Source organism: Kogia breviceps, chromosome 7 (assembly GCF_026419965.1).
Source record: "Kogia breviceps isolate mKogBre1 chromosome 7, mKogBre1 haplotype 1, whole genome shotgun sequence".
Classification (NCBI taxonomy): Eukaryota; Metazoa; Chordata; class Mammalia; order Artiodactyla; family Physeteridae; genus Kogia; species Kogia breviceps.
Window position 1 is genome coordinate 38,645,123 of NC_081316.1, and position 284,594 is coordinate 38,929,716.

Consider the following 284,594-nt stretch of genomic DNA (forward strand, 5'->3'; position numbering starts at 1 on the left):
GCACAACTCATCCACCACACCTCACCAGAGCCAGCCCACCTGCCAGGGAGGCCGGTTTTGAGGGATGGGAGTAGGGGTGGGTATGGAGCAGGCATGGCCCTGCTCTTCTAAATCCTTTCCTGAATTACAAGGTCAATAACAGAATACCAGGGCATCCCTCTTGGGGCTACAGGGGGCTTGAAGCTCACTGAGTCTACTCCCCAGTCTCCAGACCTGACCTCACAGACATTGGTGACAGCACGTCACCTGGGAACCCACCCTCTGTGCTTCTGGGAAGTCCTCCTGGGCAGCAATACACAGACCTGCACGTTTCAATTTAAGCCCCCTTTCCTTTTACTGAGTCTGTGGTTCTTCCGTGGTCAAAAGGGCCGAGAAAGAGAATGGGCCACCACTTCTGGCCCCTCCACTGGGTCTTGGGTCCAGCCCTTGTCCCGGCTTCTCAGGAAAACTCTTACCCCCTCTACCAAAGCACTTCAGCCAGAGTCACAGATGTACAGGGGCTGATGCGCCTGACCGAGGGCCCTTCCCAGACCCCAAGCCAGGGACAGGGCTGAGTTCCCTGAGCCCCAAGCTGTGGCACTCTCCCATATGTGGAGGAGGGGGAGCCCAGAGAGGGAGCCAGGATGGGCCGGTGTGGTCCATTCCAGTCACTCTCTGTGTCTCTGCCCACCATTCCATGCTCAGCACATACCAGCTCTCCACACCTTTAGTGCCCCCCGCCCACCCTACACTGGGCCAGCTGGAAGCAAAAAGGGGTCCAGCCCGCCCCAGCCCCCAGGCCTCAGGACCACTGGCAGGCACAGTCAGTGGGCTCCTGCACTGTGTAGGGCACCCAGGTGGCGTTGGTGGCACAGAAGAGCTGCACAGAACGCCGCTGCAGGCCCACCTCGCGGCAGCACTTGCAGAAGCGGGCGTAGGTGTTGATGTTGTAGTTGTAGATGCTGGCAGACGGACACCTCCCATCGCAGGACACTAGATTCACCTGGAGACGGACAGGCCAGTGAGGCAGCCTGTGTGGCTTCCATTGCCCAAAGCCCCCCCATCCCCATCTTCGGCTGCATACCCCGCCCCTCCCCACCGCCTTGCTGGGGCCACGCACAGGGGTGCTGCTCCTGCATTCATTCTTGCGGATGGTCATGCGGATGGTCACCTTCTTGCAAGAGCGTCCATCCTCTTTACCTGGGGGGACAGGGTGGGTGAGGCAGCTGCGGCTGAGTAGTGCTCCCGGGGCAGCAGGCTGGGCCAGACTGGGGCAGTTAGTGTCATGCTGGAGGGTCCCTCCACCAGCGTTAGTGCCCATGCATTAGAGCCCCTCCCTTTTAACTCAGTGCCCTGGAAGGAGGTGGAGGTGACAAGGCAGGGGAGATGGGTGAGACAGGGAAGGATGCCAGGGACGGCCTGGGGGACAAGGCAAGCTGCCTGCCCACCCCAGCCCCAAAGCCTGTCTCTAATCCATTGGCGACCCTGGATGTATCCTCTCCCCTCTCTGAGCTTCAGTTCAAGCATTAAGATCCCGCAATTGCCTGAGTGAATGGAAACCCCAGTCCCTAGCACGATGCTGGCACATAGCAGGATCACTCGGTTTCCACAGCTATCAGACAGGATAGGGCCAGGAGTCACCCACCTCACACAGCTGTTACAGAGATGGAAACTGATAAGCACGCAGTTTCTTCTGCCTGGACCATGCCTCCCAAAGACAACCAATCACATGGCTCATTTACACCCTCACCTGCTCAAGTATTTCCTCACCAAGGCCTTTCCTGATCTTCTTTTTGAAACTACAACATCCTCCCTCCACCCAACCTCCCTCCCTGACCCCTCCCTTCCTTATTTCTATCCAGGGCACTGTCACCTTCCAGAGAGACACCCTTGTAATGAGGCTCTTGACATGTAAGCTTTAGGGTCTTCCTTGGCACAGCCTTCTTTCACAATTTGTTGTGAGTTCTCTCGTTCTAAATAGATCTTCACTTTCATACCTCGGTATGGATTTGTAAGTTTGTGTTCTTTTTCTTAATGAAGACCCCCCCCACACACCAATTGCATAAATTTCAGCCCCCATAAAGCCAGATGCATCCATCTTATTGTAATTTCACTTGCTATTCTGTCTCTCCTATTAGAACGTCAGCCCTATGCGGCTGTGTCATTTATGCTGTGTCTACAGTGCCTAGAACAGGGCCTGGCGTATTGGTGCTAAATAAATATTTGCCAGATGCATAGACTCCCTCTGTGACACTGGGGTGCCTGTGGGAAATGGGGTGGAATCCCCTCTTCTGGCCTCTGGGTTTCACCAAGTAGGTTTCCAACCACACTGGCTGGAGGTCTCCTGGCCAGAGCTAAGTTCACTTTTTCCTCCCTCTCTGCTCCCAGGAGTCAGAAGAACTGAGAGCTGTCCTGGCCATGGCCTCAGGGTCCTGGACTGAGACCAGCTGAGTAACCAGCGGTAGCAAAGCAGTGGTGGCATTGGGCACCAAGAGAGCGGGCACTGCTGAAGCATCCCCATGCAAGCCCAGGGGTGCAGCGTGCTACCCAGCATGCACTGCTGGCCCTACGGCCTTTGCCAGAGGCAGGGAGCAGGGGCACCACACTCCCCTCCCCCACCCCCAGAGCTCAGGGCCACCTAGCAGAAGGGACATTGGCAGAAATAGCAACGCGGCTACATGTCTCCAGTTCCGCGGGCTTCCGAGAGGAGTACCTGGGTGGCAGTGGACACTAACCCGTGGAGGAGAGGCGGGGCTAACGGGGACCACGGGAAACAGGGTCCCCGGGGAACCTGGGGAGAGGGACATGGGTCACAGGGAGCACATGGGACATTCAGGGAACATTGAGTTGTGGGTCAGAGATCAGCCAATGAGGCACTGAGCCCAGTTTCCTTGGAATATGTGAAGTGGACATAAAAGGGTCCAAAATTCTACATCCATCCAAGGAAAGGTTGAGGGCCCTGGGGGATGGGAGGCATGTGGGCAAAGGTCCTAAGGCTGATTGGAACATGCACGCACATGCAGTTGGGGCTGCAGGTTCCAGGGGCCAGGGCTGAGGACAGACGCACCAAGCTCTCACTCAGACTCAGTCTGAGAGCCCATGGGCCTGAAGGCACCTCCATGACAAGGCTCCTGACCACAGGGAGAATTCATGTGGGGGGCATCTCGGATGGAGGTCATGGCAGGCCATGGCAGGAGGTGGCAGAGCAGCTGGTCAGTTACTGACCTCCTGGACCCAACATCCCAATGTCCTGTCTCCAACAGGAGCAGAGGCCTTTTGTTGAGACAGGGATGTGAGCATGACCCCTGCCCACCTGCAGATCTGTGTCTGTGTCATGAGCCCCATGGCGGGGGTGTTATACCTTCAACTACTCACCCCTGAAGAGCCACCACTGGAGGTGCCAGGCCAGGAACCTGGCCCTCTGAACCCCAACATGACACCTTGTCCCCCCAACCAGAGCCCCTCACCCCTGGCCTCCACCATGCTCACTCACATGTCCTGCAGCATCCTTCCAAGGAAGGTACCACCGAGCCCCCAGCCTAGAGGGAGAAGAGGAGAGGTGGGTAGGAGACCACATCCTAGGCCAGGAGCCAAGATCCCAGCAAGAGGCAAAAAGACTGCTAGAGTCTAGACTCCTTTCCTCCCATGATGCTCCAGGGCAGGAGTTCCAGGCCCCATTGTCCATCAGGCCCTGGCCAGAGGGGGAAGGGGCCCTGAGCTGGCCATTGAGAACCACAGAGGCTAACCCAATTGGTTGGGACACTGGCACTGAGGCTGCCTCAGCCCCCAGTGAGGCTGGAGGCTGGGTAAAGATGGTGCAGGGTGCCAGGGCCTCCTGTTTTTCCAGTGGTAGCTCTCCTTATGCACCTCCCCCAAACCCAGTACTGTCGTCCGCCTTAGTGTTTCCAGCACAGAGGGTCAGGGAGGGGAGGGGTTAGAGACTGACCCACTTGGGTCAGTGGCCTGGGCTCTATCTCAGCCCTGGATAAGCTACCCCTTTCCTCTGGACTTAGCTTTCCCATCTCTAAAATGGGGCAATGATTCCTGATAGCCCTCCTCCTCTGCTGTGAAATTGATAAAATGATGGATGTGACAGTTCTTTGTAAATAAGTGTGTGTGTGTGTGTGTGTGTGTGTGTGTGTGCACGCGTGTGGGAGCGTGGGTCTAAGTATATGTGTGTGGTTTTGTGAGCACATACTTGTGTGTACATGTGTGATTTTGCATGTGTGTGTCTGTGTGGAGAGAATGCTTGGATGTGGGTAATTGTTTTCTAAGTGAGACCAGAAATCTTTAAATGCCCAATATTAACGTCAAGAACTCTTAATAATTCACCAATAACCCCAAACCCTCCAGGAGATCATTTTCCTTGAGGTGTGCCCATAGTGACAGCTGTCCATGCTAGTGCTGGACCCATTAGCCCATCGCAGGACTGAACTGTGCGTCTGCGTGGTGTGTGCGTGCAAGTGTGCCTTGGTGTGTGACAGTGCGTGGTATGTGTACTGGCTTGCCGAGGTATTAACGTCCCTGTGGAGTGTGTGGTGCCTGTGAGCGGCTGACTGCCCGTGTTGGTGTGGATGTGGATGTGCCTAGAACATGTGACAGTGTATGTCTGCGTGCATCTGGGCATGGCCCTGTGATGCGTGAGGATGTGGTGTGATGTGGTCAGAGCAAAGATACACGGAGAGATGTGGAGTTGGGGTGGCAGGGCAGGTCCAGGCTCCAGGGAAGCCCTCCTTCCACAGCCCCCCACACCACAAGACACCCCTGCCCCTACCCGCCGCCACCGCTAAGACAGCTGCTGCACCCGGCTTTAGGCCATGCTGCGCGGGAGGCGGCCGGCACTGACCTTGGCACACTCGGTCTCGTTGAGTGGTGGGCAGCTGATGGGCGTGCGGATGAGCACGACGCCCAGGGGTGTGCTGGTGCATTGGTGGCGGGTGCAGTCTGAGATCCACGATGCCCCGGGCTAGAGGGCACAGAGGTAGCCAATGGGGACCTGTGGCCGATGGCCCTAGTGAACCGATAGGGCACAGCTCCGAAGACAGGTGCAGACCTGGCACTGCCCAGGACCCCATCTGTTCCCAGACCTGGGCCCTGGTCCTAGGCGTCCCCTCCTGGGATGCACAGTTAAGGGGCTGCATACCAAGAACAGGGAGGTGGTGCCATTGGGGAAAGTGAAGAGGCAGGACACGTTCCTGCAGGAGCCGCAGCAGGCCGCCAGGTCCCTCGGGTACTCATACTCCTGGTTCTGCAGGACAGGGAGAGACGTGATAGGCCTCAGCCACACACCCACCTCCACCCTCCTGCCTCTCCCACTGTTTGCTTGTCCCTGAGCCCAGAACCCAGAGAAAGGCCCACTGTAGATGCTCAGAAAGGAAATTCCCAGCCTCCTTGTATCTCAGGAAGGAAGATCATCCTTATATCTACCCTGAGGCTCAGGGTAGATATAAGGGTAGACAGCAGGTCCTAAACCCAGCCCTAGTGGAGAAAGAGATGGTCTTGCTGGTAATTAAGGATGGCAGTTTTGGTTCCAGATAGACTTTAGTTTGAGTCCCAGTTCCTGTGGCAATTTTGACAAATGGCTGGACTTCCCTAAACCTCAGTTTTCTCATCTGAAAAATGGGAATAATTCCAATCCCTTTTATTCAACTCATACTTATTTAGCCCTTAATAGAAGCCAGTCACTGTCCTAAGTACTGGGCACGTATCAATAGAAGCACTCAACAAACTGTAGCAGTACAAACCAAGAGGATAGGGACCGTGCCAGGCATAAGTAGGTGCTTAATAAATGTGAGTTTTCTCTGTCAAATGCTCACCCTTGCCAGGCCTTAACTCTTGCTCTTCCCCTCCTGGCCTCAGCACTTTCCACAGAGGTCTCAGAGGTCCCCCCAATGCCCACTCTCTAGACTCATCCAAAGAGCTTGGTGGAACTTGAAAGGCCCCTCTGATTCCCAGAGCACCAAGGGTCTGCAGGCCAGCTCCCCCTGGCCCCCCACACCCCATCCTGCGCCTCTGCCCCCTACCGCCTCACAGTGGACGTCACACAGCACGGAGGTGGTGTTGATCTGGTAGAAGCCGGTAAGAGGGTCGAGCACGGCGGTGCAGAGGGATGTGTGGCACACGCCTTCTGCCGAGACCTCCACCACCGTCTGGCCCGGCTGCATCACCCCCAGCTCGCGGCTCAGACACACGGGGGCCTTCACTGGATGGGCAAGCAGGGTGGCGACAGTCACCGAGAGCCCAGCGCCCACACTGGCCCCAGGCCGGCTGGCTCACCCAGCTGGCCCGACCTCCCCGGCTCCCCATCCCCACTCACCACACTCGTATTTGGTGCAGCCACACACGTTCTCCGCGCTGTACACGAACGCCTCGTCCAGCTGGGACTTCTCCCACTGGGTGGGCAGAGGCCGTCAGCACCCCGGGTAAGGAGACCCAGCCCCACCTTCGGGAGCAGCCTGCCACCTGGGGCCCTCTCTCGTCAGTCATCTCCTTGCAGTGGGCGGGAGTCGGTGGCAGGGAGGGGCTGGCAGGCCTGTTAGCCAGGGGGGCCCTTGGCACCCTGTGAGCTCAGTCACCCTCCCTCGAGAATGCCCATGTGGCTCCCGAGCCTCCCCAGTGTCCTCTCCTGGGCCTCAGGACCCTCCTGTCATTCTGAGCACCCGCTGGCCACACCAGCGAGGGCCCCCTGCATGGCTGCCGGCCCAGGGCCCTGCTTGGCTCATACACTGCCCTTCCTTCTCACCAGTTAAAAGGAGAAGAGGATGGGATGGGGGACAAAATGAGAGAAAATGTGGGCTAGGTGGGAAAGAGGGAATACTTATAATCCAAAAAATCATGTAGAAAACATAACTTTAAGCATAACTTTCCATTTCTTAAAGTATTTTCACTTCTCTCAGTGGCCATGCAGACTGCTGGTTAAGGGCATGTTCTCTGGAGTCAGATGTCCTGGTTGCAATCCTGGCTCTGTGATTTACTAGCTACATGACCTTAACCTTAGTTTTCTTGTTTGTATAATTGAGATAATCATGGATGCAATCTCATTGGGCTGTCGTGAGAATTAAGATGATAATAGACATAAAAGACTTAGGAAAGTTCCTGGCATATAGTTAGCGCTAAGTAAACGTTAGCTACCGTCATGAGTATCACCATCATCATCGTTCCCACCATCCCCACCACCCACACCATCACCACCAGCATCACCACCAGCATCAGCATCAGCATCATCGCAGTACTTAATCCTCACCACAACTCTGAAGCATGATCAGGCCCACTTTACAGGCGAAGGCACTGCGCCCAGACAGCAGAGCTTGGAATGAGAATGCTGACTTGCAATTCAAGGCTCATTGCATTCGATTAAAGGAATAGGGTCTCCAAGAGAAGGGAAAGAGAAGGAAAGAAAAAGGGGGAGGCAGACCAGGGCGGGTGGGGAGGAGCAGGGTCCTCATACCAGATGGCACCGGGGCACTGGGATTGTGTCGCAGTCACACTCTGAAAAACAGGAGGGGACAGGACCCACCTCACCAGAGGTGTCCAGGTGGGAGTCCCCCTGAGCCTCCCAGCCCCCTCACTGCAGGTGCAGCTCCTCCTCTAGCTGCCCTCCATCCCGCATGGGGGCTGCAGCTCCCCTGGTTGGGCAGGTGGGGCGTGATGGGTCCAAATGCCAAGCTCCACAAAGAATGTGCAGGGAGGATAAACAGGTAGATGGAGCAATATCAGGTTCCCTTCCGTCACCTGGGCTTCATCCTTCTAGAGCAGAATGGGGCCTCTCCAGGAAGGAACAAGGCAAGGGTGGAATTTCTGACCATCTGCATTTCCTAAATATATATGCTCAGCAAGCTGAGCTCTACTCCAAGCCTTCGCCCGTGAGCAGGTCCAGTTTAAGCCGCGAGGGAGCTGATTGCTGAGGCACCGCTGACTAACTTAAGGGCTCCACCAGTTCTAGCTTCAGGAGAAGGAGAAGTCAAGGTCACAGTGGCTGTGAAACACACTTGGGAGTCACCTAGTCATGCAGCAAATAGTTTTAAGTGCCTATATGCCGAGACTTTTCTCTGTTCTGGGGACAAAGCCATGGATAAAACAGACTAAAACTCCTGCCCTCGGGAAGTTTACATTCTAGTGAGGCCCGGATAAGGCAAGCAAAATATCCAGACGCAAAACAGAGTTTCTCAACTTTTTTTCAAAAAAACATCTTTTTTAAAAGATTTTTTTGATGTGGACCATTTTTAAAGTCTTTATTGAATTTGTTACAATATTGCTTCTGTTTTATGTTTTGGTTTTTTTGGTCCCGAGGCATGTGGGATCTTAGCTCCCTGACCAGGGACTGAACCGGGAAGTTGTTTTTTTCCTTCTTTTATCCTGGGGAGGCAAAGAATGTTCAGCACTCAAGGAGCAGGTGCAGCGGGAGGGCCGTTTTGGCGGCTTCCCTCTGGTGACTCTGGAGGGGTCGAATCTGAGACAAGTGGACGGTGGTGGCCCGGCTTCCCCCTCCCCCAGGGGCCTGGATCTCCGCCTTTGGGGAGGGGTGTCCCTGTGCGGGGACTTACCACAGGACTTGTAGGGACAGCAGCGGTCTGGGCTCCACACCTCCACCAGGGCAGTGCCCATGCCACACTCTATGTGGGGACAGCGGAAGTTCTCACACACTGTGTGGGCAGGGAGGCAGGAGACACGTCAGCCACAGATACCTTGGAGCAGGAATCCTCGGGAACACACTGGCTAAGGAGGGGTACCTCCTAGTTCCTCCGAGGTCCCCCCAATGTCCTCAGACACCCTCTGGGGTCCAGGGGAAAAGACTGGGCTACTGAAGTCTCCCCGTAGAACTATATCAGGAGGCCCTTGTTCTGCCCTGGGAGGCACTAGCGATCTGACAGTGTCAGAACCTTAAATTCACTCGGCTGGGCCTCCCTCCCTTGGATGCTGTGTCACCCTGAGAGTAGTGGTCAGAGGGGAGCGGGTGCCCAGGTGAAGCTCCGCTGATGGGACAGTTTCTAAGAAGAACAGAGCTCCTCCTATGCTGTGGAGACATCATCCTCTTGTAGCCCACCTGGAGCCTGCTCTGCTTCAGCAGATGCTATGCTCTAGGGCTCACACTTCCCTTCTTCCTGCTCTCCAGCCAGTCCCCTCTTAGTTTAGGATTGCTCGGCCATTCTCATTTATTGAGAGACCAAGGCAAGGAGCGAGGAATCCCTGGACACAACTTTTTGGTGGAGAGGGGAGGTGCCAGGGTCAACGCTGAAGGTGAAAGATTGTAAAACTTATTTGATTTACAAAAAAAAATTATTGGCACAGGTAAGGAGTATTAATCGGTGTTTCAAAAACATAAGAGGTAGAGGGGAGAAGGACATTTGTATAATGTCCAAACAACCGGTTACTTTCTGGTTGAAAGAGGAAATTTGTAAATGTAAGATGGACAGATCAGACAGCTGCCACCCTAATCCAGGGCCAACGTGAACCTCGGTTATAGTGGCTCAACCACAGAGTACGCGTCTCCTGGTGTGATGTCCTATGAAGCTCGAGGACAGTGTAGCCAAAGATTTTTAATTTGAAGCCACCAAGTCTTGGATCTAACTTCCAGTTTATAGAAAGCTCAGTGGACAGAAAAGCAAGGTAAACGGTTCCAAGAGGAAACAACCAGATAAAACCAGAACATGAGACCTTCTGCAGGACCATAGCACAAACTCTACAATTTAGCATCATACAGAAGAAGGAACATGTGCTAGATTAAAAGACATTTAAGAGACATAATATTAATGTGTGGATCTGGATGGGATCCTGGATTGAACAGACCAGAAAAACCATGGACTGGTACGCTATGACTTGAAAATGTATTAACATGAAAGGTAAACATCAGTAACTGAAAATACCTGGCTAAAAAAGAGCATGTACAGTATGACCTCATTTTGGTAAAACATACTTACCTAAAGGGGGAGAATATCTAGAAGGATCTGAATTGGAGGATACTGACAATGAAATGTCTGGGAGGTAGGAAAATAGTGTTTTCATTTTCTTGTATTTACTTGGATTCTGTACTTTCTACAAGGCTTAGATAGTTTTGTAAGCTTTTCTTACAAAAGCACTATCTAAGCCTTGTAGAATAATAATGAAGACTGGGACAAGGTAGTAATATCGATGGCCTCTGTTTACTGAGCACCTACTGTATGACAAGCACTGTTATATTAAGGTACTATGTACACAGCACACACTTTACATATATTATCTCTAACCTTCACAACAGCCCCTCGAGGTACATACTATTATCACCATTACACAAATGAGGAACCTTGGCTCAGAGAGGTTGCACATTGCCCCAGGCCACACAGCTAGTAAATGGCTGGGGCTCAAAACCCTGACTGACTCCATATGCCTGTACTCACTCCACGTTACCGGAGTACTTTCTGAGAAACAGGGAGAGGGAGGCTGAGGAGGAGAGATGACGAGAGAGGCTGGAGAGGAAGGACGCTGGTCCTCTGCTCAGATGAGCTTTGTAAACACTTTGTGACAAGCGGCCTCTGAGCCGCCAGGTGGAGCTACTTGGTTGGGTATGGCCAAGCCTTTTGGGGAACTCTCAGTGGGAGCCTACATTGTTTCAAGGTTGGTTCTTGACCTTGAACCAGTCGGGGTTGCCCCTGGGGTATCCTGGAGGAGGCCCCGCCCTACACTGCTCTGTGCCAGGGCAGCCTACCTCACATCTTTCCTACAGTCAGTATGGAAAGGAATTTTTGTAAATTAAGTCGTATTGAAATTTAAACATTTTGTAAATTTTCATCCATTAGGTTTGCTTAAAGTCCACGATGCTGGCTGTACTATGCTTATTAGGTACAATTAAGGTACAGTACACTGTACACAGTATACAGTACTATGTTAAGGTACATCCTACATACAGGTGTTATGTCTTGTAAAAATATCAGAAAGGGCTCACTTTTATCTATCATTGCAAAATAAAAGAGCTTCAGAGGTTTTAAAATGCAGCCTCATGCAGGTACTATGGTAACAGTGGCGAAAGGGACCCCGAGGCAGAGGCCTTGGGTCAGTCAGTGAATGGGGGCTGTGGACCCAGGCTGGGAGAATGGGAGTGGCCTAAGCATTTGGCCCTCAACCCAGGCCTCCCCCTGGCCCCTGGGAGCCTCCGTGGAGGGAATAGGGACTTTCCTTAGGAAGCCTCAGAGCCACCTATGTGACAGCCTGTACCCCTGCCATCCAGCTCGCAGGGCCTGGCCCAGCTTCCTCGGTGGTGGGGGGGCGGGGCCTCCTTCCATGGCTTCCCCAGAGCTCGCCACCTGGGGGCTCCCTGTTGCCCCCTGTTGAACTCCCATTGGTCCCAGGGTGAGGACTCTGTGAAGGTCCCCGGAGCCCCTTCCAGCCCTGGCCCCCACATCCAGCAGGACTCACCACACTGGTACAGAGGGCAGCAGAGCTCTGTGGTGTTGCTGTCCACGGTGAGCTCCTCCCCTTCCTGACACTCGGGGATGGGATCTGGACAGTCACCACAGGCTGAGGGGAGAGAAGGGCCACTGCTGTCACAGGCAGTACCTCTCCTGGGGAGCATGGTACAGAGCAGGTTGTTGGGAGAGGCACCTAAACCCCAGGTGTGACAGGAGCCAGACTCATAGCATCACCGAACCAAACTTGGGTCTGCTCACCTGCGTGCAGTACTGCCAATCTACTGACACTGGTGTGGGATGAAGGAAAGTGCAGCGTTTATTGCAGGCACCAAGCAAGGAATTTGGGTCTTTTGAGCATCAGCCGCCTGTTCTCCTTGCTTGGCACCTGCAATAAATGCTGCACTTTCCTTCATCCCATCCCAGTGTCAGTAGATTGGCTGTACCGCATGCAGGTGAGAGGATGCAAGTTTGGTTCAGTACCACTAGCAGTGTTCCACAGTCCTGTGTGACCTGTCTTGGAGGCAGAACCTGGAAGTTCTCTCTCACATCCACCTAAACTCTTACACTGAACAAGCACCTATTTTCTTGTGCTCAGTAATGTATGGGGTGAAGCGGTGGTGGTTTCCTCTTCTTCCTATACTTCCTTCTGGACAGAGATCTCACTCTTCTCCCCGTGCCCACTCCACCAGAAGATCCCCACCCTTTCCTCCCAGCCACCCAGGGAAGCAGGGGTGAGGAAGGAGGTGGCTGTGCTCCAGGCATGCATATTAACATTTGATGGCACATCGACGCACCACAGAAGTAGGAGGTGCAGCACGAATCCCCCAGGCGGCCTGCAATCAGGATCTGGTCCTGGCGACAGCTGGGGACCAGCTCTGCCTCACACAGGTCTGGGTCACACTCTGGAGAACAGACAGAATTTTGGCACTGGGAGCAGGCCCTGCATGGCCACACCTGGACCACCCCCCCCCCCAGCTCTGCTTTAATCTCCAGCCAGAGCCCAGTCCCCAGAGCTGTCCTTGCTCCCCTTACCCGGCTGCAGGGCTTCCCTGCCCCTGGGTGGTAGGTATCCTCCCCTATCCCCCACGCTGGGATCTCTCACCACAGCTGTAGCTGGGGCAGCAGGAGTCCTCCTGGAAGTGGGTGAGGAGTCGGTGGCCTGGGCTGCAGGTGGGGGCGAGGCCCTCACACAGAGTCTGGTTACACACTGGCCCAGGGGCCACAGGGACTGTCACCTGGAGGCTGGGACTCCCTCAGCCTCCAGCACTGCCCAGACCCTGGACACCTGGCCCCCAGTACTTCCCCTAGCCTCCAGGACCCCTGTTCTTGGAGGGGACCTCTGAGGGTCACACAGCGTCCAGGACTGAGATGTAAGAGCAATCAGAGTTAACATTCATTGAGCTGGGCCATGTGCCCACTGCTGGTCTACTAGCTCAGTATCAACTTCTGTCATTCTCATAACGACCCAGAAGGTGGGTACTATTATCAGCCTCATGTTACAGAATTGACTGAGGCACGGAGGATGTTAAATGATCTCCTGAGGTCACTAGGCTGCAAGGTGGTGGAGGGAGCATCCACCAGGCTGCCTGGCTCCAGAGCCCGTGCCTTTAAGCCATGCCCCACACTGACTCATAGGGCACAGCTCCCCTACCCCACCGCAGGCCCTCCACTCCCCCCAACACACCCCCTTAAGACACTTTCATTTCTCCAGGCCTTATCCTATCCATCAAGGTTAAGAGGCAGAGCTGGAGCCTTTTAACCATCTTACAGTTGAGGTCTAGGGAAGTGCAGGGTGGGACTCACCGCAAACAGTCCCCAGGCAGCAGGGATCCTCGGTAGGCAGAAGCAGAGCCACCTCCCCAAAGCGCGGGCAGCTTTCAGGGCGGGGGCCTGGGCAGCCCGTGTCCATTGGGACTATCGTGTCCGGAGCTTGGCACTGGTGCTGGCTGCAGCCACTGAGGGAGCTGTTCCAGGTCTCCCCCAGGGCCCGCGGCACCCCCGTGCTGTCCGTGCAGGCTGCAGTGGGCATGGTGGGGTGCAGGGGACTGAGGAAGGTGGGGAGACCCAGACTGTCCCAGGCCAGACCCTCCCTGGGAAACTGACCACCCCCAGAGTAGACGTGGAGGGATGCAGGGGGCCTCAGCCATGGGTAGCAGGAGGGTGAAGGAGACCCTAGGTTGAGGATTTAGTTTTATGCTTAAGCCTCCATCTCATGGAAAACCCACTGCCCTAAGCCTTGTTCCTGGGAGTCTCACAAGGTGTGGCCCTTGTGTTCAGTGTTCAAGAGCAGATTCTAGTAACAGGGCTGCAGGTCTGAGCTCAGGAATAGGTGGGGAGAGCCCAGGGAGGGCAGGAACCTACCGCACTTCTCCTCGGGGATGCAGAGCCCAGAGCGGCGCCGGTGCAAGATAGTGCCCTCAGAGCAGACACAGCCCTCGCCCAGCACCTGGCACCGCTCTGGGTCCAGTGGGCCCAGCAACCCATCCTGGCACGTCTCGGGGGGCTCACAGGCTGACACACATGCCTGGTATGTGGAGTCGCTGGGGCACAGGAAGGCTGCAGGGGCACAGCAGCGGGCACCAGCCTGAGCTCAGACCCCAGGCAGGGTGAGGAGGGAGCTCAGAGCATCATCTGTGTCTCAGCAGAGAGTGCAAAGGGGTTTAGTGTCATTGCCTCCTTCCTCTAGATCAGGAGCCAGCAAAGCACAGCCCACAGCCCAAATCCAGCCTGCTGCCTGTTTCTGCAAATAAAGTTTCATTGAAACACAGCCCCGCCCATTCATTTACCTATTGTATCTGGCTGCTTTTGTACTACAAGAGCAGAGCTGAGTAATTGTGACAGAGACCATATGGTCCCAAAAGCCTCAAATATTTACTATCTGGTCCTTTACAGAAAACAATTGCCAACCACTTGCTATAGATCAGTGTTTCCAAACTTTCTTGGTTGTAAAAACTAGATCTCACGTTGTGGTCCAATATACATGTGCACGTAAACAGTGCTCCTCAAGCCACTGTAAAAGAATCACTGAGAGCTTTTGCAACACCATGGCTGGGATCCCATCTCAGACCAACTGAATTAGCATTTCTGATTGTGGGGTCCAAGCATGAGTACGTTTTGAAGTCCCCTGGGTGATTTCAAAGGGTAGCTTGGATTGAGAATCACTGATATATTGAAACAAAAAACCTTTTCACAAGACAATATTTAATCATTCTAGGTGCAGTACACACTAATATTTTGTATTTTATTGCATTTTAAAAATGGTGATGCTGGCGCCCAAATCAGTGGGTATGCTGATTTCATACCCACTGAGTTGGGATCCACAGTTTGAAAAACACTACTCTAGATGATTTTGTCTTTTCATCTTCTATCTGTCTTATTATAGGTGTGGCCTTCCTTTGAGCTGTTTCCAGCCTTTCTGGATGTGTTCACATTTATAAATCAAAGTACTCTGGGCTGGTCCACCCCTGCCTACCCCACTAGTGCAAACCTAATGGGGGTGGGGAGGAATGGCTCTCATGTCCATCCTCAAAGAAGGAGAGGAGAGACGAAAAGAGAAACATGACTAAAAGTTAAGAGAAAGGAACTAATATTTAATGGATAGTAACGTGTGATGGGCCTGTGTGAAGCACTCTGTACACATTATCTCATGTCATCTTCAAAATGACCCTCAAGAAAGTGCTATGACCGCCCCCATTTTACAGATGAGGCAAGGAGACTCAGAGAAACTAAATAATAAACATAAAACATGTATTTGATATATTAATATAAAGTATAATAAAAGTAAAAAATTTTAATTTGTTAGTATGTTTATAGATTTATTTAGAAAATATTTATAAATTTATTAGTTAATATCTATTAGTGAGTGAACGACTAATTAAATCTGGGAAAGGCTAGACCTGGACTCAGGTCTGTGAGCCCCTTCTCCCACTCTAACAGGGGTGAGGCGCGAGAGCAACAGCAGCCATGGAGGAGACCCCCCCGGCCCTTCCCCTCTCCTCCCCCTCCCCGTCCCCACCCCTGCAACTCACGGCAGTAGTCAGAGCGCCGCCACTTGATGCACACATGGAACTTGTGGCACATGGCCACGTACACGGTCAGTGCCACGCAGGACTGCTGCACGTACTTGGTGTCCCGGATCCACAGCTCACAGAATGACTCCGGGGTGACCTGGGCCGTGCATCAGACGGTGCTGCCTACCTCAGGGCCCAGCTCCTCCCAGCCCGGCCCGGGGGCAACAAGGAGCTTTAGCAGGCTCCCAATCTGTCCCAAGATCAACACCTCTAGGGAGCTCGCCCCCTGCAGGTAGATGCTACCATTCTCAGCCCAGGAGGTCCCCCCACGCTGGACCCAAGTGATACCCACAAAGCGATGGCAGGCGCTGAATGTGTGGTTGGACACCATGCGAAGGCAGGGAGAGCAGTCGGCTGTGGAACAGCTGTCCGGGCGGAAGCGGGTCTGGCCCACCGAGGTCAGGGAGCTGGGCACCTGCCAGCTGTCCAGAAAGGGAGCAGGGTCCTCGGCCTCACCCAGCACAGAGCCATCCTCCAGGGTGAGGTCATTGGCTGGGTCCCCATCACAGATACCTGAAAGGGGCAGAATTACCCCAGCGGCCATAATAATCGCCACTCCCAGGTCCACAGCTGTCACACTGAATATTCCTCACAATAATTCTTTGAGACTGGTATCACTGTTATCCCCATTTTATAGATGAGAGAAATAAGGTACAGAGAAGCTAAGAAATGCACTGTGTAAGACACTGTCTTTGTTTAGGAAATACACACCAAAATATCTAAGGATAAAGGAACACAATGTCTCAAACATACTTTCAAATGGTTCAGAAAAAATGCATTTATGTAAAAGGCATATGCATAGAAAAGTGAATATATAAAAATGCATATATACATGCATATATACATGCATATGTATGTATATATATAATATACACACACACATACACACACACATATATATGGAGAGAGAGAGAAAGAGAAGCAAATAGGCAAAATGTGAACACTTGGTAAATCTGGGTCAAAAGTACATAGGAGTTCCTTATACTATTTTTGCAACTTCTAAGTTTAACGTTATATCAAAATTAAAAGTTACTCCAAAAAATCTGCTTTAGCAGAGATTGCTAGCTAATTATAACACCTGTTTCCTCTTCTTCCTGGGCGGTCCACTAGCCTGTTTCTCCCAGGCTCTCCTGTGGTTGGTGAGACCATGTGGTTAAGTCCCTGCCAATGGAACGTGAGTAAAGGTGATGGGCACCGCTTCCAGGTTGGATCTGTAAAACCTGCCCAGCTCTTTTCCTTTCTATGCAGTTGGAAGCTTGTGTTGAAAATGGCAGAGCCACAAGATGGAAGGAATCTCCATTTGGGAATTTATGTGTGCAAGGAATAAACTTCTATTGTGTTAAGGCACTGAGATGGGGGCAGGGCTGAAGTTTATCTGTCACAGCTTCTAACATGACCTTAACCTCCAGCTTCATCTCTCACACTCTAGGCTACACACACACACTGCCCTGCCCTTGACTTTGCTTATGGCGCTCCTTCTGTCTGAAACACTTTCTCAGAAGTCCTTCCTTCACGGGCCCCTCAGATGCACTGTCCATGACTGTCCCAATTCTGTGTAACAGGTTCAGTTTGCAGGTCTGTTTTGCTCTCTGAGTGCAAGGATTCATTTTCCCTTATAGTCTCACTCTCTCAATATTCCCCCAAGTTGCCTAGCAGGTGCCCAAGATACCAATGTTAGTCTGGATAAAATAGAAATAAATTCGCTGACTTCTGCTCTGACACCTCCAGGCACCAATTTCGTGAATATAAAGCATGATTTACTACAAAATCCTCAGATTTTTATCAACAGTCCCAATGGTCAGATTTTTGTCTTGGCATTGAGTCACTGAAGGATGTCACAAAGGCATCCTAGGGCTTCCCTGGTGGCGCAGTGGTTGAGAATCCGCCTGCCGATGCAGGGGACACGGGTTTGTGCCTCGGTCCGGGAAGATCCCACATGCCGCGGAGCAGCTGGCTCCGTAAGCCATGGCTGCTGAGCCTGCGCGTCCGGACTGCGCGAGAGGCCACAGCGGTGAGAGGCCCGTGTACCGCAAAAAAAAAAAAAAAAAAAAAAAAAAAAACCCACAAAGGCATCCTAGGGAGGAGCTGGCCCGCCAGAGGCTGACCACAGCACTCTGCATCAGGCACAAATAGTAGAAGGAAAAAATGGTGAGAAAGGGATAGCAGAGGAGGTGGTGATGGTGGCATGTGTGTGTGCGTGTGCGTGTGTGTGTAAGGAGAGATGTTTGTGCCAGTAAGAATGGAAGCTTCATAAGAGACATTTTGTCTTTTTTGCCTACTGTTCTGTCCCTAGTGACTGGTACATGGTAAATATGTGTTTATGTGTTGCACAGATGAAAGAATGAGCAGGGAGCAGGCTCACATGTGTTAGCTCATGTGTAGAGGCATTTTGAACACAGGGGCATGTGTGTGAATGAATAAAATGGGGGCAGATTTACGGATGGAGGGCATGCAAGTACGTGTGTGTAAGTATTCCTATGTCATCCATCATCATAATCACAACAGTTTGTCATGGAGCACCTTATGGGGGCCCACATCCTTCCGCACCTTCAAGGAGCAGCAGTCCACACTTAGACTCCTCCTGTACCCCTTGTTCTTATCAAAATACATCCAGGCCCTTTGGGCATGCTCTCTGCAACCATGCTGCGGTCTGAAGAGCACTAGTTCTGTGTTGTGGCATTTCTGCTGTGTGATCTTAGGCAAGCCACTCAACCTCTCTGAGCCCCCTTTCTTCTTTAGTTCAATGGCCATTCCTCAGGGCTATTGTGTGGATGATCTGGAATAAGTGAGATCAGAGTGTAGAAGTGTTTTGTGAAGTGCCCAGGCATATGCAGACAGGGAAGATTATCTGGTGTTAGGAAGCGATCAGGGAAGCTGACAATCTCGACTGAGGTGACAAGTGGCCGAGGCCAGAGCCCTGCACCATCTCCCTGCTGGCAGCTTCAGCCCCAGAACACAAGACATTAGGTCTCTGCCCTGGCAGCTCTGCTGGTCCCACCTCTGGCCCGGCACTCTGTCCCAGCTTTCCCTGTTCCAGAGGAACCTGTGTCTGGGGGCAGAGGTGGACCTAGGAAGCATCCCCCTCCCCCACAGCTGGGTCCCACCTCACCGCAGAGGCCACGGCCGTGGGCCTTGCTGGCTTTGCTGGCCTCCAGGATCATGAGTCCTGAGCTGTGGAGCCACTGGATCTGGATGTGTGATGGCGTCCGGATCATGTACATGTGGCCTGTGTCCTCAATTCTGAACCCATACCTGCTCACAGGGGGCCACACAGGCTGCAAGTCCACAGACACCTTGTGGGGGAGGGTGTTCAATGTGAGCACAGCTTGTCTGCCTGTCCATCCATCCCTCCCTCCCTCCATCCATCCATTTTTCCAACGAGCAGTTATTAAGCATCTGCTACGTGGTAGGCTCTGTTTCAGGCACACGCAGCCAAGACACAGTCCAAGGTGGCATGGAAAAGTTCTAAAAACATGTTATGAGCACAAAACAATGAAACAAGAAACGCAACAGCTGGAGGCAGGTGACATCTACATGCCCAAATAATCCTGAGCCCTTCTAATCACTCTCTTTTTTTCTGATTCTGCTCAGATCATTTCTTCTGGGAGACTGACCCTAAATCCCCAGCCCCTGTGTTGGGTACCCCTTCTCTGGGGTCTCCCCAGCTCTGTGCTGGCCTTTAAGACAGATTTGTTCCCTCATCAAGGCCCTCCATGGGCTGTGAGTTTCTTAAGGGCAGAAACTGTGTCACACTCACCTTTGAATCCCCAGTACCTGCCTTTGGGCCTGACATGAATTGGGGGCTCAAGCAATGTTTGTTAAATATGCAACACTTTAAACTCAGATACAACCCCTGCTACTTACAGACAAGGTTAAATTTGTATGTATTATGGATTATTAGTTTTACTATGTGGAAATGGGAGATGAATATATTAGGATTTTAAAATATTTATAATGACTGTATACTCTCCTACCCAAGAATCACTGTTTTATTAATCACTTTGCAAATTATCCAGTGCATAAACGACTGTGTTGAATAGAGGGAGCCCTAGCCCAGTAGTCAGAAAACTTTGACCTTGGGCAAGTCCCTGCCTCTCTCAACCTAGCCTTCCAAGCTGTACAGACAGGGCCATGGGTTCCACAATGCTGGAGCAGCTGGGATGAAACCCAGGGAGTTTTATGCTTAAGCCTCCATCTCATGGAAAACCCACTGCCCTAAGCCTTGTTCCTGGGAGTCTCACAAGGTGTGGCCCTTGTGTTCAATGTTCAAGAGCAGATTCTAGTAACAGGGCTGCAGGTCTGAGCTCAGGAATAGGTGGGGAGAGCCGACACTTTGGGACCTGAGGAGGAGATGAGTCAGCCCTACTCACCTTCCCACTGGGAAGAGCAAAGGCAGAGCCCTCGGGGCGGGTACCCCACAGAGGGTGGGCTGTGGTTGGGCACCAGCCTCCCTGACAGAGGTGGGCTTGATGTGAAGCCGATGCAGCTCAGTGTGTTCACATGGCCTTATATTTTTGTGAAAATTGCAGAAGTGAGATATTTTAACCACAATCATTTAAGGCTACTGTCTCTTGCCATTTAACTTCTTTTCAGTCGCAATGTTCCTCCTGGTACACTTCCTCCCCTGACATTAGAGTGGCCACAAATATTCTAATTAAAATCACCTCCAAATATAATTAATTTTGCATTATTTTTCTTTTAGAGGATCCCTCCCTACCCTTACTCCCAGTTGTGAATAAGCCTCAAAGCCCCTCCTCCCCTGATGCCCCGCCCCTCACCTGACTGCTGCCCTTCCCCGGGGGCTTGCTCTCTGATGCACTCACCTTCCGGTTGAAGCGGTCAATGGTAACCTGATGGGTCAGGTGAGTCACATTCAGCATCACCAGGCAGAATGGCGGCCAGTTCAGGTGCCCCTGCAGAGAGAACCCAGCCCTCATCTACCTGGAGCCCTGCTGCTGCCTCCTCCTGGGGAGCAACTCTTCACCCCCAACCCAATCTTGCCTCATTATGCTAGGGGCACCCACTGGGGCTATGCAGATGGTGCACAGAGTCCCACAGAACATGCTGCTTCCACCTGACCTCCTGCAAGCCCCCCAGAAAGCTGCCTCCTTTCACCTGGCTCATGGGAGCATCCTAGTAGGTGGTTCCCTGCAGCCAGGACCCTTGACCACAGGCCATATCCTAGGGGTGGGATCCCAGCTCCTCTGCATTTCAGTGCCTCTCACAGGGGCCTAGGCAGCTGGGAACAATGCAGGCCCCAGGAAGGGCCAGGAGATGGCGCTCCACTCACTCTTTCCCCAGGCGCTGGTTCCAGAAGACCCCCCTGACTGAGACAGACGGAGCTGCTGCAGGGGCCTCTTCATCTGTCCTCGCCTCTGATAACCCTCAAAACCCAACTCACTGCTCAATCTCCCCTCAAAACCTAGTCAGGTCCCAAGGCCCCAGCAGGAAGGGAAGCCGGGGACAGTTACCAGGTTGGCACTTTTGCAGTCGAGGACGTGGACAGTGACCATTTCGTCGGGGCTCTGGCTGAGGATGTAGATGGCCTCCTTGAACAGGGCTACGTAGCTCCCGTCGAAGGTGACAAAGCTCAGATCAGGGAAGATTGAGCACCGGCCTGGGGAGGGCAGGGACGAGAAGAATAAACAGATGCCCCTGGGGCCTAGGCCACCCAGGAACATGAGGCCTTCTCCTGGGTGATCCAGAGGCCTTGGGGGGCTGGACGGTCACACAGAGATCAGGGGTCACAAGGGTAGGAAATCTGCCAGGTCAGGGGTCAGAGGTCCCACAGGGGGTTCATGTCAGTGTTACCCTGAGGCTGGAAAGCACACAGGTGAGGCGCAGAGATTGCGCAGGGTTCGGGGTACGAGAAAGACATGGGAGGCGCCCGCGGACCCCACGACTCACAGGCACACTCCCAGAAGGGGCAGCAGCGGTCCCCGCCCACCCTCACTGCGAGGCCCAGGACCCCACAGCTAGGGGGCACAGCGCCCTGGGGACAGTGCTGGGACTGGTTCACTCTTATCAGTTGGCCCTCCAGGCAGATGTGGCGGACGCAGTCTTGCTCGGCGATTGGCTGGGGCACAGGGTGGAGAAACAGCCTGAGCGATCGCCTTGGGACCACGGTCACTCATTCCCCTGCTCCACTTACCCCCAAGCCGTGAGGGCACAGATCCTTACCCCATAGGTTCTGGCAGGTAGGGGACGCTGAGGTACGACAAGGGAACGGTGCCTTCACCCTCCCTCCATCCACCCAACACACACCATCGGGGGCCTAGGGCTGGGCTAAGAGTGAGACTGGGGTCAGGGGATTGAGTCCCAGAGAGTCTGCACATCCACCTGGCCCTGCAGAGAGTTCTAGGTACATAGGTATGCAGGCCTGCTAGCTCAGACTCGTAGAAACCCAAGCACACGCACGCGCACACAGTTTATCTCTTCTCTTACAAACGCATAGACATATACCATCTTGCAACACCACGTATCATATGCACAAGAACACACACACAGACAGACGAGCGTTCACATGGAGTCCCATACACGTAAACACAAACGAGTTCACACACAGTCCCATATGGGTACACACATACATGCAATGCACACAGCAGCACACCATGCTGTCACACCAAGCCATCCAATAGGCCCCTGGGTCCCAGGTGGGGCATGGAGGGATCTGCTATGGCATCAGAGGTCCAGAGGAGCCTGGAGAATTTGCAGGCTCCAGGAGCTTGGGGCAGGGGTCAGGATGGTGACTAAAGGGCCATCTGGCAGCCTGGAAGCTGGCTAAGGAGAAGCTGCCTCCGACCTTGAGGATGTGAGAGCACGATGGTGTCCAAGCCCCGGGGCACAGAAGGAGGGAAGGCATGGAGGGTTCACATACAGGGGCAGAACCCTGACAAGTCACTCACGACACAGACGGCTTCAGTGGTGGTGGCCAAGGCCTCGGCCGAAACTGCCGAGATGCTCTGGGCTGGAGCCGAGCGCCCAGACTGCTCGGTGGTAGCCTCTCCCTCCGGCTCTGCTGGAGGCTGAGGTCCTGCCGAGGTGCCATGGGCCTCAGCCAGCTGGGGGAGCAGAACCAGCGAGCTCTCTCGGGAGGCCGTCCTGGCTGAGACTCTGCTCAGCGGGTAGGACGTGGGCACCGGTGGTACTGTGCCGGCCCAGGGGCCCTCAGCCTCCGTCACCAAGGTAGCAGCAGTGTGGGCCACAGCAGGCGTGAGCTCTGTGGGGCCCCCGTGGGCAAAGCCATATATCCAGGTGGGCTGAGACACTTGCTCGGACAGGATGGCCATCTTCTCCGCGGTGCTCTTTCGTGGGCCAGCAGATACTGTGGAGGCCGCCCCCCCAGTCAGAGCCACAGCCACTACCCCAGAGGCTGGCAGCGTGGCCCCCAGAAGCAGGTCTGGAGCTGTGCCTGTTGCCTGAGGGACCACATGACTGGCCGGGTGCACGTGGGCCAGGACAGCGGGGGTGAGAGGCAGTGCGGGGCTGAGTGTCCGAGCAGGCAGAGTCGTGGCCACGGTGGGAGATGCGGCCTGTTGCTGTAGTGGAGGGGGGATGGCAGAGACGCTGGGGCCGGGAGTGGCCACTGGGGCGGACGTGCCCACCTTGGCCAGGGGCAGGCTGGTGTCGGGAGGCAGACCAGAGAGGAGCTGGGGCTGCCGAGTTGACTCCAGAGATGTGAAGGCTGAGGCCCCCAGCCCACGAGTGACTGTGGACAGGCTGGTGGCAGCTGCAGGCCCCGAGGGCAGAGTGGGAGGCCTGGTGGCTGCGGTGGCATACAACACAGGGCGGGGCAGGGCTGTGGGGAATGGGCTTGGCAGTGGGGATGCTGGTGGGCCCGTGGCCTGGCTGGGCCCAGGTTGGACCTTCTCTGTGGATGGCGCTGTCTCCACCATCTCGGTCACCAGGGGACTGGCAGGAAGCTGTTCTGGGGCTGTTCTAGCCTCAGCTGGGGGGCTGCTGGGACTGGAAATGCTCTGGGACTGTATGGGCTGGGGGATCCCTGTCCCCATCACGACCTCCGTTATTGCATGTGTCGGCAAAGCCTTGTGGGATCCTGAAGAAGTGGGAGGCTTGGAGGTCACTGCAGGGGAAGCCACAGGCCTGGAGGAGGGACTTGCAGGCAACTCCAGGCTCGGGGAGGGCTGGAGGGGTGTCGTCTTAACAGGCAAAGAGCCAAGGCCTAGGACCGTCACGGATTTGGTCACGAGAGGGAAGCGAGGTGCAGGGGGTGACAGGGAGGAGACTGTGATGTTGACGCGCCCTGCAAAGATCACAGTCACCCTGGTCGTCTCCATGGCACCCGACTCCATGCCTGATGTGGGCATCTGCTGTGAAAGGGGAAGGGATGAGGGCTCTAGGACACGGGGGGTGGCCAGGTGGCTGGCGGTCACTCCCGTGCTGGCCGGAGCCTCTGTGGGGTGCTCAGAGACGTTAGATGCAGTGACCCCCGGTGGCTGCTTCTGAGTGGCCTGGGTGGGGCCTGGAGACAGAGCTGGGCCCTCAGTGGCTGCCATGGGTGGGTTCAGGGCCGTGGTGAGCGGGACAGCTGGTGTGGGTGCTGGCCTGTGGGATGGGGCCCCGGGAGCTTCCTGTGGAAACTGCAGCTCCTCGTCACCGGGGGTGGGCAGCTCTTGACCGGGAGGCAGGGTCTCGTTGCCAAAGGCCTCCATGGGAACCAAAACCATAGGCTCCACACCTGGGGCAGACCAGAGGAGAGGCTCAGCCAGTGGGGCGACTGCTGCCCCAGGGGTCACCACTGGGCAGGGCTGTGATGTGGGGCTCCTGGGCTGGCACCCTTGGTGAGGGGGGTAGGCAGCCTCTGACGGCCAGTCAGGCTGCCTGACCAACCCAGGGACTCTGTCACGTGCTGTTAGATGGCCCAGGGAAGTCAGCAGGTCTGGACCTGTCCCACACCTCAAATCCTGAGCCCAGAGCCCAGAGCCCTCAGGTCTAAGTCTGGCCACTTTCTCAACACGTGACCCAAGCCAGTCCCTTCCCCAGATGGGCCTCATTTTTTCTCTCTGTGAACTGGGGGGAATGGACCAGGTGAGGTCCCTGCCTGCTCTAGACTGCTCTCCTTCCAGAGGCCCCTATGCTGACCCTGTTTCACCAGAGACCTGGGGGCTCTGGTGAGCATGACGGGTCAATGAGACCTGGGGGATTTACAGGCCCAAGGAGGGATGAGAAGTCCAGGCCACTCACAGTCCTCCAAGTAGACGCATCTCTGTGTGACTTCATCCAGGACCCTGGGGGTGGGACACACAGGCACACAGCCTTCCACCCTGAGGACAGAGCGGGGTGCCAGTCAGCGGTCTGGAGCACCAGGAGGGCCACCGCCTTTCACCTGGACGGAGCACAGACCTCATCCTTTCTCATGACACACGTGTGTGTGTGTGCATCTCATGTACACACTCACATGAACCTCCGTGGAGACAGCATGTACAGGAGCACACATACCAAAACACGCACGCTGCACACTCATGCCCTCAGACTGAGAGGAAAACACGAACAAAGGCTGGTTATGTGCACACTTGTGCCCACACTCACACATGCACACGTGTCTCCACTTAGGCGCATTCTCACGTTCCTCCTCCACGCCTGCAAAAATCAAATCCATTCACATGGATACATATACGTCCACACAGTCTGCCAAAACATCAGTGTACCTTATGCACACACACCCCGCTGCACCAACACCCAGATACATTCAGCTCATACGCATGTACGTACACACAGCTGTGTACAGCTGTGCACCCACAGGGCTCACCTATACACACATGTGCACAAATCGACATTCACATATGCCCATATCAGGCAGGTTCACTCTGGTTCACACACATCCCCATACCCAGTACACAAAACATACCTACACAAGTACATGTGAATACACGCACACCACAGTATATGTGCATGCCTAAACCCACAGACTACATATAAACCCATTCACTCAGATGTATGCTCAAATACACTGAGGTACACACCTTGACTCCATGCCACCTCACCTGGGCACATCCTGGCAGCTGGCTGCCCGTGGGTCCTGGCAGGTTTGGAAGCAGGGACTGGCACAGGCATCGTAGCGCCACTCACAGGTGGGGTAGGGAGCCCCCGAGGGCTTGGCATCTGGAAAAGTGCCCCAACCCGAGACAGTGAGACTGGGCACCAGCTCCTGATCAGGTGCCAGAGCACAGAGGTCATCCCAACTCAGCCCACGCCCACCCTGCTCCGTGGAAGACATAAATGGACTCGTGCAAGAAAAGTGAAGACTGAAATGAGATGAAACGAAACAAAACCAAATGAAATGAAATCAAATCAAATCCAACCTGAGGGGAAACCATATTCCTGAGAGTTGAGGTCTGTTACTGGGGGATCTTTGGGTCGGGACTCTGGGAACTTTGTGGAGGGGCTGAGGACTGGGGGGGTGGGGTGGGACTATGGAATGGGCAGTTGGGGTTGGGCTTTGAGAGGCAGCCAAAGAAGAGGCTGGGACCCCTGATTTTTCCATAAGGCTGCCCTGTCACCCTGACCTTCTGGGACCTTGGTGGCCAGGCTTGCCCCCTTAGACCTTGATAGCTAACAATAATAAAAACAACAACAGCCAACCCTTAACACCAAGCACTACACTCAACATTTCACAAGTATTTACTCATTAATCCTCATGATAATTCTATGAAGTAGCACTATTATTATCCCCATTTTACAGATGAGGAAACTGAGCACAGAAGACGCCAGGAATATTAAACTTTCCCAAAGGAGATTTCCTCAAAAAAGGCCTTGTGGCCAGTGCCTTGACAAATGAAGGATCCTCAGGGAAAGTCTGGAGCCTGTGGGGGGGGCTTCGAGGCAGACAAGACCCCAGACCATGTTGGCACAAGTGATCAGTCTCTGAAACCATGGCCTGAGCTGAGACGTGTGGGCAAGCTCCCCAGCAGGCTGGAGGGAGCAACCCCACCCAGGCAGCCCCGGCCTAACGAAGCCCCATCCCCAGTCCCCAAACTGCTGCTGACTGTGAAGAAGCCTGCTTTTATAAGATCCTTGAGACCAGAACTAGGAACTTACATTTGGGGAGCACCTACTATGAGCCAGGCCCAGAGCAAAGCCCGGGAGCTACAGTCAATCCTCACAACAATCTTCTGAGGCAAATATCCCCGTTGCACAGGTGAAGAAACAGGGTCAGGGAGAGGGGGCTGGGGCCCCTTCAAGTGCCAAGGACCGGGGTCAGGAATTGAACCCAAGGCTGTCTGCCTTCAGAGCCTGGGTGTCTTCCAGCAAGGGACACAAGTCCTGCCACATAGCCAGTGATGAATCTGTCCTGGGTGGGGTTCACTGGTGGACTTGATAGGTGACCGCTGAATGTGAGAGTGAGCTGGCCCAGCCCTGGGCTGGGAGGGGTGGGGGATGATAAATGAAAGTCTGACTGGGTACATATTTACACATGTGTACATGTAAATGGATCCATTCACACAGCACGGGTGCCCTCACAGGCACAAACATACATGTGCACGTGCAGGACAGAGAGGCCAGCCTGGAGCAGTAAGGAAATTGTGATCACTGTCTCCAGGGTTTAGGCAGAGAACAACTACTTTTGGGGCTGACCCACCTGGCAGGGAGATGGCAAAGCCCTGGAACCCATTGGTCTCAGCTGGAAAGGGCACGAAGCTGCTTCATCACCGCCCAGGATCTTGGGCCCCTCATGGGGGCCGGGGGCGCTGTGGCCTCCTCGGGCTGTGCCCCAGTGGGCAGTCTTTGAGCTCACAGGGCAGGCATGTGCCCCCATCAGCAAGAAACCTGAGCCCGCGGGCTGTGCAAGCTGCGGCCACAATGATCACTTTTCTCACTTCCACAAAGGCCACCCTATTTTTAGACCTTGTAAATGGCTTGTGGGAGTAGGCAGGACCCAGGAAGCTGGCTGGGCCCCAAGTCACAATGCCCAAGGCTCCCTAGGCCACCAACAAGGAGGCCCAGCCCCCTCCCATCTCATGGGTGGCACCCATGTGGCTTCCCTGTGACAGGAGAGTGAGGATCTCGTCTCCTGGGGGCAACTGGGAGGATGAGGTGGGAGGGAAGCTGAGCAAGGGGCGGAGGAGCTGAGGGCGATGCAGGGTAGACACCTACCCAGAAGGCGGAACAGTGTGCCCCGGCGGAAGGCCTCCGTGTGCTCGTAAAGCCGGAGGGCCAGCACTGGGCCCAACACGTAAAGGAAGGCCCCGGGCTCCGCCAGGGACTCCAGGGCCACCAGGCCTGCACGCCACGTCTCCCGGTGCAGCGAGAAGGAGGCATGGTGGTGGAAAGCATCGCTGGCCTGCCACTTGGCCAGCTCCAGAGACCCGTTGGCCATGACGTGGAGGAAGAAGTTGGGTCTGTCCGCTGCCTCCAAGGATATCACATCTGGGTCTGCAAAGAGCCACGAGGGTGAGGTCAGCAGAGAGAGGTCCGGATGCGGGGAGGGGGCAGACACCCAGGCACCGTCTGCAGTCTCAGCAACTCAGGACTGGGCCCTGCTCCTCCAAGCCTACCCGCCTCCCCTCAGCCTACCCACCTCTGCCTGCCGGCTGCCCCTCGGCACACACCATCTCTACCCGAGGGAGGGAAGGTGGGGGGTTAAAGCCCCAACTGCAGAGCCTTGGGGAGGTGACTGAACTATCCCCTCCTCCCTCCTTCCCTCTCTCCTTCCTTCCGTTCTCTCCTTCCTTTCTTCTTCCTTCTTTCCCTCTCTCCACCTTCCCTCCCTCCTGCAAACATCTTTGAGGCCCTTCCGTGTACCATGTGCTAGTCTAGATGCTAGGGATACAGCAGTGAGTAGGACAGACAGAAACGGCTGTCCTGGTGGAGTTCTGTTCTATGGGACGTACTAGACAAGCTGGGGTTTGCTGATTTGTTGGTTTTCTTGGTCCTGCCCCTCACAGAATCCCAGAGGGTCAGAGCTGGGGGACCCGAGGCTGAGCCCAACCCACGGCAGGGAAACTGCCCCAGAGATGGGAAGAGGCCTGCCCAGAGGCCTAAGAGCTGGGCTCTGCTGTCCTCTCTCCTATCTCCACGCTGCTGGGTAGATCTCCCCTGCCCACCCCCGCCACGGGGCCCTGCAGCGTCAGGGCCCAAATGCACAAGCAGGTGTCTGGAGTCCCGGCCCGCCATGGCTGGCTGTGCTGCGGGCAAGTGAATTCACGCCTCCAGGCTGTGAGGGACGAACGGTGTGTGAAAGGCCCAGCACAGGGCCTGGTGTGTCTCCCCCTCCCCACATCACCACTCCACCCCGTGGCCCCAGGAGATATCGCACAGAGTTCCTGTTAGACCTCCCTGGGCAACTGTGAGAAGAAATGAGGTAACTGGGGGAAGAATTAATTATTAATGTCAACAACAACTGCTATTGATCAGGACTTAACTCTGTGCCAGGCATGATGCTAAGCAAGCTCTCTACCTACTGCTTTTATTAAGTTTCAAGAGAGCCCTGTGAGGTGGTGAATTCATTCATTCAGCAGCTAATATTACTGAGGCCCCCACCAGGTGCCAGCACTGTTCCAGGCACTGGGGACACAACAGGGGACGACAAAACGACAAAACCCCTGTCCTCATGGAGCTGACATTCAAGTAGCGGGTGGTGGGTGGGAAGTAAACATAATGAACAAGCAAATTCTATAACAGGTTAGAAGGTGACGACATTGTTATCCCCATTTTACAGATGAGGGAGGTGAGGCCTAGAGTCACACCGACGGTGGAAAAATGAGGCAGGATTGGAGCCCAGGCTCTTAACCACTGCGCAGTCAGCCCCAGGAATGGAATCCAGGAGTGGGCATGGGGCAGCCCAGGTGGGTAGAATGCTGAGTCCCTCGCTGGGTGACCTCAGGCAGCTCACTTCCCCTCTCTGGGTCTTGGCTTTCTCATTTGTGAAGACTGGAGTTGGCCTAAATCAAGGTTCTCAACCATTTGTCCTGAAGTCCTCCTAACGGGGGAGAGGTTGAAAGCCAGACCTAGAGGTACAGTTGTTCCTCGGTACAACCCCCGGTACCCAGATCCAAGGATGCTCAAGTCCTTTACATGAAATGGCCCAGTACAGTCATCCATCCGTATTCATAGGTTTCCATCTGAAATTCCACCCACTATTGGTTGAATTCGTAGATGTGGAACCGTGGATACAGAGGACTGACTGTACAAAGTCTTGTGTTTTACTTTAAATAATCAAATGATTTTTTACCTTCCATTTTCTAAATTTTATTTCTCTTTTAATCTCTCTGTTTGGGAGGAGCGTGCCAAAAGTGACAGCCTGGTTGCTGTCACTTACCCCTTGGGTAAGTTACCTAACCTCTCGGGGCCTCAGTTCTCACATCTGTAAATTGGGAAAATAGTAGCACCTACCTCCTAAGATTGTTGTGAGGGTTAAATGAGTTATTATATATGAAGCCCTTAGAACAGTGCCCAGCACACAGCAGGTGCTACAGAAGAGTGAGATATTATTAATAATCAATCAGTAACCTCCTCCAAAAATCTTTAAGTAAAATTGGTACTCCAGGGAGATGTACCAGGTTGTGGCTTGTGTCCCTTTAGTACATCTTATAGGACATCAAGACCATGAGAGTGAGAGGCTCAGGCCTAAATGACTGCTGAATCCTCCTCTCTGTGACATCTTCTGCTCTCCATTTCTTCCCATCACAATCTTACGCATCCTTCAAGGCCAAATTCAAGGGACACCTCCCCCACGTAGCCACTGCAAATCTTACCTGGAAGGTATGTTCTTTTCTGCTGTCCGGTACTCTGGGCACAGCACAGGGAAGGAACACAGGATGGGGTGGGAGTGGGAGCCTGGGTCCTCACTGGACCCTGCCCCCAGCTGCCCAGGAGACCCAGGTCTGAGATGGAGGCTGGCCTTCACAGCCTCTGGGCATCCCATCCTCAAGTGACATTCTCCAGGGCCAGGCTACTCTAGGGTTTGCTTAACATGCCATAAAACCACTGGAAAATCAACACCCCCTCTAGACTAGACCTTACTTACTGGGCTAAAATAATGAATGGAGAACACAAAATTCCCACTAAGCAGATGGTCCATTACATCTGGAAGGTTATAAGACACCCTTCCTTCTTCAAGCAGGACCACACAGATCTGGGGGTCGGGAATGTCTCGGGAGGAAGTGTTCTCTTTTGGGGCAGTGGGGATGCTCCTGGCCCTCCTGTGGCCCAGTCCCTGGCTCCTCACTCCCAGGTTTCCTCATGTAGTGACATGATTCCTCCTGGCACCTCCTACTGTACCCCCGGCTCACCCCACCATGAACATCCCCTTAGCTGTGCCTGGGGTGTCCCTCCCCTCCTTAAAGCCCTTCCATGGCTCCCCACTGCCCTGAGGATAAAGATCCACCTCCTGAGCTTGGCTTATAAGTCCATTCCTGGCTCCTTTCAACCCTTCAAGGGACAACACTTATTCTAAGAAGCCTCTCCTGACTCCCCAAGACTGAGTTAGGGGCTCCTCCTTCCCACAGGCATTGTAACTGCCTTTGACCTGTCTGTCCCCTGGACGGGGCTGTGGACTTCTGCTGGGCAGGGGTCGTGTCTCTGATGCCACTGGTTCCCCAGTGCCCAGCTTGGAACAGGGCTCAATGAAAGGGAAGGAGGCAAGGAGAGAGGAAGGCGAGGAGGAGGGGAGGAAGAGAGAGAGAGAAAGAGAGCACGATCCTCATAACCAGATAAACCACAGACCTGAGAATCTGAGAACTTAAATTCTTAGGTTGGAATGAACTCTCTGAGATGTGTGTTGGTTCAAGATTCCGGTCGATGCTGGGATTGGCTTCATGGACCATCCCTGTGATTAGGGAGATACTGACTAGATGGCACCAACAGGATTTGCGGGGAGAAACCCCGATCAGTGATCACAGTGACCACACACTGGGACACACACAAATGGCCACAGAAGAGAAGGGTTCCTAGCACTGATGAACGGAGGCCTTGGCTGGCCCAGCGCCCAACACAAACACCACCGGCGGTCACTCCCCACCGGGCAAGGTCCTGCCACTGCTCAGGCGCTACTGAACTCTGAAGAGAAGATGGTGCCCACTACAGCTAAGCCCTTTAGGTCTGCCGGCAGTCTGAGACCCAGGAGGCTGGCTGGTTCCAGGTGTGCCTCAGTCTGTGTAACCCACCAGCCCAGAACTCAGGACCATAACCTGAGCAAATCAAGAGCCCACTCCTCCATTCACAGGAGAAGGTCCCATTGGAGTTAATATATCAGCCAATTCCCCTCTGGTATTTACAGTCTCTCTAGTCTTAAAAATAGAGAGGAGAAGTAGGGAGGGGGGTAGAAGAGGGAGAATAAGAAGGAAATTTAGGGGGATGGATGGGAAGTAGTAGTTATTGCTGCCCAGCTTTTCTGGAATACAGCTGCTGTGTGAAGCAAGGTCCAAAGGTACATCTGGACCTTGGCCTCTCTGGTTTTTTCAAGAAGAAGATAGAAGGTGTTTCTTGAAAGAGGCTAAGAGGCTGACCCAGCACCCTGTCTCAACTGGGAAAAGGGTGCCTGTTGGAGCCCCACATTTCTCCAGCTGCTATAGCTGGCTTAGGGTCGTAGCATCCTCCCCTCCTCCAGCACCTGTTTCCCTCCACCAAGTGCTGGAGTGGGGCCAGAGGGTGGGCCTTACCGTGCGCCTTGGCCTTGTACAGGGCAGCCGTCAGCAGGAAGTTCACAATGTCCCCCGGCGCCACATCCTCTGCTCTCACTAGGACTATGGCACCGCCTGCCACCTTCATGGCCACCAGGGCACCACTGGCTGCCAAGCTAGCCAGCTGGTAGGGGCCCTTACCTAGTGCTGGAGAGAGGGGGCCCAGTCATAAGCCCTGCCACCCTGGGACTTTACTTGCCTCCCATCCCTACCTGCCCGGCCCTGCCAGAAGCTGGAGGAGAGAGGATACTAAAGAGCTCTTGGCCACATCGCTCACCCCAGGCCCCGGGGACCTTGATATCCATGAAAAGGAAGGAAGGGACGGGAGCCCCAGGCTGCCAGCCCCTGATGGGAACTGACCCTCCGCACAGCACCTAAATCACTTCACAGGAATCCTGGAAACAAGGCCACCCGTGGGGGGCATCTGGGCCCCCCAAACGTCTCTCCATGGGCCTCTCCCCCTGACTAAGACTACCATTCCAGCTGCTGCGCTATTCAGAGTCGCCTCTGGGAGAAGATGCCAGACCTGGTCTCTGCCCACCTGAAGTCTGAAGGGTAAAGGCCAGGAAGGCTTGGGCCCAGCATTAGTGTTTATCTATTTATTTCAAACATGTGTCACCTCTGTGTCTCTTGGGTTCCTGCGGTGGTCGGTTGTCAGTAAACTGGACAGGGGCATGGGTTTCCTAGACCACTTGCAACAGCCTCATAACTGACCTCCCAGCCTCTGGTGTGCCCCGCCCTCCAGTCACCCTCCCAGTCACCCCCTTTGGCGACTCCTCAGTGGCTTCCTTTCGTCCTCAGGATAGACTCCAAGAGCCCAGCTTGATTCAGCGGCCCTTCACGCCCCAATCCCGGCCCCTGCCACACTGAATTTCTCTCGCTCTTCCTTGTAAGAGCTGTGTGGTGTCCTACCTCCTGTCTCACTCGCGCTGTCCCACCCACTCAGCGCAGTCCCCCCACCATTCTGTGCCTGGGGCCAACGCCTCCTCAATCTCTGGGGCCCAGCTCAAATGTCACCTTCTTGGTGAAGCTCTGCCAGCACCCTTTCCCACCACACGCAAGCGTCCTCCCTCCCCTGTGCTCCAGCGGTCTCGGAGCATGGCTAATGCTGATCACAGCTCTTATGAGGAGGGTCTCGATTGGGGGTCCACGTCTGTCTTCCCTACCAGACAGGACACAGGCAGTGCTGCGCTGGCTTAACAATCAGCTCTCACAAAATGAACAAACAAACAAAACCCCATTTGGTAATGTTTGCTGATTTCCATGAATAAATACTCCCACCAGTGGTCAACGTCAAACTACCGATTGAATGTGGAGTGAAGAACACACAGTGGGTTCTAGAAGGCCAGGGTGGGCCGGCTCCAGAGCACCACTGGGACAGGTCTCATTAGCTGGTGAATCCCCAGCACCCGGCAAAGGCCTGGACCAAAGAAAATGCTGGTAGAAGAGCAGAGTAAGAATGGGTGGGTGGGTGGGTGGGCGGGTGCAGGATGCTAGAAACAGCTTGTCCTTTGCCAGTTACTGCCACCCAAAATGCCACAGAAGGGAGAAAACTCTGCTCAGAGCTGTCTTGCTGAAATGTCTTGCCTGGTGTCAGACAGACCCCGCCTGTGCAGGGACTGCAATCCTCCCATTGCAGATTCCTGCCTTCAGGGGTTAAAGGTTTGGGCCATCAGGAGCCCCTTGAGGCTAGCATTTTGATGGGACTGCAGGCACTGTGAATGATCGTGTTGTACCCTGGTCCAGCCCTCATCTCACAGACCCCCTAACTGGCATCCTTGTCTCTTTAGTCAGTCCCCCCCACTATTTCACCCACTATACTCTCACCAGAGGATATTTCTCAAACCAAATCTGATAATGCAGTTATTTGAGGACGGAGCCTTGGGCCTTTACCCATACAGGCCTGCTCCTGGCAGGATGGTGCCTGGAAGCGGGGGCAGAGGGGACCTCAGAAGTCAAAGCTGAATGGCACCAAGGACTTGATGAGTATCTAATTCTGCCAACCTGGCCCCACCACACAAAGATCAGCGCTGAAAACTACTCCTGGGCAGCCCTCCAATCCCACCCAACCCCAGTGATTAAATTGACTCATGGATTCTAACACTGGGGTCTTTAACCTCCCTGGGGTCTTTAGTCATGACCTGGTTAATGCAGAAGTTGGAGCATATCCTGGTGCCCTGCAACACTGGCTAAACTTAAAGATGAATCTGACAGGCTGTGCCAGACTGTAAGTTTCGCCCCAGCAAAGGAAGAGCAGTTTGCATTTGCCTTTGCCAACTCAAAACTTGAGGAAACCCAAGACAATGTCCTGTGGGCCTGATGAGCTAGATTATGAAAGCCATGGGGCAGCATGTTGGTGCAAATGGAGTTTTCACTTCCTGGTGAAGCTGCCCCACAGGAGCACATCCCTGGGAAGCTAGCCTGGCCTGGGCTCTGGACAGACGCTGCAGGAACTGCTGGAGACAGAGCTCCGGGGCATCCCTGGGCCCTGCACTGTCAGGGCTCTGTCTGCATGACGGAGTCTTCCTGCTCCATGTCACTGCTCCTCCAGGGCCAGCAGGGCCTCAGGACGGCTGCTGCTGTTGTGGCCCCAGGGCAGGGATGGCAGTGCCCCAGCTTTCAAGGCTCCACCTGGGGAGGATGAGCTTACCTTTGTTAAAGAAGTCACAGTCGTATGCTGAAAGAGAGAGAACAGAGACTTCTTGAGAAGCCTGGAACAGATGCGCAGGGCCAAAGCCCCATCCCAGCTCTCTCTCCTTCCCCAAGGAAGCTGGACCAGGCCAGCAAGGGCTGGACCTGGCCTGTCTCCCAAACGCCAAGATTCAGATATGGTCATTAGATCCAGATGTCTTAAGGTGTAGGAAATACAATGGCTCCCTCTCTGTGTCCCTAACACAAAGTTCAAAGCCTGGCCCAGAGTAGGCATTCAGCATGTACCAAATGAATGAATGAATGAATGCTGGGACAGAAGGGTATGTTTTGTGTGACCTCAAAGGGCAAGAATTGAACCAAGGAATGGAAATTCCAATCGGAAATGTTGTGGAAGGTCCTGGAGGAATGCAAGCACAAGATAGAAGTCGGTCTTTCAACAGCCTTGAGTAGGAAGGGACCCAGGGCCTCCAGAACCCAAGCCTTTTTCAGGCCCCTGGGTGCAGTCTCCATCAGGTTTTGACAAGCTCCTCCAAGTATGTGCTCCATACGCCCCCTAGTGGCGCAGCGCAGCACCACAGCTTGTTCCCCTGGCATGTAGGCCACGGATTCCTTAGTCCACTGGGATAAGCTGGGGACTTTGCAGGGGGCACTTGAAGCCAGGAGCAAGACCATGAGAAGCCAGGTGACCGAGTAGGTCTGGGGAAAAGGCTGGGGAGGGGTCTCCCTCACTCACAGGCATGGTCTGAAGACAGCCACCAACTCCACCCGACACCCCCAAGCCCCATGATGAACACTATTCCTTTGCATTTGGCATTGCCCTCTGGAAACAGCACCAGGAATCAGTAGACTGACCCACCATGTGGCTATGGGTAAGTATGTTCTTTTCCTCACTTGTGGACTCAGAAGATTGAACTTGAAAATTAAAAGATCTCCAAGTATCTGGTTTCAAGTGTGTACCAGGTTAATGGGAGGTCGCCCAGAGAAGTCGTGAAGAGCCAGCTCTCTAGAGACCCGCAAACCTGGACTGAAATCCCATCTCTCTTACTCATCAGCTGTGCATACTGAGACAAGTTTCTCAACCTCTCTGAAATTTAGTGCCCTCCTCTGTAGGACGGGGACTACCACTAGTATCTGGCCCATAGACTTGTGAGGCCTGGACTGGGGTAAGGCAAATGCTCACCTCAGGTGCAAAATTTAAGGGGACCTCAAAAATCTCAGTAATCAGGATATGTAATTTTTTTTTTTTTTTTGCGGTATGCGGGCCTCTCACTGCTGTGGCCTCTCCCGCTGAGGAGCACAGGCTCCGGACTCACAGGCTCAGCAGCCATGGCTCACGGGCCCAGCCGCTCCACGGCATGTGGGATCTTCCCGGACTGGGACATGAACCCGTGTCCCTTGCATCGGCAGGCGGATTCTCAACCACTGCACCACCAGGGAAGCCCAGGATATGTAATATTTTAATACAATTTTTAATTGCAAAATTAATGCAAAATATCCATGATGAACAAAACACCAAAATTTTAAAATAGACAAGATCAGTGACAGCACCTTGCTGAGCCATACTGGAGTCTGAGGCAAAAGGAAAAATCAATAATATTGAGGCTGTCATTACTTAAAATTGTGATATTTTGTTCATCAGAGATGTTTTTGCATTAGTTTTGATTTTTTTAAAAATATTGCCTTTTTTGGTACCCCCTTAAATCTTGTGCTCCAGGAACTGGCCTCGCTTGCTTCACCCTAGGCCTGAATATTAAGTGAGTTAATGCACAGAAGGCACAGGGCCTGGCACACAGTAGATTCTCAGTAAACGTGTGTTCCCTTCTCCTTCCTGAAGGATTTTTATCAGAGAAGTAGAAGGAGAAGCAGACTGCATGAGGACCCAAGGCTTCTGTGATCGAAGAGGCTCACGGTAAAATGGGCAAAGAAAAAGGAAGCCAAAGGCAGATTCTGCTCCATCTTCTTCCTGAGGTCAACCTGCCTGGAGCCCCATGTCCCCACGAAAAATGACAGCAGCCTCGGCTCTAGCACAAGCACTGTGCCAAGCGCTTTACCTGCATTTTCTCAGGTAAATCTCACAGCTCCCTGCAAGGAAGGTACAGTTCTCTTAACCCTCAATTACTAGTCAGAGTATAAGGAACATGCCCCAGGTCACCCTGCTTGGTGGAACTGGAGTCTGAACCCAGACAGTGTGGCCCCAGCACCTGTATAGTAACCACTGCACCACAAAGTGAGGCGTCTTGCACCAGGAAGATCTTTGGTATGCAGAAACAAATAATAATCAATTAATTAATCATTTAAATTTCTATGAATTTTATTTCATCTTTTAAATATTTACTTTTGTATCTGTTTTGTGACACACATTTACACTAATAGTACATGTACATGTACATGCATCTATGTGTATGTGTGTGTGTATATATATATATATATATATGTATGTATATATATATGCATGTATGTGTGCTCAAAATGTTTTTACTTGATAGGAGTGGAACCAAAAGCATTTGCAGACCACCAGCGCTCCAGAAAAATTGCTATCTTGTGGTGCCTCTGATGGGCCCCATGAGTCTCACCTGACAAAGGGCTTTCACATTCACTATCTCTTTTTTTTTTTTTTTTTTTGTGTGTGTGGTACGCGGGCCTCTCACTGCTGTGGCCTCTCCCATTGCGGAGCGCAGGCTCCGGACGCGCAGGCTCAGCGGCCATGGCTCACGGGCCCAGCCGCTCCGCGGCACGTGGGATCCTCCCGGACCGGGGCACGAACCCGCGTCCCCTGCATCGGCAGGCGGATTCTCAACCACTGCGCCACCAGGGAAGCCCTCACTATCTCTTTTGACCCTCACAATAAACCTGGTGGGACAGGTCTATTCCTATTTTTCAGATGAGAAAATGGAGGCCCAGAGAGGTTGGGGGAGTTGTTTGAGGTCACACAGCTTGCAAATGGCAGCTGTCTGGGTCTGGAACCCAGGGCTCCTGACTCCTCTGGTAAAGTGGTTAAGAGCATGGGTTTGCAGCCAGACCATCTGCAATGGAGATGAGCCCTGGCTCCTCCACCAACCTGTGTGACCTTGAGCATGTTACTTAATCTCTCTCTCTTTCTAGCCCATTTCTCCAACTGTAAAACAGGAATAAACAGTCCTACTTCACAGGGTAGTTATAAGAATTCAATGAATGATAAGCACAAACCAGAGTGATGGGACCCCACAAGCCTGCCCACAGAAGGGGCCCCACTCTCCCCATCGGATGACTGGTCTGGACACTCACGGCAAAGGCGCGGGGTCCTCCAATCGACGGCCACCCCATGCTGGCAGCACTGGTGGGCATAGGCAGACACGCTGGCACAGAAGCACTCACAGTCACCGCCCCGGCTGCACCCACATGTGTCTGTCAGGCAGTTTGAGTAAAACCAAGTGACATCGACCTAGAGGAGGTCAGAAGTCAGATGTCAGAGGACAGATCCTGAATGTTAGCCCTTCAGCTTCTGGGCTGATGCCACTCAGCCTCAGGGAGCAGCATAAACGTGAAGGCACCACAGGATGGGGCGAGCTGCCCATGTGGGGTGAGGGCAGAAAGGCAGGCAGCTGACAGGGAAACGTTAACTCCATGACCCAGGTAGACCCTGCTTTTGAGAACTAAGCTTTCTCCTTCCTCGGGCCTAGGCTATTGGATCCAGGGCCTTAGGGTGTGGCTGAGAAACAGACGTGGGGTGTGAACCCCCAGCCAGGGCCAGAGACAGCCAAAGCCCATCTGACGGCAGCCTTCGAGGCCCTGGAGGGGGCCACGCAGAGCGGAGCACCAGCTCTCCTCTGTCTCCACTGAGGGCTGATGCCACAGCATGAGGGGTCCGTGTTCACCATACAGAAGAACTTCCTGATTGGGAGGAAGAGCCTGATTGAGATAGGCTTGAAAAGGGCACAGAAGCTGTTTGACTGTGTCGGTCCCAGGGAAACAGGGCAGACGCATCCGAGCAGACCAGAGGCAAGGGATGGCAGAGGTGAATCTTTCCTCTAGACCTGAGGTGTCTCTCCAAGTCATGGAGGGTCTGAGAGCAGAAGGGATTCCAGGGAGGTGGGAAGGGGGCCCAGGAGCAGCCAAGCCTGGAGTCCACTCACCACAGGGTGGCAGGTCTCAAACACCTCGCTGAGCAGGATGCTGCACTCCTTTTTGGCAAAGGGTTCTCGGAGAGGATTCAGGACACATGTGTCTCGGGGGTCGAGGGTGTCTGGGCACTGAGGGGGCAAAGGCAGTGCTGTTGATCTCCCTACCCCTCAAATGCCTGTTGCCTGATGTGGTGGAGACTCTTAGAGTGGCTCCCTTGATCCCGGCCTCCTGTGTTCATATCCTTGTATAATCCCCTGCCCTTGAATGTGGGAGGGACCAAACTGACAAGTCGACTAAAGACAGCAAAGGTGACACATGGATGTGGTTATGTGCCAGTGACTGCATTATCATGTTACATAAGAGTGCAGAGCCCATCTGGCTGGAGTCTCTCCCTTGCCGGCTGTGAATGGCACGTGGCAGGAATGGTGGGTGGTCTCTAGGAGCTGAGGGTCATCCTGGGCCAACAGCTCGCAAAAAAAACTAAAGCTCTCAGTTCTATGACTACAAGGAATGGCTGTCAACACCACATGAGCTGTCAGAGAAGCAGATCCCTCTCCAGTTGAACCTTCAGATGAGAGCCCAGCCCTGGCTGACACCTTGGCTGCAGCCTGTGATACTGTATGCAGAGAACTGAATCAGGCTGTGCCCTGACTCCTGACCCACAGAAACTGTGAGATAATACACGTGTGTGGTTGGATACTGCTAAGTCTGCAGTTATGGTGTTACACAGCCATAGAAAACTAATACAGATTTCCCTGATGTCTGCTGAACCTCCTCCCCTAGCGTACATTGTCACTGTAGCCCCCCAGAGTATGCCCAAGGGGATTATTGAGAGATAAATGACAGTGAAGAGTGACAGGAGGGAAGCAATAAAGGTTAGTCACCCACTCAGCTTCTCTAAAATGGAATGGGTTAGAGCATACTTTTCTGAGGCTGTGAGAACAGCCTTGCCCCACCTCAGGATTACATTTAGCTCCAGGCCATGACTAACTGCTCCCCTGACAACAGTCTACATAGGCTTATCTCCACCTACTCCCCAACAGAGAACTAGGAACCTAAGATCACCCAGTCCAGGAAAGGCAGATATGTAACACTCATATCACCACTCTCTAATGCAGCACCCATGGCAGACATAACTAATCACTCACAGTTCTTCAAGATGAGCCTGACACAAGTGTTGGTATTTCTCAACATAGCTGCCCAGGCAGCCTCATCTGACTGATCAGATTTGTCACATGAAGTGAAATCTATTCACTATCCCTCTCCCAGCCCCTTCACTTCACAGAGGACCACAGAGAAGATGGGACTTACTCAAGGTCACCCAGCAAGTCACTGGATGGTCTAACACAAGAACCCCAAATAATAAAACAAACAAAAGTAAAACAAAATAAAATAATTTTTTAAGTAAAAGAATAAGAACCCAGATCTCCTCCTGTCAGCTCAGTGATGTTTTCCCCCCATTGCTCACAGCTTGGCAGCCTCAGACATCTCCCAAACCTCAGAGACATCCCCCATCATTTCTGCCTCAGCTAATATTGTCCTCCCTCTCTCTGATACATTCCTCCATCCAAATATGGTCTATCTTTTAAGTACCACACTAGTGCCACCACCTCCAGGAAGCCTTCTCTAATTGCCCCAACCCATGCAGGTCTCTCTTGGTCTCTCCTGTGTGCCAGACCTATGGCCAGGCACCGGGGGCACAGAGATGGGTAAGATGGTAATGCTTCAACAAGACTCATCTTCCCTACTAGGGGGTCATCTCTCCTAGAACAGAGACTTTGTCTCCTTCCCAGCCTCAGCCCTCCTACCAGGGCTTGGTCTGGGGTCTGATGTGTGAGATGGGATGGTGCATGTCCTCAGGCCATAGGACAGAGTCCAGGGCTGAGGATGCTGGGTCAGAAGCTGAGAGAGAGGTTGCAGGAGCAGCCTTGCACCGATGTCCCTCTCCCCTGACCTGTGGCCAGTTTCTCTCAGTGTGACCAGGGTCCATTTGGGTGAGAAGAGTGAGCTAGCTTGGAGAGGTTTTACCTCAACTGTAGCCCAACTGCTACCAAACTCCTGGGGGTTAGTTAACTCTAACTTCTCTGGGGTTCTCATCTCATTGATGGTCTTTAAGTCAAAGTTCCCACAGAGTCCTGCCAGCTGGCCCTGAAAGAAGAGAGAATGGTCAGTTTCAGGCATTCTGAGGGTGAGCCACAGGCAGAGGGGTCGCCCTGAGCCTAGGAGTCTTTCGTGGGCCCAGAAGCAACTACTGGGGTCACAGTGTGCAGAGAGAGAAGAGTCAGAGGAGAAGGGGCCCAGAGTCGGGTGGGGCAGATAGGACAGCCGGCATGATGCTCCTGGCTCTTTGGCGGGGGTACAGCTCATGCAAGGACACCCAGTGGGTTGGCTTGGCTCTAGGAAGGAGCACAGGGCCCGTGAGGGTCACTGATCACATGACTACCTGCCACTGTGGCCCCGCCTGAATGTGCACCGTGGTTCTCTGGTCCCATAAGAGGGTGATGTGTTCCCGTGGGAAATGCACCAGCGTGAAAAACCCTGCTCGCCACGTGTGGACCTCCTGCTTCTCATCCAGGAAGCTCTCCGGACTCTAGGGGGACAGAGGTGGCCATTCCTGAGGCCAGAGTGTCCCCAATACCTGGGTCAGCTGGGCCTGGCTACAAGTCATTGCCCGGCCCCAGGAGTTCACCAATTCCTCTGCCTCCCTCATGCCCTGACATTGACCTCTGGGCTCCTGGCCGTGGCCAAGGAATTCAATCTGGGCTGTGGACTCAGTGGCTCCTAGAGAAAGTGCTGTGGTAAGGAAACCAGTCCTTAGCCCTCTTCTGTCCCCTATTAACCAGCAAATTGTCCATATAACCTTCACCTGCACCAGGCCTTACGGGATTTCCTGAGTCGTCATCGAAGATGATGAGTGAGTTCCCAACGTTGATGGAAATAAATTTCCTGCAGATGATGCCAGAGCTGTAGCAGTTTACGTTTTCTACAATCACAGAGAAGCTGAAATCTGATGTGCTCTGAGGAGAAATAAGTTAGTGCAATAAACCAGGGAGAGAAGAGATTCTGCTGAGAGGCATGGGGTAGAGGGACACAGACTCTGAAATAGTTTTCAACCCACTTCTACTTCATATGACCTGTGACTCTGGGCAACTTACTTCAGTTCTCTGAAGCTCAGTTTTGTTATGGGCACCTGGTGCAGTGTTTAGCATGTAGGTATTCTCCAAAAAGTATCTGATGAATGAATGAATGAATATATAATAGGGATGACTGGTGTTGACAGGCGTGTAGGGGAAGGGGCACCGTCTTACACACACTGATGATGGTAACGTAAGTCTTTTTGGAGGGCAATTTGTTGGCACTGGACAACATTCTAAACGTATAACTTTTATAGCAATTCTACTTCTAAGCATCTAGAGACACATCCACACAAGTATTCACTGAGCACTTAAATATTGACAACAACCGAAATGTCCATCAATGGAATTACAAAACAAACTGGAGTACATCTTTTCTGTGGAATTCTACAAAAAGAAGAAGAAAAATTTACTGACTATATGAGATAATGTCCAAAGTATATTATTAAGTGATAAAAGCAAATTGCGGGATTCTATTCATAGAAATTAAACAAAATGTGTGTGTGTGTGTGTGTGTCTGTCTGTCTGTCTGTCTCATGGAAAATGATCTTGCAGGATTCACACCTAGCTGTTATGAGTGCTTATTCAGCAGGGAGTAGGAACAGAAGAGATGTGAAGAGGAATATTTGTTTTTAATATATGCTTCTATATTGTTTTAAATGTTAGTGAAGAGCATGCAAAACCTTTGAAATTTTAAAAATAAAACAAGGTCTATAATCTTTGTCTTGTGGAGTTATTAAAATTATGTGAAAGACCCCAGTACAGTGCCTGCCCCATAGACAGGACTTATTCCATAAAAGGTTTGTCATTATTATTATTCTTACTGTTACTTTTGCTATCATATGATGAGATGGACAGGCCCTTAGCAAAACCAACGTCCCTGAATGTGTCTGAGGCACTCTCCCACCCGCCCTGTTGGTGCCCTTTTCTCCTTCTGGAGGGGATCCTGCCTGCACACCAACTCTCCAGTCAGATTTCTTGGTTCCAACCTGACCCCAATTCTGTCCCTGACTAGTTGTGTGATCTCGGGTGAGATACCAACCTCCCTAAGCCCAAGTTGCTCCAGCTATAATATGGGCTCAATAAACTCTGTCTTGCTGTAAGAGTTAAGTGAAATAATGCCTTAAAATGGCTTGGTAGACCACCAAGGATATAATAAAAGTCCAGAAAGCATTTGCTTTTACTATTATAGACAGAAAAACCACTGGCACCCAAGGGGGCAAGGTTATAATGGTGACAGGCAGACCGCTGGGCTCTGTTCAGCCCCAATCTTGCTCCTTAGCACTTCCTTGAGTCTCTAAATTGCCACACACCAGGGCTTAGATCCTCCCACCCACCTAATTATGTACCAGCTGCTCTGGGTCCCTGTAGAGCCAGCTGGTACACACCCAGGCACTAACCTTGACCAGGTGCACTTTGCATTCTCCCACGAAGTCAAATGGGAGCCCATCAAACGTGCGGTAATGCCGGTCGCCATAGGCGGTGCAGGTGGAGGCACAGGGGTGGAGGGCGCACTGGAACGAGCCGTGCTGGCACACACTGAAACATACGTGCCCAGACCCCTGACAGGGCATGCCCCGCCCCCACCCTGAATATCCAAGATGGAGCCACTGCCCATCGAGCGCCCACTGTGTGCCCACTGAGCGCCCACTGTGTGCCCCTGGGCCAGAGGTCAACAAACATCATTGACCTCCAACAGATGCCCAAAGGATGGCAGGGTGGGTCCCCATTTTATATAGGACACACTGGGGCTCAGAGAGGTTAAGCCAACAAGTAACAGAGCCAAGACTGAATCCAGATCTATTTGACTCCAATGTCCACACTCTCTTTACCACCCCAATCGTTCGTTCATTCACTCATTCATTCAACAAGTCATAAGCATCTACCATATCCCAGGCATTATTCTAGGAGTCTCAGATACATCATGAACAAAACAGCAAAAAACCTCTGCCCTTGTGAAGCTTATATTCTAGAGGAGGAAGCTACACACTAAATAATAAGTAAGCATGAGTAGGTAATAGAGTGGGTAAGAAGGTGATAAGTGCTATGGGGGGGAAGAAGCAAGATAAAGGGGATTGGGAATGTGTGGGGTGGTGGGTTGTAATTTTAAGTAAGGTGGACAGAGGAACATGTGAGCAGAGACTTAATGGAGGTGAGAAAATTAAGTATATGGACATCTGGAAGAAGAGCGTCCTGGGCAGAGGGTACAGCCTTTGCAAAGGTCCTGAAGAACCTCAGGAAGACAACATAGCTAGAATGGAGAGTGTAGGTCTAGAGGTCTAGATCCCATAGGTCCATGAAGGCCATTGTAAGAATGGTAGGAGTGAGACCAGGAGTGTTTGGAGGATTTAATCACGGGAATAACAGGATGATTTATGTTCCACTCTGGCTGCTGTGCTGAGCCTAAGCTGGAGGATGGAAGCAGGAAGATCAATCGAGAGGTTTTTCTGCAACTCAGGAAAGAGATGATGGTGGTTCAGAGCAGGGTAACAGCAGTGCAGGAATGAGATCCAGATTCTGGATCTATTTTGAATGTAGAACCGAGAGGATTTTCAGACAGCTCGGATGAAGGTAGTAAGAGAGAGAACTCAAGGATGATTCCAGGGCTTCCCTGGTGGCGCAGTGGTTGAGAATCCGCCTGCCGATGCAGGAGACACGGGTTCGTGCCCTGGTCCGGGAAGATCCCACATGCCGCGGAGCAACTAAGCCCGTGAGCCATGGCCGCTAGGCCTGCGCGTCCCGAGCCTGTGCTCCGCAATGGGAGAGGCCACAACAGTGAGAGGCCCGCATACCGCAAAAAAAAAAAAAAAAAAAAAAAAAAAAAAAAAAAAAAAGGATGATTCCAGGTGTTCCGGCCTGAGCAACTGGAAAAATGAAGTCTTCCTCCACCCGGATGGGAAAGGCTGAGTGAGAAGCAGGTCTGAGGGGAAAGATCAGGTGTTCAGTTTGGGGCGTGCTGGTGTTTGACATGTCCATTAGACACACATGTGGTGATGTCAAATGGGTAGCTGGATGTGCGAGTCTGGAGATCAGGAGTAAGGTTTGGACTGTGGGTAGAAATTTGGGAGTCAGCTGCCTATGGATAGGCCTTATCACCATGAGACTGGGGGAGTTCACCAACAGAATGAGTATAAATACAGAAGAGGTCCCTCGGGGCACTCAATATTACAAATTTGGAGAAGAGGAAGAATCAACAAAAGAACTGGAGAAGGAGCAGCAAGAGAGGCAGGAGGAAAATCAGGAGGGTGGGGAATCCCAGAGTCACATGAAGAAAGGTATGACGGTAGAGAATGATAACAAATGACTGACTGTGTCAAATGCTGCTAATAGGTCTAGGAAGATGAGGACCAAGTGATAAACACTGGATATAACACCATGGAGATTATCGGTGACCTTGGTAGGGACAGTTTTCGTGGAATGGAAGGGAGAATGGGAGAAGAGGAATTGAAAACAGCAAATATAGACAACTGTTCTGAGAAGTTCTGCAATAAAAATGGAGCACACACTCATTAATGTGAGATGAATCCCGAAGTCTAGGAGACCTTTCTCAGCCTACAAGAGACGTAAGGGTTCAGGGGAGCTGAGTGGTTGGGAAGGGCTCGTACAGAACACACCCATCTCCAAAACACCAGACCAGGAATCAATACACCAAGCCTGACCTGGAGTTACTTTACACAGGGTCTTGTGCCCAGCCTGACCCCTTGGACAGTCACTGGAGTGTGTTGTGGGGCTAAGAAGGAATAGGTTCCAATGGGTGGGGACCTCCACTGGAATGAGCTGGCCAGACCTCTTTGAGGGGTCCTCGTCCTGTTTCCTTCCCCTCTTCATCCTATAGCCCCACTAGTCTAGCTGATGTGCTTTGGCCATTTTCCAGAGAGTTGTAGGAACCAGGGCTCAGGGGTCCCTGATGTGTCCCCTGACCCCCTGGGGCAGTGGCAGGGCCACCTTGATCCTGCAGACACATCAGGGCTGGCGGAGCACTTGGACTCTCAGAGCCCTGGAAAGCCCAGGTCGGGCCCTCTGCAGGGGCGCAAGGGCACAGGGGGAATGTCAGGGAGGCTCCACATGCCTCTGTGTGCCAGGAACACAGAGGACATCTGGCAAAGGAGGCCACAACAGAAGCCGCCCAGCCTGGAAGGCATGGGTCAAAAGGCCTCATTAGCTGTTGGGGTAGTTATAAGGCCTTTGTGGTGGGGGTGGGTGTCATTGGGGAACCTCAAGATTTAGGTGATTACAAGGTGGGAGAGATGCTCAGTTCTCCCAGAAGCAGAGGCCAGGTGGAGAGTGGGAAAGCAAGTTTCTTAAAAAAGAATCACCATAGACACTTCCAGGAGCCAAGCCTTTGGAAAGTGAATTGACATGAGTTAGGCACAGCAGCAGTGGAAGCCTGGGAGGATATTTAGGAGGTTGAGTCTCTACTCACTTCCATTCCCTGCTGCTTGGCCCAGGGCAGGCTCTACAGAACTGGTCCCAAGCCTGTTTTCAAAGATTTCAATCCAGGTACACACACTCTCACGTATGTATGCTTATATTAACAGATATACAGTGTGCAAATAGATTCACGTATAAACTTACTCTCACATATAAGCATGTACATATTCATAGGAAATCACAAATGCACATTTTACATATTGTTCACTTACATGTAAATACAAATATGCACACCCAGTACATGCACATATTCACACACTTTGCACATGCATGTCCCCACATAGTAAATGGATGGAGATGTACACAAATGTATATAAATATAGCTGTATACATACACAAATTCATAACTGTATGTATTCACTAACATATTCAGGATGATGAATGCCCATCTTTTCATATACATGCATGTGCATATATATTCACATATGCAGTCTATGCATTTTGGACACGTGCCCACACTTGCACATCCATATACATATGCAAACACATCCTCATGATTACAAATACACATCTACACACATTCATATACATTCACATTCATATAAATACTCACAAAAACACTCCCCAATATTCTATGTGTACACTTGTATATATACACAAAGCCCTACATAGCACAGAAACATACAACATGAATATGAATATGGTTGAAGGGGGGATGCTAGACTGTACTCATGATCATGCATCCCATATCCATCCTCACCCCCAGAAAAAAGCAGAGCCTGGATGGGGCCCTCACTTACCAGGAATGGCAGGGAGACATGACCTGGTCCCCAGGGAAGTACTCCTTCCCCTTCCAAGTGCATGGGCACTCCTCTGGCAGGAAACAGGCATCCCCATGTCTGAGCAGGCTATAAGGACACAGCAAGCAGGTGGTCAGGAGAGCACCCTTCCCACCTCTGTCACCTGTGGAGGACCCTGTATCCACATGGATGCCCCAGAGTGGCTCTCAGCATTTACCCTGGAAGAGAGTGACCACGTACCCACCACCATCCTGCTGCTGCCCAGTGGGGTTCAGAGGTACCTCGGTAACTGGAAAAACCAGAGACAAACTTGGCCCAGCTCAGAAGTCTCTGCCATACATCAGGAAGCAAGGCTCAGCTCTACCAGCCACATGCCGCCCCCCACCCACCAGCCAGGCTGGATGCCAGTTGTCCCGTAGGCACTAGATGTATACTAATAAACAGACCATGGACATGGGCATTGACCCTCCCTACCCAGGTGGCTCATAGAGTAATTAGTAGATTGCACTGAAAAGAAATGTTAAAGGGAATTTTTCAGGAAGATGGAAACTCAGATTCACATGGAATGAAGAGCTCCAAAAGTAGAAAATATGTTAGTAAATATTTTTAAAATTATTTTTAATTTCTTTAAGAGATAACAGCATTTAGAACAAGATTAATGTCAATGAATTGTGGGGTTTATAACACATGTAGAAGTAAAATGTATGACAATAATAGTACAGAGGACAAGAAGGAAGTAAATGAAAGCAGACTGTTACAAGTACTCTACCTAAAGTGGTGAAACTTTAATTCATAGTAGACTGTGATAAATGAAGGATACATATTGTAATCTCTAGAGAACCACAAAAATAAAAAATACCAGGATATATACTTGAAATGAAATAAAGGAGAAAAAGAATACTAAAAAATATTTAACCCCAAAGAAGAAAAAACAAAGAAAGATAGGACAAACAGATAACAAATAACAAGATGGTAGTATTAAACTCAGTCCAATTACATTAAAGGCAAATGCATAAACCCTCTAATTACAAGGGAGAAACTGTAACACTGGTGAAAAAAGCAAGACCCAACTACAGTTTTGGGTAGTTGTAAAATTTTGTTTACAAAAGACAGTTGAAATATAAAGGCACAGATAAGCTAAAAGTAAAATGATGGGGAAAGATATCACGTAAACACTAGTCACAAGACAGAGTGGCTACATTAACATTAGACAAAGCAGACTTCAAGATAAGTAGTATTAACAGCAATAACGAGGGCTATTTCATAATAACAAAAGAGAGTCAATTTATCAAGAGAACATAAGAATCCTAAATGGGCATGCACCAAGTATGAGAGCTTCAAAAACAGAAGCAAAAACTCATAGAACTAAAAGGAGAAAAGAGACAAAAGCACAATTATAGTTGGAGATTTCAACGTTCTTCTCCATTACTGATAGAATAGTCAAAAAATCATCATAGATGTGCCTATAAATTTGACAACGTAGACGGAATGAACAACAAAATCACCAAATATCTATAAATAAATTCAATGACAAATGTGCAAAACTTTAGGTGAAAACTATGAAACACTGCTAAGAGAAATTAAAGAAGGCCCAGTAAATGGAGCAATAATGACATATTTGCAGATCGGAGGACTCACTAGAATGAAGATGTCAGTTCTCCCAAAGTGACCTATAGATTCAGCACAATCCCAATCAAAATCCCAGAGGCTGTTTTGTAGAAATTGACAAGCTGGTCCTAAATTTACATGGAAATTCAAAGACCCAGAAGTGCCAAAAAGAACTTTGAAAAGGAACAAAGTTGGGGCACTATCAATTTCTGATTTCAGGACTTACTATAAACCTTCAAAAATCAAGACAGTGTGATATTGGCCTAAAGATAGACAAATAGATCAATGGAACAGAATAAAGAGTCCTAGGAATAATGACACAGAGGTAGAGAATGGACTTGAGGACACGGGGAAGGGGGAGGGTAAGCTGGGACGAAGTGAGAGAGTGGCATGGACATATATACACTACCAAATGTAAAACCGATAGCTAGTGGGAAGCAGCTGAATAGCACAGGGAGGTCAGCTGGGTGCTTTGTGACCACCTAGAGGGGTGGGAGGGAGACGCAAGAGGGAGGAGATATGGGAATATATGTGTATGTATAACTGATTCACTTTGTTATAAATCAGAAACTAACACACCATTGTTGTAAAGCAATTATACTCCAATAAAGATGTTAAAAAAAAAAAAAAGAATAAAGAGTCCTGAAATAGACCGACATTTATACAGTCAATTCATTTTTTTTAAAGGTGCCCAAACAATTCAATAAGGAAAGTAAAGTCTTTTTTTAAATGTGGCTAGAACCACTGGATATCCATCAGAAAAAATAAAATGAAACAACTCCATCTTACATCATATACAAAATACAATAATTTTAGATAGATTATAGATCCAAATGTAAAAGCAAAATTTATAAAGCTCCTAGAGGAAAACATAGATGGATATCTTTGGAACTGTGGCAAAGATTTCTTAGGACACAGAGAGCACTAATCATAAAGAAAAAAGTGATAAGGTAAACATGACCAATATTTTAAACTTCTGCTCATCAGAAGTTTTTAGACAGATTAAGACACTATAAGTAAATGGATAGGCAAACCACAGACTGGGAGAAAATATTTGCAATACAGATGTCTGACAAGGGACTTGCATCCAGAATCTATAACTTCTGCAACTAATTTTTTTTTACAAGCAAAGTTATTTACTTATTTATTTAGGTTGCACGGGGTCTTAGTTGTGGTACGTGGGATCTTTAGTTGCAGCATGTGGACTTCTTAGTTGCGGCATACATGCGGGATCTAGTTCCCCAACTAGGGATCAAACCTGGGTCCCCTCCATTGGAAGTGTGGAGTCTTAACCACTGGACCTCCAGGGAAGTCCCTACAACTCAATTTAAAAAAAAAAAAAATCAGCTAAATAAAAAGTAAGCAAAAGACTTGAATTGACACTTTACAAAGAAAGATATACAAATGGCCACACAACACATGAAAAAGTGCTTATCATTAGTCATTAGGGAAATACAAATTAAAACCATAATGTTATTTGACTGTGTTCTCACTAAAATAACAAAAATGAGAAAGACTGAAAACATCAAATGTTAGTGAGGATGTGGAGCAGCCAGAACTCTCATGAAATGAGAGGGTGAAGTCGTACAAATGTTTTAGAAAGTAATTTGGCAATTTCTTATGTAGTTAAACATACATCTACCCTAGGACTCAATTCCATGCTGAAGTGTTCATCCAAGAGAAAGCAGCCTTATTTAAAATAGCCCAAACTAAAAAAAAAAAAAAAAAAAAAAAAAATAGCCCAAACTGTAAATAACCCAAATATGCATCAACATTTGAGTGGATAAATTAACTATTGTATATTCATACAATGGAATACTACTGAGCAATAAAAAGAAACACACTACTGGAAAATGCAACAATGTGGATCAACCTCAAAGACATATGCTAAGGAGAAGAAGCCAGACATCAAAGGGTAGATACTGCATGATTCTACTTTCATGAAGTTCTAGAACAGGCAGAGACTATCTATGCCAAAATGAAGAAGTACGGTGGAGGCATGGGGGAGGCACTAACTAGGAAAAAGCACAGGGCTCGAAGGAATTTTTTGAGGGGAAAGAAGTGTTCTCTATCTTGATGGAGGTGTGGGTTACAAGAGGGTATAAATTTATCAAAGGTTAGCAAACTGTATACTTATAATCTGTGTGTTTTACTGTATATAAATTATGCCTCACTTTAAAAAAATTAAAAGGAAAAAGAGTGAGACACGAAATATTGATTGGAAGCTCCATATTTAAGGGAGGGCATCATTTTTGTTGTGGAGTCCCCAAAATGTCAGTTTTCTAGAGTTTTTTTAATCTTGGCCCAGCCAATTTGCAGGAGAAGAATCATCTTTCATTTCTGGCCTGGGAGGCAAAAACTTTGATGACACCATCCTGGGAACCAAGCTGGGGAAGAAGGCTGGGTCCCAGCAGGCTTTCAGTCAATCTCCCTATTTTCACTCTACATCTCATCCCTGCCTGTGTCCCTGAGATCAAAGCCTCTGACTTGACTTTTCTAGAAACTCTTACCACCTTTCTCTGCTGGATGGGGTTACGGAATCCGGGAGTTTAACTGCTCCTTACCCAGACTTGCACCGTTCCCACCACCCCTCTTTCTGAGATGCCTGGAGCCTCCTGTTCCTCAAGCCGTCAACACCATGTAGGCTGTTTCTCCTTGGCCTTCCTTCTCTACAAGCATCAGCTGTCATCCTCTGCTCTGCAAGGTCAGTTTCTACATGGCCACCCTCCTTCCTTCTTCAAAAACTATTGACCCATCTCATGCCACTGTCATCCCATCCCTGCTCCCTTTGTCCCTGGTGATTTATACTTTCTTTTACTCCATTACCAACATTTCATCGCGATTGTCAGAGGAAGCAGGAAACAAATAAAAAACATGTGCTTAATCCACAGTGCTCTGCCTGAAGCCGCTTAACCTTTCTAAGCCTCCGGTTTTTCATGTGTAAAACGGGGATAACGATGCCTTCTTCCCAAGGTCATTACGAGAATTTAATTATAGATCTGGGCACACTGCCTAGCACTTAGTAGATACACAATAAATATTGGTTTCTTACCCTTCCTTTCCCCAGAGTTGCATCAGACACCAGTGATTGGTTGGCTCACTGCCTTCCAGCTTCACCCCCAGGCCCTTCCCTGGCCCCCACCATCCACCCGGGGAGGGGACCTTTCCTGCCGCCTACCATCCACTGCTCCCTCCTGGCCTTTTGCAGACCTGCCTGCATCCCTAGCACCTTCTGTGTGCCCACCACAGACAGGAGCATGCAGAGAGAAGTACTGGCCTCTGTCTTCAAGGTGCCCTCAATTTGTGGAGCACCCTCTCCTTAACTGTTAAGGGACCCTCTTGTTCCAGACCCCCCTCAGGGGGCATTTGCACATGCATGGGATCCAGGTGAAGGAAGACAATGCCATCACTCACATAGAGTGCTTATTCTGTGACATTTTACAGGTGAGGAAACTGAGCCTCAGGGAAGTTAACTGACTCACCCAGTAAGTGGTATAATCAGAACTCAAGCCTGACTCCAGAGGTCATGCTCCTAACCACTGTGCTACACTACTTAATGGCCCCAGAGCCCTTGGCTCAGCACCAACAGGCAAAGGAACTTGGAGCAGCACAGACAGCCCCAGATCCCTGCAGTGGCCCTGGAGGATTACACACACCCAGAGATTCTAAGAAACACCAAGGGGAGGGGGCACAGGGACGGGAGGCCCAGAGGGCCCCAGGCAGGGGTTGTTAGGTATCACTGGGAGCCCTAGCCCAGCTCCCAAGAGAATGTTCCACTATGGCAGGAAATGCTTGTCCTTCCTTTACAAGTTGAGACTGTAACAATTTCCCTTTGACAAGCCCCTATGGAGTGTGTATAAGCTCCTCATAGGGCATTTGATACAGCACGTGAGCCACTAGGGCAAATACCCCAAGAGGTGATGGGGGTTCAACACTAAGAAGGGGAAGAGGACGAGTTTCTCTGGAGCACTTACTGTGCCCAGCTCCTTGCAGCCGCTGTCTTCTTTAAATCTCACAAGAATCCTGCACGGTAGGTGTTACTGTCCTCAATTCACAGGTGAGCAAACTCAGGCTCATAAACATTAAGTGACCTGTCCGACATCATACAGCTAGTGACGAACATTAGGTCCTCTGGACTGTGGATGCTCTTGGCACAGCGCTAGGATGTGGATTGAACTTTGGGAGGCCAGAAGCAGAAGAAGAGGATTCAGGTACTGTCCTGCTCAGACTGGTCCTGCAAACAGCCAGCCGGGCCTCACAGACAAGAAAACTGTAGCCCAAGTGGTCATGGAACTTGTCAAAAGTCACCGAGCCCTTAGAAATCTTCACATCCTCTCCTACCCTTTGGAGCCTGGGGACTGAAAAGGGAGCCCCACTCTGGCTTCGGGATCTTCTGAGTTAAACTAATCCCTAATGTTGGACATTGCTTTAGAACCTTGCTACTCCAAGTGTGGCTCCTAGACCAGCAGCATCAGCACCCCCTGGGAGCTTGTTAGAAAGGCAGAGTCTTGGGCCTAAGGTCCTGTGCGAGTTCTCCAAACCTCACAGGGGTCCCTTGTGGATGCCCTTGCCTGGGAAAGGGCAGGCTCATAAACCACATCATGACCTCTGTGTAGGGGACCAGACTCCAGGCCTCACAGAGCCAGCATGTTCTGGCCAAAGGGCAGGGTTTGCAGTTAGCAGAGTTGGGTTTGAGTCACGGATCTCTGAGCAGACCACTTCCCTGCACCCCACCCTTGGCCTCAATTTCTTCATCTGCAAAATGGGAATAATGATCCTCCCCTCCTTTCTCCCAGGGATGCTCTGAGATTGAAGGAAATCATTATATCAAGGTGTTTCATAAACATCAAATCTCCAACTGACTATTCCCTCCCTTTCCTGCCCTAGAAGCTCTGACGCCCTTCTCACGTCCTTTGGCTGCCAGGCTTGGGCTGGGACTCCCAGCTGAGCCCTGTTCTCTGCACAGGCTGAAGGACACAGCCCAGGGCTGCCAAGTCAGGGGACGGGGTGCCCAACTGTCTTCTCAGCCTAGACCTGAAGCAAGACCAGCATCAGGAATGATAACTGGCAGAGCAGGGCGCTGGGTCCCTGCAGCCACCTCGGCACGCAGAGCATCCACGAGGCGACCTACAAAACTCAGCTCATGCAGATCACCCAGCTGTGATGGCAGCATCTCGGGCACCCAGGAGGGAGACTACTTCCACAGGATGGGGCCTTTCTTTTTCAAGTATTACAGGGGCCTGAGCCCTCCACCTGGTCAGAATTTTGCAGGGATGAAGGTTGAGAGCTAAACACGGGTTTCCTCTCTCATAGTCTTCAGCCCATGAGGCCTCCAGGGTATGCCCGGCACCCACCCAGTGGTTGGCACCTCATCTAATCCTCCAACAATCTCTTGAGGTGGTAGGAATTATTATTATTCCCATTTTACAGATGAAAAGCTGAGCCTCAAAGGAGCTTGGCCCCTTCCTTGTCCAAGGGCACATGCTGGTGAGAAGCAGAGGCAGGTGGACTCCCCTCTGGCTTGGCTCCCCACCCTCCTGCTCTTTCTCAGATTTTCGCTAGTCATTACACTGTCACTGGCCAGCTGTGGGCCGCTGCCTCTCTGCAAGGCTGTGTGAGGTTTTCCCTGCCCCTCACTCCACGTTATGGTCCCTGGTTCTGCCAGCCTTCGGGAGTGCTAACCCATGGCAACACAGATACATACCCTTGGGGACAGGCGCATCCTGAGAGGCAGGGGCCACGAGCTGGCACGCTCAGGCTCAGGTTCAGCAGCTGCTGCTCACACGTCCTCTCTCTGCTCAGCTCAGGGTCGGTGTGCAGGTCACTGCAGTTCACGAAGACCTGGCCTGCTGGACAGGCAGCAGCTGGAAGAGGAGAGGGTGGTGCTGGCAAGAGCCTGGACACTCAGCAGGATGCTTGGAACACCTGGGCCCGGGGTGGGTTCCTGGGTGGCAAGGGGGGCCAGGGAGACCTGGGGACCAGCATCTGGAGGATGCAGGCAGAGATGGGGCTCTGATGCTTTCTCATGCCCTTGCTGCCCCTGAGGCATTCCTTGGGTTCCCAAGTGCACATCACAGTGGGCGGGAGGGGTGTGTGCTGTCCCACAATAGGACAACCACCACCAGTATCAATTACTGGACGTGTCCTTTCCACCAGGTACTGTTCCAGGCCCTTCACGTGCATTTTCTTATTCAATCCTGCAACAACTCTGTGAGGTATTACTATCCCCTATTTTCCCATATAATGGAGAGAAGTCACTTCTGCTTTCAAAGGCATGATAAGGTGAGAGGAAGTGCCCCAGAGGGACCAGAAGAGGAGCCAGAAAAAGGATAGCCGTGCAGTGTGGCAGGGTGGCCAGGGGACTTTTAACAACATGGAAGTCAACTTCCCATTTACCTGTATTTCTGTGACATAAACCCACTCTCTCTCCCGGAGCCTTCAGTCATGTCGGCCGTATACACTTATACCATGTGAGTGATCTTTTTTAGGAAAATCAATAAAGGGGGTCTGAGTTCTATGCCCACCCTGGGATGGAACAGAGAGAAAGAGATAGCTACAGGAGATGAAATAAAAGTCCTAAAGGGCAGAAACCTGAGGCCAGAAACCACAAAAAGAAAAACACTCTCAGGGACATACACGAAATGCGGGGGAGAACATCGGAATCTAGGTTATATACAAAAGAGGAAGTGAAGGTTCAGAGAGGTGAAGTGAGTTACCCAGGGCTGCACAGGTAGTGAGTGCTGGGCAGGATCTGAACCCAGGGCTACCTGAGTTTGGAGGCCCTGCTCTTTGCCACCTGCCATATGATTATTCTCTGATCTCCTCTGTGCCAATCTCCATACTTAGTGGCGTCATCCACCCCAGGAGGCCCTCCCTGAAGGCTCCAGCCTCCTTGCCCAACCACCTCCAAGGCCCTCACAGGCTGATCCACCAGTGTGCCACCCTGACGCCCCCATCTCTACTGGCTGGGAGCGTCTCAAAGGCTCAGCCTCTCCTCCCCACTGCTGTGATCCCACATCCCGCCCTGGACACAGAGTCAGCCTCAGTAGACACGTGATGGTTCAGACAGAGGAAATCCAGGACCCAGGGGAGGTCAAGGGACTATCTAGATACCCCAGCTGGTTACCCCTGAGGGAGATGGAGTCTCAGCATCTTCTCAAGAAGCAGGAGGGACAGCCACTTGAGTGGGGTTGAGGTTGGGACAGGATTTCACAATGCCACCCTCCAAGCCGGAGCCTTTCCCGAGAAGGCAAGGAACACAGAAGGCTCGGTGTGGCACAAGACCTGGGGTGGGGTGTCCCTGTCCTGGTCTGTCCTTGAGCTCTCCATGGCCCTCTCCACAACCCCACTACCGTGAAGGAGGCCCCACCCTCCCTGTCACCCTTACCTGGGGCTCTGCTACCACAGCTCATGACCCCATCTTTGCAGTGGCTGCAGAGAGAGAGGGAGGTACTGGGATCAGCCCACCCAGTCACTGCAGGGCCCAGAGACCTCGAGCTACTGCACGCAGGTTACTGCAGGATCCAGAAAGACATGCCCACTTCTGTCCCCGGCTCCCTGTGCAGAGGGGGAGGTTGGGTGTCGCTTCAGGGAAAGTTTTGCACTGCTGAATTTTCTTTAGTCAGCAACTTCCATTTAAAGAGAGGATAACAGGACTTCCCTGGTGGTCCAGTGGTTAAGACTCCGCGCTTCCACTGCAGGGGGCGCGGGTTCGATCCCTGGTCTGGGAAGTTCCCGCATGCCCTGCGGCACAGCCAGACTAAGATTTAAAATAATAATAATAAAGAGAAGATAATAATGCTGCTGTCTAGGGAGCTCACCAGTGGCCTAGAGATGGGATGTCACTGTCTCCAGGGGGATAATCCATTCCCTGGAAGTGGCAGGAGCACTGGTTCCTGTAAAAGCCGGAACAGAGAAAGGTGAGCCAGCTCAGGAGCCGGGGCAGGGACCGCCAAGGACAGGGACCCCACCCCTCAACCAGCCAGGGGCATTCAGACCCAGCATCCGTTCTGATGGCTCAGTGCCTATACCACACAGGTTGTTAAAATACTGTGAACACCAGGCTAGGCCCTCCAAATACGTCCTCTTTCTAGCATAAGGTGGAGAACCTTATGCTACCATCTCTGCAGGCTCTGTGTTGCCTTCTCATATACCTCCCATGGCACCTGCCGGTTACGGCCAAGTGCAGGGCTTGAAGCAGAGCAGTCGAGGGCTGGAAGGCATGTCTGAACTCATCCAACCCCAGTGCTTCTCACCACCTTCTCCCTCTCTAAATCCTCCTCCACCCCATATAACCCTCAGAGGCTCCCTTCCCTGGCAATACTCAAACTCAAGGGGTCGGGGCAGGGGACACATCTGGATCTCAAGGGAGGACTGTAGCTCAAAATGGCCTCTGAGTGACTGAATCAAATATGCCCCCTAAAGGGGCTTCTCTCCAGCCCCCCCCATTATTCAGTTGAATGTGATACCATTTTACAGATGGAGAAATAGGCTGGAGGGGAACAAGGACCTTGCTAGTCAGCCCCAGGATCCTGTGAGGTGAGGTCACCACCTCCCACCTCCCCGACAACTCTGCCCTCTAGCCACACCGAGAACGCCCACAGGCAGGTCTCAGGGCCTTCCCCTTGTGCCCCTCCACCTGGAGCATTCTTCACTCAAATCTCTGCTCAAATGTCACCTCATCAGAAAGGCCGTCCTCCCATGCTCGCTTCATATGACATGACAGTAACCCCTCCCTGCCCCAGGACTCTCTGTTCTCACTCTGCTGTATTGGGCTTTATAGCTCTTGTTACCACCAGACCCATTAAGGATCTGTTTATTTGCTTATTATCTGTCTCACCGCCCAGAATGTGAGCTCTGTGAGGGCAGGACTCTGTTTTGTTCGTTGCTGAATTCCCAGGGCCTAGAAATGTCTGGAACATATTAGGTCAGTAAAGATTTGTAGAAGGAGAGGAGAGATGAGGGCAGAGACCCTGTTGGCTCTGCGGGGTTGTTCTGTCTTGTGGGGAAGCTGGGCTGGAGCAAAGAGCCAGAGCTGAGAAGAGAGGCCAGGGAAGGGGGAGAGGTGTCTAGAGGAGGAAGCCCACCCGACCACTGACCCAGCTTACCCTCCAAGCTCTGCCCTGAGATTGTGAGATGAAGTAGGGACATGAGAGGCCCAGTCAGGCACCCCAGTTTCATATGCTCTGGAGACCCCCAGCCTCATCACCACCTGACACAGAGCTCAAGCCAGCCTGCTCACCTGGGAACACAGAGGTCAGCCTGGGTGTCCAGATAGGTGTCTGGTGGGCAGGCACAGCCCTCCACACACTCGTCCCCACTGAGGTCGCTGCCACCATCAACTCCACAGGCCTCAGGGCCGGCTAGGTCCTGGCAGGTTTGTCCACACGGAGCCACACAGGGGCTGTACTCCTTGGTAGCCTCACAGGACAGTGCTGTAGACATGGAGAGGTGTGTGGCCTGGGGTGGGCGTGGGGGTGGGTACGGGCCAGCCCAGGCCCATTGAGCCACGTGTGCACTCAAACCTGAGGGTCACACAGCCAGTGATCTTTAGAAAGTTCACTCTGGCTGCAGTGAGAAGAGGCTATAGGGACACCTGTTAGGTAGCTGTGACTAAGGTGGGGGCAATGGCGGTGGTGAGAACTGGCTGAATTTGCAGTTGACCAGACTTACAGTACTTGGAGGTGGAGTGGAGGTGACACGTGCCCCAGGTGTCAGGCCTGGGTAATCCATGGATGGGGGCCCTCGGCAGAGATGGAGAGCACAGGAGGAGAAGCAGTTTGGGAGGAAGGGGTGTTAGGCTGGAGGAGGCTGGAGGACGTCCCAGGGGAGAGTTCAGGGGGGCAGGTGGACACTCAGATCTAGAGCTCTGGCTCCTCCAGCCGTCCTCACATGGGCACACAAGTGTGGGGCACTCACCACAGGCTGGCAGGTGGGCGCGGAAGTCGACGGGGAGCCCATGGCGCTGGCACAGGCGGGCATAGTGGGCCAGCGTGGCACACAGGCAGGGCTGCCCACAGCGGCAGGTGTCCTGGCGGCACTGCTCAAAGTAGGGCACGGGGCTCAGGTATGCGGAGCAGGGTGCAAACAGCTCCCCAGTGAGCACGCTGCAGGACTGCAGGGCATAGGAGGCTGGAGACAGACAAAGGGGCCGAGGGTCAGAGGTCTGGTTTGCCTGGTGCCCCAGGCCCCAGTCTCTCCCTCCCTCCTTCCCCACAGCTCAGGGGACTCTGTACACGGGAGTGCGTGTGTATGTGTGTGTGCGTGCACAGGCACTCGTGCAATGCATTCCTCACGCCAGGCATGAATCCATATGCCAGAAGGAGTCAAGGGAGTGAACGAAACAGACAAAAGTCCCTTCCCTCATACAGCAGACATTCTGGTTGGAGGAGACCATCACTAGACGACTTACATAATAAATTAAAGGGGAAGAATCTAAGGAGAGAGAGAAAGCTAGGAAGAAGAATAGGGATTGCAAGTTGTGGCGGGAGGGGAATTGTGATTTTAAACCCAGTGGTCCGAAGCCCTCGGTGGAAAGATGTCTGACCAAAAACTCGAAAGAGGTGAGAGAGTGGGGCATGTGTTTATGAGGGAAAAACATTCCAGGTGAAGGGAACAGCAAGTGCAAAGACATGGAGAGGAGAAGGACCAGGCTGTGTAGGAAGACAGCAAGGAGGTCAGTGCAGCTGGAGGAAGGGGGAGGGTGGGAGGTGGGGGGAGGAGGAGGTGAGCTAAGGGGAATGGGAGGAGAGCGTAGGGCCTGGAGGGGCCACTGAGGCCTCGGACTTTTGCCCTGGGATGGGGGAGCTGGTACAAAGGTGTGTGTAGGTGACAGGGATAGGATGTGAGGTTCCCTTCTGCCTGCCCCTCACCAGAAGTGAAGCCCAGTCCCCTCCCCGCACCTTCTCCTTTCGGATCACTCCTACCCGATGTGGTCAACATCCTCATGCCCAGGTTCCCACCTCATCTCTCTCAAACCAGTCACACCTAGCCTCCCTCCCCCTCCCCGATCACCTCACCGGCTTGCAGGTGCACATCACAGGGGTCCAGCGGGGAGCCAGAGACCAGCGGGAAGCAGGCGGACAGTGTTTTCCAAGAATTGCCAAAGAGTTGTGGGGTGCTCTCAGGCACACCCACTGGGGACCTGCAGCCACAGCAGAGCCACATTCACACAGTGGCCCACATGCACCCAAGTGAACGTACAGCATACACCCAGGTAAGCATCCACCTGCTCATGTACACACACACGCGCACACACACAGAACACAAATACATGCCAGACATGCAAACAGCCAAGGGGATCTACACAGACACATTCAAACACATACAACTACAAATGTGCGTGCATACACACACACATCATATTCAACAGGCTCCAAATGGGCTTGGGGCCACACACTGTCCCACCCTCACTACTCACTCCGGTTCTTCATGTCAGAAAGAGATAAACAGGGACACCATCAACCAAACTTCACCACATGAAGACTTCCTCTTCCCTTCCCCAAGGGCAGTTCCCCCAAACTCCTTTGCCCGCCCTCTCTTTCCAGGGGAGAAGCATGTTTCCTAGACAATACCAGTCTCCAAAGGTCACCGAACTGGGTGTAGATGGTAGAATGGAGAGAGATCATAGTGTCCATGAGGGGCAGGTTCTGCCTGGTGCCCACCACAGGCATGTTATTGCTCCAGAGCAGTGAGAACACTCAAGCTACACAGAGCAGTATTGCCACCCAGAGTTCATAGTTAGCAGCATGGCAAGCAGCCCACACACTAAACAAGGTCTGCCCTCACCATTCTAACCAGCTGCCCTAACATCAGCTCCACCAGGCAAGGCAGAGTAGGATGCTACATTTTAAAATGTACATGCATGGAAAAGCTCTCAGGTTTTTCCTGTTCTTGCTTTTCCAAACAAATTCTCATTTCTGTCTGAAGAAAGCCTCTCACATTTCCTTCTGCATCACCCCACACATGTAACTTGAAGGACTGGCCAGAACCTTCAGCCATCAAGATCAACCCTTTGTTCTCCCTTCTGGAAGGTCTGACTCTCGTCCTCTCTCAAATTCCTAAACTGTGTCCATGCCTAGATACTTTCTCTCAACTCTCTGTCAGTCCATGGGAAATAGCCCTAGAAGGGCTATTTAGAAGGGCTAAATAGAATACTGGGAGGCTCACAGGATGCAAACCACAAGCACCAGGCAGGAAAGGTACGTGAGTTAAAATGGCCTGGTGGGATAGAAAGCAAGGGTTTGGGCATCATTGGTTTACTGGGGGCTCACACTAATCTAAAAGTGTTCACAACCAGTTAAAACAGACAAAACCGTGAGCCAAATCAAACTCAGCCTGAGGTCCACCCATTTTAAGACCTCACTGTAAAACAGTATTTCTCAAGGTATCTCTCTAGACCTCACAGACTAGAATCACAGAGGTGCTTATTAAAAATTAGATTTCCGGGCAGTACGCTAAATCAGATTCTGAGGAGTGGGACCCAGGAATGCGCATTTTAACAAGCTCCCGGGATTGGCGCAAGAAAGACTGTGAACCACTGCCTTAAAGAAACATACTTAAATTTAAATGTAGAGGACTAAATAATCAACGGTGCACGTTGGGAACAGTGAGAGCCCATGGCAGCCCGGGAGAAACGTTCCTAGGCAGCGCCAGCCCACACACACTCTTAAAGGGCCTGCCTCCCCCTCTCCTTCCAGTTCCGGGTCCGGGCACGTACAGGAAGTCGTCCTGCGTGTTGCCGTTGAATGTGCCGCAGAGGCCCACAGTGTCCTCTACCCATCGCTGGTCCACCTGCAGGTACAGCCGCGGTCCTTCGCGGTCGTAGAGCACCCGCACACCCACGTTGGTCCTCACGCGCAGGAACACGGACGAGAGCCTCCGGATTTCAAAGGCATCTGGGCACAGAACCGGATCGGGAATGTAGGAGGTTTGGACAGTATCACCCCATCCACCGCCACCACCTGCATATCCCACGCTGACCCCCATACCCAGCCCAGTCTTCACACACAGTGAGGCTCTGCCTGGGGGTTGGTTTGGAGAGCCTTGAGAAAATCCTATTCAATGATGAAGTCAGGACCCAGGAATAACCTACCATGGCAGCTCCCGCTAAGAAACTGCTTCTAGCATCGAGTGCCAATTAAAGCTTTGCCTCCCTAAGTAAGTGGTGTGTTTCCTTCTCTAGCAAAGGAGAATTCTGTAACGACCCTTTTTTTTTTCCACAGTGACTACAAGGAAGCTCACAATATGATTTCAGATTCAATTGTAACAATTTTAAGTTTTAGATTCAGTTGTAGTGAATTTTACACATTTTGTGGCTTGCCTTTTTGGGGGGGGGGGCAGGGCTCTTTACACTCTTGCATCTCCCCTCTTCTCAATCTTGAGCCCTTATCATTTTTTCTTTTTTAATTTTTTTCTGGTGCCATTTTACTTCTTAATAGTTTTGCCATTTTGTTAGGTGTGCTTCCTATGAGCTATCACAAATACCTTGTGAAATCAGAAAGGATAATAATTAAGTAATAGATAGTGAGAGTAGGGATGGAAGACAGCTCCATTAATATCCTAGTGTTAGGAGAAACCATCATACTGCCATGAAGCCCACTGTCATGTTGGGATGGGGACAAAGACAATTTTATAAGTCCAGAGTCCATGTTCCTGGGACCAAGGTGTCCCCCTGGCCAGATTCACCCAGTACTAGAATGTGAGCTGTTGTCCATGTGGCAGTGCCTTTGGCCAGAAGAGCCTGGGCCGCCACCTTTCAGCTAGCTCTCATCCACCAGGGCCGTACCGTCTGTGTAGGGTGGGGTGACCTTGTACTGGTCAAACAGAAGGACATCGCCTGCTTGGGTCAGGGTCACCTGCCTCCGAGGGTCCTGATGCAGAATCACTGACACTGACTGGACACAGACTCCATCCTGGTTCTAGAGAGAAAGGAAGGCCAAAGGGGCAGAGTTAGTCTGTCTTGCCTGCTGGTCCCAACAGAGCCTTCCAAAGGCAGGGATTTCAGCACAGTCTGAGGCTAGGGGAAGCCTCCCCACAGTGACAGAGGCCCCAAAGACATTAGGAGTCCTCTAACCAAATGCTTTCATCTGGGGAATGGGAAGGCAGAGGCACAGACAGGAGAAGGTTAGTGGCAGAACTGGGAAAATACAAATAAAAATGATAGTCAACCCTCAGGCGATGACACAGAGCAGAGATGGACCCCAGATGACCCAGAGTGTAACCCCAGAAACACTGGCCTCCCCACTTGACTGCAATCCAGGACTTTAATTTCATCCTTTTATGGGTGTTTATGTAGCTCTTTCTATGTGTCACATCCTGCAGAGTATCAAGCTCCACTCATAAGCAGGCAGGAAATGAGCTAATATTCTCTAGGCCTCATGTTCTCATCTCTGAAATGGGTAGTACACATTGGGCCCATTCATACATCCCTTCCACAGAAGATGGTCACACAGTCATTCATGATGAAAATGATATAGTCCCTGCCCTCAAGAAGAATACATATTCGTGTGGGATACAGACATTAAATAAGTAATTACAAAGTTGGTTAATTATTATTGTGATCAGTGCTGAAGAGGTGTAGGGTGCTAGGAAAGCATTTAGGGAGGGAACAAGACTTAGCCTGCAGAGATAGGAAAGGTCATCCTAGGGAATGATAATAGTAATGTAAAAATAATCATAACAATAATATAACAGTTATACTACAATATTATAATAACAGCTAACTTTAGAGTTATGTTCAGGTACCATTCTGATATTTTTTAACATATTTACCCGCCTAATCATCATAGCAATCCTATTCAGTAAGTACTACTAACAACTCCATTTTGCAGATCAGAAAACTGAGGCATGGGAAAAAAGCTCAAGCGCCATTCGAGCTGAGATCAGAAGGATGCATAGAAGCTGGCTGGGCAACAGAAGAAGGCAATGGGGAAGACATCTAGGCAGAAGGAACAACCTGTACAAAATCCCTGACAGGAAGGCTTTTACTGTATTCAAGGACGTAAAGAAGACCAGAGGGGTCACAGCCTACTGGGCAAAGTGGTTTAAGGTTCAAGAGGTAGGCAGGGGCCAGCTTAGGCAGAACTTTGTAATATTTTTGGACTTTATCCTAAGTTCAAAGACAGCCAGAGAAAGTGTAACAGGAAAGTAATACAACTGAGCACTGAAATGAACTGATCAGAGCTTGAAACTTTTCAGAAAGACATTGTGCAACCAGTTATGACCTTTCTTTTAAGTTTCTGCCCAAGGGGACAATCCCTGAAACAGCTCAAAATCATCGTGCCTAAAACATCACCTTCTTTGTCAAACCCACTTATCCTCTGGTCCCCCCCTGGACATGTCACTGGTGCAGGAAGAAAGCCTGCACCTTTAATCAGTCTTAGGTTCAAATCCTGATGTCACTGAAAGCCATAAGACCCTAAAAGAACACACTTAACTTCTACAAACCTCTGTTCTCTCCTCTGCAAAATAGAGATACAACATGTGGTTGGTCCTCCCTATTGGATATGTATAAGAAAAGTGCATGAAATACTTCGGGGTTGCATTTGTCAAAGCCACAGAACTTTACAGCATAAAGAGTGAATGCTAATGTATGCAATTTTAAAAAATCCTGTAGGAGGTCAGGGGATCCCAGAATGGAATGCAGGCTGTGACAGAAGAATCTAATATATTACAAATATATGAAACAACCTCACCAAAGGGGTTTTGAGGAAAGCTGTTGACCTAAGTTACTCTGGAAATAAATGGAGTTTGTAAGACTAAGAGCAAAAGGAATTGTGCCTAAGCACTGTACTCTACTTGATAAAGTTATTTCCCATGGAGTTACAGGATAATAATTCTGATACTCTTCTACATGTATACTGGAATTGAACAGTTAGGTAAATGAATAGGTGAATAATGGAAGCCAGGTTTCTTACTGTTGGAGTGGGTATTTAGAGATAAGCAAGGGGAGTAGGCTAGAATGATCCATATGGCAGTACCTTAGAGTTGGAACATGAGTATGAACTCCTGATCAGCACATAACAAATGGTTACTTATAGAAATATTTATTGATATGTGTATATATGTTGGTTAGACAAGGATATACATGGGTTATTCATATATTTCCTTTCTCTGTCAGCTGAAATGGCCTAAAAGAAATGATATCCCAGTAGCAATGCCCAGGTCTTGGTTTCTGACACCCTTCTCTAATAAAAGGAACCAAGAAAGCCTGGTAATATTTTTGCAGAAATGGCTGATTCTAGGACTGGGACAGGAAATATACTAGATGAGCCTGGTACATGTTGTAGGGCTGAAAGGTTAAAGAAGTACGTACACACACACAGAGTGATGGAGGTGTGTCAAAGGGACACAGGAGCTACATGAAAGACTGCCCAATGGCCAAAGCTGAACAATCTGGGTAACAAAAAAGTATTGGATTATAAACCAAATTATAAAATAAATATCCATGAGCGCATGCTCATATAAATGACTGAATAAATATATCAGGGGAAAAAAAAACGAATCTGCAGAAAAACTTGTGTAAATTCTGTGCCTTCAAGGAGGGGAGCATAACTCCCCATTCTTCAAGTGTGGGCTGATCATAATGACTTTTCTTCCAAAGAGAAGAACAGTATGGAAAGGGGGAAAAAAGAATAACCTCTCGGTGGCAAACACTACCTCAGCTAGATGATCAAGGTCAATATCAACAATAATAAACCAAGTTGATAGTGTGTACCCTTGGTAACATGTGATGAAAATGACACCTTACCTCCGATCTTCCTCCCCAAAACCCACAACCCCACTCTAACCATGAGAAAAACATCATACAAATTCCAAAAGAGGGGCATTCTACAAAGTAAGTGACCAGTATTCCTCAAAACTTTCAAGGTCATCAAAAATGAAGTCTGAGAAACTATTAACAGCCAAGAGCCTAAGGAGATGTGATGACTAAATGTAATGTAGTATCCTAGAAAAGAAAAATGACATTAGGTAAAAAACTAAGGAAATCTGAATAAGGTATGGCTTTAGTTACTGACGTATCCATACTGGCTCATTATCTGTAATTAATGTAAGATGTTAATAATAGGTTGTGACAGGCTTTCTGGACAACATCCAACCTTGGATCGGGCTCAGCTCTTCCTCCTGCTGGCTGTGGGTTGTCAGAAATGCCCCAAGCCTCTGTAAGCTTGTCTCATCATATTTAAAATAGGGAGAATAATAATAACTACCACGTGGGGGTATTTTGAGCCTTAAACTAGATGCTGTATGCAAAAGTGATTGAAGTTCCTAGCACTGTGCAAGTATTTTTCATCATCCTCTCTGTTACTGTTCTCACCCCACGCCATTCTGTTCACCCAGACTAAAGTCACAGCTTCCTCTTTGACTTTTCCTGCTTCTCTCCCACATCCCCCCTAACTTTACCAGCCACAGTCAGCCAGTTGCCAAGTCCTTCTGCTTCTGTGTTAATGCATTCTAGAACATTCCATCCTCACTGCCTTTCTCATGTGCTCTAATCCTCCTGGATTGCCCTTCCTCCCCATCCTCAAATATACATATTTTATTTGTTTCTCTTCCCAGGCCCACTTTTTAGGTCACTAAGCTCAAATGCCACCTCTGCCATGAGGCTTTCCCTCTTCCTTTCTTCTACCCCATAGGGGTATTTCTTCCTTCACAGAGCTCCCCTCTTACAGCACTGATGGTGCTGTATCTCATACTGAAGCAACCAACCTGAGGACATGACTGACCTCCCACATCAGGCTGTGAGCTCCTGGCAGGTAAGACCAGGTCAGATTCATCTGTGTAACCCTCACCATGCCCAGCACAGGACTGGCCCAAAGCTGGCCCTCCATCAGTTCATCAGCATGGATGAAGTCACAAGGAGGAGACCCGGTTCATGGTAAAAAGAACGTTCTATCAAGAGGCGACATCCAGCACTGAAGCAGGTTACCTCAGGCTGAGGTTGGCCAGCCAGTCAGGGACACGTTAGAGAGAGGGCTGAGTAAGGGACCCCCCGAGGTCCCACAGCCCTCAGGTATTCTAAGACGCCAGACCTCCATATGTGGGAAGGAGCCCACCTGGGCTGTGTCTGTCTGCCTTGCCTTTTGCCACACTTAGGATGTGATGAGAGTGACCCAACTTTTGAGGACAAGTATTCTCTTGACTCAGATAGCAGCCAAGGTCAGGGCCAGGCCATTCTCTGGCAGAGAAAGGGGTGGGGGTCACTGAGGCCTAAAGAGAGAGAAAGCCCAGCCCTCCACCCAGTCCACAGCCCAGCATGGGTCCCCAGGGCCAGCGAGGGGCATGTCCAGCTGATGTCTGCTCACACTCAGGGCCCTCAGTGCTGGGGCTGCAGAAACCAGCAGGGAGGAGGGACTAGGGGGTAGCTCCCCTGGCTAGGGGTGTGAGCCCCTGCTCCTCTATGCCAGGAGGGGCTTCAGTGCCACCCAGACCAGGATTGGTGAGGTTGGCTAGCATGGTCAGCTCAGGGACAGTGCAGTCACTATTGAGACACAAACAAGCTCGCATCTACCCCAGACCTGCAGGTTGGCCTTTTGCTCAGTTATGTTCACAAGTGGTTGACACAACTCAGGGCTCACCTCCTCTAAGAAGCCTTTCCTGATCCACCTCCTCCTCCCACCTGACATCTGGGTGAAACAATAACAGGGAAAAGTTCCTCCATGGAGATCTACTCTGTACTGTCCATGTTGTCACAGCTCCTGTAACATAGTAGGTTTGGGGGGTCACTTGTCTGCTTCACCCACCAAACTGTAAGGTCCAGGAGGGCAGAGCCAGGTCTAATTCATCCCAGTCCCAAAGACTCAACACAGCTTCTGGAAGACATAGATGTTCAGTATATGCTGAATGAACGAATGAATAAACGAATACAGAGACGTTGAAGGTACCAAGGAAGCAAAGATTAAATTGAATTAGATGAATTTTAGAGATTTTTTTTTTTACCATCGCATCAAAAAGAATAAAATACCTAGGAATAAACCTACCTAAGGAGACAAAAGACCTATATTCTAAAAGCTACAAGATGCTGATGAAAGAAATCAAAGATGATGGAAACAGATGGAAAGATATACCATGTTCATGGATTGGAAGAATCAATACTGTCAAAATGACTATACTACCCAAGGCAATCTACAGATTCAATGCAATCCCTATCAAATTACCAATGGCATTTTTCACAGAACTAGAACAAAAAATTTTAAATTTGTATGGAAATGCAAAAGAACCCAAATAGCCAAAGCAATCCTGAGAAAGAAAAACAGAGCTAGGGATTTCCCTGGTGGTGCAGTGTTTAAGAATCCTCCTGCCAATGCAGGGGACACGGTTTCGAGCCCTACTCCAGGAAGCTCCCACATGCTGCGGAGCAACTAAGCCCATGAGCCACAACTGCTGAGCCTGTGTGCCACAACTACTGAAGCCCGCATGCCCAGAGCCCATGCTTCACAACAAGAGAAGCCACCACAATGAGAAGCCTGCGCACCACAACAAAGAGTAGCCCCCACTTGCCACAACTAGAGAAAGCCCGTGTGCAGCAATGAAGACCCAATACAGCCAAAAATAATTAATTAATTTATAAAAAGAAAAACAGGGCTTCCCTGGTGGCGCAGTGGTTGAGAATCCGCCTGCCGATGCAGGGGACACAGGTTCGTGCCCTGGTCCGGGAAGATCCCACATGCCGCGGAGTGGCTGGGCCCGTGAGCCGTGGCTGCTGAGCCTGCGCGTCCGGAGCCTGTGCTCCGCAACGGGAGAGGCCACAACAGTGAGAGGCCCGCTTACCGCAAAAAAAAAAAAAAAAAAAAAAGAAAAAAAAAAGAAAAACAGAGCTGGAGGAATCAGGCTCCCTGACTTCAGACTATCTATATTACAAAGCTCCAGTAATCAAAACGGTATGGTACTGGTGCAAAAACAGAAATATAGATCAATGGAACAGGATAGAAAGCCCAGAAATAAACCTATGCACCTATAGTCAATCTATGACAAAGGAAGCAAGAATATACAATGGAGAAAAGACAGTCTTTTCAATAAGTGGTGCTGGGAAAACTGGATAGCTACATATAAAAGAATGAAGTTAGAACATTCTCTAACACCGTATACAAAAATAAACTCAAAATGGATCAAAGACCTAAATGTAAGGCTGGACACTATAAAACTCTTAGAGGAAAACATAGGCAGAACACTCTTTGACATAAATTGCAGCAATATATTTTTTTGATCCACCTTCTGGAGTAATGAAAATAAAAACAAAAATAAACAAATGGGACCTAATTAAACTTAAAAGCTTTTGCACAGCAAAGGAAACCATAAACAAAATGAAAAGACAACCCACAGAATGGGAGAAAATATTTGCAAATGAAGCAACTGACAAGGGATTAATCTCCAAAATATATAAATAGCTCATGCAGCTCTCCATCAACAAAAAAAACCCAATCAAAAAATGGGCAGGGGCTTCCCTGGTGGCGCAGTGGTTGAGAGTCTGCCTGCCAACACAGGGGATACGGGTCTGTGCCCCGGTCCAGGAGGACCCCACATGCTGTGGAGCAGCTGGGCCCATAAGCCATGGCCGCTGAGCCTGCGTGTCCGGAGCCTGTGCTCCGCGACGGGAAAGGCCACGGCAGTGAGAGGCCTGCGTACAGCAAAAAAAAAAAAAAAAAAAAAAGGGCAGAAGATCTAAATAGACATTTCTCCAAAGAAGACACACAGATGGACAAAAAAACACATGAAAAGGTGCTCGATATCACTAATTAGCAGACAAATGCAAATCAAAACTACAATGAGGTATCACTTCACACCAGTCAAAATGGCCATCGTAAAAAAGTCTACAAACAGTAAATGCTGGAGTGGGTGTGGAGAAAAGGGAACCCTCCTACACTGTTGGTGGGAATGTAAATTGGTACAACCACTATGGAGAACAGTATGGAGGTTCCTTAAAAAAACTAAAAATAGAACTACCATATGATCCAGGAATCCTACTCCTAGGCATATCCCTGGAGAAAACCATAATTCGAAAAGATACATGCACCCCAATGTTCACTGCAGCACTCTTCACAACAGCCAAGACGTGGAAGCAACCTAAATGTCCATCAACAGAGGAATGGATAAAGGTGTGGTACATATATACAATGGAATATTACTCAGCCATAAAAAAGAATGAAATAATGCCATCTGCAGCAACATTGGATGGACCTAGAGATTATCATACTAGGTGAAGTAAGTCAGACAGAGAAAAACAAATATCATATGATATCACTCATATGTAGAATCTAATTTTTTTAAATGATATAAATGAACTTATTTACAAAACAGCAACAGACTCACAGATTTTGAAAACGTATGGTTACCAAAGGGGAAATGTGGCGGGGGCAGGGAGGGATAAATTAGGAGCTTGGGATTAACATACACACACTATTATATACAAAACATAAGCAACAAGTACCTACTGTACAGCACAGGGAACTCTAATCAACATTCTGTAATAACCTATATGGAAAAAGAATCTGAAAAAGAATGAATATATGTATATGTATGCCTGAATCACTATGCTATACACCTGAAAATGACACAAACATTGTAAATCAACTATATTCCAATAAAATTTAAAAAATAAAAAACAATGAGGCCGAGGACAGGGAAGTGACTCTCAGCTAGCAGATGTTCTGGAGCCAGAACCCAGTCTGCTGCCCCCTGGCTCTGCCCAGAAAGAATGGACAGCAGGATGAGTGGGCTGTGGAAGGACCTGAGGCCCTGCCCTAAATCCCCGGCCTCTCTAGGGGGCGGCAGCCAGGGGTGGCTGGCTGAATCAAGTCTGGGGTCCCAGCCCTTACCAGGCCACATGGGGCATTCTGCAGTGTCACTGTGAAGGTGCCCGAGGAGCGGCTCTTGGCGAGGATGTACTGACACGTGGCAGGGAACGTGTAGCGGCGGCCATCAAAGGTCGTGAAGTGGATGTCGCCAGTCACTGAACACTCGGCTGAGGGGCAGAGAAAGGCAGCTAACCTAGGGGAGCTGCCCCACAGGGAGTGCCTTGCCCTGCAGCTCTGAGCATGAAGAGAAGACGGCACCCTGTCCTCAGGTATCAGGGCAGTGTCTGGAGCCCTGGCCCTCCCTTTGAGAGCCCAGCTCACTAGGGAGATGCAGCCCTGCCCCCCACCAGGCCTGTCTGAAGGGAGATGCAGCCCTGCCCCGAGCATCTCCCTCTGACAAGGAGACCAGGCCCCGAGCATGGAGACCAGTCTCGGTCCAGGCCCCCCACGCTCAGGAAGGAGCCCATGAAAAACCCTCCCTAACAGGGGTGGAACAAAACCCCTTAATCAGGCAAAGCAGCTCTGAGGAAATGAAGAGGGGCGTGCTGAGCCAATGGAACTGAGTGACCGCCCCACGCCAGCAGCAGGCCTGGCCCCCAGAGCTTCCCTGCCCTAAAAGCTGTGGGACTGGTAGTGGGTAAGGTCCAAGATGGGGCCAGACATACCTGGGCAGACAGATGTGCTGCACAGCCACTTGCCCGCAGTGCATGTGCTGAAACACAGAGACCAGGGAGGCAGGGGCTCAACCCTCCAGGACTAGGATAGACGTTGGAGGGTTGCAAGGTCTGCAGAGTTCCTCCCCGCCCTCAGTCTTCCCAGCTCTAAAATGGGTGGTGGAGATTCCACCCATAGAGTGGATATAATGAGATCTCCTGACTCAGAGATGCTGAGTGAGTGCTCCCATGTGGTCAGGCTCCCAGATCCTGGAGGGGCAGCCCTGAGGGAAAGCCCCAGAAGTCACCGCCTCCCCCTTCCCCTCTCCCCAGCAGTGGACACGGACCAGGTGTTGCAGTCTTCTTTCACCACAGAACCAGTCGGGTACAGGGTCCCGTGGAACTCACAGGGACACTCAGCTGGTGCCACGCAGCCCCCATCCTCGAAGATCAGCCCTAGGGCGACAGCAAAGGCCCACTTAACTTACCTCCATTCTTGTTCACAACCCTTTCATGGCTCTCCAGGACCTGTGAAAAACAGCACCTCATCCACACTCTTTCACCATCCAGCTCACTTTCAAACTTTCTCCTGTATAAATGCTTAATCCCCTCTGAGCAAATAATCCCACTTCCAGACCTTTCTCAGAGAACAACCCACCCCAAACAAAATGCATACTGACTAGCTTCTCCTCCCCACCTCTCGAAAGCCTGTCACTGCATCTAGAACCAGCTTAGGTGCCACCTCCTCCAGGAAGCCTTCCTTGACAGTCTCTCTTCTTGAAATGAATCCTTATATCTCTTCTTGTCTGAACCACTGAGCTGGTCCTCACCAGATCATGCCTCAGACCAGAGGCATGTGTGTAAGTGTCTTATCACAACAACCTGATTTTGATCCCTAAAGTCAATGACTGTATCTTTATATTTTTTATCCTAACCCTCAGCCTAGCCACGTGAGCTGCACACTATAGATGTGCTGCAAATGTATACACCATGAAAACAGTATGTGGATGAATGTTTAAACAAATGCATATGTGAATAAATGAATGACTGAATGACTTATCCTCATCTACACACCTTAAAAAGCTCAGTCCCAGTGAAATTAAATACCCTGATGAACCTTTCAAGAGCCACAGTTCCGCCCCTACCCTCACCTCCCTTAAGCCATCCATTTGTTCATTTATTCACTTATTGTTTGTTCCTTCATTCAATCTGCAAACAAGCATCCTCTGAGCCCTTGCTCCATGCCCATCCATGTCAGGCCAGGAAGAGGCTGCCAGGCACCCACACCACCCCTCGCATACCGTCGGGGCAGTAGCAGCCATCCACACAGGTTATCTCGCTGTCCAAGCAGGATGCCCGGGGCTGGCAGGAGGCAGGGCAGCAGGCGATGCACTCGTTGTAGACAAAGGCCTTCTCCTTGCAGTGCACCGCTTGGAAAGAAGGGAGCAGTATGGCCTGACAGCTCCCTTCTGGCCCCAGCTCTGACAGGACCCACCCAGGCCCCACCCCAAGCCCTGGGGTAGGGGGTGGGAGGGCTTTGATTTTCCTGATTCCCCTAGTCCCAGTGGAAGCACCAGGTGACCAGGAAATTTGTGAGAGCCTGGGAGACGCTGAGAGCCACCCTCATCTCACTCGGTGGCCCCAGGCCAGTCCCTCCCTCTCTGAGCCTCAGTTTTCCCATCTATCACATGCAGATGCAACCTTAGGGCTTAACGCTCTGATACCTGTGGTTCTCAGGACAGGACATTGAGCTGAGGCCTGGGAATGCCACCCACAGCCCCAGGACAGAACTTGTTGGAATCCCTCCCTGCCCACCACCAGGCTGCACCTACTGCATGGCCGGAGCTGGTTCCTCCACCCCTGCAGGGGCTGACCTGCCTGGGCACATGCCCGGGCATACTCTGCCAGCGCCCGGCACCAGGTGGCTTCATCACCCGCTGATCTGTGCAGGAAACCGAGGGTCACAGTGGAGTGAGATCCACCCTGTAGCCAGCCCGCCAGCACCCGAGAGAGACTGCCAGGGCTCAGGGCACCCTTCCTCGCCACACAGGTGGGAAAGGGAGCCAGGGAAGGCAGCTAGGTATACAGACCCCTAGGCTGGAGGCAGGAAACCTGGGCTCTAGTCTCAACATTGCCCCTGACTTATGTGACCCTGAGCAGGTCAGGCCCCATTTCTGGGCCTCAGCTGAATGGGGAAGATCTGTCCCACCTATGCAGATAAGAATTTCAGAGCTTTGGGAAACATATCTGTTAGGGCCTGGGGTCATCAAGCTCAGTGGCCCATGTGATGAATTCCCACCCCAGACTGGGAGAGGTCTCCCTTCAACCCAATACCTCCCGCGCCCGCCCCCCCGGCTCCCCACTCACTGGCAGAGATCGCTGGTACAGCTGGCTGTGAAAGGCAGAGGGCTGACATAGGCATGGCAGGCATCAAAGGGGGGCCGCAGCAGTGCCTCACAGCGGTCATACACACCCTGGGGCAAGGGCCAGAAGCCAGAGCTGGGGGCTGGCAGGGCCAGGTAAAGCCCTCTGACTTTGCCAGTCCCATACAGCACCCCAACTTGAGCCCGAGGGAGAGAAAGGGCCGGGTAGAGAGCAGACACAAGGGGCATGGGCGCCAACAACCCTGGACCCCTGCAGCCAATGACTTCCCAAGAAGTAGAAGGAAACCAACCTAAGCCAGACACTAGGGTGGGGGTAGAGGCTGGAGTGGGGGGCTCTCCTCAGGATCCAGACCTGCATGGTTCCCAGGCTCTGCTGCAGGCACGGAGGGCGAGGCAGGGAGGAGGTCGTGGGCCCTGGAGGCTGGTTGGGGGCCTGCTCCTGCCAGCTGTGCACAAATTCAGCCACATCTTCCGTCAGCTTCCCTGTAGGGGAGAACTAGCCTGACCACAGGTGGGGAGCCCGAGGGGAGGCAGATGGAGCCGAAGGGATGCCAAGAGGAAGGCAAGGAGTTGTAGAACCCGGCCTCGAGCTCCCATCCCAACCTGCACTTCCCTACGGAGCCGTTCTCCTGAAACATACGTGTGGTAAGAATAGTCCAGGATGCTAAAGATCCTGTGAGTTCCCTGGAGTAGATCCCTGCTGCTCTAAACTCTGGAAAGCAACACCATGCAATCGAAAGAGAATGAATGTGTGAGCCTGAACAAGCTCCCATACTGCTCTGAGCCCTAGTTCACCCACATGTGAAACAGGGCAAAGAGTCCCCTTGTGAACTTATTGCAAGGATTATAGGAGACCATGTGGGTAAAGTGTTCAGTGTGTTGTGGCTGCTCAAAAGTGTCACTTCCCTTCTGGCCAGAGTCACCATGATGTGGCCTGAACCCTTCACTTTAACTTCTTGCCACTCCTGCTGGAGCCTTTCTCTTCCGGGTTCCCTCTAGCCCTCTGTGCCCTGCTGCCACCCCAGCCCCCTCCATCCCCCACTCACCTTGCAGGGTCAGTGCCACCTAGCAAAGTGCCCAGTAGAGCGTCACACAACCTTAGTAGACATTCTCATCATGGCTGTTTTACAGATGAGGAAACTGAGGTCCAGAGAGGTTAAAAGATGCCTGAGGCCACACACTTGGAAGGGGACCCTGACCTCCCACTGGGTCTTTAGTGCCATGACCCCAGGGTTCTGTCTCAAGTCCCTTTCCACCCCTTCCAGCCTGACCTATCCCCCATCCCCACCAAAATCCCTTGGAGGCCACCTGCCCTGCACCTCACCATAGCTGGTCACCAGGTCGTCCTGGGGGTCGGCGTTGTTGTTCCCACACAGCCCATGGGTCCAGCCCAGGAACTCTGGGCTCATTTTAATGTAGACAGCCGAGGTGCCATCCCAGGCCAGCGTGAAGGCCGACTGATGCCGCACGAGGACATAGCCAGCAAGCCGCTGCAGGCGCATGCTCCCCATCACATGTGGCAGCTGGACCCTGCAGGGCACAGCCCAGAGCTTCAGGGCATCCACACCACCTCCACTAGCCCAGTCCCTTCACCAAAGGACTCACCATCCCCTACCTGAAGGACCCACCATGTACACAGGATCTGCCTCACCCCACAGTCACTGGTACCACAGGGTGTGAGGTCCTTATTTTCCCTGCCCCTGACTTCTTGGGTGCCTGGAAGTCCACAATCAGAAAGGGGTTCTTTTGTTTTCAGAGTTTTAAAGTTGCTTTTTAAAATTGCAATTTTCTGGGACTTCCCTGGTGGTCCAGTGGGTAAGACTCCATGCTCCCAATGCAGGGGGCCCAGGTTCGATCCCTGGTCAGGGAACTAGATCCCACATGCATGCTGCAACTAAGAGTTCGCATGCCACAACTAAGAGCCCATGTGCTGCAACTAAAGATCTTACATACTGTAACTAAAACATGCCACAACGAAGATCCTGCGCGCCACAACTAAGATCCAGTGCAGCCAAAATAAATAAATAAATAAATATTTTTAAAATAAAATAAAATTGCAATTTCCCTTGCTATCTGGAATCACAGTGAGGGCAATCATGGGATTTTGAGCACTAATAGTGGTGGCTTTTTTTTTTTTTTTTTTTTTTCGGTACGCGGGCCTCTCAATACTGTGGCCTCTCCCGTTGTGGAGCACAGGCTCCGGACGCGCAGGCTCAGCGGCCATGGCTCACTGGCCCAGCCCTCCGCGGCATGTGGGATCTTCCCGGACCGGGGCACGAACCCGTGTCCCCCGCATCGGCAGGCGGACTCCCAACCACTGCGCCACCAAGTGGTGGCTTTTTATACCAAAATTATTGATGTATCTTTTATTGACAGTGCTTCAATAAACAAAGTGTAGTTAGTAAAGCGAAAAAAAAATAAAAAATAAAATTGCAGGGCTTCCCTGGTGGCGCAGTGGTTGAGAATCCGCCTGCCGATGCAGGAGACACGGGTTCGTGCCCTGGTCCGGGAAGATCCCACATGCCGCGGAGCAACTAAGCCCGTGAGCCATGGCCGCTAGGCCTGTGCGTCCGGAGCCTGTGCTCCGCAACGGGAGAGGCCACAACAGTGAGAGGCCCGCATACCGCAAAAAAAAAAATAAATAAATAAAATAAAATAAAATAAAATAAAATAAAATTGCAATTTCCCTGGCAGGGATAAATCTTAGAGTGACTGAATTTGCCAGTTCCTTTCTCCTAGACAGGAGAGGTGGTATAAACAGACATCTAATTTGCTTATATTTTTGGTGGGGAGCAAGAAAGGAGTAGGAAGAGAAAAAGAAAAAGCCAAGAGAGAAGACAAACAGGGAATGAAAGAAAAGATGCAGGGCTACAGCAGTCTTGACACCTTCCCCATTTTGCCAGCACAGGCTCACCTAGCCAATCTGGAATTTGGCAACCTTCACCCAGCTGAAAATTAGGAGGAAGACAAATGAAGTGTCTAACCAGCCAAAGCTGGTACCAAAAGATCCATCTACCAATGCTTCTTTCACAGGAGAAACCCCTGGGCCTTCACTTCTACACTCAGCCCCAGAAAGCTTGGTTACCCAGTTTCTAGGTCTGAAGCAGGAAATAAAAAAGGGGAGAGGGTCAGTGCAGGAAGGTCCCCCTGACAACAACATGAAGTGGCAGTGGACAGCAAGGGAAGGAAGGGCCAGTGAAGAAGAAATGCAAGAAAGATTTCAGGAAGGACCACAGTCTGGGGCCTTTTGGTGTAGGAAGCCGGGACTTCACCCCTTGAGTGGTCCCTCAGGCACCCCTGATGTCCCAACAAGGTAAGTGACATTCAAAATGAGCCCAGGCCATCAGAAAAGGGTGAAAGTGTGCTCAGAATCTGCTCTGAGGATGCTTCAACTATGTATGATACATTCAGGAAGATTTCCTTCAACTTGTGAAAGAAAAAAAAATTAAGCATGCTTATAGTGGTACATTCTCAGCTATCTGGGAAACTCTGCTATTTGCCTGAAAACCCACTGTCTGGAAACCCACTGTCTAGAAATCCTGACAGTTCCAGAAAATTGTGAGGGACTCTTTCTGCAAACCCAGCTGACTAGAAACCCAGCTGGCCTGCCAGTATGCTTCTGCCCTAGTGTGCTGCTGTTTGCCCCCTGAAAACAATTTCCTTGAGGCTTGAGAAGGGAAGATGCTTACCCATCCACCACCACCCATTCCAGGGAGTAGGGGAGCTCAGGGCAGAAGACATTAGTTACCTTATGCCTCCATGGGTGACCTCCTTGGCCAGATGGATCTCCTGCTCACCCGCTAAGAAGAGGCTGACAGACCTGGAGCAGGTGTAGGGGGAAGAGCCACACTGCGGGTCATTGTGCACCTGGTGGGGGAGAAGGGGCGGTTCAGAGGCCAGCGTGCAGGTTCCTGCCACACACCTGGCCCCGAGCTTCGGTTGTGGGCCCAGGGGCACCCTGTTGAGCTTCCACTAATGCCAACAGCCTGCCTGCTGCGTGCCAAGCTCGTTTCCTCTGTGATCTCTCCCAGTCCCCACAATACCACAGGAAGGTCAGAGCTCTCATCACCTGCATTTCAGAGAGGAGGCAACTGGTGCTCAGAGAGGTGAAGTGACACACACAGCCAGGATTCTAATCCAAGTGTGCTGTCTTCCTATTTCTGGACTTTTCTGTTTATCCATCCCAGGTTATCCCATTGGATTGAAAGCCCAGCTACCCACTCACACCATCTCACTCATACAAACCACACACACATATATCTCATATGTGTATCACAGGGCACTCTCAAAGCACACACTATAAACACACACTCCTACCACAACCCTGGCAGATACAGCCTAGGCCTCCCCTGCACACACAGGAACACATGTCACTCCTGTGCTGCCTGTCACATACATGTCTCCTCTGCCCCCTGCTCAGACAGAACCTATACATCCAAGGCCATAGGACCCAAGGAGGGGAGGGATGGGGTTCCCAGAGGTTAGGGAAAACTCTGAAAATGTCAATCTGCCAAATGTGGAAACCCATCCCATGAGTGAGCAAACCTTCCACTAGGGGCTTCCCTGGTGGCACAGTGGTTTAGAATCCGCCTGTCAATGCAGGGGACAAGGGTTCGAGCCCTGGTCCGGGAAGATCCCACATGCCGCGGAGCAACTAAGCCCACGCACCACAGCTACTGAGCCTGCGCTCTAGAGCTCGCGAGCCACAACTACTGAGCCCATGTGCCACAACTACTGAAGCCCGAGCGCCTAGAGCCTGTGCTCCACAACAAGAGAAGCCACCACAATGAGAAGGCCGCGCACCGCAACGAAGAGTAGCCCCCTGCTCGCTGCAAGTAGAGGAAGCCTGCGCACAGCAAGGAAGACCCAGACCCAATGCAGCCATAAATAAACAAACAAACAAACAAACAAACCTTCCACTAGATTATCATTAAATGTGGCTAAGTAGCCTGGAGCCATTTCAACTAAAAATGGGACCTGTGAAAGCCATTCCATAGTCTAAATATTTTTCAAACTTTTGTGACCTTGACCCATAGTGAGAAATATATACACATATAAATAAAACAAAAGTTTTACAAAATAATATTATCACTATTAATGTGTAATGTATCCTTACGATATTTTCTATTTATAGTCTCTTTTTTCTTTTTAGGCTGGTTATGACTCATTAAGTTCATTTCATAACCCATGAATGTGTGGCATCCCATGGGTCTAAGTAATTGTGACATATTCATCACGAAACGACAGTCATGATGTGTGATACCCATGATACCCCAAGGCAAAGCAGGGAGAGCTGGTCAGGGTTCCCACTGCATCCAGGGCATAGCCCCCAGGCAGCCTCTTGGCAGGTCTATGCCTGAGACAGAAGGGGCACACCCAGGTGGCAGAGGGGTGACACTGAGCACCGGGATCTCCCCTATCTCCCAACCCCTTGGCCTTAACTCCGCACTGGCCAAGGTGCCCTCCAGCAGAGCTGGCTCCCCAAGTAGACTCCTCTCCAGGTAGAGAGCTGTGCCTGAAGGTGACTGCCCACTCGACACACAGGGTAAACGTGAAAATCAGGTCTGCCCGACAGTGAGTCTCACACGTGTTCATATACAAGACAACTTTTACTTAGCATTAATCCAGGTACTGGGAACAGCAGTTAAAAAGACATATTCCCTGACTAGAAAGCTTACATCTGGAGAGTAGGACCAGAAACAGACCTTTGTAAGAGAAACACAATGACAGGGTAATGATGCAGAATTTCGGTTGCACAGAAAGGAGCCCCCGAGCCCACTCAGGACTCACCCTAAAGTGAGTCATCCAGGACCTCTACCATTTCCTCTGTGGCACCATGCTCTTTCTTATCTAAGGTCCGTAGCACCCAATGTTCCCTTGACCTAGAATGTTCTCACATCCGCCCCCCCCACCGACCCCTTCACTTGGCTAGCTCTGATTCATTCTTCAAATCTCAACTTAAATATCACTTCCTCCAGGAAGCCCTCCCTGATCACCATCCTTCCCAATAAGCAAGGTTAGTTTTCCATTACATGCTCTTCTAGCATTTGGAACTTCTCTATTGCACTCAGTTGCACTTGATATGATTCATTTGACTTGATGTCTGTTTTCCCCATTAGACTATAAGTTCCATGAGGACAGAGACCACATCTGAATCTTTGTTCACAGAGCCAGCACCAGGCCTTATGCCAGGAAAAGAGTATAATTATGCACTTAATAAATATTTGGTGAGTGAGAGACTAAGTGAATGAATGGCCAGGGGCAACCAGGAATGGGTGGGTGAGTGAGAACCGTGGAGCCCTCAGCCCCCTCCAGGTGCACACGCCCTGGGCGGGAGCTGGGAGGGGAAAGGAAGGTGCCAGCCTCTCTAACCATGACAAGTAGATCCCAAGCCAGCCCAGCCTTCAGGGCCTAGTGGAACCTTCCTAGACAGGCAGGGCAGGGAACGCCTCACCTGGACTGAGAAGGTCTGCCCCTCGGGTTCATGGCACCCCACTAGGGTGTAGCTGCCCTTCCCAGACAGGTAGTAGTAGAGGCCATCAAATGTCTCCACGTGATGCTGTCCCCACGCCCGGCAGATGCTGTCCCGCTCAGGGCCGACATTGTACACTAAGCCAGAGAAAAAAGAAGCTGTCTGTGTAGCAACAGTCGGCACCAAGCCAGAGGCTGGTGGGTTCCAGCCCTGGCAGGGCCACCCCCACTCCCCTCTAGCCCAGAGCCCCACGTCTCAGGCCCGCAGATTTCCCTGTACCCATGGCCCCTCTCGGAGGTGGGATGGAGCCCAGACCCACCCATCTGGCAGCGCGGCCCAGTGGCATTGAAGCGTCTGCAGTCACAGAAGGCCGGGTGCACACACTCACCCCCGTTGAAGCAGGAGAACAAGTCTGCAAGGGAGAAAGAAGGCACCTCCCCATCAAGCCAACACTGGCAGAACCCCTAGAGGCAGCACCTCCCTCAGGCTGGGACCCCAGGCCCCAGCCCTCCCAGAGCTACATGAAACTCAGATCCCCATCACAGGTAGCCCCAGCTTTCCCCAGTAGCTAGCTTTAATGGGGGCAGGAGTAGGGCACCTCAGATGGCTGCCCCGCCCCATCCCTAGCAGGCTGTGGGGTGGGGTCTCAGAGTACCTGCCTCCCGTATGTACCAAGTGGCCCCCAAGCCAGCCCCACCTAGGCCTTCAGCTTCCTAAGCTAAAAGGTCTTGGCCACCAGGCAAGGCAGGCAGAACTGCGAATATGCAGCATAAGGGATGAGCAGGGAGACTGCAGAGATCTTCATGTCCTGCTCTTCTTCGCTGTTCCATAAGCTCAGGGAAAGAGCATAAACCAAGGGAAGGGGAGGGGCCTCACATTTGGAATGTAGTGGAAAGGAAGGCCACAGAGGATGAGAGGACAAAGCAGAGTGTAGTGAAGGAAAGAGCCATGATGTGAGAAGAGGGGCCACAGACAGAGGCCAGATGAGGGGAGAGGCCATGGACACTGGACAGGCGAAGGGAGAGGCCATGGGCATAGGACAGGGCAAGGGGAGAGGCCACAGAAAGTAGAAAGAGGCTACAGACACACGGTGTCGTAGAAAGGGGAAAACAACCAATAAACAAGAAGCTCAGTCTCTCTGGAGTCAGACAGTGTGAGGCAGACAGCCGCAGCGCCGTGGTCATCAGGACAGGACACTTCCTCAGCCAGGAAGGAGAAAGCAGAGTGGAGCTGGAGGCTGGGGCTGGGGACAGTGGAAAGAGACCCCATGCAGAGAAAAGGTCCCAGGAGGCCCCGAGAGGAGCCTGGGCCTGCGCTCACAGGGCTTTCTGCAGGCCAGGGCCTCCCACGGGCCACGGGGTGGGGGCACTTACAAGATGGTGCACATTTGGCCCGATGGAGTCGCCTTTCCCAGGAAGACATGGCCAAGGAGTCCAGGGCGTCAGCCGCCTTTTAAAGACAGGAGAAGGAAGAGAACGCAATCAAGGGCTGACCTCAGGGAGCGCAGCCTTCCCGGCGGTCACAGCCCTTTCTGCCCCTCAGCTGGAGGGAGGCAGGCCCTTTGCAGCTTGGTGCCTCAGTCACCCCATTTCCCCAGACCCCCCTCTGAGAGGTCTGCAAGGCAGGATTTTCAGGCCTGCCCTAGGGCCGGAGGAGTGAGGCCTGGTTTACACCCTCCCCTGAACACACCCGCTGCCCTCCATGCTCCAGTGTGTCGTCCCTCCACCACCGCCTCCCCAACTCCTTCCCTCCCTAGTAAACCTCTGTGTCCTCCACAGCCCGGAACAAAACCCCCTTGTCTGGAGAACAAACACGACACCTCCTCACCACAGAAACCACATGGGGCAGAGCTAAGAAACAAAGGCAGCCCCTCACCCCAGGGCAGGGGGACATCCCCCCGACCCCCCATCCAACGTTTTGGACTCTTCTAACAGCAAACACAGTGCCTCACACATCACCACTGGTTGTCCTCAGAACTCAGCTCTGTGTCAGGACTCTCCCTGATACCACACATCCGAGGACACAGGCAAAGCCCTGTGAGACCCTATATTCCAGACCAGAAACCCCAATGCATGGTCTCTAGCGATAAAAAGCATCTGAAATCAGGACTGCCCAAACATCATATGTGTTCAGTCACCACACGGCTAGCCGCCCTCTCAGGACTCCAGACCAAGATGTCTAACGGCACCTGGGACTGGGACCCTGGGCACAGCAGGCTCCACCCTCTCGGGACCTCAGCCCCCTCATTTGTACAACTTCCCGGACTGGGTGCCCGGCCCGGCCCAGGGATGGTGAACGGGAGCACGTGTTCTTGCTCACAGGGCCAGCGAGGCACAAACCATACTGAAGGTGTTTGTCTCACGTTTTCTCCCTCACTGTCACCTCTGTGTCCCCAGGTTGAATCCTCAGCCTCTAGCCAAGGACTTGAACACAGGAAGTATGCAGAGCACCTGATCCCTGGAGCCCAACCCCAGCTCTTTGCACCTCCTGCAGGCATGCACCCCCTCCCCCTTCACTGTCCTGCTGACCCCCTCGGAGGTCACTGGCCCTCCTCGACCAGGTATCAGTGTTCTCACTCCCTGGTTCCTGGGTCCTCCCAGCTCTCCTTACCCTGTAGATCCAGGCTGAGCCCGAGGAGTCAGGCTTCCCACCCTGGTAGTAATCGGTCTCACAGGGCCTCAAAGACCACTGGCAATGGAAGAGAGCGGCCGGGGAAAGGCTCATCACCAACATCCCCCAGGCCCGAAGAGCTTAATTCACCTTGGTCCTTGTGCCTCTCCCCTCTTCGGCCCCCTCTCCCCCAGATGTGGCCCCTGAGATCGGCCTTGTGAGGGCAAGACAGCCTGTGCTGCAAAAAGTCCAGGCCTTTTTCTGGAGAAGAATTTTAAATCCTGTCCAAATGACTCATCTTCAGTATAGATCAGGAGTTCTTAATCATTTTTATGCAATGAACCCCTCTGACAATCTAGTGATGCTTACGGGCCCCTTCTTGGAATAAATGTTTCTAAATACATAATATAAAACATAAGATTACAGAGGAAATCAAAGACATTGCAATGCAGTTATCAAATATTTTCTAAAACTGGGTGACAATAATATTTGTGCTTCTTTATTAATACGTTAAATCACAAGACCAAGCAGCAGGCCATATCACTGCCAGAATCTGGGGGCAGTGAGCATAAATGAGATCTGGAGATAGCAACAATGATTGCAAGGTGATAGGAAAATATCTGTGCTTTCCACTGGTGACAGTCACAGACACTGCTATTATTCTGTGGTCTGTAGCCTCTAGTAATAATTAAAGGGAAGGCTAAATTTCAGTTCCATTGAGGAACAAATGCATTTTTCCCCCATCCAAGTTCATGGACTCCTGGTCTACACCATCAATTCTCTGGAGAATGGCTGAGCTCTATAGAGTGAGGCAGCACTGAAATGAAGGGTGGTGGTCTACCGGTCTGAGACCCCCCTCCCTCACTGAAGAGGGCACTCCAGGCAGAAGCCCTCAAAGGATCCCCAGGTTCACTTTCTAACTGGTAGCCTCATTCCTCCCCACCCTCCCCCAACTCCAGCAGCCTTAAAGGAGGGCCATTCTAACCCCTTGTTTGCTCTAAAGAGTAACGTGAGAAACCTACTGGGGTTGCCAGTAGGTTGGTCTAGACGCTTCCCCAAGGAAAAGAAGGGGAGGCCTACCCTGGAATCCAGCAAGGAAAGAAGCCCACTAGGGGAATGAGATGCTTGGGGAAGGATCATTACCCCACTAAAATACAGGGATTCCTGGGGTCTGGTGGGGCATTCATGATACAGGGGAACAGGCTGGCTCCATCCGGAGACCTTGCTCTGCTGTGCCCTGAGAGCCCCGGCAAATCATTCACCTACCTCAATTTCCCCATCTATAAAAAGAATGATAAAAAGTTTTTTTAATAAAATAAAAATAAATAATAAGAGTGATGACATTATCTTTCAATTCAAACTGTACCTGACTATGATTCTAAAACTTGGGGCCTGAGGAAATGGGCAAAAGAGAAAAAAAACCCATATAATCCAGACATTAGAAAATAAGCATGCCCTTAGTAGATACAAACTATTAGATACAGAATAGATAACAAGGTCCTACTGTATAGGACAAGGAACTATATTCAATATCCTGAGATAAACCATAATGGAAAAGAATATAAAAAAGAATGTATATATATGTATAACTGAGTCTCTTTACTGTACAGCAGAAATTAACACAACATTGTAAATCAACTATACTTCAATTTAAAAAAAAAAAGAAAAGAAAAGAAGTATGCCCCCTCCTACCTTGGGGTCTTCATATCTATTTCCAAAGGGCAGGGATTTGGGACACACTGTTTTCTATTATAAATGATGCTCCCATCCTACTGACACAAGGAGCTCCCACAGCTGATCCCCAGAGCCAGGGAGCATGAATTGAGGCTCGAGATTCTCTGAGGGACGTGGCTTCGGGTGGGCTGAATGTCCGTGGTTGTAGAAAGGAGACAAATGCAGGTCAGGATTAGAAAGAGAAACTGAGTCACCTGATCCAGAGACCGAAGAAGTTTGGCAAAGAGAGAAAACAAAGCACCACCTCTCCCTAAGGCACGGAGGAGCTGGGGAGGGTAGGCAACAGTGAATGGTCAAGACTCAGAGGATGGTAGTCAGGGATCTGTTTCTCAACCAACCCTTCCTTGCAAACCCCACCAGGTGGCCCGGTTTTTGTCTCTCCTCTCAAGGCAGCACTGCTGGGGCACTGCTCGGGGATGAAGAAGGGCCTCTGACAGAGTTTAGACCAGGCAGGGAAAAGAGACTCCACTCTCCCAAACCCTCACCTTCCTACTTTCACCAAGGGAAGGAAAGAGCTCAGCTGTCTCCTGATAGCCCCTTTGTGCCCTCCTCCCCTAAAAAACAATTCTTAAATAAATAAATAAACTGGCTACAGGGCCCCAAGAGATTAGGAAAGTGGGAGTAGTGGTATCCTATAAATTTGCATACTTCAGACAGATTCTAGGAATCTTGTTTGTTCCCTCTGAATAACTGCAAAGACACCCTTCCTGCAACCTACAGAGCTCCCTGCCAGCCTCAAACCCAGAGAGAAATAAGCCCCTGCCCAGTGAAGCCCCCCTTCCCCAGGCCTCCCCTTACCTGGCCTCCCATAACTGTTGTAGCATCCCCTATGGCAAGGATCGCCTCCTGAGGGCTGTGGCTAGATGAGAAACAAGCCTGGCATGGGTGAGGGGATAGGAGTGGGCCATGCCTCCCCACCACCCCAGGCCCATCCCACCCTCTGTGCTAAGCCCTGGGGTCACCAACGCCAGGAATAAAGATGGAACCAGTGAGTGGGGCAGCCACAAGCTCTTGCCTACTCACCTGGGATCCTGGGCTGGCTCAGGCTGCAGCTCTGCATTGCCCCAGGGTGTGGGTGCTGCGGCTGGGGAGGGGGATTAACTCTCTACTCAAGCGATGCCTCCCACCACCCGTTCCCCACCTGCTAGTTAGCCTCTCTCACACCCCATTCTCTCTCCCTGCAGCCTTCTCAAACCCTTTCTCCCCCTCCCTGGCAACTCTTCTCCAACAAGGGTCTCCCTCCTCCTTCCCACTCTCTGTGCCCCAGTTCTCTCTGGTTCCCCCGACATGGGTCTCTTCCACCCTGCCCAGCTTGAGAGCCATTCCCCCGGTTGTGGCTGACCTTTCTTTCCTTCTGCGGTCCCTCTCCCCCGACCCACACCCTGGCTGCCCCCCTGCCCTCCCTCAAACCTTCTTTCTTTCCTGTGTCTCTCCAACTTGCCCAGGCCCGTCCCCTTAAACGTTCCCCCAGCCCCCTGGGGTCCCTTAGTCCGCACCCGTCTCACCGAGAGCCTGTAGCGGCAGGGACTCCCCTGCCGGCTCACTCCCTGGCAGCCAGAAGCAAGCGACTAGCAGGCAGAAAGAGGGCGCCGGGGCCCCCATAGGGGCACGCGGGGACTAGGAAGCCTGAGCGAACGGCCCGGGTCCCAAGTGCCTCTCCCGCGAAGGCAGGGTAACACCTACTCGTAGGAGACCGCTGTCCCTCTCTCTCTCTAGCCCTAGGCTTCCCTTCGCCCCGCCTCCCACGCTCTTGGCTCCGCCCTGAGCTAGAGTGACAGGACTGCCCAGCTCATTACCATAATTTAGGCGCCTGAACGTGGCCCCGCCTTTGCTCCGCTTGGCCTTTGGCTGCACCTCCCCAGGGGAGGCTGGATTCAGATCACTCAGCCCTAAGTCCCTTGGGGAAGCAAGGAGGCAGTCTGTGCAACTTCCAACATCCCTTGCTCCTCAGAGATCCCTGGCTCTGGAACCTGGGTTTCCGAAGCCCCTAACACCAGAGACCCAAGATTATGGTATGCGTCTGGTCCTATGCACTCCTTTTACAAAGGTCCGGGGACATGCCATTCCGTGGTCAGTGGCAGACCAGGGCTCAGGCCTGTGGAGTCCTAGCCTGTGCTCCCACCACTCCCCACTACAGCCTCCTGAGTCCCCAAGTCCCCACCCTACCCCCAGTTTTGAACACCTCTAGAGAATGGATCATGCCTTAATCCTCTGTATGTCCAGCACTAGCTCAGGCCCCAGCTTGGGGAATGTTGACTGAGTGACAGAAGTGCCTCACACTCCCATATTATTGCTCCCATCAAGGTCTTACTTTGACAAAACAACTTTAATTTTGTGAACAAGATACCCTCTCTGTCCAGGGGGAATTTTAAAATGGTAGAAATGTGGGCCTGAGAGCCTTGGGAAACTTCGTATCATTCACTTGGCCAACTAAGTGCTAGAACACCAACTAGATGCCAGGCCTTATAGATGATGATGATGATGATAATGACGATAGGGTTGGCCCTCATAGGCCCCTGGGCAGGGGTATACATTTGGGATGCATTCATTCATTCATTCATTCAACCAATTTGTTGAGCATCTACTCCTCGCCACATATTGTTCTGGGAATAAACTGGTAAATAAAACACACATAGCTATCCCTGTTGTGGTCCGTGCGCAGGTTGGAAGAAGAATTTCCAGACACGAAGTATTTTAGAAAACAGTGAGTTTATGGAGAACAAAGAGCAGAGTTAGTGAGGGGCGCTGCAAATACAGCAGGTCGACTTCCTGATAGACCAGGGAGAGGCAACCCCCTTTGTGGGCTAGTAGCCAACTTCTATAGCCTGAAGACAAAGAAAATTCCTGCTGGCAGGATGGCATTAGGTGATTGGTCAGGGTGCTACAAGGTTGCTACCTGGTGAATATTTTACCTAATATGGAGTCGGGCAGGGGGTGAGGGGTTCAGTCCAGTTTAGATTAGGAGAGCCCATGTCAACAGTTGCTATGGGGGTTCGGTTAATTCCGGAGTTTTTATCCTATGTCCTTGATGTAAGGTGTCCTTGATGTAGGGCTCCACAATCCCCCCACGGGGTATTTGAAGCCATAGGGTTAGATGGGAAGATGAAGAGGAAAGAGCAAAGGATGGAGCCTTAAAGAACACTGGTTAAGCAATGGGTGAAGGCAGGGCTGGCTTAGAGGAAGCTTGAAAAAGAACATTCATGATGTAGTAGGGAAGGACAAATCTGACTCCATATTGAAGCTGTTTCTTTTACTTTAACCTATTCTATTGTTTTTGCTACAAGTTCAGAATGTTGCCAATTGCCTGAAATATACAGGATAGCCCATTCTCAAGGCTCTGACCCTTAAAGGTATAACACTTTCCCATTCATATAGAAATATAAAGTTTCAGAACAGAGAATAACATTTGTCTTGTTGGACCTTTATAGGAACATTGTGACCCAGACCCACCTGGACAGATATACTAACAAAGAATTCTGGCACCAAGAAATTTGCAACCTCACCCCTTCCCCTTTCAGTATAAAAGAAGCCTGAATTCTAACTTGGGGAAGATGGTTCTTTGGGGCACTAGTCCACCATGTTCTTGGTCTGCTGGCTTTAAAAATAAAGTTGCTGGGGAGGGGGAAGGGTAAGCTGGGACGAAGTGAGAAAGTGGCATGGACATATATACACTACCAAATGTAAAACAGATAGCTAATGGAAGCAGCTGCATAGCCCAGAGAGATCAGCTCCGTGCTTTGTGACCACCTAGAGGGGTGGGATAGGGAGCGTGAGAGGCAGGCGCAAGAGGGAGGGGATATAGGGATATATGTATGCATATAGCTTATTCACTTTGTTATACAGCAGAAACTAACACAACATTGTAAAGCAATTATACTCCGATAAAGATGTTAAAAAAATTAAAAAGAGGGCCTCCCTGGTGGCGCAGTGGTTGAGAATCCGCCTGCCGATGCAGGAGACACGGGTTCGTGCCCTGGTCCGGGAGGATCCCACGTGCCGCGGAGCGGCTGGGCCCGTGAGCCGTGGCCGCTGAGCCTGCGCGTCCGGAGCCTGTGCTCCGCAATGGGAGAGGCCACAACGGTGAGAGGCCCACGTACCGCAAAAAAAAAAAAAAAAAAAAAAAAAAAATTAAAAAGAAAAATAAAAAATAAAGTTGCTGTTCCTTGCCCCGACAACTCGTCTCGCAATTTATGGGTCTGTTGTGCAGTGGGCAGTTTGAACTTGGACTCAGTAACAATGGGAGAGGAGAACCAGGACTCAGTTTTGTCCCTAAAACCAAGAGGGAAGCATTTAAAGAAGAGAGTCTGCAGGGGTCATTGGTTATGTAAAAGAAGGATTGGGGTGTCAGTGGATGGCATTCCCCTCATAAGGGCATTTGCTGCTCTGCCTGGATTCTATATACAAAATAAACAGCCATATGACATAGTTATGAAATGCAGAAAATCAACAAAGTAAGTTGGAGAGGAATATATTTTGTGTGTCTTTCCTGGGCCTTTGAAAATCTCACAATTCTTTTATCTCTGACTTAACTAGTTAATATGAAGGGGAAAATATGGATGATATTTTAAGGTTCTTCTCCAGGAAGGATTTATATCTTAAACTAGGCAATAATTTAGCCCAAATAAGAATAGTCTGCTGACAAAACTTCAGCTATTGGTGGTGGGCTGCAAAGGAGGGGGTCTTTAGGTGCTTCTGAAGTTACAGTTGTTCACTGATTTGGGCTGCTGTCCACCTCCTGTCCCCTGTCCCTTGACATGGTGCAAACAGGGCAGGCCCTCACCCTGAGTTAAATCCAAGAACAAGCACCATAATTAAAAGTGCCCACTCTTTCCATTCACGTCTGTTTTTATCACCCCTCTCCTGGCCCCCTCTTTCCTCTCAGTCTGTCCCAGGCTTGGTTCATCATTATCTTTGCAACCCAGCCATAGACCTAGGAGTCAAGCAAACTTTGGTTGAATTGAATCAAATGAACCAGATGGGGCCTGGGCCCTGGGTAAAGGTCAGCTGTAAATCAGGATGTCATTGCCAGGCTCTTCTATGCTTCAGTGTGTGTGTCTGTGTGTGTGTGTGTGTGTGTGTGTGTGTGTGTGTGTGTGTGTGTGTGTGTGATTGGAGGGGGGCTAGGGAACGTGGGAGGGGAAGTCAGTTAAGAAGGGGCACTCCCACCCACTGGTTCAGGCTCCTGTGGGCCACAATAAGACGCAGCCTCAAGGAATTCACAAAGAGAAGATGTCTTCCAAGCGGGAATAACCCACGGAGGAATGCACACTGAAGGTGAGATGCCTGGCAAAGGGTGACAGACAGCTTCCTGAGATCCTTTCCCTCAACTGCGTGTGTTTGGGAGCCATTCCAAGAGCAGCGCCAGCCTCAGGTCCAACCACCGCTGCCACCATCACTGACACACACTCCAAACCATTTGGTCCAGGGCGTCAGTGAGAGGCGACGCGATTCAGGACATGGGCCTCCCGCCTCCCGCCTCCCCGCGGCCCCGCTCCGCCCCGCCCCGCCCGTCCAAGGCCCCGCCCCCTCCCAGGCCCCGCCTCCCCTCCCAGGCCCCGCCTCCCCTCCCAGGCCCCGCCTGTCAGGGTCGCCGCCTCTGCCGGCTCGGGGCAACCAAGCACCCTGCACCCGAAGGAGCTAGTTGTGTAGCAAGCGGTTCGATCTGGCTCAGCCATGGACCGGAAGGTGGCCCGAGAATTCCGGCACAAGGTCAGAGCTGCTAAGGGCCCCTCAAGCGCCCCGGACCCCGGAGTCCGGAGCGGAGTGGGTGGGAAGTGGACACCCTCGGCACCACCCCTCGCTTTCCCAGCAGGGCCTGGGGCTTTGGGTGGGCTGGGACCCCGAGGGTCATTTGGTTGCCAGCAGGGATCCCCAGTAAAATGAGGGAGGTGCACTGGGACTCTAGGTATAGGAACCACTAAACTGATCTCCTTAAAGTGTCCTTTCTCTTTCTGAGCTCCAGGTTTGGGACTTCTCTGGGGTTAGAATTCCTTCCAGTCTTGGTCTGAGACAGGATATTTCTCTGAGATAGCCCATAGTGGGCAAACCCCCTCCCTCCCGGTGCTCCCAGCTCTGGGCTGTTGGAACGTGTGGAGAGGGTTTGGGGTAGTGTCTGAGAGGTGAGGACTGGTAGAGAGGGGAAGTGGATGCTTCCTTCTGTCTTTTGACCTCAAAATTCCAGTTCGAAGCACTCCAGGCAGCCCCCTCCCCGCTTAAGGGCATTTCTGGCGGCCTGAGAAGTAGCTGAGGACCTGGGGCTGGCCAGGGGGCAGTGCAAGGAAGGGAGGAGGCTCAGGCAGTCAGCCAGAGCCTTCGGGCTCTCCCCTGGTGTGTCCCAGTGAGGGGCGTCATTGGTGGCCCGGGATCCTCAGAGACCATCACAGAAAGCTACTGGATTTCACTCAGACTTTCCAGAACTGTTTCCAGAGCTGTGCAGGAGTCACTGAGGCCCTGAGTTCAAAGAGGACCATTTGAAGGGACCCAGTGGACCACTCCACCAGGCCTGAGGATGCCTCAGAGCCCAAGGATAAAGGCAGGGGTGTCTGGAGCTACCCACAGGCCCTGCCTGAGGGACGGGTGACAGTACCTTGAGGCCTGCCCAGAGGGGCAGTGTCTTTAGACCAAGCCAACCCCCTTCCCAGGCCTGAGGGGGCAGAGGTCAGGTAGGCAAGGTCAGATTGCTTAGCCCCTCTCTTGCCACACAGAGGCCCAGGGGAGCCCAAGGAGCCAGCCAGTGTGGAAGCCACAGGGTCTAAAAGCCAGGGGCTTGGGGCTAGGGGCCGACGGTCAGTTGTCCATTTAAGAAACATGTTTTGAGCACCCACTCTGTGCCAGGCCCAGCCTGTACCCTCAAATTGCTGGTCATGTGGGTGGGAGGCAGACCCTACACTAATAACTACCCAAGGTTTGGTGGGGGGACAGAGAGAGCAGCTCATACTGGTGGAAGTCTTCAGAAAATGAGGACTTGGGATCCCAGGGGTGAGAGATAACCGGAAGTTCAAGCAGGAGTTTGGGGGCTGGCAGATAGCAAGGGGAGTGTGAGACAGTGTTCACTAGCGCATCCTGTTGCAAAGGGACGTGAGGGGAGAAATTTCAGCCGCTGAGGCCGTTTAGTGAGTGTAGATTTCAGGTAACCCACGTTGAAAGAGCACAACTGCCCGTCCCCCACCCCAAGATGACTCAGGCTTGAATTTCAGTTTCGTGCCCCTGGGCTGAAAATAATGTCCGGTCCTCTTTTGTCTTCTCCTCATGGGATACTTTTCTCTGCCTCTTTGAGAGAATTATATCTGGGGTCCCTGGTGTCTGACTCAGCCCCTGGGTTATTAGCCCCTATTCCTCTTCCACAGGCCCCGTGGGCTCCAAAGGGCCTCAAGCCTCTGTGTTTCCACTGCCCTGCTCTTCCGCATCACAAAAGTCATTACCTATTAATGCCCCTGTGTGAACAGGCAGGGCATGCTGGGCAAGGCCGGGGCTGGACTTTGTGCCCTGTTGCTTCGGAGGCAGCAGCAACCTTCCCCTCGCAGGGTGCAGGCAGCAGCAACCTTCCCCTCCCAGGGTGGAGATCATCTAGGAGCTGTGGAGAGAAGATGAAGCAGCAGAGGAGAGACCTTGCCTGTTTATTGCTTTCTAAGATGTCCCTTCCTTTGCATTTCAGAGCACATTTACCCCTTGGGAATGGTTTGTAGCCTAAATAAATTCTTAGTCATTGGAGGTAACATTTTAAAGGTAGGGTGTTGTCATGGAAAGTGCTGTGTAACCTGGAGCAAGTTATTAACCTCTCTGTGCCTCAGTTCTCCAATTTGTTAAATAGGGATAACAATAATATTTAACTAGTAAGTTTATTGTGAGTACTAGATGAGATCTACACATGTGTAGGAAGCTTAAATAGACCCTTTTACTTAGTGAAGCCTCAACAAATGTCCACTGTTGTCTATTGTCTGGAGTTAGGTAGAACTGGGGTCAAATCTCAATCCTGTCACTCACTGCCAGTAAGAGCTTGGGCAAGTGACTTAATCTTGCTGAGCTTTAGTTTCCTTAGCTTTGCGATGAGGTTCATAGTGCTTACCCCACAGGACAGTTAGGATTAAATAGGAATTCAAATACTGGCTGCTCTGGTCATTTGGTAACCATTTGGTAAATGACTGCACTGTTCCCAGCTGATACCTGCAAAGCATCCTGTTGGATGAGCCAGCAGTCTCCAGGCCATTGAGCAGGGACTGTTGGGCTTGTGCAGTTTCCCCAAGGCCACCAGCAGACCAGCAGTACTTGCATGCCCTTCCCGGTCACAGCCTTGGAGTCAGGATACCAAGGTGAGGAGAGGGGGCATCAGAGACTAAGACTTCTACCCCAGAGAACCAGCTTTTCAAAAGAAGGCTGCCCCTATGCTCACTGCATCTGCATGTTGCAGGAACTTGGTTACTCATTTGCTCAAAAAGTATTTATTGACTGTTCAGCAATCATGCATTTATGGGCATCTATACTGTACCCTGCCCAAAGCTAGGAATCTGGCAGAAGAGGTTGGGGGGATAAATAAGAAGGTCAGAAAGAGCCTCTACATTCTAGGGATTTGCTAATCATTCATTCAGTCATTCATTCATGCATGCAATAAATATTGACTGAGCTACTAATATATGCTGGGCAGTACTCTAACCCTTGAATAACAAAAACAAAGTCTCTGCCCTCTTAGAGAGCACTTTCTAGTGGGGAAGACAGACAGTTAACAAGCAAACCAAAGTATCATATATGAAAGTATCATATAATACCAAGTAGTAATGAATGCTATGAAAAAAATAAACTGGGGTGAGGGGATAAAGAGTGACGAGATAGGGCTTCCCTGGTGGCGCAGTGGTTGAGAATCCGCCTGCCGATGCAGGGGACACGGGTTCGTGCCCCGGTCCGCGGCTGGGCCCGTGAGCCATGGCCGCTGAGCCTGCGCGTCCGGAGCCTGTGCTCCGCAACGGGAGAGGCCACGGCGGTGAGAGGCCCGCGTACCACAAAAAAAAAAAAAAAAAAAAAAAAAAAAAAAAAAAAAAAAAAAAAAGAGTGACGAGATAGTACTTTTATAGGATAGTCAGGAAAACCTCTCTGAAGAAGTGATATTTGAGCAAAGACATAAAAGACATGAGGGAAGGAGCCATGGGGATATATGTAGAAGAGCATTCCAGGAAGAGGGGACAGCAAGTACAAAGGCCCTGAGGCAAGCATTTGCTTGCCTTCTTTAGGAACAGCAAGTAGGATGGTGTTTCCGAGAAGAATTATGGAATGAAGAGTGGTAGGGGGTGGATCAGAGGGGTGGTGGAGTCCTGATAGGCCATACTCAGGATTTGGGGTTTTGTTCTAGGTGAGAGAAGCCAGCTGGGGAGTGACATGACTGAATTACATTTTAAAAGAATTGCTCTGACTGCTGGTAGAGAACAGACTTAGAGGGCCAAGGGTAGAAAAGGGACCCTCACTTAGGAGGCTTCTGAAGTAGCCCAGGGCGCAGGGAGGGGAGGGGAGGGGGTTGGACCAGGTGGAGTGGCCAGACCAAGGATACATATTCAAGATAGACCTGACAGGCTTTGCTGGTGGGATTGGCTGTGGGTGTGGAGGAAAAAGGTATCAAGGGTGAGACTATGTGTTGGGAGGAGGAGCAGGTTGGTGGGGACAGAGCGGGAGGTGGTGGAAACCAAGAGCTTCATTTTGAATGTTTTATGTTTGAGATGCCTTTTAGATCTCCAAGTACAGAGATGACTAAGAATGCCCTCTTGCACTGTTGGTGGGAATGTAAATTGATACAGCCACTATGGAGAACAGTATGGAGGTTCCTTAAAAAACTAAAAATAGAACTACCATATGACCCAGCAGTCCCACTCCTGGACATATACCCTGAGAAAACCATAATTCAAAAAGAGTCATGTACCACAATGTTCATTGCAGCTCTATTTACGATAGCCAGGACATGGAAGCAACCTAAGTGTCCATCAACAGGTGAATGGATAAAGAAGATGTGGCACATATATACAATGGAATATTACTCAGCCATAAAAAGAAATGAAACTGAGTTATTTGTAATGAGGTGGATAGACCTGGAGTCTGTCATACAGAGTGAAGTAAGTCAGAAAGAGAAAAACAAATACCGTATGCTAACACATATATACGGAATCTAAAAAAAAAAAGATGGTTCTGAAGAACCTAGGGGCAGGACATGAATAAAGACGCAGACATAGAGAAGGGACTTGAGGACACGGGAAGAGGGAAGGGTAAGCTTGGACGAAGTGAGAGAGTGGCACAGACATATATACACTACCAAATGTAAAATAGATAGCTAGTGGGAAGCAGCCGCATAGCACAGGGAGATCAGGTCTAGCACAGGGAGATCAGGTCGGTGCTTTGTGACCACCTAGAGGGGTGGGATAGGGAGGGTGGGAGGGGGGAGAGGCAAGAGGGAGGGGATATGGGGATATATGTATATGTATAGCTGATTCACTTTGTTATACAGCAGAAACTAACACACCATTGTAAAGCAATTATACTCCAATAAAGATGTTTTATATGTATATATATATATATATATATATATATATATTCAAAAAAAAAGAAGGCCAGTAGCTGTAGGAGTGTGAAAATCAGGGGAGAGGTCTGTGCTAGGATAAGCCTCAGTGACTCCTCAGGGAATAGATGGTATTTAAACCGCAGAGACTGATGAGGTCACATAGGGACACAGTGCAGATGGAAAGAAGACCCAGAGCAGAGCCCAGAGCACCCCAATCTGTAGAGGAGAGGAAGAGGAGAAGAAACAGCACGGAGGTCAGGGGAACCAGCAGAAAGGAGGGAGTGATCGGCTGTGCCCAGCACTGGGTCAAATGCTGCCAACTAGGTAACATGACACGAGTCTCTTGAAAAGAGGAAGGACAATAAAACATGGATCAGAAAAATCCAGTACTATCTGGGATGCACAATGTGAAGGCCTGGGCAGAAGCAGAGCTAGATCCATTCATCCCAGCAACATTTATGGAGGGTCCACTCTCTGCCAGCTGCTGAGAACATGGAATTTGTATTCATTTATTCTTACTTAGTTTAATTAACAAACACTTAGAACTTGCTACTTTCCAGGCACTGTTCTAAGTATTTAACAACGATTAACTCAATGAATAATTTAAAAAACAATTTTTAATCTCTCACAGAATGATGAAGTCCTATGAGAGACTTTTATCCCCATTTTACAGATGAGGAAACTGAAGCACAGAGATGTGCAAACTCAGATGGGGAAGGGACTTACGGCCTCACTCCCCACCTTCCCCTAGGCCTGTGTCAGGACCAGATACAGATTAGTGAGAGACAGGCAGGTGAAGAAAGAAAGTCCGACACAGCTTGGTGAGTCCTGTGGCAGAGGTGGCGACAAAGTGCCATCCCGTGCACAGAGAATGACAGGACAGGCTCTGTGGGGGAGCCTGAGGAAAGGCTTGACCAAGGAGAGCTGGTATTTGAGGAGACTTGCAGGTGGAGGAAAAGCTCCAGAGAAGTACTGCTGGTACCACCAGTACTAATAGCTAAGGTTTCACACCAGCCAGGGTCGCGGCAGGAAGCGGGCGGTTCATCCAAATGGGAAACTGACAGGATTTATGAAGGGACTGCCTAAGGGGAAGGGCAGGGACGGCTGAGCTGCCCAGGCGTGGTAACACAGCCTGTGGGGAGCAGCAGCTCAAGCCCAGGGGCTCCTGAAGGGGCAACGGAAGGGGGTTCCAGAACAAGGGAGAGCATGGCTGCAAGAGAGACACCCAGTCAGTTGCTGCAGCCTCAGCTGGGGGCACCTGCCTCGTGGTGGTCCAGCATGGAGGGAGCCGGGGAATCAGAATCCCACTCCCTTTCTCCCCAGGCCCTCTCACCACCCCCTAGCTGAACACAGCAGGGAGCAGAGGGCAGGGGGCCCATGCAAAGCTTCCTGGTACATAAAACGGGGTGGAGGAGGCTGGGTTGTGGGTCTGGAAGCAAAAAGGAAGAGATCCAGCACACATTTTAGAGCCCTTGAAATTTTGGAGCCCTGGGCACTGTCCTAAGTACTTTATATACATTCATTCATTTAATCCCCACCACAGCCCCAGGAGGGCAAATGTCACCCAGCGGAACAACATGCATTATTTAACTTGCTTCTTGCTCTCTTTCTCCATCTTTGGCTGGGTGCATGCATGGAGTTGAATTTGCATAAGCTGAAGGTTGTGTGCTTCCGCTGTGTGACTGATCTGAAAGGCCAGTCCATATGCAGGAAGGCAGGGAGATGAGGCTGGAGAGGGCTCAAGGCCAAAGCCAGAATTTGCCTCCACTACCCTAGACGCGGGGCCTGAACCTTATGAGAGGGGAGATGTACCTCCCCCCCGACACCATGCAGGCCAATAACACTGGGCCAGCTGAGCATCTGTCAGAGAATGCCCATGCTGGATGGAGGGGACTAGACACAGGGTGGGTGGGAATGGGGGATTGATGTGATAAAGAGACCCCGCACACAGTTTTTTGTAGATGGTGGCCTCCTTAGGGCTTCTGTGCCCATCATCAAGGGGGATCCAAGAAAATGAAAAGCTTTCTAAATCTAGCTGTAGAAAGAAGACATGGTCTTGCACACAGTAGGTGCTCAGTAAATGTGTATTGGACAAATGCAAACAAGAAAGTTCTATCTGGTAAGTGGATATCATCAGGCATCTCATCTCTCCACTTCTCTGAGCCTCGATTTCCTCATCTGTCTAATGGGGATAATAATATCCATCCACTTAGAGGGTTGTTGGGAGGTTAAAGATAATGCATGTAAAGTTCTTCAGACATGGTGGCCAGTCTGTAAGCAGAGTCTGTACTGAATGAGGGAGCCGGGCAAAGAAGGGCCTCGGGCTGGGAGGCCCGTGAGGAGGCTCTGGGCTGGGCACGGTCAGGAAAGACTCTAGAAGAGGGGGCTTGGACTCCCCTTAAATGGAGGCAGGGGTCAGGTGGGAGGAGGGAGGGCAATCCCTCTTGCTTGGGTCTGGGACCTACTCTTTGTGAGTGGTGGGAACTGAGCTGAGAGGAGACAGATCCAGGAGGCTGTGTACTAAGGAGCCATGGGAAGGTGACTCAGCTGGGCGGAGAGGAAGGAAGGAAGGCTCTAGTCTAAGGCAAAAGGAGTTCATTTGTCATTCAGCAGACACACTGAGCACTGTGCACTGTGTGCATGGCACGGTGCTGTTGAAGACCTACTTTGTGCCAGGTGGGTTACAGGTACCTGAGCTCAAGGTTTCAGGAGAATGGTACAAAAGGCCCAAGGGCAGGGTTCCCTGAAGCTGATCCTTACACTGGTGCTGGGCAGACCCTCCTGGGGAGTTTGTTTGAACCCAGATTCCAGGAGGAGGGGATACCATATACATTTTTAAAATATTTTAAAAGTGAAATTTGAATTACAGTGGTGAGGTTACTGCATGTTTGGGCTTCTAGAGAAAGTTCCATGCTTCTCAGTTGTCTTTCTCCGTTCCTTTTAAAGCCCAGAGACTGAGGTGTGACTGTGTGTTTTCACTCGGGTGTGGTCAGAGAACAAAGCAGTGCTGTTATCCCTGAGTCTCTCTGGAGACATTCCCGAGTGGAGAAAGGTCAGGGTCACCAGAGTACCACCATTTTGATTTATCACTTACATTTGTACTTAAAGATCATTCTACATAAACCGGATATGTTTTCCCAGATATAATGGTATGTGGATAATTTTTTAAACGGACGAGTTGAATTTCTGGGGCTCGATGAAACATCCTGAGTGAGGATGGGAAGGTTCCAATATGTTGGAGGAAGGGTCTGTTCAGCTGCAGCCTGAGTCCCACTTGGGAAATGATGCAGGTCCCCAAGGAGGTGACCCTGGAGGAGCAGGTAAGGGCAGAACTGAGGGCCAGGGTTGGAGTGACCTAAGCGGTGAGAGTAGATGGACATCAGGCTAAAGAGCTGAACTTTGCGGGCTGCCTCAGAAGGAGACTGGTAGGATGTGGTTTCTCAGTGGGGCCTCTGGATGCAGTGGTCAGCACTGGAGGGCTGCCCACAAGGACCAGGAACCTGGGACCCCCGGGAATAGGCTCTTTCCACAAAGAGCATCTCCAGGCGTTCTATGCTTGGCCCAGGAGGGCAGAAAAGCAGAACCCTAGACTCTAACATTGGAAATTGCCTTTGTCTTCCATTCCCACTCTCCACCCAGTGCCTAAATGCTGTCTACTGAGGACAGTGCCTCACTTCTTACATTTAATGATGCAGCAGGAAGCATTTCTGCAAGGAGGGGTGGGAGAGAGCTTCAGTCTTAAGGCCTCAGTCAATAAGAGATATATCCCTCTCCTCTGCTTTGTCTTATGTCACCAGCCATGGCTGGAATTGAGCTAGAAGCCCTTTGGTTGGGCTCTCCTCACTGCAGTCAGAGCAGATGGGATTTTTATGCTTCCCTAGAGAACAGAACATCTGCGGTTCCAAGAGTCATCCAAAAGATGTTGTGTTTTCTTTCTTGTTATGAACCAAACCCAAAGGGTTTTCTTAATAGTACAGAGGAGAGTGGTGGGAATTAGAGATAAGGGAGAGCCTCTTGAGAGCAAAGCATTTGAAATTTTGGCCTAAAGAGGCCCTGGAGTTTTTTCCTCTGGAAGGCCTGACTCACCCACGCAGTGGTGCCAGCAGGAATAGCATAGACTTTGGAATCAGATAGACCAAGGTTCAAATCTTAGCTCTGTCTCTTATTAGCTGTGGGACCTTGAGAGAGATGGCTTAACCTCTCTGGTCTTCAGTTTCCTCATCTGCAAAATGGTGTGAGAACATCGGCCTTGTAGGGCTGGTGAGATAAACAAATGGAATAAAGCCCAGAAAGTCTCCTGGTGCCATCCCATGATGCAAATATTATTTCCCTTCCCCTTCTGTTCCAATGATTCCCTTCCTCCCATCTGATTGTGGATGTACCAGGAGGCAGGGGGCTGGACAAATCCATTTGATGCTTATTTATTGACCACTTCCTATGCGTTAGTCACAAGAGATTTGGAACAAACAGACCTCATCTTTCCCTCATGGAGTTTTCTGTCTGATGAAGGAAACAGACCAATTCACAAAGAAGCAAGCCTTTAATTACAAATTGTGACTGTTACAGTGAAGGAATTGAAGCATCTCTGGGGTGTGGGAGTGCGTTCTGTTTAGGTGGGTGAGCAGGGAGACCTCCCTGGGGAGGCCAGCCATGCGGGGAAGAGGGGAAGCAGTCCAGCAGAGAGAACAGCACATGCGATGGCCCTGAGGCTAGAGCGAGTGTGGCCCGTGGGAAGCACTGAAAGGAGGCCCATGCAGCCAGTCGGGAGCTGAAGTTGGGCTTTGATAAGTTAAGGTTAAGAATTTGGATTTGAATTTTGTTTTGAGTACAATGAGAAGCTATTAAGTACTCAAGTGATATGATCCAATTTATTTAAATATTTCTGGCCCCTGATCCGAGGGAAATTCAGAATTTTTCTCTGCTCAGACTCCACAGCCACATGTGGGCAGCCCAGGCCTATCTTGACACTGTTCCCCACCCCTCTCTTGCAGACCCAGGCAGAGTAGGGAGAGAGAGTCCAGGCTGGGCCCTCATAGAGATGAGCTTTTGGAGGTACCCACTTCTGTGGTGTGTGTAAAATCCCAGGCTACCACCTAAGATTCAGTACCACCCACTGTAACTGTTGCTTCTGTCCCCCATCTTCTGGCTAGCTGGGAGTCTCTGGCCTGGAGGAGAGGGGCAGTGAAGTAGGAAAAAGCAGCAGTACCCTTCTTGGAGCAGGTGGGATAAACTTCTGGAGCTGCTGAAGCCCAACTGTGAGTCAGTGAGTGCAAGGCAAGCCTCCTAGGTTATTCTTATCTTTAATGAAATGCTCAGCCTAGTTCTAGAGGGAAGGGGGTACAGCTAGGTGGAGACAAGAAGTCTGTATTCTGTACCCCCTGCTGTTCAGTCCAGAAATCCCAAGGGTTGGGCCCAGTACGTCCTCTCTGTGTTGGGACAGACAGATTTCCCCCAACCTTCCAGAATCCTTAAGATACCCATAGAAAAAGGCAAAGATGCCCTGGCCCTCCTCTGAGGACCAGTCAGGTGGGAGCTTGCAGCTTCCAGCAGCAGCTTCTCCCTCTGTGGGCTGAGGCCCTGGACCGTGCTGTTGGGCCTGGAGGCTAGAGGAGGGAGGGACCCAAGGACCCCTCGAGCCTCCACCCTGCCCTCTTACTCAGTCCTGGGCTGAAGAGAGAGCTAAGGATATAGTGCACAGAGATTCACACTGAGCTGTCCCAGGGAGTGGAATCTGGGGCTCCTGGCCCACCAGCTCCCCTGGGATTGAGGTGCTAATGAGACAGCTCTTGACCCTGACCTTGGACTCCAAGCCATTGACGTCAGTGAAGTTGAAATAATGTAACCCGATTCTCCCCTTGGGGTGGCGGGGGAGGCATACAGGGGCCTGGGAAGGGGAAAGAGTGACCAGAAGTCAGGGCCGACCCAGCTTAGGCCAGGACTGGACAAGGAAGAATTCAGGGGTAGGGTGCTCCCGGCGGGTGGGATGTGCTATCTGAGCGAGTGGCCTAAATCCTTTCTGAAAGCAGTTATCCGGCACTACAGCCACCATCAGGTAAGACAGTGGGCTTCTTCCAGAGCGGGGAGCTGACATGGGTGTTGCCACACTGGACACAGGTGACATAGCCATGGAGGTGATCGGCAGCACGGCTGCCATGGGGGTGCATTGCTGTCACGTGGGGGTTCACATGTATGATATTCGTGTGCATATCTGTGTGCACACACATCACCCCACCTGGGGACGAGGCTCAGCCTGACCACGTCGGATGCTTAGAGGTACTCCTGGGGCCACATCGGGGTGGTCTGCACAGTCTGATGTGTTGGAGTCAGGGGGCCACCCTGGCTCTGGCTTCCTTCCTCTTCTCACAACCCTGAGGAGATGTGGAGGAGGTCCCCCAGCAGGGCCCTCCCCTTCCCTGGGATCTGCTATCGGGGTGCTGGGCCTGGAGCTGTAATTCTGCCTTTGGGTTTTCCAGGTGGATTTTCTGATTGAAAATGATGCAGAAAAGGACTATCTCTACGATGTGTTGCGGATGTACCACCAGTAAGTGTACTGGGTCCAGCTCCTGTGGGCCAGCCCGGGTACCTCTGTCTTCAGGGAAACCTGGGATGGATTGTTCTGAGACAGGAGGACCTCCCCCTCTTATCCTGGGGGGCTCAGGGAGGTTGATGCTCGGTGTTCCTGGGAATCAAATAGACACGCCACTCACTTGTCCCAGCAAATATTTACACAAATACACTGTGTATGGCTCTGTGCTAGGGGATAGGGGTACACGTATAAGCAAGACAGAGTGGTTGCTGCCATCTAGTTGCTTACAGTCTGATGGGGGAGGCTGTCAAGTAGCCACATAGGTTCAACAGAGTGTGATTGCTAGGATAGGACAGGAAATGCCAGCATCAGATGTCTGGTATCGCTCACCTGCTTTTTGATTCATTCAGCAACGTTTATAAGCTCCTGCCACTGGCTGGGCACCATGCAGAATGTGGAAATGAATATCTACTCCCTTTCCTCAACTAACCTGTGGCTTAGTTGGGGGAGATGGACAGACACTAGCAACACAAGGAACTCTAATGCAAGCTCCAGTAAAATAACTGCTGAGTAGAAGTAAAAGCAGGAATGTAAAGAAAGGAGTTCTCAGTTCTAACTGTGGAGGGAGGATCAGGAAGGCTTGAGCTAGGTTTTTGAAGGGTAAGAAGGATTTTGCTGGGTGGAAATATCAGGGAATGACATTCCAGGATGAGAAATCAATATTAGCAACGATTCAGAGATGTGAAAGCACAGGTTGTGACTGGGAGGTGATGAGTGATCTGGGGTGGGGGTAGAACTGGGACGCACAGAGACCATAACAGCCACCAGCCTGGGCAGTTTCACAGAAACAGGTCATGGAGGCCCTGAGCCTACCAAGAAGGATGGACTGTGTCCTCTGGGCAGTGGGAAGCCATCGAAAGGTTTTGAGAAGGGGAGCAATTTACATTTTAAAAAAAGATGGGCTGAGAGTGAACCAGTCAGCTGGCAGCTGGAGAAATGCTGGGCCCAGACGTTGAGGGTCTGAATGGTCTGAGGTGGAGGCTTGTGAGAGATAGTATGAGGCTGCAGCTCAGAGCAGGAAACAAGGGGATGGGAGGGCTCACTGCCATCTCACAGAGGTTTCCTGTCTGGAAGGATGCTGGGCTTCAGAACTTGGCAGAGCTGATTTGAATCCTGGCTTGATTTCATCCACAGGATGGGTTAACAACCCCTACTTCGATGGTTTCCTTGAGATACTTACATGGGAGAACAAACTCTTCTGAGGCACCCAACCCATCATTAGGGCCTCTGGGCTTTTCAGGAGAGTTCTCAATTCCAAGACCTGGGCCCAGTGGGTGGGGACCCAGCCCAGGACGGCTTCCTCTGGGAATCCTTGGGTCTCAGAGGTCATGGCTAAGGGGGAGGCTTCAGGGTCCCTGTGTCTCTGCAGAACCATGGACGTGGCCGTGCTTGTGGGAGACCTGAAGCTGGTCATCAACGAGCCAGGCCGCCTGCCCCTGTTTGACGCCATCAGGCCTCTGATCCCACTGAAGCACCAGGTGGAGTACGACCAACTAACCCCCCGGCGCTCCAGGTGCGGAGGGAGCCACAGGCTGGAGGCGGGGGTGGGAGGGGTCACCGGGGATGGACAGGGTCGCTCAGGAGTGGATGGGGCAGCGCTGGCCATCAGGCCAGAGCTGGGCCGTCACCGGCCCCTCCTCCCTTGGCAGGAAGCTGAAGGAGGTGCGTCTGGACCGGCTGCACCCCGAAGGTCTCGGCCTTAGCGTGCGTGGTGGCCTCGAGTTCGGCTGCGGGCTCTTCATCTCCCACCTCATCAAAGGCGGCCAGGCAGACACCGTCGGGCTCCAGGTGAGTGAGCAGAGCTCAGGGGATGTGGGGACCAAGCCCTCAGGCTTCCTGCCTCCCCCTCATTCACTCACTAGGCTGTGTGATGTAACATAGTCACCTCGCCCTTCTGAGCCTTTGGGAGAGGAAAAGGGTGACGTATCCTGACAGGTTGTCCTCGGGCCTATAGAAGTCTGGCTGCAGGCACTTGCCTGTTTTCTTTTTTCTTCTTTCAATTTTTATTGGAGTATAGTTGATTTACAATGTTGTCTTAGTTTCAGGTGTACAGCAAAGTGAATCAGTTATACATATACATATATCCAGTCTTTTTTAGATTCTTTTCCCATATAGGCCATTATAGAGTATTGGGTAGAGTTCCCTGTGCCATACAGTGTGCAGTATGTCCTTATCTATTTTGTATATAGTAGTGTGTTGCCTGTTTTCTTTTTTTTTTTTTTTTTTTGTGGTACGCGGGCCTCTCACTGTTATGGCCTCTCCTGTTGTGGAGCACAGGCTCCGGACGCGCAGGCTCAGCGTCCATGGCTCACGGGCCCAGCCGCTCCGCGGCATGTGGGATCTTCCCGGACTGGGGCACGAACCCATATCCCCTGCATTGGCAGGCGGACTCTCAACCACTGCGCCACCAGGGAAGCCCTTGCCTGTTTTCTTGAGTGGAGCTGAGAACCTGGCTCCCAGCTGTTGCTGCCCCTGCTGTACTGCACCCCACCTCCCTTATGTCTGAAGGAAGAGCATAATTATGTCCTGACGCCTGAAGTTCTGGACACATAGCCTTCTCCCTGGAAGGGAAAAGGAAATACTGGCATAGTGCAGTGCTTCAGAGCATAGACTCTGGAGCTGGAATGTCCTGGCTTTGCTATTCATTAGCTGTGTGACTTTGGTGAAATTACTTAACCCCCTGCCTCAGTTTCCTCATCTGTAAAATGGGATGATGATAATACTACCTACCTCATCAGGTTGTTACACCAGAATAAATGAATTCACATTACAAAATACTTGTATCAGTATCTGGCACATAAATGCTGTGTGTTAGTTTGCCGAAAACAACATGTATTTTATGCTCCCAGAATATATATGATTTCTGTTTGTGTTTGCTTAAGGAAACACACACACACACACACACACACACACACACACAATGAAAAGCAGTTACCTGTTGGAGGGGGAACTGGAGTGGATGGGGGATAAGGTGAGATTGAGTCTTTTAAGGCTACGTCTTTTAATATTATTTGGCTTTTGAATCATATGAATGTATTATTTTTTTCTAAATGTATTCTTTTTATTGAAGTATAGTTGATTTACAATGTTGTGTTAATTACTGCTGTACAGCAAAGTGACTCAGTTATAAACATATATACATTCTTTCTCATATTCTTTTCCATTATGGTTTATCACTGGATATTGAATATAGTTCCCTGTGCTATACCATAGGACCTTATTGTTTATCCATTATATATATACCAGTTAATGCTGTGTGTTTGTTAAGCAAGCAGAGAGGGAGATTTAATAAACACCTATAATGTGCCAGGTAACATGCTGACAACCAGTTCTCACTGTACGCCTTGGCTTTATCATCCCCATTTTACAGAGTTGATAGAAGATCAGGGACTTGACTAGAGTCACACAGCCAGTAAGTGGCAAAGCCAGGATTTGAACCTGGGTCTCCTGACTGCCAAGTCCAGGGATCTCTCTTCAGCACCCCAGGGGCCCCTCCCTTGGGGTCGCCACACCTCAGTGTCTGGACAGAGATGGGCAGACCTCCAGGTCTCGCTTCTGCCAGAGGCCAGAGCTGTGTTTTTATATGTCCAGACAGAAGAGGCCCTCCCATCCCCACCCAGAGCTTCCAGCGTGTTTGTTACCAGCATCCCAATCTGAGCTGCCAAGCCAGGGGTTTCAGGGGCCCTGAAGGCTAATGGTACAAGACACCGTGGAGTGGGAGGTAGAAACTGGGAGCTGACAGACATTGCTTTGTTCTAAATCCCTGTCTCACGGCTCACTGGTAGCGTCTGAAATTTCAGCCCCTTCATTATTCCTCTCCTGTGCCGCACATTTTCCAGCCCAGAAACACAGCCAGAGAAAAAACATAATGAGCTCTTCTCTTGGCGTCAGCTGAGCCCTCTTTTTTTTCCAGAGTGAGGTCCCCTCCTAGGACAAGCATTTCTCAACGATTCCTCCATGATTGGGGGCATCAGGGCATTTTAATGAAACTTAGACTTTTACCTTCCTGCCTGTTTCTCAGGCTTATGAATTATCAACCCTTTCTCGGGTTAACGGGCTCATCTCTCCTTTGTGCCGCTGTCCCTCAGATCGTCATTTCACTGTGGCCCTTGCACAAAGGGCCTTTTGCAGGGCTCCACGCAGGAGCGAGAGGGAGAGGAAAGCCAATCCTGAAAGCCGAGCCGGGGGTTGTGTGGGAATCATTCCACTGGGGTCCCGGGCAGGTTCCCTTTTGGAACAACACAGGGAGCTTCACTCAGAGCAGCTTGGGGAAAACATCTGCATCCATTCTCCTGTCTGGGTGGGGTTCATGTTTCTGGGGAGATCGCATGTCTGAGGTGGGGGAGGGGCACGTTCAGATACAGCCTGGCTCAACTGAAGGTCCTGTTGATTTGACCTGTGAGGCTGGGCCCCGAGTGGGGGGCTTGGACCCAGCCCTGAGACTCCTCCATCTCTGCACTTGTCCCCCTACTGGAGTTATTTTAGATTTTTGTCCAAGTGTATCCTGTCTGAACCTACATCCTCTGCCCTGCACAGCTTGCTGTATAGTCCAGGGCTAGAGAATAATTCTGTGTGCCTTGGTTGTCCCAGCTGTAAAGTGGACAGAGCTATCCCTGCCTTTCCTATGGGACTTGAGGGCTCTGTCAGGTGGCAAGGATCCAGAGAGGACAGGACACAGGGAACTGCAGCCAAGCTTGGCCAGATTCCCTTCTTTTCTGCTTCCAGACACCCAAGAGACAACACTTGTCTGTCAGGGAGCCCTGATGTCAAATCTCAGCAACACTGTTTACTAGCTGCATGACCTTGAGCAAGTCACCTCACCTCTCTGAGCCTCAGTTTCCTCATCTGATTAACAGACACGCAGAGTTGTTGTGAAGAACTGGTGCAAGGAGGCCATCCAGCCATTCTCCTTCCATGGGAAGTCCCCAGAAACCTAGAGGGGTCTTTAGTGACCGCACCCCCCCCCGCCCCCATGGCACCTCTTTGAGCCCCTTGACAGACCGCTGAGAAGACTGGGGTCTGGGTCCAGGCGTGGAAGGGAACTGTTCGGGTGACAATAGGGAGAAGGTGACTCTGGGGGGTGTTGTAAAGGGTAGGTGTTGGCCCGGAGGACCCCTCAGAGGTGCCCACCCAGCCCCCAGACCTCTCTGAGAGTCAAGCTACGTCCCCTACATGTACCAACAAGTCTCTAAAGGGTCAGCATGTGTGGTGTGAGGTAGGCCGCCAGCTGACCTGCCCTGGCCTCAGGCTGGAGAGGGTCGTCCACGATCCAGTCCCTGCTCTGTAGCTAATGACTCTGACTGTGGACAAAACATCACCTCCTGGGCCTCAGTTTCAACTGATGTCTGAGGATCCTTCCAGCCTCGTAGTTATTAACTGGGGAGCTTCAGGACTGATCCCCAGGGCCAAGGTGCTCAGAGGACAAAGGCCGGGGAAGAGCTGCTTGAGTCTTGTTGGAGGGTCGCCCTTCGCATGAATTCCAGAACCTGATGGTGCCCCAGTGGGTGGAAGGGACAGAGTGAGGGTACAGAGAATCCTGACTTCTCCCAGCTCTGCTACCGGCTCTCTGTGCCCCTCGCCCCCATCTTGGTTCCCCCATCTGTAAAATGGGCAGAAAGAGCCCTGGAGAGCAGGCCAGGAGTATCTGGCCATGAGCCTGCCCAGCTGCCCGATGCTTCCTCACCTTGGTGTGTCTTCTCTCTGCCTGTGGTTAAGGTAGGGGACGAGATCGTCCGGATCAATGGGTATTCCATCTCCTCCTGCACCCATGAGGAGGTCATCAACCTCATCCGCACCAAGAAAACTGTGTCCGTCAAAGTGAGACGTGAGTGAGGCCAGAGCACGGGGGTGCTGACGGTGGGGCAGGGTGGGGCACCTGGTGGTACCCAGCTCCTAGGGGAGGAAGGGAGGGCAGAGGAGCCATCCTAACCCCCATGCCTTTCTCCCACAGACATCGGCCTGATCCCTGTGAAGAGGTGAGCGGGACCCTCCTCTGCAGGCAGACTCCTCCCTATGGGCTCAGGGTCCTGGATCAGCCTGCGGTCTGGCCAGCACTGCCCCTGGGCCAGTGATGGTGGAGGCTTCAGATGGGGAAGATTTGGATTTGGGGCCTGGTGCCTCAAACACCTCTCCCTAATGACCTGCCTTCTACTTTCCCCTGCCATCAGCTCTCCCGATGAGACCCTCAAATGGCAGTATGTGGATCAGTTTGTGTCGGAGTCTGGGGTAAGGGTCAGGACCGCCGGTGATGGGGGCTGGATGGGGTAGCTGGTCCTGAAGGAAGGCCTGCTCTAGGGATGTGTTCTCAGGGGCTTCATATAGGCCCCCAGCACATCCAGAATGCCCCTGTGGGTGGTGGCCCAGCTGGTATAGACACACACTCCCAGGGACAAAACAGCAGTCGGGCTCATGTGGGGACAGCAATGCTCACCCCGAAGGCCTTATGAGCACAAGAGGCCCCTTGCACAATGTGGACACCCGGTGACCTTATCGTCTCCCTCCCTCAGGGTGGGCGGACCGGCCTGGGCTCCCCCAGCAGTCAGGAAAACAAGGAGAAGAAGGTCTTCATCAGCCTGGTGGGCTCCCGGGGCCTCGGCTGCAGGTGGGTGGCAGGTACGCCCTGGGGCACACTCGTGGCCAGCAGACCCCAATAGGTCCCTCACACCACTCCCTTTTCTCACTGCTGCTTCTGAGGAGACTTTTGTCCACTAGTGATGACACTTCTTGGTGCTTGATTTCCCCTCTGAGCTTCACAACAGCCCTGTAGGGCCAGAGGGACAGCTCTAACAGGCCCATTTTACAGAGGAGGAAACTGAGGCCCAAAGGCAGAGCCATGTTCCTTTGGTGGGCCCTCAAGTCATGCAAAAGGAACCTGTCAAGCTGGTCATCTCTGTCACAGTTCCCTTCTCACTTATTACCTTGTGGCTTCCTTAGGAGGCAGCCAGGGAGTTGCAAACAGGCATTGGGTCTCATGGGGCATTCTTGTTAAGCACACAGGCACTGCAGTTAGAGATCTAGGTTCCAGGCCCTGCTGTGCCACCTATGAGCTCTAGAACCTTGGACTAGTTACTTAACCACCCCAACCCTCAGTTTCTTTCATTTATTTATTTATATGTTTGTTTGTTTTGGTTGCATCAGGTCTTAGTTGCAGCAGGTGGGCTCCTTAGTTGCAGCTCTCCAGCTCCTTAGTTGCGGCACTTGGACTCCTTAGTTGTGGCATGCGAATTCTTAGTTGCGGCATGCATGTGGGATCTAGTTTCCTGACCAGGGATCAAACCCGGGCTCCCTGCATTGGGAGCACAGAGTCTTAACCACTGTGCCACCAGGGAAGTCCCCTCAGTTTCTTTCTCTATAAACTAGCAGTAATAGTCCCCATATCACAAGGCTGTTGTGAGGAAGAGTGAGATGATAGGATGAAGTACCAAGCTTAGTGCCTGGCAGGTAGTAAGCAGTTCGTAAATATTAGCTATTATTATTTGTCTTTTTTTTTTTTTTTTTTTGACCACACCACGAGGCTTGTGCGATCCTAGTTCCCCAACCAGAGATTGAATCTGGGGTCTCGGCAGTGAAAGCGCAGAGTCCTAACCACTGGACCACCAGGGAATTCCCTAAGTTATTCTTCTTATTTCCATTCCATCACATTTATTCAACACTTTTCTGACAAGCATAAGTGATTTTTTAAAAAAGTCCCTCCTTTCTAAGAAATTATAGCTTAATATAGAAGCCAACCACATAAATTGTTACAGTATTGAGGGACTCTGCCATGGAGCTGCATTCTGGGTCAGGCATGGCAAATAAGTTTTCTATCCTGTGCTATCTCTAATCAATTAGTGGTGGCTGCCCTGGAGTACTATTTTGAAAAGAACTTTAATGCTGTATCTAGGCGTAGGTGGAAAAGAGTGTTGTGATGGATTAGTGATATCTGCCACAGATCTGAGAGGGGAGATTAACAAACAATACAAGTGCCATCCTTGCTGTAGGTGTTTTAGGAGCACTGGGAAGGGAGCAACCAGCTTAGTCAGGGGATAGAATAAGGAGTTTGGTTAAAACCTTGTAGAGGAAATAACATTTGAATGTTGAGGAATGCATAGGAAAACGCTAGAAAGAGAGAAGAAACAGCATATGCAATATATTGGATGAGAGGTTGGGTAGGGGGAATTAGAAGTAGCTTTCTGTGGTTGTTGCCACAGGGAAATGAGGCTGGACAGGTAGACAGAGGCTGAACAAGTAAATGACAGAGGGCTTGGGTACTGAGCTCATGCGTGACCTGGACACACAGGCATAGGGGGCCGGTCATTGAAAATGAGCAAGCACTGAAGAGCAGAGGCTCACCTGATCTCCCGTCTCTCCCACAGCATTTCCAGCGGCCCCATCCAGAAACCCGGCATCTTCATCAGCCACGTGAAGCCTGGCTCCCTGTCTGCTGAGGTGGGGTTGGAGGTGAGTGACCCTGGGCCTGCCCCAGTCGGGCCCCTGTGGGGTGCAGGGTCAGACTGTGATCACACAGGGATGGAGTACGTGCTTTCCCACACAGCCCTCTCTCAACACTCACTGGCTGATGATTCCTACTAACCCCCAAAGGGAAGGCTTCACAGAGGGGGTGACATTTGAGCCTTTCTACAGCCCTTCTCCAGCTCTGAGAGCCTTTGGTCCTGAGCTTGGGATGTAGTAATAATAATCAGAATTGACATTCATTGAGCGTTAACTGGATTGGACATTGTTCTAAGCCCTTTCAAATGTATGAGAACTCTGAAAATTAGGTACTATCGTTAGCCTCATTTTACAGATGAAGAAACTGAGAGCCAGAGAAAGATCTTTCCAAGATCATGTACCTAGTATGACAGGGCTGGGATTCAAACCTAGGTGGTCTGATTCCAGAGCTAGAACTCTTAACCTCTTCTTTGGACAAGTTATTTCCTCTTTCTGTGCTTCAGTTTCCTATCCTGTAAAATGGGGGTACTAGCCTTCCTTCTGGGGTCATTGTGTAGATTAAATGTATTAATACATATGCTTAGAACTGTGTCTGGTACATACTGAGGGATCAATTAATGTTAGCTATTATACTAATTATTATTATGACTCCACACAGAATCTACTATATGAGAAGCTTAAAGGCTCCTATGTCTACAAACTGAGTTTTTAAAGCAAATGTCATACATTCAGCCAAAATAATGAACTTCTAAAGGTGTAATATTTGACAACTGATAAAAGAGATATGGGGTGGAGGAGCCCTGGGAGGACCCCATTGGAACTCTGCTCTTTCGAAGAGTTGAGGTACAGCTACTTGAAGACCCAACGTCTGATGCTGGCCTCCAGGGGGAGCTCTTCCAACAGACTGAGTGTACAGATAATACAAACATGCTGATCTCTTTCCATTTCTCCACCAGACAGGGGACCAGATTGTCGAAGTCAATGGCATCGACTTCTCCAACCTGGACCACAAGGAGGTGAGATGTGGGTTTTTCACCTTCTGGCTGTGATCCTCTCTGCTGTCCTCTTCTCACCTACCTCCCCCTTGCCACAGTGTCTGAAACCTTCTGTGCTCTCCAGAGGCCTCAACTACTCTGATCTGTCAGGTCTCAGCTGACTATCTGCCTGTCCCCACAGGCCGTGAACGTGCTGAAGGGTAGCCGCAGCCTGACCATCTCCATCGTAGCTGGAGCTGTAAGTCCAGAATGAGCTGGTGGGGGCCCCATGACCCCTGACCTGCAGCCCAGCTGCTCAGACCCCTGATCTCTGCCACATACTCCTGGGAAAGGCCAAGGGGGTCTCCTTCCCTGAAGCTCTGATAGCAGCTGGGGAGGATTTCTGCCCAGCCATAAGCTTGGGTCACACAGAGCAGGAGCCACAATGCCTGACATGGGGGGGGGCCACGGAGATGAGAAGGCAACCCAAATCTTGGCCCTCAAACTCTGGCAGTGGACTTCTAGGTTCCCAGGGGACTGAGCAAGGCGCCTCTTTTCTCCCCATGAGGGCCGGGAGCTGTTCATGACAGACCGGGAGCGGCTGGCAGAGGTCCGGCAGCGCGAGCTGCAGCGACAGGAGCTTCTGATGCAGAAGCGGCTGGCAATGGAATCCAACAAGATCCTCCAGGAGCAGCAGGAGATGGAGCGGCAGTGAGTGTGGCCGGCCAGGATGCCCCTGCCTGCCCTCCCCGACCACTGTTCCATCCCACCCGCCTTGCTTCCAGCCCACTGCATCCTGAGCTGACTTTATGCTCTCCCCCGAGGCCTGTCTTCAGACCACATGGGTTCAGTGATGCTCAGTGGAAGCATCCCCTGCCTCCAGACCTCGAGACTCCTCCCTCCTTGCCAAGGAAAGCCCTTGATTTCCAAGACCCAGGAATATGGAAAATGAGGATGCTACTAGCAATAACTAACATTTGTCAAGTACCAACCACGTGGCTGGCATTGTATTAACGCCTTGTTTATGTTCCACAACTGAATTCCCATAATAGCCCTGGGAGATAGATGGTATTAACCCATTTTATAGGTGAGGAGACTGAGACTCAGAGAGGTTACACCACTTGTGTACAAAGTCAGACATGACTGAGCTGTGGAATTCATACCCGGGCAGTTTGGCTGCCCCATCTATGGTGATGAGAGCTACCCCCCACCAACCCCAGAGTGTCTGGGATGATGACTGAGAGAATTCATAAGTCAAAAACTATTGTCAAAATCCCAATCCAGATACATTCTATGAGCATAATAAGGATTTGGGAAAGGAAGGTGGACAGGATCTTTCCATCTCTCCCATCACAGAATTTGCCTGAAGAACCACCCTGGGTGGTACCTCTGCCCATTACCCTGGCCTTGCTTAGCAGCCCCGGCTTTGCCCCTGGGGTCTGGGGCCCTCCTCTGGGAGGACCTCACTCAGTCAGTCACTTTATGCTGGTGTTTAGAGGTGGCCTACACTGAACTGCCTCCAGTCTCCCACAGTGCAGAATCTCTGCTCAGCAGTGCCAGACGAAACCACACAAGAGCACAGGATCCAGACTTTTTTGGACCCTCTTTCCCAGCATTCAAATTTGGTCCAGGCATCCTTGGGAAGGAGCCTGGGAGAAATATTTAAAACTTTTCTCAAATCAGACATTAGCCGCAAGGAAGAGTTAACTTCTCTGACATAGACTCCAACATGCCAACTTGCATTTGTGTTTCAGAAGGAAAAAGGAAATTGCCCAGAAGGCAGCAGAGGAAAATGAGAGATACCGGAAGGAGATGGAACAGTGAGTGCCTTGGCCCCATGTGTCTGCAAACACATGTCTGTGCATGGACGTGAGTGTACTTGCAGGAGTGCGGCCCCAGAGGCCACCTCCAGGCCCAGTTTACCTGGCCCTCTTGTCCCCTGGTGGACCGTCCTTTATGTGTAGTCATTCCATAATCCTAGTAAAACCCATCATATTCGGGTAACTGGAACACAGTCTTGTAACTGTCAGGGTGGCATTCACACCTGATTTAGAATACAAGTGCCAGGGACTCGTTTTCATCACAGCTAGAACCACGTGGCTTCTCCCCAGGCTGGTTGGCATTCCCCAATAGGCAGAAGGCAGGCCTGCGAAGGTTCTGACTCCAGTCACTGGCGTGGGGGGTCTTATTTCAGGATCGTGGAGGAGGAAGAGAAGTTTAAGAAGCAGTGGGAAGAAGACTGGGGCTCAAAGGAACAGCTCCTGTCGCCTAAAACCATCACCACCGAGTTGCACCCAGTACCCCTTCGCAAGCCAAAGTGTATGTATCATGTGCCGGGGGGGAGGGGGCTTCCTTCTGGGGCCTGGGGGTGTCTAGACAAAGATAGAGGTCTCCCTCCACTCACCACCACCTGCCCAGGTGAATAGGCCATGACTCTCTCTTCATGGAGGGGCAGCCAAGTGCCAGGTGCTGTCTGCCAGGGCGTTGGGATGGGTGGGATCTGCCTGCCCTCCTTGTCCTGGGGGCCTGCTACCAGGCTATATCCCCCATGACACAGACTCAGGCACGTGCCCTTGGACTTCTGAAGAGGGGCTGGAGAGCTGTGGCAAAAGCGTACTGCTGATGGGATTATCATCCTAGTACGTCAGGTGTTGTGTCCTCCTTCCTCTTGCCCAGTTCTGAATTGGGGCTGGGGTAAAACAGCAGCAAGAAAGAGGGGAAGGGGCTCACGTGAGAGAAGGACTCTGGTGGTCCAAGGCTGATGAGCAGTTGTGGGAGGAGCTTACCGAAGTGCCCCTACCACCTGCATCCCTGTATGTGGACTGCAGTCACGCCACTCCGAGGATGGAGTCGGGGAGAGAACTGGGTGACCCTCCCAGGCACCAAACTGCGGCCGTCCTTGGGCCTCAGCAACCTCTGCCCTTCCCATCTCCTTTCTTCCTCCGTCCTGTGTTCCCACGTCCACTTGCAGTCCAGGCCCCCACCACCTGCTCCCCCGTCCACCTGCTCTCCACCCCAGCTCCCAGGATGTCATGTCTCTTCAAGGGGCAGCTCACACCACCAGGGCAGAGTGGGGGGCTCAGTCTCAGTGCTTCTTCAGTGGGGTAGTGGTGGGGAGCCAGGAGCCAGGCAGCTGGGGGGCCGTGGCAATCACAGGTCCAGGATGCCTGGTTGGGCCTTTACTCTGACTTTACAGCTGTTTCAGTTTGTACTTGACACAAGGCAGATTCCACTCCAGCTGACTGTGCTCAGCCGACCTTGGACCCTCCAGATATGAGGCAAATCTGCACCCAAGAACCAAGGTTTCCCCACTTCCCCTGTGCAGCAGCCATTTGGGATCCTGTGATGGGGTCCGGACAGCTTTGGCCCCAACTTTGAATCATACTCGAGCCCTAGAGGGACATCAACTTGCCAACCCAGGCCACTTGGGTCAACAAGAGGCGCAGGGCATCTGGATGGTTCCATGTCACCCCTCCCTGGTGCAGGGCAAGCATCTCTCAGCACATTTCTTGCTGGCACCGGGGCAGTGTCATCTCGGGTCCTCTCCGAAGGACAAAGCACTTTCTCATCAGCTGCCCCCATGACATTTGGTATGAGTTGAGGATGTGGCCAGAGCTAAATTCCCAGCGAATAATCTGTGCTTTAGGCAGGTAGCTAATTTGCTCTTTGGAGTGAAATAGGAGCTTCCGAAGGAGAGAAATCGATTTTAATTGCTTCTCATGAAAGTAATCCTAGTCAATTTAGTACCTTCCTAGAAATTGGGTCTTGGCCTCAAAGCAAACACATCCTCTCAGGAACTGTAAAAAATAAAAACCCTTTCTCTAGCTATTTATTCAGTGCTTTTAAACCAAATCAAGCTTCTTGAATAAAAGGAGCAAAAACTTTCCCTTTGCTCTAGTAGATACAAATGTTTTCTAAGGGAACAGGAGGAAGCAAGTGAATGAGGATCAGGCTCTGCAGGCCTGAGCTGAGGCAGTCAGGCCACCTCCATCCATTTGCATTTGTACCAGCAGTTTAATTTTACTTTGGAGATTAGGCAGGAAGTGCAGGAAGGCCTCTGAGCCAGCTCAGTTCCCACCTTTTCCCCATTCCTGGGAGGCTGGAATGGTCTCTGCCGTTTAGGGCCAACAGGCCAGGCTGCAGCCAGCCCCTCCCTGACCACTCTTCAATTTTTGGGGTCCAGTCAGCTGACAGGTTCTACCCGACTCAGGTGTCTGTGCCTGTGTGGAGCCAGCATTTTTGAACAGACAGGAAAGAGTGTGAAGCATCTCTTGCCTGGAAAATGAAGCCACTCATCCTAATGATCAGGGTGGGACTGACTGCTCCCCTCCCCACCTGCTTCCCAGGGGCTCCGCCTGCCTACCCATGACCGACCTAGCAGAACGCCAACATTGCACTGAGCCCTTAAAGCCGGGATGTACAGTCACAGAGGCCCCAGAATAGCTTTCCTTAGCAAAAGCAAAAGGGGGCAGAGGGGTAATTAAGGTTCCCAGAGCTGGAAGGAGGCTTGAAAGATAAGTTTAAATAAGAGCTTTCCAGACTTTTCATCAAGGACCCCATCTATTAGCCCCCAATCCCATTAGACCCCATGGTTTGGAAGTTGAGTTTTTTCCTACCACACTATTAAGTAATCATTTGTATTCACTGTTTTATTAAGTAGTCCCTCTTGTTAGCAAGAAAGCATCAGTGTGCCATTTTTGAGTAAATATAAAACGAGCCAAAAGCAAAGGAACTTACATATAGCATTTTCATAGGTTAATAGGCCAGCTCTTCTAATTAATATTTTGAAATATTAATAAGCAGCTCATAGCAGACTCAAACACTACTTTCCAGGACCCCAGGGAGGCCAGAGTCCAGATTAGAAATCACTGGAAAGGACAGTTTGCTATTCTCCACATTAGGTCAGAATTCATGTCTTTCTAAGTACACGTGCCCCTTTTACCCCTTGGGATCCCAAACTTCCATCTGCTGCCCACACACACAGTTCTGACATCCCCTGGTGACCCAGAGCTCCAAGGGTGATGAGAGGAAGCTAGGAGGATCTGTTTCCCATTGCAAGCCCTTGGCATCAAACGTGTATAATACTCAGATATTCCTGTCATCAGTACTGCACCTCCTGTTTCAACCAAACACCCTGCAAAATGGTTCTCATGCTGCTGTCAGATCAGAGGCCCCTGTTGTGAGCCCATTTTACAGATGGAGAAATGAGAACTACCAAGGTTGGAAACACTGCATGCACCATCCCAGAGCAAGAAACCTTTGCTCTGGGTTCCTGAGCCCTGACCTCCCAGCTCTCCCATGGAGTAAGCTGGTCACAGGCCCCCAGGCACCCCCAAGCACCTCTGGCCTCTAGATCTCCCAAGTCCTTCTTGGTTCACCAGCTTCCTCCTCTTTTCCCGGGTAGATGATCTGGGAGTGGATCCCGAGTTTGACCCGGCAGATGACCTGGACGGAGGCATGGAAAAGCAGGGAGAGCAGGTTTGCGGCCCCCGCTTCGCTCCCTGGCCTTGCTGCTCTGTTTGCCCTGCCCGCCTCCTCCTGCCAGCCCTGCAGACACCCAGCTCTGAGGGTCCAATATGTGGTAGGGACTCCTGGAGTCTGGGAAGCTCCTCCAAGCCCCGGCTTGGTCCAAGCACTGCATACAGTACCTTAAGGACAAGACTCACGGCCAGGCTGGAATGTCAGCTGGAACTGCTGGTTCAAATATTCAATACTACCCAAGGAAGAACTTAGGTTCTTCCTCTGCTGCTCTGGCCTCTCCCCCAAGACTCCCTCGACCTCCCCAACATCCAGCAACTAAGAGGATAGTGCTGGGTCTAGCAGGGGGCTTTCTAGATCCTGTTGCAGAGCTCAGGCTGGTCAAGGGTGGGTAATTAAGCCATCACTTCTGGCCAGGGAGCTTCAGCCTTGAGGTATTAGCCCATCCGTCATGCTGTTGCCTGGGGAAGGCAGGGTCTGGTGATCTGGCCTGGGTGGGGATATGCTTTTCTGGGGGGCAGATCTCCTGCCTGCTGCTGCCTGAGCATCCTTCCCTGAGCTGACCCTGCCAGAGCCTTCTCTTTCGACGTTGAAAGCAGAGGACGTGGCCTGCTCTGTGAGACAAGACAGTTTTGTTCTGTCTGACAGTCGTTCTAGGCAGAGACCCAGGCTCCCTTTTGTTTCGGGCTGTTTCTTGGATGGAGGAACCTGACGCCAGTCAGGAGAGGCCTTGTTCAATGGGGCTTTGTGTTTGCAGACTGTGGCTCTGATGGGGAAAAGTTCATCCTTCTGCAAGGGGCTTTCTCTTTGACTTTCTGGCACTGACTTCTGAAGCCAGTGTCCTAGGGGACGCAGCTGACAGTGGCCTGGGGCCTGGGAATTGGGCCCTTTCTCAGGTGGTCTTGGGCCTGCTTTACAACCCAGGTGAGGCCAGGTAAGTGGAGAGTCAGACAGAGGGTGCGGTTCTGCTGTTGAATTTGCCGAGGCTGCTCTTCATTTCACAAAGCCGCGAGTGCCTTGGGAACCCAGCTCCTCCTGGCTGCTGCCCATGGATGCTCTGGCTGAGCTGAACTGCATCTCATCGCTTTGTTCTCTGTGTTCTTATAGCCTTTGGATGGTTTTATCGCTACGAGGGCAAATTCCCAACCATCCGGAAGGTAGGCCAGGACTGAGTGCTGTTTGCTGCTGAGTTTGCTGTTGGTTTTGACCTTTTCCAAACATTGTTTCTTCTCCCGTCGCCTCTCAACAGTGTGACCGCCTGTTCACTGGGGGGGCTAACCCTGTCTGTGCCTCTCTGTCAGACTGATGTCAGATGGCAGGGCGCTGTCACAGCGGCATCGTTGGGGAGGTATTCACGGGCTGAGACCTTCCCTGGTACCATCAGGCACTGCTGGGTCGGCACCAGCCCCACTGGGCACGGGACAGGGCAGAGCCATGGCAGGAAATTTTGCTTTGCTTCTCTGTCAAGTAGAACCAGAGGCCAAGACCAGAAGCCAAGGTCAGACAGAGTGAAAAGTCAAGTTGGGTGCAGGTTATGAGACACGCACGTGTGCACACACACACAGAGGATTTTATTTGAAAAAATAATAAAAGGAGATGTACAGGTAAATTCTTCTCCAGGCACTAATAACTAGATAAATGTAAAAGAACTAGCGTCTCCTCCACACACACCTCCCATCAGAAATCATGTCACTCGAAAATCGCTGTTGGTGAAGAGGAAAGCTTATTTTCCTCTATTCATTAGTCCAATCATTCCAGAAATAGCTGGTATTTTGGTTTTCATTTCACTTCCAAAAGAGAGAAAAATTGCATCTAGGTAGAAGCAAGAGCACATACACCCCATCTGCCTCTCCTCTCAGTCTGGACCATTAAATTCCATGAATTTAACTGACAGCTAAAGGACAACTCCCTCATGCTGGCTCTGAAAATCCATTGACATTTTTTCTAGAGTCATGTGAGATGCTTTGTCTCCCAGCAACTGGAACGAAGTCCCCAGGTAATACAAGTGGCCCTCTATGGCTGTGATCAGCAATGCACAAAATTCCCCTTCTTTGAAAAGATAACTGTTCAGTGTCTTCTTGAGCCCTCTGGGTCTCAAGGTGCCCAGGCCCGTGACCTCACAAAGTCTATTCCAGCGCCTGAAGGATTCATGTTTCTGACTGAATCCTTTCCCCAGCACTGCTTGAGTAAATCACACAGACCAACCCTACTTGTAGGAGCCCGCCATCTGGCAGGGCAGACAGATTCACACACAGCTAAGTAACATGTATGGAGAAGGCTAGTGTGCGATCAGTAGGCAATGCTATGAGGCAGCTTGCCTTTCTGCATCAGTAAGCAGGTGCTCTTTTCTTGGAGATGGGACAGAAACCGTCATATCTGCCCACCCCACCCAGGAGCCCTAGCTCTAAAATCTTAACACTGGTGGGTTTTTTTAAGCTAGTAGAATGGCCATGCCTATTATGATGGTGCCTGTGAGAGGCCATGCCCTTCGTCTAGCAAGCTGCCATTGGGTAGAATGTTTCTGGCTCCTCTTGGGGACTTGTCTGAATTGATAATATGATAGTAGGAATTCATCTATCAACTGAGCTGAGAGTCTAGTGAACAGGGTAGGAAGGAATCAAGCAGAACTCTGAAGTAGTGAAAACCATTTTCTCAAGTGGCTCACAGACTGCTCTGGGGGTGAGTCCCCATATCCTGGATGGGGAACCATCTCCTAAGCACCTGTGCACACAGGTGGGGGTAGTCTTTAGGTGGGGGGGGGAGCAGAATGACTCGGTCACATGTCCATAATGACCCATCATGCCCCTCCAGCTGTGGACAAAGTTGTGTGTCCATTGCTGGGAAACTCAATTCCTCCCTCCTGGCCTTGGATGCTGGGATGATTCAGGAATTCTGAGAGCAGGCCCCAGGAAGGCTTGTGGGTTTGGGGGTGAGCTCAATGAACGTGCAGGCTTCCTCCTTGCCCAGAGTGTTGACTCTCTGCTGGCCCCTGTCCTCCATGCTGTGTGATGGGGTCTGACGCTCCCTCCTGCCATGCTCCATTGCCCCCAGCTCATCAGAACACCATGGGGAAACTCAGGTACAAACTCTGGCACCACCACTTACTAGATGTTTGATGTCCAGCAAGGGACTTCACCTCTCTGAACCTTGGCTCTTTCATCAGAAGGGGGATAATACCTACTTATGAGATAATCAACTTTTAATCCCTTGGCACATAGGCAGTCCATAAATCTTAATTCTCTTCATTCCTTACTCCTTGGCTTCCCTGCAAGCCCATGGGAGAAGCAAGCAGGAAGGCAGACGTTGTGGTCTAATTCAAACAGGAAAAAGAAGTCTGTTTGCCCTGCATCTCCTTCCCCCAGTCCTCTTCAACCCTGATGGCCAGTGAAGAGCAATTAGGCCATTCTCCCTACCTTCTCCTGCCCACCATCTCCCAGTCCTGTCGTTTCTGTCTAGTCCTCCGTTCAGGAGCCTAGTTCAGAGGGAACAGTGGATTTGGACTCTCCAGGATGAAATGGTCTGGAGTTTAAGCATCAGGACAAAAATCTGATGTCCCTGGCTCTGGGCTCCCAGGTCGGAGGCTGACACCATTCTCCTCTAGCTCAGGACAGGGGATCTGTCCCAGATTTTCTCTAGAATCTAGCAGGATGCACCTGTGGTGTCTGAACATCCAGTTGTTGGAGAAGGCATATGCCCAGATACTAAGAAATAAATACAATGCTTTTTAAAATACAGCACTTTGAAGCTCATGCAGCTCTTTCATAGATGTTATTTCATTGGCTCTGAATGGCAAACCTGTGGGGTAGGTATTTCCCCCATTTTGGAGATGAGATAAACCAGGCCCAGAGAGGTTAAGGAACTTAACCAAGGTCACACAGCTTGTTAGTGAACTAGTAAGCCAGTTCTTCTGGCTGGCACAGGGAAATGTGTCTCACTCTGTGATGGGTAGCAGTGTCCTGTCTGTCCTTAACCTTAAGTCCAATGCCCAGTGTGGTGGGGCAGAGCTAGGGGAGGGGCTCACCATGGGGTGGTTGCCTGCTGTTGTCTGAAGACTGAATGCCCTGTTTGCTGTGCTGTGCCAGTGTCAACACTACCTTGTAACCCTTGTCTTATAAACGATGCCACATCTGCTCAGAAAGGAAAGGATAAGAAGAAAGCCAAGTATGATAGCCTTCAGGAGTTGAGAAAGAATAAGAAGGAACTGGAATTTGAGCAAAAGCTTTACAAAGAGAAGGAGGAAATGCTAGAGAAGGAAAAGCAACTGAAGATCAACCGGCTGGCCCAGGAGGTATGTGTCCTGCTCCCAGGCTTGGTGAGCATCCCTGGGACAGTTTGGTTCGTCCCCACTCAGGGAACCAGATGGAGTTGCTCTTCCCAAATGCAGTCCAAGGATGGAGTGAGCCTGGCCCCCTCCCTGGGCTGGAGAGTGACATCTTCCTACCTACCCGGCGTCGTCTGAGACTAGCCTCTGGCTTAGTGTATGTTTGGGATCGAGACAGGCCCCCTTGCTCAGGGGCTGGCCTGTCTGCCCACACTGTAGGTCTCGGGTTAGCCTCTACACATGTGGCTAGAGATTTGAGTCTGTCCTCTACTCCCACCACCCCCAACCAGAGTATGAGCCCAAGGCTAGGCCACTCCACCCTCCGTGTGGCTGTGAGGCTGCCCTCCCTGCTCAGGGTTTGAGTCGGAGGCTAACCCTCTGTTCAGCTGTAGATCTGAAGTTAGCCTTCCACCCACCTGTCATTAGATCTGGGTCAGTTTGACACCCCCCTCCCCAACCCAGGTTATGAATCCAAGACCCGTTTTCCCCAATCTGCCTTGTGTCTGAGGGTATGGGTCTGACGCTAACCCCTTTAGGCAGGTGGGGTATCTGAGGTTATCCCCCGAGTAATCAGGCTATGAGTTTGAGTCTGTTCCCATCAACATGAGATATGTCTGAGGCTAGACCTCTTCAACCCAGGAATATATCTAAGGCTGTCCCCTTCAAGACATGGCAAAAGTAGTCCTCCAGCATAAGTAATTCCTATTTCCTAGGTAACTCCCTAGCTGTTGGAGATATTACTGGTTTCGCTTCTCTTTAATGCTTCCATGAATCAGAATGCCAAACTGATTAGATTACAAATCCAGAGAAGTCCTGAATATGTGAAGTGCATTAGATCTCTCATTAGGAGCAAATTAGCTAAAAGATTAAAGATAAAATTGAGCTTGTGCTCCTGAGGACAAGGCGGCCTGGAGGGGGGATGAAAAAGAGTACAGTTGAACTCTTGGAAGGTGCTGAGAGCCTATGAAAGGACCATACTTGGAGAATCATAAGAGCCTCAGGGTTGGTGGGGATCCTGGGGGCCAGCTAATCCCACGCAATGCAGGAGCTCCTTCTCGGATTTTGCCTACACCTGCCGTTAGCTAGCCCAACACCCTAACACCCCCTCCCCCTTATTTCTACCTCCTCTGGGGCCAGATAGAGCAAGCCTGGGGCTTTTTCTAGGTAATTGACACACCCAACGGTACACTGTGTTTTTTAAAGAAGTGCTTCTGTTCTACTGATTTGAGTGTGCCGTCCACATGTGACTCAAGTGTGCCCTCTGTCCTCTCCATTTTGCACCTGCCTTGGGTCCCAGGTATCAGAGACAGAGCGGGAAGACCTTGAGGAATCGGAAAAGATTCAGTATTGGGTGGAAAGGCTCTGTCAGACGCGCCTTGAGCAGATCTCCTCTGCTGATACTGAGATTTCAGAGGTAACAGAGCCCTTCTTTCCACATAGACCCTCCTGCTGCCTTCAGGACCACCCACCCTGGGGACAGCGGGAAGCAAGATGGCCACTGGCAAGCTTCACTATCCAGGGCTGCCAACCAGCCCACTCTCCCCTCCTCTCTTGAGGAGGGGGGCATATCTGTATTTCTGGGATTATCTCCAGAGTGACCACTAAGTCCCAGCTCATCTGAGATGATCCCGGTTAGGCCTGTTGTCCTGGCATAATTACTCAGATGTCCTTTTCACTGTCAAGTGTGTTCCAGTTTAGATGACTCTTGGTCATCTAATGGATGCTATGGTCGCCTTCTTACCACCCACATAACTCGGGGCTCCCCTGCATTTGGGCACTCCCTACTGGCCACCTCATATGGGATCAGCTGGGCACCAAGGTGGCAGAGAAGTGACACCCCCATGGTTCTGGTTTGAGGGTGGTGGGCCTTCAGCAGCAAGAGAAATAAATAGAAGAGCATTATACTCGATGTATTGTGAAGTGGGGCACTAAGCAGTTACAGAACTTCCTTGCAACCCCCCAGATGACCACAGGGCCCCCGCCTCCCCTGCCTTCTGTGTCTCCCCTGGCCCCACCCCTGAGACGCTTCGCAGGTGGGCTGCATCTCCACACCACTGACCTGGATGACATCCCCTTGGACATGTTCCACTATCCCCCCAAGACTGTTTCTGCCTTGCCTGTGATGCCCCACCCTCCGCCCTCCAACCCACCCCCCAAGGTCTCCGCGCCCCCTGTCCTTCCCTCATGCGGCCGCCTGAGTGCCTCATCCTCACCCTGGGTGCAACGCACTCCACCCCCCATTCCCATCCCTCCCCCACCATCCCTTCCTACCCAAGACCTCACTCCTACCCGCCCGCTGCCCTCGGCACTGGAAGAGGTACTAGGCAACCACCCCTCCCGCGCTGGAGAGACAGGCAATCCAGCAGAGGACTGGGAGGCAAAGAACCACAGTGGGAAGCCGGCCAACTCTCCTGTCCCTGAACGGAGCTTCCCACCCACCCCAAAGGTACTACCCTCTGTTCTGCATGCTATGCTGGGAAGCAGGAAGAGTGGGCGGGGCTGCTGTTTCCCAAGTCCTCCTCCGTTCCTGTGAATGGAGATGGGAAGAAGCATCCCCCCACCCCATTTTCCAAGAGGGAGCTCCCCAGCCTGCATGTTGTGGATGTCCTGCATGCGTGTGGTTTCTGCTGATTTTGAAGTGCTGTATTGTATGGAGAATTGCCTGTGATACTTGGGATGAGCAACATTGTATCAGTGTTGATTGCTCTCTCTTTGCTCCACTTGGCTAGTATGGGCTGGTAACATTCAATGTAGTATTTGCAAGGCTGTGTTAATGAAGAGCCAGAGCTCTATTTATATGACAGCCAGTTGTTTCTTGATATTAGCTCAGAAAGCCTTGAATATGGGGAATGAAGTCTCTGCTTAACAGGAGAAAAGGGAGATGGGAAGCAGGGGAGCAGTATTAGGCTCTGTAAATGAGGTGATAACACTGTCCAGTAATTAGGACATTACTGTGCCATTTTCTATGGCACTAGCCAACTATGTTAGCTTGAAGCATAATGCCCATAAATTTCTGGCCAGCTTCCAGCTACAGAAAAAAATGAAAATGGATAGTTCCTAGAAAGCCCCAAATTTACTACTAAAAGATTAGGGATCTTTTTCTTGGATGTCAGCAGGGAGAACAGTGATCTTTCTCAAAAAGACATATTTCTCATTAATTGTTCTTAACCCAAAGGCTAAGAGGTGATCCCCAAGGAAGAGATGGAGCTTTGATCCTTTGGAGGGAAAAACAAAATATTTCTCTGCTCCAGTAGCTGTGAGGCTAAGATTCCAGTCAGAACTACAGCAGCTTATGTCAGCTAAGAGTGGGGATTTGGGGGGAGGGTAGTCAGTAGTACTGCATCAGTTGTTTTTATTAACCTTTCCTGCATGGATTTGAGTTCCTGCATGAAGTGCAGAATAAGCATCTCGGAGCACTCAGGAGCGCTTGGGGGAAGGAATGTGGGAGTGAAGAAAGTGCCAGATGCTGACGAGGCTGCAGCTGCCAGCAGGGCACTCTCAGAGGGACTCCCGGTAGGGTCCTGAGCCCTGAGCTCTGACAGAGAGAAGTCTGTCTGTTCCAAGGATGTCTTGCCCCAGAGCCCAGGCAGCGCAGTTTGCAGGGGCTGAGTTAGCCTGGCGGAGAGGCCCACTTCCTTCTTGTGAGTGGCCCACACCAAGAGGGGCAGCAGCTTTCCCTCAACAAATTCAACTCAGTAATCAATTGAGCACCTTCCTTGTGCTTCCGTGTATGGGAGTGGGGAGCTGTGCTGAAGCAGACACAGAGGCAATTGGCATACCTATTCTCTTCAGGACTTTGCTATCTGAAGGATTAGCAGCTGACCAGGCAGGATTCAGCTCTAAAATTGGCACGGCCTAGGTGCCGTGGGAGGGATTCATTCTAATGGGAAGTTGAAGGCGCCTCTGTAGAGCTGAGCCTTGAGGGATGGTGATACATGGAGGATGGGAGAAGGGCATTGCAGCTGCAGGGGACATAACGATGACAGAAAGGAACTACCCAGGTTTGAATCCTGGCTCAGTCACTGGCTAGATGACTTTGGGCATGCGTTATTTCATCTGTCTGAACCTAGGTACCCTTGTCTGTAAAATGGGAATGCTGACGGCACCTATTTATTATGAGGATCAAATGAGTTAATACATGAATTCGTTCTAAGTTAATACTTGGGAGAGTGGCAGGCACATAGGAGGTGCTCAATAGACATTACCTATGCTCAGTGACAGATCAGGGTACAAGACAATTTGGGTGAAGACTGCGAACTTGAAATTGGAGGTAAACTGCAACCTTTTGAGTCAAGGTCAAGATTCAAAAACAGGGTCCAACTTTCTTGGATTTCTCCAGGCATCATGAAGTTCCCACTGTTAGTTCCTGATCAGAGCAGAGAGAAGGTTAAAAGCTCTCCCCACACAAGGAGCCTCTGAAGAACTGGACCCTAAATCTCTTAAGTGACATCAGAGCCAGTGTTGTCCCTGATGCAGAGGCCAGGGGTCAGCTGTTTTGGTTAGCTTCATCCTGCTCGCGTCAGCACTTTGGCCCATGCACCGCTGACCCCGCCCAACCTTCTCCTCCCTGCCTGCTACTGGCAAGTGGTCATCAGTGCTGCAGTAGGACGTGTGGACCATCACACATCTGCACAGTCAGTCCCGCCGCCAGCAGGTCTCAGGTGGTGGAGACAAACACCTGTGTCAGGTCTGCACCTGTGCCTGCCACACAGGCACCTGCCAGGGGAAGGTTTTCAGAGCCACGTGTACTCCCAGGCACTGCTCCATGCACCCACCGTAATACTGAGTCATTCGTTTACTCAGGTATCATGTTTAGTGAGCACCTACTATACGCCAGACACCGTGCTGGGCACCAGAGAACCACCGCAAAATAGGCAGCCCCGTCCCTGTCTGAGACTGTCTGGTGGAAGGACAGACAAATAAGCAGGAAACTCCCACACTACCAGGGCAGATGAGGGAAGCACAGGTGCTATGTTGAGGGGAGGGGGTGGAGAGGAAAAGCTCAATGGTCCCCAAAGGTGGTGATACCCAAGCTAACACCTGGGCAGGTAAAAAACCCTCAAGGCAAGAAAACTGGGCATTTTGGAAGCTCAAGTTAGGCAGTGTGAGAGGGCGAGGAGTGAGGGATGAGGCTGCCAAGGAAAGTAGAGGAGCTCATGGGGGTCGAGCCAAGGAGCCAGACGTGTTGCATCAGCTCTCCTGGATGCCGCGCTTACTGGTCCTCCCTCCCAAACCCCCACCTCTGTGCCCACCCACCAGGAACAGCAGATGCTGCATGCGCAGTCCAGGAACTGCAACTGTCTCCTTTGGGAGAGAGGAAGCTGGATGGCACCCGTGGCCACTGAGAGAGAGCCTTGAAAGTATCCTCTGACTGACAGTGCCCGCTGGCGCCCCCATAGCAAGCTCTGGCTCAAGTCCCTGATTCCTCAAAACCACCCAATAGTTTCTGTGGCCTCAGGACACACTGTGGCCAATGGATTCTTGTCCCTGTCCCTAGGACATCTGGCAGGGTGAACGGACCAGGGTGGCTCAGTGCATGGTGTGAATTTGCCTGTGTGTCAAAGTGCCGTGGTTGGCCTGGGCCACCCGGGCCATGACCTCACATGGGTCTCTCTTTAAACTAACCCCATAGACATTTTGCCCAAGCCCACAGCCTCCACGAGGCCCTGGCGTGTCCACCATCTCCAAACCTGTCATGGTCCACCAGGAGCCCAACTTCATCTACAGGCCAACTGTGAAATCCGAGGTCCTGGTAAGCCCCTTGGGTCCCCTCCAGGGCATCTCCGGAGGAGCAGACATGGACTGTCTCCCCTAGCGGCTACTGCCTCTAGAGCGAGGTGGGATACAAACTCACATCAGATGCCATCTTGTCACCTTCTCATTAGCCAAGAGGTGAATTCACATAGGTATAATTGGATGTTGCCACAGCCAGAGAAATGCCTGTTTCTCACTTGACCAAACAGCTTAGAGCGCCATCTAGAAGTAATAATATGGTTCCTATTGTCAGCCCTGTTTAACACTTGAGGAAACTGAGCTTAGAGAGGTTAAGTAGGTTGTCCAAGGCAGAGCCAGGACTGACAATTTACTCCAGTCTTTCAGACTCCAAAGCCCAGACTCCTACCTACTTGCCATTTTGCCAAAACCTACAGTGATTCCAGTTGCCCTGGCCTGCGCACCTAAGGCCTGTCGTGGATCACCCTCAGTTGGGGAACTGGCCAAAGCAGATCCACTTCCCTTCTCCACTTCCTGTCTCACTCCTCACTGCGGCTGGGCATGTGGGGTGTGGCCCTGAGGGGGGGGCAGGGTCTGCCCACCCCCAGTCACCCAGGGCTGAGCAAGCTGGGACTCAGGTGCACCCCCTGCAAGGGTGCCGGCCCCTGACAGGCCTCCACCCACAGTGGGAGGAGTCATGCCAGAGTTTATATTCCCCTTCCAAGGAAACCCTATCCAGTGTTAGGATGGAGTAGCTCAGATACTTATTTTGAGCTTTAGCTCTCCAAAAAGCAAAGTTCACGCTCCTGTGACAACCTGCTGATGCCTCCGCATTGTGTTTTCAGGCTGATGACAAGAGGTGGTGTCTTCTTGGCTAGGACTAGGTAGCTGCTGCATCTGGGGGCGTTGAGGGGCCCCTCACATAAATCAGGCTGCGTCTGTCTGGGGAGGGATGTTGGCCAAGCAACCCCAGGCTGGCAGGCCCAGGGTTTGGCACCAGGGGGCAGACGAGACCTATTGGTAAACATCCAGCATGGACTTTTTTTTTTTTTTTCTGGCAGCCACAGGAGATGTTGAAGAGGATGGTGGTTTATCAGACAGCGTTCCGACACGTAAAATGATACCCGTCGTGTGTCTGTGGTCCTCTCCACCACCCTCTGCCCCTCCCACTCTGACCTCTCTGGGAGTGCCTGTCAGCTTGGAGGTGGCCCCAAGCGCCATCTTCCAGGAGCCTCAGGCCAAAACTGTGTCCTGTTACCTGTGGCCAGGGGTTTGGGGGGTGCGTGTGTGCGTGTGCGTGTGTGTCTCATATCAGGTGGGGATCCTGGGCTGGTGAGACCCCATGGCCAAGCTGAGAAAGCAGCAGGGTCGCTGGGGGCTGGCCTCTTCGGCTGCTGTTTGTTCACAGAAGAGCAGCAGAGAGACCCCTCAGAGGGTCCCAGAGGCCAAGATAGGTGGTTGCTGTGGCTCTAGGAGAGGAAAAGGGGCTACCTGAGGCGTTTCCCTGCCCCTTCCCATGTCTTGCCTCCTCAAGGCAGATCACAGCTTCACCAAACCCCACTTGGCCCCAAACCACCATCAGGGAGGAAGTGGTGGCCCAGGTCCTCCATCTGCAGGGGGCGCTCCTGTGCACAGGGCCCCACAGAAGTCCTTGCTGGTCCATGAGTGGATTCAGGCAGGCAGCCACTTATCCTCCCACCTCCTGGGGCTGACATCCTCAGAGCCAGACATTGGATTGGCTCTCTCATTGCTGAGGAAAGAGGCCCCAAGATGGAGATCTTGCAGCCAACATCCTCACCAATAACCGAATATCTGACTACAGGCTGATTTGACTGCAGGCAGGGAACAAAGGGGAGGTGTCAGCTGTACAGTGAGATGGGGGAGTCTGCAAAGGAAGCTGCCCCCAACGCAGGACTGAGCAGTGACTGGTGACAGCTGTCATCTTATTAGTCATCAATTATTAGTCATCAATTTTATACACAGCAGTGTGTACATGTCAATCCCAATCACCCAATTCAGCTCACCACCATCCCCACCCACCCCGTGGCTTTCCCCCCGTGGTGTCCATACATTTGTTCTCTACATCTGTGTCTCAACTTCTGCCCTGCAAACCGGTTCATCTGTACCATTTTTCTAGGTTCCACATACATGCGTTAGTATACGATATTTGTTTTTCTCTTTCTGACTTACTTCAGTCTGTATGACAGTCTCTAGATCCATCCACGTCTCAACAGATGACTCAATTTCATTCCTTTTTATGGCTGAGTAATATTCCATTGTATATACGTACCACAACTTCTTTATCCATTCGTCTGTTGATGGGTATTTAGATTGCTTCCATGACCTGGCTATTGTAAATAGTGCTGCAATGAACATTGGGGTGCATGTGTCTTTTTGAATTATGGTTTTCTCTGGGTATATGCCCAGTAGTGGGATTGCTGGATCATATGGTAATTCTATTTTTAGTTTTTTAAAGAACCTCCATACTGTTCTCCGTAGTGGCTGTATCAATTTACATTCCCACCAACAGTGCAAGAGGGTTCCCTTTTCTCCACACCCTCTCCAGCATTTGTTGTTTGTAGATTTTCTGATGATGCCCATTCTAACTGGTGTGAGGTGATACCTCATTGTAGTTTTGATTTGCATTTCTCTAATAATTAGTGATGTTGAGCAGCTTTTCATGTGCTTCTTGGCCATCTGTATGTCTTTTTTGGAGAAATGTCTATTTAGGTCTTCTGCCTATTTTTGGATTGGGTTGTTTGTTTCTTTAATATTGAGCTGCATGAGCTGTTTATATACTTTGGAGATTAATCCTTTGTCTATTGATTCGCTTGCAAATATCTTCTCCCATTCTAAGGGTTGTCTTTTCATCTTGTTTATGGTTTCATTGCTGTGCAAAAGCTTTTAAGTTTCATTAGGTCCCATTTGTTTATTTTTGTTTTTATTTCCATTACTCTAGGAGGTGGATCAAAAAAGATCTTGCTGTGATTTATGTCAAAGGGTGTTCTTCCGATGTTTTCCTTTAAGAGTTTTATAGTGTCCGGTCTTACATTTAGGTCTTTAATCCATTTTGAGTTTATGTGTGTGTATGGTGTTAGGGAATGTTCTAATTTCATTCTTTTACATGTAGCTATCCAATTTTCCCAGCACCACTTATTAAGAGACTGTCTTTTCTCCATTGTATATCCTTGCCTCCTGTGTCATAGATTAGTTGACCATAGGTGCATGGGTTTATCTCTGGGCTTTCTATCTTGTTCCATTGATCCATGTTTCTGTTTTTGTGCCAGTACCATATTGTCTTGATTACTATAGCTTTGTAGTATAGTCTGAAGTCAGGAAGTCTGATTCCTCCAGCTACATTTTTTTCCCTCAAGACTGCTTTGGCTATTCGGGGTCTTTTGTGTCTTCATGCAAATTTTAAGATTTTTTTGTTCTAGTTCCATAAAAAATGCCATTGGTAATTTGATAGGGATTGCATTGAATCTGTAGATTGCTTTGGGTAGTATAGTCATTTTCACAATATTGATTCTTCCAATCCAAGAACATGGTATATCTCTCATCTGCTGGTATCATCTTTACTTTCATCAGTGTCTTATAGTTTTCTGCATACAGGTCTTTTGTCTCCCTAGGTAGGTTTCTTCCTAGGTATTTTATTCTTTTTGTTGCAATGGTAAATGGGAGTGTTTCCTTTATTTCTCTTTCAGATTTTTCATCATTAGTGTATAGGAATGCAAGAGATTTCTGTGCATTAATTTTGTATCCTGCAACTTTACCGAATTCATTGATTAGCTCTAGTAGTTTTCTGGTGGCATTTTTAGGATTCTGTATGTATAGTATCATGTCATCTGCAAACAGTGACAGTTTTACTTCCTCTTTTCCAATTTGTATTCCTTTTATTTATTTTTCTTCTCTTATTGCCGTGGCTAGGACTTCCAACACTATGTTGAATAATAGTGGTGAGAGTGGACGTCCTTGTCTTGTTCCTGGTCTTAGGGGACATGCTTTCAGTTTTTCACCATTGAGAATGATGTTTGCTGTGGGTTTGTCATATATGGCCTTTATTATGTTGAGGTAGGTTCCCTCTATGCCCACTTTCTGGAGATTTTTAATCATAAATGGGTGTTGAATTTTGTCAAAAGCTTTTTCTGCATCAATTGAGATGATCATATGGTTTTTCTCCTTCAGTTTGTTAATATGGTGTATCACATTGATTGATTTGTGTGTATTGAAGAATCCTTGCATCCCTGGGATAAATCCCACTTGATCATGGTGTATGATACTTTTAATGTGTGTTGGATTCTGTTTGCTAGTATTTTGTTGAGGATTTTTGCATCTATATTCATCAGTGATATTGGTGTGTAATTTTCTTTTTTTGTAGTATCTTTGTCTGGTTCTGGTTTTCAGGGTGATGGTGGCCTCATAGAATGAGTTTGGGAGTGTTCCTTCCTCTGCAGTTTTTTGGAAGAGTTTGAGAAGGATAGGTGTCAGCTCTTCTCTAATTGTTTGATAGAATTCACCTGTGAAGCCTTCTGGTCCTGGTTTCAATTTCATTACTTGTGATTGGTCTGTTCATATTTTCAATTTCTTCTTGGCTCAGTCTTGGAAGGTTATACCTTTCTAAGAATTTGTCCATTTCTTCCAGGTTGTCCATTTTGTTGGCATAGAGTTGCTTGTAGTAGTCTCTTAGGATGCTTTGTATTTCTACGGTGTCTGTTGTAACTTCTCCTTTTTCATTTCTAATTTTATTGATTTGAGTCCTCTCCCTCTTTTTCTTGATGAGTCTGGCTAATGGTTTATCAATTTTGTTTATCTTCTCAAAGAACCAGCTTTTAGTTTTATTGATCTTTGCTATTGTTTTCTTTGTTTCTATTTCATTTATTTCTGCTCTGATCGTTATGATTTCTTTCCTTCTGCTAACTTTGGGTTTTGTTTGTTCTTCTTTCTCTAGTTCCTTTAGGTGTAAGGTTAGATTGTTTATTTGAGATTTTTCTTGTTTCTTGAGGCAGGCTTGTATAGCTATAAACTTCCCTCTTAGAACTGCTTTTGCTGCATCCCATAGGTTGGATCATTGTGTTTTCATTGTCATTTGTCTCTAGATATTTTTTGATTTCCTCTTTGATTTCTTCAGTGATCTCTTGGTTTTTTAGTAATATACTGTTTAGCCTCCATGTGTTTGTGTTTTTTACCTTTTTTTCCCTGTAATTCATTTCTAATCTCATCACGTTGTGGCCAGAAAAGATGCTTGATATGATTTCAATTTTCTTAAATTTACTGAGGCTTGATTTGTGACCCAAGATGTGATCAATCCTGGAGAATGTTCCGTGTGCACTTGTGAAGAAAGTGTAATCTGCTGTTTTTGGATGGAATGTCCTATAAATATCAATTAAATCTATCTGGTCTGTTATGTCATTTAAAGCTTCTGTTTCCTTATTTATTTTCATTTTGGATGATCTGCCCATTGGTGTAAAATGGTGTGTTAATGATGAGGTGTTAAAGTCCCCCACTATTATTGTGTTACTGTCGATTTCTTCTTTTATAACTGTTAGCAGTTGCCTTATGTATTGACATGCTCCTATGTTGGGTGCATATATATTTACAATTCTTATATCTTCTTCTTGGATTGATCCCTTGATCATTATATAGTGTCCTTCCTTGTCTCTTGTAACATTCTTTATTTTAAAGTCTATTTTATCTGATATGAGTATTGCTACTCCAGCTTTCTTTTCATTTCCATTTGCATGGAATATCTTTTTCCAGCCTCTCACTTTCAGTCTCTATGTGTCCCTAAGTCTGAAGTGGGTCTCTTATAGACAGCATATATATGGGTCTTGTTTTTGTATCCACTCAGCAAGCCTGTGTCTTTTGGTTGGAGCATTTAATCCATTCACATTTAAGGTAATTATCGATATGTGTGTTCCTATTACCATTTTCTTAATTGTTTTGGGTTTGTTTTTGTAGGTCCTTTTCTTCTCTTGTGTTTCCCACTTAGAGAAGTTCCTTTAGCATTTGTTGTAGAGCTGGTTTGTGGTGCTGAATTCTCTTAGCTTTTGCTTTTCTGTAAAGCTTTTGATTTCTCCATCGAATGTGAATGAGATCCTTGCTGGGTAGAGTAATCTTGGTTGTAGGTTCTTCCCTTTTATCACTTTAAGTATATCATGCCACTCCCTTCTGGACAAGCACTGTTTCTAAATACTTTACATACTTCAATTCTTTTAATCTTTACCAGAACCTAGGAGGTAAGTGCTTTTATCACCCCCATTTTATAGATGAGAAACCAATGCAGAGAGATTAGGAATCATGCCCTTGATGGCACAGCTAGTGTCAGACCCTGGATTTGAATTTGACCCAGGAGGTCAGCCTCCATAGTTGGGCTCCTAAATCCTACACCATCCTGCCTCTCAGGATGAAATAGACATTTAAGAGTTTTGTTATTCAAGGCACAAATATGTCTCGAGGAGAGAGAGGCAGGAAGGTGAGGAATCCAAGGGCCCAGACTGGGAGTCAGACCTTCACCTCACTGCCCACTGACAGGGTGACTTGAGCATGAATGTCACCTCTCTGGGTCCCAGTGTCTCCAGCTGTTGGACGAAGGTCTGGACTCCCTCGTCAAGGGCCGATCCGTAATAGTGGCTTATAGGTCCCTAATCTAAATTCACATAAGACACAAGTCCTTGCCATCCGGCCTGTCACTGAGAGCAGATTCTCAGAGGGAAGGAGAGAGGGAGGCCTGTAGCCAGCCCTGCTCACTTTTCCAGAAGACACAGCCAGGGGTAGGCAGGTTCTCTACGTGAAAGAGAATTGACTCCACATCCTGCCTAATGACTCCCCTTGCCCATGGATTTGCTGCATCCCTTCCTCTGTCTGCTGTCCTGACACCCACACACCGACATGGGGGTGGCCTCAGAGCTGGGCCAGGCTGGAGACCCCCAGGCTTTTCGGGGTTGAGCCCGGGAGATGAAGGCGAGTGAGGAGGCAAGGCAGGCAGATGCCCAGGGATCCGTCTGCTGATATCTGGCCCCTGTCTTGAGCCCAGAGCTTGGTTGCTGCATGCTGGGCATAGAGGAGGCTGTGACCTCCCTGTGATGCCAACCACAGGCCTCAGGGGACACTTGGTGTGGCCCAGGTGACTGTATGCTGGCGGGTGACTCCATTCAGTCCAGCAAGGCTGCATGGGCACCTGTCACAGGGCTTCTCCTTTGCTCCCACCTTCCCGTGGGGACTAACTGAGGCTTTGCATGCCTGGCCCCTCAATCCATGGACCCTGGGCTCCTGCTCTCTGTGTGTGACTCCTGGGAAGACAGTGCTTTTCCAACTCTGCTCCCCCTTCTCCCTTCTCAACACCTCACTTGGTGAGAAGGGCATATTGTTGGGGATATTGTTCCCACAGCTCCCACCAAGCCAGGTCCCCGGAGCTGAGCATCCCCCTCCTCCTCCCCTGGCTAGGTTCTGGGGGGAGCCTTACCTTCTAGATGAGCCTTACATTAAGGACAGTGCAGGCGCTGGGCAAGCAGACAGCCCTCCTTTTCCTCTGGGTGCCTGATGTCCCTTCCCCACATGCCCATCATGTTGTGACTGGTTTCCCCAGGGAGCCTCTTGAGCAGTATTGTCCTTCTTTGGGGCCAGAGCACTGGGTGGAGAAAAGCTGGGCTTCACCCCCAGAGCCTGGACCTGGCCTCAGGTGGGCACTTGGAGGAACTGAGAAAGGGCCTAAAAGACCTGAAGCTGTAGGCAATGAGACCTTCAGCAAGGCTGCCCAGACCACCTAGATGTCAGCAGGTGCCCCTGTCAGCCACAGATGCCCACCCCTCTGGAACAGTGCAGGGTCCAGGGCCAGGGTCCTTCAAATGCTTCCCGTAGCTTCCTGCTTCTCCCAAGCAGGGCTGCTCTGGCTGTCAGGGCTGCCAGCCTCCTCCCCAAATCCCCCATGCAATCCACAACTGCCCCCTCACCCCGTCACTCTCTCCCCTATCTCCTAGCCATTCACCATCTTCCTCCGCCCTAAGCTTCTTTCCTGCAGTGACTCTCAAGGGCCTCTGCACTGAAGCCCTAACACCCTCCCTTTGCTTCCAGGATTTCCGGAAATACGAGGAAAGCTTTGACCCCTACTCGATGGTGAGAGATAGCTCTCCTCCCCTGGGGAGTAACCCCAGGAGTGGGGGGTGGGGGATTACAGTGTGTTTGATGCTGGTGCACTGTGGGTTCTGAGGGCCCTGGGGGTGAGGCAGGGCGTGTGAACAGCGTGCTGTGTATTTACAAGGCATGCTCTCGCCCAGTCCTCACAATAATACCAGGGAAAAACGATCTCTTTGTGTGTGCGTGTCCATGGGGCCCCCATGGGGCCTGGGACCTCCAGCTGAAGACCGATGGGGATGAGGTTGTGCAAGGTCCCCTTGACCATGTGTTCTGTGGGGCCCAACGTCCCACAGGTGCCCGGCTTTCCCTCCCACCCCTGCCCCCTCCCGCACCCTTCAGACAGGCATCCTTCACCCCCACTGTCTTTTCCCTCTAGTTCACCCCGGAGCAGATCGTAGGAAAGGATGTCCGGCTCCTGCGCATTAAGAAGGTACCCGGGCACATGGAGGTCAGGCGGGGACCATGCTTCTTTGTCCCTGCCCCCTCCCATCTTGGTCCCTTGTTTCTCCTACTCTCAAGGTGACTCCTGGGGGACCCCTCAGATCCCCACTGTCCTCTTTCCCCTTGGGAACACCCACACCCCCCGGCCCCGCTTGGCATCCATGCCCCATTTCCTCCCTGACGGCACTGCCATCGCCCCATGGCTTCTCCCGCCCTGTCTGTGGCCCCGACAAGAGGCTCCTGGGTGCCCAGGTGCCCACAACCTGTTGTCTGCTTGGCTCCAAAGGCCTGTTTTCTTCTCACCAGGAGGGAGTCTTAGACCTGGCCCTGGAAGGCGGTGTGGACTCCCCGATCGGGAAGGTGGTCGTCTCGGCTGTTTACGAGGGCGGAGCCGCTGAGCGTCACGGTGAGTGGGGACCAGCCATGCCCCGGTTTGGGGATGGTGCGATGGTTATACAAGATCCTCCAAGAAAGTAAACAGCAGCCTTCTGGGAGTGGGCTGACCATTCTCAGGAATGCCCTCCCACCTGGATCCGCCCACTCATGCATCAGTCCCACATGTTACCTGCAGGCATATGACAGTGCCAGGATCTGCAGGGACACAGCAAACCAGGCACCACTTTGCCCTCCGGGGGCTCCCCATCTAGTGGTGAAAACATCCTCAGAATTGCCAGGTGCTGACGATAACAGTGTGGTCTGCTGTGGGCTGGCAGAGGACTGAGAGGGTGGAGAGATGCTGTGGGAACCCTGAGGCCCCTAACCTATCAGAGGAAAGAGGGCTCCTCCCTACAAGGGTGATACTGAGCTGAGACTTTAAAGATAAGTTGATGCTAGCCTTGCAAAGGAGGGAAAGAGCTTTCCAGGCAGAGAGGACAGCACATGTAAAGGCAAGAGAGAAACCATCAAAACGTTACCCGTCCTTTTCATAATGATAAGAGCCAACATCTGTCAAGAACTAACCTTGTGCCAGATGTTATTCTAAGTACCTGCACATAACCTGTGTCTGAGTAATCACGTGTATTAACTCATTTAATTCTTACAATAGATACCGTTATCACTCTCATTTCACATCTTAGGAAACTGAGACACAGAAAGGTTAAGTATAATACTTGTTCAGGACCCACAGCCAGTAAGGGATGGAGGCAGGTCTTGAACCCAAGCAATTTGGTCATTCGCTTTACTGCCCAGCACAAGTGTCACCCCTGCTTGGGACCTTCTGCAGCCCTGCCCCCTCCCAGCGGGACAGGGACCCCCTCCCACCCTGTGTCTTTCCTGTGGCATGATCTTCTTGCTTTGCCTTGATCCCCTTACCAACAAAAACACCCCTGCTGATGAGTGAAGCTTTTGTGGACCCAGCACAGACTCGTGCCTCAAACGATCGACCCATTCACCTGACAGTGTCTGAAACTCCACCATTAGTGATTTCTTCTTTCAAGTCTGGGCAGCCTTTCAGTACTCCTGAGTCCTTTGTGGAGGAATAGGTGCCCTTGAAGGAGGAGCCCCTCACTTTTGCAGGCCAGAGCAGGGAATCCCGGAGTCAGATCCCTTCTCTGCAGCGCTAGGTTGGAGTCTCTCCCACAAGCCAGGGTGGTAGAATGGAGGGTGGGTGTGGGCCTGAGGCAGGAGGTAGAGTGATGGCAGTCACCTGGGCACACTGGCAGCCAGGCTTCTGTGGGTTGCTAGGGCAAGTCCAGCTCTGCCACCCAGGGCCTTGGTGACCTCGGCCCCTCACAGCCGCACTTGAGCCTTCATTTCCGCCGTAGAACAGGGGCCTGCTCAGCTAGGCAGCTGCCATGTCCACCGCTGCCCACCTGGCCAATGGGCTCCAGCTCTGTCCTCATTTCCTATGCCAGCTGAGGGAAGGGTTGATGCTGGCCCCACCTCTCTGCCATGTCTAGCAGGGAAATAGGACCAGGATGGATGGGTGGCTTCCTGGGCCCTCCCCACCTTACAAAGCCCCAGCCCAACCACTGCCTTATTGGCCCCGAAGCTGCATCTTGGGTTTATACAAAGTGAAAATGTGGAAGCTACACATTCCCCAGGCCCACTGTCCAGAGAAAACTGCTGTTTACAGTTCAGTCCCACACTACTTTGGACATACAAGCATCTGGTGAAAGTTCTCCAGGAACACATGTGTTTTAAGCCACCCTAGCCACCATCTTCAGCAACACACGTCATAATCCTGTGGACCTTCATGCCTGCAAGGCTCCTGAGTAAACTATTTCAGCATAGCACAGAATGTTCTGTGGACACCAGAACTGGGAGAAATTGCTCAAAAAAAAAAAAAAAAAAAAAAAGAAGAAAGAGTTCTGAAGTTGAAGATGTGTGTTAGATCTATTTCTCAGAGAGCCACAAGGCATATTAGCATATTCAAGGTTCTGACAAGTCCTGCAGTGAGTAGCTCTGTTTAAGCTTATAACGTCAGCTTTTCTCAAACTGCTTATTAGATCACAGGTCCGCTTATCCAGGAACACCTTCAACATCACTCGTTTATTCAAGAAATGTCTATTGAATTCCTATTTTGTGCTAGGTATTTTGTTAAGTGCTGGAGATATAGTGGTGAACTAAAAAGACAATCCCTGCCCTTATGGAGCTGACAGTCTGTTAGGAGGGACCACCAGTCAATAAATAGATATATGGTTACAAATTGTGAAAAATGTTGTGCAGAAAAAGACCAGGATACTTTAATAGAATAATAGGAAAGTTCTACCTGAGATTGAGTGGGCAGTCAGAGAAGACCTCTCAGAATTTTATCTCAGACTTGGAAGAAGAGGGAAAGAGAGCAAGGGCGAGTGCACCAGATGGAACAGCATGTGAAAGCTCTGAGGCAGGAAAGAGCTCAGTCTGCCCAGGGACCTAAAGCCGACCAGCACGGCTAGAGCACAGAGAGGGAGGACTCATAGAACTAGCTTGTGTTTCTGGTAACCTCCCTGGAAATTCTGGTCTGCTTCCCTCTGCAATCAGAGGCCCATACAAAAGCTGGGGTGGCAATCATTCATCACTGGTGTCCTGATTCTACTGAGCTGGGGTGAGGGTGTGTGGATGAGGTGGGAAGGAAGTGCCCTTTGAGCAACCTGGCCGATTGTTTCCCCTTGTGCTTTCTGAGCCCATATGTGCTTTCAGAATCCAAATCAGGCTCCTTCTGTAGCCCTACAGTCACTGCCCGTTTTCCATATACAGCCCAGTTGGTCAGTCAGCCTTATCTTCCTGCAGGTGGCATTGTGAAAGGGGATGAGATCATGGCCATCAATGGCAAGATCGTGACAGACTACACCCTGGCTGAGGCTGAGGCTGCCCTGCAGAAGGCCTGGAATCAGGGGGTAAGAACAATCCCCCTCCCTTTTTCCCTCCCTTGCCTGCCTGCCTCAAACCCTGGCCTCTGCAACCAGGCCTTACAGTCAGGGTGCCCCATCCCAGGGCCGATATCCAAGGTCCGGGTAACTCTTGGGTGACACTCACATACCCTATCCAGCCAGTGGTCTTAATCTGACAAGATAGAATTCAGAAAGTCAGTTTCCAACCTTGAATCCAAAAAACAAGTGGCACAAATAGACTCCAGAAGACCAGATGCGGCAACCCACCCAAGAAAAACTGTTAAGGTCTTCTCTAAGTACACACCAAACAGGTATCAAGAGAGTGCTTGAAAGCATTAACAGAAGTAGAGGGCCCAGAATGGAGGAGGGGCTGGTGGTAGTTTGCTCTGGCTCATTAGACACCCACCTGGGTCAGGGCCACCACATAAGGTCTCCCAGGCTGTGCACTGCACAATCCGAGGGGGTGCCCTCTTACAGACTACAGTGTGAATGGTGCTCGCTCATGTTGTGCAATGCACAACTTGTGCAACTGTATGCAGGCAGCCGAGCCTGAGGTATTAAGTTCAGTGCCGAGGATGCTGACCAGATGGGCCTGGGACCCACATGAAGGGATGTGGAGAAGAGAAGACTCACGGGTAACATGATGACTGTCTTTAACTATCTCAAGTGCTGCATTAGGGTAGAGGGAACAAGAGCTTTCTGTGATCTTGAGGGCAGAATTGGATTGGATGGAGGGAGGTCCTGAGGAGAGATTTCAGTTCAATATTAGGAGCTATTGCATGGTAGAGGGGCCTAGTGATATTTCACAAAATTTTTATTGGATATACCTAAGCCAGGGATGGACAATGATGGACAAGTTAAGGATGGCAGTGATGCCATTGAGGGGATTCAAATGTTAGGAGCAGAAAGCTAGGCCTGAAATTCCCCAATTGGCTCTGCATCAGAATGACCTAGGGACTTTGTTAAAAATACCGTTTCCCAGGACCTAACCTCAGATTTCCAGGCACCAAGTCCATGAATCTAGAATTTTAAGGAATTCCCCAAGTGATTCTGAGGTTGATGCCTGGCCAGGGTCTGCAGATCAGCATTTGGGAACTTGGTGTCATTCAAGGACCTGGCAACCCTGGCTTCTATGGTTCTGAAACCTCAGAGTCTGGAAGCTTCCCCAGACCATGGGATTGCACAGTGAGGCCCTTCCCCACCAGGAAGACCTCCAGCCCCACCTGGGCCCACCCCCCATGGGAAGAAGGCCCCAGCCGGCTGATCCTGGGCCACGGTGCCCAGACATGGGAATGGAGTGTCAGGGGCAGACATGCCACTGGCCGCTGAGGATGCCTCAGAGTCACATGGCTTCTCCCCACAGGACTGGATCGACCTTGTCGTTGCCGTCTGTCCCCCCAAGGAGTATGACGATGAGCTGTAAGTGTGTGCAGGTACCTGGCCCCCTACCTCCTCTCCCTCCTCCTCCTCCGGGATCTTGGCCACTTTCTCCCAGCCCAGCCCCAGTCCTCATCCAGCCTAATGGAATGGCCCAAGCACACAAAGTCTAGTAGTAATTGATCCTGGAAACCTCCCAGGCTAGAGCAAGCCTAGAACTAAATCACTGTTCTCAAGCACTGTTCATCTCCTACCCCATCACCAGCTAGTTTAAAGACTGTGTTTTGCTCTCTGGAGGGTCTTCCTGCTACGTAGCTGCTTTCCCTCATGCCGCCAGGACCATAGGCTTTGGCCCCATCCTGCAGGCTTTCCTTGGCCCAGTCTCTGTCTTTCTCTGCAATTCCCTGTATAGTCTGTCTCTCCCTATGTCTGTTTCATTCCTGTCTCTGTAGCTGTGTGGGTCTCTCTATCTCATTCTCTCTCTCTCCGTGTGTCCTTCCCCCACCTCCTGTCAATCTCTCTCCCATCCATCTCTCTCCCCTGCATCTCTTCCCGTCATCTCTCTCCCTCTTCTCTTACCTCTCCTTTTCTTGCCTCTCTCCACCCCTGGCTCTGAGTCCCTGCTTCTCCACCTTTGCCACGCTGCATCCATTTTCTCTCTCTCTGTCTTTCCGTCTCTGCCCCTGTCTCTCTCTGTGCCTCTGTGTGTGCCTCTTACTGTCCCCCACCCTCACTTCATCACATCACCTCCCCACCCCTGTGCTTGCCTGTCATGATGGTGCCTACCCACTCCCCCTCCCAGCAGAGGCTGAGTCCTGTGTACATCTTAGAGGAATCAAGGCCTTGTAGCAACTAATTCTGGAACCCAGGGCCTAGGCAGGACCTGAGGCAGGAGCCAAGTGAAGGGAGAGGTCCGGTGGAGCTCTGCCTGGAATAACCAAGTCCTGTTTTGTGCTTCCCGCTCTGCTCTGCGTATGTAGCTCTTCTCTTCCCTCCTCTGCAGCCGAAAGCCCCCAGCCGGTCCGAAAGCTCCTTGGAGACAATGCTCCCATGCTTAGACACGGGTTCCTCCTGCAGCTGGAGCCTGGCAACCCCCGCGGTGAATAGGCAGGCGGGCTGCAGGGCCCCGTCTGTCCACGCTGCACGTTGTGGCTGTCTGCTGCCCATGCTGTCCGCAGGTTCTTGGGACTGGTGTCTGGGCATTCGCTATCCCTGAAGTGCCACCTGGGCCTGCTGTTGGTGACGCTGGAATTCTGTTGGACTCAAAGGCCCTCCCGCTCAGGGAAGCCAAGCAGAGCCCAGTGTGCGGCATGCTTGGGACCTGGGTGTCCTGACTCACCACAGCCCTTGGAATCTGCCTTGGAATCCCACATAGCACCCCAATGAGCAGGATAGAGCAGTGAGTGCCATTCTAGGTTGGGCACAGGCAGTGCCTCAAACCAGGCACGATGGTCTGGGAGAACCCAAAGGAAGCACAGCCTGGGTTTCCCCTTCCCTGTCAGCCCCACCCTCTGGGACCTCCACAAAGCCGCCATGCTTGGCCAGAGCCAGGGCAATTAGGAGGCAATTAAAGCTGGTCCAGAGAACCAGGACTGGCCTGTCAGAGTTGTCCGTGTCCTGTTGTGACCTGCTGTGGCTGAGCCCTGCTCAGACCAAACTGTCCTCTGTGCCTTCTCTCTCCATTGACTCTGGACTCTATCTGTGGGACACAGTGGAGGCCAGCTTTGGGATGTATTTTCTGCCCTGTGACAGGGCTGTGCCCATGGACAGAGCTGGTAGGTGGCCGTGAAACTGGTGTTTGGTGTGGCCTAAAGCCCAGAGCTGGCAGCATCTGGGGCAGACCCAAGCCTGGACATGTTGACTTTTCTGTTGCAAGTTTCTCAAAATATTAGGGCCTCATGCTCCCAAGACAGTTGGCCTCAACTGAGGCCGTGGCTTCTGGCTTCTGGGATGGGCCCTTTGTTTTCTATCACTTGTCATCTGCTCTGTGAGGGACCTCAGTGCCTTTGCCTTCTGGTCCCCTCCTACCTCATCCCAGGTGTCCCTTCTGCACCCTCCCTGGCCTCCTGTGTGCTGTGGCTATGGCTGGGGTGTGGCTGCTTGGGGCCTGCACCAAGAGGGGCATCCAGAGGTCGACAAGGCCATGTGCCTCCAAGGGGCAGGATGTGCTCCCTTTCGTCGGCCTTGCCCTCGGCTGAGTGCGCACCCACAAGACCTGCACCCTCCTGCTTTGTTCCTCTTCTCCACAGGACCTTCTTCTGAAGTTCAGAGGAGAAACCAAACCCACCCGTAGAAGCCAGTGAGCTCTGGACCCACCCTCCTGGACACCATGCCTGGAGCCAGCTGAGCCACCGCAGCCTGCAGACACCCTGGAAACCCACAGCCAGCACCCAGGGATTGCAGACTCCCTCTGGCCCTGAAGTAGGGCTGCATAGGAACACTTTGGGCCACCCCTCTGAAGTCCAGCATGGAGGGAGGGAGCAGCTAACCGTTCTGAAGAGGCCCCTGTGATCTAGACTCTCCTGTCATTCCTCTGGCTTTGTGAATCTGGGAGACTTCTCCCTTGAACTCTGCTAGGACCTGACTCTTGGGTCTATCCCTCTCCAACCCTCTCCTCTCTCTCCTGCTCTCATTGCTGCTAAGATTGATGCCACAATCTTACTCTGAACTCATTAATAAAATAAACAGACTTCTTTTCCAGCTTATGGGAGTGAGTGTGGATTTGGGCAGCAGATTCAAGGCTGTCAAATTCAAAATCGTGAAGTTTTGGCCCCTATTCAAGAGTGAGAAACAGATCTGGGATCTGGGAGTGACACGAAGGACATGCTCAAACAGCCAGGGGCTGCCTTGGAGCAGGGGGCTAGGGCAGCAGGAGACAGGCTGGGCTATTCAGTGTCTTCTCAGCAGAAGGACATGAAGCAAAAAATGAAGTCCATGTGGCAGGGACTTTACTCATTTTCAGAAAGTGCAGCTGACGGTTGGAGCCCCAGAGGGTCACCTCAGGGTGTGAGGCCCCAGTTTCTCTCACAGCACGGTTACAGCTGTTTTTCCTGAGGTCACCAAGACAGGATGTAAGCAAGGGAGCTGCAGGAGGTCCACTCCATCCATGAAATTACATCCAGCAAAACCTCATGGAAGGAGGCAAGGGCTTGAGGCAGGAGAGTGTAACTCCAAGAGGCTGGCAGGGAGTAAGTCAAAGCCCTCCTGGTTACAGGGCCCAGGGATGCTCTCAGGCTGGCTCCAAGGAAGAGAGGGGTCTGTCGGTATAGGCATCTCATGGGGATCCAAGATGAGGAGACGGGGTTCCCAGGCCTCCTGAGAAGTGGAAGTGGAAGGTGATTCTGATTTAAGGTGTCTCAGAGGAGCAGCTCTGTCTGTTTAGGCTTCCTATCTCTGCCACCAGCATCCTCAGAGCTCACCTTAAACATAGCCATCACAATCTTCTACCTAATTCTAGATGACCTTTCAGCTGTAGCTCCACCACCATTTCCCAATTCCAGATTCCAGAGGCAGAATCTGATTGGACCAACTCACTTGAGTGGGCGGTCCTGGGGGAAGGGGCCAATCCCAGGTCCAATAAGCTGTGGCTGGGGCGTGGGGTCACATCCCACCCAACATGGCTGCTGAGGCAACAGGGACTGTGGGTAGCAAGTCATGATCAATGGGAGGGGCAGAGAGAGAAAGAAGGAGAGAGGGAGAAACTGCTGGACTTTCTGATCTCAGTAGAGACAAAGCCACAACGACCTCCTAATAGCTGGCTCGCAGAGATAGCAGCCGTGCTGAGGAAGTCTGTGTTTTCTTATCTGGCTCCTAACCTGGCTCTGGAGACAATTCCAAAGTGAAGGTCAAAGGAGGGGGCTCACATTTGCTGACACCTCCTATGTGCCAGCCCTGGGCTGGACCCTGCCATCTCAAACTGCAGTGACTGGGATTGGTGCACGGCCCCTGCAAGGAGCCCAGTGATAACAGCCAACACTTAGATGGCATCAGCTATACACCAGGTACTGGTCTATGCTAAGCTCACCTACTCCCCTCAATAACTCTACAAGGTAGGGACTGCTCTTATCACCAACCCCATTTTATGAAGAGAAGATTGAGGTAGAAAGAGGTGAAGTGACTTTCACTAGGTCACACAGTAAGGAAGTAGTGGAGCTGGTATTCAAAACCCAGGTGCTCTGGCTCAGGAGCCCGTACCCTCTTCCACTCTATGCTGTATGGGGCAGGGCAACCCTCACTGGAATGTCTCCGTTTTTAGGCCGTTGGCAGGACAATTCTTCCCACAATTGAACAACTCACGTCCTGCTGATCAGTAGTGGTTACCTCTTCGTGTGACCTACTAATACTGCTGCTGAGACCTTCAACTCATGGAGGCCTGGAATCTTACCATTTGAAATTCATCTCCAGCTCTTAGTTACTGGCACCTCAGAGTCAATGAGTCTATCAGTGCTTGTCAAGACGTGATGAGTGGGACAATAAAGAGGGCTTTGCGCTCCTGGTTAGAGAAAAGCCAGGAAAGTGTGCTGCTGGGCAGGGCAGGAAGGGAATAAAGAGAGGCTGGGGACATGGGTGACATAAGTCCTGAGCCATTAGGTCACCTAGGGCTGGCAGGAGGCAGGGACAACTATAGGCTTCAGCTTCCTTTTCCACAAGGCCTGACTCTCTCTCACTATCTTCAAGGAAACCAATTCTCATGTATTGGAAGGTTGTTCCATGTTGAACCCAAAGTACCCAGCAGACATTGGCATTAACCATTTAAGTGGAAAGGTCCAGAGAATGTGTATAGAGGTGGGGCCTAAAACAGTACCTGGCCTTCTGTGAGGGCCATGAGGGGCACTACTGGGCCAGAGTCCACCTGGGGGATTGGGCCAGACATGGGAATCCACCTCAGTGCCAAGACTGAGTACTCAGGACTAAAAACCCATCCAGGCCAAGGACGGCCCACACACCATCCATTGCCTTGCACACACATGGCAGACATCACTCCTTCAATCCCAGCACTCTCTCTAACCAGCCAACCAGGCAGCCATTAAAACTGATCAGGTCTGGCCCAAAAGAAGAACCCTATTTGCCACCTTCGATTCCAACCTCTGTTATTGGAAATTCAGGAAAATTGAGACCAAACAGCGAGTGACTTGTCCAGGGTCCCCCTAAGTTGGTGGCAGAGTTGCCATTTCTACTGCACTACACAGTGGTGGGGGAATAACAACAAAAAAAACAACAACAATGAAAAAGGCTGGGAATTCAAGGATGCCCCTTAACTCTGAACTTTTAGCATTTTATCCATCTCATTGAAGTTGTTTCCCAGAGCCAATCCCTGGGGTTGAGCCTGCTTTGAGCCTCTCACCTCTACATCTGGAAGTTGGAGTGAAGGGCTGAGTTTACAGCCTCTGTGCTTCCAGGACACCCTCTTTGGGCTTGTGCAGGGCTGGGAAGCTGGTTTTCACCCAATTCCAGCCTAATTCCCAAGCCTAAGTTTTGGGGAAGAATCTGTTTCCAGAGCTGAAGGCCCTTTTCTCCTCCTGTCCCTTCAGTGACCCTTCCCAGCTCCCTGGGGCCTGGGCTGGCCATGCCTCTATGAGAACTGGAGGGACAGACGCGGGCCCTGGGGAAAGCAGGTGGGGCTGGCACAGGGAAAGGGCAGAGAGCCAAGGCCTGCCGCTGCTGGCCTCCTGAGGCTTGGGGTTTTCAACCCAGGAGGCCACCCTCTGGCCTTAATAAGGTAAGAGTGCTATTAACTACTAGGTGTTTGCTATATGCCAAACACTATGCTGAGCCCTAAACATGCAGTGACAATTATTATAAGACATTAGCAAGAGGTGGACAATGATGCTATTTTCACTAAGGAAACTGAGGCACTAAGACTTAAGTGACACTCCTGAGGTTAAGTAGATAGTAAGTGGCAGAGACAGGATGTAGACTCGGGCAGGGTAGCTCCGGGAGTCCATGTCATTAACCACTGCGCTTTACTGTTTCGAGTAGATGAGAGGGAAATGATGCATAGAACATGATTTCAGGAGCACCAGGAAAAACTGCAGCCATAAAATAATTCCTCTCTGCTTCTGTTATCTCTGCATCCTGTGTGCTTCACACTGCAGAGTGAACTAACAAAAGCCTGAGTCAGGTCATATAACTGCTCTGCTTAACACTCTCCAACGCCTCCCTTGCTGGCCTCGGGACAAAGTCCAAACTCCCCAACCTGGTATTCAAATCCTGTACCACCTGGGCCCTGACAACTTCTCCAGGCCAGTCTCTTGCCCATCGCTTCTTTCACGTCCGCCACATTGAACTTGGTTTCCTGAGCTTGCTGTGCTCCATCCCTTCCCTGTGTCTTTGCACACGTTCACTCTACCCCGTCCTCCTCATGTCGATGTGAACTTCTATGCATCCTTTAAGGCTCAGGTCAACTGTCAAAGGGGAGCAATGGGCCTGGCATGGAACCAGAGCTCAGTCAGTGTGAGTTCCTGCTCTCTCCTGAGATGGACCTTTTGGGTTATAAGTGACAGAAACCCGATTCAAGATGACCACTTAAGCGGCAAATCCAGGGGTATTTGATGTCAGGTCTGTCTGGATCCAAGTGTTAAAACAATGACATCAGGAATCTGTTCTGGCCATCTGTGATTGTCACGGGGAGAGAGAGAGATTTTAAGGAATTGGTTCACATGATTATGGGGCTTGGTATGTCCAAAATCTGCAGGGCAGATCCGCACGCTGGAGACATAGTGAAGAGTCGATGTTGCAGCTTGAGTCTGAAGTTAATCTGTCCCCCTCTTTCTCAGGGGACATTAGTCTTTTCTTTATTATGGCCTTCAACTGATTGAGGCCCACCCACATTATGGAGGATAATCTTCTTTACTCAAAGTCTACTAATTTAAAGGTTAATTTCATCTAAAAAAATACCTTCACAGCAGCATCCAGAAGTGTTTGACCAAATATTGGGGTACTATGGCCAAGCCAAGTTGACATAAAATTACCCATCACACCATCTCTTGTCTCTACCCTCCTCCGGTTGGCTTCATTCTCAGATGGGCTCTTCCATGTGATGCCAAGATGGCCTCCAGTATTCAAAATACATTCTACCAGGTAGTGCTACCCCAGTGGAAAAAAAGCACACCTCTATCCTAGTAGTTCCTGCTAAATCGCAGGGATTTACTCTCATGAGCTTGTCTTGGGGGTAAGGCCTTCCCTGATTGGCCAGACCTGAGTCACATGTCCACCCATATAGCCCCATCAGCACCCCATGGATTGAGTAAAGGGAAAAGGTGAGTTCCAAAAGGAAAACTGGGGTGCTGTCACAGAGGAAGGGGAATAGATCTGGGCAGGCACAAAGCAGTGTCCACTAAGGACCTCGGTCCCCCAAAGCTCCCTTCCTTCCTCTTTTCCTTCTGGTCTCCCTTTGCCTTTGCTTGTGATCTACTCTGGGAGGAACCTGAGGCTCAGGAGGCCAGGGGATAACTCCCTCAGTGTGTGGAACCCTCACCAACTCCAGCTGCCAGGGCTGGCTACTTGGTCACCACTTGGGGACAAGAAATGGGGAAATGAAAGTTCTGCTATGACCACAGAACTCTTGGGCTGAGATACAGGGGTTCCAACACTCACTCCCAAATGTCCCAAGAAGTGAGAACTGAAATCTGACCTTGGGCACATTATTTAATCTCTACCTCCATTTCTCCAACTATGAAAGGGCTATATAAATAGTACCTACTTCACAGAATTGTGAGAATAAAAAGGAATAGAGATAAAGTGCTTAGAAATAGTTCTTGGATCTCAAATTAACATTAATTTTTTAAAAGTCTAGGACAGGGCTTCCCTGGTGGCTCAGTGGTTAGGAATCCGCCTGCCAGTGCAGGGGACATGGGTTCAAGCCCTGGTCCGGGAAGATCCCACATGCCGCAGAGCAACTAAGCCCGTGCGCCACAACTACTGAGCCCACGTGCCACAACTACTGAGCCCGTGAGCCACAACTAGTGAAGCCCGCGCACCTAGAGCCCATGCTCCACAACAAGAGAAGATGCTACAATGAGAAGCCCGCTCACCACAATGAAGAGCAGCCCCCACTCACTGCAACTAGAGAAAGCCCGTGCGCAGCAATGAAGATCCAACGCAACCAAAAATAAATAAATAAATAAATTTACATCAAAAAAAAAAAAGTCTAGGACAGATAGAAGGAGGTGCTTGGGATGCATTTCAGGATGGGGCTTTCCAAGGGTGGGCTCTGAGGTAGAGGCATTCCTCAGCCTGCCTCTGTGCCCCCACACTCACAACTATGGTAACTGAGGGGAGCCATCTCCCCTCTCCACAGGTTCAGTGCAGAAAATCCTCCATGCACCTTCCCTTACTAGGGAAGCTGCACCTGCTCCCCCAACAGTCCACCAGCTGAGTGTGCGTGTGTGTGTGTGTGCGTGCGCACATGTGTACAGGTTGGGTATTTAATATTCATCTTTATTAGTTTTATCCTGAATGTGTGCAGGAGGCATTCTAGATCAGAGACAGATTTCCTATCAATTATCTTACAGGAGATGATGAGGGAGTCAGCCCCTCCTTTCCCCCACCTTCCCTTTGCCCCAGATCTTACCCCTGAGATGATGAGAGGAAAACAAGATGGAAAAATCTCCTACATGAGTAATAGGACAATCTAAGGCCAGGGATGGAAAATAATGGGTTTTCTCCATTTATATATAGGAGGGAGATAACCATTTCCCTCCCCTCTAGAAAGGGGAATTTAGAAAAAAAAAAAAAAAGACTTTGCTTCTTTGAGAAGGGATGGAAAGGATTCTCACTCTAAACTTCTGGAATGTACATACCTAGGCAACTAGTGCTCTAGTCTCCCTGGCACCTTAGGTGCTTAACCTGGGGAACTGGCCCTGGCTATAACCTTCTGGTCCTCTTGGGGAGATAAGAGAAGTTTTAATATACTTTTTCTAAGTTGTGGTAAAATACACATAACATAAAATTTACTGTCTTAATCATTTTAAGTGCACAGTTCAGTGATATTCAGTACATTCACGTTGTTATACAACCATCACCACCATCCATCTCCAAAACTCTTTTTATCTTGCAGAACTGAAACACTGTACCCATTAAATTTAAAATAATTCCCCATTTCCTCCTCTCCCCTCAGCCCCTGGCAACCACCATTCTACTTTCTGTCTCTATGAATTGGACTACTCTACCTATCTCAAATAAGTGGAATCATGTAGTATTTGTCTTTTCATGACTGGTTTATTTCACTTAGTATAATTTCCTCAAGGTTCACCCACATTGTACCATGTGTTTTAAGGCTGAATAATGTTCCATCGTATGAAAATACCACATTTTGTTTATCCATTCATCTCTTGGTATACACTTGTGTTGCTTCTACCCTTTAGCTATTGTGAATAATGCTGCTCTGAACATGGGTGTACAAATATCTCTTCCAGACTCTGCTTTCAGTGATTTTGAGCATATACCCACCAGTGAAATTGCTGGATATGTTTTGTTATCCTTTTGGGTAAGACCAATTATCTTGATAAATGGCCGCAGATCTAATTCTCATGATATATGAAGGGCAAAACACTTCTAGGGAAAGTGAAAGCAAAAATTTCCTCTTTATAGCTTATATATTTCCAAGTCTCAGGATGCTAGGGCTTATTTTTTTTTTTTTTTTTTTACAGGAGCGCTGAGAAATCTAAGGAAGTTTTATTTCCCCACAGTACACATGCCAGTCACAGGTGGGCAGAAAATGGAGGTTCTCAGCGAGCGTCACAAGCAAGCAATGAAGATAGCCACCTCAGAGGAAGTAAGAGTTTCTCCCTCTCTGCCTATGTGCTTCACAGCTGGTCACTCTGGCCACAGACTCTTCATTGGTCTAGGGCAATTCTGAGACCAGTGAGTCAGCTCAGGCTCTCCTCTTCAGGCCCCATTACTCACTTGACAGATACCATGGGCAAAATTCTGATGGATGTGGCTCTAAACCTTCCGCACAGTTCAACAGATGCCCACCTGACAGCCACCTCAGGCCCGCAGTTCCTAACTCAGCGCCCACGGATAGATTTAGGGAAGGTTTACGAACCCCAGAATTTTAATCTCCTTTTGGAGAAGTGGTCCAAAGCTTTTATCAGATTTTCAAAAGTATCTCTGATCCCAAAGAGGTTAAATCCACTCTATAAAAGGGTGATGATTAAAACAAAAAACAAAAACCTTAATAGTGAGGTGCTGGGAACTCCCAGAAGATTAAACAGTAAGCTCCCTCGGTGCAGGCCCTGTATTCACCACTGGGTGTCCGGCACTCAGTAAGGCGCTGATCACATAATATGTGCTCAATAGACATATGCCAACAAGTGAATGAAACAGACAAAGAAAGCGCACCTCCATGATACGATGTAAGTCGATGAGAAAGCTGAATCAATTTATAGACATCCATTTTCCACTTCGTTGAGCAAGTTCACAGCTGTTATGCCCATGGGGAAACATTATCACTGATTGACTTGTTCGTTCATTCATCCACTTACTCATTCATTTAACAAATATTGAGATTTGAGCACCTACTCTGTGCCAGAACCAAAGCTACATAAGACTCAGTCTCATCCCCAAGTGGGGCAGGCAGACCCACAAATGAATCCTCCCAATCCTGGGTGGCAGGGGCAGTGACAAGGACTGTACAAAGTGCTGGGAGACCAAAGGGAGGGACCTTTAAGTGGCCCACCTCGTGGGATGGTCAGGGAAGGCTTCACACAAGGAAGTGACATTTGAGCCCAGGGCTGAAAGCTGAGAAGCAAGCAGTCAGTGGGTCAGGGAGCCTGGTTTTAGCTTCCATTGCCTGGTACTGGGCACACCTAACAGGTGCTTCCTAAATGTGGGTTGTCAAATGAACAGTGGGGCAGAAGCTAGCTGGAAATTCCACAGCACTAGTAATCAAGCCTCCCATTGTCCTGCGTGACTCCCCCTCTGTGACTCCCCTCAGTGAACCTCATCCCAGCAAGACTCATTGGTTCCCTCACTGCATCTGGAAAGTCTGATCCCAGCTTCCCCACCTTTACACACACTGATATCCCTCCCCACCTGGACAGTCTCCTCCTTCTTCCCCTATACAAGCTGGGCCATCTCTCAAGGCCACCTTTCCCCTAAAGCTTCAAGAAGGCTAACTCTCTAAGCCCATTCACCTCTTTTAAAAAAAATAAATGTATGTTTATCTTGTTTTCCCAACCAGGATGTAAGCCCCTGAGGGAAGGGACAATCTGTTACTCCTAATCAGGAGACAATGCGGTAGCAAGCAATGGTTTCCAAACTCTGCATACATCAGAACACCCAGAGGACTTGTTAAAATAGATTTCTCAACTCCACCCCCAGAGTTTCAGATTCTGTAAGTCTGGGGTGGGCCAGAGAACCTGCAATTCTAACAAATTCCTAAGTGATGCTATTGGTCCAGGGATCTCACTTTGAGAACCACTGGTATGGGAAGCACACCGGTTCCAGACGCAGCTGAACCTGGGTTTCAGTTTAGGCTATGTATCTCACTGGCTTGTGAGTGACGGCAAGTCCCTCAACCTCTCCAGGCTTTAGTTTCCTAAGGACACAATAATAGTTTTGCAGGGTTACAGGGGAACCCAGCCTACACCCAGTGGCTACCCAATAAATGTCTGTAATCAATTGGTTAATTGCCTCAAATACAGATCGGATCACCCATTGACTGAGCCAAGTTATTTCTCCCAAGTAGGAGAGCAAGCAAACCTCAACACCCTCCCCCTCAACCCCCTCCCACCAGAGGGCTGGATCAGCAAAGGAATTTGATTTGATTCTCCAGCTCCAATGGAAAAGGTGATGCTTCTCTCCAAACCACCTGGCTCACTCTTCCTAACAAAACTTCTCCTTATGGTTACCAGGGTGGGGGGAAGGGATAGTCAGGGAGTTTGGGATTGGCATGTACACACTGCTATATTTTAAATGGATAATCAAAACTAAATAAATGAATACATACATACATACATAACATGGATAACCAACAAGGACCTACTGTATAGCACAGGGAACTCTGCTCGATATTATGTAACAACCTAAATGGGAAAAGAATTTTAAAAAGAACAGATACATGTATATATATAATTGAATCACTTTGCTGTACACCTGAAACTAACACAACATTTTTAATCAACTATACTCCAATATAAAATTAAAAGTAAGTAAATAAATACACTGGGGAAAAAAAAAAACTTCTCCAGGATCTGTCCTTTGCTCAAGCCCCAGAGCACCCACATCATTAAATGACTGTCTTCTCAAGGGCACATTGGCTATTCAGAAAACTTAAAATTAAATATATTCACCAATTTGAATTTTTAATGTAATATTTTTAACTAAAAATACATTTTGACTCTGTACAGGGCATGAGTGGGGGGCGCTTCGGCAATGTTTCCTTTGAGCAGGTAAACATTAGGTAGTGGCTGTGGGCCTGTATCAACACCTCTGTCTCTCTCACCCCCAACTCTCCTTCCCTCCCTGCCTTTCGGGTCTCTGCTTGCCTGAGTGAAGACGTCATTCTTTGCCCAAGCACCAGAGAGAAGGGTCTTCTTCCCTCCTCCCCAACAGAATCACAATGGCAGGACTTCCCTGGTGGTGCAGCGGTTAAGAATCCCCCTGCCAATGCAGGGGACATGGGTTCGAGCCCTGGTCCAGGAAGATCCCACATGCCATGGAGCAACTAAGCCTGTGCGCCTAGAGCCCATGCTCCACAACAAGAGTAGTCACCGCAATAAGAAGCCCACACACTGCAACGAAGAGTAGCCCCCACTCGCCCCAACTAGAGAAAGCCCACGCACAGCAACGAAGACCCTACACAGCCAAATAAATAAATTAATTAATTAAATTTAAAAAAAAAGAATCACAGTGGCAGGCATGCCCACACTTACCTCCATTTATACACCAAGTTTTCACCAGTGCACCAAGAAATAGGCTGCATAATTACATACAGGTCCACACTCAAGTGGCCAAGCCTATATAAGGACCGTGGTCTTGCTCTGCAGACACCACTTCCAAACAAGTCCCCGTTGCCTCCTCGCACCTCCTTCCAGCTGGAAAGCTCCCATGCCCCTTTTGGCCTTCCTCATTTATCCCATCCTTACCCCAGCCCACCCCTGTTTCTCAGCAGGATGTTCCAACCTGAGCTCTGCTACCTACTTTGCTGGGGGTCCTTGGGCCAGTGACTTTCCCTCTCTGCCTTATGCTCACCTGTGTAATGATGATTCTATCACCTGCTTTAAAGGGAGATGATGATCAAGCTAGATAATGCTCTAAGGGACTTGGTATTTTGTTCTTGCCCACTTAAGTTTTAGGTAGGAACTCAATCAATTATTAAAAATCAGTAAGTGTTGCAGCATTATTTATAATAGGCAAGACACGGAAAACAACCTAAGTGTCCATCGATGCATGAATGGATAAAGAAAATGGATAATGGAATATCAGCCATAAGAAGAAGGAAATCCTGCCCTCTGCAACAAAATGGATGAAACTTGTGGGCATTATGCTAAGTTAAATACGTCAGAGAAAGACAGATACTGTATGACCTCATTTATGTGTGGAATCTAAAAAAGCTGAACTCACAGAAACAGAGCAGATTGGTGGTTACCAGAGATGGAGGGTGGGGATGCAGGATAGGGAAAATGGATGAAGGTGGTCAAAAGGTACAAACCTCCAGTTATAAGATACATAAGTTCTGGGGATGTAATGTACAGCATGGCGACTATAGTGAACAATACTGAATTGTATATTTTAAAGTGGCTAAGAGAGTAGATCTTAAAAATTCTCATCACAAGAAAAAATATTATAACTATGTAAGGAGATGGATGTTAACTAAACACAAGGATAATCATATACATATATTTAATCACTATGTCATACATCTTAAATTTATACAATGTTCTATGTCAAGTACATTTAATAAAACTAGCAGGGGGAGGATCAGTGTCTTGATCAGTGTCTTATCTTTGGATAAGAAGCCCTCAGCTGATTTGAGAATTGAAAAGCTTGATATGAGGTCGATTGTTTGCCAGGCTTTCTCACACATTTGATCCATGAGAGAGGGCTTATTCTTCCTCTTTGAGGATCAGAGAGGCTGACTTGCCCAAGGTCACATGGCTGGTCGGGGTAGAGCTGGGACCTGAACTTCCCGACCATAGAGTTGGGTCCAGTAGCCTCTCCTCAGGCGACAGGAGCTGAGGTCTCTCTGGGGTGGGGGGGAGGGAAGAAGCTGAAGGGAAGACAGGTGGTCCAGCAGCACTCCCCCCACCCCGCCCCCCGCCTGGCCTCAGCTCTTGCTCTGGCAGGGCCCTCCAGGCCCAGAGAGCTGAGGCTGTGCTGGGCCTGCCAGAGGCAGCTGTCAGAGGCCAGGCTGTGCCAGAGAGAGGCATCCTCCTTGGCTGAGCCCAGATGGGGATCCTGCTGCAGTGTGGCCTCAGGTGGGGAGAGGGGCAGGCCAGCGCACCTTATGGGATCCCCATGCAGCTCACATGCAATCATTCCCCTCCATCACTAATGGAAATTGTCTCCAAAGCAAATCACTGCCAGGTCATTTGTGAGCCTACTTCACCCACAGGCGAGGCCCCGCTCAGCAGGACCCCCTCACACTCAGGTCCTCCCATCTGGCTCCCCAATTAATGCCAGTGACTGATGCCATGACTGGGTATTTCCTTTGGCTTCTAACACAGAGAAGAGGCATAACGCACAGATGTGCAGATTTCCCCAAAAGTCTGTTCTTTGGGGCCTGCACTCCCTCCTCAGGAGATGAAGACTGAGAGGCAGTAAAATCCTCAGTACCCTCAGCATCCCTTTAAGGAGTGACTAACAGTGCAGGCTTTGAAGCAGGGCCTGACTGGGTTTGAGTCCTTTCTCTACTGATTCCCAGCTGTGTGATCTTGGGAAAAGAGCTTAACTCCTCTGAGCCTCAGTTTTCTCTGATTTTAGTAACTACTAGGTCATTCCTCTGAGGTTTAAAACAGGTAAAGTGTGTGGCATACAGTAAGAACTCAACAAGTGTTGGTAAAACAAAGGAGAGAAAATCGTATTATCTCTCCAGGAAGAAAGCAGGTTTGAGGCCAGTCAGCAGCTCGGGAAGGGAAACAAGGCGTGCTTGAGAAACCCTGAGTGGGTGTACAAGCCGAAGACAAATGCTGAGTTGCTCTGACGACTGAGGGGCATGTTTACAAGAAGAGGCTGTGTGGAAGAAGGAACAGGAGATATGAGAAAACACACAGCAGAGAAGACTGCTGGGGCTGGGGGAGAAATGAGGGGTTTTACTAGGTTTCTGTTGTGACTGTGCAAATTACATCTTTCCCGCCGCCCCATGAAGAGTTCAGTAAAGCCTCCAATTTTTTATTTTATTTTTTTTGCGCTACGCGGGCCTCTCCCTGCTGTGGCCTCTCCCGTTGCGGAGCACAGGCTCCGGACGCGCAGGCTCAGCGGCCATGGCTCACGGGCCCAGCCGCTCCGCGGCGTGTGGGATCCTCCCAGACCGGGGCACAAACCCGTGTTCCCTGCATCGGCAAGCGGACTCTCAACCACCAGGGAACCCCAAGCCTCCATTTTTAATCAATGCACTGGGGAGCTGGATGTTTTGGGGATAAAATGAGGGGATGGGCTTGGCCTCAAAGAGAAACCAGGCCACGCGTGGAGTCATCCTCTGGCCTGTGTTACTGTAGTGAGGGTGATCTTGGACCAAAGCTTAAGTGGGCAAGAACAAGAACTTTATTTAATTTCTATTTCAAACCTCCATCCCTTCCAGGCTGGCAGAAAATGTTAACACTGGACTTTCTGGGAGTTCCTTCCCCACCTTCCCTGGTAGGTAATGCCAAGAGACTAGGGAGGATTTATCTTGTTCCTGCGTCATTCCTCCAGGCAAGTATGGTGGAGGATCCCCTGTCTCTTCTGTCAGTCTGGTGGCCCTGCTCTGGGGCAAGGGAATCTTTCTTCAAAATAGCCCTCGTATGGATTTTCTGGCACAATTGACACCTAACCTTTCCCTTGCTGGCTATCCACCTCCCCTGCCCTCCCAACACACACACACACACACACACACACACACACACACACACACACACACGCACGTGTGCACATCAGGCAGGTAGGGAGGCTGAGCACAGTCTCCTGATCTCAAGAACTCTCTCTTTGATACACCAGTTGTCTGTTCTCCACCTGGAATTTGCTTCACAGTCATCTGCCTGAAGGGAGAGTTGGGGAGGGGATGCGGGGAGAAGACATCTTTCCAAGTCAGTACAGATAGCCCTACTATATTCTCTGTACTTGCTGCATAGTATGTATAATATCATTTTTGGATTTGTTTGTTTTTAACCATCTCACTATTGATTGGGGTTATTGAAAGGGTTAATTTCTTGAAATATCACCCCTCTCTATTACATCACCATTATCATCTTGATGACCCTCTCTGTCATGGTCACTGACACACCTGAGACAGGGCACTGACGCCTGAACAACATCAGAGCTAGAAGCGACTTTTTTTGAAGCCTTGCACCAAGCTTTCCTTTCCCTGCACAAAGGAGGGGACGGCCCTGCCTGCGGCCACACTCCCCTAGTGGGCCCTGGAGCTCAACAATCCAGATGCGTGAAATCCTTCCCAGGTTTTCCATTCTGCTATGAGGAAGGCTGAGAATTTTCAAAGGGGAATACCCTTGCTCCGAGCCTGCTCCTGATGCGAATCCTTTTTCCATCCCCCTGCAGCAGAAGCCAGCAAGCAACTTTGGATGTGGGAAAGTGTGACTGAGACCCAGCGCCTCCCCACAGAGACGTTGTAGCTCTGCGTCTGTTTCTGTTGCAGAAGTAAAATGGTTTCGTGCTTCACTGACTGCTCTGCATCTATGCCTTGGACATCTTTCAGTGTCTGTGTACATAACCTTACTTTACTCTCTGTATTTGCCTCACAGTACTCCATATTATGGAATTATCATGTTGTTTGTCCGTGTGTCAGTTTTATTTTAACCAGCCCTCTATTGATGAACATTTGGGTGTTTCCAAGATCACAATCCATGTTACAGCAGGAGTCATTTCATGCCTCTTTATGCACCTGACTCCACACTTTTTGAGATAACACCCACATGATAGGCAGTGTGACGGGTATCCTCACTGGAAAGCTAGGTGTAGGAAAGGGTGGAATTTGCCCACAGTCACGCAGTAGGTTTGTGCTCGAGATGGCAGACGTGGTGCCCCCCTCCAGCCTCCTCTTAGTCCCAGTTGGTGATCCCTTAATTGTCCTTTACACCTGGGTCCAGCTTGGGTTGGACCAGGCTTTTTGTTTATTTCAAATGGCCCAGAAGAGGCAAGTGTGTGGGATGTGCCAGGCACTGTGTGCTGAGTGCCAAGGAAGGGAAAGACCACTAGATAACCATGACTGATTGATGGAGGATGAGGTAGCCAGGACCATCTTCCAGGCTTACACAGCACATTTATACCCGTGACCTCATTTTAATCCTCTGGGGTCTGTATTATTATCTTCCCCATTTAAAGAGGAAATTGAAGCACAGAATGGTAACTTGTCCTACATGACACAACTAGTAGTGGTGGATCCAGGACTGAGGACTTTAAATATATATATATATACCACTGAAAGGAAAAACAGCACTGCTGAAAGTGTGAAAAACTAAAATTATAACTACAAAAACAAAATGCCAACAGAAAGTTTGAAAAAAAAAACTTCGAGCCGATAACAAAAACCTAAAAGCAATTTTGTTAGGTGGCCAAGGGAACATCATCTCATCTCTTTGTTTGTTTAGTTTGCTTTGTTTTGTTTTTTTTGCCATGCTTCGAGGCTTGTGGGATCTTAGTTCCTCAACCAGGGATCAAACCTGTGCCCTCGGCAGCAGTGAAAGTGCAGAGCCCTAACCACTGGACCATCAGGGAATTCCCCATCTCATCTCTTTGAATCTCATTTGCTTCATTCTTACAGAAAGAGAATGGTAATAACAATAATTATAAACATAGCAACTGTAGCTAATGTATACTACCCACCACCCTAACGTAACAGCCATTTCCAAGTCTGAGCTTCCCCTGCGGGCTTGCATTCAAACATACATATTTAATATGGCTGTAATCAAAGGAAACACACAATTTTGTTTCTTCCTTTTTCACCTGACATTGTCTCATAAGCTTTTCCCACTTGACTACATAGACTCAGCAATCACTTTTTCAGTGGCTGCATTCACCCAGATTAATTAACTCCTGCCACCAGTACGGGGCATTTACAGCCACCAAGTTTTCACTATTTTGGCTGATACCGCAGGAAACATCTTTTGCCCTCAGAGAGATACCCAAAAAGTCGGAGACTGTCTGAGGACTTTGAACCCTGAGCTCCTGCCCTCCCCAAGTCCTTCACTCAGCCCCACCTGCCCTCTGTTCTGGTTCCTGGTTCTGCCCTGGCCTCTCTCAAGTCCTAAGGCAAAGCTGAGTCCTTGCCTGACAGCGCCTTGTAAAGGCTTCGAGCCTCAAAGCAGCCTCAGAACAGGCTCAGAGAAGCTCATAGGGAAAAGGGCTGAAGAGAGCTTCCTTGATGACCCTCTAGCTCCTCCTGAGAAAAGATGCATTTATGCTCCATATCCCTAACTCAGAAATTTTTCTAAAATTTAATCCCAAATACCCTTTTGTCTTCTTTCTTCATAGGATGTAAACTTTTTTGGTCACAGACCTGTGAGAATCTCTACAAAAAGTATAGGAAGGCATAATATTGTCTTACGATTTTCACCAGGTTCTTGAACTCCTTAAGTCTGTCTGTGTCAGGTTAAGGATACAGCCTAGGGTGACATTATCTCTTTCCACCCCTCTTGGCTGCCTTCCATTGCTTCCACTGGATACAATTCCACAAGCACCGCTTTTTCAACCTTGGGCCATGATCTATTCTATCCATTCACTTGCCAGTCACTGGAGGTTTCAATAATGTAACAGACACATGCCTGAGGTAGATGGGGGCTGGGGAGTGCGGGTTGAAATTCGATGAGCTGAGTTCAAGTTATGCTTCTCTACTTGTTGGCAGTGAGACCTTGGGTCAGTCATGTAACCTCCCAGAGCCTTAGTTTCCTCATCAGAAAAATGGGAGCAATTAACCTGTACTTAGCAGGAGTATTAGAAGATTCCGTTTGTGAAAGCGAGGGATACGCTGTAAAGCACCTATGAACGTCCCCCGCCTGGAACCACTTTCGAAAACCTTCGAAGCTCCCCCCTAGGTAACGTTTTTGAATGCTTTTCCTATTCATATGGGGTGGGGCTTGTCCCACACTGCCCCGCCAGGACCCTCCGCTCTAACTATACCCACGAGAGCCAGGCCCAGGTGAGCTCACACCTCAGACCCCGGGCAGGGAGGTCACACTCGAGACTCCGACCGCGCCCACTCCGGAGCCGCGAGGACCCTCCTCCTCTCTTCTGCACCCCTCACCCTCTCATCCAGACTCGAGCATGCCCACCCACCCAGCCTGTCTTCCCCGCTTCCCCAGCGCACGCGCGCAGAGGGGCACTCACAAGGCGGCCCCCAGCGCGTCGTGCGGGCCTCCACAGTTGGAACTCGGCCCGAGCGCGTCCCGGCGGGTCGGGCTCCCCGCCGCCCCCCAGGCCCCGCAGGTAGAAGAGCGGGGCGGGGTGGGAGAGCCGGAGAGCCGGAGCGCCGACGGGGCGGGGCCCGCGGGGTGGGGGCTGGGGCCTGACGGCCGGGCCGGGCGGCGGAGCTACAGGGGACAGAGCGCGGGAGGCGCGTGGAGCCAGCCGCAGTTGGAGCCCGAGCCCGAGCCCGCGCCGCCATGCCCCTGGCCTTCTGCGGCAGCGAGAACCACTCGGCAGCCTACCGGGTGGACCAGGGCGTCCTCAACAACGGTTGCTTCGTGGACGCGCTCAACGTGGTGCCGCACGTCTTCCTTCTCTTCATCACCTTCCCCATCCTCTTCATCGGTGAGCGCGCGGGGCGAGCAGCGGAGGAGGGGAGGACGAAGGTCGGGAGGGAGGAGGAGGAGGAGGCGCTGCGCGCCGCAGCGCTCCGCGTCCCCTTGCGGCCAGGCGACCGCCGCTCGCCTCCCTCTTGGGGTCCCCCGCTCTGTGATATGCCCCGCGGTGCCGGCGCTCGCACACCCGCACAGCCCTCACTCCCGGGGTGTCCCTGAAACCGCACGCATCACAACGGAATCTCCTGACCCAGGGGACCCCCAAGTTTTGCCACCGCAGGGCCAGAGCTGGGGTGGAGAAAGGGGAAAGCAGGGGTCTCTGTACATGCTGGATAGGTCGGGCTGTAACCTCAGAGGCGCTGTGTAGGGAGCCGGGCCACCCCTCCCCCAAGGCACCCTTCTCGTCAGCCTCAGCTGGGCCCAGGGAGGAGTGCAGCCTTCGCCTCAGAGGCTGGGTGGAGGTGCTTCCCAGGGGCTAAGCCTGACAGTGTTCAGTACCCTCCGGCAATTCTGGGGTTCCACTCGCCCAGATGAAGAAGAGGCTCCGCTTCCCCAGCTAACCCCACCGCGGCGCGCGCGTCTCCGGAGCGCAATTTCTTGGGCTCGGGGCAGAGCCGATCCGACTTAGCAGCGACCCGGACGGAGGCCACCAGCGCCCCTGTTTGAAAGCCCTCTGCAGAGTTGGGCGTCACCGCCCAGACAGTCGTGTGTGCCTCTTTCCCAGGGTCCTCTTTATGTCTCTCCAAGACCTCGAATTTCTCAAGCTAGCTAGCTCTGTCAACGCACAGAGTGTTCCCTGCCTCCCCCAAAATGTGTTAATTTGCTCTAATTAAGAAAAAAGGCAAATCTTAAGATTCATATACAGCTTTTGAGAAGAAAGGAAAAACTGCTACAAAATTTAAAAGAGGAGGATGCTGCAGAAGCAAAAAGTTGCTAGTTGTTGACAAAGACAACTAGAAATAGGAAGGAAGCTTAAGCTCACATGTGTATCAAAAATTGTACCAGCATTTACACTGTTGCTCTCAACCAAACGGTTTGTTTATGTGGCTATTTGTCACACAAGAAGTCAGCATATAAAATGGGTACCTGCACGTGTGGGCCTCTGTGGGTCCGGGGTTTCACGCAAAGACATTTAGTTCATGTGTACCAGACTGGGGCATTGCCATGGGTACACTCCTCATCCCCACCATGGACCCAATGCCTAAGCACCCTCCTGGGGTTCACGAAACCTCCTCCAGGTGAACCAGGCTTCCCACCTCTTCCTGTCTCTCGTTGTAGGATGGGGCAGTCAGAGCTCCAAGGTGCACATCCACCACAGCACATGGCTCCACTTCCCTGGGCACAACCTGCGCTGGATCCTGACCTTCATGCTGCTTTTCGTCCTGGTGTGTGAGATCGCGGAGGGCATCCTGTCTGATGGGTGAGTGACTCTCAGAGGACCCAGGAGAGTGGATCTACTCAAGGGTGCTTCCTAAAAGGCCCAGGGAGACCCCAGCTCAGCTGCATTCCATGAGCCAATATCGTTTCATTTGCTAATAAATCCAGCAACTGTTTACCCAACATCTGTGTGCCAGGCTCTCTGTGCCAGGCACTGGACAGTGAGAACCAGGCCCTGCTCTCAGTGCAGCAGGGTGGAGGAGACCCAGATCTGGACACCAAGACCTGGTGAAATAATCCTAGAGCCTATTAGAGTGGATATGCCCAGTCTCTCCCAGCTGCTGCGGTTACCTTCTTGGAGGGAAAAAAATCACTCTTGCTTAAGATCTTTCCTTGGTTCCCAGTTGTTTACAAGGTCCTAAGTCCTCAGCCTGGCATCCAGGTCCCTCTCTCTCTCTAGCCTCATTCCTAAGGGCCTTCGTCCAATGCCCACCTTGCCGCTGGGCCTCACAGCATACTCTTCACACCTCTGCCACAGCACAGATCATACTGTATGTTAACATCTATATCTATTTGTAAACTGTCTCCGCCCTAAGTCAGAAAGGCCTCAGAGTTGGAATCTGCATTTTATTCATCTTTGTATTCACAGTGCAAGGCACATGCATGAGAAAGCTCCATAGACCTTTAGTGACTCCTTAAGAGAATAAATGAAATAACGTTGCAAGTAAGTACTATGGGAGGATAAAGGAAGGCAGAGTTGGGCAAGCTTCATGGTTGAGGGGACTTCTGAGCAGAATCTGGAAGGATGACTAGGGTTCTGACAGGCAGAGGAGTTCCAGAGAGGGAGGGCCAGTGGGGAGTCTTGAGAAGGGGAAGCAGGCAGGGTGGGAGCAGTGCAGCAGTGCAGCGGGGATGAAGCATGAAAAACGTGGGAGTGCTGGAGGCTGAGATGTGTAAACTGGGGGCATCTGCAGGAAGGCTTCACATGCCAGGCTGAGTGTTTGGGTTGAATTTTGTAGGCAGTTTGGAAGAGAAGAGATGTAATCAGCACAGCACTTTTAGGTGAGAACTTGAGGGCAGGATGGAAGCAGGGAGAGGCTGGAGGTAGAAACAGCACTTAGGAGTGATTGCAGTAGTCTAGGCGAGAGATAACTGCAGCCAAAAGCGGTGTGTCAGCAGTTGGGGGTGCAGATGAGGAGGAGATGAAGCAGCCATCTCACTAAGGAAGAATGGAAGGATCGGCAAGGCTCAGTAAGCGTGAACCCAGAGAGAGAAGGCCATGAATTTCAAAGCCTAAACACCAAGCTCTCATAGCATCTCTGTGTGAACGACTGGGCCCCTTAGTTAACAGGCGTGTTTGGGGTATGGGCTGGGCAGAGCTGCCAGCATATGGTATGGAACTGTATGGTATGTGTGTTCTGGAGGCCCCACTGTGTGCTGTGCCCTAAGCACGAGGCCTGGGCTACTCTGTTAGGGTACGACGTAGCTTATCTACATTTTCTCTCTCTCTCCCTCTCTCTCTCTCTCTCTGTCTCTCTTTCCCTTATCTCAGGGTGACCGAGTCCCACCATCTCCACCTGTACATGCCGGCCGGGATGGCGTTCATGGCTGCTGTCACCTCTGTGATCTACTATCACAACATTGAGACCTCCAACTTCCCCAAGCTGCTGATTGGTAGGGAAAGGGGAAGAGTGGGAAACGGGGAGGGATAGGTACTTCCATTTGTTCCTTCAGATAATGTTTGCTGAGGACTTATGTGCCAGGCACTGTTCTAAGTGCTAGAGGTTCAGAAGTAGAGAAGAAAAATTCTTGCCATTGTGGAGCTTCCAGTCTGGTGGAGGAGACGTACAAGCAAAGACAGTAAACAGACAAACAAACAAATAAGTAGTGATGATGCTATGAAGAGCATAGAGCTGGGTAAGGGGTAGAGAGTGAAGGCCGTGTTGTTGTCTGTATAGGATGCTCAGAGGAGGTCTCTGATAAGAGTGCGCATGCAGATATTTGGGGGTAGATGTTTCCATGCAAATGGCACAGCAAAGGCAAAGGCCTTCTGATAGGAACAAACTTGGCAAAGAGGCTAGTATGGTCGGAGGCAAATGAGCACAGGGAAGAATGGTAGGAGATGAGGTCAGGGGCCAGGAGAGGAACAAGGAAGACTCCTAGGCTTTGGGCCAGCGTACATGGGTGAACAGTGGTATTAGTAACTGACATGGCAAAGGAGCAGGAGTTGGGGTGTTTAGGCCACAGTTGAGTTTGAAACAGCCAGCTCAAGTGTCAGGTGGTCAGTTAGATAAACAAGTTGGGCATTCCAGAGGAGGTCTAAGATAGTCACGGCTTTATAGGTGACATCTTGAGCCCAAATGAGGTAACCTGGAGGAAAGAGAAGGGCCCCAGGACCAGAGCCTGTGGTTTGCCAACATTTAGGAGGGCCTGCTTAGACCTTCTGACACCTTGTGGCCGGGGTCCCAGTCAGAAACAACGGTGATGGCTGTTGACATTTACTGAGTGTGTACTGTGTGCCAGGCTCAATGCTAAGCTTCCTCCATGCATTATCTCACTTAACCCCCACACTCTCCCTCTTGTACTGTTGCTATCCCCATTTTACAGATGTGAACACTGAAACTCAGAGAGGTTACAGATAATAACAGTGAACACTCATTTAGCACCTGCTATGTGTCGGGCACGATCCTAAGCATTTTACATATATTAACTCATTTAATCCTTACAACTCTGTGAGGTAGGTACCATTATTATTTCCCTTTTATAGATCAGGAGACTGAGGCTCAGAAGTTAAGTGGTTTGCACTAGTCTCCCCAGCTAGTCAAGGGCCAGAGCCAAGTTTTTTGTTTTTTGTTTTTTAATTAATTTATTTATTTGGCTGCACTGGGTCTTAGTTGTGGCATGCGGGATCTTTCATTGTGGCATGTGGGCTCTTCATTGCGGCACGCGGGCTTTTTTCTAGTTGTGGCATACGGGCTCCATAGTTGTGGTGCGCGGGCCCTCCAGTTGTGGTGCACGGGCTTAGTTGCCCCACGGCATGTGGGAACTTAATTCCCTGACCAGGGATCGAACCTGCATCCCCTGCATTGGAAGGTGGATTCTTAACCACGGGACCACCAGGGAAGTCCTCAGAGCCAGGTTTAGATCCCAGGAGTCTGGCACCCAAGCAGGCTCTTAAAAAGGCTGAGACTGTGTTTAAGGATCCTCAGACTGTGCTTAGGCCAGAGGTATAAATACACAGATCTGCCTCTGTGTGGGGCTCAATCTGCATGTCTAAGGCCGGGGCTGTACATCTGACTGTTAGGCTGTGGTCAGACCGTGTGTCATTAAGTCAGACTATGATTTTTAGGAATCATAGCATCTAATTGACATCTGGAGTCTGGAACTCTCTGTGCTAAGCCAGAGACAGCACGGTGTCATGACTGGGCAGAGGATGTTTCCCAAGCTAATCACAGGTCTACCTTCCTGTGTACGGTGGGAGCTGGCTCCATCAGGATCATCCAGGTGATGCCCCCACCCCAGGGGCCCCCAAGTGAGTGTGGTTGGGGGACTAGGGGGCAGCAGGTGGAGAGGTGTTAAATACAAACTTCGGAGAGCTTCCCACGCCAGTGTCTGAAGCAGCTCCTCACGCACAGAGACCTCTCATTAACCACGAGGCCTGGCTGACCAGTGCCCCTGGACACACCCTGTCTGGGCATCTAGCGAGTTCATTTTCTCATTCTCCAGAAAGTGCATAATGTTCTCTCTGCAAAGCACAAATGACCACCCATGGATGGACCAGTCCTTCTCCAAGGAACAAAGACTAACTCCCCCCTTTGGTAGAGCTTTGCTCTCCACAAAGCCAGAAATTCTAGAACAGGGAAAAAGGAAGAGGATGCACCCCATGAGCTGCAGGGCAGTGGGTATTAGGGGAATAGCTGGCCCTTTGAGGAAGCTACTGTCTGGTCACAGGTCTGGAGTCCTGCAGAAAGGTGACCCATGATGCGGCTTACATTGTCCCACGAAGGTAACCTTGTTCCTGGACCCAGGTGAGATCATAAGGTGTTCTGTGAGAAAGTCATGTTTGAGCTGAGAACTGAAGGATAGGTAGGAACTAACTGTGAGAAGGGACAGGGGAATGCTTCAGGCGGAAGGAGCAGCATGTGCAAAGGCCCAGAGGCAGAAGATGCAAAGCACATTAGGAAGTCTGGGCAAAAGACAGCAGCTGAAATGCAGAGAGCAGAAGGGAGCTGAACTTTGAAGACTGGAGTGGCAGGTGGGGCAAGACCTTGAAAGCCACACTACAGGCGTTATTCTTTATCCCAAGGGCGATGGTAAGCCATTGAGGATTGGGATGTGTGTGTGTATGTGTTAACATATGCATAACATAAAACTTACCATTTTAACCGCTTTTAAGTGTACAGTTCAGTGGCACTCAATACATTCACGTTGTTGGGTAACTATCACTACCATCCATCTCCAAAACTCTTTCATCTTCCCATTAAACAATAACTGTACCCATTAAACAATAACTCCCCTCAACCCCTCGAAACCATCATTCGATAATACTTTCTGTCTCTATGAATCTGACTACATTAGTCACCTCGTATAAGTGGAATCATACACTATTTTGTCCATTTGTGACTGGTTCATTTAACTTATTATATTCTCAGGTTTCACCCATGTGGTAGCACGTGTCAGAATGTTCTTCCTTTTTGAGGCTGAATGATATTCCATTGTGTGTGTGTGTGTGTGTGTGTGTGTGTGTGTGTGTGTGTACACACACTCTCTCACACACACACACACCATGTTTTGTTTATCCATTCATCCATCAATGGGCAGTTGGGTTGCTTCCAACTTTTGGCTATTACAAATAATGCTGCTATGAACATGGGTGTGTTGAGATCATATTAGATTAAATTTATTGCTCTACGGAGGCTAGATTGGAGGAGGGCAAGAGGGGAATTGGGGAAACCATGAGAAAGCTCTTAAGGTGGTCCAGGGGAGACATGATGGTGACCTGATCCAGGTGGCCACCCAGATGGACAGAAGTGAATGGTTCAAGATAAGTAGGAGGTAAAATAGAATTTGGTAATAGGTAGGATGTGGGGGTGAGGGAGAGGAAAGGGAGGGAAGAAGCAGAGGTAATGGGAATTCAGAGTTTAAAACTCACCAGCAGCTCCTGTGTTTTACTACTTTCTTTCCTTTCTCCTGTTCTTTCAGACATGCACTAAGCTTTTACCGAATGCTGCTGTGTCTGGCAACAGGCTGAGGGCTCAGCACTGAAGGATGGGACTGTGGAAATAACCCCTGGGCTTAGTCCTGGGTCCTCAACTAACTCCCTGTGTGACCTTGGACAAGACACTCAGGCTCTCTGAGCCTCAGTTTCCCCATCTGAACAGGAATAATAAGTCCCTGCCTAAGGCATAGGGTTCTTAGAAAGATCAAATCAAACCATATCTGTTACGTGTTAGAGGCAAGACCAATCTGAGACATATTTTCAAGTCTTGGCCCCAGGAGGAACCCTCACGAAGGTCTAAAGAGGTTCTGGTGCCTGGGATAGAGTCTGTTGGGAGAGTATAGGTGTGGATGCAGGGGGATGTCCCCCAGCTAGGGGATTCCTTGTGACCTGGAGACCTGACCAGCTGAGGGACATCATCCCAGTCTTGAGGGCTGGGACCAGAAGCGGATGCTCCTGCCCTCTATCCTAATGCTCTCACTCAGGTGGCATTTGTCCCTCCCCAGTTCAATGTCTCAACCTAGTTCCCAGCCCAGAGCCAGGTTGGGACAGACCCCAGCTTTTGTCCCCAAGAGATGCCCTGGCATTTATGTCCTGGCCCACCTAGGGATGAAGGCAGGGTGACAGTCTCCTTCCCTCTCTGTGATTCCTCTAGAGAGGAGCTCTAGGCATTTAGGCTGACCTTATATCATATATAAGATCATATATATCATATATCACAGAGTATATGACTCTAGGGGGTAACTGGGGAAGGACTGCCTGTGCTAAAGCACCCCCTAAAGGGGGACTTAGTTACTGCTGTCTTTTGTTGTCACCAGCTGACTGTGGTTTATTGGTGGATTTGGATGGGGGTAGGTGGGAATTGACAGGATAGAATCCACAGATGGCTCCTGATGTTTATGGTCCAAGGTCTGAAATCTGGAAATAACAAATATATTAACAGCTGATATCCAAAGAGTACCCACTGTGTGCCAGGCTCACTGTGATAAATGCTCATGACAACTTTTGAGGTAGTACTATTATTATTCCCGTTTATGGATGAAGAAACTGAAGCCTAGATGGGTTAAATGACTTACCCAAGGTCACATAGCTATTAAGTCAGAGGATCTGTGCCCAGGAGTATCTGGCTGCAGGCCCAGCTCTAACCACTATACACACTGCCTCTCAGGACTGTGACTCATTTTTTTGTATCTCCCACTCCCCAGGCTCCCTGAGGAGCATCATCATGCCATAGTGGACTCTGGACTTGGGCGCCAGGGACCTAGGCCCTCACCCTCTGTCTGTCACTAACGTGCAGTGAGCTTGGGCATGTCACCTCCTCTCTCTGGGCCTCAGGTTCCTCATCTGTTAAATGAAAGGGCTAGATTGAAGGACCTTTAAGATCTTCCCAGCTTGGGAATTCCGCAAGGAAGCCATTGTAGGGTGGAGCCTACATGCACAGGCTCTGGCACTAGGCTAGTTCACTTAATGGCTGTGTGACCTTAGATCAGTTACCAAACCTTTCTGAGCCTCGATTCCTTTGTCTGTTAAACTGAGCATGAGGCAGGACTTCCTTCACAAGGCTAATATAAGAAATAAATGAGATAAATATGTTTAAAGTGGTTATTTGGTATGGTGCCTATAACTTAGTTAAATTTAAGAAATAATTCCACTACTTTTCTTCTTATTTATTGTAAAGGGAAATTTGGCTGACCACCTTGACTTATAAGATGATTATTATTTTTGAACATGCCTATCATTAATGTTTTAATGTATGCACAACCATCTCAAAATTACACACTCATATATTCACACACACGGACACCCCTTTACTCAGAAATGTGCATACTCACACCCATAACACTTGCTTGTCCACACACACACCTCTTCCCTGACACACTTATTTTCTGTCCTCTTCCACACAGTTGCACACACACACATGAATATGTGCACACACATCCTCCGTGCTCTCTTGTCTCGCCTCGGCAGCCCTGCTAGTCTACTGGACCTTGGCCTTCATCACCAAGACTATCAAGTTTGTCAAGTTCTATGACCACGCCATCGGCTTCTCGCAGCTGCGCTTCTGCCTCACGGGGCTGCTGGTGATCCTCTATGGGATGCTACTCCTCGTGGAGGTCAACGTCATCAGGGTGAGGGTAAGCAGGCTACTCCTGGGCTGCCACCCACCTGAGGACACACCTGGGCCAGGACAGGGCTTCTGACCCGTGTCCTGCGCCTGGGTGTGGGTCCCCACCCTCTTCTTAGCCAAACCCTAGAAGGAGTCAGCTTCTTTTACCTGCTGCCAAAAGGAGAGTTGAGGCCAGTGGGAAAAGTTTCAGGAGGAACATTCCATCCGGCCTAGCTGCCCTCTACCCCAGGCTCCCAGGGGGAGAGGAAGTGACAGCTGAGGCTGTAGGAGTCTGGGTTTAATCCCATAGAGAGGAAATAAAAGCTTCAGGTACTGGCTTCTCTGAGTTTGTTTGATTTTTTTTTTTTTTTTTTTAGGTCAGGGAGGCTTATTTTAATGTATTCATATAGTTACACATGAATGAGTAAATGTGGTAAATGTGGCTGCATACATGTCTTTTGTTTTTTATCATTTTTGCTTGCCCCCTTTCCCTCTCTGAGATTCATACCCTCCCCTCCCCCAAACGTTCTCTCCCCAGGTAACCCAGATTAACAACCTAGTATGTGTCCTTCCATTCTTTGCTTTTATTAATATAAAATATAAGTAACACATACAATAATACAAGTAACCACATACTTGTATCTGTTAAGAATTTCTTCTCAACACATATAAGTATTGTTTTTTTCTTTCAATATTAGTTTTATGAAAATGGGATCGTATTATACATAGTTTTTCACAGTTTGCTTTTCTCATCTAACAGATATGCCCTGTGACTCCCTCCAAGTCTGATATGGTTAATTTAGCTTCCTTAATGGCTGCATAATATTCCATCGTGTGGATGAGCCATAATTTATTCAGCCATTACCCTATTGATGGGCATTCACTTTGTTGCCAACTTTTTACCTTCATAAATAATGGCATATTCAACACACCAGTAGCTTTCTGTATTGCTGCTTTTATTTCTATGGGAGAGAATCCAAGGAGTGGAGTTACTGGTTCAAAGGGTCTGTGTATTTTAAATGTTAATTGATGCTGCAGATTACCTTCCAGAAATGCTGTAACCTACCAGCAGTGAATCAGAAAGCGCTTTCCCTTTCTCCAACCAGCAAGGGGGGCTATAGCCATTTCTAATTTGCACCAGTCTGATGAGCATAAAGTGCTACTTTAATCTGCATTCTCTGACTCCTCTGCTTTAGTTGGTGATTTGCAGGCTATAGAGGCTTTTATATTCCCTACCTCCACTGACCCTCACATCATCCCCTTTTTAGATGAGGATACACTTTAGATGAGATGTGTCCAAAGATGCCTTGCTAGTAAGCGGAGGAGGCAGGATTCAAACCCAGGTCTGCATGGCTCCACATTCTGTAAACCCTACATGAAACACAAAGGCATCTTCAGAATTGTAGGAGAAGATGGTATATGGGAGATTCCTGCTTCTCCCCAACCCAACCCACCCCAGGGGATTCAGAGTGGCCCTCGATGAAGAGTTATGAGTCAGGAGGCCCTTTCACTGGTAGCCAAGAGGAGTTGTGGGATCCTTTTCCTGGGTCCTGGGAATAGTCAAACGATGGCCCCATCTATTAGAGGTCAAGGGTGGGATGTCACAAACCCAGATCTTTTGCTGAGGCAGAATGGAGGGTGGTGGGAAGTTGGGAAGTTGCACTTACCCATCCCCAGTGACCCGTGTGCCCCACAGAGATACATCTTCTTCAAGATGCCGAGGGAAGTGAAGCCCCCAGAGGACCTGCAGGACCTGGGGGTGCGCTTCCTGCAGCCCTTTGTGAACCTGCTGTCCAAAGGCACCTACTGGTGGATGAACGCCTTCATCAAGACTGCCCACAAGAAGCCCATTGATCTCCGAGCCATTGGGAAGCTGCCCATTGCCATGAGGGCCCTCACCAACTACCAGCGGCTCTGCGAGGCCTTCGATGCCCAGGCGGTCAGTGGGGGCATGGCCACACCATCCATTCCCTGCCCTCTGGTTTAGAGTCACAGATGGGGACATCAGAAAGTATCAGGTCAAACCCTGGATGGGAAAGTGGGGAAACTGAGTCCCAGTGAGAGGAAGAGGCTTGCCCTAAGTCACACAGTGAACCAGGGACAAGTCCAAGACCAAAGACTCATAGGACAGTCACAGCTGGAATGGCCCTCACAGTTTAGCTCATCTGGTCTAACACTTTCATTGTCCATGTGGGGAAACTGAGGCCCTGAAGGGACGTACTGATTTCCCATGCCCTGTGCTCTTCCTTTTGGAGCCCAGTGACTGTAAAGGTGGGAATTTTCACCCATTTGGAAAGCAGGGTCATTAGTAGCCTGATCCTTACAATAACTCTATGATTTGGGCCAGGCAGACATCTCTCCAAATCACTGATGAGGAAACTGAGGCCCTGAGAAAGGCTGTGACCTCACCAGAGCTGGCCCACAGCTGGTAGGTAGTAGAGCCGGTTACCTGACTCCCAGTCCAGGGCTCCTTCGCTGCTTCTGCCCTAGCATCAAGGGGAGACACTGAGGCAGACACAGTGGCACTGGACTGGCATATGTTACTCCCTCATTACAGTGCTGTGCTCACCACGTAGTCCCTGACCAGCTGTGTGACCTTGATCCATCATCTGGCCTCAGTTTCCCCATCTGGACCATGTTGGGTCCCCGTATGGACCCACACAACCACACACTTGGTGGTTCCATAATTTCTTCCTAGAGTTCACCTTTTTGCAGCAGATGCCACTGGGTTTCCCCAGGCAGCAGGAGCCAGGAGCTCCCTGGGAGGCTGGGCCCTGCTGTGAATGGGCCCTCAACCACTCTGACCTGGCCATGGGTCTCTCTGGACAGCGGAAGGACATCCAAAGCACACAGGGTGCCCGGGCCATCTGGCAGGCCCTCTGCCATGCCTTCGGGAGGCGCCTGGTCCTCAGCAGCACTTTCCGCATCTTGGCTGACCTGCTGGGCTTCGCTGGGCCCCTGTGCATCTTTGGAATCGTGGACCACCTTGGGAAGGAGAATCGCGTCTTCCAGCCCAAGGTAGGCCACCCAGGGGTAGAGCAGGGCACCCTTTGCAAGGTTTTCACTCACGGGTGAGAAAGGGCAAGAGGCCGATGTGTGTGAGCTGTGGCTGCACCGGGGCAGCTCCTTACCATGCACAGAGCCCTTAGCAATATCCCCCTCTAGGAGATGCTCTGCATCTGGTCAACAGAAATGGTAGAAGGCAAGCTTGTGCCCTTAGAGGATTTATGGCGCCTTGCTCTTTTCACCATACCATAATCACCATAATACCTCTCTCAGTTATGTCATCATTCAGAAGGTTGCAGGAAGTACATTTGTTTATCCAGTGTCTAGAACTTCTGTTTGTTAGCTTTCAGTTCATGTCATCTTAACAAACTCTAAGTAACTTTTCAGAGATCTATCTTCTTCAGTTTTGTATATGCACAGCACTCAAGGTTCTGCAGGGCCATCTTGGTGGCTGCCGTTGCCGGGAGGAGAGTGGGAAACCTCCGTGTGTAGGGCTTTTTCTCCCTCCACTCCAAATTTTATTAAAAGCTGCCCCAGTTTTATTAACATGTTAGACTTGCCCATTAAAATCTCTTTTTAAAAAAGAGTTCCATGTCTTAAAAATATTTGAAACCCATTGGACTAGATGATATTCAATGGCCTTTCCAGCTCTAAAGATGCTACAGACTGAAATTTGTCTGACAACAGAGACAAAAAAATCTTTCTGGGGTTTATTTTCCTTCCTTGGGGCAATAGCATCCACTCTGGGGGTGAGGGTGGAGTACTTAATTCTTCCATCTGTTTCTTTGCGGCCACTTAGGTTTAGATGGTCACGAAACGGAAAACTTTTCACCTCTAATATAATTCAGAGTCTTATTTTCCCAGCAGGAACATCATTATAACCTTTTAACCACAAACAGACAGTCCAAAAATGATGCAGGGAATTAATAATTAGGGATCTGACTACTAATTTACGACTCTCCCTTGTGTAATGTTATTCATCTCGTGGGCTCCAAAATTTCAGATTCCATTTAATCCTCAGGAGGTTCATATGAATGTTTTCCAGAGATATAATTAATCAGCTGAGTACTTTTGGCCGGGAATATGAGACACTCCAAGTCTGTTTGTCTGATTTACTCAGCAAATGATTATTGAACCCTACCATGTGCCAGACCTGGGTTAGGCTGTCAGAGTATAGAGGCAATGGTTACGATGAGGAGGATTAACAATAATAACAACCATTTATTGACTGCTTAATACATGCCTGGCTGTGTGCAGAAGTTATCTATTTGTTATCTCATTTAATCCCTACAACAGCCCTTTAGGGTAAGTTTTTTTTGTAATAGTTTTATTGAGATATAATTCACATAACCATACAACTTATAATGTAGGTATTTTAATCCCCATTCTACAGATGAGGAACTTGAGGCTCAAAGAGGTTAAGTAACTTTCTCTAGGGTCTCTCAGCTAGTTAGTGACAGAGTCAGGATTTGAAACCAAGTCTCTTTCACTCCATAGTCTGGGCATTTACAATCATGATGCTAAATTGATTATTATTTTCAAGCCATCACCGCTGGCTCCAAGGATTGTGAAACCCAATGGAGGAGAGAGAAATCTAAATAAAATATTTTTATACCATGTGTTAAATACTACTGCTTGGAAGTAGATACAAGGAACTCTGGGAAGAAGGAGTGACTAACTGAGCCAGTGATCATGACAGCTTCGTAGAGGAGAGGGTATTTGAATGGGGCCTTGACAGATGCATAGGAGTTGGCTAGGCTAAGATGGGTAGATTTCTTGTTCAATCAAGAATGTGAGGACTATTAACTTTGAAATAAATTTTATGAAAACTTTACTGTACTTCACAATTTTTTCGCTTTTAGAAAATGCTTATATAATGTATCAATTTCTTAAAAAAAAAAAAAACTTGAGAAAGCCTAAAAAAAAAAAGAAAAACTTTGAAGACTCTTTTTACTTATTTAGACTTCAGTGGCTTTTGAGCCACTGAACTTTATTTGGCCCCAAAAGAGGGGGGAAGAGACTGCTTCTCTTGTCTACAGGAGTGTCACCTTCAGGTTCAGTCTGACCTTAGGTGACCCCCAAATACTCCACATTGATAAAACTGCAGCAGCATGGAGCCAGTTGTTAATATTAGGGGGAAGTGACACCAGCCAGAGCCCTTATCAGCTTGTCCACATCATCTTCTTCTATGTTTCCCGAAACTCTTATGTCAGTCTCCTAAGAACTCTGAGGGCGGATGTTTCAAAGAGATGGTGAGAACAACACTTAGAATATTACTTCATCTGAATGTTAGCTTTGCTTTCTCTTTTCTCTTTGTTTATACACAGACCCTGGGATTTGCTGCCCTCTCATTGGAATGCTCTTGTCTCAGTTACTTGTTGGCACATAAATCACCGAGACAGATGGTCCTGCCTCAGTGGCAGCAGGCCTTATCAAATTTAATATTTGTTCCCTGCAGCCTAAATACAATCAGCAAATTACAGACATAGAAACGAGAGTTGAAAGTAAATATAGTCTCCAACGTCAGCAACAAAGAGTCTTCAGTCGTGTGGTTGCTTGGGATATGGCTTAATTCTCGTTTGGGCTTCTGGGCCCAGAAAGTGGGGGAAAGGGGTCATTTATTAAAGTCACTTGGTTCACCCCACTGCCTCCCGGCAGGCAGCTCTAACCCAGAGAGACAGGTGCTCTTCTGGTCTTTATGAACAAAGAAGGAAGCTCTCTAGCTACACGTCACAGTGTTTAACAACCCTCTCAGTGAGAAAGCCCTTCTTTCCGCTCAGCCTGAATCCATCCTGCTGCAGTCAGCACAGCCAGGCACCCATTGTTTACTTTATTATCAGTGGCTGCCCTGTCCTCTCCTCCCTCGCCAGGATACTCACAGTTGACAAGAATCATACTGCCCTTGGCATCTTCAAGGACAAGCATTTCTTATCTCTTCTTTTATTGCTGGAAGTGTCATATAGCCTGCTAGATCTTTGACACTCCTGTCCCCCTACCACTCCCCAGGGAAAGCTGGGACCCAGGCTGTGCACAACCCACAGTAGATCTCTTTCCAGCCCCCTCTCTCACCCAACCCCCTCCAACAACCTGTCACCTGCCATGGGTGCCTCTGATCTGTCAGGGGGGCAAGGATTTATAAAGAACTGCTGGCATCTGAAACCTGCCAGCACTGCTCTAGGCTGTGAGCTGAGCAGAGAAAAAAAGAAAGAACAGTCTGGGTTTGATCTCAGGGCCAAAGCTTCGAATGGCCTCTAAACCTCAGTGGGAGTCATGTGTAGGTTAGTGAGTGTGTGTTGTTTCTGAATGAGTTCTCCTGAGACCTGCTTATGAGTCTATGCGTATGTCCCTTCTGTTTGTCCCTGTGTCTCTTGGTATGTCTCTTTCTGTGTATATCTGTGTCTCCATTTGGATGCCTACATTTGTGGCTGTCACTGTGGGTACTTTGAGAACTTATATGCATTTCTGTGATTTTGTGATGTCAGCATGTGGGTTGGTCTCTTTACGACAATGCCCATGAGCTGTTCTGGTCTGGCGTGCATCACTAACCCCCTCTCAGCTGCCAAGATGCATCTCCAGTGTCACCTCCTCCAGGAAGCCTTCCTCTGGTTGAATTAGATGCTCCTCTTCTGTGCTCCCATGATATCCTACGCTTGCACCATCAAAGCACCCCTTTTCTTTTTCCTCAACTTGACCCTGAATCTCCTAAGACAGGACCTGCATTGTCTGACCTCTGTGTGCCCAGCTCCATGCCTGACACCCAGGAAGCACAGGAGAAATGATTTTTCAATGAATAATGCAGATGTTACTGTGGCTGCTTACACTTACTAAAAAAATTTTTTACCTACATTGTTACACTGGATTCTCAAAACAACTCTCTGAAGTAGAAACCCTTAATGGCCTCATTTTACAGGTAAGGAAACTGAAGCTCAGAGAGGCTGAGGAACTTACCAAGGACACAGTAGCTAACCTAATGAGTCAGAACTCAAACTCAGATATGGCTAACCTCAAAGTCTAAGCTCTAAACCACGATGTCAAATGGTTGTGGAGGGATGGGTGGGTGCCTTGGTCTGTGAGTGGTCAAAGACAGTTCTCAGTGTTTTTAACCCAGGGCCTCCCAGTACTGGGACCTATAAGCAATTCACTTTTTGGCCCTTGCCAAAATTGGAAGCAAGATCCCAAGTGTCCCCATCTCCTCTAAGCTCCAGAGAACAAGGGAAAGGAGCCTTTCCAGTCATACCTCCGGCCAGACAGGGACAACGGAAGTCAGACCTGTAGAATCAAGAGTCCTGGGTGCTAGGCCTGCCTCTGCAACACACTCCCTCTGTGCTCTTCAGCAGTCACTTACATTCTGCAGGCATCTGTTGGCTCGACTGTAAAATGGGGAAATGTATAGCTTCTGTAAAAAGTAGATGGGGGATGAAGATCATATTCATTGATTAATTTAAAATATATTTATTGAGCGCTACTGGGGAAACTCCTGGAAACAAACACAGTTTCCTCCCTGAGAGCTTGTGAAAATGTGAGACAAGGGCATCTGATCTTCCAAAGCCTTTCCCACCCGCCAAATGTCAAGTTGTAAGTCCTTGGCCTTTTCTCTCCAGTCTTCAAGATGCTGGGCAAAGCCAGTGCTCTCACAGCCATTTGAAGCTTCCCAGGGCCTGCCTTCCTTGGGCAGCATTCTAGGCCTCTTTGGCTAGTCTAGAACCCACTTAATCAAAATGTAGCTGTTCTGGCCTCCATCTCTTTTACACTGTCTCTTTGAAGAGAGATCAAATAATGACCCAATCAATGATTTACACCTGCAAGCAGATTTTCATTTTAACAGGCCACAAAATTCTTGATCCAAATAAATATTATTTCTGACCCTAGGGGGTGTGTGTTGTCAGGGGAAGGGGTCAAGGCTTTGCCTTTAGACCTGAAAAAAGAGAATTTGTTGCTTTGTGAAAAATGTACAAATACTGATGAGTGCGTTTAATAAATAACACCCATAGCCTAACCAATGAGATCGGTTGATTTTTCTAGCCCTCATTCCCCAGCATATGTGCTTTCTGATCATTGTGACACAGTGAATGAGTGCCATTCCATGCTGCTCGAGAGCTTTCATGGTAACTGGTGTTCTTGGTTGCATAGTGTTCCCATGAGTATCCTAATATACTTACCCATTCCCTGTGGTTAGATATTTACATGGAATTTTGCACTCTCCCCCTGCTATAATCCAGAGATAGTACATCTTTGCACATACAGCTATTTCCTTATGTTAAATTATTTTCTTTGGGATAAATCCCCATGATGTGCTTTGTGGCTTTAAAATAATGGACTCTATTCTCCAGAGCTGGGTCTCTACAGAGGCTGGTAGAACAGAAGAATTCCAAGGCATGTTAAACAGGACCAGGTTTTTCCCAAGCCTAGATGACTACATTTTTGACCCAGAACCATCCAGGTGGGCATCTTTCAGTCCCCCACAAGTCACAAGCTTGTAGCTGACAGTAGGAGACTCAAGGTCAAAAGACTGGATGAGGCTTAAGTAGTGGTTCTACGGTAGTGATTTTGGCATCACACAGGTTCATGTTCACGTGTTGTTTTCCTTTATCAGCATGTGACCTTGGGCCAGCCACTTAACCATGCTGAAACTCCATTTCCTCATGTGTAAAATTGGGCTAATAATGGTACTCTTCTCATTGCGTATTGTGAGCATTGCACCTGGTAAATATTGTATCCTGCCCCTTGTTTCCCTATAAGGTCAGGTTCTTAAGCCATGTGGCCTAGTTTTTTAAAAAATATTTTTATTTATTTATTTTTGGCTGCATTGGGTCTTCGTTGCTATGTGCGGGCTTTCTCTAGTTGTGGAGAGCGGGGGTTGCTCAGCAGTTGTGGCGCAGGGGCTTAGCCGCTCCGCAGCATGTGGGATCTTCCCGGGCCAGGGCTCAAACCTCTGTCCCCCACATTGGCAGGCAGATTCTTAACCACTGCGCCACCAGGGAAGTCCCAAACATGGCCTAGTTTTTAGGTCCATTTTGCTGCCAGCCATCCCCACCCTCTCCTTTCTCCCTTCTCCCTTTCCTTGTTGTACTTTAACAAATGAGACAGAGTCAGGGCCTTCAGGTGTCAGTAGGACCCCCTTCTAAGAGACCTCCCTTCTCCCTATATCTGCTTCCTGCTGTCCCCAAAAGGAAGAGACCCCATCCCACAGAGGAAGGGCCATACAATTGTAACCAGGACCAGCTCCATGGAGCTGTGAGGGCTGGTTAAAGGGGCCTGTTGAACCAAGAGGCAAGATCTTCTCTACCATCAGAAAGGCCTGTATCCAGGATGCAGGAATTTCTGACTCTAGGAACAGGACTCCACTTAGAATCCTGACCCTTTCAGCCTGCTCTGGTGTGGACATGCCATCAGGCTCCTTCTCATCACTTTGTTCCCACCACCCTTTATCCCTCAGCAGCAGTTCCCACACCCTTTCAAATCACTTGCAAAGTTCAGGGCAGAGTCTCCGGAAGGGGAGAGCTATGTCTTCATGGAAACACTGATGTGGCTGTGCTGGGGAGTGATGGACTTAATCAAGATCAAAGTTTTCCCAGGAGCTGTTGATGATGAATTTAGAAACACATGCTGTTGTTCCCTGATATCTTTAGCAATGAAGTCCAAGTGTTTGGGTTTTTTTTTTCCCCACCGCTTATCATCTGAGATCTTGCTGGAGGTGCAGGAAGCCTTACATTTAAAAGGAGGTCCCAGGAGCCCACAAGGCTGGGGCGCTTGGGTCTGAAATAGTCAATTATAGGCAATGAGTTTCCATCTCTCGCCTGGGAGCGCTACTGCCATGTTTTCTGCTGGTCTTTCTCCCCAGAAGTTTCTACAGTGCAGGCTGTTGGTGAATGTGGGACAAGGCCTCAGCTGATTCTGTTTTTGTAGCAGAGAACACACGTCGTGGGATCTGTTCTAGCAGTTCTAGTTTTGGCTGCTCTGTGATTCGCTCTATTTATTCTTGTCCTATTCAGAGTGAGCTCCCCTGGCCTAGTGGCCACAAAGCTGAGCGTCAAATTTATGGGCATGAGGTTAGAACTGGGCCACATTCTGTTCACCTAAGTTTATTGATGGAGAGAGTATAGGTAACCCTATACTATAACCTAACCTATAACTAACCCTATAGTTAGAAGAATGCTAGTCTGATTTTTCACTCATAAACAGTTGCACAAGGCTTGCAAGCATGGAGAGTCCTATAATAATGGCCTCTATGGCCCAGTAACATGTACCAATGGCAGTCATTTTGCTGGCAATGACTGCCACCTCTGAATTTCTCTTTCCAACAGACACAATTTCTCGGGGTTTACTTTGTCTCATCCCAAGAGTTCCTTGCTAATGCCTACGTCTTAGCCGTGCTTCTGTTCCTTGCCCTCCTACTGCAAAGGACATTTCTGCAAGCATCCTACTATGTCGCCATTGAAACTGGAATTAACTTGAGAGGAGCAATACAGGTACTTGAATGATAATTCTTTTCCCTTCACAATAAGAACTGCATTATTTGTCCTCACGGACACTCAAGAATGATTCTGCTGTGAATTTATTTTCTTGTTGCCCTTTAACAGTGTTTTGAAGCAATAACCATTGACAAGGCAGTGTGACATAGTGGAGAGTGCCTTGGGCTGGTCTTGGGAAATGCAGTAGTTCTAGCCCTAGTTCTGCCTTGGACTAGATCTGATGTGTCAACTGCTCAGCCTTGAATGGGATGGACATCACTAATCAATCACAGCACTTTTTCCTGCTGAATGCAAGTGCAGCCTAAGAATCCTTCTATAAATATTGTTCCAGGGCTCTGTTACCAGACAGTCTTCTTTGGTTACAAAGAAGCATGTTTGACATACCAAGACTAGATAGACTGTAAGATCTGTTTGAACTCTTAAATCTTGGGTCATGACGAGAGAGACGTACCTGGCCTGGTAAGTCCCTGGGTCTAGGTTCTTTTATTTATTTATTTATTTATTTATTTATGGCCGTGTTGGGTCTTCGTTTCTGTGCGAGGGCTTTCTCTAGCTGTGGCAAGCGGGGGCCACCCTTCATCGCGGTGCGCGGGCCTCTCACTCTCACAGCCTCTCTTGTGGCGGAGCACAGGCTCCAGATGCGCAGGCTCAGTAACTGTGGCTCACGGGCGCAGTTGCTCCGCGGCATGTGAGATCTTCCCAGACCAGGGCTCGAACCCGTGTCCCCTACATTGACAGGCAGATTCTCAACCACTGCGCCACCAGGGAAGCCCATAGGTTCTTGTTCCTGTCTGCTGTGGCTTCCTTCTCAGAGTCGGTTGAAAAGATGGTCAAGGTCAGGAAGGGTTCAGGGCCCCATTAGGCAAGGAGGTGATGAGCCCCAGTGTTTTCATTAGCATTTTGGTTCCACTGTTGGAATGGAGAGACCCAGTGTGATAGTGGTTTAAATAGGATAAAAGTTTGTTTTGCACATTTAGTTAGGGCTGATGCGGCAGCTATACAATCATCAGAGACCTTGGCTCCTTCTGTAATGTTGCTTTGCCAGCCTTCTTACATGACTTTGTCTCATGGTTTAATGTGACTATTGAAATTGCCACTATCGTGTCTACATTTAAACCAACAAGAAGAAAGATGGGACAATAGCAAGACCTACTGTCTTTTAAAATCATGATGCAGAAGTTGCACAGATCCTCTCCCATCCCACTGGGGAGAAATTGGACACATGGCTATACCTAGAGAGGCTAGAAAGTGTGGTCTTTATTCTTTTTCTTTTCTTTTTTTTTTTTGCCACACCACGCGGCACGTGGGATCTTAGTTTCCCAACCAGGGATCGAACCTGTGTCCCCTGCATTGGCAGTGTGGAGTCTTAACCACTGGACCACCAGGGAAGTCCCTGGTCTTTATTCTTGACAGCCATATATACCCTGCTAGAAATTCTTCTTACAAAAAGAAGAGAATGGATAGTGGGGGACAGGTGGCAGATTCTGCCATACCCAGCTATTCCCATGAAGTCAGTAGAACACTAGGAAGTTGTGACTAAATCCCAAAGCCAGCTCATTCTTCAGAAATGTTTCTCAGAATCATGAACATTGATTGGTCCTCTGGGGGCCAGGATCAGAGGCATTGCAGAAAAGGAACTGAGAAGAGAAGGGTATAGCCTGGGCTGGAGACTGTCTGTGTCCAAACTCTGGTTATCTTGGTATAGTGCATGTGAATGGCACCCCCTGGAGTTGTATAGTGCACAGCTTGTGAAGCTGTCCATCTCCAGTGGTTTTTCATTTCCTCATGAATGTCATCAAGTGAGAATGGTAGAAAGATCCCAGGAAAATCTAAGACCCTCTAAGACTCGTAGGGGTTCAGATCTAGGAGAACCAAGCTATTGCTAGTTCAGAAAACCTCTCTAAAATCCCAAACTCTCTCCAGACCCCTCCAGTGACAGGCAGGCATGTATCACCACAAACAGCAGCCAATTTTATAGTCAAGCAGTTTTGTAATTAAATCTACTTTCTATTTCTGTCATAAATCACACACTAGCCCAATGTTTTCCAATTATACTAAAAAAGCCAAATATGGTTTTTTAATGTATTAGCATGTAATCATTTTTATTCAACTGTCTGAATCTTTTGCACGAATTCATTATGTCCCCGAAAGAAAATGCTGGCATTAATTATGGGAGCGAATTAGAAAACAACTTCTTCCTTTCAGAGATTTACAGAAATTTATAGATAAGGGTTTATGTCTTCATGAGTTTGAGAACAACCACAGTTCTTGCATGAAAAGTAGTGAAGCAAGATTCCTGTATTATATATAATTTTTGACATATACCAGGTTTTGGTCGTGTAATTCTCTGTATCCTGGTCTTAATAATGCTTTATTTGATAGTTTACTGTATGTTCCTACTTCACTGAAACTAGATTTATTATTATTCTTTAAAGACTGATTGCACAGAACTTAGGATGAGCATAGATCTGTCAAAAACTGTCATTGTCATTATATTAAACCTTACCCATGGTATATATAAACTCGAAAAAGACAGAACAGGTTCATGCTTTAAGCAGACCTGACCCACGAAAAAGCCTGGGTTTACACAAAAGATGAATTAAGGGCTGGGAATCCACCTTGCAACAGAATGCACAGTAGAATTTCATTCAAGAGCAGGCATCCCTAAAAGGAATGCATTTTTCCTTGTTTAAGGGCACAGAGCCTGACAATTGCCATCTTTCTGGGAGGCACAATCACCGTGCACATAGAGCTTTTAGCTTCGGAGCTCACAGGGAGCCATTACCATGGCTGCTCCCCATCTACCCTGGTGAAGTAGAACAAGGTCCTTGGGGTGGCCAGACTCTGGATGGTGCTGGGGCTGATCGACACAAGCATTTGTCTCACATAAGACCTTCCCAGGCTGAATCCTTGTTTTCTTTAAAGGATCAATTAAGACAGGACTTGGCCCCAGAGCATACCCCCTTTCCCGGTTGAAGAAGCCGCATTAAAACAGATGGCTGCCACCCTTCATCATTTTTATGGCTCTAAAGTGTGTTCTCCACGGACCTCTGGTAAATCAAGAGTACAACTGGACGTGAAAATCTGCTTTTAAGATTTAAAGGCTAATTACGTCCTGTCTCCAAGGGAAAGGCCTTGCTTGCTGGGGAAGTAGCTTGTCATGCTAGCAGAGATTCCTCACGTGAATGCTGCCTCTCTGACTTGCTTGAACTATAGTCAAAGCCCTTTACCTCTCTGAGCCTTAGTTACTCTATTTGTAAAACTGGAACAATCATGCAGTGCCCTTTACAGAGCTGCTCTGGGGCTCCATTGGGGAATGTCTGAGAAGCCCCTGGCACTTTAGAGACACATGGCATCTGGGGTTGTGATTAGGGTGTTGATGATGACAAATGTGAAACACTCTGCTCTCATTTCCAGACCAAAATTTACAATAAAATTATGCACCTGTCCACCTCCAACCTATCCATGGGGGAAATGACTGCCGGGCAGATCTGTAACCTGGTAGCCATCGACACCAACCAGCTCATGTGGTTTTTCTTCTTGTGCCCAAACCTCTGGGCTATGCCAGTACAGGTAAGGAATGTATGCTTTGTTGGGGATTGGGGGACACAAAACCAGAATCCGCTGGTACATGCCCAGTGGCCAGGAGCTTACCATCTTCCATTCCTTGTTTGCCTGTACCTTTTATCCCCTTGGGGTCTCCATGGAGTGTATGCCTGGGTGTCTATACTGTCTTATACTCTGCAAGTGGCCTGGCCATCTCTTGATGATCAGAGAAGGCAGTCACTAAGACTTTTAAAATGTAGCCAACCTTTAAAAATAAGTATAGAATAATCATGTGTGGAACGCTTTCACAGACATTAAAAGTTATGTTATAGCAGAGTACTTAATTACGTTGAAAAGTGTTCACGATGTATTTTTAAGCAAAAAGAGTAAGTTAAAAATAGTATTCACAGTGTGATTCCTGCTAAATTGGAATATACACATGTATATATTTGCACAGATTCACGCAGGGTAAAAAAGAACTGCAAGTCCTCGTGGTGGGATTACAAGTGATTTTTATTTTGTTTATGCGTTTCTAAATTCTCCAATAAGCCTGTGTTAATTTTGGAAATCTAAAACATGGCATTTCCTAAAGCCAGGCAACTTTTGGGACTGGCCCTGGAGGAGGCACATTCTCCCCCAACAGTAGAATGAGAATCCTCGGCACGGTTTACCTGACTCCTGGCCTCGTCTGCTCCATCTCCCATCTGGAGCTCTTCCACCACAGAGTCTGTGATTCCTGTCCTGTGCCTGAAGATGAATCTTCACTCTGGTGCTCAGGCCAGAAGCTGAAATCCAAGATCCATTCCCAGAGGGCCTGCAGGCTTCACAGGGGTTGCCTGGTATAGCAGAAAGTGTCTGGACTTGGGTGAGGCAGGCTGATTCAAGTACTTAACCTATCTGAGCCTCGGTTTCCTCATCTGGGAAAAGAGGATGATTCCTACCCTCTGGAGGTGTTCTGATGATTCAATTAGATAATGTAAGCGAAGCACCAAGCACAGTGCCTGGCATAGAGTGGTCACTAAGTAAACATCAGAGCCCTCTAACTTGCTCACTTTGATGTAAGAACATTACCAATCCAGAATCCATTGCTTCTTAGGATGTAGATTCCATAAACCTTAATCTAAAGTGATTTTTATTGGTCTTCCTTTCCTGTAAAGTTTATATGTAAGAGACACTAAAGAAAAACAGAAGGAGAGGCTTGCATAGGGAGGCAGCTAGACAAGATTGGACGTAGGGCAGAAAATCTGATGGTCCTTTTTACGAGAACAGCCATACATACACACCATTCCCTATTACCGCTGACCAACACCCAGAACCCTGTACCCCCCTCCACTCTGCCAAGATGGATCAGTGACTACAGAAACTATAGAAGGGCCTGGAGAGCTCATCTAATACAGTCACAGCCTTTTATCGTTTCTCTTGTGTTTCCTTGAACAACCCATTTTGGAAGATTTTGTCCACCAGACCTGCTGCATTGTTATGGTTACTATTATTTTATTTTTAAAATTTTATTTATTTATTTATTTTTATTTATCTTTTATTTTTGGCTGCATTGGGTCTTCGTTGCTGCGCGTGGGCTTTCTCTAGTTGCGGTGAGCAGGGGCTACTCTTCGTTGCGGTGTGCGGGGCTTCTCACTGCAGTGGCTTCTCTTGTTGCGGAGCACGGGCTCTAGGCACACGGGCTTCAGTAGCTGTGGCGCATGGGCTTCGGTAGTTGCAGCACACGGGCTCAGTAGCTGTGGCTCGCGGGCTCTAGAGCGCAGGCTCAGTAGTTGTGGCGCACGGGCTTAGTTGCTCCGCGGCATGTGGGATCTTCCTGGACCAGGGCTCGAACCCATGTCCCCTGCATTGGCAGGCGGATTCTTAACCACTGCGCCACCAGGGAAGTCCCTGGTTACTATCATTAATAGTGTTTATTGCACATGTACCATTGCTAACAAAGCTAATAGCTGATAGCCCCTGCCCCGTGCCTGGCCTTACCAGCCTTGTCTCACTTGTGTAATTAACTCTCACAACACCGGGGGTTGGGGGTGGGGTGGGGGGGATTGGGGGGGAGATTAGGTAAGAATTTTTACCTCCACAAAGTACTTACATTTCCTTATTTATCATGAAGTGTCATTTGATTTTCTGTTTTAATTCCTCAAAGACTGTACCTTTGCCCCTTATAGCTTTGACCAGCCCTCAAGACATAGTGTTACCACCGGAATTGATACAATTCCTTCGACCAGGTTAGGATTCTATGTGGAGCCTGGCTGGCCACAGGGCCCACGAGGCTTTTGATGGTACTGAAATTAGCTCAGAAGCCCCTGTTCCTTTGTCCTCAGGGGCTCACCCTGATTTGTAATCTTTTTTATTCACATACACTTTTTCAAATAACAGTTTTATTGAGATATAATTCACCCATTTAAAGTGTACAATTCACATTAGCATGTTTACAGAGTTGTGCAACATCATCACAATTTTAGAACACTTTCATCGCCCCAAAAAGAAACCGACATCCACTGGCAGTCACTCCTCATCCCTGCCCCCAGCTCTGAGCAACCACTGATCTACATATACTTTTGAAAACCTAATGAAACTTTCTTCTCAGAAAAACAAATGTGCATTCACACATTTTGCCTACAATTTAAGGGGCTTTGTGGGCCCCCTGAAGCTTATTGACAACCATGTCAAAGATCTTGGCCATAGTGGGGACCTCTGTGCTTCCTCATGCCATGGGCATCGGAGGCCCAGAGAGGGCAGGGACCTTACCCTGGGCCGCACAGTGAGCTGGTAGCAGCACCATACCCAGGTATCGCCTTTCTGTGGTTCCCTAGTGACAGAGGTCCCGTGAGGCTTGTTTGTTTGTTTTTAAGAAGGAGGGTCAGGGACTTCCCTGGTGGCCCAGTAGTTAAGACTTCGCCTTCCACTACAGGAGGTACTGGTTCGATCCCTGCGATCCCTGGTCGGGGAGCTAAGATCCCATATGCTTGGCAGCCAAAAAACCAAAACATGAACAACAGAAGCAATATTGTAACAAATTCAATAAGAGACTTTAAAAATGGTCCACATCAAAAAAAAGATCTTTAAGAAAAGGTCAGCCACCTTGTCTCCAGCTAAGTGTCAGGCACTATTCTAGGTTCTTATCATATATATGTTCGTTTAATCTTCACAACAGTCCTGCTAAGGGGACAATTAAAATTACCATTTTAAAAATGAAGATGCTGAGATTCAAGATTGCACTGCCAGTAAATGCTGGGACTGCATTCAAACTCGGCCACAGACCCCTGGGACTGCGATCTCCCCACCACTACATGAGATTGCTTTCCTAGCCTGAGACTAGGAGATAAAATAGTCCTTTTATGCCCCACACTTGCTTTGCACACTCAGAATCCCTGATTTCTGGTATGTTCTCTCACAGGGTCCATTCAGACCCCTGCAGAAGGGCAGAGGGGACAGAAGGGTCTGGGGAGCGTGACAAAGGGTGGCTGAAGTGTGAGGAGGAGGCTGGTGGCAGTAGAAGTCACATCCCCAACTCTTGCCCCAGCAGCTGCCAGCCTTGGAGGTGGTGGGCGGGAAGACACCGACGCCCAGCCGGGGCCCTGGCAGTGACTCTGGCAGTGCTCTGAGAGCTTCCCTGGTATCCTGCTCTACCCAACCTGCTAAACAACACCCCGCCTGCCTCCAAATGAGGACAGCTAATGGAAAGAGTGGATGCCAGGGATAATTTCCCAGAAGGATGATGGGAGTGGGGGCCAGCAAGAGTAGGAAGGTTTTTCATCTCCTAATGTGCTCCTCTGCCCGTCCGTGCCAACATTTAACATCAGTTAAACACTGGGAGGCCGGTGGTAAAGGGGTCATTTACCAGCCTCCTAGGAACCTGCTAATGCAGGAGGCATTCTCTAACTAACAGACATAACAGAGCCACCCACCCACTCTTTGGCCCTTGAGATGGTGCAGGAGCTTAGTGCCAATTTGGTGTAGGGCTCAGGGAGTGCAGGGCCAACCCAGACACACTTTTGTTTTCAATTAAGGAAGACAGCACATCTGTTGCTCTAGAATAAGCCCTGAATTTAGAAGCGTCTGCCTTTGAAGGAGACCTGAGAAATTGTCATCTTGATGCTTTGGGGACTGGCAAGAGTAATTTATACTTCTCATAAATATTCAGAAGCCAGCTGTCATTTACATAAAGCTAGAAACAGAATGAATTCTCTTTTTAGAGGATACCTACCAGATTCACTAACAATTAAAGACAACAGGAGCATAAGGATGAAAAGTAAACTCTTAGACCCTGGACTGGTTCTGTCTGGCATGGATGCAGCTATTTTGCCCCTTTGCTCAGGTATCACTTTTTTCCAATGAGAGTGAACCATCAACCTTGAAAACCAGCAAACAGAACAAAAGGTGTTGTCACTCACTGTGCAGACTCAGCTCTTAGACCTCCATCTGCAAAAGTACACATGGAGAGAGTTAATGCCTCAGCCAGCCTTGCAGATAAATGCAGTTAGTTACCAGCCCAGAAATTCTCTGCTTGTGTGAGAGCCCATCATGTTAATCCCTCCTTCTGAAATTGCTTTGTAACACCTCCTACTCTTTGCCCCAAGAAACTTTTGAAAGCTGAACACCAAGGTATGTCCCCCTTTAGGGCACTGGGTTACGGGGTGGGGACGGGGGGGTGCCAATACCCCCTGGCAAGGAAGCTCCCAGATCAAAGGGAGCTCATTCCCATGACCCTCCCTCAGATCATCGTGGGTGTGATTCTCCTTTACTACATCCTTGGGATCAGTGCCTTAATTGGAGCAGCTGTCATCATTCTGCTGGCTCCCGTCCAGTATTTTGTGGCCACCAAGCTCTCCCAGGCCCAGCGGAGCACACTGGTAAGTATCTGTAGGTGTGCATATGCCCCCTTTTCCCATCCTGCCCCCATAGCGCTCCCTCTCCCCTTACATTAGTGGGTCTCCTCACTCTTCCCCCAGATGTCACCAAACAGAGCCCCCCACACACACCCACACTATGAGTGACCTTAAGCAGGTCACTTCAGCTGTCCAGGCCTCGGTTTCTTTGTGAAATGGGATTAATGGAGGGTCCCCGAGGAGACGGAGGCTGGGCATAGGCTGTAAAATGGTGAGGGCATTGACTTGCCTCCTTCCTCTTGGGTGGGATTGGGGCAAAAGAAGCCCTTCTCTGACTCAGTGACTCCTGGCAGGAGTATTCCAACGAGAGACTGAAGCAGACCAACGAGATGCTCCGTGGCATCAAACTGCTGAAGCTGTATGCCTGGGAGAACGTCTTCCGCACGCGGGTGGAGATGACCCGCAAGAAGGAGATGACCAGCCTCAGGGCCTTCGCCGTCTACACCTCCATCTCCAGTGAGTCCCCCGCAACCAGCCAGCCCTGTGTGCTGCTGCCTACATGCCGGGATAGGGTTCCAGGGCTGGGGGAGGTGGTAGGGGTGGCAGAAGCGGGAGACTTTGAGAATCATCCCGTCCAGGAGAGCCTCGAACTGTCTCTTGTAGCAGAGCTGCCATAAATCAAGTGTTCTTCAGCCATTTATCGAGCAAACGTACGTATTGAGAGCCTGCTACGTGCAGGGCCCTGGGCTAGCCCTCAAGGTACAGTGATGAGAAAGATAGATGTGGACTTTGATGTCTTATTAAGCTGATATGTTATTGAGAGCCAGCAATAATTGAATAAATAACAGCAGTTTTGAATTCTCCCAAGTGTGAGGACTTCTTTTCAATAAGTCAGACTGAGCTGCCGGTGCCTTAAGGAAGCTACAAGGAAGGTTTCATCTACCTGGGGCCATGAGAGGTAGAAAATTTCTCTTTAAAGAACAAAAGCTCAAGCTTGAGGTACTCACAGGTGTAGGGACTGAATTTACATTAACCAAGTGGTTTAGGAACCCCAAGCCCCGAAAATAGAGGAAAAAAGACCCAAACTGGTAAAACTCCTATGGTCCCAGAAGACACGCATATTAAAACCATTTTCCAGAGAACATAGAACTCCAGTGGCAAATACTCATGTTAAACAATGAGCTGATAATAAAGAAATAAAAATCCTCCAGAAAAGATGTACCACCAGAGTGAGAGTCAGCAAAATAGGAGAATTAGTTCCTCAATACCTCGAGATGATAGAATAGTCTGAAAGAGATAATAAAATAAGTGCTTTAAGGGAACTCCCTGGCAGTCCAGTGGTTAGGACTCCGTGCTTTCACTGCTGAGCACCTGGGTTTGGTCCCTGGTCAGGGAACTAAGATCCCACAAGCTGCACGGCATGGCCAAAAAACAAAACAAAATAAAACCAACAAAATAAGTGTGTTAAAATAATTAAAGGAAGGCACAAGGCAAAACAGCAAAAAGAAAGCCGAAAGAACTTCTAAAAAGTAAAAATTTAGTTATTGAAATTAATTCAGCTGGCCCCCTGGTCAGAGTGGGCATACAGAGGTCAGGTGATGGATGAAGTCCTGGCCCCAAGTTTATCTCACAGTTGGTCTAGTGGTTCCATGGGTCCACCCTTTTGTGGTTACTGCCCAAGTGCATAATTGGGCTGTAGATATTTAGCAGCTAGAAAACCTCATTCTGATTCCCTGATCTGTCCAGTTTAAGAGCCATTTTGGTAGAAAGGGCCAAGAGGAAGCCCCCAGAGAGAAAAAAATAAAAAAGAAACAAAAAACAACTCTGTGTACAGGTTAAATGAATTAACATAGCTGAAGAGAGAATTTGTGAATAAAAAGATAGATCTGTGGAAATTATACAGAATGTGGCAAGGAGAGATAAATGGGAAATGTTTTTGTAAGTTGGGAGAACCATTTTATAGATGGGAAATTGAGGCCCTGAGGGGGGCATCTTCCTGAGGTCACTTCTGAGGTTAATGGCTTGGCTCAGACTAGATCCTCTGGAATCTCTTAGACTCCCAGCCTCATGCTGTTTTCCACCCAGAGCCAGGAACCCAAGTGGGGTGAAGAAAACTGAGGGCACAATGGGCACCATTTTCAGGCTATTGTCTCTGAATAGAAGAGAAACAACCCAGCATGGGCTCTGACGGGAGGGGGAAATAGGGAAGGAAATTAAGAGAGGTAGACGCTACGACTACCCCCCCCTCTGGCTGAAGTTGGTTCTCTTGGTGTGGCAGGAAGAGACACACCTGTGGGCATGGCAGTGCTGGGCAGCAGTGGAGGGTGCACCAGATGTGTCTCCCAGAGAGGTGCATGGAGAATGAGGTGGTCCCTCAGGTCATCTGTGTGTTCCTGGCAGTCACATTGCCTAGTGAGGGGGTCTGGTGGGCTCAAGTGGCCAGCGTCCAACCTGAAGGTTCTCACAAGGTGGGGCTTGCACTGAGCACTTCCTTGTGTCCAGTCAGACCATGGCGTCCTGGTCCAGGCACCAGTGGCCAGGCCACCCACCATCATGGCACCAGCCACGGCACCCTTCTGCAGAAAATCCTGCTAAGAGCGGATTTTCTCAGAATGGAGCGATGCACATGGCAGTCTTCCTAGATTCTTCACCAAGACACTCCAGGTTCCTCAGCCGTGACCTTGTGGCCTCCAAGCACCCCTGGGCTGAGCACTTGATAGGACAGGAGAAATTAGGCAGGAGCCTCTGGGGAGCTCAGAGAAACCAGTGTCCACACCCTAGGCCCTCTTCAGCCTCTCTGTCAGCTCTGCTTACCCCTGAGCCTGGTTGTGGTAACAGTAACCCCACGCTGTGTACAGACTCGTGAGTTACAGACACCTAGCTTCCAGACACCCCATCAGGGGGAACAGCTGTTGAGGTGGGGGAGGTCTTCCGCTCCCCGCAGTAACTGGCAGGGTGGAGTAGGGCGGGCTCACTGTTGCTACGAGGGGAGAGAGGGAAGGGAAGCCGTAAGGAAATTGGGAGCGCTGGGTCCCCAAGATTCCTGACAGCAAAGTAGGAACAGCCTCTGGTCATACAGGTGGGGGCAGGTGGCAGCTACTTTGCTTCTAAGAGATGTATGCTTATTTCCTGCAATCCAAACTTCAACCTGCTGGGACATGTTTCTTATGTAAACAACATCAAAAGAATGCCTAGGTTCCCAGGCTAGCCCACTAAGCCTGTCTAGTACGTGCTTTTTGTCCTATGGGGCCCCCAGAAGACAAGTCATGGCTTTGTGAAGGGTCTGAAGCCAGGAGGACCTGGGGCAAGGAGGCTCCGTGTTGTCAAGAGCTGAGATGACAATGGCTCTGGAGCTAAACAGGGGTCTCCCCAGGGCCCCTCACCTGTCCAGTACTTGGTGACCTAGAGAGATAAACAGAGCAGCCCAGGCTGGTCCCTGGAAGAGGGCAGAGGAGGAAAGGGAAGAGCCCTCCGGGAGAGAGCGCTTTGAAAGCCAAGTGCTGTTAGATCTGTGTCCGCCCCTCCTGGGATGGGTTTCTCTGTGTTGGTCGTGACTATGGGATGGGGAGAGACCGGGCGTCAGGGTGAGGGCACCGCCAGGCCACAGTTATATGCTCTGAGTGGGTTTTCATTTACCTCCTCCTGGACTTCCTGACTTACTGCTCTCTGTCACCCAGAATTAGGACACAGGTCATTAAGCTTAAGGTAATGGGGCATCCTTCATTCTCGCCTCTGGCACCAGCCATGGGGTCCTGTCGCCGCAAAGGAGCCCTGGAGTCACGTGTCCTGATGGGGCCCATCCTGGTGCTGCCTGCTGGGCTTTCAGTCTGGTCATTGTACACCAGACAGACTGTCAGGCAGACAAGGTTACCTCTGACACCCTGTCTGATGGTCTTACAGTGGCATCACTGAGAGCTCCTGTTTGTGGAGCCCTGAGCTGGTGCATGGCAGGACAGAGCAAGGGGGTGAAAAGGAAATGATACAGTTTCTCTGCCATCATAATCCAGAATCAGCATTTCCTCTCAAAGAAAAACAGATGTGAGTTGCTCAGAGGGTGTTAAGTGAGCCCTGACCTGTGCTAAGCACTGGGAGGGACGCAAGAGACCAAAAGATATGCTCCTGTTCTCAAGGAGTTTATACTCTGCTAAGAAGTCAGAGCTAACATACGTGAAACAGTGCAGCAGGGAGCTCTCGACCACGGGGACCTGCTCCATGCCGCTCGCTGCCCAGCAAGCCTGACTTCATTTAACCCTCCGAACAACTTTGTGAGGTTTGTAGCACTATTGTCCTATTTTACAGCATGGAAGACTGAGGCTCAGGGAAGTGAAAGGACTCTCTGAGGCCCTCAGCCAATAAATGGTAGAGAACAGAGAAGAAGGAAGCCTGCACCTGGCTCAGAGTTCACATGGAGCTTCATGCAAGAGGAGGCGTGGCTACACCTGCCACAGGCAGGGTTTCAGTGAGCAGAAGACAAAGTGGGGGAAAGCTGCGAGCGAGTGCTGTGCTCACTCCCCTTAGAAACCAATTCAACCCTTATTTCCTTGCAGAACCCGCATAGCTCTAGGTGTCCAGTCCAGCCATAAATTTGAGGACAAGCTTTGCAGGGGTGACACAGGGGTCCCAGGCCCTAGCTGTCAACCAATTGACATGCTGCCAGTTCATTCTGTCCTTTGTGCAGCACCCATTCCTCCTCTCTGTGCTAGACTCTCCTGAGGCCCTGGGCATTAGAGAGGAGCTGCCCGGTCCTCACCCTCGCAGTCTTGTGGGAGACCATGCCATGAACAGGGGCCGTGCCTGTGGTTAGAGCCACAGGGTCAGTTCTAAATCTCCCTCGTTCTCTTTCGTGGTGCACACCTGGCCCTGACCTCTTTTATTTCTTTCGTTCCCTTATCTAATAAATATTTACTGAGCACCCACTATGTGTCAAGCCCTGTGCCAGGCCTGGGGGATGCAGCAGGCTGCTAACAGCCTAGTAGGGAAGCCAGACGGACAACTGTGTCGTGAGTGACAGGAACAGAAAGTGGAATCCATCAGAGTGGCACCCAACTTCATCTTAGGAGTAGTGGGTGTCAAGGAAGACTTGTGCTAGGTGAAACCCATTGCTGATGCCCAGAGGATCGATCACATGTCAGCCAAGTGAGGGGAAGAATGTTCCAGGCACAAAGGTCTAAAGGTGAAAAGGATGATGGGTGTGTTCAAGACTCGAGTATATCACGGTGAGGAGAGGGTAACAAGACCAGATCATGCAGGACCTTGTGTGCTGGGTTTTCTCCTGAGGCAGGAGAGGCATTGAAGGATTTTAAAGGAAAGGTGGGTCTGCCATCTCTTCCAGTGTTCTCTGTTCAGGGGTCTACCCTCTTCCCACTTGGGTCTGAACCACAGTCAGGTGGTGTACATCAAATGAATGTGACTGGCCTCATGCTATGTTTTGAAAAGCAAAAAAAATAGCCCGCAAGCTTGGATGGAGGTGTGGGGTGGGCAGGATGGTGCCTGTGCACCCCCTTCACAGGGCACCCAGCACCCGCCCCTCCCCGCAACCCAGGCCCTGGCTGTTCTTGGCGAGTCTCATGTTCCCTCTCTCCTCCTCGGCGGAGGCCCTAACTCAGAACAGCCAGTGTGCGGGGACAAGGAGACCTCCAGACCTGGTCCCCCTTCCTTCTCCAGCTTCTCTGAACTTCAGCGTCTGCCCTTCCTTCCACCAGCTTGTACAGCCACGGTGGGTTGCTGATGCATAGCCTGGCGGGGGGGTTGGGTGTCTGAGGGAGAGCTGGAAGCCGCAATCAGTGTGACTGTCAGCGCCTACTTTCCTTCCCTGTGCTGACTTCACACTGACTACCGGACTGCATAGCTCTGTTCACTTCGAAATGCCTTTCCCCTCCTACAGGTGCAGCCTGCAGTTACTGTGAGCTGGCAGCTCCTCCCCTGGCCCTGGGGAGGGGAGGGGGTGAAGTTAACCAGAGGCACAAATGGCTCACTGTGCCTCCCCTTGCATGGCTTCTGAAATATTTATCAATGTTTTGCAAATGAAAAGCTCCTGCTATTGCAGTGGGTGGGGGGGCGGTACTGCCACCCACAAGGCCAGGCAGCATTCCTTGGCCAGAGCCCGGCGGCGGGTGGGGGAGCAGATGATCTGAGCCCTGCTTTGTTTTCAGTTGATCTGTTGTTTTGGTTTTTTGGGGGTGGGGTATGAAAAGCTGACACAGTTGTTCACTACGGAACCCCCAGAACACAACACAATGCCTGAAACGGAGGAGACCCTCAAAAAAGAATTTCTGAATGAATATTTCTTAAAGGATGGAGGGACAGTATTAAAACAATAGGTACCCTTATCTCTACTCCATTACAAAAAGGCTTTCCCTCTTGAAGGTGGCCTTTCTGACCTGCCTACATGCAACTAAACTTTTCCATAATAGCATCACACTCACACATCGTTTCATAATCTTCTGCTTTCACTTAGTGTTATTTAACAGTATTCCCTACTCCCTAACATTCAAGAGTTGAGAACTGTCATGTCCTTCTTTTTTTAATTTTTTCCTAGGTCAAATCTAAGTGAGTCAGCCCACCCCATGCCAAAGTTGGAGAGAAATCTATTCTTGGTTCTATTTCCCACTCCTCCACTGCCTTTAATGTCCCATCGGCCCTTATGTGGTTCAGGAAAATGGAGGCAAGTTCTCAGGTCTTCCAGCCACGACAGCTGGGATGCCCAGCTGCCTTCCCTCCCCACCGCACCCCTCCCTCAACTCAGGCACAGAGGTTTCTGCTGAGCCCAGAGAGATGCCAGAGCCTGTAGCATCCCAGGCCTCCCACTCTTTGGCACTGACATCCCCAGTTCCAGCCATGTTTACCCCAGACCCTAATGGGGTGATTTTCAGAGAGGCCTTTAAAACACAAGCAGCTGGTGAGTCTATTCGCCCAGCCCCCACCCCTGAGGGGACCCAGAGCTCTCTGTACAAAGGCCATCCCTCCAGAAGAGGATGAGGACAATGGAAACTAACATTTTCATTCTTTAGCATCTCCATACAACAGCCAGAACAGGACAGAAGTTAATTATATGCATTCTCCATGTTGCTGCATCAGCCTTGGAATGCTCCTTTTCAGATTTATGTATAGCTTGTCTCACTCCTCAAAGGAGTTCAGGCAGCTGCAAGAATAAGGACGATAAAATAGGAAAAAAATAAATTCAAAAAATCACGACCAGGGAAAACATGCAGAAGAACAAAATGTCAATTGTCACACATTTCCTGACTGCAGAATCTCCCTGGAGTTGCTTTCCCTCATTTACTAAAACAGCTGCTCCTGTTGGATGTTTCCAGTTTACTTCGTTTCAGTGGTTCGTTGCTGTGGTTGTGGTTTTTCTTTTGCTGTGACAGACAGTGCTGCAGCTAATACCATCTTGCTGAGGACTTTGTGGTTCTCTTGAGTGATCATTCAGTATAAATTTCCAGGAGAGGGATTATAGGATCAGAAGTCTGAACTTCTGTGCAGCTCTAGCTGCAAAGCACCAGATTGCTTTCTGAGCGAGTTGTACCATTTATAATCTAACTTCCAAGCCTATTTTTTAGCTGGGAGTTGAGCCCCTGTGTGTGTGGGAGGGGTCTTGGCCTGGGGCAGGGGCCGAGGTGGGGTGCACAGGTTCCTTTTGACAGGATGGGCAGGAGAGGAACAGAAGGTGGCCCCTGCCTGAGGGAGCTCCGTGGAGGAACTGCCTTGGAGGGGAGGGGCGAGGCTACCTGTCTTTACAGCTTCATGGTTGGTGATGGTCAATGGCCCAGGCCTGATGGACATCCTCCTCTTCCTCCCTCTCCCCAGCCAGTGATGACCATGCTGTGTCCTATGTCCCAGATCTGGGTTCCTAATGCTGTGGGAAAACCAATAATGCTTATCCTGCCCCCTGCAGTACGAGAGGGCTGTGAGGGAGGGCTGTGGCATTGAGGTGGGCACCAGGAGACCATGGAACCTTCATCAAGAAGGGCAATTAAATCACCGTCATGTGTGATATTAGTGTTGATAAAAAGCCTTGTGGTCGGAGAGATTGGCAGTGCCCCAAGGGCTCCAGCCATATCTTCTCCATGAGACAGGGAGCCCTCCAATGGCAGGGTGCATAGATTGGGGATTCCCCAAAGATGGGCACAATATCTTTCCTATCTGCTTGGGAAACCCCGTATGGGCATGTTCCCTCTTTCCCCATCCTATAAGGTGTCTCCTGGGAGCCTAGTTCCTGTCTCCTTCCTCAGACTGGGAGCCCCCTGAGAACAGGGACCACATTCTTCCACTCCCTTGGGGTTCCACATCTCCAGCACACACCATGTATGTACTAGCTGGTGCAGGACTCTTGGAGTAAGTAGACAATCAGCTTCTTGGAATGGTGTTGACGGTCTGGAATTCTTCAGAGTGTCAGACACTTCACTATTCATTAAACAGGGGCCATGTGCACAGGCTCTGCCCTTGGCCTCTGGCTCCTGGCTCCTGGCTCCTCCTTTAATTTGGCTAATGGCAGAAAAAGACTCCTTTCTGGGCTGGCCTGGAAGAGGCTCCTGGAAGGAAGGAGGAGGAGGTGGGAAGGTGGCAGCTAGGATGGTCATCTCTTACTCCAGGAGGGCTGCTCTCTCTGGAAGTTCTGGCCTGGGGTCAGGGCACTCTCGGGCATCTCACAGCTTGGACCAGAGGAGCAGGGCTAAGCTAGCAGCCCATGAGGTATAATACTCAGGTATCACTGAGGCATCACAGAGGCCTGTTCCCTGCATTATGTGCTCTCACCTTGGAGAGAGCCAGAGTATGTGAACAAGCAAGTACAAGTTTACAAAAATCAGGTGAAGAAACCGAGGCTCAGGGAAGGTGAACAATCAGCCCAAGATTACACAGCTTAGAAATAATGGGGACTCTGCCCTTCTCTGACTTTAAGTCCAGATCTCTTTGCTCTTTGGGGTCCATATGAAGAGCCTGAGGGCCACACTGTAAACAAAATAAGGAGAGGGCCTCTGTTGCAGCAAACCAACTGTCCCACCTGGGCATGGACCCTCAGCCTTAGAGCTAAGGCAGACCCTGCTTCCAGCTGTCCTCAGTCACCAACACCTCAGTGTGAATGAGTTTGAAATCCTTCCTAAGAGCCATGGGAGACTGGGAAGCCTCTCAGCCTCAGAGTGAGCCTGGCTTGCGGGGATTCAAGGACCAGGGGCTGAGGAAGGAGTAGCAACTTGGTGCCCCCAGAAACACGTGCCGCTGACCTCATGGTTGACCACAGGCCGCCAGGTCTCCAAGCCCTTCCCCTGCCACTTTCTCACAGGGCTTTCTTCACACTGTCCACATGGAGCAGAGTAAGAGCATTTCAACCTTTATTGAAAGGCTGAAGTCTCAGAGATGGAGATAAGCGTCCCGAGAGACACACGTTAGGACCTGGAGGCGCCACAGAGCTAGAGTTCTGCCCAGCTCCACCCCGCAGGCTGGGGAAAGGACCCCAGAGGCTGCCCTGCCTTCAGACCAACCAGGGCAGCTTCACTTCCAGCCGTCTCCTTCCCCCCACTAAACTCCCCCTGTGCTTCCTCCGCAGTTTTCATGAACACGGCCATCCCCATTGCAGCCGTCCTCATCGTAAGTTGATCCGTTCTCCGTCTCCCGGTGAGAGTTGGTTGGGTGGGCGGGGAAGGCTATCTGGCGTGAGAGGCGCCCAGGGTTTGGCCTTTCTGCACAGGGGCTTCGGAAGATGGGCTCAGCAGAGAGACTGAGAATAGGGTGCTGGATGGAGAGTCTATATATGCAGCCGGTCCCTCCTCCACTGCCCCACTCCAGGCAGACAGGACCTCCGCCCCCCGGCCTGGAAGACCTGATGCTTAGTCTCTAGAGCAATTAAACTTTCTTTAAAAAAACAAAAAAAACAAAAACACAAACCTGCTATCAAACTTCTTCATTATAAAAGTGAAACATGTTTTTGCAGAAATTTGGGGAAATACAGAAGGGAAAGGGCAAAGAGAACTTAAATCACCCATAATCCCACTGGCAACAAATTTAATGTGTTTTTCTCCAGTCTTTTTTTGACTCACGGAATACGGCATTTTTACAAAATTAGGATTGTGCTTCATACGCAGGTTTGTAAACTGCTTTTTAAAATTTAAGAATATGACACGAAGAACTCTCCATGCCACTAAATATGACAATGGTGGTTTTCTAAAGCAATTTTTTTTTTTTTTTTTTTTTTTTTTTTGCGGTATGCGGGCCTCTCACTGTTGTGGCCTCTCCCGTTGCGGAGCACAGGCTCCGGACACGCAGGCCCAGCGGCCATGGCTCACGGGCTTAGTTGCTCCGCGGCATGTGGGATCCTCCCGGACCAGGGCACGAACCCGCGTCCCCCGCATCGGCAGGCGGACTCTCAACCACTGCGCCACCAGGGAAGCCCTCTAAAGCAATTTTGACCAAAGCTGTGAAGGAGCTGAGCAGTGAGGGCCAGCAGTGCACCCCTCCAGAAAGGCCACACGCCCACAGCCCCTCACCCGGGGCCCCCATCCCTGGCTTCTGTGACTTTCCCCCGGGGCCTGCGTCCCTGAACTTGGTGAGCTCACAGCCTGTCAGTCACGCTTGGGAATTCACTTTCAACGTGATTTATTGACTTGGTTCCTGGCCTGGTTCCCTGGGAAACTGGGTAGCAGAGGCCACGGAGCCGAGCCAGGTACCCGGAGGCTGCGGGGCAGGCGGCAGGCGAAGAGGTGGTTTTGTGATGATCGTGTTTATGTTTGCGACTGAGGACTCCCTGGTCATTCCTGGAATGAAGGAGGCAGGACAGGGAGGGACGGTTCCAGGAGATGACCGTGAGGATGGTGGTGTCTCCAACCCAAAGGTCCCCTAGGTCCCCTGCTTCCGGCCTCTCATTTCCTTCCCAGTGCGGGAGGGACCCACATCTGAGTCACGCTCTGCTCTGTCGCATCTGTGCCTCTGTCCGCAGACCTTCGTGGGCCACGTCAGCTTCTTCAAAGAGGCCGACTTCTCCCCCTCGGTAGCCTTTGCCTCCCTCTCCCTCTTCCACATCCTGGTGACGCCGCTGTTCCTGCTGTCCAGTGTGGTCCGGTCCACAGTCAAAGCTCTGGTCAGGTGAGAGGAGGGTCCAGCAAGGGCAGTGGTCAGGCAACTCACGTGTCGGCCCCAGAGCCTCACTCTGGTAACTGCTACAACCACAGCTGTTTGGTCCCGGGACATACCTGATCTGGGCTTCACTGAAGCTGATTGTGGTTGGTCAGAGGGACATGGGCCATGTGTAACTTCCCTCCCTCTAGTCCCTGAGAAGGACTAGCCAACGTGCTTACATCCTCCAAGGAGAGTGTCACCTCCGAGAGAATGCCGTAAAAAGAAAAATTCAACATTGAGCCAAATTTGGTATAACCTCATCACTTCTAACCATTGGTCCTAGTTCTGCCTTCCGGGGCCCCACAGAATGAGCGCCATCCCTCCCCGACGTGACAGCCCCCCATATTTCAGGAGGTATCCCCCAAATCTTGGTGTTCCCCAAGCTGAACATCCCCTGTTCTCTCCACGGGTCTCAGCGCCTTCACAGCCCCGCTCAGTGGAGCAGCTTCCTCCAGGTGGCTGTACGCCCTGTCCCCAGTTGGCTCGCACTCTGGGAGGCCCCACTTCTGGGCTCTAGAGCCCAGTGGTGACTCTGCCCCTCTCCCAGAGGCATTGCCTTCTTGGGAGTGAAAGCCTGAAGGTAGAAGGCTGAGGCTCTGGCTGGAGAATGCCACAGCTGGAGTGAGAAGATCTCCTTAGGCCTTTGAAACGGCTCCTTGAAAGCAAGGGCCAGTCGTGCCACTGAGGAGAGCTGGCTATGTCCTTTCTCATCACCAGTGGGACCAGACAGTAACAAATGTCCTCTGTACCCAAGCCCCTCCAGCCTTGAGGGAAATGACACCCCTGTCTCGGGGACCCTGTCAAGTCTGAGGCAGCTGGCAGGGAGGGGTAGCTGTTGGAATGAAGTAGCTGATGGAAGGAGGGTCAAGGATGGAAGGGGGCATAACGCAGTGGAACTGTGGTCATAGGAGTATCTGACTAGGGAGTAGCCGGCTGGAAAGGGATTAGCTCCCGTTTCCAGGGTCGGCTATGCTGACTCACTTTTGTTGGCCGTGGCATTGTGACTTCTAATGATCAGCCCTCCTCCCCCACCCGCACCCCAGACTGTGATTCTGTGTAGAACCCACAGATTCAAGGATGCTACACCTATGGGAAATCCCTTGCCTGAGTCAGAAGTACTTCTATGTAAACTGTTCTCATGTCACCATCATCAGGATAGCTAAGGCCTTTTTAAAGAGGGAGACTAGACTCTGGGCTGAAAGTGGGAACAGGACACAGCCTGATGGTTGACCCCAAGGCCAGCTCCTCCCCTCCCCGCCAGCCCCTGCCAAGTCGTGTTGGAACAAGGACAGAGGGGGAAGCAGGTGAGGCTGGCTGTCTGCTCCTGCTGTGGGGAGGGGGTGTCATGCCCAGAACAGAAACAGGGGTGGGGGTGGCCCCAGGCTGTTGGACATTTAAGCCAAAGGTGGGAGAGGGGTACGTGAACAATTCTCAAGATTCCCCAGGCATCTTGCCCACCCCCAGGGATAAGAGAGAATGAATCAAAAGAGTGAAGCTTCTGGAACCTCCTCTGAGTCCATAAGGAAATCCCAGGGGGTGGAGAATAGCCTTTTCCTCCATGAGTTGGGAATAATACCTCTTCCACACCTCCCCCAGCAAGATCAAATTATATTATGGGGATTAAATTATGTGCTTATGAAGTATTTAACAGTGTTTGATGTATATTATGTGATCAAAAAATATCAGTTGTGGTTGATAACCAATCCTAATCCTAACTAACCTAAAAGTAACTGATAAAGCCCAGCATCCTTCAGTCTAATAACTCAAGACTAATCAGCTTTAACACTAACCCTAAAACTAGCCAATCCCACCTGATCCACGCCCTAACCTACTCCAGCTGACTAGTCGACCCTAATCAACCTTGGTAACACCTATCGTCCCCCATGGGATGCCCCCCGTCTGTCCCCTCCATTGTGGGCTTTTTGGGGACCACACCTAGAACCTGGCCTCTTCTCAGAGCTGCTCTCTCAGGCCTCGTCCTCCTCCCTCTCCCCTACCCTCTGCCCTGGGCAGGGTGAGGGGTGTCCGCACTTCCTCTGCAGCGTGCAGAAGCTGAGCGAGTTCCTGTCCAGCGCAGAGATCCGTGAGAAGCAGTGTACTCCCCGGGAGCCCGAGCCCCGGGGCCAGGCCAGCAAGTACCAGGCGGTGGTGAGTGCCCTGCGTCCGCTTGCCACACAGCGCCCCCCGCCTCCCCCCGCCACACACAGTGTTTTTCTCTAATGCCTGCAGCTTGTGCCCTGCTGGTCCTGCCTCAGCCTTTCCTCACTGGGGAGGGGAGCTCCCTTCCCTGCACAGCTCCCAGCCCCTGGGCCCTCACCTCCTCCTAACCATCCCCAGCCCCTCAAGGTTGTGAATCGCAAGCGTCCAGCCTGGGAGGATTGTCGGGGCCTCATGGGCCCGCTGCAGAGCCTGACCCCCAGTGCAGATGGGGATGCTGACAACTGCTGTGTCCAGGTGAGTCTGAGACCCCGCACCCTGACGCTCGCCACCCCGCGCCAACTCCAGGAGGAAACACTAAATCTGAAGCGCCAGAGACCTGTGTGCTGAGCCCTCTGCCCTGGAGGTCACCCTGGCTGCCTGTAGAGTCCGTAGGAGTCCTGAGACCAGGGACAATGCTTGCATCTCCACCAAGTGGGGGGACCTGTAGCAGTCCTCTGGGGAGGGTGCCTCAGGTAGAGAGGTCTGCACGAGAAGGCCATTCCTCCACTCCCCTGCCTTGGAAGTGATCTGGGGACTGGAATCAGTGTTTTTTGGCTTTCATGGGGGAGGGGAGGCGACGGACTATTCACACTGAGACCCCAGCTGCCTTTCTGTTCTCTTCCGGGGCTGGGCTACCTCCAATGAAGATCATTGGAGGCTTCTTCACGTGGACCCCCGATGGAATCCCCACACTGTCCAACATCACCATCTGCATCCCCCGAGGTATGGCCCAGCTCACCCCTCTATCATGGTCTGGGGGTGTCCCCCTTGGAGTGGTGTTTGAAGTGTTCCCTCCCCACGCCCCCCCCCCCCGCCGCAAGTGCCATGGGGAGAAAAAGAAAAATCAGGATTGATTGAGTACCTGCTCCTTGTGCACTCTTGGTGGGTGCTCTAGGGTATGAAGGCTAGAGAAGGGGCGGGCTACTTCCCCGAGGAGTCCATGTGCTAGACAGGAGTGCAGCAGCAAGCACAGGGTGAGACAGCGGGGCCTTGATGTCAAACCATCTGTTGCAGACAGAATGGGTGCTTCAGAAAAGGGAAAGCAATCCCCAGTAGCCAGGGAAGTCGTAGTGGAAGAGGCGGGGAGGGCCGTGAGGCAGCATGGACACTCTGCAGGGGAAGCAGCATGGAAGTGGGGAGGAAAGGGTGCCCTTTGTTGGGACTGGGAGGCGCTGGGCTCACACGTGACAGCACTGGAAGGAGAGGTGCTTAGGAAGGGGGGGGGCGGTGGATAAGCAGTAGAAAGGAGGAAGGACCTGCGGAGCCAGAGGTAGGATGTAGGTTTCCAGAAGGAAAGGCTCAAAGGACTCCCTGGGGATTCTAGGTAGGAGGAAAGCAAATGGGGGCCCCAGGGTTGGGTATATCTGTCTGTCTGTCTTTCCGGGTGGTGGTTGTTCAGACTCCCTCCTGGCCCCAGTCCCATCTGCCGCCCTCCTTCCCTGAAGGCCAGCTGACCATGATCGTGGGGCAGGTGGGCTGCGGCAAGTCCTCGCTCCTTCTAGCCACCCTGGGGGAGATGCAGAAGGTCTCGGGGGCCGTCTTCTGGAACAGGTACTACATGCATCCTCCGGGCTCAGTTAGTGGGGAAAGACAGTGGGCAGGGAGAAGCCCTTCTTTCAACCGTCCTTCTCAGTGGAGGATGCATCATGCATTTACTGAGTGTGTTCAGCGAGTACTCAATGAAAGCACTGAATTGTTATTCTTATAACCATCATTAGTATTTATTAAGCCCTCACTATGTGCCAGGTACTTTGCTATGTCCTCTGCACACACTATGTCATTTAATCCTTATGAAAACCAGCCAGGTAAGTACTGTTAACAGATCTCGTTTTGTAGAGAAGGGCCAAACTCTTTGCCCTCATTCACCCAGCTAATAAGTGGCAGAGCTGGAATTCGAACGCAGTTCTGTTTGACTCCAAATTCCGCGTTCACTCAGCCGCACTGCCTCCCAGTGTGAGGGACCATAACACAAACATTGGTTTCTGGCTTGGTCATCAGCAAAGTTGATACAGACCTTTCAGTGGGTATTTCAAGGAGCCAGAGATAAACCAGACAAATGTGGGTTTCTGGGCAAAGATCACTATCCTAATTAAAGGCCAGAACCCTAGGCTGAGTCAATCATGAATCTATTATTTATACCCACCTACTTCCAAAAAGCACTTGAAACTAGTTGATTAAAGATACCTATAAAATAAAGGCTTTTTTTAAAGTAAGAAAAGAAGAGCCAAGAAATGAAGAGGGTGGGAAAGGTGTTTAGAAACCTGGACAGAACACGGCTACTGCAGTCAACACACAACGTGGCCTGGAGCCTACCGACACTACCAACACCTCCCCGTCCCCAGTATCCAAGAATCCAAGAGAAAGAGGGATCTGACTGAGGTTTCAGGAATGAAAGTCACAGCCAGTTCAGCAGAGGGCAAGATGTCAGGTTTTTTCATAAGCTTGAGTGCAGACTGAGCAGAGAGAAAGACCTTGGGACCAGTGTCTGAACACCTGCATGTACCCCCATTTCCTGTTTTTCCAAAATGTCCCTGAATGGTGCACCCAACACATCTGGCAAGTTTCCCTCCTCAACGGGGCTGTGGGCTGGCAAACAAGCCACTTGGGTTTCCCATGACCTTAGTCTCTGGAACCTTGATTCCACTGGGGATGGGGTATGTCTGGGACAGAGGGTCTCTGCATCCATTCCCCATCTTATTCGGGTGTTTCTCAACACAGCCTGACTGCAAAGGTCCAAGCATTGCGTTGCCAGGCCCTTGTACCAACTGCCCCTCAGGGCTTTGGAGGGAGGAGCCCTTGTCCGTTGACTGCCTGTGTGTGTCTGTGATGGGAAGACAGGAGCCCCCAGTGATCTGGGAGCTGAAGAAAGCAACTGATGATCATTTATAGGGCACCTGCTATGGGCAGGCCCTTTGCTAAGTGCACTGCAAGCAAGCACTCATTGGAGCTTCCCGCTGGGTGTTATCGCCCCATTTCACAGAAGTAAGAACTGAGGACAGAGAGTCTGGGTGACTTACTGGTCAGTGTGCAGACCAGGGTCCCAAGCCTGGGCTCTTTCCCTCAAGCCTGGCCGCTGCCTTGGGCTGGGGTCCCTTGGGTCCTACTTCTAGGGATTATTCTCCGAATTCCATGTGGAGGGCAAACTGGAGCCAGGCCCTCTCTCAGGGCAGGCCTTTCCTAGATGGGATTACAGAGCCCAGAGACTGGGGCTGCCCCTAGATTCCCCTGTCTGTGTCCCACTCAGCCTGAATCAGACCCCCTCTGAGCGTGTTCCCTTTGCCCCACTTCCTTCATCTCCTCCCCACCCCCTTCACCCTCAGGTGCCATCACACCAGTGTCGGCACCTCTCTGGCCTCTGCAGAGGCAGCTCAGCCCCAGCCCCCACCTCCTCTCCAAGGTGTGCCAACCCTCAGGGTCTGACTGCTGACTCTTCTCTCTTAGGAAACCTCTGCCCCAGCCCCAGGGGTACAGGGGCCTCTCCAGGGTGCTGGAGTGCCTCTTGTGTGCCAGATACTGTGTAAGGCACTTTATTTACTTCATTGTCTCGGTCAGTCTTCACCAAACTCTGTGAAGTAGGCATTATCATTATCCCCATTTAACAGATGAGGAAACTGAGGTGAAGCAAGTTGCCCAAGGCCACCCAGCCCTTAAATGGCAAAAGTGGGATGTGCCCCTAAGTGCTCAAGTGCATGGGCTTTCCACTGTGTGCTGAGAGAGAAGGGGCTTGAGAGCAACATGAAGAAATAGCTAGCCTGCCCACTCTGAAGGCCAGCAGCCTCAATGGCTCTGATACCCCACCGCCCCACCTCAGCAGAGCCATCGCAGCACGGCTCACAGCTCTGTCTGCGTTGACACTCACTCTCCTCAACCGGCAGCTGGGGCCCCACATCCTGGCTCTGTTCCAGGTTCAGCGAGGGGGGTTGGTGAAAGGATCTTTTTGCTCCAGGATCCACTTTGCCGTCCTCCACGGCACAGCTTCCCTCCCAAGCATAGCGAGCGCATCAGGGTAGCCTGCAGCCAACCCTGGGACGTTGTGAGAATTTGTTCATGATTCAACTCATGTTCTGGCTTCTCTACATTGATGTATTAGCTCACCCCATATTTACTGAGCACCTGCTGTGTGCCAGGCCCCAAGCACAGCAATAGGAATGCAAAGATGGTGAGGACGTGGCCGCTGCTTCCAAGGGAGGAGAAGGGAGATCAGTGCCACCATCGAGCACAGAGGAACAGTGAACTCTGTGGTCAAGGAAAGAAGGCTCACGTGGACATGGTATCTGAGCCTTGAAGGATGAGCGTGGTTTCATCAGATGGAAGAGGCCGGGGTGGGAGAGGAAGGTGTTCCAGGCAAGGGTATCAGTGTGGGCAAAGGCGTGATCATGTAAGAGGGTGTGGTTCTGGTGCCAGAGCAGTGGGTGTTAGGGATGCTGGTGAAGGACAGGACTAAAGAAGTGGGCTGGGCTGAGGTCAGGCTGTATACCTGGCCTGGGAAACAAGATTTAGCCCGAAGGCTGTAGGAGAAATGTGCTAGTGATACAGGATGAGGGATCGGAGAGAGAGAGACTGCAGGAAGGGAGACCAGTCAGGAGTTTGTTACAGTGGATGGGAGAAGGAGGAGGTTGGTCATACCTGGCTCAGTTGGCTTCATCTGCTGTTTGTCTCTCAAAATCCTGGACACGTACACAGCTCTGCCTGGCCCACCTACCCTGGGCAATGAGTTAAGTGTGGGGACTGTGTGTTGAGGCCCCCCCTCTGTTACTTGCAGGAGCTCCATGCCTCATATCCTGGGCTGCAGGGCTGCAGGGCAATGATGCACTTGCAAAGTGAGCCAAGAGCAAAATAGCACTTGACCCAGCAGCCCCTCCCGCGGGCCTGCCTGTCTGCAGCCAGAGGCAGGGGCTATGCCAAGCCGCTCCAGTGTTTTTCATCCATACCAGGGCCAAGACCTGGTGACCAGGCAGCCCGAAAGAGTTCCAGGAGGTACAAGGCAGGGATTTGGGGGATTAGGAGGGGCCCAACAGAGAATGCTCTGGGGAGATTGCTTTGTGTGCACAACCCTTCATTTATTCCTTCCTTGAAAACATTGAGCAGTATTGCTGAGTGGATAGGAGCAAAAGTTCTGGAGGCAGGCTGTCTGGGTTCAAATCTGGACTCTGTGCTTTGGGAAATTCTGTGACCCTTCTGTACCAGTTTACCCTTATTACCCGTGGAGTTAACGTGAGGCTTAACCTGGCATGTAGCAAATGCCCTATAAATATTATTATAAATATTATTCTTTGACGACGTACTTCTATTCCAGGAACAAAATTCCCCTATTGCTCTTTAATTATACTCCAGCCTGGCTCCAGGAGAGACTGTAGTGAGCTCCCTGGGGATGAAGATCATATCTTGTTTGTCTCTCTGTATTCACAGCGCCTTTGCTAAATGAATGCATTTGCTAAATGAATGAACCAGGAACAACTTATGACCTTTAGGAGACTGCCATTAAATGCGTCTTTACCTCTCTCTCCTTCCCACATGCATTTGCCCAAGCTGTTTCCCTCACCCAGACTTCCACCACCCAACTTCTCCACCAGCATTTGGAATGTGCAAATCCTATTCGTGCATGCCTCACACCGTATGCTGGGGCATGTCTCCCCCATGACACTGAGCTCCTTGGAGACGGGGCTGGGGGGCTATTCCATGCCACGCCCCAGGTGCCCCCCCCCACAGGATGTGTATTTTATGAACCACTCTGTGTAAACTACAAAGGAGAAGTCCTGGCCCCTGACCTCATGGGGCTCACCAGTCCTGGGTGCACAGAGGCCTAGGATGGGCATGGGGGCTTCAAGGGTGAGGCCCTACATTCTAGGCTGGAGAGTTACTGTGGCAGCCTTGAGTGAATACTGCACATCGGTTGTTGCCCGGCTCCAGGTCTCTGGGAGAACCCAGGTCTCTTGCGGCTCCCAAATATTCACTTTACTGATAGTCACCTGCACCTGCCTGGCTCTCTGCTTCGATGCACTGTTAACCTGGGAATTTGCAAACTCTCTCCTTAATCTTTAAGAGGAAAACATTCTGCTAAACACTCAAAATTAGCAGATATATTCAAGTGAAATTCTTTCCCTGGAGATAAAGAATAGGGCCATTAATGTCCACAGTAGATTGATTTTAAACATTCCTGGGGAGACAGCAGGAAGCAGGGATCTGAGGAAAGCGTTGAGGTACCTCCCCACGAGGAACTGCAAACTGGCCTCTCTGGAGCTCCCTGCTGCCCCTGCCACCCACGGAGGTGTGCTCCCTGGGCTCTACTTGTTCTGAGCCTGCCTCAGGACATTGTTACCTTGTGGTAGTGGGTGTGAAGGCTGCCTCCTGAGACCCCCTATTCCCCAGGGTGAAAAATAGGCTTGTCTCAGGACGACTCTGTGATCCCATCTGTTCATACAGTTCCTTGGAGCCTTTGGGGAGTTGGGTCAGGGGCTCAAGGGCACCCCAGGTTTCCTGCAGGAGGCAGGTGTGGTGAGATGGTGGGCAGACAGCAGGGGCACCATGTGGACATGACGAGCCGGACTTGGGAACTATATAGTCTCTGGTTGTGGTCCTGACTCTGCCACTCGATAGCTGTGTGACTTTGGGCAGGTTACTTCACCTCTCTGTGTCTTAGTTTCCTCATCTGAACAATAAGAAAAACCCTTTCCTCCCTCAGAGATTTGGCATTAGGACCCAATGACATCAATTGGAAAGGGCACTGTGCGTGAAAGGTAACATTTCAGGGCAGCAGCAAGCTCCTCTGGGGCAGGATGAATGGACCATGGAGACCCATAAGTCCTAACTTCCCCCTCCAACCTCAATTTCCTTTTTATTTATTGTTGGGGTCTTAAATGAATGTTGGGGCCATTGGACTCCTCCTCTGCCTGTGCCTTTGAAACCAAGCACTGAGCTGAAAGGATGATCTCCCCGCCCACCCCATCCCTCATTCTCGAACCCCACCCAGGTCCTTCCCTCCAACCAGCTATGAGCTATGTTGGTAATACATTCTCCCAGAGTCATGGTGAGGTTCCTACCATTACCCCACTTTTATAGATAAGGAAACAGTCTCCCCTAAGTAAAGGGACTTGCCTAAGATTTCACAACCAGTGAGTGGAGAAGCCCATCGGATACAAACTTTAGAGCCCATGTTCTTTCCACTTCTCACACTGCCTGCACTCATGCAAGGCTCCTCCTCCAGCCTAGAATTCCCTCCCTCCACCTCTGCTGTCTCCATCCTTCCCGCTTCGTGGTTCAGTTCACCTGTAACTTCTATGAGCCCTTCCTCACTTTCTCAGATTTCTTCCTCCTCCAAACTACTTGTAAAAAGTACATCTTTCTCTGACTCTAAAAGAATGTACATTAAATGAGAAAAGATATGCAAGTATAAAGAAGATTAAAAACCACCTAATAGGGCTTCACCGGTGGCGCAGTGGTTGAGAGTCCGCCTGCCGATGCAGGGGACACGGGTTCGTGCCCCGGTCCGGGAAGATCCCACATGCCGCGGAGCGGCTGGGCCCGTGAGCCATGGCCGCTGAGCCTGCGCATCCGGAGCCTGTGCTCCGCAACGGGAGAGGCCGCAGCAGTGAGAGGCCCGCATACCGCAAAAAACAAAAAAAAACCCACCTAATATCCCACCACCCAGAAGTTTCCAGTCTTTTCTCTGTGTATTTGCATATGTGTTTATGTGTACTTTTCCCCCAAATTTCTATAGTACTTTCTTGCTCCTACTTTTCTTTTGGCCCTTATAACTTTCTGACTTCTGTACCTGTCTGATTCACTCTGCCAGACTGTGAGCCCTTTGAGGGCAGGCTCTGTGCAGTGGTTCAGGTTGCCATGCACACAGGCACCCAGCTCACAGCTGGCTGCAGGGAAGGAGGTGGGTCAGAGAAAAGGAGAGATCATCTTCTTAGCTCACTGCTTGGTCCCAAAAGTGCAGGCAGAAGAGGAGCACTCATTTAAGAGCCCAGTAATCAATGAGAGGAAGTATGCGCCACACATACCGTTTTTTACTTTTCAGATTAAGACATACACAATGAGGAGGCTCATTCTAGGAAGGCTGGAACTACACTGGAAAGTGGAGAAGATGAACCTAGATTCACATCCCAGCTTCCCCTCTTCCTAGCTCTGTACTATTGGGCACATCAGGCAAGCTCTAAGCCTCAGTGTTTCCATCTGTAAGATGGGGATACTAACATCTTTTTATAGAGTTGTTGTGAGGATGAAGTGATGAATACAAACAACTGCACAGAGTGCCTGGCATAGGGATGGCCCACATTGAGTGCTAGCCTCTCCTCCCTTCCTTCCTCCCGAATGATTAAAGATGTCTGTTAACAACCTCCGTTTATTATAGACCTGTCATGTGCTAAGCACTGTGGGAGCTGAAAAAGATGCTCTTCCTGCCTTAAAATCCCACAGGGGATAAAAGACTTACACAGGAGCTGATTAGAGAAGAAGGCAGTTCATTATAAGGGCTAACTGAGCAGCCTAGATAATGATGCAAACTGAGTTAGAGCCGAGGGAGTTCAGTGTGTGCTGGGATCCTCAGGGAGGCCGCAGATGTGCTTCCCTCCAGAAAAATAACAGCCTTTGCAACTCTGGAAGCAGTCAAGACAGAAGACTGCAGCGATGAGCTTATCTGGGCTGTGGCCGCAGAGTTGCAATTTGTAAGCTTGGATTTTTAAATCTGTCTCACATTACCAGCTTGTCCATAAACTACAGCAATCTGATGGTCAGGGAACATGAGGTTAGGTTGAGTTGAGGGAGTGAAATGAAACCATAAAGATCGGCAAATAGGATCATAGGGAACTGGTGATTATACATCCATCAGGGTCCATTCTGTTCTGCTCCTCAGCAGAGGACAAAAGAGAATTTCATCAGGCTTCTTTCCATCCCTGTTTTTGTCCATCCTGTTTTCCTGGCAAGAAATTATCAGAGGTATGGCCTGGGTAATCACAGGGAAGCAATGTAGCATAGTCATTAAGAGCATGAAGCTTTGGAGTTAGACAAATCCATTTTCTTTGCTATTTGCTGGCTGTGTGACTTTGGGCAAGTTACGTAGCCTCTCTAAGTCTCACTTTCCTTGTCTATAAAGTGCGGACCTCCTTCATATGGTTTTTTTGAGCTTTAAAATAGATAATACTATTCCAGTGCTTATCATGGTGCTTATAAAAGTTCAATAAATGTTAGCTGGTTTTACTATTATTAAAGTAAGATCTGCATGAAGACAGAACAAATTGATTTTCCCCAAATGTGCATGTCAGAAGTACATACTTCATTGACAGAAGGTTGCTTCGGGAAGGTTGAAAGGTGGCCTGGGGCAGGAGAAAGAGCACTGACAAACTTGGCACTAAAATTCAGGTCACCTCACTCAGTGTTTTTCAAAAAAAATTTTACTGTAATCCACAATATGAAACACATTTTATATCACAGTCCACTACATTTATGCATTGATAGGTAAGAGAAAAAAAAATTCACACAAAAAATACACATCTTGACCACATGCAATGCACATTGGTATTTTCTTCTTTTCTTTTCAAGTGCAGTTGCAATTTACTTGTTTCAGACCCAATTTTCGGGTCCCAATCCACAGCTGGAAAATGCTGTATGAAATGATTATGACCTTGGGAAAGTCATTTTCCTTCCCTGAGCTTTAGTTTTCCCAACTGTAAGCCAGTCTTGATGCCAAACCAGCTTCACTGCTGCTTGGAGTTGTGCCAGGAGTACTAATGAAGCCCTTGCTGTTTGGAGGGGGCCCATCCAGTTGCTGTGGGAGGGACGGAGATTGAGAAGAACAGTTTCTGCCCCCAAGGAAGCCACCTGGGGACACTGGGGATGGGTCGGAGGGGTGGGGATCGTGGGGTTGCTTCTCCCCAAAGACACAGTGTGATGGAGAGGAAGGCAATGCAGTGAGAAGTAACTGGTATTGTTTTTTCCCATTTGTGCCCCAGCAGCCTTCCTGACAGCGAGACGGGAGAGGACCCCAGGTACAGCCTTGGAGCTCGGTTGGAAGTGGGTTCCGATAAAGGGAAGGGGCTTGGAGAATTCCCTAGTGGTACAGCGGTTAGGACTTTATGCTCCCAGTGCAGGGGGCATGGGTTCGATCCCTGGTCGGGGAAATAAGATCCCGCATGCTGCACAGAGCGGCCAAAGATAAAAAAATAAAAAATAAATTAAAGAAAAAAAAGTTGAGAAACAAAGCTATAAAAAGCAGAGGTGGGTATCCCCCAGGCAGACAGAAAATTCAGTCGCATTGCTTTGTGTTCAGTGTGCTTTACGTTCTGGTTGTCTAAACCATCCAAGTGAAATAGATTAATGTGGCTCTAAGACCTTCAAAACCCTCCCTAACCACACCTCTTTCAGGACAATTGAGACACACTGGAGGTGGTGGGAAGTCAGGAGTGGGAGGTTGACTTGACCTTGGAAATCCGTTTAAGCTTCTGGCCTTCACTCTCCAGCATCACGGAGGTTTCACTTCCCCACACTTTCTCTGCCCTTTCTCCCACCTTGTCGCCAAGTGCCAGGGCATGATGACAGCCCAGACTCTCTAGCCATAGTGACCATAGTTCTTGAGCCAAAAATCAGACCTCGTGGTATGTGACAAGTATGAACGCATGCATAAGCACAACGGGACGGAGTATTTGACATGGGAGCAGCTGGGGTCTGTCCAGGCTACATGGGCACCACAGCTGACCATGTCCCTCTCGGCAGATCCCCCAGGCTCCATGGTTGTCTTCTGACAGGGACCTGGGGCTGCAAATCACACCTGGAGCCCTTCTCAGCTCTCTAGGTACCACACTGAGTTCCATCGGCTGTGGGTTACCATCCCCAGACTGCAGGCGCCCATGGTGGCCTGCCCGGCCTGGCCTGGCTACGGTGAAAGCGCACTTCCTGCCCCAGATATTTGTGCAACTATGTCAGCCCACGACCTGGACCGGTGCATCCGCGCCCTGATGCAGAGGCTGGGTCTGCAGGAGCCACATGTTGGGCCTCATGCTCCTCTGACGTGGGAAGCACCCCCCCCCCCCCATGAGCCTACACCAACGGTGCCTTCCCCCCACTGTCCCTCGTAACTTAACCAGGTCCCCTGAGGCCTTCCTCACACACGCCGCGTGTAATTCAGGCAGTGGAGGCTCCCCCTGGATGGCGTGTGGCTTTTGTGGCTGCGGTCTTGGTCTCAGGGATTATAAAGGCACTCACGCTGGGTTTGAGGGAGCTCAAAATGTCTATGGAGAACTCAGCCTACTCAGGCGAACCCTGAAGGTATGTCTTTCCTCCCCTGCTGCAGCCCAGAGCGGGAGACGGCAACCGACTCGGATATCAGGTACTGTGTCCCGAGAGCACCGCCCTCCAGGGCAGACTTCCTCAGAGGGGCTCTCAGGCCAAAGGATCCACAGAGCTCTGGAAGGCAGCCCCCCAGGTCCAGCCAGCTGCAGAGGAGGCCAGGGAGGGCGCTGTGCTTCATGCTGTGGTTCGGAGGCCACCGCTGCTTCCAGGCATCAAGCTGCTCCCTTCACACCAGATCATTTTTGTCTGGTGGTTATCTTTTCCTTTTCTTTCTTTCCCTTTTTTTTTTTTTTTTTTTTTTTTTTTTTGTCTTCAGAAACCACATCACACTAAATGTGGTTTCCTTGACTCTTCATTTTTAAAAAGTTCCATTTGGAGTGTTACCTGCTAGCATCGAAGTCGAGTGGTTTGAGGGCTACTCAAGGAAGGAGGAAATCAGGGTTCAAGTATTTACTTAGTTTGCTCACACTTTGGGGTCTTCCCAGGCTCTGGGTAGAGACTTAGGAAGGGGAACAGACTGAATGGGTGGGATAGGGAGGGGTGGAGAGCAGGGAGGGGTTGAGGTCCCCTAAGACCAGCCAGCTAAGACCCAGCACCCAAGCCTGCCTCAGGCCCTTGGGGAATGAGAGGCCACCAGGAGCCACACAAAGCAGATTTCTGCCAACTGCACCTCCTCATCTTAGTACTGCCCCCACCCCCTTGCCCCAGTTTAAGCCATCAGCTTGACAACCACCTCTGACAATGACCCCCTGAGAATACCTCCCTACTCCTGCCCTGCTTTTTCCAGGAAGAGAGGCCCCGTGGCCTATGCTTCTCAGAAACCATGGCTGCTGAATGCCACCGTGGAGGAGAACATCACCTTTGAGAGTCCCTTCAACAAACAACGGTAAAAGCCTCGAGGAGGTGGGCTGGGGGGCAAGCTGGGGAGGGGAGAAATTGGTCATGCATTAGCCACTGCCCCAGCCCCCAAGCCCAGCCGGCTGCCTGCTCCTCCATCCATCTTCCTCACCCAGCCATCCTGCTCTCCAGCCCCCTTATCTGGATTCCAGCCTGTTCCATATGGTCCATCTGGAAATGATCCAGGTGTGCTGGGCATCAGGGCAGCCCAACTCCCATGGTTGAGAGGGCAGGAGGGGAGGGAGGTGCAGGAACCCTGGCGCCTTCTCTTGAGGTTGGTGAAAAGCCTCGCCAGCCCTCCGTGAGTCTCCATTCTTGTGATTCCCTACCCCCAGCTCCGCAGCTTGTACACAAATCCCTCCAGTGCTAATGACTGCTTACATCCATGGAGCTCTTTCCAGATGCTCTTGCTATGTGTGATTTCTTATAATGCTCACATCAATCCCAGTAGGCAGGTACTATTATTATCCCCATTTTATAGATGAGGAAACCAAGACTCAGGAAGGTTAGATAACTTTCCCAAGGCCACCCAGCCAGTAAGTGACAGAAATGGGTTTCAAATTCAAGTCTTCCTGACACCCAAGTACATGTCACCAAGACACTCTGATGCCTCCATGCACTCTGGCTGGCACCTACCCAGGCTGAGAGCTGACCAGGGAAGTGTGAGGGGAGCAGGCTGGGCAAATATTTGACCAGCCATCATCATTTACTGCCTAAGCAAACCAGCAGTGATTTTTCCCTGGCAGTGCTCCAAGCATGTGCTCTGGCTGCAGCTTTTCCCACTGCACAGGGGCCACAGGCCCTCTCGTCACTTATGTGGCTATTTGCTCCCATCCAATTTCATCTTTCAAATATTTAACTTTCTTCATGATGGTGTCAGGTGCTGCCCTCAGCTCTTTTCAAGCTCACGGGGTGTTTGCTTACACCCATCAGGAGGCCCATTAAAGCCATTGCTCCTCCTGGCCATGTCTGCCTGGAAGGTAATGACCCTCTGCAAATGCCCAGGCCCACCTCTGGCCAGGCTGATCAGCTGTGTCCCCACCCACCCCACTGCAGGTACAAGATGGTCATCGAAGCCTGCTCCCTGCAGCCAGACATCGACATCCTGCCCCATGGAGACCAGACCCAGATTGGGGAACGGGTTAGTAGCAGCTTCCAGGCAGTGGTTCTCAAAGTTGGGGCCCTCAGCCTCCCCTGCTCCCCACCCATCACCATCACCATGCCCTGACATCCTTCTCAGGGAGAACAGGTAATGAGAAATGAGAGAGGGGGAAGGCTGAAGAGTTGCCTGAAGTGGGATCAAAATGATCTCCTTGAGCCCTGGGTTGGTGGCTGTCCTCGAAAAGTTTTCGGTCTTGCTTGGTGCAGAGGTCAGCTTAGCACTTTCCCAGGCTGGAGATAACTTGACATCTCCATTCATGCCCCAAGTGTGTACTGAGAGCCTGCACAGCACTGCGCTAGACTCAGTTCCTCCTGTTCCCTCTCTGGACGGGGTCCCTCCTCCACAAGCTTAAACAAATAGGATTCTTCTGTGGCTGTCCTCCTTATGTGTGATTTAAATCTGCCCTTCCTCAATCCTGGTTTTCATGGATCAGATGGTCCCTAACACCTTGGGAATCATTCTCCCCACTTCTGAATGAATTCAGTAAACATGTACAAGTTCCCCCTCTCTGCCAGGTGAGGAGGGGGCAAAGAGGTGCATAGAGCCAGGCCTCCCTCCCAAAGAGCTCACAAGTAGGGGCCAGGACAGTCTCTCCTGAAGGGCTGTGAGGTCATGACCTTTCCTCCCCTTTGGCGGCAGGGCATCAACCTGTCCGGTGGTCAGCGCCAGCGAATCAGCGTGGCCCGAGCCCTCTACCAGCACACTAACGTCGTCTTCTTGGTGAGTGCACCAGCTGGTACCTCCTTGGGGCCCTTGTGTCTGGCTACCACCTTGGCTCATTGCCTACACAGACAGACCCACACACACACACCATCACCCAACAACCTCCCCCTCCAGGAGCAATCTTCTCCTGCCAGAGATATTACCTACCCATCTTATTGATGGAGAAACTGAGGCAAGGTTAGTCCAATTGACCCATGTGGATTTCACACTGGGCTCTGCAGTAGCCATGAGGGGAGGCAGGTAGTAATTATAGGCCTCTTCCCTGTAGGACAGCCCCAACCTATTAACACTTATTTAGCCCAACTATAAAAATGGCAAATACATGGAAGGTGAGTTACCACTTCACATCTCATGCCCAGAGCAGACATTGCTAATTGATCACAGCTTTCTTTCCCATGGAAACTTAACTTGGCCTCAGAATCCTTCTCAACACAGCACTCCCGTTAACCACTAGTAATCAAACATGAGATAAAACTTATCTATACCTGCCCTACTTCATGCCAAGTTCTATGTGAGGTGCCTTAGTTGATACTAAAGAAGTCTAAGACCCAGCCCTTGGCCTCAAAGGTTGAGAATCTGATTAGGGAGACAGAGCTTACCCACACTCAAGAGCTACAGCCCACTTGAAAGGCAAACTGTGTGACACAGACTATGTCCAGGGAGACAACTGTGAGGGCTAGAGTAATCAGAGAGGGCTTCCTAGAGGAGGGTCTTGAAGAGTGAGTCAGTTAAACAGAAGGAAAGAGGAAGCCCATTTGGACAGACGGTTAGAAGAAGGAACCTCAGGTCTCTGACCCCAACTTTATTCTCCACCCTCCACTATTACTATGAGTAATAGTTCACCAGACAGACAAGAGGCAGATCAGCACTCCAGGCAGAAGGAACAGCTTGGGCAAAGGCCTGGAATGGCAAATTCCCTGGAAACCTAGAGCGTAGGGAGCTTGCACAAGACAGATGAGAAGTGAGACTGGAAAGGAAGACTGAGCAGGTGGTAAAGGGCCTGGATTAGTGTGCTAAGGAATTCAGACTTAATAAACTATAGGGAGTCAGTGGAGGTTCAGGAGTCAGGAAATGCTTGTGATTAGATCTGTTGGGGAGGCGTAACTGATAGCCCCGTTTCAAGATGCGGCATCTGAGGCCCAGAAAGGTTGGTTGCACTATCCAGGACCACGCAGTGGGCTGGGTTAGCGTCAGTCCCTAAAACAGAGCTGGTGTAACTCTGGTGGTTTTTACACTCACTGTTATCCCCTCTTCCCACATGTGTCCCTACCTTCTCCCTTCTGCCTAGGATGACCCCTTCTCAGCTCTGGATGTCCATCTGAGTGACCACCTGATGCAGGCTGGGATCCTTGAGCTGCTCCGAGATGATAAGCGGACAGTGGTCCTAGTGACGCACAAGCTACAGTACCTGCCGCATGCAGACTGGGTGAGGGGCCACAAGCTGTGCAGGGCTGAGGTGGGAGAGGCAGTCGGACATCTTCAAAGGAGTCAAGCAGATGTCTCAGTAGCAACTGCTGAGGGCCACAAAGCAGAAGAGATCAGCAATGGATGGCTTCACACAGGCTGGGCCAATCAGGGAGACCCTGCATAGCCCAAGGGTTTGCTATCACCTAGAGCTGCAGACATCCATACCCTGACCCGGGCCCCATGTGGGTACACACAAGGCTGGCACAAAGAAGTCTCAAAAAGAAGCAGACACTCCGTTCTTACCTCTGTTTCCTGCCCAGTTTGATGACTCACCCCTCCAGCCTTGGGGAATGCCCATTTGGAGGGGAGAGCCATCTTCCTGCCCACTAGTGCATCAGATTCAAGTTAGGATCAAATGGAAAATATGGAAACAAACGACGGCAGTAGTAATAGAAACTTCAATATTACCAGTAGAATGCAATTTTGTGAAATCCCACATCAGTAAAATTCCCATATTCCTCAACATGAAGACAATAGTTACTTTTCAAATAACTGGAAAGCATTTAATTTTTAAGATGGAAATCATGTGACTTGTGAAATCTGGGTCTTGCCTGAATCCTACATAAATTTGTCCGGGGAAATTGAGATCCTTCCTAAGCTTCAGGTCTGTGTTAATCAGCCCTGCTAATTCCCCCCAAATAAGTCTTCCTTCTACATGTGGTAAGATCTTCCCTCTACTAGGAAAAAAAAAAAATCCAGATTTTTCAAAAAAGTTATTAAAGCAGAAAAAAGAAAAAAAATTAGATTTTTTTTAAAAAGCTATTAAAGCAGGTGCAGGTTTGTGTCTGAGTTTTTGTGGTGACTCTGGTGAGACAATTCAGGACAATCTTCAGTCCAAAGAAGGCAGACACGGAGGTGCCTGGTTCCTCAAGGTGTCAGTGAACAGGACTCCTGGGCATCCGTCCCTGAACCCCAGCATGGGGTGGGTGGGGGGTGAGAGGAGCAGGATGGGTTTCTGAATTACTGATGGGTCTACATGAGTATAAAACATTGAATGTTTCAAATAAAATGTTTTACTGATTTCAAAAACGCCACACACACTTAGACCAACAGGTGCTTTGCCAAACACTGGTGGAACATATCAGACCTGCCGTGAGGAGGAGCTAAGGGTAATGTGCTATTAGCCCTTTCAGTGTATGGAAACAGCTCTCACTGCTGGAGTCCTTGGGGATAGCTAGACAGCTTGACCAGGATGCACTAATTTGCTCTGTAAATCCTCCTATCGACCACGGGGCAACCATTGAGAATACCCCCCCCAGATGTACCAGACTCTAAATCCTGGAGTGTGTTGCTGAGGGCAGTGCGCAAGCTGGAGGCCATTTGTGGTGGGGAAAAGATATGTGCTCTGTGTACATCCATCTTAGATCTCTCAGTCAGGCAGGGGTGTAACCTCCACTCCTCCTCCCCAGCCAGCCCCCCCGTCAGGTTTGTTTCTGCCTTTCTAGATCATCGCTATGAAGGACGGCACCATACAGAGGGAGGGCACGCTCAAGGACTTCCAGAGGTCTGAGTGCCAGCTCTTTGAGCACTGGAAGACCCTCATGAACCGGCAGGACCAAGAGCTGGAGAAGGTGGGTGTATTTTGGGGGCCAGTCAGCCACCCCCTGAGGGGAAGGTTTTGCTAGAACCTGAACTCATAAAGGTCTTCCTGCCCTCATTGGGCCCCAGGAAGCCCCCCTCCCCCCACACACAACGGACAGATGTGGGAGCTGAGCATGAACTTGCTGCTACTAGAGAGCCAGTACCTGTGCCAGCTACCCAAGGCAGAGTCGGGAGGATGACTTCCCCTTATCCTGAGAGAGTCGGGTACCATTTAGTTCCAAAGCTTCAGATAACCAACGCAAACTGGCTAAGCAAAGAAAAAAAGGGTGGGTAGTTAAGGATTTATTGGCTCAAGAAACTGGAAAGTCGATGCCATAGCTTCAGGTGGAGCTAGATCCAGGTAGTCAAGCAATATCATCAGGAATCTACTTCTCCCCATCCCTTGGCTCTACTCACCTCACATTGGCTTCATTCTCATATAACAGTGAGGGCCATTGGCAATCTCAGGTTTCCATTCTCCCAGGTCAACAACTCTGCCAGAAGGAAAGTGCCTCTTTCATGATAGTTTAGCAAAAGTCCCAGGGCTGACTCTTATTGGTCCAATTTGGTCATGTGCCCACCCCAAACAAATCACTGTGGTCAGGGATGTGGAATGTGAAGATTGACCAGTCCTGGTCACATGCACACCCCAGGAGCAAGGGAGAATGATCAGCCCCCCTGAATCACAGAGACTAAGAATAGGGGAGAGGTGGTCTCCCACAGGGATATTGGGGTGCTAGTAGCTGATGAAGGGGAAGGAATAAATTCTGGCAGGCAAACATGTGTCCATCTGGACCGTCCCCCAGGCAGGGGCAACCTGGAAACTGACACTGGACATCACCGGGGGTGGTTGCCCCCCTACCCTCCCTTTTCCCCTCTGCACACCCCAAGGACATCAGCCAGACCCATCTGTCTTTCAGGAGACCATTGTGGAGCGAAAAGCCACAGGGCCACCCCAGGGCCTGCCCCGGGCCATGTCCTCGAGAGATGGGCTCCTGCAGGATGAGGAAGAGGAGGAAGGTACAGACAGTGGGACTGGAGTGAAATCATGGCCTGAGGTCTGATCAACCATGAGGAGACTAAGGTTTGGGGTTCTGGGAGTGGGGAGATAGTGTGCCTCTGATGAAATCCCGTCCCGTCTGTGTGCCTCAGTCTTCCCATCTGTAAGTGGGGCTGACACATCCCCTGGTTCCCCTCCGAGGGGTGTGCAAAGTGAAGCCACAGGGAGGGTTCTTGCGGCCTGCAGAGGAGGCGGCCGAGAGTGAGGAGGAGGACAAACTGTCGTCGGTGCTGCACCAGCGCGCCAGGATCCCGTGGCGGGCCTGCACCAAGTACCTGTCCTCGGCCGGCATCCTGCTTCTCTCACTGCTCATCTTCTCCCAGCTGCTCAAGCACATGGTCTTGGTGGCCATTGACTACTGGCTGGCCAAGTGGACTGACAGCGCCCTGATCCTGAGCCCCATGGCCAGGAACTGCTCCCTCAGCCAGGTGTGGCCAGCAGCCCCAGTGCCGGGGCTGGGGTGGGGGGAGGGCTGAGCATGGACACCCCCCCCCTGCAGGACCCTGCCTCGTTCTCTGCCAGGCCCAGGAGTGCTCCCTCGACCAGACCGTCTACGCCATGGTGTTCACGGTGCTCTGCAGCCTGGGCATTGTGCTGTGCCTTGTCACATCCATCACAGTGGAGTGGACAGGGCTGAAGGTGGCCAAGAGGTTGCACTGCAGCCTGCTAAACCAGATCATCCTGGCTCCCATGAGGTAGGCCTCTCCCCTGGCTGTGCTGGGCTATGGGCAAGTCCTTGTTCTCTGGGCCTCAGGTCTCCCAACAATAAAATGGGAATATCCGATCTCTGTCACAGGCTTCTGGGGGTGACTCAAGGAGATGATGTGAGAAAAGTGCCCTCCTCGGTGCAGAAAGCAGAGGGAAACTGGCATTTACTCAGCCAGACATGGTGCTAGGAGTCTTACATGGTTAGCTCATCTAATTGTCGCCACAGCCCTTCACAGAGAGCGTCTGCAGGCTCTTCGTAAATGTTAGTTTCCCCTCCCTAGGCAGGTACCACCCACGGTTCGGCTCTCACCTCCCCTGCCTCTCTCTCAGCTATTCTGCAGGTTCTGACCCCAGGGACGCACAGGGAAGCTGTTCTCATCCTCCATAATGGGATGGATAAAAACCCCAAAGGCTGTTTGGTGTGAAAGAGGTTTAAAGCTGTCACAGCCCAATTGGCTGGCTAACTTGGTTTACAAATACAGTAGGCAAACAGCTTCTCTGGCCCCTCCTCCGTGCCAGACCTCACCATCTGCACTTTTTACTTTTCAGCCTTGGAGCACTCTGTGGCCCACAGACACGGCCTCCAGGTTTACTTACCCTCTATTTGTCCAGATCTGTGGTTCTAAAATCCTCTTGTTGGGGTTGTGCTGGTTCTGGGTCACAGCCAGAGTGCTGACAGCCGGAGTGGCCTTGCAGGGTCAGCTGGCCGACAAGCTGCCCCGGGGCCCTGTCCCCTCCCCACGCCGGGAGAGCTGTCTCTCTGGAGAGAACTCTGTGTCCCCGGGAGGACACAGAGGGAGCCCTGAGCGAGTCGGGCAGAGAGATACGCTGAGAACGGCGGCAGAAGTCCCACGTGGGCTGTAGGGTCAGAGAGTCTGGGGAGGGGCAGGCACTCCTTTGGGTGGCCACGCGAATTCTCAGCGACACAGGCCAGATGTCTACAGACCTACAAAGGCGAATGCCCCCTGGGAAAGCAGACCTGGGGATGTGACCCCATAGACATTGAAACGAAAGAAATAACTGTCCTCCTTCAGTAAACAGGAAGGAAATCAGTAAACAAATGAGTAACTGCTCCTCTGGTTACCTCTTAGGTTTTTCGAGACCACACCCCTTGGAAGCATCCTGAACAGGTTCTCATCCGATTGTAACACCATCGACCAGGTACACAGGACCCCGAGGCATTTCCGCAGTTCAGAGAGGCCAGGCCCCCAGGAGCTTTTCCTGTCTGGCGCTGGCTTCCCCAGATCAGGGCCTTGGGGTAGGAACCCAGTGGCTGCCATCTGATTATAATGCTGCCTCAGGACCTGGGGCCTCCCCTGGGAGACCCTCATAATAAGGCTGAAGGAAACCACATCCCTTTGGCTTCCATCCCAGCCCACTCTGGCTCACAATAAGGTTCCAAGCATACTCTAAACCAAGGTGACTGATTTTGTGGAGAATATTCATTTTGATCTAGCCTATGTTCTTTATTTGCCATCATACTAAATGGTGAAAAACAAAGTTCTAATTCCTGTTCTCAGGGAGCCTACAGCATAGCTGCAGGGGTAAGACATGCACCCGTAATAAAGGAAGAGAGCAAAATATGGCGCCAGGTAACACACTGAAGGTGATCAAATACCAAAACTCACCTCCCTTTCTCACCCTCCCCTCCTGCAGCACATCCCATCCACGCTGGAGTGCCTGAGCCGCTCCACCCTGCTCTGTGTCTCAGCTCTGGCCGTCATCTCCTATGTCACACCTGTGTTCCTCGTGGCCCTCCTGCCCCTGGCTGTCGTGTGCTACTTCATCCAGAAGTACTTCCGGGTGGCATCCAGGTGATGACAGCACTAGCCAGGGGGTGAGGGATGGGAAGTTCTTTGCAATAGGTACTTCAGCACTGTTATTAGAATCATCATTGTATCGCTTCTCGGCCTCTTGGCTAAGAGCAAGTGTAGAATCATCATCGTAGAAGTAGTAGAGTCGTGTCCCCCCAAACAATGGAAAATTGAAATATTCAACATTCATATTTCATATTTCAATAATATAACCATCTGTCAGCACGCACACACTGCAGTTACTATTTGAACTATTTCCTTGGGTGGTATGCTCAGGAATGGGAATCGCTAGGTCAGGGTGTAGGCACGTGATTATACCCTTCATTCATTTTGCCAAAGTGCTTCCCGGAAGGATTGTATGATACCAGTGTCCAGGCTGATGGCTGATCCATAAAATCAGAGGGCACCTGATGTGAGGGGTCTTATGGCAATTAGACCTCCCAACCTACGTGGATCCAGAGCGTGGCTGGAAGCCTTGACTTGAGGGAGCCTCTCACAGCCTTTCGCATTGATCACATTCGCCTTCATGAGCCTTGGAGCCACTCATGACTCTTTCCTACTCAAAATTTTCTAAGAATGTTCTCCTGGAAGTTCTTTCTGGGAGTGATTCTGTTAAGCTCATAGATTCAAAGATTTGTAGGGACAATTTTTAAGAATCTTTAGGCCAGTGTGTCTCAAACTGCCAATCACAACCTATCAGTGGGTCATGAAATCAGTATCGTAGATCACAACCAGTCATTTTTTAAATGAAATAGAATAGAAAATATCAGACTGTATTCACATAGTAACAGTAAGCTTTGCTTGATGAAACCTTTGTTTTGGTCATGTATGGGGGTGTGTGTGTACTGATTCGTGATGTAAAATGTGTTTCTTACTAGGAGTTGTGGTCAGAAAGTTTAAGTACCTCTCTCAAGTACACAGAGTTTGTTAGAAATGAGTCAAAATACTGATTGGCTATGATAATAATAATTAAATTTAGATACATTTTGGCCACAATTACCTTGCCCACAAGGATCACGATTTGTGTAAATGGCCTTTTGCCTGTATGATCCAGAATCCCCTGGTACCCACATGGAACATAGTGCACTGATATTCACAAAATCACAGTGGCTTTTTAAACACCATACAAGCTGATCTACAAGGTTCATTTCTTCTGCCAGAGAAACCACCCTGTTCCCCTGGCACCCACTCTGGCCCTGGGGACAGTTTGTCCAGGAAAGCTGCTTCCTGCATTCCCAAGCTGACCTCCTTGGCACTAATACACTTGTCAAGGTGCAGCTGTTGGCGGCAGGAACAATACTGTTGCCATGGAAACCACTGGCCTTTCCCTCTCGAGGAGCTCTTTAAATCCAGAACCCGTGGTGGTTATCGGGGAGGGGACTGAAAGCGTGGAGTTTGGTCTTTCTGTTCCTTTGACTAGCTGTTCAAGTTGTTCGCCTGTGAAAGGGAACCAACACTGCTGCAGAGTGAGGCGGTGCGGCAGAGCAAATAGATAGATGCAGACATGAGGTGGACGATGCCCAGGATAACAGTCACCGTTCAGCATGCTCTGCTTAAGTATCTACATAAACGAGCTCATCCAGTCCTCACGACTGCTTGATGGGGTGGTACCCTTGTCTGCCCTCTTTACAGGCGAGAAACTGAGGCCTAGAGAGGTGAAGCCATTTGCCCGCACAGTAGTAGGAGGTGGAGCTAGGCTTCAGACCCAGGCTGAGCCCTGAGCTGCCCTCTTAACCATTCGGCTCTGCTCCCCTGCACAGGGACCTGCAGCAGCTGGACGACACCACCCAGCTCCCGCTGCTCTCGCACTTTGCAGAAACCGTGGAAGGTCTCACCACCATCCGGGCCTTCAGGTACCAGATTCATCCTGGGGGGGTAGGGGGTGGGGATGGAGCCAGGGTCACAGGTCATGAGATTCAATTCTCAGGGCTCTGCTTAGGAAAGCCCAGGACACATATCTGCCAAGCCCTCATCAGGCCCCAAGGCCAGTCCACCCAAGGTGTCAGGTCTAGTGGGCTCTAGCGGCATGATCCAGAGAGGAGAATCTCAGGCCTAGAGCCAAGCCCATGGTCTCTGTGAACTAAGGCAAAACATGAAAAGAGAAAAGGCTGGGACAGTTCCTCACAAATCAATGCTGGAAAGGCCCTTACATGTTATGGGCCAGCCCTGAGGCCATCTTTCATTGAGACTCTCCTGTGAGCCAAACACTATGCTGAGTACTTTACATGCCAGTCTCATTCATTCTGCACTGCGATCTGAAACGGAAAGCTTGATTATTCCCAGTTCTCAGATAAGGAAATTGAGGCTCTCTGTAAGGTCCCACAAAGTACAGACTTGAACCTGCTTGTTCATTCAACAAACATTTACTGAGTGTTCACCAAGCCCCATACCAGGCACTAAAAAGACAAAAATGAGTCAGATGAGCCCCTGCCCTGGAGGCATTTACAGTCCAGGCTTTGAGCAGGCCAGGACAGACCCATGTGACAAGTACTCTGAAAGAAAGGGGGACACAGGCTCTGGGAACATAGAAGGGAGGCAGTCATGGAAGGCTTCATTGAGGAGGTGTCATTAGTGCTAGGACTCAAAGAGGAGATAAGACTTCACCAGGCTGGAGGAACTCTCCCCAAACTTCAGTTTCAGTTCCTCCAAAACTCCCACCATCCTCTTGCCACTCTGAGTTGTGATGTTGGGCTTGACAGAAGCATCTGAGGCTGCCTTGGGAGTGGAGGGGGCTGTTGCTACCCACTTCAGTCTCTGTCTGAAGTATTAGGGCATCTCTCCTCCAGATAGAGAGGCCAGAGACCCCTGACCCAGATACTGGGACTCTGGTCTCTAAGCCTCACCCAGAGAGTGATTCTAGGTTATTTTTAGGATGGCACAGCTGTGCAGGGCATGACAGTAACCATGTGACACCAGCCTTGTGTTCAGTAACCCTAGGGCTCAAGGGCCGGCCGACAGGGTCTGAGGAGGGCCGCTTGCATCTCCTCCCCCCAACCCCCAAAGTCTAGCTGCTGCCCTGGGAGAGGTGCCCAGGCTCCTGGCGCAGCACCGCAGCCCCAGTTCACTCTCTGGGGCATCTGGGGCTGATGGGAGGCCCTCTTTGGGGTCTTGTCTGAGTAAAGCAAAGCAAAGCAGAGCTCTGCCATGGCCTTGGCTCTGCTCCCTGGACATCCCCAGCCACTGTGCAAGCCTGTGCTGTCTTCCCCACAGAAGCTCCCTGGAGCCTGGCATGACTCCAGGGTTTCCTTCCAGCCTCTTCCTCTTCTCAAGCCTGAACTCCCCAGTTCCTTCGCCTTCCAGACCCCTCAGCACTCCTGGGCCAACCTCTACTCTAAGTTTTGGTGATGCTTCTCTTAGAATTGATATCCTGGAGGCCTCCGGGCAGGGCCTGGGGCAGAGAGAGTGCGACTTTCCTAGAGTGGGCCAGACCCTTCAGTAGGATCTGAGTGTATGCCCACATCCTGCAACCAGCCTCAGACCAAGCCAGCGGTTAGCCAGAGAAACTGCTGCCTGGGAGGCCTCCCACACCCTGCATTGACATGGTCAATGAGTTTTAAATTTGAGTGAAGGACTTTTTAAATCATCCCTGAATGTGTTGAATTCACTGGCTTTTTGCCCAGAGGCCTATCCTGCTGAGAGCTACCTAGAATTTATTGGTTGTACACTTCCCATGTGCCAGGTATGTGTGTGGGTTATTGCATTTAATCCTCATAAGAGCCTCATGACATAGGTAGGAGAAGCCATGCTGTACGGCTGAGGCTGAGTAACCAGCCCAAGGTCACACAGACAGTGAGAGCTGGTGCTGGGCTTGGAACCCAGGCCTGGCTGGGTTTTTTTTGGAGGCCCTGCTTTTTCCCAAGAAAAGTTTCAAGGGTGCCCAACACTGAATGGTTGTTTCAGTCCATGTAGGAACTATTACTATCCCCGTTTTACTGGTGAGGAAACTGAGCCTTGGTCCTGAGACACAGCCTGTAAGTAATAATGCTCAAACTCCAACCTGGGTCCACATGACCCCCAAACTGAGGCTCTTTCCTCATTCCTGACACCGTCATACACCTACCGCAGAAGCTCCCATCTCACACACACTCTCATGCACACCCACCCCTCAGGCCAGTCACACACCCCTCAGACTCACCAGTCACTCACACATGCACTCACTCACACATACACATCTTCAATACCCACTTACACAAACCCTCAGACCGATGGTTTCACACTCCCCTCAGACACATCACCCCCCCACACACATCTACCCTGTGGTTGGGCGATCACACCCTCTCACAACTCAGAGACTTGCTTTGCTCTCCTCAGACACAGGCCCTCCACCCAGAAAAAATTGAAGCAGAACAGACGGCTTCTGGGAGTGAAAATCAAATGCCCACGAGATCCATCTTGAGTTCTTCTGAGTCCCCTCAGTTGTTTCCCTGAGACCATGCTGAGACAGCTTTCATTCATTCTTTCATTCACCATCAAACAAGTACACCTGCCCCCTCCTCTAGGCCTGGCGCAAAGTCTGAAGGGGTGGCCAAGGAGAGCGACACCAGGAGCCTAGGATTGTTAGAGAGAAGAGGCAGATCCATACAAAGTAACACAAGGGAGAACGTGAGGAAGGAACGAGGGCAGGAAAGAAGCCTCCAGAGTTCCTTGTACAGAGAGGTCCCATCTATCTTAGAGGGTCAGGGAAGGTTCATTCATTCGACAAATATTTATTGACAGTGCCAGGTGCTGGGGATACATTAGGGACCAAAACAAACATGGTCTCCATCCTCATGGAGTTTACAGTCTAGTGAGGGAGATGGACAATAAACAGCTAGAGAAATTAACATATGAGCAGAGATTATCAAACAAACAGGCTGCAGAGATGGAGAAAAATAGGCCAGGAAAGGCCACTCTGAGGAGGTGCCACTTAAGGTAAAGCCTGAAAGTTGAGAGGAGTCAGCCTTGGGAAGAGCAGAGGAGAAAGCATTCCAGGCAGAGGGAACAGCATGTTCAAAGGCCCTGGGCTGGGGAAGAACTTGGCATTGTCACAAAACTGAAAAAAGGCAAGTAAAGTAATAAATTACTTTACTGTAATTTCTGTGTCTGCAACACAGTGAGCAAGGGAATTTGTGGCATGGAAGGAGGTGGGTGAGGTTGGCAGGAGCTGGCTCACACAGGCTTCTGGCAAAGAGGTGGTTCTTTATCCTAAAAGTCATTCATATTCTTAGCAGGGGAGAGATAGGATGCAATTTATGACTTACAAAGATTATGCTGGCTGCTGTGTGGAGGGTAGACTGTAGGGAGATAGCAGGCAGACCTATTAGGAAGCTGATACAATAGTCCAGGTGACTTTGCAGTGGGCAGGAAGCAGGCCAGAGGCAGGCAGAGGCCAGGGCTATTTTGGAGAAAGAAATAAGAGGACTGAGGGATTGGATGTGAATCCTGATGATTCCTGGGTTTCCAGCCTGAGCACCTGGGTGGGTGGAGGTGCGCTTTATTGTAACAGGGAAGCTGTGCAGAGGAGAACAGGTCTTGGGGTAAAAACAAGCGTTTGATGGAGGTGGCACCTTTGACAGGTTTGAATAAGCAGGAGGGGGCTAGGAAGGAGTTCCAGGAAGGAATGGCATCCATAAGGTGGCAGAGGTGGCATGTCTGGGGGCTGCTGAGGCCCAGGCAGCCCCCTCTGCAGGTGAGGAAAGTCCCAGGGGCTACACGGACCAAGATTTTTCCCCCTCACCCTCCCCATCCTCCCTCCAGGTACGAGACCTGGTTCCAGCAGAAGCTCCTTGAATACACGGACTCCAACAACATCGCCTCCCTCTTCCTCACGGCCGCCAACAGGTGGCTAGAAGTTCGCATGGCAAGTGCCCCCCAGCCCCCCGCACCTCCAGGACAGGGGGTTCTGATAGGGCTGTGCAGCCAGAGCAAGGGCCAAACAGGGACCGGAGGGTGGGAAGAGAGGACGGATACCGGCCTTGTGTGCATATGGGGTGGGCATCGAGTCCTCCAGCTTCTCCCCACTCTGGTGGTCCTCCCCGTGCCTGGCCTGAGCCCTCTCTTCCTTATATCACTGCCTGGAGGCTTGTGTGTCTGAGGTGTGTGCCAAGAGCGAGAACAGTTGTGTGTTTAGCTGTGACAGATGTGTCTGAAGTGGGTCACGTGACAGGTGTGGGCCAGCTGGTGAGGCATGCGTTCTGGGCTTGGGGGCGTGGGGAGCAGAGCCGTGTGCATATGTTGTCTACTGGGGCTCCAGCCTTCACAGCCTCCTGTGTGTCTGATGATGTGTTGCGGGGCTGGGGTTGAGTCTCGGCTGAGCTGCTCTCTGCCCTGAAGGGAGTGAGGGGTAGGGGTGCTGTGCCTTCAACCCCTGAGGGTCCAGGCCAGCTCCACTCCCTCTGCAGGAGTACATTGGTGCATGTGTGGTCCTCATCGCGGCCGTGACCTCCATCTCCAACTCCCTGCACAGGGAGCTCTCTGCCGGCCTGGTGGGCCTGGGCCTTACCTACGCCTTAATGGTGAGTGGCGGCAGGTGGGGCAGGGGAGGAGTCAGACACCAGCCCCTGGGCAAGCCCAGGGCACCTTCCCTGACTGAGGCGCTACCAGGCCTTACCCCAAGCTATACCGAGTCTGATGCCAGAGGGACCATGTGGATAGGAGGGCTTACTGCAGGTCCCTGCCCTTTCACCCAGGCCTGGGCCCCAGATGGGGGTGGGTGAGGATCCCCACTCACTGTAACCCCCATGGAGGGCCCCCTGGACAGTCAGCGGTGGGCGGCAAAAGGCATCCTCAACTGTAAGAAGAGCCATCCTGGTGGCCAGGGACAGGACCAAGTGATCACTAACTGTGAACGGCTTGCTCCCCACAGGTGTCCAACTACCTCAATTGGATGGTGAGGAACCTGGCGGACATGGAGCTCCAGCTGGGGGCCGTGAAACGCATCCACGGGCTCCTGAAAACTGAAGCAGAGCGCTACGAGGGGCTGCTGGGTGAGGGGTGCGGGAGGACTTCTGGGGAAGGGGCCCAGCGTGGTTGTGTGTTTGGGTTGAGGGGGACACGAGGAGCCTGGGGGTAGGGGGGCATGCCTGGATACCAGCTGTGGCCCACACCTGGCAGCTGACCCCCAGCCCGGCCCCCAGCACCATCGCTGATCCCGAAGAACTGGCCAGACCAAGGGAAAATCCAGATCCAGAACCTGAGTGTGCGCTACGACAGCTCCCTGAAGCCAGTGCTGAAGCACGTCAACGCCCTCATCTCCCCAGGACAGAAGGTCAGGGGAGCGGGGACGGCAGAGGGCTGGACAGCCTCACAGAGTCACCTCCTGGCCCTCAGGGCCCTCCAGGCCTCACACCCATTCAGACTCCCCAACTCCCAGGCCCAGGCCTCTCCCCTTCTCCTCCTGCTGCCCTCACTCACCCACCAAGGAGATGGACAGGACACCCCAGACTCCCCTGACTCAGAGGGGCTTTGTCAGGGGCCCCCCCACAAATGGTCGGGGGCTCTCCCAGGACACTGTACCCCGAGCTTCAGAGCAGGGTCCTGGGGCAGAGAGTGAGGCCCTGTCCTGGGGAGGGACCTCCTGTCTGGCACTCTGACCCACCTCTGACTGACTCCCCCCTCTCTCCCCCTCTGCTCCGACGCTGCCCCTCTCCTCCTGTCTCTTTGTCTCTGTCTCTCTCACTTTGTCATTGTCTGTGGCTGTCTGTCTCCCTATTTCTGACCTTTAGATGTACCTCTGTCCCTGCCTCTCTTATCCTTCTATATCACCACCTCTGTCTCTGTATCGGATGCGATGGGGTGAGAGATGACTCCAGTTTAAGGTGGGGTACATCCTGCACACAACGCTCAGCCCACCCCGTGCCCTCCCGCCACACCCAGGCACATAGAGAGACACCAGTGTCCCCAGCTCCCCTGCAGTCATGTACCACACCCAGCCAGACAAGTAGGAGCCCCCTCTGCATCCACTGCAGGAAACAAACCCAAACCCGGGCCCAGCCCTGGCTAAAGAGATGCTGGTCAGAACACCAGGATGAGAAGAGATGCTGGGGCTTCCCACGCCTGCACAGCCCAGCACTAGAGGCTCCCAGACACCCCAGGTGCCCACAACGTACCTGCTTCTCTCTTTCCAGATTGGGATCTGCGGCCGCACAGGCAGTGGGAAGTCCTCCTTCTCTCTTGCCTTCTTCCGCATGGTGGACACGTTCGAAGGTGAGCTGTATGAGGGGCACCCCTCATGTACCCACAGCCACCAGATGGGAACTCAGTCCTGGGTATGGTCAGACGTCACAGGAGGCCCAGCCATCACTGCCTTCCCCCGCATCCTCGTTGGGACCCATGTTCCAGGCAGACCCTGTCCCCGGCGCCACCGTCTCCCCGCTCCTTGGTGCCCCACCTGTGACACTGTCTGCATGCAGGGCGCATCATCATCGATGGCATCGACATCGCCAAACTGCCGCTGAACACCCTGCGCTCGCGCCTCTCCATCATCCTGCAGGACCCCGTCCTCTTCAGCGGCACCATCCGGTGAGCCCCCTGACCCCCGCCACCAGGCCCACCCCAGCCTCAGGCCCGGCTCCGCTCCTCCAGATCTGGGGCATAGAGAGGAAGGGGTGGATGAGGCCAGGAGCCTCCCTGGGCAAGCAACCCTGCTCTAGCTCTGGGCATGAAGGGCTGGTGCAGTTTTTTTAAAGCTGCACCCTCATGCCTTTCTCTTTTCCGTTAGGCCTAGGCACTGGGAGGGGTCCCCCAACCCTCAAGCCTGGGATGCTTTCCTCCACCCACTGCCAGCACCTTGCTGCCCCCTCCCAGCCAGGCCCCCAGGTCAATCAGTTCCCACTCACTGCTCCCTTCACCAGCCTTACCCTCTGTGCGTCCCCTGGGAATAGAGCCAGGACCCTGCTCCCCTCTCTAAGGGCTTTGTGTGTCACCCTCCAGATTTAACCTGGACCCGGAGAAGAAGTGCTCTGACAGCACACTGTGGGAGGCCCTGGAGATAGCCCAGTTGAAGCTGGTGGTGAAGGCACTGCCAGGAGGCCTCGGTAACTACTCCTGGCTGAGCACAGGCCGGGTACTAAAGGACGCTTGTAAGGGCTGGGAAGGGACAACTCACACCCGTGTCTTAGCTTTGCCCAGAGTTTAGAGTCTGGGGTCTGGCAGGATCCCAGAGACCATTAAGTTCTACTTCTCACTATACAGGAGCTCAGAGATGTCAAGTGATTTGTCCCAGGTCACACAACTGGTCAGTCAGGATCTGGCCTCTCTTACCGGGCACAGGGGGAATGGCAAGGAGAAAGAGCTTGCAAGTCCCTAATACCATGACGGTATATTGGGCCCTGCCCTCCACATCCACCTGCCTGCCCAGTTCTGCTCTGAGGGAGGAGGACTGACTGGAAATCACAGGCCCAGGTCACTCATCAAGGCTACTGGGTAGACTGTGTCCCCACCCCGGGGGTCAGCAGAACCTTGGTGTATCTGTTGAAACCCCTGGGACAGTGGGGGCCGGCCAAGCCTTGGCTTCAGAAAATCACCCCACCGAGGCCCATACACATGCAGGACGGACACACTCTGTGCTGATGCCCCTCCCAGAACTGCCCAGGGCCACAGCCGTGCATAACTCCAGGGAGCACTCTTCTCTTTGTGACTCCAGCAGATGGCATCGGTGTTGTGTAAGGCGCAGCCACCCTGTGCACACCTGTACTCATGACACACACCTACATATTTACCCCTGTACACACACTTCCTGAAACCCCAAGCCACTCCATCCACTAAACTCACAACGCAGAATTAACTCAGCCCTGCGCCCCCTTCCTGGGGCTGTTTTCAGATGCCATCATCACGGAAGGCGGGGAGAACTTCAGCCAGGGCCAGAGGCAGCTCTTCTGCTTGGCCCGGGCCTTTGTGAGGAAGACCAGCATCTTCATCATGGACGAAGCCACGGCTTCCATCGACATGGCCACGGTCGGTGCTGGGCACACCCATGGGGCCTGGGGGTCTTGGAGAGGGTTTTCGGGGGTGTTAGGGAGAAGGTTGCACAAAGTAGTCCTGAAACTCAAGTTGCCTTTAACATCAAGAGTCATATGGAGCAGAAAAGGCGAAGGGCTGGGGGACCCTGATTCCAGCTAGTCTTAAGGCTGGAATATAACACACATACACACAAGCTGCACACGGACCCACAAATTTCACACCCATCCCACCCAGACACACTCACAGCACACACACACGCACACAGCTGAGCTCCCAACAGGCAGAACCCAGCCCCTGAACCCTGGGAACCTGGTTGGTCCTATAGGGACTAGAGCCAGAGGGAGGGGGTGGGGCTAGGGTTGGGGTCAGATGGGAGCTGAGCCAGAAGCCAGGCCAGACCCCACCCACTGGGCAGGTGAGCCAACAGTTGCTGCTCCGACCTGGCAGGAAAACATCCTCCAGAAGGTGGTGATGACGGCCTTCGCAGACCGCACAGTGGTCACCATTGCGGTAAGGGGCCCATGATGGGGTGCAGGGGGGACACCCAGAGAGACGGCTGGCCTCCTGAGGCTGTCATCAGTGGGCAGCCTCTGGGCTCACCTGCGCCTGGTAATCAAGAGAGGACTCTGTGGCAGTGCAGGGCAAGGAGTCTGGCGGGCTTGCAGGGAGCCTGGATTGCAGGATTTGGGAGTAGGAGGGTTTGCGCCTCCACTTCCCTCAGACCTCCCCTCTTTCTCCAGGTTCCAGGGTCCGCTCCTGTCCCAAGGCCCTGTGAGCTAGGCTAGGGTTACTTCTCCAGAGCAAATGGGAGATGGGGGCGTTGGGAGAATCTCTGAGTCTTGAAGCCTGGAGGTGGGGCAGAGCTGAGACCTGGTGAGGGAGAGGGTGGCATTAGCAGATGGAGGGTTTGGAGTTACAGCCACCCCGGGAAAGGGCAGTCACAACAGAGATAAGACATTCTGGCCACATGCCTCCACCTCCAAGCTGCAGGAGGGATTCCTCAGCTGCCCCAGCCCGGCCCTCCCCTCCGCACCAACCCTGACAGCCCCTCCTGCCCCACCCAGCACCGCGTGCACACCATCCTGAGTGCAGACCTAGTAATCGTCCTGAAGCGCGGCGCCATCCTTGAGTTCGACAAGCCAGAGAAGCTGCTCAGCCAGAAGGACAGCGTCTTCGCCTCTTTTGTCCGTGCAGACAAGTGACCTACCAGAGGCCAAGTGCCATCCCATGCCCCACCCTGCCCCCACCTCCCACCTGGGTTCTCTAACTGTAAAATCACTTGTAAATAAAGAGACTGGTTATTTCCTACCAGAGGCCGTGGGCCTGGTGGGCAGGGACTGGGGTGGACCGTGGGTCCCATGGAAGCAGTCTGACTTTAGCATCAGGCAGACCTGAGGAAGCTCTGTCAGTGTGGGCAAAAGCATGTTTCCTCATCTGTGACATGAGGGCTGTCTTAGTCTGCTAGGTTGTATTCGTCTGCTGTAACAAAATACCATAGCCTGGGTGGCTTAAACAGCAGAAATTTATTACTGACAGTGCTGGAGGCTGGAAGTCCAAGATCTAAGTGTCGCAGGCTTGGTTTCTCCTGAGGCCTCTCTCCTCGGTTCCAGACAGCCACCTTCTAGCTGCGTCCTCAGGCAGCCTTTCCTCTGTGTGCACACCCCTTTTATCTCTCTCTCTCTCCTTATTAGGATACTAGACATATTGGATGAGGCTGCACTCCTACGACCTCATTTAAACTAAATTACCTCTTCACTGGCCCTATCACATTGCAGGGGCTCCGATATATGAATTTGGGGGGGAATGCAATTCAGTCCATAACAGATTTATAGTGTTTTTGTGATTATCTCATCAGATAAGGTAGCGGATCTGCATATAGCTTGGTCCCTTTTCCTTCTCAGTTTAATTCTTGGATTAAAATTGTGGGTCCCCAGGTACCCCAGATTAGCATTATTTCCATTGCAAATGACAGAAACCCAACTCAAAGTGGCTCAAACAGTGGAATTTATTATCCTATGTGACTGAGAAGACCAGGAGGTTACTACTTCAAGCACGGCTAGATTCAGGTGTTTGACATCAGGGGTGATGAATTCCATCTTCCTCTCCCTCCCCCATGACAGATGGCCACTAGCACCTCCAGCTTACATCCTACCCCTCTGAAAAAGAGAGGGGCCTGAATCACATGTCCCCATCTCCATCCCACACATAGGGACATTCAGAAGTGGGAGAAGTCTGGCCCTTTGGAGAGAAAGCACAGTACATAATGCCACAAGTCAGCCAGGTAGTGATTGGGACATACTGGGGCCCAGACACTGGGGAGACTAAAAAACAGCTGTCCTCAGACTCCACGTGCATCATGAGACACGAGTGTATACCTGTCCCACCAAGAAAGGAAGGTGCTTGTTTACATATCATTTTATTATCATTTACATGTTGCCTTCAGTACTGGCTGTACCAGACCCTTGGGGTGCAGACCCAGGAGTCTTGGGCCTTCATCCTTGTTGTATGCAAGGGCGTCAGAGTCATACAGTATAAAGAAAAGCCACCAGTCCTTGGGCAGGGGTCCAGCGCAGACCCTTCTGGCTGTTCCAGGAGCCAGAGGAGTTCGGGAAGGGAGAGCTCTGTGAGGCCTGGCAGGCTGCCTGGGAGAGGCAGGATTTAAGTTGGGCATGGGAAGGGTGGGAATTAGATAAGCAGAGAGCTAGAGAAAAGGGCCCAAGAGCGGGAGGGGGAATAAGATCAGAGAGCCTTGAATGCCAGGACAAGGAGTCTGGGACATGCCTATGCACAAAAGAGAAGTGGAGAAGGTTTCTGAATGTGAAAGGGACCTGACAAGTGCAGTGTTTGGGGGAGATGAGTATGAGGAGGTGTAGGATGGAGCAGAGCAGGAGGCTGAGCCCTTTTGGTGGGGGGCTCGCCTTCCTGGCAAGAGAGGCCTCAGGATCACACTGTGAGGCAAGTCCTAGCCTTTCCAGCTCTGAGATGCCTCTGGGAGCCCAGCACTCCCTCCACTGTTGGGCCTCCCAGGAGCAGAGCCTAAGGAGAGAAAAGAGGATTCCCACCCCCTCATGCCTACGACCAGCCAAGGGATTAAAGGGAAGTAGCAAAGGCACAGGGGCACGTCACAGCTCACACTGAAGTCTTGAAGAGATGCCTAAGGCCATCCTAGCCCAAATTCCTCTATAGCACCCCTGATGATGTGCCAGCCTCGACTTGGATACCTCATCGGGTCATCTCTGGTAATTAGAAATGACTCTTCCATACATGAAATCAAAGCCTGCCTCTGTTCCACTCAGTGTCTATACTGGTTTATACTTTGGACCACACGAAATAACTAGTCCATCCTCCTTGGACCCCAGGGGTTTCTGCGATAGTATCTGAACTCCCTGGGAAGACTCTCTAAGGTTCCTTTTCTGATGGCTGAACAGCCGTAGTTGCCCCAGAGTTTTCCTGTGTAACTCTGTCTCCTTGAGTTGCCCTCTCTGCTCACCCTATTTTCCCTTCCCTACCCTAAGCACTGCATCTCTGGCAGTATAGCCCAAGATCTACCATGAGTAGTAGAGGGGGCCCAAGCCACAGAACAATCCTAGGTTGATGCCTGCAGTAGAAACACCACTCCTGTTCAGGCCAAGAGCTTAGGACCCCCAGTGCCCAAGCTAGCCCTGACACAGCTCCTCAGGCTGCAGGTGTAAGGAGGTGTAAAGCAAGTGCCGGTAGCTCAAACCCCCTTTAAAATGCAGGGGTGGGGGCTTCCCTGGTGGCACAGTGGTTAAGAATCCGCCCGCCAATTCAGGGGACATGGGTTGGAGCTCTGGTCCGGGAAGATCCCACATGCCGCGGAACAACTAAGCCCGTGCACCATAACTACTGAGCCTGCGAGCCACAGCTACTAAACCCGTGTGCCACAACTACTGAAGCCCAAGTGCCTAGAGCCCGTGCTCCACAGGCCACCACAATGAGAAGCCTGTGCACCTCAACAAAGAGGAGCCCCGCTCGCTGCAACTAGAGAAAGCCTACGCACAGCAATGAGACCCAACACAGCCAAAACTAAATAATAAAATAAATAAATTCAAAACAAATTTTAAGTAAATAAATAATAAAATAAGATATAATGAAATGCAGGGGTGGGATTGAAAGTGTGGTTCATGATTGAGAAGATGCAACCACCCAGGCTTCTGGGCTGCAGCACCCAGCATCCCCTGTAGTGGATGTTAAACTGTTTCTACACCTACTAAGGTACATCTCCACCCCCACCCCCCAGGAAGTCCGTGGCTTTCATCAGACCCTCAAAGGATTCGTGACTCTGAAAATACCAAAATCGTCGCCAAAGAAAAGAAGCGTTCAGTTAGGAGTCCTCAGGCCACCTAATCTCCCCGCCCCAACCCCAGTCACCAGGTTGGTGACACAGCTCCTCGGTACCTCCTTTTGCTGGGAACCCACAAAGCCCAGGCGGATACTGACCCAACCCAGGATGGGAAAATTGCGGTGGGACCAGGGCGACAGGGCATCGGTCCCCAGAATGGGAGGGCGGGTCACGACTCCCTTCAACAGCCCCGCCCCGTCCCGCCCTGCCCCTCCCCGCCCCGCCCTAATTTCGTGGCGTGTGGGCTGGGAGGAACCTCTACAGTCCATCTGATTGGGCAAACTCCCAAGGCCAGACGTAGTGAGCCGGGAAAAAGGCGGTGGGAGGTGAATGGCGAGGGGCGGGGTTTGAGCTTGTGTCCGCCAGCCCTCCAGCCCAGGAATAGGTCGGGCTCCCCCTGGCGGCCCCCGGCCCCCACTCCACGCCTGCGGCGCTCGGTGTCCTCAATTCTCTACCTCCGCGGGCCGATTGACACACAGAAGGACTGGAGGACGGCCCTCCGCGAGCGCCCAGGCAGCAGGAGGGGGCGGGGAGGCGAGGACTGCAGCTTGACGAGCAGGAGCAGGTGCCGCGGCGAGGAGCGGGGGGGGGGGGGGGGGGGCAGGGACGGAGCGGCGGGCGGGGTCGCGGCGCCGGCGTGCGTGCTGCCGGCGCGGAGCTGTGAGGCCGCGGCTTAGAGTGGGCCCCGCCAGCCAGGTCGTGCTGGGGGCGAGGGGATCAGGAGTGGAGCTGGGTGGGGTGGTGACTGGAGGGCGGAGGAGCCCAAGGAGACAGAGAGGACGAGAGCTAGAGGGAGATCGGAGAGCGGCGAGAGCGCTACGGAGGGTGGGGTAGGAAAGAGGTACCTGGAGGTGAGACGGTATGAAACGAGCTTGGAGGGGAGCCCGGGACAGAAATGGGTGAGGCGGGAAACACGGTGCGGGTTGTGTGGAGTGTGGTCGGTTGGTAAGATCCGGAGGTGTGACGTTCCCAGGTGAGAGAGGTGGGTTGAGAAAGAAGGCTGAGTGGGGAGAAGGGTCCTAGGGAGACGCCCAGGGGTGGTCAGCGAGTGGAGGAGAGCTGAGCTGGGATCCAGAGCCAGGTGGGGAACAGGCAGAGTGGGGGGTTCAGTAGGCAGTGGGCAGGTGGGCCGAGGTGTGAGGCTGGTATAAAGTGAAGGAGGGGCCAGGTGGAGGTGAGGATGAGTCTAGCTGGGGAGGCATCTCAGAAGTGAGGCCGGTGCAGACTTAGGGTGGTCCCAGGGCGGAAACCCCACAGTAGGTTGAAGGCTCAGTCAGGTGGTTGCTTCTCCCCCATGGGGGAGACCTCTCCCTGGTGGTCGCTGGAGCCATGCTGTCCCGCAAAGGCATCATCCCTGAGGAGTATGTGCTGACGCGTCTAGCAGAGGACCCGAAAGAGCCCCGGTACCGTGCCCGTGAGCGGAGAGCCCGTTTCGTGTCCAAGAATGGCAACTGCAACGTGGCCCACAAGAACATCCGGGAGCAAGGTCGCTTCCTGCAGGACGTGTTCACCACGCTGGTGGACCTCAAGTGGCCATATACGCTGCTCATCTTCACCATGTCCTTCCTGTGCAGCTGGCTGCTCTTTGCCATGGTCTGGTGGCTCATCGCCTTTGCCCACGGTGACCTGGCCCCTGGTGAGGGTGCTGCTGTGCCCTGCATCACCAGCATCCACTCCTTTTCATCTGCCTTCCTTTTCTCCATTGAGGTACAGGTGACCATCGGTTTCGGCGGGCGCATGGTGACCGAGGAGTGCCCTCTGGCCATCCTGATCCTCATTGTGCAGAACATCGTGGGGCTCATGATCAATGCCATCATGCTGGGCTGCATCTTCATGAAGACTGCCCAGGCCCACCGGCGGGCTGAGACCCTCATCTTCAGCAAGCATGCGGTCATCGCCCTGCGCCACAGCCGCCTCTGCTTCATGCTGCGCGTGGGCGACCTCCGCAAGAGCATGATCATCAGCGCCACCATCCACATGCAGGTGGTGCGCAAGACCACCAGCCCTGAGGGCGAGGTGGTACCCCTCCACCAGGTGGACATCCCCATGGAGAATGGCGTGGGTGGCAATAACATCTTCCTGGTGGCTCCCCTCATCATCTACCACGTCATTGACGCCAACAGCCCACTCTATGACCTGGCGCCCTGCGACCTGCACCACCATCAGGACCTTGAGATCATTGTCATCCTGGAAGGTGTGGTGGAAACCACGGGCATCACCACCCAGGCCCGCACCTCCTACCTGGCCGACGAGATCCTATGGGGCCAGCGCTTTGTACCCATCGTGGCCGAGGAGGATGGCCGCTACTCTGTGGACTACTCCAAGTTTGGCAACACCATCAAAGTGCCCACGCCGCTCTGCTCGGCCCGCCAGCTGGATGAGGACCCCAGCCTGCTGGATGTCCTGACCCTCGCCCGCGGGCCCCTGCGCAAGCGCAGCATGGCCATGGCCAAGGCCAAGGCCAAGCCCAAGTTCAGCACCTCTCCAGATTCCCTGTCCTGAGCCCTGCTCCCTTGGGCCCCCCTCCTCATGTGCGTGCAGGCCAGTGTGGCATGGTATGTAGAGCGGACGTGGTGCAGGCCCCTCGGCCAGGCCAGGACCTGTTAAGAGGCTGGGCCCTCCTCATCTCAGCCTCAACGCCTGCTGCTCGCCCAGGGTGTTGCAAGGCACTTGTCGCTACTCTATTTCTGGCCTCAGCAGGAGCCTGTACGGGGTTATTTTTGTCCCTGCTCCTCCCAGCCCCAACTCAGGACTGGCTTTCCCCCCACCCCGCCCCAGGCTAGGGAAGCTATGGGAAGTGTCACGCCCTAAAGCTGGGACTCCATCTAGTCCTTGGCCCCCGCGACTGACTGGCTGCGAGCTGGACGGGTGGCTGGGGAGGAACAGTCCCCAGATGGGAGGCCTGCTGCTCTGTTTCTGTGGCCCTGAGAGATGCCTGTGGTGAGGCCCCAGGCCCTACTTGGTCCCTGAAAAGGTGATGGCCAAAAGGGTGGGCCTGGCCTGCTGGGGAGGGCAAGCAATGAGGGAGCACAGTCTAGCTGGAGGGCTGGAGATGTGGAGCCTCCCTGGGGCGGGCTGGGCAGAGAGGAAATGGCACCGGGAGGCTTACCTTGCTTAGTCCTGCCCAGGCACAGGGAAGGGGAGACAGGCCCCTTACCCCTGACCCCAAGGCCTCTTCAGTGGGGGCTCCAGGGGCTGGGGCTGCTGCACCTGCCTGCTCCCATTCTGTCCCCAGCCCTGGGAGGCTGGAGTGGGCTGGGGTGGACCCTGGCATGCCAAGCTGAAAGAGGCTGGGGAGAGACTGGCGTCCTGGGCCCACCACGCTTGGCAAGCCTCAGATTGTACTCTGGCCTGGCTCCCCCACAGTGGCTGCCCCTCACTTTGTCCAGAGGGTGGCCACGGAGGGCCTTTGGGTTGCTAGAAAAGGAGATGTTGGAAAGCTCAGGATGGAGGGGGTGGGTGAGGTCCCTGAGGCAAAATGTCCCTCGGTCCTGACAGGCTTGACCCCCAAGCCGGACTCTTGGAGCAGTGCTGTGTGTACTTGCCCAGAATTCTGCCTTCTCCATTGTCAATAAAGCCTCCCCCTTCGTGACCTAAACTCTGGGCTGTTCTTGCTGGTGGGCAGGGAGAGCAGGGGCTGGCAGCTTCCAGTCTACATCTCAGAGGCGCCATGGACCCTAGCTGGGAGGCCGGGAAAGGGACCTGGGACTGGCCCTCTTCCCCCAGTTCAGAGACTTCCCCTTCCTGCCTTTGGTAGCCCAGCCCTACAAGACCGTCTGAGCATCTCCACTGGGCACCCATCAGGCTTATAGCCCTGAGCCCTGCCTCCACTCCCAGGGGGCTGATGGAAGGCCGAGGGGCTCAAGGAGAGAGGCGGGTATGTCACAGGCTTTAGTGTGGCAATTGGAGCGTTAGCTCTCAAAACAGCTGCTTGAGTTCTAAGACCTTGGTCACATAACTTAACCTCTCTGTGCCTCAGTTGCCTCATCTATAAAGCGGGGATACTAATAGTACCTACCTCATAGAATTGTTGGAGTAAGTGAAAAGCGTTATGTCAAATGCTTGAGTGCCTCGTCCATAATAAGTGCTCAATAAATGTTAACTGTTGAGACTGCTATTCAATCAGCCACGTGGTGAGACAACTGAGCAAGCAAATGCTGAGAGAAGGTGCTATTATATGTCCCCTGGTGATGCGTTTCTCTGCCTGGTCTTACTTTCTACACAATGTCCCCTCCCAGCTCAGACCCTGACGACAGGGGCTGTGACTGCAACTGTTACCTGGGCTTCTTGTCTCCATCTCATCCTCTGCACACCATCTGCCATGTAGCCACCAGAGTGGTCTTATTAAAAGACATCATTCTCTCCAACGTCAAGTGCCTCCAGTAGTTCCTCATCACCTTCTGGTCAAGTCTAGACCTGTGACCAGTCATTTCAGGCTTTGCCTGCTTTCCAGCCCTACAGCTTACTGTTCTCTGGCCAGGACACTGTGTAACCACCCATCCCGCTGGCAGCCTCAGTATCCCCTGCTTGTATTTATCTTCCTACATCTGAGCTTTTGCTTATTTATTCCCTTTGCCTGGACTGCCCAAGCCTCATCTCTACCTGTTGAAATCCATTAAGGTCCAAGCCAAATGATGCCTCCTTGAAGCCTCCCGATTCCTCTAGAAAGCGATGGTCCCTTCCCTTCCTTTGTGCTTGTGGGCATTCTACTTTTGCCTGTGTTTATGGGTCCGTCTCCCCATCCCCAAGTCCATGGTTCCTTGAGGTCAGGGACTGTGCCTGATTCAGCACTGTGACTGGCCCCGAGTAAGTGCTGAATGAATGAATGAATGAATGATAGATAATGCACAGGACAACAAGCCAAGGTCAATGCTGCAGTTTGAGGCCTGCAGAGGGCTTTGGCTGGATCAGTGACAGTTTGTCCCAGGCTACTCCAGAGGCAGGCCTGAATGGCCAGGAAGCTGCTGGTCGAAGCTCTAAGATGCCCCCTCTCTGCACCCACAGACCCACAATATTGATTCCTTGCTGAGCTGACCTGTTTCTGGTTTAGAGGAAGAAGGGATGAGAAGCTACTCAGAGTTGGCCCAGAGTTCTGGGGACAGTGCCTGGCTCTTGGGACTCAGCTTGGCTGTCCTTAAGACCAGAGGAGGAGGCCAGACTCACTAATGAGAAGCCCCTGGGCAGCACCTTCTCTGGGGACCATCCAGAGTAACCTTCCTCTACTCCCTCATGCACCTTAAACAGCTGGTGACAGTGAACCAGCAGAACTGAGGGCTCAGCGCCCTCTGCTGACCACAGACAAGACCTACTTGATCCCCAAAACTCAGAACCACTGGTCCTAGGCTTTCCGCTCTGAGACCCCTAGGCTCTAGGCTTAGCTCAGGGAGGAGCTGGAAAATTCCAGGCATGGAGGGACAGCTGGACCAGACCTTCCTTGACACCCTCCACCAGATGTTCTTGTCCACCGATAGTGCTCCCACCATTTGGGGGCACCCCCTTTTTAAGGCACTTGTCTAAACTAGACAAGGGAGCTCCCCTGAGCTCCACTCAGCCCAGCAGGAACTTTTGTGAGAATTTTGTTTCTGATATTCCGCCTCCAGGACAGCACTGGGCGTCACATGAGAGCAGATGAAGCAGCCCAAGCTCGTCCACACCCCGTGTGCAGAACTGGCTCTCCGGATCCCAAAGATGTATCTCATGTCGCTGTGGTCCAGTGCTGGCAGAGGCACTGTTCTCTGGGTTTGCAGATGAGGAGTCGGGACCAGACTTGGTGTTTACTTGCTAACATCTCACAGCTAGTAAGTGGCAGGCCCAAGATTTGAACCCGAGTCTGTCTCAAACCACAGCCCTGCTCCCTTCCCCCTGCTGCACAGTCCCAATTTCCTGAGTGCCACCTTTTTCTAGGGGTGCCACCTTGCTCTCAAGTGTCATGTCTCTAGACCAAGAACAGGAAGGGAAAGCATAACTCGGGAAGGTCCCAGATTTAAGACTGACACAGACTCAGCTATGATAAGTGACGGCCTAGATCACATCCAAAACACCAAGGGAGCCAGAGGGACTGTTAACTGAGTCCAAGCTTCTACTGCTCGCCGCATGCCAGGCCAATAAATCAAGAGACTAGTTGTTGGGGCAAAGAACAGCGACTTTATTCATAAAGCCAGCAGACGGAGAAGGTGGTGGGCTCATGCCCCTAAAAACCATCTTGCATGAGTTAGAATTCAGGCTTCTTTTATACTAAAAGGGGAGGGAGTAAAGTCAAACATGTCCTGGTTCCTGTCAGCCTCCAGAGGGGATGTGTTAATTTCTTCCTTCCTTCAGTCATTCACAGGTGGGCCTGGTCAGGATGTTTCCTTTGAGCTAAACAAAGGCTTAATACTCATTACATGGGAGGCAGGGTTCCCAGGGATGGGCCATTATGTATAATTTAAGCTTATAGGCAACATCCCTTTAGTGATTAACTTGTAATAGAATACAAAGGTTCTTCCCTATTACAGGACCTCACCAACACTTTCTCCCACCCATGTGTATGATGAACCCTCCATCTTCCACCTTCTTGCAAATGGACTGGGGTCCCTACCTTCCAGGCTACCTTCCACACAGCCAGTCAGGTGGCAATGCAGACTAATGGGGCACATCTGCCACTCCTGTCTGTCCCCAACTCACACCAGGTGTTGTGACATGTGTCCTGGGCCTCAGTCCTGAGTTCAACAGAGGAGGGAAGCCAAGCCATCCTCTTCCAGTAGTGAAACTGAATTGCTAGTCTGGGAAAACTAGCCCAACTAGCCATACTGGAAACCTGCTCAGGCCTAATGCCTCTGGATTTGGCATCTCCAGCCAGTCAGCGCATGGCCCACATGTGGCCCACTAAGGTGGACCTCCAGCCTTTCGGCTGGAGAGGACTCACCCAGCTTCTATAGAACCCATTCTCCTCAGGTAGCATCCTCCCAGCTCTGTCCTGCTCTTGAGTTCCTCTCCAACATCTTCTTTTAGGGAGAACTTTCCTAGGGAGCTTGCTGCAGGGAGTAGCCCTGGCTCCCCACACATCTCTGGGCTCACCTCTGAGGTCTCCCCAGGTCCAGCGTCAGACACCCTATTGTACCAAGACATCAGAAGACTTGGGGGAAGAAGACATGAATGCTGCTGACCCTAGACTGGGGCAGGCCTGAAGAACAACAGATCTGTTCCAACTTGAAAGGAGCTGCGGAAAGGCCGAACAATGGGATTAAGGTCAGAACTGAGTTCCAGAGAGTGGGTTTGTTGCATTAGAATCTAGATTACTGGCATCCTCTGTGCCAGGACCACCTGATTGGGGCATTGTACATCTTCATCTACCTACACCCTACTCTATTTCCACTCTGGGCTGGCCCAACTCTGGAGTGATGTGAAAGGCAGGCCACCTAGACTGGCCAACTTGGGTACAGGAGTGTGAACTTCTGTCTTTCCCCCATACTTAGGTCCTTCCAGGCACTGATGCCAATGAGTGAAGCAGTGATACACTACACAATTTATTACGCAGCCCTGCCTCTGTGTACTCCTCACTTGATCAACTCCAGTTTTTCCCATAATGCCATTATTATTGGGGAAGGGAAGATACTCCAGGGTAAACCAGACAGAAGTAAATAACTACAGTTCTGACTGAAACTTTGACATAGGTCTGATACCTGTGAAGGGAGGAAGAAAGGACGATTGGCTAGCAAGAGTGTCAGATGACAGTGCAACTCCAAGAAAATCTCAGCCACCCCAACAGGGAGCTCCAAAGATTCCTGCCTTGATCACCATTGGCTGGCCAGGAGAGCATGGCATAAGCTCAAAAGCTACAGCAGGGCTTCCCTGGTGGCGCAGTGGTTGAGAATCCGCCTGCCGATGCAGGGCACACGGGTTTGTGCCCCGGTCCGGGAAGATCCCACATGCTGCGGAGCGGGTGGGCCCGTGAGCCATGGCCGCTGAGCCTGCGCATCCGGAGCCTGTGCTTCGCAACGGGAGAGGCCACAACAGTGAGAGGCCCGCATATCACCAAAAAAAAAAAAAAAAAAAAAAAAAAAAGCTACAGCAGATGCCTGAGATGCCATAGCTGGAACATGGTGGCTAAGTACACTCTTCATAGCAGGCTCTGTCTTGGAGGGGGTCTCAGCAGCACATCTCCATGGCAACCACACTTTTGGGTCAAAATTCAACTTCCTGGGGAGCTGTATCAGTTAGCTTTTGCTACGTAACAAGCCACCCTAAAACACAGTGGCTTTGAAAAAATAAGTATTTCTCAAAAAAAGAAAGAAAGGAAAACAAAGGGACTTCCCTCGTGCTCCAGTGGTTACGACTCCACGCTTCCACTGTAGGGGACACGGGTTTGATCCCTGGCCAGGAAAACTAAGATCCCACATGCCGTGACACAGCCCACCCACCAAAAAAAGAAAAAGAAAATATAAGTATTTCTCATGCATTTGAGAGTTGGTTCTGTTGATGCTGATGATCTTAGCTAGATTTGCTTACATGTCTGGTGGCTGTCATCTGATATAGACTGGCCTCCACTAGAGCAACTAGCTCCAGCTTCCAGGGTCTCTCCTCCTCTAGCAGGCTCTGATTCCAGTGTCTCTCACCCTCCAGCAGGCTCTATGAATCAGATGGCCAACTTTAGACAAACATCCTTTTTTTTTTGATTAATGGATTGTTCTGCTTTTCCTAAAGCATTTATAATGAGATATATTAGCTATTGCACAGATTCTGCCTTGGCAGGCTCATAAATAACTGGAGGCAATTTTATTATCTAGAACCATTTAACCAACACATTTACACTGGTCTCAACAACAGCTTGAGTTATTTTATTTGCTATGTGGGCTGGAGGGATAAACATGTTTGGAAACATGTTTTAGTTTGGAAACACCCTCACTAGGGTTAGAAGTTCTTGGTTAAACCAGTAAAATCTGGGTGGTAAGTTATCTCATTGAGCTATTAACAAAAATATGAGCAACGGGGGGAAGGAATTCCCCTCTCTGAGCTATGGATTCTATATGTGAGAACACTAGTGCAGCCCACATCATTCACAGGCCTGGTGTGAACAATGACGTCAGGTTTGATTTACAGTGAGACTTTATTATGAGAAGGCAGAGGGGCTTTACAATGCCATCTCCCCAGAGTCCCAGGCCACCACATGGAGACCAAATGAGACAGTTCCTCCCCAACACATCAGAAAAAACCACACACCATAAACACACTTAGAATATCCCAGCATCAACCCTGAGATGAGAACTCCCCAACACCATGCATTGGCCATGAATTCTGAACTCCCAGAGCTTACTCCAAAACGTAAGTCTAAACTTTGCTTTGCAGCCTCTTACCTTCTCCAAGGAAAAAAATATAATAATAAAATTAATATGATCAGTCCAGTAAAGATCACTCCAATATACAACCAAACAATCCACGAGTCAGTTTTCTTCTCAGATTCTGCAGAAAGAAGAGGAGAACATTACGAGGAAACCTACTGGTAGGGGCCAAAGAGATCACATGACTGCTTCTAGGATCTGTGTGGTTGTGTGTCATCTTCCCTGTCAGAGATAGAATCACCAACCTTCTGCCACACGTCTTTGCATCCTCCATCCTATCACTTAACACCTCCACACATCAAACAGCCTGCTTAGCACTTGCCAGAAAAACACTGCAATATCAAATACCACATACAATATACACATGCCATGCACACATTCAAAGCTTTCATAATACTACACTACCCTATATCACTTGTATACTGCTATAGACTGAATGTCTTCCCTGGTGGCACAGTGGTTAAGAATCTGCCTGCCAGTGCAGGGAACATGGGTTCAAACCCTGGTCCAGGAAGATCCCACATGCTTCGAAGCAACTAAGCCTGTGCGCCACAACTACTGAGCCTGCGCTCTAGAGCCCACGAGCCACAACTACTGAGCCCGCAAGCCACCAACTACTGAAGCCCGCGTGCCTAGAGCCCGTGCTCTGCAACAAGGGAAGCCACAAAGATGAGAAGCTCGCACACTGCAAAGAAGAGTGGCCCCCGCTTGCCGCAACTAAAGAAAGCCCGCGTGCAGCAACGAAAACCCAACACAGCCAAACAAATTTTTTAAATTAATTTTTTAAAAAAAGCTCCCCTCAAAATTCTTATGTTGAAATCCTAATGCCCAATATGATGGCATTAGGAGGTGGGGCTTTGGGGAGCTTTAGGCCATGAGGGTGGAGCCCTCATGAGTCAGATTAGTGCCTTATAAAGGAGGCCCTCGAGCGAGCCCTCACCCCTTCCACCATGTGAGGACACCATGAGAAGTCTGAAACCTGGAAAAGGGCTCTCACTTAGCCATAATGGCACACTAATCTCAGAATTCCAGCCTCCAGAACTGTGAAAAATAAAGTTCTGTTGTTTATAAGTGACCCAGTCTGTGGCAATTTGTTGTATTGGGTTGGCCAAAAAGTGCCTTCGATTTTTAAGTAAAAATAAAAGACACATTTTTCATTTTCACCAAGAACTTACTGAACAACGTATTCACCCTTTCATTCCACTATCTTCTGTTTTTCAGGCAACTTTATAATTCCATCTTCCCAAAACTTTTTATCTTTTTGAGCAAAGAACTGTGCCAGGTGCCTTTTATAGTCTTCCAGGGAACTGAAATTTTTTCCATTAAGAGAATTTTGTAAAGACCTAAATAAATGGAAATCCAAAGCTGCAATGTCTGGTGAATACAGCAGATGAATCAGAACTTCCCAGCCAAGCTGTAACAGTTTTTGCCTGGTCATCAAAGAAACATGTGGTGTTATATTATCCTGATGGAAGATTATGTGTTTTCTGTTGACTAATCCTGCATGCTTTTCGTCGAGTACTGCTTTCAGTTGGTCTAATTGGGAGCTGTACTTGTTGGAATTAATCGTTTGGTTTTCCGGAAGGAGCTCATAATAGAGGACTCCCTTCCAATCCCACCATATACACATCACCTTCTTTGGATGAAGACTGGCCTTTCGTGTGGCTGGTGGTGGTTCATTTCGCTTGCCTACGATCTCTTCCATTTCACGTTATTGTACAGTATCCACTTTTCATCGCCCATTACAATTTGTTTTAAAAACAGAACATTTTCGTTACGTTTAAGTAGAGAATCACATGCAGAAATACGGTCAAGAAGGTTTTTTTCGCTTAACTTATGTGCAACCCAAACATCAAAGAGATGAACATAACCAAGCTGGTGCCAATGATTTTCAACGCTTGATTTGGATATTTTGAGTACGTCGGCTATCTCCCGCGTGGTATAATGTTGATTGTTCTCAATTAATGTCTTGATTTGATCTCTATCAACTTCAACTGGTCTACCTGACCGTGGAGCATCATCCAGCAAGAAATCTCCAGCACGAAACTTTGCAAACCACTTTCGACACGTTTGATCAGTCACAGCACCTTCTCCATACACTGCACAAGTCTTTTTTGCATTTCGGTTGCATTTTAACTTTTCTTGAAATAATAAAGCATAATATGCCAAAAATGTTGCTTTTTTTCTTCCATCTTCAATATTAAAATGGCTACACAAAAATTCACCAATTTTGATGTCATTTTTTAAATGCACACTGATATGACAGCTGTCATGTACAATCTAACAAAATTGTTTTGAATGAAGTTAAAGACAACTAAGTGCTAATAGAGCCATCTTATGGAAAAAAAACGAATGAACCTTTTGGCCAACCCAATAGCAGCCCACACGGACTAAGACATATACATATCACACAGACAAATCCCTTATACCATACACACAAAGCATATTTCAATTTCATATTCCCCATGCCCCACACATATCCTAAACACATCCCTGCACACACCACCCACCCACACAATCCCTAGTCCTTACTTCCAGGAACAATTTACCTCTCCCTTCAGGGCCATCCCAAGCCCCACCTGGCACACCCTGACCACATTTCCCACGGCCACTAGTTAGCCTCTGCCTTCCTTACCTCCCCCCTCAGCTCTAGGCAGATGCATTGGACCAGCAGGACCAGAGCCATGACCCTGGAAGCCAGGTCATCACCACTCTCTACCTATTAGACCATCTGTCCTGGCTTAAGGACCTAATCTGGACTGCTGACTCGGGCTGAGCTAAACAAGACCAAGCTTTCTCTCCTTCCCTATTTGTCTCCATATTCCCCTAGACTGTGTGTGAACCAAAGTTGATATTATACTCCCCTCAAGATGAAGAGTTGGGGAAATGTCTAGGGGGCTGCTTACCTATCAGAATGTGGGTGAAGTTGAAACTCTGGCACATGAGTGAGGATACATGCCATACCACACACTGGTAGATGGTCACATTGTCTTCCAGAGAGGGCTTCAGCCTCAAGTAGCTAGTGATATTAAATGTACCATCCTCATTCTTGATGGTGGGGCCAGTGATGATGTCCTCAGAAATCTCCTGGAACTGGGGATCCTTCTGGGTCCACCTTTTCCACGTTATGTTAATATCCTCTGGGTAGAATCCACTTGACTTACACAAAATACGTTTGTCTTCATTATCTTTCACCATGGCTTGCTCCAGAAACAAGCTACTGACAGGGTGAGCTGCCAGGGGAGAGAAATCATGCCTTGAGGGTAGGTAGGGACTTGCTTATTATCAGCCCAATGTCAGACCCATGGCAAGCCTTCAGGAAAGGTGAGTAAACTGAATGGTATTCTGTCTAGGCTAAATGTTCTGGGTATGCTGGTCCCAGTGCTGGCAGGGTGCTGATATGCTGTGACCCTGAAACTCACAGCAATTTTATAAAGCAGATTTTCTTAAGCCCCTCTGTGTCATAGACACTGTTTTGAATCTGAGGGAAGCCTTGGAACAGTGTTGTGGCAGAGACTACTAATTGCTGCGAATTTCTATTCTTCAATGAAACCTCCAAGTTAAAGCTACTTCTCCCACCCTTCTCTGCAGCTGGGTGTAGGCATGTGAACTAAGGGTCTGGAAGTTTGGATGTATTCAGAAGTAGTGAGAGCAACTTCTAAGAAGTCTCCTGAAATAACAAGGGTATTTTAAAGAAAAGAACAGTGTCTCTCCCCCTCCACTTCTTCCTTCCTGCAGAATGGCTGCAATACCACATCATGGCTGGAGATGGAGAAGCCATTTCCAAGCACAAGGTGGAAATGCAGGTTGAGGAAGGCAAAGTGACGAGATAAAAGGCTCCTGGGTCCTAGATGATCACAGAACTGCCATACATGCCCTGGGTTGGCTACATTTTTGTGAAAGGAAAATACACTACCTTCTTAAAAGGACTATTGACTTCTGGCTTCCCTCTGACATGTAAAGACCTAAAGTCATCACTTCTATCCTCATAACAGGAAAAAAAAAGCTGAGCTGAACAAACTGCAAATCCACAGCTTTTCTTAGATCCATCAGAGAATTGAGGTGACAGGGCAAACCACCACCCTGAAAAAAGACAGGCAGACTGAGAGAATCACAGCCGAGATCATAAAACCTTAAGCAGAAGGTACTGGAGTAATAAACTGGTCAACACACTTAAGCAGTAACTCTGACAAACTGCTAAAGGATAATAAGTGTGGACTAGATTGAGAATAAAAAACTCCTAAAGGCCCAGTGTTAGGGGGGGTCACAACACTTTCATGAGTTTTACCTCCCAGAATCCCACCATGCTCTCACTGTGAAGATCCAAGAAAAATTCCCTCCTATTTTGAGCAGTGGGGAGAGGAAAAGTAACTATTTAAAAATATACCCAGTGCATTCTCCATAATAAAGGATGCTCTCAAGGGAAAAGACTTTGCCAGAGTCTTTCCTGACCTGGGATAGTGATGTTTAGCCAACTCCAGCCCCCTCTAGCCTTCCCGCCTCACATAGAAACACTTCTGAAGGTGAGACAGCCTAGGGGCTCAGGCAACTCAAAGAATGAGATTTAACCATAAGAGTATAGACTGCTTCTCCTCCACAACACCTTACCACTACATCAACAGAGCTCCAGAATGATAACAGTAGATTACAACTGAGAGAGCTGTTAAACACAGGCTCTGTTTAAGGTGTTCACAGGGAAATTTAAACAAAACAAGCAAGGGGGAAAACTCTGGCACCTACAGGTAAACACTAACACATTAACACTAAACACAGCCTAACGCCTAGCCAAAGCAACATAGACTCTCATACCAAAAGCCTATTCACCTCAGTTCTTACTACCTGATACATAATATCCGGTTTTCAACAAAAAATTACAAGGCATGCTGAAAAGTATGAAAAGACAAAGCAAGTCTCAGAACCAGACTCTCGTACACAGATTTTAGAATTATCAGATAGAGAAATCTAAATAATGATTAAAATGTTAAGAGCACTAATGGAAAAAGCAGACAACATGCAAGAACAGATGGATAATATAAATAGAGAGATGGAAACTTTAAGAAAGAATCAAAAGGAAATGCTAGAAATCAAAAACATTATAAAAGAAATGAAGAATCCCTCTGATGGGCTCATCAGTAAACTTCACAGTGCCAAGGAAAGAATCAGCTAGCTTAAAAAGTCAACAGAAACTTCCCAAACTGAAATGCAAAGAGAAAAAAGAATGGGGAAAAAGAATAGAAGGGAACAGAATATCCAAGAACTGTGCGATGACTGCAAAAGGTAACACATGTAATAGGAATACCAGAAGAATTAAAGAGAAAGGAGCAGAAGAAACATTTTGAAAAATAATGGCTGAGAATTTTCCAAAATTAATGGCAGACACCAAAGCACAGATACAGGAAGCTCAGACAACACCAAGCAGAAAAATACCAAAAAAAGAAAAAAAAAATCTATACCTAGGTATACCATATTCAAAATGCAAAAAAACAAAGAGAAAATCTTGAAAGAAGCCAGTGGAAGAAAATAACTTACCTATAGAGGAACAAGGATAAGGATGACATGGGACTTCTTAAATGCAAGAAAGAAGAGAGTGCAGTGAAATATTTAAAGTATTCAAAGAAAGAAAACCCCACTAATCTAGACTCCTATATCCAGAAGAACTACCCTTCAAAAATGAAGTATACTTTCTCAGACAGACAAAAACTGAGGAAATCTGTCACCAGTAGACCTGCTTTGCTACATGTTAAAAGAAGTTCTTCAGAGAGATGGGAGTGATATAGGTCAGAAACTATAATCTACAAAAAGAAAGGAAGAGTGTCAGAGAAGGAATAAATGAAGGCAAAATTAAACATTTATTTTTCTTATGCTTAACTGATCTAACAGATCATTGTGTTCATTCAAAATAATAATAGCAACAATGCACTGGGTGGTTATAGCATATGAAAAAGTTAATGAATGACAGTAATGTTATAAGAGATGGGAGAGAAGAACTGGAAATACTCTGTTATTAAGTACCTGTACTACCCATGGAGCAATACAGTGTTATTTGAAAGCAGAACTTAAATTAGTTGTAAGTGTACACTGCAAACTCTAGGACAACCATTAAAATAAATTTTAAGTAAGTATAATTGATATACAGAGAAAAGAGAGAAAATGGTATCATATAAAATATTCAATTAAAACCAGAGAAGTCATAAAAAGAGGCAGAAAATTAAATTTAAAACAAAGGGCACCAAATAGAAAACAGATACAAACACGATACATATCAGTCCAACTATATACGCAATCACTTTAAATGAATGGTCTAACTACATCAACTAAAAGACAGAGACTCTCAGAGTAGATAAAAAAAAGACTCAAACATTTGCTTTCTATAAGAAACCCACTTTAAATATGAGGACCGAAATAGATTAAAAGTAAAAGAATTGAGAAAGATATACCATACTAATACTAACCCAAAGAGAACTTGAGTAGCTATATGAATTTCAAAGTAGCCTTCAAAACAAGGAAAATTATCAGGGGAAAAAAAACTAAGTAAATCTGAATAAACTATGGACTTTAATGAATAATAATGTATCAATATTGGTTCATTAATTATAACAAATATACCATAAATACAAGATACTACTAATGGGGCAAGTGGGGTACAGAGGCAAGAGTAATATGGAAACTCGGTACTAACTTTCCAATTTCTCTGTAAATCTAAAACTCTTCTAAAAAATAAAGTGTATCTAATTTTTGGAAGAAAAAACCGTTTATTTTAGGCTTTCTGTCAGTTGCAGAGGAAATGAATTCTAATATACATCCCCATTACCAAAATTAATATGTACAAAACATTCAAAGTCTTAAGTACAATTATGGAGGGCTCACAGATACTGCCCCTCAGTTACAGGCTGAATTGTATGCCCCCCCCCAAATTCATATGTTGAAGTTCTAATCCTAGTCCCTCAGACTGTGACTATATTTGGAGGTAGGGTTTCTATTGAGGTTGGTAAGTTAAATGAGATCATTAGGTTGAATCCCAATCTAATATGACTGATGTCTTTATAAGAAGAGGAGATTAGGATACACAAACACAGAGGGAAGAGGGGGTGAAGATACAAGGAGAAGACAAGCACCTACAAGTAAAGGAGAGAGGCCTCTGAAGAAACCAACCCTGCTGTCACCTTGATCTCAGACTTCTAGACTCCAGAATTGTTAGAAAATAAATTTTGTTCAGTATGGAGGTTCCTTAAAAAACTACAAATAGAACTACCATATGACCCAGCAATCCCACTACTGGGCATATACCCTGAGAAAACCATAATTCAAAAAGAGTCATGTACCAAAATGTTTATTGCAGCTCTATTTACGATAGCCAGGACATGGTAGCAACCTAAGTGTCCATCAACAGATGAATGGATAAGGAAGATGTGGCACATATATACAATGGAATATTACTCAGTCATAAAAAGAAATGAAACTGAGTTATTTGTAATGAGGTGGATAGACCTGGAGTCTGTCATACAGAGTGAAGTAAGTCAGAAGGATAAAAACAAATACCATATGCTAACACATATATATGGAATCTAAAAAAAAAAAAATGTCATGAAGATATTAGTGGTAGGATGGGAATAAAACACAGACCTACTAGAGCATGGACTTGAGGATATGGGGAGGGGGAAGGGTAAGCTGTGACGATGTGAGAGAGTGGCAGGGACATATATACACTACCAAATGTAAATTAGATAGCTAGTGGGAAGCTGCAGCATAGCACAGGGAGTTCACCTCTGTACTTTGTGACCACTTAGAGGGGTGGGATAGGGAGGGTGGGAGGGAGGGTGACACAAGAGGGAAGAGTTATGGGAACATATGTATATGTATAACTGATTCACTTTGTTGTAAAGGAGAAACTAACACACTATTGTAAAACAGTTATACTCAAATAAAGATGTTAAAAAAAAAAAAAAAGAAAAGAAAATAAATTTTGTTGTTTGAGCCACGCAGTCAGTGGTGTTTTGTTATGGCAGCCCCAAGTTCATCCACAGAGTATCTGACCTATTTATAATAGACGAAAGTGGAGCTCAAAAACGTGTTTAGGGAAAAGTGTTGTTATAAATCTTGACTGAGCACCTAGCTCACAACAGCACTGGCTGAGCATTTTCATACATGATCTTGTGTAATCCTCAGAACACTATGAGGCAGGTATGACTTATCACCTGATTTTGCACATGCAAAATGAGAGAAAATTCATTTGCACATGGGAAAATTCATGTGTAAAGATGTTAAATGGCTGACCCAATCATTCAGCTTGGAACCAACAAAGTTAGATAGAATAGGATTCAGATCCATGGAACCAGAGTGCAATCTCTCTCCTTCCCCAGCTACCTTTCAGAGGTACCTCTTCAGTGAAGACTAACCGTCCACACACCAGGGAAATTATATAATTACTTTGACTATCTTTTACTGCAAACTTAAAATGGGCCAAACATTATTCTAAGCATCTTCCTTGCATTTTTCATAGCCTCTTCCCTACAATCAATCCTCTTAGAAAAGTACTATTACATTTGTTTAGAGGGAAGGGCATTGAGATTCAGTGTGATGAATAACTTGTCCAAAGTTGTCTAGAAGTCCACGGAAGCCCAGGACTCAAACCCACGTCTATTTGACTCCTAGGCCCATGCTCTGCTCCACTTGGCCCATCTACATCTCCACCCCAAGCCCCATCACCATGGGAATCACAGGGCACTGCCCTCAGGCACTCACCTACAACCTCCAGCCAGACTCTCCCCTGTGCCTTCTGAGGAGTGACCACCAACTCACATCGGTACTCTCCTGCTTCCCACAGTTGTACCCCAGGCAGCTGCAGTGAGGCATCCCCCCTCTTCAGCCTCCATGGAGACACGCTGGCTCCAGGTCGGAATGCCACTTTGTGGTCTCCAAAAAATTCAAACAGTTTGATCTCTGTTTCAGACACCTGGGCCTTCCGAAACCAGGTGATACCCATACTGTTGATGTCCAGGTGTGGGGAACCAGGGATCTTGCAAAAGATAGTCGCATTTTCATTCAGGAAAACCATCTGAGTCCTCCCTGCCATCTCCACTTCCAGAAAACCTGGGGCAATATGAGAACTCTGTTATGGAAGACCCTTGGAAGAAACATAAGCCTGAGGCTCTAAAACACTGCCATATAATTGGAAACAACTTCCCTTTTTGTGGGGGTGGGGGAGGGGTCTTCAGATACAAAGGCCCTTAGTTCATGGCCCCTCATTAATCCACATAAACTCCTTTAACTTTGTTCTTTTTTTTTTTCCCCAAGATTGTTTTGGCTATGCTGGGTGCCTTGCAATTTCAGAGGAATGTGAGAATCAGTTTATCAATTTCTACAAAGAAGTCAGCTAAGTTTCTAATAGGAATTGAACTGAACCTGTAGATCAATTTGGCAAGTATTGCCATCTTAGCAATGTTGCTTCTAATCCACAAATGTGTTTGGGGGATGTGTTATGGACACTGTGTCCCCACCAAATTCATATGTTGTGGCCTAATCCCCAGTGTGATGGTATTTGGAGGAGGGGCCTTTGGGAGATAATTAGGTCATGAGGGTGAGCCCTCATGAATCAGATTAGTGCTCTTATAAGAGAATGAGAGGCAGTTTCCTGGCGGTCCAGTGGTTTAGACTCTGTGCTTCCACTGCAGGGGGCATGGGTTTGATCCCTGATCGGGGAATTAAGATGCCACGCAGCCAAAAAATAAATAAATAAAAATAAAAAAATAAGAGACATGAGAAATATGAGATATCTCTCTAAACCTGAGGATATAGTAAGAAAGTGTTCATCTACAAGCCAGGAAGGGGTCCCTCACCAGGAACCAAATCAGTCAGCACCTTGATCATGGACTTCCCAGCTTCCAGAACTGTGGGAAATAAACTTGTAGCTGTTGTTTTGGCAGCATGCATGCGGGATCTTAGTTCCCCAACCAGGGATCGAATCAGAGCGCGTACTCACAGGCTCCTACAAGTGCCGACTCTGCACATAGTAGGCGTCAGTATACAACTGTTGAATCAGTAAATGAATCCGCAATTCACAATAGAGAGTTCAGGGTTGGTTGGGGCTTTTTAAGATATTTAGCCCCAGCCGGACTCAGACCTCACTGCGTAGCGAAAGCCATCCCTCCTCCCTCCCTGCCTCCTTCCTTATCTCCCTCCTGCCCTACCTGCGGTGAGCAGCGTGCGCCCCAGGACCAGCACCAGAACCGGGAGCACAGCACGGAGCCCCACCACGTGCGGCCGCCCGCCCTCTGCGCCACGGCCACAGCCTCCCGGAACCTGCATCCTCGAACTTCCTCTTAGGAAATTCCTCTTAGTTGCTTTCTTCCCCTTAGGAGTGGGCAGCTCCTAAGGAGTGGGTGGACGGAACATCTCTTGCGCGGTGACTGGAACTTTATGCAGAATTAGTTAATGGCGCATTTGAACCTTATGCAACTCTGCGAGATGTCGTTTTGGTTGCTCCATTCACAGAGAAGGAAAGTTACCGGCAGCGCCTGGCTCAATCACACCTCCGCCGGCTGCGTGCGGGCGCCGGGAGTGTGCGACGCGCAGTGGGCAGGCAGACCCCGCCTCCGAGCGCGCCGGCAGTCCCCGCCTCCGAGCGCGCCGGCCGGTAGGGGCGCAGGGTTCGCATCAGCCTCTACGTTTCGCTTTGTAAACTGAGGCCAGGATCCGATCGCCTGGGCGCTGCTCTAAGGAAGATCCACTATGCAGGAGCGCATTGGGGGCAATTGTTCTTACCATCTGCATATGATAAACTAACATTACTTTTTTTTTTTTTTTACGGTTCTGAAAAGTCATTATTTTGATACTGAGAAATGGATTATTTCCTGCCATATCAGTAAACAGAGGCTGTCACAGTCACCGGGGATTGTAGCCACCACCAGAAGGTAAGCTGGTGAGCCCTGAGGCAACTCAGGAAGGAAAGAATACCTGCGATATAGCAGCCATCAGACTGCAGCCACTCCCTACAAAAACACTGGACACTGGCCCCAGATAGTTGAGGTACATATCAAAGGAATGATTTCAGTGAGCCCAGACTCTTGCATTTTCCCATACATAGAAATGGGCTTAATTCCTTAACTTGGGGTATCTGGTTTTCTTTAATTAACAATAACCTTTTGATGTTCCCGACTACCTGCCCTTTGTTGCTAAACCCGCCCCCTCGCCTCCTTGGAGCAGTTTTCTCAGGGTTACTTGAGATGCTGCCTCCAGGGCTTGAAGTCCTAAAAATTCCCGCCGAATAAAACATAACTCAGACTGGCATTGACTTACATATACTATCAAATGAATAGATGGCTAGTAGGAAGCAGCCGCATAGCACAGGGAGATCAGCTCGGTGCTCTGTGACCACCTAGAGGGGTGGGATAGGGAGGGTGGGAGGGAGACGCAAGAGGGAGGAGATATGGGGATATATGTATATGTATAGCTGATTCACTTTGTGATACAGAAGAAACTAACACACCATTGTAAAGCAATTATACTCCAATAAAGATGTTAAAAAAAAAAAACACATAACTTTTAGGTTGTGCGTATTTTTTCAGTCGACAATATAAAAAATAAAACCTTTAACCTGTAAAGAATGTCACTTGTTTTCATATTGTTGTAAAGCAAACTTATAGAATACGAACATCTGCTACCAGCTCCAACTTACATTTCTTTAAAAAAAAAATCTTATATTACTGAAACCTAAAGCTAAATTTATATCTCCAGGATGCTTCAGCCAAATGTCTGAAAGCAGCCCATTTCCCCTTGGTAACCAAAACGTGGCTTGTGACCTCTCCAAGCAAAACAAAATGCTCAGTGATCAAGTTTTACAATCTCCAGACCACCTTTAAAATCAATTTAACTGCCAAGTTCAGAACACAAGTGGCATTTGCTGTTGTTATAAACGCACATATCTCTTTCTCCAGCATCTTGCATTCCAGTAGTCTCATTGATCCTATTTAATTATTTTTCTCACATCTTTAAAAAGAGTATAACCTACAGAAACTCACAGGCAGACCTGGACTCAAATGCCAGGTACACCAGCTGCTCTTTGCAGGATAAGTCACCTCACCCCCTCTACCCTGACAGCCTCGATTTCCACTTCTCTGAAATTCGGGTCGTAAACTCTTCCCTGCAGGACTATAGGACTGTGGTAAGAATTACAGTATCCTGTGGATCAAATCCCAATAAAGAGTAGTCTTATTGGCACAGTGAATTTTGAGTTAGTGGTACTGTCAGTAACTAAACAAATATTTACATTCTCCCTTATCTGCAGAACAAGCTCACTGTGGCCATATGACCAAGTTCTGACCCAATTAATATAAATGGAAGTGTTTTGTGTGCTTTCTGGGAAATGTCTTTAAAGGGAGGGATATGCTCTTTACCCTTTCCTCCATCTGCTGGCAGGAATGCAGATGTAATAGCTAGAGCATCAGCAGACATCTTGGACCATAGTGTAAAAGTCACACATTGGGGGCAATGGGACAGCAAAATAGAGGGGTGCTGGGTCCCTGATGATTTGGGAAACTTCCCTACTAACCCTAGAATGACACCTATGAGCTTGCAGAATATAAGAAACAAAGTCAATAAGCCCTTCTTATTTGAGGTGTTCTTATTTTCAGCAAAACTTAATCCTAATCACTACAAGTGGTAAAAGAAATGGAGCTACTTTTGCTTGGAGTAGACTGGGGCTTTCAGACTTATTATCAGTTTTTAAAACTCTGAAAAGTATATGCATAGACATTTTTTTTTTTTTTTTTTTTTTGCGGTAAACGGGCCTCTCACTGTTGTGGCCTCTCCCGTTGCGGAACATAGGCTCCAGACGCACAGGCTCAGCGGCCATGGCTCACGGGCCCAGCCGCTCCGCGGCATGTGGGATCTTCCCGGACCGGGGCACGAACCCGTGTCCCCTGCATCGGCAGGCGGAGTCTCAACCACTGCGCCACCAGGGAAGCCCGACATGTTGTATGTTTTTGAAGGCAGAAGGAAGGTTCCTATGTAGAATTTATGGAGAGAGAGATCTGAACTCAGCATAAGTGTCTCTAATAAGGGAATGGCCATTTTAAGTCATCCCACAGGCAACCATTCACTGAACTCTGCCAGGTATGGTCTGAATGTAATGGATTCAGGTGAATAATGCACAGTCCTTAGCTTCAAAAAGCTCATCTAGACCAGTGCTGCTCAAAGTAGCTGTGACAAAGGACCTTTTTAAAGAAAATATCCAACCCATTGAGGACTGATATTTTATAAAATACAACAAAAATGAATTCTTAGAAAAAGGAAATAAAGACATAAAAATATAAGCTCTCATTTTTATTATAAAACAGACATAAAATTATTTTCAAAGGCATAACTAATTTCAGTTTCTATGTTGACCCCTCATTGTTGGGTGACACTGGTGTATAGACCAGCACCAGTCACAGAACATACTTTGAGAAACACTGATCTAGACAAATGCAAGTTGAGGGCCATTCTATAAAATAACTGGCCTAGGGGCTTCCCTGGTGGCGCAGTGGTTGGGGGTCCTCCTGCTGATGCGGCGGAGGCGGGTTTGTGCCCCGGTCTGGGAAGATCCCACATGCCGCGGGGCGGCTGGGCCCGTGAGCCATGGCTGCTGGGCCTGCGCGTCCGGAGCCTGTGCTCCGCGGCAGGAGGGGCCGCAGCGGTGAGAGGCCCACGTACCGCAAAAAATAAAAAATAAAAAATAAACTGGGCTGTACTTTTCAAAAATGTCAATGTCATGAAAGACAAAGAAAGGCTGAAGAGCTATTTCAGCTTAAGGGAAATAAAAGAGACATGACAAGTAAATGCAAAGCTTGATTCTGGATTAAATCCTAGATGACAAAAAAAAAAAAATTACTATGAAGGACAGTATTCAGACAACTGGTGAAATCTGAATATGGCCCAGATGTTATAATAGATCAATAGTATTAGAATGTCAACTGAAGAAAAACACATAACCTAAGAGTTGAGAATTATGTTTTATTCAGTGGAGTTACTGAGAACTGAAGCCCGGGAGACAGCCTCTCAGCTCCAAGAGGCTGTTCCAAAGAGGTAAGGAAGGAACCCGGATATACCGTGTAGGAGTTTTTGTGAGAAAAACAAAAACAGGTAGTCAGAACATTAAAAGATTACCGTTAATTAAAGAAAACCAGACATCTCAGGTTAATGAATTTAGCACTTTTCTATGTATGGGAAGATGCAAGAATCTGGGCTCACTGAAATCATGCCTTTGATATGCATTTCAACTCTCTAAGGACTAGTATCCTGTTTATCTCCATCTTGAGTTCCCCTCAGGGTGCACTCTTGTGGGCAGCTATGGTGGCTGATGGCTTGAGGGTAGCAACATCCTTTCTTTATTGAAATGGCAGACCACATCCTTTGTCCATAGTAACAATGTTAAATTTCCTGAATTTGATAAGAGGATAATTTTTATAAGATGGTTATTATAAAAGAATGTCCTTGTTCTAAGGAGATGCTCACTCACATATTTACGGTAAAGGATCACAATGTCTGAAACTTCTGAAATGCTTCAGTAAAAAAACTGAATTATACAGAGAGAAAGCTTGAAGGCAAACGTGGCAAGCTGCTAAGAACTGATATATCTAGGGGAAGGGCATACTAGAATTAGCTGTACAATTGTTGGAACCTTTTTGGATAGGCTTGATCATTTTTTGTCAAAGTTAACACACACATGTACACACAACTAAATGCAATGTGAGATCCTGGATTTGTTCTTAGCCTAGAAAAAGTGTATTAGTGGGATAATTGGCAAAATTTGCAGATTAGTTAGTAAAATTGTAGTAATGTTGATTTCCTGATTTTAATAACTTTGAAAGATGTTATCACTTGGGGAAACTAGGTGAAGGGCTTATGGGAATTCTTTGTACTATTTTTGTATGCTTTTTGCAAATCTGAAATGATTTCAAATGGAAAAATTAGGAAATTTTAGTTAGTAAAGTTAGTAAAAGCTCACAGTCTAGAACTTTTAGAGTTTTTTCTCCAGACACTAGGAGGAAAAAAAAAAGTCATATAGTTGGAGAATGACAGAGCCAGGGTCCTAACACCCAGCCCCCAGTACTTTCCACTATCCCATTATCATGGATTCTTTGTCACTGCGACATCTTGCTATTAAATGGTTCTTGAATTTAAGTGGAAATGTTTCCTACACATTACAAACACTGGTGTGTATGTGCATGTAACTGAAGTGACATTTAAATGCTTACAGAGCCTTCATAACATCAGTCAGGTAACCTCCCCAGCGTAGATTCTCTAATGTTGATTGGTTTTCCACATGATTTACCAGCAGTTCCCAAACGTGTCTGCACATTAGAATCACCCGAAATCTTTTAAAAATTTCATAGCCCAGACTGCACTCCAGAACAATGAAATCAAAATCTCTGGAGATGGGACACAGGAATCAGTATTTTTTGAAGCTCTTAGGTGATTCCAATATTAGAGACAAGCCTGGAAACTACTGTGATTTCCACTTCAATCCTATCACTGGAAGCAGTGCTGGATAAAAGTCTACTAGGAAATGCTGGAGAAGAGGTCCCTTCCAGGTAAATGATCTCTAAGACCCTGAGGCTCTATGATTCTGCAACGTTAGTGTTGCTTGTTTGTTTGTTTTTAGAAATGATAAATCACTTCATTTGAATTTAACATCTTAAATTATATTATAAGAGTATGGCATTATTTAGGCAGTTACATTTTCTAATGTTTCTATGAATATATGAAGCACTTTGAAAAGTGGAAATATATTTCCCTGTATAAAAGTTGCCTCACTATGTTTATTCTCAAGTATTTTGTTAGCTAACTTATTTCACCTCCAAAGTAAACACTCCGTAGATAATTAAGTTATGGCTATTGTGATGTTTGGCTTTTTTTTTTGTTTTTTTTTTGCGGTACGCGGGCCTCTCACTGTTGTGGCCTCTCCCGTTGCGGAGCACAGGCTCCAGACGCGCAGGCTCAGCGGCCATGGCTCACGGGCCCAGCCGCTCCGCGGCATGTGGGATCATCCCGGACCGGGCAACGACCCCGTGTCCCCTGCATCAGCAGGCGGACTCTCAACCACTGCGCCACCAGGGAAGACCTGTTTGGCATTTTTTTAAACTGCGGTAAAAGAAAAAGGCTCAGCCATGTTACATTTACATACATGCATATAAGCATTTATCATGATAGCTGGAAACACACACACAAAAGAAATGTTTTTGCTCAATATCTAGTGTAGAAAATAAGTATGCTAGTGATACTATTAAAATAACAATATAGGATATGTACAAATTACAAATTTTAATATTCTAGCCAAAATGTGCAACACTAGTGCACATTTTGCAAACAATCCATTCTTTCAACATTGTCAAATTTGTCTTTTTCCCCAGAAAATTACAACAAATATTACGTATTTTTCTGACTTTACATTTAATATAATTAAATATAAACCTATACAAATGATGACTAGAATAATATTTTCCAACAAATATTGCACTGGAAGAATTCTTACAACATATAGTCAAAAGACAAATTCAAATATAACGAAGTTAACCTTCCCTGGTGGCCCAGTGGTTAAGAATCTGTCTGCCAATGCAGGGGACATGGCTTCGAGCCCTGGTCCGGGAAGATCCCACATGCCGCAGAGCAACTAAGCCCATGCACCACAACTACTGAGCCTGTGTTATAGAGCCCATGATCCACAACTACTGAGCCCGCGAGCCACAACTACTGAGCCCACATGCCACAACTACGGGAGCTTGCATGCCTAGAGCCTGTGCTCCGCAACAAGAGAAGCCACTGCAACGTGCACTGCAACGAAGAGTAGCCCCCGCTCACCACAACTAGAGAAAGCCCGCGTGCAGCAACAAAGACCCAGCGCAGCCAAAAGTAAAAATAAAAATAAATTTACTTAAAAATAACAAAGTTGTATAAACTCTGTCTTCCTAATTATCAAATTGAAATCCAATTATTTATTTGTAGTTTTAAAAACAGTCCAAAATATCTAAATAAGCCAAGAAGAATTAAACTGAGGATACTTCAAACTAATAAAATTTCTTTCCAAAGTTTAAAATCAACAGAACATGTCTGGCCACATATTTACAAACGCTTACTTTTTTAACTCATTTAAATTGAAAACTTTTCAAAATCCCCCAGAATTAGCAATAACAAATAAAAGATATTTAAAATTCTGACCTTAGGGCTTCCCTGGTGGTGCAGTGGTTAAGAGTCCACCTGCCAATGCAGGGGATGCAGGTTCGAGCCCTGGTCTGGGAGGATCCCACATGCCACGGAGCAACTAAGCCCATGCGCCACAGCTACTGAGCCTGCGCTCTAGAGCCTGCACGCCACAACTACTGAGCCCGTGTGCCACAACTCCTGAAGCCTGTGCACCTGGAGCCCATGCTCCGCAACAAGAGAAGCCACTGCAATGAGAAGCCGGCGCACTGCAACAGAGTAGCCCCAGCTCGCCGCAACTAGAGAAAGCCCGCGCGCAGCAATGAAGACCCAACGTAGCCAAAAATAAATAAATTAATTAATTAAAAAATTCTGACAAAATAGGATATATAAACCATCATTATTAAATGGTTTTTAAACATAATATTGACAAAATATGGATTATGCAACACAGGTTTCCTTCATGAGAAAGAAAATCAATAATGAAAAAATGTTGGGCTTCCCTGGTGGCGCAGTCAGTGGTTGAGAGTCCGCCTGCTGATGCAGGGGACACAGGTTCGTGCCCCGGTCCGGGAAGATCCCACATGCTGCAGAGCAGCTAGTCTCGTGAGCCATGGCCGCTGAGCCTGAGCGTCCGGAGCCTGTGCTCTGCAACGGGAGAGTCCATAACAGTGAGAGGCCCGCGTACCACACACACAAAAAATGTTTTTTATGTTTTAATTTCAGAAGACAATTGTTTTCAAAAAACACAGGATAAATAATGGTCTTCCCTTCAGACCTGTTTTAGGCACAAGCTTACATATAAATACATATTCCTTTCAAAAATATGATCTTTCAATTAGAGGCTACAAAAATTGGTACACAGACGGATACTTTGAAAGTTGCAAGGGCTTAGAACTTTCATTTGCTAATCGATCCTGGACTAACTGCTTCAGAGAAAGAAACACCTTCAGCAGGATGGGGGCTCCTTCTTCCCCCTTGGCTACAGTACTTCAGTCTCCGGGGCTCTTCCATTCTTAGGCCCTTAAACTAGATAGAGAGGGGCAGACCAAACTACCTGGAAGTCACCAGAAACATTCCAAATGAATGAAACAGTCACTCTGAGCATTAACTGGCTTCAAACTGTTGTCCTTAAAATAAAAGATTTAGCCTCTATTTTATCTTTTATATAAACCTTTTGGAAATTGATCCTGTTTTAATAAAATCACATCTAAATCTTAATTAGTAACAGACTTCCTTAGAGAAAAGATTATTATTTGGGATTGTGAGGGAAGAGGAGAATTCATTTGAAAGTCTGGATAATAAGCCCCATGAAGCTGGTGGCTATGAAACCTTAAGACCTCTAACAATGGTGCTACAACATTCTACATCCCTTGAAACTCTCCAATGTTTAAGGAGGTGCACTAGAAACACAATTGTGGAAAAGTCAATACAACAGTAGAAAAGTGGGAGAGTACTTAGAGAGGAACTTAACTAAAACTCAGACCATCCAGGCAAAAGTCATGATGAAACAATAAAATATGCTACTTCTCTTTTTTTTTTTTTTGCTATACGCGGGCCTCTCACTGTTGTGGCCTCTTCCGTTGCGGAGCAGAGGCTTCAGACGCGCAGGCTTAGCGGCCACGGCTCACGGGCCCAGCCACTCTGTGGCATGTGGGACCTTCCCGGACCGGGGCACAAACCCCTGTCACCTGCATTGGCAGGCGGACTCTCAACCACTACGCCACCAGGGAAGCCCGCTACTTCTCTTCTAATCAGAGATTGCCAAATTCATGTCCTGGTCTTTCTGTTCCAAAAAATACTTATTTTCCTTTATTAACAACTGTAAGATGGAAAATGTCTGTTGGGATGCACAAAGTATTTTTAAATACTCTTATTATTTAAGGAGGGTATAAAAAAGCTAAAGAATTGGACAACGGACATTCACCACAATCTGGACGGTTTTGCTCTGTAAGCTGTTTCACTCTGTTAAAGGGAAGGAGTCAGGAAATCTCTACTCATGAGTCAGAAATTTTTTTCAGGGTTAGAAGCACTCTCCACAGTGCTCAGAAACCACTCTAGGAAGGACTGCCTTCTTGCCTAATGAGCTCTAGAAAACCTGACTTTTCTGCAGACATAGTTTTCTTTTCCCCAAGATCAACCTTGACACTAAATGAAACATACTAGAAATATCAGAGTGAAAACACATACACATCAAAGGAAACAAGAAATGAATACAGGATTAGAACTGAGATTTAGTCAGGAAAAAGTTAAAATACAAATTCTAATACACATTACTCAATGCTATAGAACAAGAAGGAATCACTACACAAAGATATAGTTTTAAATTGTTGTGTTTGAGGAAAATGCTTCAATACTACCATATAAATATTTAAAACATTAAGGGGCATGGCAAATATGTCTCAAAAAAGAAATAATCTATAATACATCACTACTCTAATAAGGAAATATTTATGAAGTAGCAACACCAAGAAAAGAAAGGATAAAGTTCAAAAGTAAAGCAAACTCAAATCACTTTAACAAGTGAAGAGTAATAGTGGACAGCAAAATAGGTAAAGTCACATGGTACAAAACAAATATAGAATGGCATAAGCTGTACATGTGTTACTTACTCTATACACAGGGAATCTAAAGTGAGGGTGAGGATTTAATTAAATGACACATATTTTCATATCACTAAAAAGGAGACATTAAATGGACTAAAATTAAAAAATAACATTTTAATACAATTATTCATGGGAGATGGCAAAGAGAGCTAGTAGATGGAATTTTTTTTCCTCCCTTATTTTTAAAACACTCAGACAAGTTATAACTTTAAAATCATTATTCATAAAAATCAATCATTATTCATTAAAAAATTTCACCGAATAGCAAAATTATAAGAATTGTAAAATGAAATATTTTAACACTTTAATTGCAAGGTATATATTCATAATCCTGGACAGTCTTAGGAAACATACTTATTACTAAGGATAAAACAAAAAGAGCGGGAAGTCCCTGGCAGTACAGCAGTTAGGACTCAGTGCTTTCACTGCCATGGGCCTGGATTTGATCCCTGGTGGGGGAACTAAGATCCCACAAGCTGTGTGGCGTGGCCAAAAGAAAAAAAAAAAAAAAAAAAAAAAAAAAGGTAAGAATATTTGCACAGCAAAAGTCATATCTATTGCTTACAATAGATTATAAACAAATTATAAACAAAATTAGTTTAAAAATTGTTAAAAAACAAAACAACTTGTTTACAGGCAAGCAGAGCTTGGAAGGAAACTGGAAGGGCAAGCCTATAAGTAAAAATACACTGTCAAGGGCTGACTGACAACCAAGATGGTACATGGCATTCATCATCAAGAACATGACTAATATCAATTAAAATATAAACTAAATTTGTGAAAATTGTAGATATCTGTAAACGTGAAAGTAAATTATTTTCTACATAACTCTATAGGCAATATTTGGAAAAATCCCTGAATTTCTGAAATTAAATAAAAGGTTTTATTGGTTTTGTTTTGCTTTGCTTTTATCTCAGTAAACAGTTTGGTAGTGCTGGTAACCATAAATCCAAATTTTTCAATTTGGTGTCTTCACCACTTGCTGCTGCTGCTTGTTCTGGCTCAGTTCTTGAATTTTTTTAAACAAGGTTACTAATGCATAACTAACTACTCAGCCATAAAAAAGAACAAAATAATGCCAGATGCAGCAACATGGATGGACCTAGAGATTGTCGTACTAAGTGAAGTTAAGTCAGAGAGAGAAAGGCAAATATATGATTATCACTTATATGTAGGATCTAAAAAAAGGGTACAAATGAACTTACCTACAAAACAGAAATATTTACAGATGTAGAAAACAAACTATGGTTATCGGGGGTAAGTGGGGGGAGGGATAAATGGGAGATTGGGATTGACATATACACACTACTATATATAAAATAGATAACTAATAAGAACCTACTGTATAGCACAGGGAACTCTACTCGGTACTCTGTAATGGCCTATATGGGAAAAGAATCTAAAAAAGAGTGGATATATGTATATGTATATAACTGATTCACTTTGCTGTACACCTGAAACTAACACAACGTTGTAAGTCAACTATACTCCAATAAAAATTTTTCTTTTAATGAAATAAATAAATAAATAAATTATAGCACTATTGAAGTAGGAAATAGATGGGCCCCTGGGCTGGACAGCTGGTGTTTTATCAAATGGAGCAAAACTGAAGTTTTGTCCTCATCCAGACAAGAATGATGCCCGTTTCCCTTCCTCCATTGATATGGAGGGAATGAACAAGCATTGGGGAATTTGTTGCAGCAAAAATAGAAATGAGGGAATTCCCTGGTGGTGCGGTGGTTAAGGATCTGCCTGCCATTGTGGGGGACACGGATTTGAGCCCCGGTCCGGGAAGATCCCACATGCCACAGAGCAACTAAGCCCGTGCACCACAACTACTGAGCCTGCACTCTAGAGCCCGCAAGCCACAACTACTGAGCCTGCGTGCCACACTACTGAAGCCCGTGTGCCTAGAGCCTGTGCTCTGCAAGAGAAGCCACTGCAATGACAAGCCCATGCACTGCAATGAAGAGTAGCCCCCACTTGCCGCAATTAGAGAAAGCCAGCATGCAGCAATGAAGACCCAACGCAGCCAAGATAAATAAATAAATTTACAAAAACAAAACAGAAATGAGACTTTTCTGATAAACAAGGAAGATAAGGAAACTATGAACAGGCTGGGGAAACAACATAAACAGGCCTGAAAGGGTTAAGCAATCTTGGTTATTCTTAGCTGTTACTACTAACAAACCTGTTCTTAACAAAACTGATTACTCTGATTCCATATGAATTACCCTTTGCACCTAGCATTTCTTCTCCCCCACACTCCCTTGTAGCACTCTTCATTTCAAAAAGAACATCAGGGGGCTGATAACTTCAGGGACACCAGACCGGGTTGCTGAGCTGCCTTATGCCAGTTTTGGCCATGAATTTGCAGAAGAAAAGAAATGCAAGACCTTAATTACTTTGAGCCTTATCACCTACCCCAGACTGCGAGCCCCAGGCTATACTATATAACCTTTCCCTATTCCCCAGGGAAGGGAGGCACAGTTCTGGAGGCACTAGCCTGCTGTGTTTTCCTCTTTGTCAGGCAAAGATTAAGGCCATTTTTCTTGTTTCTCCAAAACTCTGTCTCCATATTTCTTTCCAGCATTGGTGCACAGACAGCCAAGATTTTTGGCATCACTATTTATAATAGCCAAGCAACCTAGGTGTCCATTAACAGATGAATGGATAAAGAAGTTGTGGTATATATATATATATATATATATATATATATATACACACACACACACACACACACCACAATGGAATATTACTCAGTCATAAAAAAGAATGAAATATTGCCATTTGCAGCAACATGGATGGACCTAGAGATTATCATACTAAGTGAAACAAGTCAGAGAAAATATTATATGATATCACTTATATGTGGAATCTAAAAAATAATACCAATAAATTTATTCACAAAACAGAAACAGACTCATAGACATAGAAAACAAACATGGTTATCAAAGGGAAAAGGGGGGTAGAGGGATAAACTAGGAATATGGGATTAAAAGATACAACACTATGTACAAAATAGATAAACAGCAAGGATTTACTCTATAGCACAGGGAACTATATTCAATATCTTATAATAACCTATAATGAAAAAGAATCTGAAAAGTATATATATATATATAAATATATATGAATCGCTCTACTGTACACTAACATATATTGTTAATTAACTATAGTTCAATACAAAATTTTAAAAACTGAAAAAAGTCACCTGTTAGATCTAAATTGTTGGATTTTAATTAATTAATTGATTAATTAATTAAAACATGGGTAGGGAAAGACTGAAATCCTGCTAATGATATTGTGTTAAAAAAAACAAAAAGCAGGGCTTCCCTGGTGGCGCAGTGGTTGAGAATCCGCCTGCCGATGTAGGGGACACAGGTTCGTGCCCCGGTCCGGGAAGATCCCACATGCCGTGGAGCAGCTGGGCCCGTGAGCCATGGCCGCTGAGCCTGCGCGTCCGGAGCCTGTGCTCTGCAAAGGGAGAGGCCACAACAGTGAGAGGCCTGCGTACCACAAAAAAAAAAGCAAGGAAAAGATCCAATTTCTTTCAAATCTCATACCTTGAAAACAAGCTGTAATTAGTCTTCCATTGTATCACCCATAGGAACTCTGCATTTTACCTAATACACATTAGTTTCTCAATTCCAACAAAAAACAAATGAATTATTCAGGTATCAAGTTGAGACACCAGTGGTTAAGGGTACAGATGATCTTCTCTAGCAGCTTTTTCAGGCGACAAAAATCTTGCATGAAAATGATGAAGGTCATCATCTAACTCTGCCTCTTTATCAATTTCTTCTTGATTTATTGCACAGCTATAAAACAAAAATTAAACTTTAGGCACTAACAAGAACTAGACTTGTCAATATTTCTCCCTAAAGAAAATACATTTCTTACCCCCTCTTTTATTAGCTAGACTATCTTAAAAGTCACATTATCACAAATATTAAAATTTCCTTTATATTTTTCCTCATGTGAAAAACAGATTTGCATTTAGGCTTATGGTAATACAAATCTGTTCAATTAGCATGAAAATAAACACCATTGTAAACAAATCTTGGTTAAAAAAAAAAGTAGAGCCATATCTCAAAGGATTTTTTATCACTACTTCTAAATTGCAGTTTCCTTTAGTGAGAGTCAAATATTCTAGAAGACCACTGTCTTTTAAAATATAATTTTAATTATATATATCTAAGTATACTATAAAATGTACATGCTTCATGAAAATTCATATGTGAAACAAAGTTCCAAATTACTTATACATACCACTAAGTCAACTAAACCAAAGACTTCTTAATATCTAAGAATATGAAAAAGAATGGGATAAATCAAACACAGGATGAATACTTTCTAACAGAGCTGGAAAAAATACTATTAGCAACTCTTTAAGAAAAAATCTTTACTCATAAGAACTTGGATTCCTTATGTCCATAAATAATCTTAGGCTAACAATTCTTTTTTTAATAATATAAATTAATAATCTGCTGGAAACTGTGAGGTATGTCTACACTAATATACGTCTGCTATCTACTCATGCCAAAAAAGCATGTTAAAAAATTTCTCTAAGTTCTCCTCCAATTACTATTTTTTTACTTGAATATATTTGACATACACCACTGTGTAAACTTAAGGTACAAGATGTGTTACTTTGATATATTTAATATATTATAATATGACTGCTGTTGTATTGATATTTGTCACATTTCATAAAAATACAATATTATTGCCTCCAATTACTTTCTGATTTGACCCCAGTCCACCTCCTAAAAAAATTTATCCTGGGTGAATCCCTGTCTTATCACAATACCGCTTACAGATAGAGTCATCAACAAAAGGATATCCCAGATCATTTAAAAATATTTCCTACAATTTAAACAACAGAGACAGGAATTCTCTCTCTCTAAAGAAACATAGCATTACTCTGCTGAGTGATTTCTGTGGGTTTTTTTAAGCTACATGTAAGCAGAACTTTTCTAGATTGCTATATTTAATTTTGGGATCCATGATTTAAGGAAAAAAATCTGAAGTGTTTGGAGGAGCATGCAATGATTATTTTAAAATTTGTAAAATGAGAACTAAGAGTTTAAAAAATTACTAATGTTAAAAGAAACAATGTAAATTTTTGAGGTATTACAGTGGATTTGTTCACTCAACAGCTTTAAACATGCATTCCTGTACTACAGGGGTAGGAAATTAAATATTATTTCCCAACCTCCCTTGCAGCTAGGGTTCCAGATATGATTGGTCCAAACAATCAGATGTACTCACTTGAAACTTTTACTCAGAACTGAGTTACGTGGGGAGAGAAGCAGGACATGAAATATCCATTTTTGCTGACACAAAGCAAGGCAGAGGTGGTGTGGCTCTGGAGCTGGCAACTTCATGACTTCCTAATCTGGCAGGTGGCTTCCTGATTTAGCATGAAGCTTCTTGATTGTTCCAAAAGCAGCAGCTTCTTTGGCAGCCCAGTCTCATGATGCAGTTCCTAGAAGCTCAGCCTAAGTTCCGTTCTTTCAGCCCTCTCAAAGATTCTGTGAGCTATCTATACACTGCCCCCCCCATCAATCCATTCTGTTTAGCAGCTGAAGATGATTCTGTTACTTACAATGAAGAATCTTAACCTATACAGAATTTGGTAGCTAGAAGTAAGGTGCAGCAAGTAAAAGGATCTGAAAAATGGAATTGGCTTAGTTAAGAAGGTAGGGTTTGGGGCAGTGATACTTCATGCCAACTGAGGTTAAGGTATCAGAGAAAATTGTAGTAGAAGTTCAGAATGCTAGCATGTGTGGGCTGTGCCTTTCCTCTTTCAGAAAAGTCCTACAGGAGAGATGTGGCTTGGGCTAAGGTGAGCAAGTCTGCAGAGATGGAAGGCAATATAGCTTTGCCGAGAGAACTGCTCTCTATCTACCAAATAAATTGATAAAGTCCCCAATCTGGAGCCCTGAAGAATTGAAAAAGTCAACTACTGTACTACCGTACTCCAAACTGAAACAGTTATAAGTAAAGGTTCTGAGGAAAGTGCTAAAGTTTTCACAACCTTTCCAAGAACCTTCCCTTAAGAATTTTCTGCCAAGTAATGGGAGCCATCCTAAGGAAAAAGATCAGATTAAGACTGCTGTTATCCCATCCAAGCCTATAGTTTAAAACAATCCCAAGTGGGTACCATTCATTTAAGACCCAACCGGAAAAAAAAACACAGAGGCCAGCAAGTAAAAGATGAGGTTCTTTGTTAAATATGTCTTGACAAGATCTTTGTGGTTTCTCCTGGTAATAACTGAAGAAAACAGACCAGAAACTTACAACTTTTTAGGGAATTGTTTTGCCAAAAAGCAAAACAAAACAAAAACAAATAAGAACCCTAAACCTGGCCTGAAACAGCCTGTAACTGTCTGAAACAATCCCAAGGCCCCAAACCCACAATAACAGGAAGTGAAGTGCAAGACTGTCCAGCCTTCAAGAAGAGGACACTTCCCAATGTCCACTTGTGTCCTTGAAGGTTAATGGGCAATAAAAACACCCTAGAGCGAAATGCCAAGGACCCCTGAGGACATTAGACAAGGGAGTTCCTCCCAGAAAGGTGAAGCAGGGGTTGCCTAATAGAAAAACCAAAGAATATATTTATGGACAGAGCAGAGAGACCTTGCTATTTTTGCCAAGCAGTATTTTTTTAATTGTTAGGGAAAGATGACTGCTCCGTTTCCTGTTTTTCCCTTTTCTAAAAGGTTGATTTTATTGCAGTTATCCTGTATCTATCCCATTATGCATATGGTGCTCAGGGGGCAGACATGTTGCTTTTTTAGTTTGCAGATGACCAGAACATAAAAAAACCACATCCTAACCTGATGGAGGGGACTATACTCAGATGTCATGGGCTTTGAACTACATGCAATAATAGATTGGGTTGTGGTGGTTTCCTTTTGAGGTGGGGGAAGTGAGCGTTTTCTGTTTCTGAAGAATGTACAGATATTTAGGTAACAAAAAGGCTGTTTAAATTAAAGCTGTGGGCTTCCCTGGTGGCGCAGTGGTTGAGAGTCCGCCTGCCGATGCAGGGGACACGGGTTCGTGCCCCGGTCCGGGAAGATCCCACGTGCCGCGGAGCGGCTGGGCCCGTGAGCCATGGCCGCTGAGCCTGCGCGTCCGGAGCCTGTGCTCCGCAACGGAGAGGCCACAACAGTGAGAGGCCCGTGTACCACAAAAAAAAAAAAAAAAAAAAAAAAATTAAAGCTGTAAGTTGCCTATCAAACATTCCCTCTTCCTTTCTTAAAGGGAATCCTTCCTAAAAGAATCCTAACTTTTAGCTGGTCCCATTGCCACATGGATTTCTCAGCTTCCCTAGCAGCTAGATGTCCATGTGACACAGCTCTGGCCAATGAGATGTAAATTCAAATGCTATGTGGTTCTCTGGGAAAATTGCATCAGGGAAGCTGATTCAACTGAGGGTCGTTCCTTTTGTTGCCCTTCCCCACTGCCTCCAAGAGCCATCTTGGACCCTGAGAATGAAATAACTTGAGAATAAAAACTATGCACTGGGGGGAGCAGAGCAGAAAGATAGGAACCTGTACATCACCTACTTCCAGATTTCTTCTATGTAAAAGGCAAAAGTTCATATTCAGTTTAAACCACCATTATCTTTGGGTTTTCTGTTATATGTAGCAAAACCTGATCTTGAATGATAGAGTATAAAGCAAAAATGTAAATGAAAAATGACCTTAAGTGGTAGCAAGGGCTGTTTGGTAGAAGAATTTCTAGCAGTTAAGATTGCTAAAAGTAGGAAAAAGTTACCAACACACACTGGGAAATACTATGGTCTTCTCAGGAGAAGAATTATTAATATCAAAGAGCTTTTATTGAGAGAGGGGATGATAAGCACCCATAAAAGAGTATTTACCTTTATGAATAAGAGAAAACAATTTATTTTAAAAGCAGTGGGTGGTGCTTTCTCACTTAAATAGTTACTAATAGTTTCATTAAATTATGGCACAAAGCCACTTAATTAAATCACTAAAGGAGAACAAAGGAGAAAGAAAAGAGGTATGAAAATGAGAGCAGGTATTGAGTTTGTTTCCTTCCTGGTTCTGGTAGACTTCAATCCTTAAACATCTGTGTCCAAAAAGAAAAAAAAAAGTTCTCATTTAAAAAGTATCTTCCTTTATTCCATATATGCTTTAAAATATTTATTGAGCAGAGGAAAAGGGAGGTAAAAAGATGACACACATGATGATGTAACAATTTTATTCTAAGTTCTGGTGGACTTCGGACTTCAAATGCCTGTTCAAAAAAAAAAAAAAGGCCTCATTTTAAAGGTAACTTCCTTTATTCTGAATATTCTTTTATACGTAGATATACTGAGTATTTGCTTTTTAACTATGTTTAGTTAATTACTGATTACAATTAAAAAACATGTTCTCTGATAATATCAGTAATTGATTAGGAAGAATTATGAATAATACTGAAAAAAATCATTTCACCATGCATATGGCTATCAAATTATATAGCTTTTGAAATGTACTGATGTATAAAAATTTTAGAGGCTTTTTCATTTTTCTGTAACACAAATTGCTCTATTTCTACAAATAAATAGAAAATAGCACAGATATAAATGATCTGAAATTATATTTATAATAAATGTGAATTTCTATTTATTCAATTTTTTAATTTCCTCAAACAAACAAACAAATAAACAAAATTACATACGTGGCTGAATCTTTGATTCTCCACCAGGCACTGATGGGGAAATTTCTTGTTGTAATTTTTTTTGTTCCATCTGCTGTAAAACCTAGTGAATGGAAAAAGATGCCTTAAAAGTAAGCGTTACTTGATTTTCTCTGCTATGTATGACCTTTGACAATGCACAACAAACTAACTGAAAATTGTTTTCCAAAATGGGATATTCACGTTCTATAATTTAGATCAACAAGGAAGTTTTAAAAAAATGCAGTTTAAAAAATACTAAAATTTAAAATACGACAGCTTATTGAAATATATTACAAAAACACAGGCTTGTAGCAAAGCCCCTAAAATCCTTTTTAATGTCACAAGCCTTTTTACAAAATATCACCTGATGGTATTCCAGCTTCTGAGCCTCAAGTTGGTCATGCTGACGTTGTAGCTCTTCTTTTTGTTTCTGAAGCTCATCTGCCTTTTTCTTAAGTTCAGTTTCTTGTATGGAGATAAGATTTTCATATTCCTTCAGTTCTTCCTCTGTGAAGAACTGTTGTTGATCCAATGTCTAAAACAAAAAAAATGAGAAAAGAATAACCTCAGAAAGAAAACAAAAAGGTCTGATTCACTTTAAAATTCTATGCTTAGCAGAGTACAAAAGAATATCTATAGTATTACATCTTTTGGGTAAGAAAGAAGGGGAAATAAGAATATATACACTTGTACTTATTTGGGGGCAAAAGATATAACAGGAAGGAAAATCAAGAAACTAATGAGATTGGTTACCTACAGAATAAGGGGAGAACTGGGTGGAAAGGACAAAGACAATGTGGGAAAGAAAATCACACTCCTTTGAATATGCCTTTTTTTGCACAGATTTGATTGTTGGAAACATATCAGTGTTTCACATACTCAAAGAAAAAAAGAAAATAAATAAAAATCCACAAGGACAGAAAACCTCTCCAAATTGAATACAAATAGAAACAAATAATATTTTTATTTTAAGTGAATAAAATAATCCAAAGAAGGGGGAAGGAAGAAAGAACTAACCCAAGAAACTTTTGATCATAGCATTTGGACTATATGCTCTTAGGCTAAAACAACAACAAAAACTGTAAGCAAATATTAAAGTCTGGCGTTGCAGAGGCATCGATTAGCAATTCTGAAACTCTTTGTACATCTTAGGATTCAACAAATAAATACAATATTATTGTGGAAAATGGGAGCCAGGCTTTGTATGAAATATGGAAAGAGAAAAAGAATGTTGTATTGGAAGTAGAAGCGTTAGATTGAAATTTAAGGAGATATCAGTGTGAACTCATGAGTTTTAATATATCTTGATAGCTAAATATATAAAAATGAATATAAATGTGATGTGTCTATATACATATGTGCATGCATGCGTGTATATATATATATATACACATACTATAAGTATATATATATTATATATATATATAATATATATATATATATTTTTAAATTCCTCAACTCTGTTACTTGATAAGGCCTAGAAGCAATGGCACTCCAGTAGCAAGGAGCAAATCCAGTGTCCAGATCCTGGACTGTAATATTGATCTCCACTAAAAGGAACCAGTGCTCCTCAGAAAAATGTCTGATTCCAGAGTTAGGGCAGAGAAAGAACAAGATGAGCCTTGGACACCTTATTACACTAAAAAGTAAGGAAGTTCTCAAAGGATGATAGGGACATGCCTGAAGGACACAAAAGCCAGTCTGAGGAAACTCCTACTAGCCAAATCAGGGACAATTTGAGCATTGAAAACAAATGATAGTAAGAATTCAAGTTTACTGAATAAAATAAGAAGCCAAGAGTCTACATTGATATAAACAACTAGAGAAGGGGGAAGGAACAGCTACAGTGGAAAGCCAAGGGAATATTGGCTTTTTACACCTACAGCAGAAAGCCAACTAAGGAATGATGATTAGAAAATCACCATTTGTCAACAGTCACAGTAACAACTTATTCTGGCTAGATTCATCAATGCATGCTAAACCCTGTAGATAATGAGTCTCAAAGTATATCCGCAAAGACAATACCTTTTCAAAAAGTAGAGCAATCTCATTTTTTATTGGTGGAAATGTTAATTGGTACAATTCTTTTGAAAAGCACTTTTACAAAGTATATCAACAACCTTAAAAATATTCCCTCGGTCCTGGTAATGCTACATTGAGAATTTATCTTAGAAAATAACCCTGAACACATAAAAACTTTATATAAAAATGTGTTTATAGCAGCACTATCTTTTTAAATAACAATAAAAGACTGGAAATAACCTAAATGTCTAACCCTCAGAAAACAGTTAAGCACCTCCATAGTTATTAAAACAATGCTTACAAATAGTATTTGGAAATACTTTTGATATGATGTTGAGTGATTTTTTTTTTAAGCTGACTTCTGATTCTGGCAGTATGATGGGATAGACAAGATACTTTTCAAATTACAAAAGGTAAAATAGTAATTTTACAGTGGGAAAACCTGGTAGACACCACCTTAACCAAATAATCAAAGTTAACATTGCCAGTTATGGAAATAATTAGCAGCATATGATTCTTGATATGATGCACTTAGCATCACTACAGTGATATTCCTATCAAAAGTAGGAATCATAAGGAAACAGCAGACAAATTCAAAATGAGGGACATTCTACAAAATAACTGGTCTGTAGTTTTTAGAAATATCAATGCTATGAGATACAAGACTCAGGAACTCTTCCAAATTAAAGTAGACTAGAAAGACATTACAACTAAATCCAATGCATCATCTTGGATTTTCTTTTGCTATAAAGACCAATACAGGAAAAATGACAAAAATCTCAATAAAATCTAGAGATTAGAAAATAGTATTGTGTGTGTAGCATTGATAATCTTACTGTGATTATGTAAGATAAATCTTTGCAAAAAATACAGACTCAAGTATTTAAGGTTAAAGCAGCATCGTGTGCAACTTACTCTCAAAAATAATTATATATGTTATATATAAATACACACACACACCGATTAAAAATACAGAAAGAGAAAAGGAGAGGGAGAAAGCAAATGTAGTAAAATGGGAAATCTGGGTGAAAGGTATTCAGTAATTCCTTGTTTATTCTTGCAACTTTTTTGTAAATCTGAAATTATGCCAAAGTGAAAAAGGTATATAATTATATATTGATCCAGTTCACCAGAAGCACTCAAGGGAATTCATGTTCAAATAATCTTAGCATTCTTCTTCTTCACCAATGTCCAGAAATAGTTCAAATGTTAGACAAAAACTTACAACAAAAAAGAAGCTGATTTCTTTAACCTCAAACTAAGATGACCAATCGTCCCAATTTGTCCAGGACTGTCCAGGTTGTAACACTGAAAAGTTCTGAATCCTGGGAAACTCCACAGTCCGGGTAAACCAGAACAGTTGGCCACCCTATCTCAAACTGATTAAAAAAGTAATCTTTTTATTTTATATAGGAAAAGACAATGTTTTTTAACATCTTTATCGGAGTATAATTGCTTTACAATGGTGTGTTAGTTTCTGCTTTATAACAAAGTGAATCAGCTATACATATACATATATCCCCATATCTCGTCCCTCTTGCGTCTCCCTCTCATCCTCCCTATCCCAGCCCTCTAGGTGGTCACAAAGCACCGAGCTGATCTCCCTGTGCTATGGAGCTGCTTCCCACTAGCTATCTATTTTACATTTGGTACTGTATATATGTACACGTCACTCTCTCACTTCATCCCAGCTTACCCTTCCCCCACCCCCATGTCCTCAAGTCCATTCTCTAAGTCTGTGTATTTATTCCTGTCCTACCCCTAGGTTCTTCAGAACCATATATATATTTTTTAGATTCCATATATGTGTGTTAGCATACGGTATATGTTTTTCTCTTTCTCAGTTCACTCTGTATGACAGACTCTAGGTCCATCCACCTCACTACAAATAACTCAATTTCGTTTCCTTTTATGGCTGAGTAATAGTCCATTGTATATATGTGCCACATCTTCTTTATCCATTCATCTGTCGATGGACACTAAGTTTGCTTCCATGTCCTGGCTGTTGTAAATAGAGCTGCAATGAATATTGGGGTACATGACACTTTTTGAATTATGGTTTTCTCAGGGTATATGTCTAGTTGTGGGATTGCTGGGTCTTATGGTATTTCTATTTTTAGTTTTTTCAGGAACCTCCATACTGTTCTCCAAAGTGGCTGTATCAATTTACATTCCCACAAACAGTGCAAGAGGGTTCCCTTTTCTCCATACCCACTCCAGCATTTACTGTTTGTAAATTTTTTGATGATGGCCATTCTGACTGGTGTGAGGTGATACCTCATTGTAGTTTTGATTTGCATTTCTCTACTGATTAGTGTGATGTTGAGCATCCTTTCATGTGTTTTGTTGGCAATCTGTATATTTTCTTTGGAGAAATGTCATTTAGGTCTTCTGTCCATGTTTAGATTGGGTTGTTTGTTTTTTTTGATATTGAGCTGCATGAGCTGCTTGTAAATTTTGAAGATTAATCCTTTGCCAGTTGCTTCATTTGCAAATATTTTCTCCTATTCTGAGGGCTGTCTTTCATCCTGTTTATGGTTTCCTTTGCTGTGCAAAAGCTTTTAATTTTCATTAGATCTAATTTGTTTTTATTTCCATTTCTCTAGGAGGTAGGTCAAAAAGGATCTTGCTGTGTTTTATGTCATAGAGTGTTCTGCCTATGTTTTCCTCCAAGAGTTTGATAGTGTCTGGCCTTACATTTAGGTCTTGGAGCCTGATTCCTCCAGCTCTGTTTTTCTTTCTCAAGATTGCTTTGGCTATTTGGGGTCTTTTGTGTCTCCATACAAATTTTAAGATTTTTTGTGCTACTTCTGTAAAAAATGTGATTGGTAATTTGATAGGGATTGCATTGAATCTGTAGATTGCTTTGGGTAGTATAGTCATTTTCACAATATTGATTCTTCCAATCCAAGAACAGGGTATATCTCTCCATCTGTTGGTATCATTTTTAATTTTTTTCATCAGTGTCTTATAGTTTCCTGCATACAGGTCTTTTGTCTGCTTAGGTAGGTTTATTCCTAGGTATTTCATTCTTCTTGTTGCAATGGTAAATGGGAGTGTTTCCTTAATTTCTCTTTCAGATTTTTCATCATTAGCGTATAGGAATACAAGAGATTTCTGTGCGTTAATTTTGTATCCTGATACTTTACCAAATTCATTGATTAGCTCTAGTAGTTTTCTGGTGGCATCTTTAGGATTTTCTGTGTTTAGTATCATGTCATCTGCAAACAGTGACAGTTTTACTTTTTTTCCGATTTGGATTCCTTTTATTTCTTTTTCTTCTCTGATTGCTGTGGCTAAAACTTCTAAAACTATGTTGAATAATAGTGGTGAGAGTGGACAACCTTGTCTTGTTCCTGATCTTAAAGGAAATGGTTTCAGCTTTTCACCATTGAGAATGATGTTGGCTGTGGGTTTGTAATATATGGCCATTATTATGTTGAGGTAAGTTTCCTCTGTGCTTACTTTCTGGAGGGTTTTTATCATAAATGGGTGTTGAATTTTGTCAAAAGATTTTTCTGCATCTATTGAGATGATCATATGGTTTATCTCCTTCAAGTTGTTAATATGTTTTATCACACTGATTGATTTGCATATATTGAAGAATCCTTGTATTCCTGGGATAAACCCCACTTGATCATGGTGTATGATCCTTTTCATGTGCTGCTGCATTCTGTTTGCTAGTATTTTGTTAAGGATTTTTGCATCTATGTTTGTCAGTGATATTGGCATGTAGTTTTCTTTCTTTGTGACATCTCTGTCTGGTTTTGGTATCAGGGTGATGGTGGCCTCATAGAATGAGTTTGGGAGTGTTCTTCCCTCCGCCATATTTTGGAAGAGTTTGAGAAGGATCGGTGTTAGCTCTTCTCTAAATGTTTGATAGAATTCACCTGTGAAGGCATCTGGTCTTGGGCTTTTTTTTGTTGGAAGATTTTAAATCACAGCCTCAATTTCAGTGCTTGTGATTGGTCTGTTCATATTTTCTATCTTCCTGGTTCAGTCTCGGAAGGTTGTGCTGTTCTAAGAATTTGTCCATTTCTTCCAGGTTGTTCATTTTATTGGCATATAGTTGCTTGTAGTAATCTCTCATGATCCTTTCTATTTCTGCAGTGTCCGTTGTTACTTCTCCTTTTTCATTTCTAATTCTATTGATTTGAATCTTCTCCCTTTTTTTCTTGATGAGTCTGGCTAATGGTTGATCAATTTTTTTATCTTCTCAAAGAACCAGCTTTTAGTTTTCTTGATCTTTGCTACTGTTTCCTTCATTTCTTTTTCATTGATTTCTGATCTGATGTTTATGATTCCTTTCCTTCTGCTAACTTTGGGTTTTTTGGTTATTCTTTCTCTAACTGCTTTAGGTGTAAGGTTAGGTTGCTTTATTTGAGATGTTTCTTGTTTCTTGAGATAGGATTGTATTGCTATAAACTTCCCTCTTAGAACTGATTTTGCTGCATCCCATAGTTTTTGGGTCGTCATGTTTTCCTTGTCATTTGTCTCTAGGTATTCTTTGATTTCCTCTTTGATTTCTTTTTTTTTTTCCTGCGGTATGTGGGCCTCTCACTGTTGTGTCCTCTCCCGTTGCGGAGCACAGGCTCCGGACGCGCAGGCTCAGCGGCCATGGTTCACGGGCCCAGCCACTCCGCAGCATGTGGGATCTTCCCGGACCGGGGCACAAACCCACGTCCCCTGTATCGGCAGGCAGACGCTCAACCACTGTGCCACCAAGGAAGCCCTCCTCCTCTTTGATTTCTTCAGTGATATCTTGGTTCTTTAGTCGTGTACTGTTTAGCTGCCATGTGTTTGTATTTTTTAGATTTTTTTCTTGTAATTGATATCTAGTCTCATAGTATTGTGGTCGGAAAAGATACTTGATACAATTTCAATATTCTTAAATTTACCAAGGCTTGATTTGTGACCCAAGATATGATGTATCCTGGAGAATGTTCCATGAGCACTTGAAAAGAAAGTGTATTCTGTTGTTTTTGGATGGAATGTCCTATAAATATCGATTAAGTCCATCTTGTTTAATGTATCATTTCAAGCTTGTGTTTCCTTATTTATTTTCATTTTGGATGATCTGTCCATTGGTGAAAGTGGGGTGTTAAAGCCCCCTAGTATGATTGTGCTACTGTTGATTTCTCCTTTTATGGCTGTTAGCATTTGCCTTATGTATTGAGGTGCTCCTATGTTGGGTGCATAAATATTTACAATTGTTATATCTTCTACTTGGATTGATCCCTTGTTCATTATGTAGTGTCCCTCTTTGTCTCTTGTAATAGTCTTTATTTTAAAGTCTGTTTTATGATATGAGAATTGCTACTCCAGCTTTCTTTTGATTTCCATTTGCATGGAATATCTTTTTCCATTCCTTCACTTTCAGTCTGTATGTGTCCCTAGGTCTGAAGTGGGTCTCTTGTAGGCAGCATATATACAGGTCTTGTTTTTGTATCCATTCAGCCAGTCTATGTCTTTTGGTGGGAGCATTTAATCCATTTACATTTACGGTAGTTTTCAATATGTATGTTCTTATTACCATTTTCTTAATTGTTTTGGGTTTGTTATTGTAGGTCTTTTCCTTCTCTTGTGTTTTCTGCCTAGATAAGTTCCTTTAGCATTTGTTGTAAAGCTGGTTTGGTGGTGCTGAATTCTCTTAGCCTTTACTTGTCTGTAAAGGTTTTAATTTCTCCGTCAAATCTGAATGAATTCCTTGCTGGGTAGCATAATCTTGGTCATAGGTTTTCCCCTTTCACCACTTTAAATATGTCCTGCCACTCCTTTCTGGCTTGCAGAGTTCCTCCTGAAAGATCAGCTGTTAACTTTATGGGGATTCCCTTGTATGTTATTTGTTGCTTTCCCTTACTGTGTTTAATATTTTTATTTGTATTTAAATTTTGATCATTTGATTAATATGTGTGTTGGCATGTTCCTCCTTGGATTTATCCTGTGTTGGACTCTGTGCTTCCTGGACTTGATTGACTATTTCCTTTCCCATATTAGGGAAGTTTTCAAATATAATCTCTTCAAATATTTTCTCAGTTCCTTTCTTTTTCTCTTCTTCTTCTGGGACCCCTATAATTTGAATGTTAGTGCATTTAATGTCATCCTAGAGGTTTCTGAGATTGTCCTCAATTGATTTCATTCTTTTTTATTCTGCTCTGCAGTAGTTATTTCCAGTATTCTATCTTCCAGGTCACTTATCCGTTCTTCTGCCTCAGTTATTCTGCTATTGATTCCTTCTAGAGAATTTTTTATTTCATTTATTGTGTTGTTCATCATTGTTTGTTTGCTCTTTAGTTCTTCTAGGTCCTTGCTAAACGTTTCTTGTATTTTTTCCATTCTATTTCCAAGATTTTGGATCATCTTTACTATCATTACTCTGAATTCTTTTTCAGGTAGACTACCTATTTCCTTTGCATTTGTTTGGTCTGGTGGGTTTTTACCTTGCTCCTTCATCTGCTCTGTGTTTCTCTGTCTTCTTATTTTGCTTAACTTACTGTGTTTGGGGTCTTCTTTTTGCAGGCTGCATGTTCGTAGTTCCTGTTGTTTTTTGTGTCTGCCCCCAGTGCCTAAGGTTGGTTCAGTGGGTTGTGTAGGCTTCCTGGTTGAGGGGACTGGTGCCTGTTCTGGTGTATGAGGCTCGAATTTGTCTTTCTGGTGCGCAGGACGACGTCAGTGGTGTGTTTTGGGGTGTCTGTGACCTTATTATGATTTTAAGCAGCCTCTCTGCTAATGGGTGGGGGTGTGTTCCTGTCTTGCTATTTGTTTGGCATAGGGTGTCCAGCACTGTAGCTTGCTGGTCATTTAGTGGAGCTGGATCTTAGTGTTGAGATGGAGATCTCTGGGAGAGCTTTCACCGTTTGATATTACATGAAGCTGGGAGGTCTCTGGTGGACCAATTGTTCTGAACTCAGCTCTCCCATCTCAGAGGCACAGGCCTGACACCTGTAGGAATGAAGGAAATGGAGAGAGGGAGGAAGGAAGGAAGGAAATAATTAAACTAAAAAAATTTTTTAAATTATTTAAAATAAAATAAATTAAAAAGTAATAAAAAAAGAAAGAAACAAAGAAGAGCAACCAAACCTAGAAACAAATCCACCAATGATAACAAGCACTAAAAAGTATACTAAAAAAAAGAAAAAAGAAAAAAAAAAACAACGAACAGACAGATTCCCTAGGACAAATGGTAAAAGCAAAGCTATAGAGACAAAATCTCACAAAGAAGCATACACACACACACTCACAAAAAGAGAAAAAGGAAAAAAAAAAAAAATATATATATATATATATATATATATATATAAAGGAAGAAAGCAACCAAATCAATAAACAAATCTACCAATGATAATAAACTCTAATTACTAAATTAAGATAAACATAAAACCAGAAATAAATTAGATGTAGAAAGCAAACCCCAAGTCTACAGTTGCTCCCAAACTCCACCAGCTCAATTTTGGGATGATTTGTTGTCTATTCAGGTATTCCACAGATGCAGGGTACATCAAGTTGATTGTGGAGAGTTAATCCGCTGCTCCTGAGGCTGCTGGGAGAAATTTCCCTTTCTCTTCTTTGTTCACACAGCTCCTGGGGTTCAACTTAGGATTTGGCCCTGCCTCTGCATGTAGGTCGCCTAAGGGCATCTGTTCTTTGCCCAGTCTGGATGAGGTTAAAGTAGCAGCTAATTAGGGGCCTTGGCTCACTCAAGCCAGTGGGGAGGGAGGGGTACAGAATGCAAGGCGAGCCTGCGGCAGCAGAGGCTGACATGACGTTGCAATAGCCTGAGGCATGCTGTGTGTTCTCCTGGGGAAGTTGTCTCTGGATCACCAGACCCTGGCAGTGGCGGGCTGCACAGGCTCCCGGGGTGGTTTGGATAGTGACCTGTGCCTGCACACAGGCTTCTTGGTGACTACAGTAGCAGCCTGAGCGTTTCATGCCTGTCGACAATGTTCTTTTCTCAATCTACTTTGTTTGGTACCTCTCAACCATTCTGTTCAAGATGTGTATGCACTCATACACAGTAAACCATGGTATAAATTCAAATACTTTTCAGCAGCAATTTGACAGATATATTTAGAAACTAAAAAATGTTCATGAAACTTGAGAATAGTTCTATTTCTAGGAATTAATCCCAGGGAAATCATCATAGATGCCCCCAAATGCATGAACAAATGGATAGTCATCATAATGTTATTTATCACAGTAAAAAAAATTAGAATTGACCCATAATGTCTGAATCTGGAAGAATGGCTATATAAATTATGTTACAACCACACAACTGTATGCTAAGTGGTCATGTTTTAAATTGAGATTTGAGACATGGCATTGGACAATGTTCATGAAATATTGTTATATTTTTAAAAAACAGAATTTCACAAATATATAAAGTCATTTATATAGTGAATATATGAAGCCATTTAAAAAATATATAGATATGAATTTATGTGTATATGTAAGCTAAAAATGGGACAGTACACTATTCACTGTATGCTATATATGCATATACTAAGTATACAAACGATTTCCAAACTGGCATAACACATGCATAATTTAAGTGTCTACCTCCAGATGGTAGAATTACATGTAACCTCTAATTCATACTTTAACTGTATCCATATTTTTAATTTTCAAGAATGAACATTATTTTACACATTAAAAAAGTACGATTTTAGAAAGACATAATTACATGCAGTGTGATTACCAATAGAGATCAACTGTCCCAGCTTTGCAAGAAATCAAGTTCATTATTTTATAGTGACATTTTATATGAAAAGCCAAGATGGTAAAACTATACATGCAAACATAATGGCAAATAGAAGTTAAAAGCAGAATAGACTGATGTAGAATTTCTTGAACCATACATCCCATTTCATGTAGGTTCTATTACCTCCCAGCTATCTGGCTCCAAGAATTCCTTTTTTTCTGTAGCTTTCAAAAACTCTTCTAGAGTCACCAATCGGTCTTTGTTAATATCAACCTGATTAAAGGAAAATGTACATGTAAAATAAAATAATTCTTTCACATTATTTAGATACTAGAAATTCTTCTAATAGATGCTACTACATAAACATACAGCAATTAGGGCTAGCCTAACATCCACAGAAACTGAGGGAAAAAAATCAAAACAGGACACTCAACATTATCCTAGAATCAGAAAATAGATAACTTTCTCTTCTATATAATTCAAATTTGAAAATAACTGATACCCCCAAAGATCACCAAGTTTGAGTCTGCTGATATGACTGGGTAGACTAGTACTGTTTTCCTTACTCACCACACCTCCTTTCAAAGCCAAGTGCTTGGGCAAGAAAAACAATCTTTCCAGAAAGA

General features: G+C 49.2%; 6 protein-coding genes and 1 non-coding gene across 25 annotated transcripts in view; 4 read left to right on the forward strand and 3 right to left on the reverse strand.

Annotated features, from left to right (window-relative positions):
* Window positions 1-778: 778 nt before the first annotated feature.
* On the reverse strand, window positions 779-86,039 carry OTOG (otogelin). The gene is made up of 56 exons (XM_059069033.2): window positions 85,889-86,039; window positions 85,407-85,467; window positions 85,182-85,242; window positions 81,413-81,488; window positions 80,359-80,451; window positions 80,022-80,176; window positions 77,316-77,434; window positions 74,892-75,097; window positions 73,920-74,050; window positions 73,551-73,657; window positions 73,016-73,125; window positions 72,485-72,613; window positions 71,531-71,639; window positions 71,196-71,242; window positions 70,552-70,697; window positions 62,523-62,655; window positions 61,455-61,632; window positions 59,755-59,879; window positions 58,655-58,867; window positions 57,978-58,170; window positions 56,557-56,631; window positions 56,124-56,167; window positions 54,441-54,600; window positions 47,129-47,236; window positions 43,358-43,496; window positions 41,706-41,840; window positions 41,267-41,413; window positions 40,852-40,971; window positions 38,835-38,951; window positions 37,987-38,143; window positions 34,721-34,747; window positions 32,050-32,217; window positions 27,545-27,823; window positions 25,435-25,552; window positions 24,635-24,714; window positions 22,336-24,128; window positions 21,338-21,506; window positions 20,902-21,047; window positions 20,254-20,343; window positions 18,540-18,723; window positions 15,723-15,943; window positions 15,389-15,527; window positions 13,722-13,916; window positions 13,164-13,376; window positions 12,463-12,567; window positions 12,155-12,262; window positions 11,368-11,469; window positions 8,523-8,621; window positions 7,427-7,467; window positions 6,296-6,371; window positions 6,003-6,181; window positions 5,123-5,227; window positions 4,826-4,945; window positions 3,473-3,518; window positions 1,100-1,179; window positions 779-982 (listed from the first exon to the last, which is right to left on the reverse strand). Exons 1-56 carry the CDS (start codon window positions 85,983-85,985, stop codon window positions 782-784), a joined length of 8,775 nt encoding a protein of 2,924 aa, XP_058925016.1. The 5' UTR covers window positions 85,986-86,039; the 3' UTR covers window positions 779-781.
* On the forward strand, window positions 75,365-75,437 carry TRNAW-CCA (transfer RNA tryptophan (anticodon CCA)). Its single transcript has one exon. It is a non-coding gene; the product is annotated as a tRNA-Trp (tRNA).
* A 3,915-nt stretch (window positions 86,040-89,954) lies between the features above and the next one.
* USH1C (USH1 protein network component harmonin) lies at window positions 89,955-142,388 on the forward strand. Of its 6 annotated transcripts, XM_067038130.1 has the most exons (25): window positions 89,988-90,092; window positions 101,391-101,458; window positions 102,873-103,016; window positions 103,153-103,291; window positions 107,219-107,327; window positions 107,454-107,478; window positions 107,671-107,728; window positions 108,010-108,104; window positions 109,858-109,942; window positions 110,890-110,949; window positions 111,110-111,166; window positions 111,476-111,618; window positions 112,662-112,727; window positions 113,102-113,226; window positions 117,493-117,542; window positions 120,521-120,673; window positions 122,004-122,120; window positions 122,670-123,152; window positions 126,339-126,458; window positions 127,480-127,530; window positions 134,489-134,530; window positions 134,928-134,981; window positions 135,299-135,398; window positions 138,206-138,312; window positions 138,846-139,162. In XM_067038130.1, exons 1-25 carry the CDS (start codon window positions 90,057-90,059, stop codon window positions 138,948-138,950), a joined length of 2,592 nt encoding a protein of 863 aa, XP_066894231.1. In that variant the 5' UTR covers window positions 89,988-90,056; the 3' UTR covers window positions 138,951-139,162. The 6 variants fall into 6 exon arrangements, 5 of the variants coding, with proteins under 5 accessions (XP_058924802.1, XP_066894230.1, XP_066894231.1 ...); XR_010841355.1 differs by lacking the exons at window positions 120,521-120,673; window positions 122,004-122,120; window positions 122,670-123,152; ... (1 more) ...; window positions 127,480-127,530; window positions 138,846-139,162 and adding exons at window positions 116,312-116,385; window positions 139,670-139,725; window positions 141,933-142,388 and having other exon boundaries at window positions 89,955-90,092; XM_059068819.2 differs by lacking the exons at window positions 117,493-117,542; window positions 120,521-120,673; window positions 122,004-122,120; ... (2 more) ...; window positions 127,480-127,530; window positions 138,846-139,162 and adding exons at window positions 116,312-116,385; window positions 139,670-139,725; window positions 141,933-142,388 and having other exon boundaries at window positions 89,965-90,092.
* Window positions 142,389-159,359: 16,971 nt separating this feature from the next.
* Window positions 159,360-232,395, forward strand: ABCC8 (ATP binding cassette subfamily C member 8). Of its 3 annotated transcripts, none has more exons than XM_059068684.2 (39): window positions 159,360-159,588; window positions 160,857-160,998; window positions 162,508-162,629; window positions 168,142-168,308; window positions 169,977-170,219; window positions 171,110-171,298; window positions 178,591-178,755; window positions 182,176-182,331; window positions 187,026-187,160; window positions 187,490-187,652; window positions 196,684-196,724; window positions 198,070-198,215; window positions 200,291-200,396; window positions 200,586-200,702; window positions 201,095-201,170; window positions 201,893-201,998; window positions 210,401-210,436; window positions 211,738-211,773; window positions 212,524-212,622; window positions 213,690-213,774; window positions 214,435-214,515; window positions 215,807-215,944; window positions 217,431-217,556; window positions 218,487-218,586; window positions 218,813-219,054; window positions 219,149-219,321; window positions 220,426-220,495; window positions 220,991-221,148; window positions 222,909-223,001; window positions 226,885-226,987; window positions 227,529-227,642; window positions 227,993-228,113; window positions 228,264-228,394; window positions 229,254-229,332; window positions 229,539-229,647; window positions 230,059-230,162; window positions 230,948-231,081; window positions 231,535-231,597; window positions 232,152-232,395. In XM_059068684.2, the coding sequence occupies exons 1-39, from the start codon at window positions 159,441-159,443 to the stop codon at window positions 232,287-232,289; spliced, it is 4,755 nt and encodes a 1,584-aa protein (XP_058924667.1). In that variant the 5' UTR covers window positions 159,360-159,440; the 3' UTR covers window positions 232,290-232,395. The 3 variants fall into 3 exon arrangements, with proteins under 3 accessions (XP_058924667.1, XP_058924668.1, XP_066894233.1); XM_059068685.2 differs by having other exon boundaries at window positions 210,404-210,436; XM_067038132.1 differs by lacking the exons at window positions 178,591-178,755; window positions 182,176-182,331 and having other exon boundaries at window positions 159,363-159,588.
* A 3,681-nt stretch (window positions 232,396-236,076) lies between these two features.
* KCNJ11 (potassium inwardly rectifying channel subfamily J member 11) lies at window positions 236,077-239,567 on the forward strand. Its single transcript, XM_059069442.2, has one exon. It carries the CDS (start codon window positions 236,780-236,782, stop codon window positions 237,950-237,952), a length of 1,173 nt encoding a protein of 390 aa, XP_058925425.1. The 5' UTR covers window positions 236,077-236,779; the 3' UTR covers window positions 237,953-239,567.
* Window positions 239,568-241,571: 2,004 nt separating this feature from the next.
* NCR3LG1 (natural killer cell cytotoxicity receptor 3 ligand 1) lies at window positions 241,572-255,325 on the reverse strand. 2 transcript variants are annotated; one of them, XM_067039448.1, is made up of 5 exons: window positions 254,955-255,325; window positions 253,510-253,857; window positions 247,674-248,000; window positions 244,783-244,888; window positions 241,572-244,057 (listed from the first exon to the last, which is right to left on the reverse strand). In XM_067039448.1, exons 1-5 carry the CDS (start codon window positions 255,070-255,072, stop codon window positions 244,015-244,017), a joined length of 942 nt encoding a protein of 313 aa, XP_066895549.1. In that variant the 5' UTR covers window positions 255,073-255,325; the 3' UTR covers window positions 241,572-244,014. The 2 variants fall into 2 exon arrangements, with proteins under 2 accessions (XP_066895549.1, XP_066895550.1); XM_067039449.1 differs by lacking the exon at window positions 241,572-244,057 and adding an exon at window positions 244,077-244,126 and having other exon boundaries at window positions 254,955-255,159.
* A 17,360-nt stretch (window positions 255,326-272,685) lies between these two features.
* Window positions 272,686-284,594, reverse strand: part of NUCB2 (nucleobindin 2) — a 43,866-nt gene continuing 31,957 nt past the window's right edge. For 10 of the 11 annotated variants that reach the window (XM_067038133.1, XM_067038140.1, XM_067038135.1 and 7 more), the window contains 4 exons: window positions 284,152-284,241; window positions 273,613-273,783; window positions 273,249-273,330; window positions 272,686-272,822 (listed from right to left, as the gene is read on the reverse strand). In XM_067038133.1, the coding sequence (XP_066894234.1) occupies window positions 272,815-272,822; window positions 273,249-273,330; window positions 273,613-273,783; window positions 284,152-284,241 (351 nt within the window). In that variant the 3' untranslated portion in view covers window positions 272,686-272,814. Of the gene's footprint in view, window positions 272,823-273,240; window positions 273,331-273,612; window positions 273,784-284,151; window positions 284,242-284,594 lie in introns of those variants that run through there. The other variant, XM_067038134.1, reaches the window with a different exon arrangement.

What these genes read in the sequence shown, in the direction of transcription:
- OTOG (XM_059069033.2), bottom strand. Translation starts at nt 85,985, where the DNA reads ATGGGGGCCCCGGCGCCCTCTTTCTGCCTGCTAGTCGCTTGCTTCTGG. An exon ending in CCACTGAAGCCGTCTGTGTC is followed by an intron (nt 21,507 to 22,335) that starts GTGAGTGACTTG and finishes CCTGTGCCCCAG; the next exon opens with CCAATCGCCGAGCAAGACTG. An exon ending in GGAAGGATGCTGCAGGACAT is followed by an intron (nt 1,180 to 3,472) that starts GTGAGTGAGCAT and finishes CTGTCCCCCCAG; the next exon opens with GTAAAGAGGATGGACGCTCT.
- USH1C (XM_067038130.1), top strand. Translation starts at nt 90,057, where the DNA reads ATGGACCGGAAGGTGGCCCGAGAATTCCGGCACAAG. An exon ending in CTGCTGAGGTGGGGTTGGAG is followed by an intron (nt 109,943 to 110,889) that starts GTGAGTGACCCT and finishes TTTCTCCACCAG; the next exon opens with ACAGGGGACCAGATTGTCGA. An exon ending in AGAAGGCCTGGAATCAGGGG is followed by an intron (nt 138,313 to 138,845) that starts GTAAGAACAATC and finishes AACTGTATGCAG; the next exon opens with GCAGCCGAGCCTGAGGTATT.
- ABCC8 (XM_059068684.2), top strand. Translation starts at nt 159,441, where the DNA reads ATGCCCCTGGCCTTCTGCGGCAGCGAGAACCACTCGGCAGCCTACCGG. An exon ending in GCAACCGACTCGGATATCAG is followed by an intron (nt 211,774 to 212,523) that starts GTACTGTGTCCC and finishes TGCTTTTTCCAG; the next exon opens with GAAGAGAGGCCCCGTGGCCT. An exon ending in TCATCTCCCCAGGACAGAAG is followed by an intron (nt 228,395 to 229,253) that starts GTCAGGGGAGCG and finishes CTCTCTTTCCAG; the next exon opens with ATTGGGATCTGCGGCCGCAC.
- KCNJ11 (XM_059069442.2), top strand. Translation starts at nt 236,780, where the DNA reads ATGCTGTCCCGCAAAGGCATCATCCCTGAGGAGTATGTGCTGACGCGT.
- NCR3LG1 (XM_067039448.1), bottom strand. Translation starts at nt 255,072, where the DNA reads ATGCAGGTTCCGGGAGGCTGTGGCCGTGGCGCAGAGGGCGGGCGGCCG. An exon ending in GCGCACGCTGCTCACCGCAG is followed by an intron (nt 253,858 to 254,954) that starts GTAGGGCAGGAG and finishes ATATTGCCCCAG; the next exon opens with GTTTTCTGGAAGTGGAGATG. An exon ending in AGTCTGGCTGGAGGTTGTAG is followed by an intron (nt 248,001 to 253,509) that starts GTGAGTGCCTGA and finishes CTCCCCTGGCAG; the next exon opens with CTCACCCTGTCAGTAGCTTG.